General features: G+C 43.7%; 1 protein-coding gene across 1 annotated transcript; it reads right to left on the bottom strand.

Moving 5' to 3' along the window:
* Window positions 1–135,774: 135,774 nt before the first annotated feature.
* cntn3b (contactin 3b) lies at window positions 135,775–243,375 on the bottom strand. The gene is made up of 22 exons (XM_056273322.1): window positions 243,321–243,375; window positions 237,147–237,282; window positions 183,575–183,750; window positions 178,226–178,324; window positions 175,328–175,531; window positions 173,921–174,023; window positions 173,379–173,563; window positions 172,741–172,877; window positions 171,546–171,675; window positions 170,086–170,236; window positions 167,787–167,914; window positions 166,874–167,049; window positions 145,981–146,098; window positions 143,334–143,492; window positions 142,469–142,618; window positions 141,818–141,888; window positions 141,141–141,375; window positions 140,629–140,738; window positions 137,996–138,182; window positions 137,133–137,245; window positions 136,871–137,036; window positions 135,775–135,866 (listed from the first exon to the last, which is right to left on the bottom strand). The coding sequence occupies exons 1-22, from the start codon at window positions 243,373–243,375 to the stop codon at window positions 135,775–135,777; spliced, it is 3,081 nt and encodes a 1,026-aa protein (XP_056129297.1).
* Between the last annotated feature and the right edge of the window lie 1,886 nt (window positions 243,376–245,261).

The raw sequence follows: 245,261 nt of genomic DNA on the forward strand, positions 1-245,261 counted from the left end.
ATTTCCACTTGACAAGAATCAGGCATACAGCCAAAAGAGTTATAAAAGCTACAAAGTTCATATGATTCGATATTGCAGGTGTGAGGGTCACACCGAATAAGGCAGTGATTGTGAGACTGGATTGAATATTTCCGACCAAAAGTTATGTAAAGAGGGGCCTGTCCAAAACATATGGCTATAGGTGGCTGGAGATTGACACCATCTATCACAGACAGGATCAACATCCTCATACATTCTTGACAGTCTAACCTTAGTTAAGTGATAGCAGTGAAGAAAGTTATACTGTAGCAGCCCGTGCCTAGCAGAGATGGAGGAGTGAACCTGCCGCAAACACTCATCCCATACATCAGATTCAGCTTCAGTTTCAAAATGTAAATCCTCCTCCCATAGCATTATAATAGTGTGCAGTGAGATATGATTTAGTGAGTGGATGAGACTATACTAAACAGAGATTATGTCCTTCATAGTGGGTAGTGCGGTTAAAAAGGGGTGGACACTAGTAGCTGCTGATGAATTAGAAAAACTAAGGTAAGCATTTCTAACAAAACTATACACCTGTAGGTGTCTAAAAAACAATGTTTATGAAGATTAAACTTCTCTGAGAGTTGTTGGATAGATGAGAATATGATTGTTTTGATACCACAAGCATGCCAGGAAGAAAATGTTCCATCTATTAAAGAAGGGTGGAATAATGGATTTGCTGCTAATGGAGCAAGGAAATAGACAGTCTGAAGGCCAAAATGTCGCCTGAATTGTTTCCATATCATTAGCGTTGATTTAATTATTACATTTTTGGAAAAGGAGTGACTGAGAGATTCATAGGAGCATGAACAAGAGCAGAGAGGGAGGCTGGTCTAGAATATTGGTTCTCAACCTGGGGGTCACGAGATAATTTCCGGGGGTTCCCAGACGGTTATGGAGAAAACAAGCATGAAACCTTTTGACCCATGGCGCACCTGATGCAAAAAAATAGTACTGTCTCTTTAATTGCTGTGCTGTCCCAGTATAATGGAATATGGAGTCTCCGCCTCAAGCTGTTGTGTGGTGAGCGTTCTGGCGCAAAATGGCTGACGTGCGTCACCCAGGTGGGCGCTACACATTGGTGGTGGTTGAAGTGAGTTAACCCCCTTCAATGTGAAGCGCAATGGGTGTCTAGAAAAGTGCTATATAAATGTAATGATGATTATTATTATTATTATTATTATTACAAAAGGCAGTGTGCTCTGCGTTGGCCCTCATTATGCTTCAAGACTTCTTTGAGAAAAGAATACAGTACTAAACGTCTGTACCTTTTGTAGATGATAATAATAATTTTTCATATCAGGATCAGTATGAAATAAACATAGCCGGCATTGACTGTTACAGAAACTGAACATAAATCCTTGCCACCTTTAAAAACGCATCAATTTATTGTCATATGATTCACCTGAAGAAATACAGCAATAACAGCTTCTGTGCAAATAATAGGGATACATTTTAAGCATCAGCTTATTAAGAGGACCCTGGGATGTGGCAATCTTGGTGGCTATTGTGCGTGGAAGAACGGTTGTCGAAAAAAATCAAAGGACAGCAAGGACAACAGAAGAAATGTAGTCAAGAACAACAAGTTTAACGTATATAGTGTGGAAAATGCAGGAAAGTAGAGACGGGCAATTTCTCTCATTGACTACACGAACGCGTGTATCATTTATTCTTCTGTACAAAATCACCACCATTAACAACATGGCGCTGCTCCAACCCACATACTCCTCGCTCCGCCCTCTCAACCCGGAAACCCTTTCTTAAAGGACCTGTGTCTACCAATTATGGTGAATTGTGCCCATATAGTCTGCTACAATAGTTGATATATCAAAGACTATATCAAAGATGCAAGTAGGACACATAAATTGCGGCAATTGAAGGACAGCGAAGACAACAGCAGTCTAATAGCAGGTGTAGGTGAAATAGCTCACGGGTGAGAGACCACAGCTTGCATCCATGAGTGAGTGACTACAATTTGCGATGCACAGCCCACAGCAGTAGTTCCGTGGCGCCATGGGAAAAAGAGAATATCATATTGTAATGAATTCAGAGGGCAGCCAGGAATCCACCACAGCCGAGACGCGAACCCGGGTGCACTAGCATCGAACCTGAGCTTCTCCAGTAAAGTTCCGCGTTTGTTTAATAAGTTGTCTGCCTATTTGCATTACACACGAGAACATCACATTGGCGACGAGGACAAAAGGACAATGAATGACACACTGCAATCAAGTAAAGAAAAAAAGAGCAAAGCTAAACCAACCAACGGACGACCACGAGTGGCTAACACAAGAGACTGAATGAGTGGCTAGCAAAAGACTGAATTCAAAATGTCACTCGCAAACACCGTCACTTTGCCAGCTTTCAACACAGAAATGGATCCAAGCTCAGTAGGACCACGCTGTACCAAATGGGTGCAGAGGTTTGAAAATGATACCACTGCCATGAACATTACAGGCGATGCAAGGCATAAAGCATTGCTGCTGCACTTAGCAGGAGAGCGTGTGCATGACATTTATGACAGGCTAGCAGCAGAGGCAGACAAGTTTGCTGAGGTAAAGCAGAAGCTAGGCAAGTACTTTGCGCCTAAAGAATGTGCAATACCAAGTGTACACGTTTATAAAGGCAGTGCAACAGCCAGGTGAAAATTTAGACACATAATGTACAAGACTATGTATGCTAGTGAAGAATTGTGAGTTTAACGACGTCGACAAGGAGATTAAAGTGCAACTGATTCAAAGCTGCTCTTCAACGAGGCTACGCAGACGAGCGCTCAGGGAACCTGATAGCAGCCTGGATGAACTCCTAGAGCACGGAAGATCACTGGAATTGTCCCGAGCAGCAAGCAACAGGCATGGAACAGAGTGTAGCTGCATCAGAAGAGGTGACCAGCTACCAGCCGACGTGCCGGGCGAGCCAAGCCCAACAACCAGTGCTGGAATTGCGGTGGAAAATACCCTCACAATGGAGAATGCCCAGCAAAAGGGAAAGAATGTAAAGCAAGCTGAATCACTTCATGAAGCAGTGCAGGTCAAAGCAAAAGCAACCTGGAAAAGACTCTGAAATGAAACCCAGAGACAGTAAGCAATTCAGAATGCTCAAGAAAGTGTATAACATTAACAGCACTAAAAGCATTAACAGCACAACAACACATAGTGTTAACACACAAGATTCATCTGGCAGTAACGAGGCAGCCAGTGACAGCAACAATGCTATGCAGCCACAGACATACATTAGAGTGAACGATGCTAGGATTTCAGCACTGATAGACTCAGGGGCTGCAGTGAACATTATTAGTGAAAAGGTGCTCAGTACACTGAGACCACACCCACCACTTACCCCAGCTGACATCAGGATATTCCCTTACGGCTGTACTAAATCACTGTCCATAGCTGGTGCATTCACATGCAACACAGAAGCAGGAGATAAAAAGACTAAAGCCAAATTCTATGTGATGACTGGTGATAGCGGCGGTACGGTGGCGCAGTGGTTAGCACGGTCACCTCACAGCAAGAAGGTCCTGGGTTCGAGCCCCGGGGTAGTTCAACCTTGAAGGGTCATCTCGGTCGTCCTCTGTGTGGAGTTTGCATGTTCTCCCCATGTCTGTGTGGGTTTCGTCTCGGTTTCCTCCCACAGTCCAAAGACAAGTAAGTCAGGTGAATTGACCGTACTAAATTGTCCCTAGGTATGAATGGGTGTGTGTGTGTGGGCCCTGTGATGGCCTGGTGGCCTGTCCAGGGTGTCTCCCCGCCTGCCGCCCAATGACTGCTGGAATAGGCTCCAGCATCCCCGCGACCCTGAGAGCAAGATAAGCGGTTAAGATAATGGATGGATGGATGGACTGGTGACAGCTCTACTAGGCTACAAAACAGCTGAGGAGCTAGGCCTCGTCAAAATCATGAACAGAGTGACCTCCCCAAGCAGCCGAACAGTAGCAGATGATAAATAAAGTATTCTCATTCTCATTCTGACCCGACTGATGTAAGGGGGCCTACTAGGTATGGCCAATTATTGCTCACACTTTGTCAAAGTCTTTGCTTCAATTTCAGCACCACTACGCAAGCTGACCAGAAAAGACACACAGTGTACTGGGGCCCAGAGCAAGACAAAGCACTACAGACTATCAAAGAAAGCCTGACCAGCAACACGGTAATATCATATTTTGACCCTAGCAAAGAAACATAACTTGTCGTGGATGCCAGCCCTGTCGGCCTGAGTGCCATTCTCTACCAAAAGGAAGAAGGGGAGAGACACACCATAGCCTATGCCAGCCATGCCCTCAGTGATTTTGAAAGATGCTACTCGCAAACAGAGAGAGAAGCACTGGCCATTGTTTGGAGTTGTGAACACTTCCACCAGTACCTGCATGGCAACCCTTTCACCCTTGTCACAGACCACAAGGCACTCGAGGTGATCTGGAATAACCCCCGATCAAAACCACCCACCAGGATCGATAGATGAGGACTGAGACTACAGCCCTACAACTTCAGGGTAGAATACAGAAAAGGAGTGGAGAATCCTGCGGACTACATATCCCATTACCCTGTTCCAGTGCAGACAAGTGGAAACACAAGAGCAGAGAAGGTGGCGGAGGAGTATGTGAACTTTGTGGTACAACACGCCACACCCTAAGCAATGAGTCTCGCAGAGATAAAAGACGAAACACTTAAAGACCCAGTCTTACAGAAGGTCAGTACCCACTTCAGAGACAATACATGGTACAAAGTTGCAAGTGACATACAGCACGCTGAAACACTCAAGAAGTACGGACAAATCAGTAGTGAGCTCACTGTGTCACACACACTGATGACATCATCCTGCGAGGCACAAAGACTGTCATCCCTGCATCTCTTGAACACAGAGTGCTACAGCTAGCCCATGAAGGACACCAGGGCATTGTAAAGACAAAAACACTCCTCAGATCAAAAGGTATGGTTTCCTAACATTGACCTGAAAGCAGAACTCACTGTTAAGAACTGTCTAGCATGTGAGGCCAATACACCCATAGCACAGTCAGAACCTTTGAAGATGTCCGAACTACCAGTAGCCCCCTGGCATAATGTCAGTGCAGATTTCTATGGCCCACTCCCCATCGGGGAATACCTGTTAGCTATCATAGACGAATACACACGCTACCCAGCAGGTGAAACTTTGAGATCCACTTCAGCCAACACAGCAATCTCAATAAAGTGTTCTCCATGTTTGGAATTCAGAGAAACCTAAACACAGACAAGGGCCTTCCTTTCAATAGTGAACAGTTCAATAGTGAACAGGCCCATGTCAAATATTTTTGTAATACACATGTGAACAAGTTAATCGTTGTAAATCACATTTCGGTGGCCTTATGCATACGAAATAGGTAGCGATTGTACAAAAAACGGCTTGTGTTCTATTGTAACAGGTGTCTGAAATTCAGATTTGACCAGAAATGTAAAGCGCTTTGAGTGGCTGTTGTAGCTAGAAAATCGTTACATAAAATGCAACTTGATTGATTGATTGAAGAGTTCTCCAGGTTTGCTGGCCATCTAGGTTTCCACCCCCAGAAAATAACACCCCTCTGGCCTCAGGGAAATGCAACAGCAGAACGCTTCATGCGTACGCTTGGAAAAGCCATCGCGTGGCAGAAACTCAGAGCATCCCATGGAAACAGAGACTCAACACATTTCTCCGTGAGTACCGCTCCACACCACACAGCACCACTGAAGCGTCACCCACAGAACTGATGTTCCAACGGAAAATCCACACCAAGATCCTGATGATCACCACGACCATTGAAAGTGACATTGACCACAATATCAGAGAGCGAGACAAGACTGCTAAAGCAAAGATTAAGTCTGACTCAGACGCACGCTGTCATGCCAAGTCAAGTGCACTCACCCCTAGTGATACTGTGCTTCACCAGCAACCCAAGCCCAACAAGCTCACCGCTCCGTACAACAGTGAGTCTTACACAGTGTCAAAGGTCAAAGGCTCGATGGTCACAGCAACCAGAGATGGACATTCCATAACCAGAAACTCTTCTTTCTTTAAAAAGATCAATGCTGAGATACAGGACACTCAAACAGATCCTAACAAGGATGATAGTGACACTGTTACTGTTGCAACACCGAGGTATCCTTTCAGAAGCAAACACCAGCACCTGTCATACCTCAATGACTATGATTAAGATGGTTACCTGTAGGCAAGGCTCAGCGTTTTTGGTTTTTATTTTTCAAAGCCATCCAGCATGCTGAATTTCGCCACAAGAGGACACTGTTACATAACCTCACACAAACAGGAACAACTTTTGGATCTGTGGAAACATAAAATCCGGGTGAAAATCAGTTTAAACCGATCTGCTCCTTTTAAAAATTCTGGGTATTTTTTGGTGAAAATTGGTAAAAATTGAAAATGCTGAGCCTTGCCTGTAGGCCATCAATGTTGCCAAATGAATGAGTTTAATAATATAGATGAAAACTGTTATGTGTTTCAGACTGTTTACATTCAAGGCATTAATGGATTCATCTGAAGGACTCTAAATGACTGTTCTGTCTTTAAAACCATTTACACTGGGTACACTATGAATGTATCTTTATGATTGTGAATGAGTATTATATCTTTGATACTGTTTGCACTAAGCACACCAATGAGTTTATTTGAACTTGAACTAAGACAATGTAGCATTTGCATTTTAAATTGTATGTTGAATTGTGATTGAGAATTAATATTGCTATTGCAGACAGTAAGTGAATCAGTTATGTCTAAGACCTTATAACCTGTTTGTGAAGACAATGGTGTTAATCTTTTTTTTTAAAGGAGTGATGTAATGTATACGGATATGTACAACATTACAGTGATAAATATTTACGACAGGGACGTAATGCCGTCATGTGCAGTCATACATTACGTGAGGCGGAACCCGCGAAATCAGTTAGTCAGACAGTAGCTCACAGTATGGCTGTATGCATTGAACTTGAGCTTCTCCAGTAAAGTTCCACGTTTGTTTAATAAGTTGTCTGCCTATTTGCATTCCACACGAGAACATCAGACCCCTAATCACGTGACGTAAAAGCTGCATTGTTAACAAGATGCGTGCGCAGAACGTGTGGCAAATCATGGCCGAGGAACAATGTACTTATCTATTAAACTCACAGATGAAAGCGTATACAACTTAAACAGAGAAAAGTTAAGACATCTGAGAAAATGGAAATCTCAGAATATACCGAAGGTCTAAGCTAGAAAGACAGAAAGCATTACGAGTCGAAACTTACGCTAAGCACTGGAGAAAAACTTCCCGATCCGTTTATGCTTGCTGAAGCTCAGTGGACAAGTGATATCATGAAGTTGCCAAAAATAGGCTGGAGGGATGTGACTGAATAGACATAGACACACCAAGTATATTTACGAAAGAACAAATGAAGGCATACAAGTATTTAGAAGCATATGATTACTTTGTTGGTGGACATGTCCAAACTGCTTTTACCATCTGTTATTGAAGTAAAACAAGTTTTGCTTCATCAAATCAAAGGTAAGCCCTCATACTTTAATTGTTTGTACTGTTGAATTGTTTGCATTCAACAAAAGTTGAATTGTTTGTACGGTTATGAGATCGAGGCTGGAGTCAAATTATGACCTCAAACATCACGACACAAGAAAGCTGATGGAATCGTTGTCAAATTTGAGGAAGGCTAGGCATAACAACTCAAAGCTTGGTTTGGCAGTTGCTCTACTAGGGCAGTATCACATTTAGAGCTGTCATTTACGTATGTTCAATCACACTACATTACATTACATTACAGGCATTTAGCCGGCGCTTTTATCCAAAGTGACTTACAATAAGTGCATTTAACATAGGAAATCAGGAGAACTACTAGTCATCAGAGGTCATAAGTGCATCTAAACAAGAGCAAAACCAGTGCTAAAGTAAAAGTGCAAGAAAGAGATTTTTTTTTTTAATGACTGAATACAATAAGTGCTAAGAGCGAGTAACAGGGTAGCAGTTCTTAAAGAGGTGAGTTTTCAACCTGCACCGAACGATGGGCAGCGACTCCGCTGTCCTGACATGAGTGGGGAGTTCATTCCACCACTGTGGGGCCAGGACAGAAAAGAGCAGTGACCGGGTCGATTGGCAGGAAGGGCCTCTGAGCGACGGGGCAACCAGGCGTCCCGAGGCAGCAGAGCGAAGTGGTCGGGCGGGGGTGTAGGGCTTGACCATGACCTGGAGATAGGAAGGAGCTGTTCCTTTCACTGCCCTGTAGGCTAGCACCAGAGTCTTAAACTGGATGCGAGCAGCTACTGGGAGCCAGTGTAGGGACATGAGAAGGGGAGTTGTGTGGGAGAACTTAGGGCGGTTGAACACCAGACGAGCTGCAGCTTTCTGAACAAGCTCCAGAGGTCTGATGGCCGACGCTGGGGCACCAGCAAGGAGGGAGTTGCCGTAGTCCAGCTGGGAGATGACCAGAGCCTGGATGAGCACCTGTGCCGTCTCGTCGGTGAGGAATGGGTGAATCCTCCTGATGTTATAGAGGAGAAATCTGCAGGAGCGAGCAACCGATGCAACGTTTGCAGCAAACAACAGTTGGTCGTCCAGGATCACACCCAGATTCCTCACAGTCCGAGTTGGCATCACCACGGTGTTGTCAGTGGGGATGGCCAGGTCTCGGTGCGGGCAACCTTTCCCCGGGAGGAACATCAGCTCTGTCTTGTCCAGATTGAGCTTCAGGTTGTGTGTCGCCATCAACTCCGAGATGTCAGTCAAGCACGCAGCAATGCATGTCTCTACTTGTGTGTCAGAGGGAGGAAAGGACAAGATCAGCTGGGTGTCATTGGCATAACAATGGTAAGAGAAGTCATGCGAGCGAATAACAGAACCCAGGGATGTTGTGTACAGGGAGAAAATACTTATTTGTGTACGTACACACCAGATTTGAAATGTTCTCCGAAAATCTTCTCGTTTGACATTTGCTCTTCTGAACACGTCTTCCAGTCCTCCCGACGGATCGCATGAATCCACGCCTGTCTTCTTCGTTTTTCGACTGGAGTTTCCCCTTTCGGCATGCGATAAAAATGCAGATTTTTTTTATACCATCTTGACGATTTGTACAACCGACGGCACGACAACTGTGAAGCATTTCGTTTCGTTTTAAATCAATTTCTCCATGATTATCTCTTCGAAATGAACGTAGTAACGTTTACAAACACAAGACTCGTGGCCCCTTTTTGCCTCACTATCTGCGCGCGCACATTTGGCGCGTGTAAACAAGGGAACAGGTAAGGAAATCTTAGAAAGTTGAATCAGTTCATCTGGACACAACGCTTACTGAGAGAAACGTTTCATCACTCTTCTAAGTGACCTCTTCAGTCTCAGCTGACTGCAGGTATCCCCCTACCTTTTAAACAACACGGTAGCATAACGACCAAAACTGGCACAGTTGCGTCACGCCCGAAACCTGCGATCAGTTTTATACGCAAATTGCTGTGACCATTAATTAGATTTAAAATATCCACGTGTACTATCTGCAGAGGATTGGGGAATAGTTGCATTCACAGCATTGTAAAATGGTGACAGATTTACTCAGACATACTAATTTTACCATCGATGCTCTGAAAGCCAAAGAAGAGCAGCTCCAAGCCTCCAACAGATACTAAGTCGCGTCTAGATGAGACCACTTTACAACATGTGATTGAATTCACGGAGAAGGCTCGTCTAGCACAACATGGAAAGTCAAAAACCAGGCAGCAAAGGAAGTAAGACCTACTTGCTGCACGCCAGACACATCGGCAGACGACGGATGGCGCCCTCAACGGCAGGCAGAGACAGACGCCAGACACGCCGACGATGTCGAGAAGTGGGTGAAGAATCTGTCCGATAGACAACTCACCCAAGTGGAGAGAAGGACGTCCTTGCTAAGGGACTGAATTTTGCTGTCACGCCGAGCCAAGTCCCGCTAGTGGAACTTATCACAGCCACGGCATCAGCGATCAGTAACAACATCACTGACCCGGAAGCGGAACAACTGTGTCAGCCTGTCTCAGCAATGCGAAGCCGCCACGATCCAACGTCAGCAGAGAGAAGAGGAATGCACTCACGACTCTCGGTAAGGACAATAACGTCATCGTCATCCTTCCCGCGGAGAAGGGCAGATGCACTGTTTAATTAAACCAGACAGACAATCATGAGAAAGTTATGACACTACTTAGCGACATAAATACTTATGAGCCCCTGAAACAAGATCAAGGTAGTGGTTGTGTAACGGGGGCAGTCCTATGCTGTTCTTTGCTGGTCAGCCTGCTGCACGCCCGTCACTTCCATCATCAGCTCTGCGTTGTGTTCTATTTTCGGTGGGGTCCCAGATGTTGTGGGGGGCCCTCAGTCTCTCATCATCATCATCATGATCAAGGGAGGAGGGGGGACACACAGGACTCTATTTGGCTCACCTTGCCATTTATTTTGGTTTCAAACCCTTCGACAAACGTCCAGTCCTCCAGCGGGAGCGGTGTTTCTTACGGACGTGGGGGTCAAAGTTCAACCACTGCCCGGACTTCACTCGTGTGCGTTAGAAGGAGAAACCGTCCACGGGACTCCGATGTAAGAAAGGATAAACAAGTATTTTATCCCACAACTTGCAGTATCTTCTTACAGGGATACTCAAGGTTACGTTCTCCTCAACCAGCAAAACTGTCCTACGGTAAGAAACGCGTGGCTCGGCTCGATCGCTGCTTGAGACTCCTCCCACAAAACAAAAATGGCCTCTCCTGCGTTCCCTCTTCCGTGTACCCATAAGACCTCTCTCTTAAAGCGACAGTACACGTATATGACGGTCGTTGTAAAACACATAAAAGTAAATGATGACATAAAATAAAATGTAGTAAACACAAATAACAGCACACAGACAGGATTTGGTGATATTTCATACTCAAACAAAATAAAATAAAAACATTAATTTTAACCTGGTTACAGTTGCAAGAAAAAAAGTGATAAGATTGTTTGACGCTGTTAGAACAGGACAATGCTATTGACAACATTTTGTACTACATATCATACCCAGGGGAAGCTACATCTAGTCTGTATGGTTTACCTACGATACATAAACAGGAGTGCAATTGCAACCTATTGGTAGTATGATTAACTCAGTGAGCTATAACATCTCTGTTCGTTTCTGGCATCTATTCTTAGCCTGTTAGTAGGCAGTACTGAATATCACATTCAGAACACTACGGATTTTCTGGATAAGGTGAGGGACATGATTATGGAGGTGGATGAAAAAATGGTCTCTTTTGATGTTAAGTGCCTCTTCATGTGCATTCCTGTTGATGAAGCAGTGGAGGTAGTTTGTATGAAATTAAAGGATGACCCCACCCTTATGAATAGGACCACCCTATTGACCAAGTGTGTCTTCCTGAAGCTGTTTCTTCAGTCCACATACTTCACATACAGGGGGCAGTACTATAGGCAGAAGCATGTGTGTGCTATGGGTTCCCCAGTCCCCCCTTTAGTGGCCAACTTGTATAAGGAGGAATTGGAAAAGAGGGCTCTGATGTTCTATCCAGGGACACCACCTAGCCATTGTTTCAGATTTGTGGACGACACCTGGGTTAAAATTAAATCTCAGGATGTACCACATTTCACCGACCACATTAACTCTGTGGACAACCACATCAAGTTCACCAGGGAGGATGCGAAAATGACAAGTTAGCCTTCTTAGACTGTGAAATTGCAATTGATGATGGGGGACATTTGATTGTTGATGTTTACTGTAAACCAACACATACTGATCAGCACTTAAGGTTTGACTCTCATCAGCCACTGGAGCACAAACTAGGAGTCATCAGGACGCTGTACCACCGAGCGGATAATGTCCCCACTGACACAGCGCCTGGGGAAGGGGAGAAATCCCACATTAAACGGGCCTGGTTAAGTGTGGTTATCCTAACTACGCATTTGTCAAAGCAAGGAAGATGCCCAAACAGTGCACCATCCAATCGAAGAGAGGAGAAGGACAACAGCTGCCTAAGCGTAAACCAGTGGTGATTCTGTATGTGGCAGGAGTGCCGGAAGAGTTGAGGCGCATATTTTCCAAACATCGTGTCTCAGTTGCTTTCAAACCCCAAAACACACTGCGCCAGAAGTTGGTCCACCCAAACGATGGACTGTTTTGCTTAATCTAAGATGATTTGTAATTTAGGTGTGTATGTACTTAGAATTAGTATGTGCAATGACTAGCCAAAATTATAAATACAATGGTTGAAGATGGAAACAATTACAGTCAGAAAGAAACAGAAAGATGTAGTCCGCGGTGGTGTAGCGGTCTAAGCATCGGCTTTGTGTTGATGCAGTTGCCCACTGGGGGACTGGGGTTCGCGCCCCGGTCTCGTCAGATCCGACTATGGCCGGACTCGATGAAGCAGCAATCATTGGCAACACTGTCTTCGGGAGGGGGGCTGAGTCGGCTTGTGTTCGTCACGTGAATGCGTCTCTGTGTGTGTCGGAAAAAACAGTGGTTCGGCCTGGAGTCGCCTTGTCACGAAAGTGGGGAGGCGGTCTCCTTCGAGACTGCCGGCCGGAGAGATGCAGTTGGCGAACGCATGCAGTACGAGGGTGGGTGTTTGAATTAAAATAGGGATCGATTGGGAGAAAAAAGGGAAAAATAAGAAATAAATTTATAAAAGAAAGATAACTTTTTGTGCCCCAAACAACAGAGTTGAAATGAACATACACTTATTGAAATAATGAACTTTACAATGAAAAATTTGTGAAAGATATATTCTTAGAATTCTCTACTTTGGGCATAAGAGTATCTACCATGAGCTCTTGCTTGAGTGTCTATCGGATCCACTCATGGTTAACCAAGCTGGTAAAAAGGCTAAACCTCCGGCCCCAACAGATTGTAAACTTTCCCCACCACATGTGTGTATCAGGGCACTTGCTACTAAGAGATGATGCTTGGGTCATGTACAGACATTAAACCCTGGGCCCATAGGGCAATTAAAGGAGTCATTCTATACATATGGCAAAGGTTTTAACACAGACGGCTATTATCTTCCACAAATCAGGAAGCATAGACAAATAGAGGGCATGGTTGAAAAACAAGTATTTTATTTCTTTGAGTATTACCCAGAACCCCCTGATCCATACTCTCGTAACTCAAGGAGGCAGCGAGCAGTATGGGATATGGGGCTCCCAGAGGTCTCTGTTGCGTGACATATGTGTTCCATTATGGTTCCTTTTCAAACATTTCTTCAGGACTTGTGGCTTTACAGTCTGCTTGAGAGGAGGATTAGGCCTTCCTGAAATTGATTTATTTCTGCGCCATAACTGTTTATTAAATATAATTGACCATCAATGTTGTCAAAGAGAGAAAGAAGAAAAGAGTTGCTGCATTTACTGCCGAAAAGGGTGCTTTCTTTGAAAAGCTATGAATGTCTTGGCTGGAGACTTTACTGGGAGGCAGAAAATAGGTCATATTTCAACCACGAATGCTGCCATAGTTGGTGGCTGCAGGATTAATTAGAGCCAAAGTCATAATAAATGTGATAACTTGTCCCCTTGAAACAGTATACTTAAATATACTCTTGCTATACTCCTCCAGAATAATGTTGTCTAAATCATGAATACTATAATACAACCTTGATCACGTACTATAGCGTGTAAAACACCATAATGTATGACAGATTTCCTATGTCATTTTGTGTCCATGAATGTGATTGAACAGCCAGAGAAAACAGGAAGTATTTCACATGAAACTGGCAATTAGAACTGTGGGAAGGACAGACACCTGGCTGACATCAACCATATCAGTAAACAGACCGTGTCACAACCATGGTGGCCTGATTATCATTATCTGTGCTTTTAACAGACTTAGTCATGAAGTCTTTTAAACACCATGCAAATGCCAGACACATGAGGTAAGATGTAATTGCCTTTTTCAGTTTTTAGATTGAAATAACAAAGCTGTACAACATATCCTCTCTTTAGTCTTATTTAAAGACAAAATGACTGAAGCTACTGAAAATATAACACTTGTTAATTTGATGTCATATCACAGACTAATGACGAAACTCGTTTTACTGTTCTTATATTTTTTTCAACAGAGAAACATTTTTTAAAGCTTGTCTTATAATCCTGTGTATTAGTTAAAACAATTCTGATGTAATTTTACCATAAACAAAGTTAAAGCACGGTATCTGAATGAATCTGACAACTTCATTTTGCATTTGCATTTTGTAAGCATCAGTAAAACCCAGCTCAGCTCAAAAAAAAGAAAGAAACAAAATTAAGAAACAGGGATACCTATACAGTAAGTAGCTCAACTCGAGGTTCAGGTTTATGTGTCATATATGAAAAGTAAGTTTGCACTTATTCTTATAATGAAATGCTTGTTTTACTGGATTACAAGTGGTAAATAAAAGTACTTAGAGAAATCAAAGTGCAAGAACACGATACCTGTGCAAAAATTATCGGTGCAGACTTACTTTAGCTACATATGCACATGTGAATGTACATTAACAACATATAGTGTGAATATTTTTTCAAAAATATTCTGATCTTGTTAGTTTCTCACTAATGACAACTGGCTTTGAGGAGAAATCTCATCATGGAGGAAATTGAAAGGCTACAGTAAAACTCAATGGGAAAATGTTTAGGTAACTCAACTACCTTTTGACAACCTGGAGCTGAACATGCTCAAAACAGTGGAGATGACAGTGAACTTCAGGAGGAGTGCCCCAACACTGCCCCCCCCCCTCACCATATTCAACAGCACAGATTTCTGGGTTCCACAATCTCCCAGGACCTAAGGTGGGCATCCAACATAGACACAGTCATCAAAAAGGCCCAGCAGAGGATGTACTTTCTCTGCCAGCTCAAAAAATTCAACCTGCCTCAGAAACTGCTGATTCAGTTCTACGCTGCAATAATCCAGTCTGTCCTCTGCATATCCATCACTGTCTCGTTTGGTCCGGCCACCGAAGGAGGGGGGTAGTGTAACGTGCATGGGTAAGAAGACACACTGGCCGCTGGCTCGCGGGTCTGACCCTTCCTAACCCCTCCTTCGGGAAGCGCGTCCCCGCGCTTAAGCATATCAGCTCCTTCGCGCCTCAGGGCACATACGCTTCCGATGGCCTTACAGTCGCTCCCTCCCACTCCTGACACCAATGTAGCGAATTCGGGGGACAAAGCAACCACAGGAACTGCCGCGGCCGGGAAGCGAACCCGTATCGCCCGCACCGCAGGAGACATCACTAACCGCTCGACTAAAGGGTCAGACCCGCGAACCAGTGGCCAGCGTGTCTTCTTACCCATGCACGTTACACTATATTCTCTGTATCAATGCACTTTATCACCTCTTATTTCACCTGTACAGGTTATTCTCAATCATGTGACTTTTTCATTGACAACGAACAGCTCCGCCATGTTGGAGGACAGCTAGACTTTTTTTGGACGGGGGGCAGCTAAACCTTAGCAACCACTGTTTACACTGAAGTTCTCATTGTCAATCTGTGTTTACAAGAACGAAGTTTTAAGCGAAAATCGGACAAACGTACAGAAACATAACAGCAGTTGTGATCCACTCTTCGAAAAACAGTTTGCAAAATAAATTTTACAAAGTTCTGGCCTAACGGCGCAAAGGATAAGATTCAATTTGAGGATTTCCGCCTGTTAGGCCAATCTCATGCAATTCCGCAATGGCTTCGATCAAGAATAACTCGCACTTAACGATATTGTAGCAAATTCAGAGGCAGCCCGGGAACCGTCGCCACAGCCGAGACACGAACCCGTGTCTCCCGCTCCGCAAGCGACAACGTTAACCAGTCGACTAAAGGGTCTGACCTGTTATTTGAGGACCAACGCGTCTACTTATCCATGCACGCTACAATATGTTAGACCGATATGTTAACAAATTTACAAAACAAACGCAGTTTCTCTCCCTCTTGTACTAATTATATTCTAACCATGTAATTTTAAGCTTTAGCTTATAACTGCTGATTGCAGCGGACTATATTGGCACAATTCCCCATAATTGGTAGACACGGGCCATTTAAGAAAGGTTGATGCTAGATCCAACTGGGTGTAGGCACGGAAGTATACGTTATTGGTTAGTGTTAGGCTTTAAATTCTTTTTGAATTTCAATTGTTAGCAAGCGTTAACGTTAGCTATCGTTACAGTACGATATGGCAATGTTAAGGTCAGTTGTAAGCTAGCTAGCTAAATGTTTCAGTGCGCATCGTTTGTTTCAAGTAAGTGCGCTTCGAGGTTCCGCGCTGTCTGTTGGTCGACGCAGCAGCCAATCGCGGCTACTTCCGTGCCTACACCGCGTTGGCTCTAGCATCTACGGCCCAATCTCAAACCACCCCCTATCCACTCGCCCTATCCACTCCGCCTCTGTTTGCGCGTTCTCGCCGAGGTTCGCCATATCAAGGGCTGTCCCAAACCAATTAGCGTGCAGTGCGCTTGGAGTGCGAGTGGACTGTCAACCACTTAAATAGCGAGTCTGCATCGGCGCAAGCTCAGTATGGAAGTACACCTGCGAACGCGATGCCGGAAGAAACCACGTATAAATGTAAGTTCCGTCTTCCTACACTGTCAATTACTGTAGATCGGCTACAGTATTCAAACTTGTGTTTTCCTCGCAATGTGATTTCACAGCCTCAAACAAAATCACAGAATGTGGTGTCAAAAGATAAAACCAAAAATAGAAGAACATCACTTTATCCCTAGATCGCTTGACTTGTAGCCAACTCACAGCCTGCATTCATGCATAGCCGATGTAAAAATAAATCAAAATAGGCCTAGGTCTACGTCAAATTTACATCATATATTCCATTATTTACAAGGACAGTGGAACAGACAAGGCAGCTGATTAGGCTGCGGTATGAAAATGCAAGACTATTCACAAAGAAAAAAAATGCAAGCAAAGGGAGTAAATTTGATCATTATAGCCTATTTATGTAGTGTGGTGACCCACATCTATATAACTAGAGACATTCACCTAAGAGGACAGTGTACCTTTAAGGGAAGAGGCGAGGGGTCAGATAATGCACTTCCGCTTCCGGTACACAGTTCAGTGTCGTTGTCGAACGTATGACATGCAAAAGTCGGAGCTAGTAAACTACCTCGACTACGTCTACTCTCATGTCTCCTGTCTCGTTGTTTTCTAACTCCACAGTAGGCTATTTAATTATATTGATTCATATTTTTTATTACAAATCATAATGTAAACAGTTTCTTCCCATAAATCACCTACATCTTTCTTCTGTGTGCACTCCAGGGATTCTCAGACAGGTTTTGTTCATTATAAGAATGCCATTTATCAGTTTTGGCAAATGAACTCTTCATATGAAATATGATAAGCTAATTGTGGATCATGTTATCCCAGGCACCCTTAAGAGGGCTGGGTAGCCCACTCGCACCAAAGACATTCTTGCATTGCGCACATTGCGTAAAAGCAGTGCAGCCGTGCAAACACGGGTTACACGGCGTCTGTTTGTTGCCATGGTGACTCCGTGGCAACAAACAGACGCAACAAACAGACGTCCTCCCACATTTGGCTGTCCATTTATATACCCTCCCCCTCAATTGAGAGTGCCCTCCACAGCGGCGAGTGAAACTTCATTTGGCGTGACAGTCGGAGGTGGAGTGGGAGTGGGTAGGGGGTGGTTTGGGATTGGGCCAACCCAGAGCCCTAGAAAAAGAGAGCTGCGTCAATGAGGGGTCAGAACGCGAGAGGGTCACGTGGTTCATGTAGCCGCCGAATAGTTCAAAACGAAGCTTGGCGGGTCATTTAAATGAACTGCTTAGCCGCGATTTCTGGTAACTACTAACCAATATTTTCAGATTCTTACATTTATTTAATAGATATAGATATATTCCAACGTGACACATATTCTATGCGCATGTGTAGGAATTGACGAGCTGTCACGCTTTAAATTACATCGTTAATTTGATTCAAACGTGCTTGTAAAATGGTCATCATTAAAATGTCAACTGTAGCTTCTTACCTGTAAATTAACCCTTGATTAATGCGGGAAACATACCTTCGCCATAGAAATCCTATTGCCCCGGGTTGCACTGTTTGGAACTATCCGGGGCTCCCATGATTCGCCATTGCTGTTAAATAATTGGCCCATTAACGTCTACGGAGTTGACGCAACTCTCTCTTTCTAGGGCTCTGGGCCAACCTTTAAGAAAGGGTTTCCGTGTTGAGAGGGTGGTATTCACCTTGACGAAGAAGAAGGAAATACGTTTTTTTTTAATTAAAGACTTCAAATATACAAACACATCAAGCAAAACCAGTATACTCTAAAACAACAGAGTAGGCTAAGAACAGTTCATCAAACATGTCAAAGACAATGAGAAACAAAACAAGGAAACAGAAATAGTAAATTAAAAAGAGATAAAATAAAATAAGATAAAATAGGACAATACAATATGCCAGGGGTTAAATTACATTAAATTGTTCAAATGCAAAGAATAATTGTTGGACATTTCTGTTTTTCATACATTTTAGAGATTTGGAAAAAGTTACTAATTCGGTTTTAAAGGCTGCTAAACAGGGTTGCGTTTTGCAATATTTACATTTGTGTATAAAATATTTTGCCAAAGTAGTTACATAGAATTCCATATTTCTATCTTCCATAAACATCCCAAATTTGACACTTACTAGTAGAAATGGAAGCAGAGCACAAATGCGAGACTTCATCCATACATACAAATTATGCCAAAAATTACAAGTAATGTTACAGGGGAAAAAAATAAATGATCGTGTAGTGGTTATAGGGATACATAATTCCCCTTATTGAGCTAGTAAGAACGTTTGTTTACAGCTGCTGTTTTCTCGGTTCGTGTTTACAGTGGTGCACTTCCGCTGCGCGGGTTTTAGTTGTTGTTATGGTGAAGGTATAAATGGTGCACGTTGTGTAGCCGAAAGAGAAAGTTGTCACGACTCCTGATTGAGCTCCTCTACACTGGTGACCCCGACGTTTGTCTCTTGGTAGTTACCAGAGACAATCTTTCAAACGAACATGGTTGACGAAATCAACGCGGTTTCTCTCAAATTGCCAGAGTTCTGGGAGTCATCGGCAACGACATGGTTCGCCCAGGCGGAAGCGCAGTTTGCTATCCGCAAAATAACAGATGATGCTACTAAATACTACTACGTGGTATTGGTGTTCGACTGCAACTAGAGTGGTGAGTCTCCTTACAAATCCTCCAGCGGCAGACAAATACAAGGGGCTCAAAGACCACCTCTTGAAGATTTTTGAACTTTCCGACGCCGAGAGAGCCCACCATCTCTTTTCTCTGCAAGGCTTGGGTGACAGCAAGCCATCCGAGCTCATGGACAAAATGTTGAATCTGCTGGGACCGGCGCACACACCTGATTTCCTCTTTGTCCAACTCTTTCTGCGACAACTGCCTGCTCAGGTGCGGGCCGCTTTGGCTAACACCAGCATTACCGATTGCCGCAAGCTAGCTGAAGAAGCTGACAAGTTCTTCCTGGCCAGCCAACAGCAGCACTGCGCGTCCGCACTCACCCCTGCCCACCCCCACACGCCACTACCTGGTGACTCGATGGTGGTCGCCGCGGCAACCCCCGGTCGGCGACAGGAGCCCGGCCTGTGCTTTTACCATGCAAAGTTCGGGGCCAAGGCGAAAAAGTGCAACTCCCCGTGCAATTTCAACTCGTTGGGGAAACGCCAAGGCCGGCGCTCACTAGTGGCCATGGGCGTTGGCGTGGAGGACAACAGGCTACTTTTCCTGCAAGACTCCATCTCGGGGCGGCGTTTCCTATGCGACACTGGGGCGCAGAGGATTGTCGTACCTGCATCGAGTGTGGACGCCCTGTCGGGCGCCCACGGCCTTCCCATGGAAGCTGCTAATGGCAGCTCTATACGTACGTACGGCACGAGGCACATTGACATGTGTTTTAACGGACAGCGGTTCAGCTGGGATTTTGTCACCGCCGACGTGGCATTTCCCCTCCTCAGTGCAGATTTCTTTTGTGCTCATGGGCTGCTGGTGGACGCCTGATTGACGCCGTCACCTTCGCTTCACATGCGTGTACACTCAGCGATACAGGCTCCGTCAGGCTGTCCAGCATGCTGTCCAACGAGGACGTGTTTCTACATCTTCTCTCTGAGTTCCCTGACCTCACTCAGCCCACATTCTCATCATCTACGACCAAACATGGGATTGGGCACCACATCATCACCACTGGCCCACCAATGCACGCCCGAGCTCAGCGCCTCAACCCGACCGAGCTCTCTGTCGCCAAGGCGGAGTTTGAGAACATGGAGTGCCTCGGCATCATCCACCGCTCCAGCAGCCCGTGGGCTTCACCTCTCCACATAGTGCCTAAGCCTGGCGGTGGGTGGCGTCCATGTGGTGACTACCGTCGGCTCAATGACGCAACAACACCGGACCGCTACCCGGTCCCTCACATCCAAGATTTCTCCACCCTCCTGGCTGGGAAAGTGATCTTTTCCAAGGTGGACCTCGTCCGTGGATACGACCAGGTGCCCGTCCGTCCCGCTGATGTCCCCAAAACGGCTGTGACATCTCCGTTCGGACTGTTCGAGTTCCTGCACATGCCGTTTGGGCTCAAGAACGCCGTGCAGTCCTTCCAACGCCTCATGGACTAAGTGTTGCGGGACCTGCCTTTCCTCTTTGTGTACCTGGATGACATCCTGGTTGCTACCGCCTCTGTGTCCGAGCACTTGTCCCACCTCAGAGCCCTTTTCGAGAGGCTCAGCCTGCACGGGTTGATAGTTAACCCGGCCAAATGCCAGTTTGGTCTGAGCACCATCGACTTCCTGGGCCACCGAGTCACCAAAGACGGGGTGGCCCCCCTTCCATCTAAGGTGGAGGCCGTCGCAGACTTTCCACACCAACACACGGCCCAGTCTCTCTGGGAGTTCATTGGCATGGTGTCCTTCTACCACCGGTTCATCCCCCGGGCTGCCGATCTCCTCTGCCCCCTATATGAGGCTCTGAAGGGCACAGCCCCCAAACACGCCGTGGACTGGTCTGCAGAGAGGGACAAGGCTTTTAAGGATGTGAAGGCCGCTAGCAACCACTACAATAAGGGCAACGGAAATGCACAGCGGCCCAAAACAGCACATGACAGTAGTTACCAGAAATCGCGGCTAAGCAGTTCATTTAAATGACCCGCCAAGCTTGGAACTATTCGGTGGCTACATGACCACGTGACCCTCTCGCGTTCTGACCCCTCATTGACGCAACTCTCTCTTTCTAGGGCTCTGGTGTAGTCAAAGAGAAATTGTCCGTCTCTGCTTTCCTGCAATTTCCACGTTGGTGACCCCGATGTTCTTCTGCTGGACGTTTCCAGAGACAAATCTTTATGAACATGATGGCTAATGCGGTTTCTCTCAAGCTACCGGAGGTCTGGGAGTCGTCAGCCTCGACTTGGTTCGCCCAGACAGAAGCGCAGTTGGCATTGCGGGAAATCACCGCGGACGCCACAAAATACTGTAACGTGCTTGGATAAGTAGACACGTTGGCCCTTGGCTAATGGGTCGGACCCTTTAGTCGAGCAGTTAGCGATGGCTCCCGCGGTGCGGGAGGCACGGGTTCGCGTCCCGGCTGCGGCAGTTCCTGTAGTTGTCCCCCGAATTAGCTACATTGGTGTCAGAAGTGGGATGGTGAGACCGGAAGCGTATGCGCCCAGAGGCGTGAAGTAGCTGATGTGCGGGGACGCGCTTCCCGAAGGAGGGGGATAGAGTAACGTGCAACGTGCATGGATCAGTAGACACTTTGGTTAACGGGTCGGACCCTTTAGTCGACTGGTTAACGTTGTCGCCCGCGGCGCAGGAGATATGGGTTCGCGTCCCGGCTGTGGCGGTTCCCGGGCTGCCCCCCTAATTCGCTACAATACTATTATGTGGTGTCGGAACCCAGCCACTGAGGATGCACAAGCCAGTGCATCCTTAGTGCCGGTCCCAAGCCCGGACAAATGGGGAGGGTTGCGTCAGGAAGGGCATCCGGCGTAAAATCTTTGCCAAATCAAATATGCGGATCATAAATAAGGCTTACATACCGGCTCTCGGCAGTTCAACAGCAACTAGAGCCGTGGGCCTCCTCAAAAATCCTTTGCAGCAGGATAAATATGAGACACTCGAGGCTCACTTGTTGAAAACTTTTGAACTTTCTGACGCTGAGTGGGCTAGCTGGCTTTTCTCTCTAGAAGGCTTCATCCGCCACGACGCCCACCGTGGACCCCTGCTGCCTCCCTTCGAAGGGCCGTTCTGCGTGGAGACCGGAAACAAGTACTTTGTTGTGGAAGTCGGCAACAAGCCAGAGCGCATTTCCATAGATCGCCTCAAACCGGCTCACCTGGACTTGGACCGACTTGTTGGACTTGCCCAGCCCCCACGGCGGGTGCGCCCTCCTACCCTGCCCCCACCCCCCCCAACAAGCCCCTAAGGTTCCTCCACCACCCGCCCTACCCCACGCCGCTGCAGGGTCCTTAAGCCCCCTCCTGTGGGCACCCCGGCCTCCGAACCTGTTCGGTGAAGCTGTTGCGGCCGGGCCATCCGCCCCCCTCCACGTTGACTCTTTTTTATTATGGTGAATTCTGGGGGGACGTTTGTAGCGGACTAAATGGGCACAATTCACCATAATAGGTGGACGCGGGCCCTTTAAGAAAGGGTTTCCGGGTTGAGAGGGCGGAGCTAGGACTAGGTTGGTTGGAGCAGTGCGATGTTGCTGGGATGGTGATTTTGTACAGAATAATACATTTAATGAAATTTAAATTTAATGAAAAAAATTCTGGCACATGATACAAATCCTCTAAACCAAACTCGACAAATTAAAACAAACAACCATACAAAAAAGAACCACAATATAGTTATTAAAATCACAATAATCTCACAAATAATCACAAATCACATAAATACAATAGTCTCTCAAATACATTAGTTTCACAAATAATCACAGTCACACAATCCTCACAATGATCACAACTCAGCTTTATAATCATATAAAAAGTCCTTTGTTGACCAAAATTTATCTAATCTATTTTTAAAAGAATTAACTGAAGGAGCCTGCGCCACATCCTCTGGAAGTTCGTTCCATGCTCTTACAGCACGAATTGTAAAGAAGTTTTGTCTCTTTTCAGAATGACACTTTAACGGGACTAGTCTTAAGGAGTTCCCTCTTAATTCATACCTATTATTCCACAAACAGACAACAGGCTCAGCTGTGAAATCATATATTTTGTGTATAAGTTTATAGACTTCAATCATGTCTCTCCTATGTCTCTTGTATACTAGAGTTGGTAATTGTAAATTTCTTAACCTCTCATCATATAACATCTCTTTCAGACCTGGGAATAGTTTAGTAGCTCTTCTCTGAACCTCAATTTTTTCTATATATTTTACTTTATAAGGACACCAGACCAAGCTTGCAAATTCAAGATGAGATCGCACCAAGGATTTATATAATGGTAAAACTAGTTCCTTACCCAAATTTAGAAAAGTTCTTCTAATTATCGCCAGCATAGAGTTTGCTTTTTTATTTTTATTTTTTTCAGAAATGTGCGTGTGAAATTCAATTGAACTATCAACCACGACACCGATGTCCTTATCTTCTTCCACTTGCTGAATCATTAAATCTCCAACTTTGTCATTAACACAGTTGGCACTTGTTTTCCCAATGTGTAAATGTTTGCATTTTTTTGGATTCAATTTCGATAGCCACCTATCACACCAGTTACTCATGATATGGAGGTCTGACTACACAAACGCGTGTATGAATGATACACGCATTCGTGTAGTCAAAGAGAAATTGCCCGTCTCTGATTTCCTACAATTTCCACATGATGATTGACACACAATTGAAAAAATGTCTAATAAAATTGAAATGTCTTTATTTCGAAATGCTTTTGTTTCTTAAAATATATTATAACAGTTTCATACAATGAATAATATATAACTTGAAAGTTATATCAGTCTGAAGGAACTACCGAGTCACGCACATTTGTCAGTGCACAAGAAACTAAGTCAATTTTATCCACTGTTGTCATACAAGCAACATCCTTATTACTGAGGGAGTCTGTTGCTAAAAAAATAAATTTTCTCCATACTAGGTCAATGACATGCTCCACATGGATGCGAACAGATGCAAAAGGACAAAGCTGCTTTTTCCCTTTTGTAAAAGCAGGTATCTTAACTTCTGCATGATACTAATTTTTCACCTGTAAAATCTTACCTACTTATCCTCGATATCAGTGCTCTTCTTCTTTACTCTGACAAACTCGAGTTTCTTCTCCTTGATGGCTGATTATCTTTGGAAAGAGAAAGTAGGACTTGTTCCGCTGTCAGCTCGGTTGGAACAACCAAAAACAGCGCATAAATTAACCATTGTAAAATATCAAACCACGATAGCTATTCTGTATGAATCAAATCTTGAAACAAATTCTGTCCACTCGATGGATGGATGGATGACTGTTTAGAAAACGTTTAGCATTGCGCAATGAGGGCAACACAGTATCCTATAGATTGGAGAGCCATTGTCCTCCAACATGGCGGATGTGTTGCCGTCACGTTATATGTGAGGTAATATGATGATGATATGATGAGGTATGGCTGATGATCGTTCAGGCGTGAGCTTTCTATCATGGAAATACCAACACTATTTTTCCCTCCTCGAGACAAAGGACAAGAATATAGTGGTGAACTGTAATCTATGTATGGGAAGGAAAACTTTGTCCACCACCAAGAATAGCAATTCTAATCCCCTGAAGCACCTAGCAAAACAATACGCTTCTACTAAGCTAGTTGCCAAAGACCCCGGCACAGCTAACACAGGTGACCCAGGTGCAGCCCACGTTAGCTCGGTTGACCAAGGAGGAGACACTCCATCCAAACAGCCAAGGTTTGATTTTAAATCACCCTCTGCTGCACAGTCTGTAAGCCAGGCAGAACTAAACAGACTGATTGCAAGGTATGTTGTTGAAGACATGCTCAACAGTTGAGTCTGTTGCCTTCAGAGAACTAATTAGCAAAATACCGGTGAGAAGAGCGGGTGGGCCACCATGCAGAAAGATATTTAACAAATACCTGGACAACGAATATGGTAAAATGGAGGTCGAGCTCAAAAAGACATTTGAGGAGTTGGAACATGTCTCCACCACAGCACACATTTGGACTGCGCATAATAAAAGTTGTCTTGGTGCAACTGCACATTGGATAAATCCACACAACATGCAACATGGGAAAGCAGCGCTGGCATGCAGAAGATTTAAGGGTCAGCATACGTATGACAGTATTGCAACTGAGCTCGATATCATCCATTCATCCCATGGCCTATCTCATAAAATCACAGCAATTGTCACGGATAATGGCTCTAATTTCGTCAAGGCCTTTCAAGTATACCAGCCACCTGAGGACTCTGAAGATAAGAAGGATGAGGTGGCTTTTACAATCATCGGGGATGTGCTGCTCAATGGCGCTGATGATGTTGATGACATGATTTCTTTACCTCCACATCAGAGATGCGCATCCCACATGTTGAATCTCATGTCATGCACTGATGTGGATAAATGGCTGGTGTCAACACCTGAAACGAAAGCCATCTACAGAAACACTACCACAAAATGTGCAGGGCTGTGGAACAAGGCGAGTCGGTCCACAGTGGCCTTGGAGATCACGGATGACATTATTGAAAAGCGGCCACTAGTACTGTGCGCTATTAGGTGGCATTCGTTTTATGCTGCCCTGGCTCGAATTTCTGAGATACCTATGGTCGAGTTGAACACCATTTCCTCCAAACTACAGATGAAGTGTATCAGTGAAAGGGAACATTAGTTTCTCAGAGAGTATTGTGCTGTCATGAAGCCACTTACTGTGGAACTGGAAATTCTTCAGGGAGAAGAAAGTTGTATTTATGGCGCACTGCTACCCACACTGGAAACATTGATGTCCAAGACTCTGGAATTGAAGAATGGACTGCAAATCCTTGTTGGCCTACCAGATGCAATTGTCCAGGTAAGAGCTATTATTTCCTTTTGCATTTATCATTAATTCAATCAATCAATCAATCAATCAATCAATCAATCAATCACCCAGTTGCATTTTATTGATATCACTCATATGGGTGTATAGGCTATGTGTGATTGATATGTAGCCTACAAGTGTATGCTGTATGAGACACTTTTATGACAATCAACCTGCAAAGCCTTTTAACTGTAATAAATACAACATATAGGCTAGGCCTACAAATTTTTTGCATTGAATTAAAATACATTATGAAACTATGTAATGTATAATGCAATGTTTTTTAAACTATGCTCATAATGTATAACGCTGTTGTTATATGTGTCATTTCAGGCAATCAAAACAAGATTTACACGAGTTCTTGAAAGTGAATATGCTGTCCTGGCTGCTGTGACACTACCAAAGTTCAGGCTTCATTTCGTTGCTTGACCAGGAGAGGAAGGACCAGGCAAAGGAAAGTCTGGTAGCAGAGTGCCGAAAACATGTCCTGGAGCAGGAGCAGCAACCAGGTAAAACCAACCTAACACAGCACCACAGCACAGGTTCTACCAAAGAGGAGTTCTTTTCCTTTGAAGCCGATGAAGACATCTATTCCACTACTGAAACTGAACTCGCCAATTACCTCAAATCAGGAGCGACAGAGATATCTGAATCAATTTCCAGTGATAAAGTAAATATCTCTTAAACATAATGCAGCCACTCCCTTCAGTGCCCCAGTAGAAATACTGTTTAGCCTGGGAAACCTGATTCTCTCTCCAAAGAGGCACAGGCTATCAGATCAAAAGTTTGAGAAGCTTCTCCTCTTGAGGTACAGTCATTGGTTTGAGGGCCAGGATGTTGAGCTTGGAAAATGTCCTGCTGCAATCCACAAAGTTTTATTTTTGTGGGGAAATATTGATATGATGGATATTTGTAGAGAGGCAGAAAGCGAGAGAGAGAGAGTAAATGAACATTGTCCCTGCTGGACTAAAGACTAAAGAGACCAAACAGAGCCAGAGAAAGATATACCCACACACCCACAACATTCACTGAGAGAGGGTTAGTCTGTAATGTAAGAACAGAACTTTGAGGTGTGACATGTAGGTCACGGACCAGAGATAAGCTAGCCTTGGATTATTTTGTTAACCCATTTATGCTTGGATACTCTTTGTTAAGCATTACGCATCCAGACTTTGCTGCCTGAAAAGCATCTCAAGCTATCTGTATAGTTTTTCCTTATGAGGCTGAAAGCATTTCTTAAATGTATCCACCATTACGTTTATCCACAATTATTGATTTCTCCAGCTAAATGGCCAGATGCGGGGTAAATAGTTTTTGTTAAACCATTATTGTGTTTTGTTTCTCTTTGTGAGGCTTTAAGTTTCTCCAACATTATTGAATCCCCAGTTGGTGAATGGAGTTCAGTTGATTTGAATTTCTTTCTATTAATGTTACAAAGGAGGATAAACCACAGTGTGTTTATATTTTTGTTATAGTATGATAGTTACATACATCTAGTGTTGCACTTGTCTTGGACACATCTTCAGTGATGGTACCTTTCTTTACTTTTTGTAAATAACTTTTATTTCATTAGGCCTATCATTTAATAAGAAGTTAGTGTAAAATGTCTGAGGAATGGTATGTGTGTATATATATATATATATATATATACATATATAATGTATTTAAGTTTTACACTGCGAAAGAGTAAATTGTCATTTAATTTTGCACTGCCAAGTGAAGTTGTTATTTAATTTGTTTTGTTCACTGTGAAAATTATGTAGTTATTTAATTTTACACTGCTAAGAGTGTAGTTGTTTTGTACTCTGCCAAAATAGTGTAGTTACTTAATTTTACACTGCTAAAAGAGCACACTAATGCTTGATATGAGGCTACAATAAATATGCCAAAAATATCAAAAGTTTCAAAACATATCTATTGTGTTTATTGTTCCACAACTTACTTTCATTATAGTGATAATGGCTACAGGTGGCGCAGTGTCACAGTGGTTAGTGTGGTTGCCTCACAGCAGGAAGGTCCTGGGTTCGAGCCCTGGGGTAGTCCCACCTTGGGGGTCATCCCGGGTCATCCTCTGTGTGCAGTTTGCATGTTCTCCCCGTGTCTGCGTGGGTTTCCTCCGGGGGCTCCGGTTTCCTCCTACAGTCTAAAGACATGTAGGCCAGGTGAATTGGCCGTACTAAAATTGTCCCTAGGTATGAATGGGTGTGTGTGTGCGTGTGTTTGTCAGCCCTGTGATGGTCTGATGGCCTGTCCAGGGTGTCTCCTCGCCTGCCACCCAATGACTGCTCCTGCATCCCTGCAACCCTGAGAGCAGGATAAGTGGTTGAGATAATGGATGGATGGATGGATGGATGGATGGATGGATGGATGGATAATGGGTACAATAAGATGAAATTTGAGCATTATCTTGTCTTACACTGTCACAGCAGCACTAAAATAATGTGTATATTAATAAGAGTATATTGAAGCAAAAAAAAATCACAAAGGTTACTTTCCCTAGTAACTATTTACTTTTATAATGCAGTAACTCAGTTACTTTTTTGACAGCAATAACTTGTAACTGTAACTAATTACTAATTTCCAGTAACTTGCCCAACACTGCTAAGAACTGGCCAAAGACGTGCAGGTCAGGTGAATCGGCTGTACTAAATTGTAAATTGTCCCTAGGGTATGAATGTGTGTGAGTGTGTCGGCCCTGTGATGGACTGGCGGCCTGTCCAGGGTGTCTCCCTGCTTGCCGCCCAATGACTGCTGGGATAGGCTCCAGCATCCCCGCAACCCTGAGAGCAGGATAAGCAGTTTGGATAATGGATGTGTGCTTTCAACTTTGTTGCAATAGCTTGGGAAAGGCTTTTTCCTGTTTCAGCATGACAGTGTCCCCGTGCACAAAGCAAAGTCCATAAAGACATGGTTTACTGAGTTTGGTATGGAAGATCTTGATCTGCCTTCACAGAGTCCAGACCTCAACTGCATCCAATACCTTTTGGGTGAACTGGAATGCCGACTGTGAGCAAGGCCTTCTCCCCAACATCAGTGCCCAACCTCGCTAATGCTCTTGTAGCTGAAATGGAGCAAGTCCCCTCAGCCGTGCTTCAAAATCTAATGGAAAGCCTTCCCAGAAGAGTGGAGGCTGTTATAGCAGCAAAGGGGGGGACCAAATCCATATTAATGCCAATGGTTTTAGAATGAGACATACAACAAGCAAATGTGGGTGTGATGTTTGGGTGTCCACATACTTTTGGCCATGTAGTGTATCTTTGGTGCAGCTGGGAACGAACCTGCAATCTGTCTTGAACCAATTACGATGATTCAAGACAGGTGTAACTATGTGTAAATCTGTAGGCAAACATGTATGCACACATCTATGTCAATGCATTGCACACATCTATGTCAATGCATTGCACACACTCATTGACATGCTGGCATTCATGCATAAATCTAATTTGACAAAAATAGGAAAAGAGGGCAATAAAATGGCGCAGTTGCACTGGTAGCTGAAGTCAGGATGTCACTGGCTGGCCTTAACTGGTACAGAGTTGTACATATAGCCAGCCACCAGCACACTCTAAGGTGTTCATATTTGATCTTTTCTTGGAAAACACTTTTCTCCAAAGTTGGTTAAGGGGTTGTTTCTTTTTTAAATGTATGCATATTGATTAGAGAAGAGAAGTGCCTAACTAATGGCATTCTGAAAAAGGACAGCACAATACCCATGTGCCTTTCTTGGGGGATATATTGCAACTGAAAAGCTTTCAGAATGACAAAAGGAGTTTAATTTCTTGACTTATTTAATTCGTAATGCAGGCTGAATTCTAATTGTTTTACGGGCCTTTGAAAAGCCATATTGTTCCAACACAGCTTGTTGAAAAATCACATTGTTAGGAGAAAAAGCAGACTTTATCATGACAAGGCTATTCTCTTAATTGTGCAATAGGACTTTTTATTGACTCCCACACTTATGGTGACTTTTTTTAAATTCCCCCAAGTTAATAAAATAATAATAATAAAAGGAAATAAAGATTTTAGCTCTATGACTTGGAATAACATGGGAGTTATTTGCCCCAAATGCAGATAGTCTGCAAACCAAGAAGAGAGAGAGGAAAATAACATTAAAGGCTACTCTTAAGATCAGTATTTTTCACAGTTGCTTTGATGTGGTCAAAATTAGCTCTTTTTTTGAAGAATTTCTGAGGAAAGTCATATTACGCAGCTCACAATGACAAGCAGCATTATGGCTCCAATATTTGATGACATAAGATCAGTATTACTGTGATATAACCTTATACACCATTACCATCTAATGCTACCTTTTTTTGCCCTTTTTAGTAGATGGCCTCCACTCCCTGCTGTTGATGCAGAAGCAAACAGAGACTGTAATGATCTGTGTCATTGATGACAGCTTTTCACATAACTGTGCTGTAAGCGATTTTTCAGAACACTGACTCTCAATCATTTCCCACATCTGGAACAACTATGGAATACATAAACATGGGTCTGGGGGGTGTCATCACACAATTCAAAGGAGACTAGAATTAGAGCGAGAGAGAGAGAGAGAGAGAGAGAGAGAGAGAGAGAGAGAGAGAGAGAGAGAGAGAGGGAGAGCGAGATTTGAGAGTTTACAAGGTGGAATGTAAATAGCAAAGCTCTCTGTTGTCCTGAGGACATTGGATCAAGAGGTCTGAACCCCTGCTAACAGGCCTAGCTTATGTTGAAATAGGATCCATCCTCAGAGAGAACTATCTCTTTCACATGCTGGGCTCTTACACTGTATCAAAGTCACATCTAAGGCTTTTCCTGATGTCTCTCTCCCCCTGATGCTGTGACCTACCTTCCATATTGCTGGGTTTGTACATTATCCATAAACTATGTTCAAATGGAGCGCTCCTCTTTCCTAAGACTTTTTCAAAGCTTAGCTCATTGAACCATGAAGAGTGTAACCGGCAGAGGACTTAAGTCAAATAATGGAGAGAAGATCCTTTGGGGTCTGCGGTCAAGTTGGAAATGATGGATGGGCACATATGAGAAAGAGATATTTAAAAACATTGCCGTGGCACTGTATGGCCTCACACTGCACACATGAAGCATGTCAGAATTTCAAAGAACATACACAGGTGTTCTTGATTTGGCAAAATCTTAAGGAGATGTAAGGCAAAATAAACCATACTACATGTAGATTTCTCCAAATTTCTCCAGGTCTAGACAAAGGTAGGATATGTGCATAAAATATGCTCTGGAAAAAAAAGAGACTCAAAACAAAAGATTTTTGACACCCTATACCCTTACAGATTGCTTTGTCCCAATGACTCAGACAAGCAGCCCAAGTACACTACCGTTCAAAAGTTTGGGATCACCCAAACAATTTCGTGTTTTCCATGAAAAGTCACACTTATTCACCACCATATGTTGTGAAATGAATAGAAAATAGAGTCAAGACATTGACAAGGTTAGAAATAATGATTTGTATTTGAAATAAGATTTTTTTTACATCAAACTTTGCTTTCGTCAAAGAATCCTCCATTTGCAGCAATTACAGCATTGCAGACCTTTGGCATTCTAGCTGTTAATTTGTTGAGGTAATCTGGAGAAATTGCACCCCACGCTTCCAGAAGCAGCTCCCACAAGTTGGATTGGTTGGATGGGCACTTCTTTGAGCAGATTGAGTTTCTGGAGCATCACATTTGTGGGGTCAATTAAACGCTCAAAATGGCCAGAAAAAGAGAACTTTCATCTGAAACTCGACAGTCTATTCTTGTTCTTAGAAATGAAGGCTATTCCATGCGAGAAATTGCTAAGAAATTGAAGATTTCCTACACCGGTGTGTACTACTCCCTTCAGAGGACAGCACAAACAGGCTCTAACAGGTACTATTTAATGAAGATGCCAGTTGGGGACCTGTGAGGCGTCTGTTTCTCAAACTAGAGACTCTAATGTACTTATCTTCTTGCTCAGTTGTGCAACGCGGCCTCCCACTTCTTTTTCTACTCTGGTTAGAGCCTGTTTGTGCTGTCCTCTGAAGGGAGTAGTACACACCGGTGTAGGAAATCTTCAATTTCTTAGCAATTTCTCGCATGGAATAGCCTTCATTTCTAAAAACAAGAATAGACTGTCGAGTTTCAGATGAAAGTTCTCTTTTTCTGGCCATTTTGAGCGTTTAATTGACCCCACAAATGTGATGCTCCAGAAACTCAATCTGCTCAAAGAAGTGCCCATCCAACCAATCCAACTTGTGGGAGCTGCTTCTGGAAGCGTGGGGTGCAATTTCTCCAGATTACCTCAACAAATTAACAGCTAGAATGCCAAAGGTCTGCAATGCTGTAATTGCTGCAAATGGAGGATTCTTTGACGAAAGCAAAGTTTGATGTAAAAAAAATCTTATTTCAAATACAAATCATTTCTAACCTTGTCAATGTCTTGACTCTATTTTCTATTCATTTCACAACATATGGTGGTGAATAAGTGTGACTTTTCATGGAAAACACAAAATTGTTTGGGTGATCCCAAACTTTTGAACGGTAGTGTATATCAAAACCTAAAACAATTGAATATTTTCAATTAGATGTTATTATATTGCTTATCATGTCCTCTAAAAATAATTCTCTCTAAATATACCTCATGTTTGGCATTGAATTTAGGTAAAATATTTCATAGGATACAAAATGAATGCCTGTCTGTGAGCAGCAAATTGCAGCAGCTACATGTACCTATTTACATGAGCTTTGGGAGCTCTTTACATAATTAAGAAAGGGTTATTCAGGTTATAAGCTAATTTACCTTTAAATTTCAGTTCTCTTGTATATGTGAAACTTCAGCGGGGGGATGACATATTTAACATCAAGCCCAGGTGGAAACATAACACTGCGGTGGAATCTATCGTTGTTTCCTCTTGACTGCTTCACATTATCGCATGTCCTTATCATGCCATGGTTTTGGGAAACATCAGCACTCACTTGTTCCCAGGCCAGAAAATCAAACGGCTTATCTGTGCTGACTGCATGCTATCCACACAGATGCAGGGATGCATGTGGGGAAATTGGGGCACGTCCGCTCCTGCAGTCTGAAAGCTGCTTGTCAGGTACGAGAGATCTGGGAGACAAGAAGCCACATCATTCAGGTCTTGACCTGTCTATTGAGACATTTCTGCTTTGCAAAGGCATCCAGGATATGATTAATGAACAATGGTTAGTGTCATTGCCCCATTAGTTGTTTTGTGTGTGTGTGTATGTGTGTGTGATTGCAAATAAGAGCTGACAAAGTAAAACATGTTTTCCTAATATATTCAACCAAATGTCTTTTTTGTGTCTTGCAAGTGCATCTAAACACTAACATAACAACCCTGTCTCCTCAGCTTAGGGTAAAAATTCAATTTGCAGTACAATTCGTGTTATTGCAGCTGCCCTGCTTTTAGTAGTCCAATCGATACTTTAAGCATGAATAACTCAATTCAAGTGCTGGAAATGAAAGAAATGAGGCTAATTTTAAAAGCAAAAAAAAAAAAAAGGGGGGGGGGGGCGGTACATGGCAGCTTGATGAAGACTTGCATCTAGTTCAGCTTTTGCTGTTGCCCAAACTGTTTCTATGGCAGGATGTTTTTCCATCCTTGTGTAATTGCCCTGGATACTTTCAGTCTCCTCAAGTCTACAATCTCATTAACAAAACAACTATGTGAATTTTCTGCTGGCGACTTTTTCAAGAGCATCTTGCCTCTTTAGTTTCTTGGGTAAGACTTGCTCAAGTTTCACAAATATTGACAAAATCGTCTCAATAGGAATAACATTTATAAATTCTTTATGAACTTTTCCAGCAAGCCTTCAGCCCTATGATGACATTACAGAGATAAACAAAAATTCTTGCAGCACTTGGGTAAACCATTTCCATATGAGATATTAACACGTTGTTTTCTCCCCACTATTGTCCTTTTTAGATACCAGTGACTGGAAATGAAATGTAAAATTAACTGTAGATGATCAAGTAAATTAGCATTTATTAGTTGATTTACTGTACAGGACACTTACTCTGAGTTGAGATAAACCTTTATCAAGCCTTTGTTCTTTGCTTGTGTTGTCTCCTTAAAAAACAATGAATATTCACTGGTGCTCCCAACATCAATTTCATCCTATTTAAGGGCTGATAAGATATTGTAATCCTCAGAATACTGTAAATTTTTGTAAATGAATAAAATAAAATAACAATGAAAAAAATAAAATAAAATAAAAGTGTAAATAGTTGACTGTGTTTTTGGTGTCGTCTGGTGGAGTGCGGGGAGGTGTGTCTAGAGTGTCTGGTTGGGAGAGCTGGCGTTGGATCGGCTTGGGGAGCCTGGTCTGCTGCGTCCAGTGGGCCCAGTGACCACGGCCCTGCCCAGAGCTGCGCCCGAAGAGGAAACACAGAGGGTGGTCTGACAGGATGTGGACGTGGGGCAGGCTAAGCTAACTGCTAGCCCATGCAGGCCGGCAGTCCCGATAGTGATCCTGGCTGGCGTTCGTTCCCTTGGACAGTGATTTTTTTTTTAGTTTGGATATACACTATATGGACAAAAGCATATCTCTTAATCATTGAATTCAGGTGTTTCATTCAGACCCATTGCCACAGGTGTATAAAATCCAGCAGCTAGCCATGCAGTCTGCATTTACAAACATTTGTGAAAGAATGGGTCGTTCCGAAGAGCTCAGTGAATTCAAGTGTGGTACAGTCATAGGATGCCACCTTTGCAATAAGTCAGTTCGTGGAATTTACTTCCTGCTAGATATTCCACGGTCAACTGTATGTGTTATTATTGAAAAGTGGAAGCGTTTAGGAACAACAGCAACTCAGCCACGAAGTGGCAGACCACGTAAAGTCACATGGTGGGGTCAATGAGAGCTGAAGCGCATAGTGCGCAAAAGTCATCAACGCTCTGTTGACTCAATAACTGCAGAGTTCCAAACTTCCTCTGGCGTTAACATCAATACAAAAACTGTGCGCCGGGAGCTTCATGGAATGGGTTTCCATGGCCGAGCAGCTGCATGCAAGCCTTACATCACCAAGCACAATGCCAAGTGTCAGATGGAGTGGTGTAAAGCACGCTGCCACTGGACTCTGGAGCATTGGAAACGTTTTCTGTGGAGTGACGAATCACGCTTCTCTGTCTGGCAGTCTGATGGACGAGTCTGGGTTTGGCAGATGCCAGGGGAATGTTACCTGCCTGACTGACTGCATTGTGCCAACTGTAACGTTTGGTAGTGGAGGGATAATGGTATGGGGTTGTTTTTCAGGGGTTGGGCTAGGCCCCTTAGTTCCAGTGAAGGGAAATCTTAATGCTTCAGCATACCAAGACATTTTGGACAATTCTATGCTTCCAACTTTGTGGGAACAGTTTGGGGAGGGCCCTTTTCTGTTCCAGCATGTCTGTGCCCCAGTGCACAAAGCAAGGTCCATTAAGCCATGGTTGGGTGAGTTTGGTGTTGAAGAACTTGACTGACCCGCACAGAACCCTGACCTCCACCCCATCGAACACCTTTGGGATGAACTAGAACGGAGATTGCGAGCCAGGTCTTCTCGTCCAAAATCAGTGCCTGACCTCACAAATGCTTTTCTGGATGAATGGGCAAAAATTCCCTCAGACACACTCCAAAATCTTGTGGAAAGCCTTCCCAGAAGAGTGGAAGCTGTTATAGCTGCAAAGGGGGGACCAACTCCATATTAATCAAATCAAATCAATTTTATTTGTATAGCCCAATATCACAAATTACAAATTTGCCTCAGTGAGCTTAACAGCAACACGACATCCTGTCCTTAGACCCTCATCAGATAAGGAACAACTCCCTAAAAAAAACCTTTAACAGGGAGAAAAAATAGGAAGAAACCTCAGGGAGAGCAACAGAGGAGGGAGCTCTCTCCCAAGACGGACAATATGCAATGGATGTTGTGTTTCCGCAATTTACGCGATACAACATTGAAAGAGGATAACAAAAATATAATGGATTATAAAATTTATGAAGAATATGATGCACAGGACGCTAAGCAGAGTCCAGACGCCATCAGAACAGTCTAGGACCCAAGCCATGCAACCAGCATCATCATGTAAAAAAAAAAATATATATATGGATTTATTAAAAAAAAATGCGATGAGGGGAATGGCAGGCAGCGTCCAAGTGGCGACCACCATCACCACGGTGGTGGTGATTAATGCCTATGGATTTAGAATGGGATGTCATAAAAGCTCCTATAGGTATAATGACCAATGTACCAATGCATTTAGTATATGTCTTTTGGTAGTTTTTTTTTTTTTTTTGTAGTTTGGAAATATGTGTTCTTGTAGGTTTTGGATATGTGTTTTTGTATTTGTGTTGGACTGCTGTGGGCTGGGGGAAATGGCAAGTAAATGTCCCTGGTTCCTGATTCCTGAAATTTGTGTCTGAGATAACCTCACAATATTAAATCACCTGTGAAAAACGTGTGAATTCGATTGGAACCATACTTATATTTATCAAAACAAGAGTGACTGGACCGGTCAACTTGCAAATCAGGAAACCTACATCAACCACAGGTTTTGTTTTTTTTTCTTTCCATGTACAACTTAGTCTGGTAATAGTTTTTACACAATTTTCTATTTCACGTCTCCTCAAACCTGCCTGCCTCTCCTCAATGCACAAACATAGAGCAAGTTTAATGTCGTGAAAAAACGAAAAGTGTTTTCTTTGTTAGAAACAGAGTAAGTGGTACAGACATATGAGAAACAGATGGGTGACTTGTTTTTTTTTTTTTTGAGAATGAAAGGTCAGTTTTCAGTTTGGTTGCCAACAGGATTGATTGTAGGCACAGGCTGTATCTGTCACTGCAGTGCCTGACACCTATTTAGTGCCGCTATACTGACATTAAGGGGGGGGGTAAATTATCAGTCTGTGCTTCATAGTATGATGACACACGTTTAAGTTCTTAAATGGACTCAACACACCGTTAATAAAATTTACACCAATCTGAAGCTTTTGCATCATTCTAGCTTGCCCATGTTGGTCAGATGAGCAAAGTGGGTGAGGAGGGCTCCTTACCCCACCACCTCCTCCCCCATCCATGTCTTGGTACATGGCCATTTTCAGAGCATGGCTGCAGCTTAATTTTAGTGACACAGGGTTTGGATTGAGTCAGCATCGGGGTTATTACATGCTGAGGCCCCTTTTGAGCCTCACCTACACGTAATTTAAATCTTGGGAAAAGGGAGTGTGAAGATTTCTAAAAATCCTCACCATCCCTTTAAATGTGATTAAATGGGAGGCCAGATGCTTAGTGCGTTGCTGCTGCACAGGCAGACTTACCGGTGACAAGTAACACAATCCCCACGAGCTTAACAGCCGAGTGTGTCTGCTTCCTGCATCAGCTCCTCATGTGTTGAAGAACAACATTTGATGCTGTTTAGCGTCAGCACTTTCGGGATTTCATGAGACTTATCGGAGTCTTATCAGCCTGCTAGCTACTTCCAGACATTATCAGTATCTATTAACGCTGACGCCGATCTTTACTCAGAAATCACACCATTGAGTTTGAGGTACGAAATCACATCTTTGTTGCTTTCTTATTTGGGGTAACTTGTGCGATAATTTTTGTTGTATTAGATTAAGTGCAATGTCACTGCACAAATGCAAGGAATGCGTTGAAGTAATGCCTGTTTTACACACTCATATTTGCCCAAGGAAGATCTAACTGATCAAATGTTGCCAAATAAAATAGCTTTTGGGAGCAATTTAGTGTGCAGACCTTACTCCTTCATTCTAGTTTTGCTATTTTTGTCTTGCACCTTAATATCTTCTGGATGTGCGCATAATTGGTTCCTCTACTGCACAAATGCAAGTCAATGTTACTGTGCATTCTTTAAAAGAGCTCTTTGACCACCTCACACACAGTTTCTTCCTCTCTCTTCTGGCTCTCTGCTCAATATGCCAAGAATAAAAGCCAACAGATACAAACAGTGGTCTGTTTTGTCGACTGTCTTGCTTCTAAATGCAGTAGATTACATTTATTATAGACTAAAAAGAACTGCAAAGGAGATTTTAAATAGACACTGCCCTTTTATTATTTTATAGCTGTGCACCACTGGCAAAAAAACCCAAAACTCATCCCACTACAAGGCAAGAACAGGGACACAGAAAACTGGAAGGTATAGTTTTCAAAATCCTCTGTCCTTGACTTCAGGGACTCTGTTGATTCATTCTCCTTTTGACTCATCTCATGAGATGAAGCTGGAAAGAATGACCAAAGCTGCCGACATTCTTAATTAGCCACGATTCAGCTTGTGTCCTCGATCACAAAAAGAGGAACTTTTGGCTAAAACTACCAACGGGAAGTCAAAGGAAGCCACGGTATTGACAATATATCTCATGTATGATGAAATGTAGGCTGTATTAGCAGATTAAATTTAATCTGCATTGACGCGTGTTTCATATGTCTTTGAATTTGTCTGTGAATGCAAATTTGTGTTGAAAAAAAAAAAGGCAACATTCTTCATTGGCTGAACAACCCCGTTTGGAAACTCTTTATAGGGGTTTTAAACTAAGAGGGGGTTTTAAACTAAGAGAGGCTTAATCAAAGAAGATTTGCCATTGTTTGGCTGCCTGGGCTTTTGCTTGGGCATTCAGGTCAAACCATTTCTTCATCGAGCTCCAGCCACCTCTGCTGAGCTACTCCCATGTAAGCTGAGATTGGATGGCACAGAGACAGTTAAATTAGACCCTGTAGATAGCGTTGGAGAAACTTTCCTTTCAGGATCAGCGGGGGAAATGAGGAGTCAGGGAATCAGATGGAGTAGATTAGTGGTCCAGAAGCCAGTGTGGCTGGTTAAGAATGTGGCTCTGATGATAATGAGTCTAACAGAGCATCCACTGCACCCTGTCTCACCGCTCGGCTCCTTCATGATGTTATGGTGGAGGTATTGACTGAGGCTGACGATGACCAAAACCATATCCTTCAGGAGTCGTGTTGTCGCTCCTACTCGTGTTGCAAAATAAGTCAGTTTCTGGGTAGCTTTACAGGAAGAGGAGCTGAAAGAGAATGTTGTGTGTTCCTCAAACCTGTGCAGCATGGGACCAACAACATCTTGGCCTTGTTTACCCATCTGAGTCTCCTATCAGATGGTGGAGGCAGAGGAAAAAAAGAGAGACGATACAATATACAAAGGGGGGAGTTTATCGGCAAACATGTTTTTATTGTGGCGCAGCTCTTTCTTTCTCCCTCTGGAGATCTCTCAAAATAAACAGCCATTGACCTGGAAGCTATCTGCCTGCTGTGTCAGACATCAGATGGAACAACCCATAAACCATTGTGATAAATTATATACATTTAATATTTCTTCTGCTAGGCAGCTGAATGGAGATAGTTTGTAAAAGTAAAAAAGAAAAGGTTGAGACTGTTAGACAACAAGCTACCAAATCTTCAAAGATCAAGATTACAGGTCCTTGACCTGAGAGCGCAGTCTTAAAATGGGGGGGGGGGGGGGACACCATTCCTGCTATGTTACATGCATTTGTGTACACAGGCAGCGCTGCCTTTTCTTATGGTCTACTCCTTATGTTGTTATTTACAATTCCAGCGAGCCGGCATGTGTGTGCAAGCCCAAACCAAATTGGCATACCATTGGAGGAGGAAATGTAATCATACACAGAATACAAATTATGGCCCAATAAAGATTAGGTAACAGCATGAACAAATTAGAGCACTATGAAAGCGGAAAGATTAGCACAATTACACTCATTACACAACATCCATTTCTCCGACCTGACTTTGGGCCGAAAAATACAGAGAACAGGAAGGCGGCATTCATAAAAGCAGAGGAGGGAAAGGAAGGATTGCGAGGAATGTTGGAATCTCCTAATGCATGGATACGGAGCCGAGGCAGAAATTAGCGACATGTCAGAACAGCAGTTGAAAGAAGTATACATGAAGCTGTGCGGATAGTTGCTGCGGGATTATCGTTGCTGCAGGGCGGCCATAAAGTGATATAAATGTTATGCAGAACACAATGGATTATGTTAATGGATAAATGACAAGCCAGAAGGTGATGTTTTGTGTGATTTCAAGGAAACATCTGCATGATGATTCAAAATGGTAATCTGTCAAAATGATCTCACCTAGGCCGGGTTACGTGTAGTACATTCTAGTCTTGGACAGTGGAATATCAAAAATACACAGAGATAATCAATACAATGATCTTCTCATGAGGACACAGATGTCTTCTATCAACCCAATAATGTCAGTGAAACAATAGGTAAGGTCATCATATAATACAGCCTTTATCCCTTCAGTATTTTTGCAACTCGACAAACTAACAGCAAGAGTGTCTTCATGACTCCTAAACTTTTACATTCATTCCCACACAACTTGTGAGAGTATATTATTTTTATCACTTTACAACCCCCCCTTTTCCCCCCAATTGTATCTGGACAATTACCCCACTCTTGCTGCCCCCCCTGCCGATCCGGGTAGGGTCAGAGAAGGGGGACATGTCTCCCCCATCCGAGGAGGGCTGCAGACTACCACATGCCTCCTCTGATATATACAGCCACTTCTTTTCACCTGACAGTGAGAAGTTTTGCCAGGGGGACGTAGCGCATGGGAAGATCATGCTTTCCCCCCAGTTCCCTCTCCCCCCTGAACAGGCGCCTCGACCGACCAGAGAGGTGCTAGTGCAGCGACCAGGACACATACCCACATCTGGCTTCCCACCCACAGACACGGCCAATTGTTTCTGTAGGGATGCCCGACCAAGCCGGAGATAACACGGGAATTTGAACTAGCGATCCCCGTGTTGGTAGGCACCCGCTACGATACCCAAACGCCCATCATTTTACAAGTTGTATTGAGTCCGCTGTAGAGCCAGCCATTGCTGAGAAGCATGAACAACAATAGACCTCTATTTTTATGGCTGGATGATACACTGATGGTGATAATATCAAGGATGATGTTAGCGACTGAGGTAGTGATAATGATGATGATTGTGATAATTATTACAATGAGGTGTTAAGAAAGATAATCAAACGAGCAATGAAATAAGGAGCAAGGATGACAGCATGAGATGGTGCGAGTACATTTTGGCCCATGACATTATACACAAATCCTGCCATTAATAACTGTACCTCTAAACACAGTTACTACTGCTATAAGAATGCTCAGGATCAGATGTTTGGTGAGAAAAAATGAAACCACAAATCATCATTTGACTTTCTGTCGTTTGCTATTTTGCACATGGAGAGAGGTGTAATGGCTGAGTTTAACAAGCAGCCTTCTTGCAGCCTGGAGAAAAGAACTGGCTTCCACCTGCTAATTGAAAATGTGTGATGAGAGAACACACTCGTCTCTCAGCAGATCCCTTGTTCTTGCCTTTAATCAACACAAATCCTGACTGCACATTCCTACACCTCCCCATCTCTGCAGCTCAGTGGCATGACAAACCTGGCACAGTTGCCCTGAAAGAAAACGGTGTTAACCAAAAAGTCCTTTCCAGTGAATCAGGTATGACGGAGGGATATCTAACTGCTTTTTCGGTTTTGACCCTCGCATGTTAAGGCTTTTACAGGCTCAAACGCAGCTTTCAGAATTTCAAGGGAGAAAAAGTGAAAGGAAATCTGCAAACATGACCCCTTTGAAAGGATACGCCTCAACTGGCCTTTTGTATTGGCTTCGCTTGACAGACACCAGGTGCAGAGAGGAAAAAAAAATTCTTCAAGGGAAACGCCGTTAGATTTTAAAAGCCGTAAGATAGGTTGCAGATTAAAGACAGCGCTATATCACATCATCACATCAACACCAAAGACATTTAGTGTAAGCTATCAAAACACCGGCTACACCAAGAAAATGATCTCCATGACACTCCGTAAGGCAACAGTTGAAACTGGTGACCTTTCTTAAAATATTCAGTTTGAAAAGCCTCTTGAGAAAGACAGACTAAAGACTGCCCACACGGCTGTGTGTGCACGTGCACGCAACACACACACACAGGCACTAAAGTGAGAAGAGAGACAGAGCCTAATAGGAGATAATGGATTCTGGGTCAACACCTGGCAATCCTTAGATCAGTGAAGGGGAGGGCCTTGACATTTTCCAGATCTGGGCCATGCTCCATGTCTGCAATAAGAAGGCCAACTAAATTTCACAGAGGGGCAGAGCAGAACAAAGAACGCACACAAACATTATTGCACTGAACATAGATTGATAGATATAATAGACCATATCACTTTATAACAGTTTGATATAATGAATGATGGAAGATGAAGTAAGTGCTTATGAGAAATTGGTTGATAAATCAAATGTGATTGCATGTTTTTCTCTGTGGGAAGGCCTCTCTTGGAAATTTTGAATAAATCTTTTAATCGCTAGGTTGGTCAATTGAACTTCTAACCAGATAATCTTGTTTTGGCGAACATCTTTGAAATGTTCAGCTTCAGTTGCATTTATAGACTGACTTTGCTTGTACATTTGTGTGTGAGGGAATGTATGTGTGTGTGTGTGTGTGTGTGTACGACCACAATCATCAAATGAAATGGCATATGTAATCAATGTTTCAGATCATTTCTCTATTTATAGATGTGTAGAGGATATGGTTAAGCAGACCGAAAGAGCGTTTCCTCATGATCCTCTGTTCTGTGTCCAGAGTCAGCAAATTTAGTTCAGTTTCTTTACAGGCAGACTAAAAATGCCAATGCAATTTAGACGCCAACAAGAAACAAACAAGCTTCAAGGGAAATAAAGCAAGTCATCTCTGGTAGTCTGTAGTGTTACTTACAATCCCTGCCCCAATCTGATTGGCCCTGGTACAGGAGAGAGCGAGAGGCCAACGCTAATTGGAGATGAGCGTTTTGACTGCAAGTCTGGAAACACAATAACGCCCCCTGCTGTTAGATGCATCCCCCCCCCCCCGCGCCTGGCTCCCCTCTCCTGGGTTGGGCTCTGAGCCTCCCTTGAAGCAGCATATGACCCCACAAATCATCCACTCTTCATGTAGAACCATCATAATAATGAACTCCTCAACCCCTCGACCCCTCTCCTCACCATAGATACTCTCACAAAAGCCAGCCTGAACCATGCATTCCTTAAGGTTTGGTTTGGAAAGGATCTAGGAACCACATCTGGTTTTGCTTAGCACAAATCTATCCCCACTTTCAACTGGGTCTTAAAAATAGATTTCAAGTAATAAATGAAGGGTTGCTGTGCTTATTTGTACAGTGTATAACCAAATTACAAGGACTGGAATTGGTTACTTCCATAATTATAATGAAAGTAATTTATGTAGTGTTTCGGGGACGCCAAATTAGATAAACTGAAAGGATGATAGCAAACGAGAGGGTAAACAATATTAAATCTTCTTTTGGGACACTGTCATTTAAGCTTCAGGAAAATTTGTGTAAGGAGTGATGGACTTGGTTGGGGAAGCAGCTTTCTGGAGCAGTATTATTGTGCTGGAGCCACTGGAGGGCAGTGAGAGAACTGAGTATGGCAGAGGGTATCATCACTGTGCAAGAAGCATGTAAACCCAGTAAACAATCAGCAGGGTGCTAAAGAGGGGTCACGCATTGTTGGACCAGAAATACAAAATGCATAGCCCAGACTGTCCTCCTCTGTCTCCTGCTGCGCTTCTCATGCACAGCTTCTCCATGCATCCACACGCCTGCTTTCTTTGTGCAAATTTAGACGGCTGAAATCTTGTAGGTGGATATGTCAAGATCCTAATTCTCTACACGGTATATAGATTCAGCTGCTATGGTATTTGTACAGTTATAAAAAAAGGCAAAGATACACATTTAATTGAACATTAAATGGGCTTTGATGCTTTTTACGCCCCACAGCTCTTCAAGAGAAAGTCTTTGTCGTGGTTTTGCCGTTTCAGTAATGACAGCTTGCTACACCACGATGACTTTGGAAACATTTTTTAAAAAATGTAAAATCATAGAGGCAATCATAGCAGGCGATATTCCTACCATAGTAATGAAAGCATAATGGTTCTGAGGTTAAACAGGCATACACACTACATGCACTGCACTGAATATCATTTGGTAGGTCTGTATTCCTCTTTTAACTTCATGTTTTTACGACAATTCCCTGTCTAGATATCCCGATGATTGGCAGAAAGACAAAGCAAACTTTGGAAACTGCTATAATTCCATCTCTCTGACATGGGTGAAGGTAAGCAGTAGAGAGGCTGCTGCATCCATGTTCATAGATCGGCTGTCATAACATTGGAAACATACAGCAAAGCTTGAAAAAAAATAGCTGAATAACGTAAATGGCCATGTACAGTAACACCATACAAACTTGACAAAATCTCTGAATTTGAGAACTCAGTTGATATCCTTTGAAAATGAGGACAAAAGCATTTGTAGTTAGTGACAGATTGCATTCCGCACAGTTCATTACACCGCCTCCAAAGAGGACAAAGGTAGCCCCTTTATATTAAACATTAAAGGACGGCAAGATGAAACTACATTTAGAGTTGAAGGGCAGCTGGGGAGACTGGAAGCCTCACAGCCGAGGCTCCTGCTCTGTCTTTCCTCGTGTCTGGTTTTTCAAAAGAAAGGGCATCTTTTTAGTGCAAATCACAGCACACAGCTCTACCCTTCAGGTCATGTGTTGGCATGCTCAAAGGTCACCCCTGGGACAAGTACAACTTTCCAGGCAAAAAGAAAAAAAAATATCAGGTGTTATAGCTGCACTGACAAGTGATCAAGTTGACATGATTTTACTCTGCTGTCATTCACCTATTCGTTCATATTGCATCAATCTGCAAGCCGCTGCGACCTGCAGCATATGCTTGACAGCTAGTGACAGTGCTCTCCTGCCAAGGCTAACCTTGTTAACTTGGGCCCCGTGACAGCGTTTGCATTGATTGTTTCTGCGATGTCCTTCCTTGTTTACTCTACAAAACCCAAATGTCCTTCAAAGCATCTTTGTCTAGTCTTTGTTATGCCATTGTTTTAGTGTGGATGGGTGATAATGATTCATGAGAATCACTGAGAGTTGAATCAGTTCATCTGGTCACGTTTACTGAGAGAGAAATGTTTCATCACTCATCTAAGTGACCTCTTCAGTCTCAACTGACTGTAGGTATCCCCGTCCTTATAAAAAATACAGTGGCAGAGCAATATAGTGTACGCTGTTGAGTGCTGAGAGGATTGCCGTGACTTGTACATTGGAGAAACCAAACAGACACTGGCCAAGAGGATGGCACAATACAGAAGAGCTAATGCGTCAGGCCAGGACTCTGCAGTCTATACCTATCTACAGGCCAGTGGTCACTCTTTCAAGGATGAGGATGTGCACATCCTAGATAGGGAGGGATGCTGGTTTAAATGGGGGAGTAAAAAACGCCACCTATGTTAAGAGGGAACGACCATCCGTGAACCGGGGGGGGGGGGGGGGGCTAAGAGTACATCTGTCGCCATCTTACAATGCTGGGATTGCAAACATTCCCAAATCCTCTGTGGATAGTACACATGGCCATTGCAACTCTAGTTAATGGTCAAGCCTATTTGCATATGAAACCGATCGTTGGTTTTGGTCGTTATGCAACTGTATTGTTTAGAAAAACCTGCAGTCAGTTGAGACTGAAGAGCTCACTTAGATGAGTGATAAGACATTTCTGTCAATAAACGTTGTGTCCAGATGAACTGATTCAACTTTCTTTGAAATACAGTGTCATAACGACTGAAAACAACAATTGGTTTCATATACAAATAGGCGTGACCATTAACTAGCGTTACAATGGCCATATGTACTATTCACAGAGGATTTGGGAATGTTTGCAATCACAGCATTGTAAGATGTTGATAGATGTCTGATTCTGATGCACCTCCCCCCCCCCAGTTCAGGGATGGTCATTACCTCTTCACATATGCTCCTTTTCCACTATATGATACCGGCTCAACTCGACTCGACTTTTTCCATTACTGGAAAGTACCGGCATTTTGGTAACTGTTACCACTTTTCTGGCACCACCTTTGTCGAGGTTCTGAAAAAATTGGAGCAGGTACCAAAATCAATGCAGACCAGCTACACTGAGGGGGTATTGTTACGGTAATGGAAAACAACACTCTGTGAGTCGAGTCGAGTTGAGTCGAGTTGAGCCGGTACCATGTAGTGGAAAAGTGCAATAGATGGCCTCTTTGACTCCCCCGTTCAAACCAGCATTCCTCCCCATCAAGGATGTGCACATCCTTATCCTTGAAAGAGTGTTTCCCAATCCTCTGTGAATAGTATACATGGCCATCGTAATTCTAGTGAATGGTCATTACAATTTGCATATGAAATTGGTCATTGGTTTCGGTCGTTATGCCAGTCTATTGTTTACAAGGGTGGGGATACATGCAGTCACTTGAGACCGAAGAGGTCACTTAGATGAGTGATGAAATGTTTTTCTTGATAAATGTTGTGCCCAGATGAACTGATTCAACTTTCTGTGATTTCCTTACCTGGATTATTGTGCATGCATAAAGACATTCATGATAATCACATAGAACTGTATAGAATAAAGCATATCTATCACCCTATCTAAGGGGAAGGCATCACTAAGTAACAATTCTTGAGCTAGTGCTGTACTTAACACAAAAACTAAATTTGGTTCGTTCATGCAGACAAATAGTCATCAAAAATGAATAAAGGAATTGGCTCATAGTTTTTCAGGCCAAACTTGTCAAACTCTTTGCAATTCCAGCCTCCAGTATGTGACTGTCTGGAATTGGTCCACAATGTCACATATTTCACATACATATGAAACGATGTGTTACCTTTTGTGAAAGCAAAGGAGTGAGGTCTGCACATGGAAAACGTCACCATTTGTCTTTCTTGTGTATGGCCTCTGTTTGCATCTCATTGTTGACATCTAGCAGAGAACTGTTTGAAACTGATTAATCAAAGCTAGGTTCGCTGAAGATGTGCACCTACACAATCACAAAGGGACTATAAACAATATGCTCAGAACTTTAAGATCCACACAGGCCCCACCGACATGGAGTGTTAATTAAATCAAGAGCAGTGATTTAATCAACACCAGTGAGAGTACACACGGTGACATGTTCAAATGCTGTTTAAATGTTGGGCAAATTCATCAGTGTAAGTGTACGGCTGCTTGCAAAGATGCTAGAGGACCCACAAAACAAGAAGACGAGAGAGGAATACTATAAGCAAGGTTAGACATGTCTGAACCTGGTCATGTAACCGACATAACTGAAATTAATCCTGGACATTATAACGACTGTAGTAGTAAGAATGTCAAAGTTTTTCTCGAGAAAGGGGTGTCCGGGTAGCGTAGCGGTCAATTCCGTTGCCTACCAATCCCCATGTTACCTCCAGCTTAGTCAGGCTTCCCTACAGACACAATTGGCCTTGTCTAAGGGTGGGAAGCCGGATGTGGGTATGTGTCGTGGTCGCCGAACTGGCGCCTCCTCTGGTCAGTTGGGGCGCCTGTTCGGGGGGACTGGGGGGTATAGCGTGATCCGCCCACACGCTACATCCCCCTGGTGAAACTCCTCACTGTCAGGTGAAAAGAAGCGGCTGGCAACTCCACATGTATCGGAGGAGACATGGTAGTCTGCAGCCCTCCCCGGATTGGCAGAGGGGGTGGAGCAGCAACTGGGACAGCTCGTAAGAGTGGGGTAATTGGCCAGATACAATTGGGGAGAAAATGAGGGGAAAATCCCCCCCCCCCAAAAAAAGTGTTTTTCTTGAGAAAAATAAGTAGATAAACAACATGACAGAATACCAGAAGGGGAGTGTACCAAGCCACATCTGCCCCGGTCACACATATGGCATGTCTGATAACACACTATTCAACCTTTTTTTTCTTCTTTCTTTTTATCCAAGATGGGGTTAGAACAGCTTGAATGTTAGCTAATGGTATCAATGGTTATTTTCTGTCAGGGCCTCACAAAGCGAAATTTCTATCCAATGCTGCTATGTGCCTCACAGAGTGCAGGGAGATCAACAACAATAGATTGACAATTGGGCCAGGAGGATATCTGAGGGCCAATTTGCTGAAGAAAGATTTGGTATTTGAGCAGCTGATCCCTTCAGTCAAGACCATAAGGTTCAGTTTCAGCTTGTTACAAAGATATCCCACCATTCTTAGCTTTGTATTTTTCACCTCTCCAAGTTTTAATTACATTTTAAAGCTTGCACATTCTGCACCAATCTGAAAAACACCCATAGTGGAGTAAAATATAGAGAGGATCAGCACTAGCCCCCTTCCACCTTTTTCACGTTCTTTTATGCACCTGTGCGTCATGATTTAAACTGCAACTATAGGGAGCGACTTCGCATCTTAACTAACCATCATGCAATGCAACCGAGGTCATTCATCCTGATTTGTTTACATCATTAAGGAAATTCGACAGGAACAACGTGCCCTGTAAAGAAAAAAAAAACAAAAAACAAAACAGTTGTGCCGGGGGCGTCCGTTGCCTACTATGACGGGTATCGCCGGCTCGAATCCCGTGTTACTTCCGGCTTGGTCGGGCGTCCTACAGACACAACTGGCTGTGTGCGCGGGTGGGAAGCCGGAAGTGGGTGTGTGTCCTGGTCACTGCACTGGCGCCTCCTCTGGTTGGTCGGGGCGCCTGTTCGGGGGGAGAGGGAACTGGGGGGAATAGCGTGATCCTCCCACGCGCTACGCTACCCCCCGGGTGAAACTTCTTACTGTCAGGTGAAAAGCAGCGGCTAGCGACTCCACGTGTTTCGGAGGAGACGTGGTAGTCTGCAGCCCTCCCCGGATCGGCAGAGGGGGTGGATCACCGGCTTGGAAGAGTTGGATAATTGGGGTATACAGTTGGGAAGAAAAATGGGGAAAAATAAAAAAGAACCCCCCCCCCCAAAAGAACACAAAAAAAGAAAAAGAAAAAACAAGACAAAAATAAAACAGTTGTGCCAAAATATTTTCTTATCAAAGGCAGTAAGTAGCCTGTGCAGAGGGTAAAAGTAGAGCTTTCTGGGGATACAGGGATAACTTTCCCTTTCTCCATAATTATAAGTCAGTGCTTTTCATTCTCAAGACATATTCTCTGCCATTAGCATGTATACAGTGGCTATAAAAATGTTGTGCTGGTAATGAAAGAGTGTGTGATGCAGTTTCCTTCAGCTACCATCTTTGTGCTGCTGGGCTCCATACTTAACAACCCTTGAGAATACACTGTAGACACTGATGAAAAAGGGAGAAAACAAACAAAATTCTGCTAAGCGTTCCTGTGATGAGTGTGCCCACTGACATGCATACAGATGAGGAAGGAACACATTGCTGCCAACTGGAGAAAGTGGTATAATTGGACATCCAGTGAAAAACAGTGATTCCTTGACCACACAGCAACACTGTTTGTTGAAGCCAGAGGATATTAGTTTTCTAGCCTTCTTGAGAGCTGAGAGATAGAAGCACACAGTATATACACTAAGCTCTCCCCTATCTTCCTCTCTGAAAGTGTTCTCCCTGGTTGTCCGAAGCCTCTCCCAACATGGATGTTTCCCTTCTCCTCGAAACCACTAAAAAGTCTTTGGGGCTATTTGGAAGATGCTCTCAGTGGAATAAAATAAGGGATTTTATATGTGAGTGAGTGGGGTGTGTTTGTTTGGGATTTCCTATGCACGTGAGTATGTACGGTACACACATCTCAATAATTAAATACGACTGTCTGCAGGCACGGATCAGACCAAGCATAGGAATGTTTGGCATGGCTCACAACCCTTTCAACAACGGCTGGGTTTCAGTTTTGGACTTTGTACAAAGGTGCATGTTCTTTGTTTTTGTCAAACTGGCTTCACATTCCTACCTGAAATGAAACCGCATGGGCAAAACCAAGTGATGGAATATGAGCTAGAGGTTAAGAGAAAATAGTGGTGGGGGGGGTCCAGAACTTTTTTATTTTGTCAATTTTATTACGCATGAGGATTATTATGGTAATAAAAAATAGCAAAAAGCAAACTCTTTAATGACTTACAACATCCACTCACAAGGGCTCACAGCTACCCCTGAATCTATGCTGATGGTGCAGCTGAATGGGAAAGTACATGTCAGCTCATGAGAGAGTGAGTGAGTTAGAAACCAGGTTCTTGCCATGCTTCGCGTCTAAAAAAAAACATAAGAAAAACAATTCAGGTAAAACAGGTGTATATCTTTAACAGGTTTTCATCATCATTTGAAAGAGCCAATATGAAAAATCTAAAGCAGACGAGACTAAGTGGATGTTGCGCAATGCTCCAGACACTGACCTTCTTCAATGTCCTTCAGATCATAGTACCCTCCTCTGCCCAAAGCTCCTTATTGCCATGCACTTTAGTGACACGGGGTAAGTGCGACAGCTGGTCTGGTGTGCCTTACTCCACTCTTTGTCCCAGAAGTCCAAGATATGGCGGTGTCTCATCAGCTCCTGTGAGTCGATCCACCGATGTTCTGACAGTTGACAGCCAATGTCCCTCTCCAGATGCTGGTTTGAATCATTCATATATAGCCTATCGTCATTTCAGATATGTACAGTGCATGAAAAGTGTCAGAAAATCTGATGTTCTCCTCTGTGTTTGCACTACTGGCCGGATGGTTCTGGATCGAGATTCAACCATGTTCATTAGTTCAGACATTGGGGGTATTTTCGGAGCAGTGCTGCTATTTCCATCATCTGTAATGCAGATATGACACAGTGCTCATAAGCCTGATGAGGCCTTGGCTCATGGCAATAGGCCTGAGAGGCTCAGGGAGATTGCCTGGTGCGGAGTCACAGGGCTTTGGTGGTTTCTACTTGATTAAGCCCGACTCAATGCACTCAGCACTCGCTTTAATTTAAAAACTGGAAAGGGAGAAAAAAATGTAATGAGAAAGTCAAATTCATAGATATGATGTAATTGACTTTGCTGAACATCTAGGAATCTGTGGGACTTTGATTAGTGGAGCCAAATCATAGTTTAATTAGTAGACTCAGACTAGACGTTGCTTTCTTGGAGGATCCTCCAGAACGGAGGAACGAACCGGAGGAGGGCAACAGGCAGTGACTGCGATGTGATTTAAGTTAACATCTCAACCATCTATCTCCATCTCTTTTTCTTTTGCTCCGCTTGCTTTACTTTCCATCATCAGATGACATTTTCTTCACTACTGAAAACTCTTCCACTTGTACAGTATGTGCTGTCTCAAGCTGCTGCTGACAGTCAAAGACAAGCTTCCACTCTTGTTTCTTTTGTTCCACAATTTCTACTCCTCAGCTTTACCTCAAATTTATTATTTGTCAGTCGCTGGCACCCGTTCGATGGCAAAGCCTTCAACTGTCTGGCAATCCCTTCTTTGTCAGTCTTAATCTGTTATCCATGTGTAGGTGGGTCTCCTGGGCCATTTCCTTTTATTTATAGTGTATACCTTTCAAAGTGCAGGGTCCTTATCTGGACTTACTTTTACCAAACTCAAGCTTGCAGTATTTTTGGAAAGGTACAATGCACCTACAGAGCAGTAACTCATTTGCAACAATTATTGGAGGACTTTGCTCAGGCAGATTCTGCAAAAGGTCTGCAAAAGCTGTAACTTGGTAATAAGCTGTGCTTCAACTGACTTAAATTCATTCATCCATGCCTGTTTCCTATGGATGATTAATTATTTACTATGGTGTGGGTGTTGGTCTGTGCCATTGACAACGTGACATTGTTAATCTGTGTCAACATGTAAATAGATTCTCTTTCTATTTCTGCATCTTGATTGCCACAAATAGCCAATTCCAAACCTATCAAGGTTCAATGGGATCCTGCAACTTTTCAGTTAATGAGGTTATTGATTTTATAACCCACCTTCTTGTGAGGTTCTTTGCATGCATGCATGCACGCACGCATGCACGCACGCACGCACGCACGCACGCACGCACGCACGCGCACACACACACTGACAAAAAGTTATTCATTCACTCTTTTAAAACGGATTGCTGTTAACCCAGCGACTAATGATTGTCACGTGATCCAGTGAAAAATTTATAACTTGGCAGTGGTCAGCTCACACCTCAGGGTATAGGAGGATTTTCAAAGGAGAGGATTTTCAATTAAACATGCTGCTTATTCCTTTTCCCCTTTCACATGACAGCTGTATCTGTTCAAGCAGGAAGTCAACACTGAAAAACAGTGAAAAGATAACTCTCCATAGGATGGTGGAGTTCTTGTATGTTTCTGGTTGTCTGTGCAATATTTGAACAAGTCCAACAAGTATGTCCCATTTACACAGGTTGGCAATCATTTATCCATGTGGACCCAGCAAGCCATTAGTCATCTCATCCCTTTTGCAAGGCAACAGCCCAATAGAGTACCATTGTCTCTAATGCCCCCCTGCCTCTCCCGTTAATCTACCTGTGTACCGTAGGTCATCCATCAACCATCCCCGTTTCTGCATCCCGTGTACTCAGACAATGCCTCTCAGGCAGTCTAACTCAACTGGTACGGTTAAGGCAGAGGCCAGTGAGGAAAGGAGGACCACCAAGCATCTCAGTGCAGGATGTGTAAGAGGATAGTAATAAGCCTTCAGGTGATTTATCCATAGTCCCCTGCTATTCCAGATGGCATTTCACCGGGGGATGTGCATTAAAGTCTATAGACCTTGCTGTTATTGCTGTTGGTCTATTGCAGCAGTTCCACCAGTGGGTGCCTGTCAAGATCCATTTGCCCTTGCTTCCTGTGGTGTCATTACTGCCCACTCCACCCCTCTAGATTTATGCTTGTGCATATATGAAGGCGATATTGACATTTAAATCAAGCAGAGGCAGATTACTGAGAGCAGACAGCTGCTACTTAAGATAGATGCTTATATGCATAAAATCTAGACATGTCTTTTAGAGACAGCATGTTTTCAGTGTTTGCATAGAAATGTAAAGTTCCAGGAACAGCTTGCTGCAGGACTCACACTGTGTGCCTTGCTCTACATGTAAGACATTTTCCTTAACACCTATAATGCATATATGCATAATTTAGGAGGGAAATTAAGGATAATGAAGGATATACAACAATAACAGTGGTAATATTAAATGTTTTCGCCTATATCTATTAAGTGTGTCACATTCAAATGAAGGACATGACATGATATCAGAAGCTGTGTAGCTGCCAGCTTGCAGTGACATTTGTCATGACTGTGTCCATATTTAAAGCTGATCATTGGAATTCGGCATGTCCTTAAGAAATTGCTTTCCATCCAGTCTAAATTACAGTGTGCTTATCAGGCATAGTTCACATACTGTTGGCAGAACAGGCCGGATAACCCTCTATATCACCACTGACATGCAGTGCGGCTGCAGAGGCTCCCTGTAATTCATCTCGGTGATAGAGTGAGATTTCCTTTAAAAGGCAAACCATCGGGACAAGCAGAAAGTCCATTCAAATGGTCATATATTTTTTCTTGGGATTCGAAACAAGGAAAATAATGTCGCATGCCATTCTATCAAAATGCAAACGTGAGACAGAATAGAGCTCCGCTATTATACCTAAACCGATTCTTTATCTAAACCAATTTTTTAAAACGTCAAAATCAGTTTTGCAGTTTTACAGAGCCTCAAGGCAAAAGAACATGTTGTCGACTTGTGTTGCTTTTAAGCCCACTGAGGCAAATTTGTAATTTGTGATATTGGGCTATACAAATGAGATTGACTTGATTTGACTTGACTTAAAGGGCAAGTATAACAATCTCATTTGTTGATTCTTTTTTTTATTTTCCCCCCTTTTCTCCCCAATTGTATCCGGCCAATTACCCCACTCTTCCGAGCCGTCCTGGTCGCTGCTCCACCCCCTCTACCGATCCGGCGAGGGCTGCAGACTACCACATGCCTCCTCCAATATATGTGGAGTCGCCAGCCACTGCTTTTCCTCTGACAGTGAGGAGTTTCGCCAGGGGGACGTAGCGCGTGGGAGGATCACGCTGTTCCCTCCAGTTCCCCCTCCCCTCCGAACAGGCACCCTGACTGGCCGGTGGAAGCGCTAGTGCCTCCACCGGACACATACCCACATCCAGGACACATACCCACATCCGGCTTCCCACCCCGCAGACACGGCCAGTTGTGTCTGTAGGGACGCCCGACCAAGCCAGAGGTAACACGGGGATTTGAACTGTCGATCCCCATGTTGGTAGGCGACGGAATAGACCGCCACACCACCCGGATGTCCGATTTGTTGATGCTTTTGTGTGGTTCTGTGGATAACACGGGTGCGACCAAAAAAAGGAGAAAAAAAAGTCGAGTCTAATAGCTAGCGAAAAGAAAACAGCTCACGGGTCACAGGGTTGTTGAGCAGACCCACCATATGGGCTGCCTACGTTCAACACCAGTCATATCTCAGCACCACTGATCTGACAGGAGTGACACCTCCAGAGAGGCTGTGAGCTACGTTTTAATGAACATTTTGTTATCAAACTAGCTATGTTTGTACTCTTCTTGCCACAGAGTCAAACTATCTGCCTTGCCATTGTTTCTCTAACTCCCTGTGCATGCATGCACGAGTGAAGAATTGTGTGTGTGTGTGTGTGTGTGTGTGTGTGTGTGTGTGTGTGTGTGTGTGTGTGTGTGTGTGTGTGTGTGTGTGTGTGTGAAGATAACAGCATGTACAACATGTTCTGTTTCAAAAGTTTACATTGGCAGATTGCAGTTTGTTTAATGTCAGGGCATAGCCTAGCCTCATTTTCTTGCTCCTATAAGTGCCATATGCAAATGTTGATATTTCCTAAACAAAAGAGCTGAACAGAAACTCCTGAAAGTATATTAGTATGCATAAGCCATGGCATGTTAATGCATATTTCATATCCTTCGCACATGTATCTGTTGTGTTGGTATAATAAATCATTAGTCTGTTGGCTTGTGTCTTCTGTTACATTTGATCGCTACCCTGGATTGGCCACTCTTTGCTCAGACGTTAAGGGTTTGTTGGAATAGACATATTTTCAAGTGGAGCCTTGTTCTAATTATCTTTGCAAATTAAAGGACATTTAAGCGAGCATCTTAGTCATTGTTTGGGGGGTCATATAATGTCATTTGCCAAAAATCGGTAATCAGCAAAGATGTCATTATCTGATGGATGATTCAGCAGTAATTTCAGGTGTACCCTCCACTTATTCAGTGTGTGCTGCCTCACTGTCTTGGTGTACATAAGCATCAGTAATGAGGACAACGGCTTATCCTTGCTGTATTGTAACTCATTCTTTTCTTACAGCCCCTTTGTCGGTGGTTTGGCGGCACGCCGAGTACAACTAGTTATTCCTTATTTCCTTCAAAGTCTTCTATAGGCTCAGTAAAAAGGAAAACGTCAATTAAGGAAATGGTCACAGACAGACAGACAGACAGACATATAGATAGATAGATAGATAGATAGATAGATAGATAGATAGATAGATAGATAGATAGATAGATAGATAGATAGATGAGTGGATGGATAGATGGATGGATGGATATCTTATTGTCCCACGAGAGGATGTTTGCCTTCACCTTTTGTACAGAGCCTCACATACAGTAGATATGTGTACAATATGTACAATGTGTACAGATAGAATCGTATACAATACACATACTATACATACTACCACGGGACATACATAGAGAACAGGGAGACAACAGTACATTAACACAAGAGTTTGGAGGTTCAGTGAATTGATGTTTGATTTATGTATGTTTGAGTTCTGTATTGTTTTTGTTTTTTTTCTTCTTGTTGCATGCATAGGAATCATAAGAAATTCACTGTGAAGAAGTAAGAAAAAGAATTAGGTTTATACAGGTGTTAGAAATTGTCACTGAAAACCCATACCACCCCCAACACTGTGATATCAGTAAGGTCTGAGCTTGAAGACCAAATTGCAGTTAAGAACAATTTGGTGCCGAGCTTATAACATACGCAGTTTGAGTTGCAATATTCTGTCGCTGTGCAGTGAAGTCAAAAATGTTTCATCGCTGAATGCTACATCCAGGATATTCTATCATAATGTGTAAAAATGGGGCAGGATGACTTATTTATAAAAGGTTGGCTATGAGGAGCTGTCACTGAGCAACAGAGAGCTAGAAGAGACAGACAGGGCCATGAGAGGTGAAGGGCCTGTCTCTTCAGATAGACAAGAGAGGATGGGAGCAGCAGTGAGTGAGCAAAATGCTCCATAGCCCCGGGGATGTGTACTGGTGAAAGATACAGCCTAATAGAGGGTCCCTGTGAGGAGCAGAGAAAGTCTATTTGCATCATCATAGTCAGCACCTCCCTCCATGGGGTGGCTGAGTGCAGGTCTATTGTGAAATCAGAACATGGGGGTTTCTGCACTTGCTAGCCAATAGGCGCTAATTAAAAAAAAGAATAAAAGAAAAAAAAAGAAAAGACAAATGCATATTTTATGAGCTTGAAGTGGTATCACCGCTGACACCTTCAAAGCTGTCTGCATAATGTCCGAGCAGCACTAATTATTGACAGAAAAAAACAGCAGGAGGGGAGAAAGTGAAAGAGAGAGAAGGGGAGAGAAAGAAAGGGGGAGGAAAGAGGAGGAAGCCTTTTATATATATTATTGTTGACACTTTTCATAGAACTTCCACTTTGTTTAATCGTGGTGGTGTGGCTTGGATGTGGAGAAAGCTACTTTTTGTTGTTTCCTCCCCACTGCTCCCAGATTTCATCCCAGCTATGACATAAGCCATTACTGTGTGATGTGCTTAGAATGTGGGTCACATACAGGGGCACTAACCCTGGAAATGGGGAGACAATAAAGGCTTCTTTGTCCCTGAATTCACAACACGACCACTGCATAAACAAAGCATTCATCGCTCTCTCTCTCTCTCTCTCTCTCTCTCTCTCTCTCTCTCTCTCTCTCTCTCTCTCTCTCTCTCTCTCTCTCTCTCTCTCTCTCTCTCTCTCTCTCTCTCTCTCTCTCTCTCTCTCTCTCTCTCTCTCTCTCTCTCTCTCTCTCTCTCTCTCTCTCTCTCTCTCTCTCTCACACACACACACACACACACACACACACATATATATATACATAATGCAGGAAGGAAAAAAGTCAAAAATCGAAAAATATCTTTACTGGAGGATGTTACTTGAAAGTGGAAGAATTAATAACCTTCCTTAGCCAGACCCTCACAAGTAAACAAACATTTTCTGTCTGACAGGTTAAGAAGCACAGCTAACCATGATACGCAGCATAAACATGTTGGCAGACGCAGAAAGTGGAATCAGTTCACCTGGAAAGAACGTTTACTGAGAAAAACCTCTAATCACTCATCTAAGTGACCTCTTCAATCTCTGAAGGAGTCACTTTGATGAACCGATTCAACTTTCTGTGATTTCCTTACCTGGAATAGTGAGCATGCATAAAGACATTTTGTGAGTTGCCAATATGGTGGCCAAAAGCATTTTGACCCTCCAAAATGGGTCTGCTTTGAGAGTATGTACTGAAAGCAAGATAGTGACTGTAGTTCAGTTAAGCCTCCTACGGCCATAGTCTAATAGAGACCTGGTATTTTATACAGTTGTCCAAGCTTGGCTGCATGCAGACCAGCACTAGGCATTACATCTGCCCTGCTACAGCAAATACATCTTATTTTAAGTTTCCAGACTAAATGTACCTTGGCATAGGAGAAATTCCTAAGCATTAATTCTCTGGGTCTGAAACAAATCTCATCTTTTCCATATTTATTTTTGTGAATCTTGTTCCAGCTAAAATGAGATAGGTTTTCTTTTTAGACAAAGACAAATAATTTGAAATAGAGATGACAAAGGCAATCTAACAGCACTTGGTCAATTCAACTGGCAGGTAAAGAATAGATGATCTTCAAGGAGACACATCTTGGCCTTGAATGCTAGATGAGACTCTCCAGCCCAACACACCCCCTTCATCAGAAAGGGGTCGTTATGTTGATGCCAACCAATAGCATGAAAGCCTTAATGGTCCAAACGTCTTAAGATGTTCAAAATAGATGTGTTAACAGGTTATTTTCTGTCGTATTAAGGCATACAAATTTGAGGTATTAATGTGAATGTCGAACTAGATATTTTGGTCCAATCCATGTTCCATATTAATATGGCATCCTACACCTACCTCAGCGAAGGAAGACAAAGGAGCACCAGATAACCAGTTTAAAACATGGATATCGTTGGAGAGGATGCGATGAAATGAGGAGGGAACCTTGAAAGTGCTTTTCAGGGCATCCAGGTAGCGTGGTTCTCTATTCCACTGCCTATCAACACGGGGACCGGTGGTTCGAATTCCCGTGTTACCTCCAGCTTGGTCGGGCGTCCCTACAGACACAATTGGCCATGTCTGCAGGTGGGAAGTCGGATGTGGGTATGTGTCCTGGTCACTGCACTAGTGCCTCCTCTGGTTGGTCAGGGCACCTGTTTGGGGGAAGGGGGAACTGAGGGGAATAGCATGATCCTCCCATGTGCTTTGTCCCTCTGGTGAAACTCCTCACTGTCAGGTGAAAAGAAGTGGCTGGCGACTGACTCCACATATATTGGAGGAGGCATGTGGTAGTCCGCAGCCCCCGTCGGATTCGCAGAGTGGGTGGAGCTGCAAATGGGATGGCTCAGAAGAGTGGGGTAATCGGCCGGATGCAATTGGGAAGAAAAGGGGAGAGGAGGGGGGGGGGGGGTCCAAAAAAAAAGAAGAAGTGCTTTTTAACAAATATGGTCGCCATAATTCCATGTTGTCTTGTCAGGGTAAACACTGGTTCTCACCATTGCCAGTATGAAGCAAACTTTCTGTCTGATTAAATGGGGTATCTTTTGTTGCCTTTTAGTTACTGAAGTTGTAGTAAGTGTTGATTATGGTCTTTCAAAAGATTGGTCTGCCATATCAGCTTGTTGGCACAACAATGTTGCTCCTTCTTTGAACCTGCCACTACCTGCCATGCTTTACATTTGGCTGCTATGGTAATAATGTAAAGCATTATGTGTCATATCATTTTTTTCCAGGAAATTCCCCAACAGTAACAATTACAATGATGAATTCAATGCTTTAACCTTTACCTGAAATATGCATGAAAAGCTTCCAAATTGTAGCTTTGGGGATAATAGACTAGCTACCTTTTTATTTCATTGGATTTTGTTCCAGTCTGAATTCTAAGGTGCTCTGCAGACCCATCTGGCCTCAGTTTTTTGGATGGCCATGTCCATTTTCTAAAGTGTTATTATTGGCATTTATGCTTCTCTTATTTATAACTGTAAAGTCATACCAGGAAAACAAATCTCTGCTACATGATGACATAATTTCTACAGCATGCATCAGTGGATGACTTTATAACCGCAGATGAATGCAAATAAAAACCAAAGAGGAAAATGAACGTCCTTGAGTCATGCCTTCTCCATATTGTAAATTAAAAGTGCATTTTAAAAACTTTGTGGCCCCAAATTCTTTAATTTGCATCTGCCCTAAGCAAATATACCGTTAAGAATATTACAATCATAGTTTGAGTGTCTTCTGCCTAAAGTCTGAAGCAATGTAAGGGGAGACAAAACCAAATCAATCTCAGAAAGGAGGTAAGAGGAAAGCCAGTTGCTTAAGTGCCCAGCTATTTTGATTGCAGTCCCAGATGACTGGTGCTGTCAGTAATGAGATATAATGTCTCACGGCTAGGGACGTTTCTATTCATATTATATCCAGTAGCAACTCAGCTGTGGTGGCATTTCAAACCTAACTGGAAAATGTCTTGATGCATGCTCAATAATCCAGGTAACTGGAAACTGGAAAATATTTTGCTGTGCATAAGAGGAGGACACTTGGTACTTTTTGTCGTGTGTGAAACAATGATGCATGAAAAAAAAAGTTTACCAGATTTAAAATGTTCAGTCATTCAGATATAATCCATCACTAAACAAAAAGTAAATCAACAGTTGGAATACAAACTACGTTCATGCTAGTGTATTGAGGGTTAATTGTATTACATTTTAACACCTGTGGTTAAAGCTGCTGTAGGTAACTTAAGGGAATTGAGCAATTTTGACAAAACACCATCCAAAAAAAATCCACATCCCCCTCCCCTTGCTAAGCTTCCTCCTTCTCTCCTGTAAGCCCTCCCTCCAAGCCAGCTTCATGCACACGCCTGAGTTTTCCCTTTGCAGTTGATGAAATTCATATTGTTGTTGACAATGTCAACACATCTTGTCTGGGTGTTGGATATAATTTGTCTTGATCTTGTCTTTATTTTGTCTTTATTTCAGACAAAGGTGGAAGAATTTCTATGTCTATACACCCTCACCCCTGTTAAGGTTGTTGTTGTTTTTTTTTCTTTCCTATAAATTAATCCTTTACCCACGACTGCCTACACTTCACAAAAAACGGAAGTTAGTGAAACATTCCGTCTCTGGCAATTTCATCCTTAATAAACAAAAAGAAGAAAGACTTAAGGAACAGATACATTTTTTAAGTTAAAGTCCTTATTTCAATTAGCTACACAATTAAAAAAAATCCCCCTTTTTCTCCCCAATTGTATCCGGGGAGGGCTGCAGACTACCATATGCCTCCTCCAATAAATGTGGAGTCGCCAGCCACTTCTTTTCCCCTGACAGTGAGGAATTTCACCATGGGGACGTACAGCATGGGAGGATCACGCTATCCCCCCCATTCCCCCCGGACAGGCGCCCCAACTGACCAGAGGAGGTGCTAGTGCAGCGACCAGGACACATATCCACATCCGGCTTCCCACCCGCACACACGGCCAATTGTGTCTGTAGGGATGCCCAACCAAGCCGGAGGCAACACAGGGATTCGAACCCGGATCCCCGTGCTGGTAGGCAACGGAATAGACCACCATGCCACCTGGACGCCTCTAGCTACACAAAATTTAATAGCAGCCATTTTCCCAAAGTAAACACAACTTCATTCAAATAACCGTCATATCTTTTTAGTAGGAAAGGCAATTTAGAGATTTATTAAAACTTTATTTTGATAAACATGGAACATGAAATGTTCAAACAAACTTATGAACCACTTTCACATACACATATGAAAGAACACATATATCCTTCCGAAATGAGTCAAAATAAATCTAATAAGTACATTTATAGCTTGGTTAATTATCTGCAGATGTTCCAATTTATCCCAGAATGCACATCGCTGTAAAAGTGAAGGCTTTTTTTAAGGGATCATACGAGATAATAGCATAGCCGCCACTCCATCAACCTGTATTTTCTCTCTCATGCTGTGTTTGAGATCAACTGTTAAGGATAAACCTTGTAAAAATGGCTAGGAGTGTGTTGTTTGTACTCTGCAGTGTTTCATGATGATCTTAAGTGGGAACAATGCATTCATTTATGTTATGCTATGGTGCAAGTGGGAAGGCAGTAGAAGCTCATACATATGAAATGAATGAAAGCGAAAGAAAGCCACTTTGTTTGACATTGTATTCTTACAATGAATTTGTTCTCTGCATTTAACCCATCCTATTGTATAAAAGCAGAGGGCAGCTGCAGCACCCGAGGACCAACTCCAGTTCTTCTTTCCACTGCCTTGCTCAAGGGCACAGACAGGAGTAACATGCATGTCTAACATGCATGTCTTTTTGATGGTAGGAGGAAACTGGAGCACCTGGAGGAAACTGGAGCACCCGGAGGAAACCCACATAAACAACATGCAAACTCCACACAGAAAGGACCTCGGGTGGCCTGGGGTTCGAACCCAGGACCTTCTCGCTGTAAGGCAGCAGTGGTAACCACTGGGCCATCGTACCACCCTATGTGCTGTGTTTCCGCATGTGCATTGTATTTGCTATATAAACTGCACGCATGCTTGTGTATTTGTATGTGTTTGAATGTTTATATGTTTTGATTGCAAATAACAAAGATTGCTTATTGTCATCATGCTGAGCAAAATTGTCAAATGTTATATTGCCATGTTTTAGACGAAAATACTTTTATATTTATTTACATAAACTTTGGGAAGCAACTAAATACGAATTAATCTTTTGTTTACACCCTTCTGCTAGCTGGTTACCACACTGCATACTGCAGACAAGCTCCTTCTCCTGTCGGACGAGTAGCGCAGTGCATTGCAATGTCTGCCAGCTAATTTGAATCCATAAAGTGAGGCAAATCTATAAATAAATAAGTGTACGATGTTCATATGAATTTATTCCAACCATGTATCAGCTCCAGTACACCCTCTATGTATGTATGTATGTAGTATGTGAAGTTGTTTGTGTGTGTGTGTGTGTGTGTGTGTGTGTGTGTGTGTGTGTGTGTGTGTGTGTGTGTGTGTGTGTGCGCAAGTCTTGATGTGCAAGTCTTGATGTGTGCATATGTTAGAGTATGTAAAAGGAGTGGATTTTTGCCAGAGTGCAGTCTGTTAACTATATTTCCATGAAGAGACAATTTAGTTTTTATTTTTGAACTATTAAATGTTGTATCACACAACGTATTACTAAAACATTTACATACTTCTGTGCAAACATTGCAGGCCTCCCATTCCCCAATGGCATCTAGCTTATTTTTTTTTATCGGCAACATAATCGCTGGGACATGTGACAAATTAATGAAGTTCTGGGATTAAAGGGAAATTTCACCACCCCAGCTTGTGGAGGTGGGCGGTTCTTGCATCGCTGTATACAAAAAGTTAGAATGCCATCTTAAAAACGTCACTCCTTGATCAGAAAAAAAAAACGACATAAATTTAATTGGATTACTTTTATCGACAACAAACATGCGCTCTGGTTGTATGGTGTCTGGATGCAACAACTGCAATCTTTGGGTATGCTCTTTGCATTTTGCAGCAGATGACTATAACAGGGACAGATATTCCAACTGTGCAATACTCCAGTGTATATTTATACTGCATTAGTACTGCATTGATGCATGCCATTGGCATTCGTGCTGTAGTGACCCCTGAGAAACAGGGAACAAGCTGAAAGAAGAAGAAAAAGAAGAGTACTGCATTCATACTGTATATTCTGCACACATTTTTACATATTTCTTATTTTTCTAAATACATTGTTGTTATATGTTGTAGCTTAACTTCTACATATTTTTATAAATTGTAATATAATGCGCATATTTTTAAATTTTTCTCAGTTTTCTATATATGCATATTGTGATATTTATTATTTTTCTATATATATTGCTGTCATACATTTTAGCGTAATGCACATATTTTTACATTTCTCATTTTTCTTTTTTATGATTTCACTTGTGCTTATGTATATTTTCTCTTCTACAATGTGAGCAACTGTAACTTGAGCCACTTTCCCCTCGGGGGTCCATGAAGTATTTCTGATTCTGATTATGTTTTTCTTAACCATGCAAAATCTGGAATAGTCACCGAGTTTGAAATGGGTGTTCTTCAGAATGTCTTTTCAGGCAGCCATGCCAGACTGCAAATAGATCTAGTTACCTTTGAAATAACACATCTTGGTCATGGATAGAACACCTGCATTTACTGAAACTTCATTTTTCAACAATACAATAAACATTTTCTACTATGCGTTGATATTTCATCCTTGTTTGGTCTTTATAAATATTTTACTAAATGCCAAGATTTAAAAAAGAAAAGTGCATAACGGGTTCTGCTCAATTGTCTTGTTTCTGTAACAGGGTGAAATAGGGTTTTAAAGTACATATTCCTTCTCACTTAGAAAACCCACCCAAAAGGCAACAGCTTTCCCATTCTGCCACAAATGGTTTATTTTTAACCATATCTGCCAAAAAAACAAAAAAACAAAAACATACTTTACCCTGTTTTAGAAGAAAATGCAATGCATCTCGCCTCTGAAGTGAATGATCTCTGCATAAGCCAGCAGGTATGATTTTGCATGCATCTGACAGCACCTGCTGCTAAATTTTAGTCATTAATGTGAAAATAAACAATTCAAGTTTGTATATAAATTGAAAACACTTTATGAATATATAAAGTATATATATAAGTACTGATTACTGGGGGAAGCAAATTTGGCTCTGATAAGTTGTACGACACAGGCAGGCAAGTTGATGCAGTTTCCTTTGCCAAGTAGCTTCCCTTATAGCACCCACTCAAAAAAAAAGAAGAAAAAAAACTTTAAGTAGCCAAATGATATTGTCAGCAGAGAGCAAAAGACATGCAAGAAGGTGACTATTCATCAGAGGCTACAAGTACTGCTGTAACGTTAGCAACTATTGTATTGTATTGTATTGCATTGTATTGTATTGTATTGTGTAAACACAGCATCTATCGTACGTTGTCTGTCTTGGGAGAGAGATCCCTCCTCTGTTGCTGTCCCTGAGGTTTCTTTCTATTTTTTCTCACTGTTAAAGGTTTTTTTTTAGGGAGTTTTTCCTTATCCAATGTGAGGGTCTAAGGACACGGTGTTATGTTGCTGTAAAGCCCACTGAGGCAAATTTGTAAATTGTGATATTGAGCTATACAAATAAAATTGACTTGACTTGACTATTGTAAACACAAAACACAGTGGTCATTGTAACTGCAAGTTACCCAAATGAAGACAACAAATAACATAAGGTTAAAAATACACTGGGCAACTTTTTGGCCAATATGGTAATGTCCTTGCCAACAGGAAATTAGATGAGACGTAGGGAAATATATTATAGAAATTATGTGGGTAACAAGCGGTTGCCATGCAACCAGTACAAACGTGTTGAGAAAAATGCTTGTCCAACATTGCCGTGTATCACCACACTAGCCTATAGCTATTACTTTGTTGGCCAAATCATAGTGTTAGGTGATAAAATACTTAGTGGTCATCTGCCCTCTTGGCCCTGCTGGTCTTGGTTGTCTTTTCCAGTCCATCTTCGGGATCCAGCACATCACTGTCCATGTGAGAAATATCCAAGAAAGTATCCAGCATATCACTGTCCATGTGAGGAGTAAAACTTTCATGCATAGTATCGCAAAGGCATGCTGTGTTTCGGGGTTGGCGTCGACGACAGCATCCTACAATCTGCCCATGTTGAAATTCATTGCAACAGAATGATTCAATTTTTGTTGGCATTGGAGAGCTATTTCAGGTTTTCTCCCACAGTCCAAAGACATGTAGGTCAGGTGAATCGGCCAACCTAAATTGTCCCTAGGTGTGAATGTGTGTGTGTGTGCGTGTGTGTGTGTGTGTGTGTGTGTGTGTGTGTGTGTGTGTGTGTGGGGGGGGGGGGGGGGCTGTGATGGACTGGCGGCCTGCCCAGGGTGCCTCCCCGCCTGACGCCCAATGACTGCTGGGATAGGCTGCAGCATCTCGTGACCCATATTCGGACAAGCAGCTTGGATAATGGATGGATGGATAAAAACTGAATATTGAACACCACCAGTTGCTGTTTGCGCTTGGCAGCTCGGGTTCTGGATGGTCCGCACAGGTCTCGTGCTAAATTGTGATCGTCCTGTCAAAACCTGATTGCTGTCTGCAGTTTCATTCATTCATTTATTCATCTTCAGCTGCTTCTCCAGGTTCAGGTTGGGGTGGCAGCGAGCTAAGTAGGGCACTCCAGATGTCCATCTCCCCGGCAACGCCCTCCAGCTCCTCCTGGGGGATCCCAAGGCAATCCCAGGCCAGACTGGACATGTAGTCCCTCCAGCGAGTTCTGGGTCTACCCCAGGGTCTCCTCCCAGTTGGCCGTGCCTGGTAAATCTCCAAAAGAAGACGCCCAGGGGGCATCCTAATCAGATACCTGAACCACCTCAACTGGCTCCTTTCGATGCGAAGGACCAGGAGCTCTACTCCGAGCTCCCCCTGGATGTCCGAGCTCCTCGCCCTATCTCTAAGGCAGAGCCCAGACACCCTATGGAGTAAACTAATTTCAGCCGCTTGTATCCGCGATTTCACCCTTTCAGTCACTACCAAAAGCTCATGACCATAGGTGAGGGTTGGAACGAAGATTGACTGGATAATTGAGAGCTTTGCCTTCCGGCTCAGCTCCCTCTTCACAACAACAGTCCGGTACAATATCCACATTACTGCTGATGCTGCATCAATCCGCCTGTCAATCTCCCGCTCCACCTTACCCTCACTCGTGAACAAGACCCCAAGATACTTGAACTCCTTCACTTGAGGCAACAATTCATCTCCAACCCGGAGGGAGCAATCCACCATTTTCCAGTAGAGAACCATGGTCTCAGACTTGGATTTGCCATTTCACACTCAGCTGAAAGTGCCCCAGTGCGTGCTGGAGGTCACATTCTGATGAAGCCAAAAAAACACATCATCTGCATAGAGTAGAGATGCAATTTTGAGGTTTCCAAAATGGACACACTCCTCACCTTGGCTGCACCTTGAGATCCTGTCCATGAATATCATAAACAGAATCGGAGACAAAGGACAACCTTGGCAGAGTCCGACACCCACCAAAAACATATTTGACTTTGTGCCGAGAATGCGGACACAGCTCTTGCTTTGGTTATACAAGGACCAGATGGATTGTAACAACTGCCCCGGTACTCCATGCTCCCACAGTACCCCCCACAGAGTGCCCTGGGGTACACGGTTGTAAGCCTTCTCCAAGTCCACAAAACACATGTAGACTGGCTGGTCAAACTCCCATGTCTCCCTCAGCACCTCCGCAAGGGTAAAGAGTTGGTCTGTTGTTCCATGGTCAGGACGGAATCCGCATTGTTTCTCCTGAATTTGAGGTTCAACAAACAGTCTGACTCTCCTTTCCAGCACCCTAGAGTAGACTTTCCCAGGGAGGCTGAGCAATGTGATGCCCTGATAATTGGAGCACACCCTCCAGTCCCCCTTTTTAAATATGGGAACCACCACCCCAGTCTGCCACTCTACAAGTACTTTCCCCAACCTCAACGGGACACTGAAGAGGCGTGTCAGTCAAGATAGCCCAACAATGTGCAGAGCCTTCAGCATCTCTGGGCGGATCTCATTCACACCCAGCACCTTGCCACCGAGAAGCTTCTTAACTACCTCAGAGACCTCTGCCAGGGACATGGGTGGGGCTTCCCTTGAGTCTTCAGACTCTACCTCCTCCACTGAGGACATGCTAGCCGGGTTCAGGAGCTCCTCAAAGTGTTCTTTCCACCAATCGACAACATACCCAGTCCGCGTCAACAGTTCCCCTCCCTGGCTGAACACAGCCTGAGTCAAGCCCTGCTTCTCTTTCCTGAGTCACCAGATTGTTTGCCAGAACTTCCTTGAGGCCAACCAAAAGTCCTCCTCCATAGCACTGCCAAATTCTTCCCATACTTGAGTTTTTGCTTCCGTAACTACCGAAGCCCCAGCCCTTCTGGCATCCCGGTACCTGTCTGCTGCTTCAGGAGAACACTGGGCCAACCACGCCTGAAAGGTTTCCTTTGTCAGCCTGACAGCTTCCCTCACCGCCGGTGTCCAGCAGCGGGTTATTAGGTTGCCACCTCGACAGGCACTGAAGACCTTATGACCACAGCTCCTGCCTGCCACATCTGCAATAGAGGCTTTGAACATGGCCCACTCAGACTCCATGTACACAGCCTTCCTCTGGATACATGAGAACTTCTTCCGGAGGTGGGAGTTGAAGACCTCATGGACAGGGGCCTCCGCCAGATGTTCCCAGTTCACTCTCACTACACCTGGCAGCCTTCCCCGCCATCTGATCCAACTCACCACCAGGTGGTGATCAGTTGACAGCTCTGCTCCTCTCTTCACCCAATTGTCCAAAACATACGGCCACAGATCTGATAATATGACGACAAAGCCTATCAGCGATCTTTGGCCTAAGGTGTTCTGGTAACACGTACACTTATGAACTACCTTATGTTTGAACATGGTGTTTGTTATGGCCAATCCATGACTCACACAGAAGTCCAATAACAAGGCATCGCTGGAGTTCAGATCGGGGAGGATGTTCCTCCCAATCATGCCCCTCCAGGTTTCTCCATCATTGCCCACGTGAGTGTTGAAGTCCCAAATTCCTATTCACTGTATAAGCACACACAACAGTCACAGCCTTCCTCCCAGCAACTCACATTCATATAGAGGCAACCCTCTCATTCCCCGGGGAGAACTTTAACATGGCGGCACTCAACCGGGGACTTGTGAGTATCCTCACACCTGCCCGGCACCTGTCACCTTGGCCAACTCCGGAAAAGTAATGAGTCCAGCCGCTCTCCAGGAATTTGGTACCAGAGCCCAATGCTATGTGTGGAGGTGAGCCCAACTATATCTAGTTGGTACCGCTCCACCTTCTGCACCAGCTCAGGTTCCTTCCCTGCCAGAGAGGTGACATTCCATGTCCCGGGGACCAATTTGCAATGCTGGAAGTCCGCATGCCCCGGTCCCCTCTTTTGCCTGCCACCCGGCCTGCATTGCACCCTACACCAATGCTCATCCCTACATGTAGTTGGTCCACAGGGTGGTGGCTACATGTTGTTTTATCGAGCTGGGCTCGACTGGGCCCAGCCACCAGATGCTCGCCAGTGAGTTCCCTTCCCAGGTCTGGTTCCAGGAAAGGGCCCCAGTTTCCCCTTTCCGGGCGAGGTGCTGTAACTCTGCTGGTGTAATTTCATTGGGTTTCTTGGGAAACAGTCCATGGTTTCCACTTGTCAAATAGTGATCGCAGGTCCTACTTTGTGACTGAAAGGTTGTTTCTGCCTCACAATAACTTGATCTAAATTTTAAAGACAAGACCCTGTTAATTAATATATGAATGAATATAAAAACTGAATATTGAAATATATAAACGCCGGCAACCAGTTTTTGGCGGATGTTCACTTTTTGGCCCAACACCTGTCATGTCTTCTTGCTCACATTTCTTCGGTCATATACTCTGGCTTGAATAACTACTACTACTACTACTACTTTCGGCTGCTCCCATTAGGGGTCACCACAGCGGATCATCCGTTTCCATTTCTTCCTGTCTTCTGCATCTTCCTCTGTCACACCAGCCACCTGCATGTCTTCCCTCACCACATCCATAAACCTCCTCTTTGGCCTTCCTCTTTTCCTCTTCCCTGGCAGCTCCATATTCAGCATCCTTCTCCCAATATACGTACTCAGCATCTCTCCTCCACACATGTCCAAGCCATCTCAATCTTGCCTCTCTTGCTTTGTCTCCAAACCATCCAACTTGAGCAGTCCCTCGAATATAATCGTTCCTAATCCTGTCCTTCTTTGTCACTTCCAGTGAAAATCTTAGCATCTTCAACGCTGCCATCTCCAGCTCCGCCTCCTGTCTTTTTGTCAGTGCCACTGTCTCCAAACCACATAACATAGCTGGTCTCACAACCATCTCTTAAACCTTCCCTTTAACTCTCGCGTGTACCCTTCTGTCACAAATCACTCCTGACACTCTTCTCCACCCACTCCACCCTGCCTGCACTCTCTCCTGAACTCCCCATTACTTTGGACAGTTGACCCTAAGTATTTAAACTCATATGCCTTCATCATCTGCACTCCTTGCATCCTCACCATTCCACTGTCCTCCCTCTCATTCACGCATAGGTATTCCGTCTTGCTCCTACTGACTTTCATTCCTCTTCTCTTCAGTGCATACCTCCACCTCTCCAGGCTCTCCTCAACCTGCACCCTACGCTCGCTACAGATGACAATGTCATCCGCAAACATCATCGTCCACGAAGACTGCTATCTGATCTTGTCTGTCAACCTGTCCATCATCATTGCAAACAAGAAAGGGCTCAGAGCTGATCCTTGATGTAATCTCACCTCCAACTTGAACCCATCTGTCATTCCAACCGCACACCTCACCATTGTCACACTTCACTCGTACATATCCTGTACCACTCCTACATACTTCTCTGCAACTCCCGACTTCGTCATACAGTACCACACCTCCTCTCTTGGCACCCTGTCGTATGCTTTCTCTAAATCTACAAAGACACAATGTAACTCCTTCTGGCCTTCTCTATACTTCTCAATCAACATTCTCAAAGCAAACATCGCATCTGTGCTGCTCTTTCGTGGCATGAAACCATACTGTTGCTTGCTAATTGTCACCTCTCCTCTTAACCTAGCTTCAATTACTCTTTCCCAAATCTTCATACTGTGGCTGATCAGCTTTATACCTCTGTAGTTGCTACAGTTCTGCACACTGCCCTTGTTCTTGAAAATCGGTACCAGTATGCTTCTTCTCCACTCCTCAGGCATCCTCTCACTTTCCAAGATTGTGTTAAACAATCTAGTTAAAAACCCCACTGCCATCTCTCCTAAACATATCCATGCCTCCACACGTATGTCATCAGGACCAACTGCTTTTCCACTCTTCATCCTCTTCATAGCTGCCCTCACTTCCTCCTTACTAATCCACTGCATTTCCAGATTCACTATCCTTACATCATCCAACCTTCTCTCTCATTTTCTTCATTCATCCGCCCCTCATAGTACTCCTTCCACTTCTCAGCACACTGTCCTTGCATGTCAGCACATTTCCATCTCTATCCTTGATCGCCCTAACTTGCTGCACTTCCTTCGCAGCTCGGTCCCTCTGTCTTTCCAATCGATACAAGTCCTTTTCTCCTTCCTTAGTGTCTAACCTGTCATGCAACTCACCATACACCTTTTCCTTTGCCACCTCTCTCTTCGCTTTACACTGCATCTCCTTGTACTCCTGTCTACTTTCATCTCTCTGACTATCCCACTTCTTCTTTGCCAACCTCTTCCTCTGTATACTTTGCTGTATTTCCTCATTCCACCACCAGGTCTTCTACATAAGATACAGTCCACCTGTGTGCACTTTCGTCCACTCTTGTACATCACCTCGTGTTCCTCCCTCTTCTTGAAATATATATTCACCACAGCCATTTCCATCCTTTTCGCAAAATCCACCACCGATCTGTCCTTCCACATTTCTCTCCTTGCCACCATACCTACCCATCACCTCATCATCACCTCTGTTCCCTTCACCAACATGCCCACTGAAGTCTGCTCCAACCACCACTCTCTCCTCCTTGGGTACCCTCTCTACCATGTCATCTAACTCGCTCCAGAATTCTTCTTTCTCTTCCATCTCACACCCAACTTGCGGGGCATATGCGCTGATAACATTCAGCAATACACTTTCGATTTCCAGCTTCATACTCTGGCTTGAATAAATACAGATGAATATCCGAGTCAGCCAAAACACTGTAAAATGTATCCTCATCCATAAGATCCTCTGCACTCATATTTCGATATGTCATTTTCTCTGTTGGAAATGTAGCTAGTTTGCAATATAAGTGAAGAGAACATGGAAGTTTGTTTTTGAGTAGCATCTAGAGTACACCCCCTGGCTATGTGGAGGCTGAGACTAGAAACCCAAGCTGAATCTGCTTGTAGTTCTTTCTTGACACCAATAACGTCACTGTACACATCAAATGACAGCGCTGGTGCCAGAAGAAGAGCAGTTCGACCCTGCGCCCCAAAGACACAAAGAGAACATTGACAACAACTGCAGATGTATTTCACACTATCCCTAATTTGGATAGATGGAGATGAGGTTTCCTGTTGACATCAGAATTCTGAGAATGATCTCATTCTGAATTGGTCAGATATTTGACTTTAACTTCAGAATTCTGACTCTATTCTCAGAATCTAGACTTTGCGCTCAGAATCCTGACTTTGTTCTCAGAATTCTCATATTCTGAGTGAGAACAAAGAACACACGATTCCCAGAACTCGAACTTTCTACATGTGACCCTAATGAACTTTCATATCTAATGAGCTGAAGTCAATCTCTGACTAATCTAAAGAATGGAAATTGTTTGTGGCTGGAGATGTTACCAGTAACATACGAGAACAGGTGGTGAATTTTAGACTTAACACCTCACAGAGCATTGGCAAAGAGAGGTAATTACTCATTATATTCAGCTAATCATTCTTTCAAATGAAAACAATAACAAAAAACATGCCAACCCCTTTGGTTTTTAGCTGTCTGTTTAATAATGTCTTGCATTATAAGGGAAAACTCTGAGATTTTCTGAACTGTGATACTCCGGTAACTGTGAGTTAATGTGCAGAGAACCTCTTTTCTTGAAGGTCTGCAGCACTTACACTACCGTTCAAAAGTTTGGGATCACCCAAACAATTTTGTGTTTTCCATGAAAAGTCACACTTATTCACCACCATATGTTGTGAAATGAATAGAAAATAGAGTCAAGACATTGACAAGGTTAGAAATAATGATTTGTATTTGAAATAAGATTTTTTTTACATCAAACTTTGCTTTCGTCAAAGAATCCTCCATTTGCAGCAATTACAGCATTGCAGACCTTTGGCATTCTAGCTGTTAATTTGTTGAGGTAATCTGGAGAAATTGCACCCCACGCTTCCAGAAGCAGCTCCCACAAGTTGGATTGGTTGGATGGGCACTTCTTGCGTACCATACGGTCAAGCTGCTCCCACAACAGCTCAATGGGGTTCAGATCTGGTGACTGCGCTGGCCACTCCATTACCGATAGAATACCAGCTGCCTGCTTCTGCTCTAAATAGTTCTTGCACAATTTGGAGGTGTGTTTAGGGTCATTGTCCTGTTGTAGGATGAAATTGGCTCCAATCAAGCGCTGTCCACTGGGTATGGCATGGCGTTGCAAAATGGAGTGATAGCCTTCCTTATTCAGAATCCCTTTTACCCTGTACAAATCTCCCACCTTACCAGCACCAAAGCAACCCCAGACCATCACATTACCTCCACCATGCTTAACAGATGGCGTCAGGCATTCTTCCAGCATCTTTTCATTTGTTCTGCGTCTCACAAACGTTCTTCTTTGTGATCCAAACACCTCAAACTTGGATTCATCCGTCCACAACACTTTTTTCCAGTCTTCCTCTGTCCAATGTCTGTGTTCTTTTGCCCATCTTAATCTTTTTCTTTTATTGGTCAGTCTCAGATATGGCTTTTTCTTTGCCACTCTGCCCTGAAGCCCAGAATCCCGCAGCCGCCTCTTCACTGTAGATGTTGACACTGGTGTTTTGCGGGTACTATTTAATGAAGATGCCAGTTGGGGACCTGTGAGGCGTCTGTTTCTCAAACTAGAGACTCTAATGTACTTATCTTCTTGCTCAGTTGTGCAACGCGGCCTCCCACTTCTTTTTCTACTCTGGTTAGAGCCTGTTTGTGCTGTCCTCTGAAGGGAGTAGTACACACCGGTGTAGGAAATCTTCAATTTCTTAGCAATTTCTCGCATGGAATAGCCTTCATTTGTAAGAACAAGAATAGACTGTCGAGTTTCAGATGAAAGTTCTCTTTTTCTGGCCATTTTGAGCGTTTAATTGACCCCACAAATGTGATGCTCCAGAAACTCAATCTGCTCAAAGGAAGGTCAGTTTTGTAGCTTCTGTAACGAGCTAAACTGTTTTCGGATGTGTGAACATGATTGCACAAGGGTTTTCTAATCATCAATTAGCCTTCTGAGCCAATGAGCAAACACATTGTACCATTAGAACACTGGAGTGATAGTTGCTTGAAATGGGCCTCTATACACCTATGTAGATATTGCACCAAAAACCAGACATTTGCAGCTAGAATAGTCATTTACCACATTAGCAATGTATAGAGTGTATTTCTTTAAAGTTAAGACTAGTTTAAAGTTATCTTCATTGAACAGTACAGTGCTTTTCCTTCAAAAATATGGACATTTCAATGTGATCCCAAACTTTTGAACGGTAGTGTAACTTGGCACCTCTACTCCACTACAAACAGCATAGCACAGTGCAGGCACTGTGGGAGTGCACCTCCAATCAGTTTATATTTATCTCTTTCTGTTGAGCTACTGGCAGACATTTCTCCAATGGTATTTCCAAAGTCAGCCCTCTATGTACATAACATTTTGTCATTATCAAGTTCTCGGTTTTTTTATATAGCTCTCTCCCGCCTCACTTCATTCATTTATATTCATAGCATACATTTTTGCATGCACACCTGTCGTTGAATTACATGTATATTAGTGGAAATATAAACCACAGCATGTCGCAGTCTGGGTATAGCCTGTTGCAGAGAGTGATAGCTGGGTAAGTGTGTGCAGTTGGTCTGTGGGATGTATATGGCTGATAGATGGAATGTGTGTTGGGCTTGTGGCAATGGGGAAGCTGCTTTGCATAGTTTGTGTGGAGTTGGATAATGCTGTGCTAGGATTGTCACAAGCTATGTGGCCATTGAGGCAGTGCATTAACAGAACATAAGTCATGCTTCAGGCAAAGCATCTGCCTGAGTGAACATGCACTAGGTGACCTAAGGCCTATGCACCCAATCAACTCGTGTAAATGAGGGAGGAGGGACACAGAGACAATAATCACTATTGTTGATTTTAGGTCTATCCTGGTTTCACACTCCTGTAGCTGCTATCTTCCTGACCCATTAGGAAGAGCAGATTTAGTTTGAATATACTACAATATAATATTATATGTATGTGCATGATCTGGCATGCATGCATTTTATGCACTGTATCCAGAAAATACTAAGCACACAAAAAACTCCCTGAGCGACATTAAATACTGCAAAATACTGTAATCCTGTGAAGCACATTAAACATGAATTTTCACAATTGTAATAGATTTTCTGTGTTAATTTATACTGGGAAATAAGTTTTCACCGGTACTTATGAGATGATGATTGCCAAAATCCTAGGCACAGAAGGCAGAGAAGAGTTTTCTACATAGCTTGTTTAATAAACATATGTTTTGGTTAAAACCTTATTTATCTTAAATGGACTAAAGTTAGAATGGTATTTCATCTAACTGATGATAAAAATCAGCCTTGACAAATACAGTCCTTGACAAAAACCTTGACAAATAAAGTCTTCATGCATGAGGATTGTATTTGATGCACTAACCGATGTGTGGTGAATGCAAATGTTTGCTTAAGAAGAGGCACGGCGAACCTTGAGAACTCTGTCTGGCAATGCTTCCGATGTTAAAGACATCTTTGGGTGAAGATAGAGGGTGAAAGTCTCCACTAATCACAAATGAGATGCTTTATCTAAGCACACTGTAAAAAACATCACTGCCAGATAATTTTTTTTTCTCCCGTGCAACAGAACAGATACAGCAATGTCCTTGGTTATCCCACAATATTTTTTTCAATATATCACAAATGGCAAAACACGCTATCACATCCCTTTGACAGCCTACTCAAGCATTTATTAACCCCAGTCAGAAAAACTGCTTCTGGCAGAATGTACTTGGCCAACCCTCTATTTACCACAACCCCACGGACTGATTCACCCATGGGTGCTTCCATGCTTTGCTGAACATCCCTTTGGACAGACAGTTGTCCTCTAAATAAGTGGTTGGAAATGACAATGTTGAAAGGACAAGAAGAGCTGTTGATCTGGAAAACATTTGGTGACATCTTGTTACAAGACATTGTTTGATGAGTTGAATCAAATAGTGGGCACTGGAACAAAAATAGGTTGTGATCCTATGGTTCATTGAGTGTGTTTTAACCGAAGTACAAGGGCGTGCTCTCACACACTGATCCAAATACTATGATTAAAGGGATGCTGAATATTACTCAGTGGTGCTGTGTAATGCTGCCTGAATCCTGATCTTTGACATTCAGTGATGTGAATAACCATCAAACAACAACAATCAAATCAAATCGAAGGAAGCAAGACAAACAAATTCACATAGAAAGTTTATGGATAAACAGCGCATTCGCCAACACCTGCTGTTTTTGAACACCCTCAGTAAACACAATGTATCGCGACTGATATACCAGGCTCTATTTTCGTGAGATTGGGTGCAGGTGCATTGCAAGTGCAGGCACAAACAGGAACGCCGAATATCTTTTTGTTAATTCGGTGACCACCGCAGCCCTGTTGCAGCATGCTCTATTTCATAAAGACGTTGGATTTGGATGAATTCATTATAAGGAGGTGTAGTTGCAGTGGGTTTCGACGTCGACATGTCAGCTCCTCTCATACACTTTAAATGCACCCCGGCGCAGTGAATTGTCATTTTCTTGATGGATGAAGAGGGAAGTCTATTAGAACTGCTCTGCAGTACTCCTTGATTAACTTGGATGTATGAAATCCGGTAGTGGTAAATTCTTTCCCTATACTGCCCGCTGCCGTTTTCCAATTAAATGGTCCATCACTATAGATTGTGATAAAACAAAATATATAGCCGAATTATTATGTTGGCGTGGCTGAGATTTTTTTTTATTAACCCTAACCCTAAACAAAAAATACATATTTAAAGCAGTATGCAAGAAGATAATTATTAAACAGCCTGGGCTTACAAAACTCCCAAATTTAACTTCAGTGTTGACACGCTGTGCAGAAGCCTACAGAGGCTGACTATAGACACAATAGTTTAGTCTAGAGCAGCCATTCCCAAATTTAAGAATACTGCGGCCCAATCTGGAATCTGAAAATCATCCGCGGCCCACCCAACCCCCCCTCCCTCCCTTTTTTCTCCCCAATTGTATCCGGCCAATTACCCTACTCACCCGAGCTGTCCCGGTCGTTGATCCACCCCTCTGCCGATCCGGGGAGGGTTGCAGACTACCACATGCCTCCTCCGATACATGTGGAGTCACCAGCCGCTTCTTTTCACCTGACAGTGAGGAGTTTCGCCAGGGGGACGTAGCGCGGGAGGATCACGCGATTCCCCCCAGTTCCCCGTCCCCCCTGAACAGGTGCCCCGACTGACCAGAGGAGGCGCTAGTGCAGCAACCAGGACACATACCCACATCCGGCTTCCCACCTACAAACACCCAGCCGGAGGTAACACGGGGATTCGATCCAGCATCCCCCAACGGTCTATGCCGTTGGTAGGCAACGGTCAGGGCTGCGTTGCCTACCCAGACGCCCCCGCATCCAACCCTTTAATCCCAATTCTGATCAACACACGAGACTAAAATGAAGCATTTCACTATATATTTTCATTTCATAAACAGAACATCCACCCATCCGTTCATTATCTAAGCCGCTTATCCCAACTGGGGTCGCGGGATGCTGGAGCCTATCCCAGCAGTCACTGAGCGGCAGGCGGGGAGACACCCTGGACAGGCCGCCAGTAAATCAATTCTATGTTTAAATGCAAATATGTAATCATACATATGTTATGGTAATTTCAAACTTAATTACAACATCTAAAATTTAAAAGCATGTCATTTATTTATTTATTGTAGACGACCTCTCACGGCCCACTTTGGGAATCACTGGCAGTGTGCGAACTATACCATGGCTTTCGGGGGAGCTCACTTTTCTTTTCTTTTTTTCTCTCAAAGAAAGGACTGACTGACTTGTTGCAATAGCTACAAGCATGTAGGCGTACTTGCTCTATGTCGGCATATGATATAAAGGGAATGTGAAGGTACGCCACCCGCGTTGTATGTTGCGACGGGGGCGCCATCTTGTTAGGAATGCACTCTGTCAGGCATGTAAAAAAAAAGAAAAAGTAAATTAACTTTTCAGAAATCAGAAGGGTTTTGCGTCTCTGCATACTGTGCATCCCAATCTTACACCCTTAACGAATAGCCATGTGTTACGAGTCTTCCATTCCCTCCACTGCTGGCTGGTCCAGTTAGGCGGGAGAGAGGGGTTAGGTAGGGTTAGCATCATCACCGGCCTCGCCCTCTGTCGAGCTGTTACCCCCGTCTCCAACTTCTTCTGTCGGCTTGTCCTGCGTTGTGCTGACAGCAGTCCCGACAGGTGTAGCATCAGCGTCGGTTGTAGAAGACGCCTCTTGCTCCGGTTGCTCTTCGATTGGCTTAGATTTTTTAGTAAATCCAAAATTTGCGACTAAACTCCTTTGTTTTGTTTGCGACATAGCTATTTGCATGCTGACTACAAACTAGAAATGAATAATGGCGATTCGGCGCGCAGACTGAGTGGGATTAAGAGAGGGCTTTTTTTCTGCAGAAAGTTTGTTTTTTTCTTTTTTTTCTGATTGCGCCGCCACGCTTCGATGGTGAGGGCAAGAATTGCATGCGTGCCGGTATCTATTAAAAAGTGAATTAGTGAGCCTCATGTGATGAATCATGTATCAATAACAGCCTAATTTTGCGCATGATCCATGATGATGAAGACACAGAAAAATAGAAATGCATGGTATATTGTCAATATTTTAGAAACCCCCAAAATTTCACAAATCATGTTTTCAGAGGAACTCATGTCTTATTAAGGGGTGCCAAGCTCCCCCTGGCTCCCCCGTAGTTCGTGACTAACAAAAAAAAAATCTCCCGTCTCGTTCCGCTGGCTGTATTGATAGTAGAACTGACTATGACCCACAGGATTCCAGATGTAACCAGGTTAAAATTAATGTTTTTATTTTATTTTGTTTGAGTATGAAATATCACCAAATCCTGTCTGTGTGCTGTTATTTGTGTTTACTACATTTTATTTATGTCATTATTTACTTTTATGTATGTTTTATAACAACCTCATATATTTGTACTGTCGCTTTAAGAGAGAGGTCTTGTGGGTACACGGAAGAGGGAACGCAAGAGAGGCCATTTTTGTTTTGTGGGAGGAGTCTCAAGCAGCGATCGAGCTGAGCCACGCGTGTTCCTACCGTAGCACAGGTTTGCTGATTGAGGAGAACGTAACCTTGAGTATCCCTGTAAGAAGATACTGCAAGCTGTGGGATAAAATACTTGTTTATCCTTTCTTACATCGGAGTCCCGTGGACGGTTTCTCCTTCTAACGCACACGAGTGAAGTCAGTGAGGTCAGTGAACAGGTTAATAGAATCTATGGCTCAGATGCCATTTCTACGGAGTGTGAGGGTTTGAATTTTGATGGAGGTTGGAGTCATTCAAACTAGTTTAATGTGAGTTATTAGGTGTCTATCAGACAGGGTTGTTTTGGGCCAAGTGCATGGTGTGGCGTATCAGGCGTCACATTGATCTAAGGGAATTCTGAGACTTGATCAACCTCATTATTTTCTGGACCTCGTAACCGAGGTAGCTCCTAAGTTGACTGGAGGACTAGGTCCTTCTTTTCACTTGTGCCAGTAGTCAGTGATGGGCTTTTCCTTTCCTCTTTCTCTTGTTATCCTGCTGTCAGGATGTTGGTGAATTTCAGGAGGGGTGAATGTAACCAGGTTAAAATTAATGTTTTTATTTTATTTTGTTTGAGTATGAAATATCACCAAATCCTGTCTGTGTGCTGATATTTGTGTTTACTACATTTTATTTTATGTCATTATTTACTTTTATGTATGTTTTATAACGACCGTCATATACTTGTACTGTCGCTTTAAGAGAGAGGTCTTGTGGGCACACGGAAGAGGGAACGCGGGAGAGGCCATTTTTGTTTTGTGGGAGGAGTCTCAAGCAGCGATCGAGCTGAGCCGCGCGTGTTCCTACCGTAGCACAGGTTTGCTGATTGAGGAGAACGTAACCTTGAGTATCCCTGTAAGAAGATACTGTAAGCTGTGGGATAAAATACTTGTTTATCCTTTCTTACATCGGAGTCCCGTGGACGGTTTCTCCTTCTAACGCACACGAGTGAAGTCCGGGCAGTGGTTGAGCTTCAACCCCCACGTCCGTAAGAAACACCGCTCCCGCTGGAGGACTGGACGTTTGTCGAAGGGTTTGAAACCAAAATAAATGGCAAGGTGGGCCAAATAGAGTCCTGTGTGTCCCCCCTCCTTCCTTGATCATGATGGTGATGATGATGATGAGAGACTGAGGGCCCCCCACAACACCTGGGGCCCCACCCAAATTAGAACACAACGAAGAGCTAATGATGAGAGTGACGGGCGTGCAGCAGGCTGACCAGCATAGAACAGCATAGGACTGTCCCCGATACACAGATGTCAGACAATTTGTACTCACTTAGGCATTCACTTTGTTAAGTTAAGCTGTATTTTCCATCATAATGAGCACAAATCCTTTGATTCACATCAAATTCAGCAGCTACATATCCATGTTGTTTTCTGATTAACTTAATCAGAATGTTGCATTCATTAATTTGTTGATATTAGTTTAAGGATTTATTTCAGTGGGTTGACATGCATAGGTTAACATCCAGTAAAACACAATTGGATGGACGTTCCTGTGTTCCTCTGTGTAGACTGCTGCAAAAAAAAAAATAGCTCATTGCACCTGCGTCTGTGCTTGGATGTGGTCTGAGCCGGCAGAGGCCTAAGCACAATTTCAAGTCAAAATGGACAAGTAATAATTTGTACTACGTCGACGGATCTGTCTACACACCCCAAACTGCACCACCCCACCCATCTAGGTGCAGGGATTCAAGCCATAAAATTACCAAACAGATGCAGTTGGGTAAAAAAAAATCAGCTTGTGCTTGAGGAAATTGCTGATCAGCCTGTGTTTTCACCCCCGTCATCCACCAGCTCTGCACCAGTATGAAAATAAAGCCCATAGCTGAGGACTGCAAGTGTAATCCAAGTCTTCTGGTGGCTTGGGTGTCATACCACAACAATTCAGTTTTTTGATGGTTTTTTTTAAAGACCCAACCAGAGAAAACGAAATAAACTTTCTAATGCAATTTATATATACTCACTGGCCACTTTATTAGGTACACCTTGCTAGTACCGGGTTGGACCCGTTTTTGCCTTCAGAACTGCCTTAATCCTTCGTGGCATAGATTCAACAAGGTGCTGGAAACATTCCTCAGAGAGTTTGGTCCATATTGACACGATAGCATCACGCAGTTGCTGCAGATTTGTCGGCTGCACATCCATGATGCGAATCTCCCAGTCCACCACATCCCAAAGGTGCTCTATTGGATTGAGATCTGGTGACTGTGGAGGCCATTCGAGTACAGTGAACTCATTGTCATGTTCAAGAAACCAGTCTGAGATGATTCGAGTTTTATGACATGGTGCGTTATCCTGCTGGAAGTAGCCATCAGAAGATGGGAACACTGTGGTCATAAAGGGATGGACATGGTCAGCAACAATACTCAGGTAGGCTGTGGCGTTGACACGATGCTCAATTGGTACTAAGGGGCCCAAAGTGTGCCAAGAAAATATCCCCCACACCATTACACCACCACCACCAGCCTGAACCGTTGATACAAGGCAGGATGGATCCATGCTTTCATGTTGTTGACGCCAAATTCTGACCCTACCATCCGAATGTCGCAGCAGAAATCGAGACTCATCAGACCAGGCAACGTTTTTCCAATCTTCTATTGTCCAATTTTGGTGAGCCTGTGCGAATTGTAGCCTCAGTTTCCTGTTCTTAGCTGACAGGAGTGGCACCCGGAGTGGTCTTCTGCTGCTGTAGCCCATCTGCCTCAAGGTTCGACGTGTTGTGCGTTCAGAGAAGCTCTTCTGCATACCTCGGTTGTAATGAGTGGTTATTTGAGTTACTGTTGCCTTTCTATCAGCTCGAACCAGTCTGGCCATTCTCCTCTGACCTCTGGCATCAACAAGGCATTTTCGCCCACAGAACTGCCGCTCACTGGATATTTTCTCTTTTTCGGACCATTCTCTGTAAACCCTAGAGATGGTTGTGCGTGAAAATCCCAGTAGATCAGCAGTTTCTGAAATACTCAGACCAGCCCGTCTGGCACCAACAACCATGCCACGTTCAAAGTCACTTAAATCACCTTTCTTCCCCATTCTGATGCTTGGTTTGAACTGCAGCAGATCGTCTTGACCATGTTTACATGCCTAAATGCATTGAGTTGCTGCCATGTGATTGGCTGATTAGAAATTTGCGTTAACGAGCAGTTAGACAGGTGTGCCTAATAAAGTGGCCGGTGAGTGTATATATATATATATAATTCAAGTAAATTCTCTATGAGACAGTACAAGCCTGTTTCATGCTGTAAGCAATCATCAGCTGTCCTTATTTTGCTCCTTATTTGTTGAGCACTATCCCTAACGTTAAGTGTTTCTTTTAACAAAGTTATATATATATATATATATATATATATATATATATATATATATATATATAATCCAATGAGTCAAGTAAATTCTTTATGAGACAGTACAAGCCTGTTTCATGCCATAAGCAATCATCAGCTGTCCATCAGCTGATGATTGCTTGCTTATATATGATATGCATATGACTTATGCATATGTATTGCACATCCTTTTCAAGTGTGTTATATGTACACTGATCGCTGAAAATGTGACTCTGCAATCCTCAGTGGTCATGTGGTTTCCAAGACAGAACAATCTCTCACCAGTACTGTTAAAGAAAAGCCAAGAAGACAAGATGGGGGGATATCGGTCATTTGATGGGGTCTTTATGCATGCTCAGTAATCCAGGTGTTGAATCACTTCATCTGGACACAAGGTATCGTGGGAGAAATGTGCACATCCTTGATAGGGAGGAACGCTAGTTTGAATGGGGAGTCAAAGAGGCCGTCTAAGTGACTATGGGACAATCATCCCTGAACCAAGGAGGGGGCTAACAGTACATCTGTTACCATCTTACAACACTGTGATTGTAGCTATTCCTCAATCCTCTGTGAATAGTACACATGGCCATTGTAATGCATTGTCACAACAATTTTCATATGAAACCCGTGTTAGATCTCTGGTTTCAGTCATTATGAAACTGTGTTGTTTATAAGTGTGGGGATACCTGCAGTCAATGGAGACTGACAAAGTCACTTATGAGTGATGAAACATTTCTCCCACTAAACCTTTTGTGCCGATAACCTGATTCTGTTTTTCTGGGGTCTTTAATTAGTTGCAATCTGTACCATTCAGCAACCCCTTCTGATATTTACTAGTCATATTACTCACATTTTTACCATTATGTAGACATGATTACGTTTCCTTTGTGCAGGGGCACTGTGCAGCTTCACCTAGGTTGCAAAATGCCAACAAGGACATGTATGCCTTCCAGAATAAAAGAAAAAAAAATCAAACGCACATCTCAGTGATTCACATGAAAATGTCAGCCAAAAGTGTCTGAAAATGCTGCAGCATGAGTGGTTGCAGAGTAATTAAATGTAAACGGTGGAGAAAGTTCAAATAGTGGTAAAGGTCATTGCAATGAGTCCGGAGGCCAACTGGATGACTGGATGACAGTATGCTAATTATGCTGCTGCTACTGCCGCCGCTGCTGCTGCTGCAGCCCAGTCCACATCAATGCTTTTACGGCAGTGCTGTAATAGGACACACATGACAACTGCCATAGCCAAGGAGCTTGAAAAATTATAGTGTAGTTCAGTAATTATCTCACAGAGACAGGTCATTTCACATGATACTTTGAAGCCCCCTTTCAGTAGAAAAATGAACCATCATTCTCAATAATGAAGTGGCTTGTGGTTGATGCAATCAGGGAAAAGGATTGCTGTGGCAGCAAGCCATGTCTCCCACAGGAGCACACTGACAAACACAAAGTGTTTGTTAATTTTCTCACCGGTTAATGCCTCTAGGGTGGTACAGCATTCTTGAAGGCCTCTCTGAGAGCATGACCTTGGGCCCACAGCCTAGTTCTTGGTTTGAAAAGGCTAAACAGTTTTAGCATACAGAGAGAGGAGAGAGAGAGAGAGAGAGAGAGAGAGAGAGAGAGAGAGAGAGAGAGAGAGAGAGAGAGAGAGAGAGAGAGAGAGAGAGAGAGAGAGAGAAGAGAGAGAGAGAGAGAGAGAGAGAGAGAGAGAGAGAGAGAGAGAGAGAGAGAGAGAGAGAGAGAGAGAGAGAGAGGGGCTCCCTTGTTTGCAGTCTAGGGGGGCACCGCGTAACAGCAGACTGGAGCTTGTCTGATGAGCCCTTCCTCCAATTGCCCCTCTGTTTGCTTTCTCCAGAACACCTGCTGTCTCCTAGCCTTTAAATTAGAGAATGTAACAGAGTGGCTGTGTACTGTATGTATGGGAGCACAGCACACAAGAATTAATTGCCAGCACAGACACCCCCACCGCTCTCTCTCTCTCACCCCCTCTCTCTCCGACACCCTTTTCATCAGCAATTTCCGAACTTCCACTCCAAAATATTTCGAGAGCACTACCATCTTTGACAGAGATAGCGTCAAAGCCAATGCCCGCATGTTCAGTTCACATGCACTACAGATATAGTACTATACTATATCACATACTACGTATAGCAACTATAGTATGTGGCTGTGGTGAAAAGAAACATGGCTACATATAGAAAGAAAGTCACTTTATTTTGTCATTGTATTCTTACAATGAATTGTATTGTTACAATGCATTTGTTCTCTGCATTTAACCCATTCTATTGTATATGAGCAGTGGACAGCTGCAACCCCCAGGGACCAACTCCAGTTCTTCTTTCCATTGCCTTGGTCAGGGGCACAGACAGGAAGGAGTATTAACCCTAACATGCATGTCTTTTTGATGGTGGGAGGAAACCGAAGCACTCGGAAGAAACCCACACAGACGAGGAGAGAACATATAAACTCCATACAGAAAGGACCTGAGACAGCCTGGGGTTTGACCCCCCCCCCCACACACACACACACGCACGGGTAAAAAAATGAAAGGAAAAACCAACAAACCACATAACATGTCTTAGTAAGGTGTTGATTCACCATGGGCCTCCAGAACAGCTTCAGTGCTCCTTGTCATAGATTCTACAAGTATCTGAACTCTGCTAGAGGGCTGGACACCATTAATATTATTATCCATTATCCAAACCACTTAGCCTGCTCTCAGGGTCACAGAGCTGCTGGAGCCTATCCCAGTAGTCACTGGACAGCAGGCAGGGGGACACCCTGGACAGCCCACCAGGCCATTACAGGGCTGACACACACACACACACACACACACACACACACACACACACACACACACACACACACACACACACACACACACACCCATTCACACCTAGGGACAATTTAGTATGGCCGATTCACCTGACCTACATGTCTTTGGACTGTGGAGGAAACCAGAGCACCCAGAGGAAACCCATGCAGACACGGTGAGAACATGCATACTCCACACAGAGGACGACCCAGGACAACCCTCAAAGTTGGACTACCCTGGGGCTCGAACCCAAGACCCTCTTGCTGTGAGGCAAACGCACTTACCACTGCGCCACCATGCTGCCTATTACATCTTCCCCATGTTGAGGCAGATGGATGGACACCTTTCTTCCAAAAGCTATTCCCCCATTTGGTGTTTAGATGATGGTGCTGGAGAGCGCTGTCTAACACAATGGTCCAAAATCTCCCATAGGTTTTCAATTGGGTTGAGAGCTGGTGACTGTGAAGCTCATATCATACGATTTACATCGTTTTCACACTCATCTAACCATTCAGTGAACACTCGCGCCCTGTGGATGGGGGCATTGTCATCCTGGAAGAGACCACTCCCATCAGGACAGAAATGTATCATCATAGGTAAAGCTGATCACTCAGTATAACTTTGTATTGATTTGCAGTGACCCTTCCCTCTAAGGAGACAAATGGCCCCAAACAATGCTAGGAAAATGTCCCCGCAGCATAACGGTGCTCCCGGACAGCTTCACTGTTGGGGTCAAGCATTCAGGTTTTTCCTTTAATTTGTCACCCGTCACTGTGTGTGTGTGTGTGTGTGTGTGTGTGTGTGTGTGTGTGTGTGTGTGTGTGTGTGTGTGTGTGTGTGTGTGTGTGTGTGTGTGTGTGTGTGGGTGGGGGCAATTTCACATGAAGGCTAAGAAGGTAAGAGTGATGAACTGTGCTCTGTGCTGCAGATTTTCTTTTTAAAGGGGAAAATAACAAAAGGTGAGGGGTGGGAGTTGAAGACATGCATGTTGGAAGTTTACAATTATACACAGCTTAGTTCTATTTATTTCCACATCCATCTGACAAAGGTAGTTTTTAAGTTCCGGTTTGGTTCGAATCCCTGTGTTACCTCCGGCTTGGTCGGGCATCCCTACAGACACAATTGGCCGTGTCTGCGGGTGGGAAGCCGGATGTGGGTATGTGTCCTGGTCGCTGCATTAGCGCCTCCTCTGGTCAGTTGGGGTGCCCGTTCAGGGGGAGGGGGAACTGGGGGGAATAGCGTGATCCTCCCACGTGCTACGTCCCCCTGGCGAACATCACTATCAGGTGAAAAGAAGCAGCTGGCGAGTCGACGTGTATTGGAGGAAGTATGTGGTAGTCTGCAGCCCTTCCAGATCGGCAGAGGGGGTGGAGCAGTGACCGGGATGGCTCGGAGGAGTGGAGTAGTTGGCTGGGTACAATTGAGGAGAAAGGGGGGTGGGGGTCCAACAAAAGTAAAGAAAGTTTGGGACTGTTTCAATGGTTATTTTCAGTTCTTTTTTCTTCTTTTTTTTCTTTCAAATTTTACGTTTTATAGGGCTTGTTACGTTTGTTAGATTCTGTTTCTAGCATGAATCTGATTGGACAAATGATATGACAGCCCAGGCATATCGTGTCGAAATGTTGATCTGAGAACATCTCTTTCTTGCAAAACTAAGAACCACAGACTTTCAGTGTCTCTTCCATCAGGGATGTGATTATTCAAATAACTGACACGCAGCACCTGTAAAAAGCATCCCTGCATAACCACCAGTACATTATGTCAGATTAGAAGTCCTTAGTACATGTGTCACACAGCTTCAGTTCTTCTTTTAGTTGTCTGGTTGTAGTTCAGTTGACTTGGAAATGGCAACAGTAATGACTAAGGGAACATCTTAAGATGACATCAAAATGGTAACCTGGGTATTCTGCCTTGGAAAATCCTGTTGACATAACTGAGACAAGGTTCTTCAGCCGCTTAAATGCAAGATTAAGTGGAAACATCAAGGGACAGCATTTCATTTTGTGCATTTAAATAAGACGTGATATAAGCCAGCACTTTAAAGCCAAATTTTCCCTTCGTCTGATTATCTTTTATGGGTGCAAACATTTTGAGTGTACTTTGCAAGGGTTCTGTTTTTGAAGAGACAAAATAGTAATGCGACAGGAGGATATTTAACTTTGTTGATATTTGAAAATGCTAAAACAGTGGTATTTCTCAGTTAAATCTATCTGAATAAAAGATTCAATCATTCATTCATTATCCAAACCACTTATCCTGCTCTCAGGGTCGCAGGGTTGCTGGAGCCTATCCCAGCAGTCATTGGGCGGCAGGTGGGGAGACACCCTGGAAAGGCTGCCAGACCATCACAGGACCTGAATAAAAATCCGAAACCTATTTAACCACTGAGTTATGGGATAATTCCAACAGGGATAACTACAGTTTAGGCATTTGTAAGGTTCAATGGTTAATAACATGAACAATTTGACCTTATTATTCCTTAACTTCCTATACTGCCTTGCCTACCTTATTTTAGATATTCCACTTAATGATTTTGTATCATGCATCAAATGTAAATGTGTACATCCCACCAAGTCAATTTAATTAATACAATAATAATTAATTGATTTAACTATGGATGTTGACTAAGCTTGACTAGTGGGCTTTGCAGTGTTCAAGTAGACATTTTAATTCACCCTGGAAGTTTTACAATTTGCAAAAGAACCAGTCAAAGTTTTAAGAGTGGGGTCCTTTTGCAAATTAAGGTCACCTATCATTCGAATCAAAGAGCATACAATGAAAACAGTTAATGTTAATGTACCACTAAATGTCACTAAGACAAAAAGAGCCAACTCTAATTCTAGCATCTCAGTCCACAACCCTGCCCTCATCCATAATGAGAGTGGTGAACTTGTGGACTTTTTCAGGTATATTGGACAAGAGACACCGTTTCGACCAACACACCCCTAATAGAAAGAAAGAAAGACACTTTATTTTGTCATTGTATAGTTTTTCAGTTACAATGAAGTTTGTTTGCTGCATTCTCTGCATTCTCTCCATCCTATTGTATAGGGGCAGTGGGCAGCTGCAGCACCCGGGGACCAACTCCAGCTCTTCTTTCCATTGCCTTGCTCAGGGGCACAGACAAGAGTATTAACCCTAACATGCATGTCTTTTTGATGGTGGGAGGAAACCAGAGCACCCAGAGGAAACTCATGCAGACATGGGGAGAACATGCAAACTCCACACAGAAAGGACCTGAGACAGCCTGGGGTTTGAACCCAGCACCTTCTTGCTGTGAGTCAACAGTGCTAACCACTGGGCGACTGTGCCAACCTATCCATAATATTCAAAAATGCTGCCAGCAAGGACTCTGCCATTCGTAAATGCAAACACTTTCTGTCGAACCTCACCTTCTCTTGCTACTGTACAAAAGTAAAATTCAGCCCATACAACTTCACTGCTCCCTATTTCTTAACCATTTTAACAATCACCAATAGGAACCGGCTCAGCCACATCTCGCACAGTACATCCAAAATCATGGCCCCAACCTATCAGACCTCAGCAGCAAAACCACGATACACAGAGCACTAACCATAACGCAGGATCGCACTCATCCCCTTAACCCATTGTTCACATTGCTCTCATCTTGTTAGGGCTCGGTCTGTTGACCAACCTGGCAACCAGCAATGAGAGCGGGGGAAGGGCGCGTCTGAAACACCTGCAGCCTACCTACTCGTTAACCACTCTAGTATAAGTTTGTTTGCTTTCCAGAACTCGTCGCGAGTTCGTCCTGAACAGTCCCGTGAGTAAATTCTTCGTCTCAAGTTTTGTGACATTTCTGTGTCTCCCGGTGGAGTACAGATTGTAGTATTCTCCGTGTTTTTGCTTGTTTGATTATTCCCTTGTGTCAGTTCTCCTTGAGAGCTTGTTCGGAGAGGAACTTTCTTTGTGTTTTCCCCATTGGATTTTCCCATCGTGATTTCCTAGTTGAGATCAAGTTTTTGATATTCTAATTTCTCCTCTCTCACTGTGGATCTTATTACTCGGTTGGACTTCTACCTTAAAGGAGCAGTTTGTGTTTTTTCCCCTTTCGGACTTTAAAGGAGCAGTTTGTGTTTTTTTCCCTTTCGGACTTTAAAGGAGCAGTTTGTGTTTTTTTCCCTTTCGGACTTTAAAGGAGCAGTTTACGTTTTTTCCCTTTCGGACTTTAAGGGAGCAGTTTACGTTTTTTCCCTTTCGGACTTTAAGGGAGCAGTTTACGTTTTTTCCTTTTCGGATTAAGGGGGCAGTTTACGTTTTCCCATTTTTAAGAAGCTATTCTCAAGTTCCGCCTGAAGCGCCTCCCCCTTCTGTCCAGGCCCGCCCGGCTCTCCTCTACGAGTCCTGCCAGGTTGGTGCTTTACTTTGTCTTGTGTTGTCGCTATTGGGTTCGTTCTACAAACCTTAACAGTACGAACTCGCCCTCACTATGAACCCAGACAACCTAGACGCCAATCCTGTCCAGGCTGCTCTCTATAAGCAGATTCAGCTTACAGCCTCCCACGGCCAGCAACTACAAGAGGCCGCTGTTGCCATGCAGGGCCTCCGGGCTCAGGTGCAACCCCTCCAGGCTTCGGTGGATTCTCTTTCGGCCCAGCAAGCGGCGCTCGCGAGCCAACAAGAGGAGGTTCTTAAGCAGTTGCAAACTCTCACAGCGGCTATCACCATCCAGCCAGCTGTCCCACCAGTTCCGGCCGCCCCTCCTCCAGCAGTGCCCGCAGCCGTTGCCTTAGACAATCCTACCGTTTATGTTTCGGATTTCCGGGAGCCCAGTATCTCCAATCCCAAGCCTTTTGATGGCAACTTTGAGACCTGTGCCACGTTCATCACACAGTGTGAGCTTGTCTTCGCCCACCATTCCAGGGGGTTCACCACAGATGCTGCAAGAGTTGCTTACGTGACTAACCTGCTGACTGGCCGCGCTGCTCAGTGGGCCACTGCTTCCTGGTCCATGGGGGCCAGTTTCTGCTCTTCCTACGATGACTTTGTGGCTGAGCTTCGGAAGGTATTCCATCATCCAGTGTACGGTCAGGATCCGGGTGTCCGATTGAGCAGGATCCAGCAGGGCAGTGGCAGTGTCACTGAATACTCAGTCGAGTTCAGGCTGGCTGCGGCTGAGAGTGGCTGGAACGACCAGTCACTTCGGGTAACCTTCCGTAGGGGCCTCAGCGATGCCGTCAAGGATCAGCTAGCCACCCGGGAGGATCCTACCTCTCTCGACGACCTTATCAGCCTTGCCATCCGCATCGATGGACGTCTCCGCGAGAGAAGGCGCGAGCGAGGTCTACGGGGAACCGTTTCTACCTCTCAGCCATCCAGAGCTTCCGAAGGGGGCTCTTCTTCGTCGCACTCCACTTCCCCTGTGGCAAGCCTCTCCTCCTCCCAGACAGTGACAGAGGAGGAACCTATGCAGCTTGGGCGTACACGACTGACTCCCGCTGAACGTGAGGCCCGGTTCAAGGCAGGTCTCTGTCTTTACTGCGGTCTTAAGGGACACCGGATCAGCGAGTGTCCTACGCGGCCAAAAGATTAGGCTCACTGGGACCCCGGGAGATCCTAGTGAGCCGTCTTTCCTGTTCCCGCCATCCTGCTCCGGCTAACCATCTTGTGAGCGTTACCCTGGCTTGGGCAGACCAGCGGCTCACTGTAGGCGCACTCATCGATTCGGGAGCTGATGGGTGTTTCTTGGACTCTACGTTTGCTGCTCAAGCTAACATTCCATGTGAGGAATTGGAGAGGCCAAAAGAGGCCTTTGCTCTGGATGAGCGCCGCCTGGCCAGTGTTACCCGACAGTCCTGTCCCGTGTCTCTCACTATTGCTGGAAACCATGTGGAGAGCCTTCAGTTCTTCGTCATCCAGTCTCCCTTAGTTCCTGTGATCTTGGGGCGTCCCTGGTTGGCTCAGCATGAGCCACACATTGCTTGGTCGTCTGGTAACATTTTGGAGTGGAGCTCCTCCTGTCACGCCCGGTGTCTTCAGGCCGCACCTGGTCCAGCAGTCCAGACTGTTCCGATTGCCCCTCCTCCCGATCTTTCCTCTGTTCCTCCCGAGTATCATGATCTCGGGGAGGTCTTCAGCAAGACGCGGGCTCAGTCTCTCCCTCCGCATCGGCCATATGATTGTGCTATCAACCTCCGTCCTGGGGCCTCTCTCCCTAGCAGTCGTCTTTACAGCCTTTCCATTCCCGAGAAGGCTGCTATGGACGATTACATTTCAGAATCGTTGGCGGCAGGGCTCATCCGACCCTCATCCTCCCAGGTGGCAGCTGGTTTCTTTTTCGTTAAGAAGAAGGATGGTGGTCTACGACCCTGCATTGATTATCGCCAACTCAACGACATCACCATCAAGAATAAATACCCCCTGCCTCTGATGAGCTCCACCCTCGAACCCCTGACCCAGGCGACTGTCTTCACTAAGCTGGATCTCCGGAACGCCTACCATCTCGTTCGGATCCGGAAAGGGGACGAGTGGAAGACAGCCTTTAAGACTCCCCGTGGTCATTATGAGTACCTGGTAATGCCGTTCGGCCTCACCAACGCCCCGGCGGTGTTCCAGGCACTCATGAATGACATCCTTCGCGACATGCTCGACCAATTCGTTGTCGTCTACCTTGATGACATCCTCATCTTCTCCAGGTCCCTCGAGGAGCATGTCCAGCACGTGCGGCAGGTTCTCGAACGCCTCCTTCGTAACCGGCTGTTCGTCAAGGCTGAGAAATGCCTGTTCCATTCTGAGTCAGTGGACTACTTAGGTTTTATCGTGGAGGGAGGCAGGACTCGAGCTGATCCTCGCAAGATCAAAGCGGTGGTGGAATGGCCGGATCCTAAGTCACGTAAGGAACTGCAGAGCTTCCTCGGGTTCGCGAACTTTTACAGGAGGTTCGTCCGAAACTACAGCTCTGTAGCAGAACCCCTCACCCGTCTAACCTCCCCCTCTCAGCCGTTCGTCTGGTCCCCAGCTGCTCGCTCTGCATTTCTGTCGCTCAAGGAGAGGTTCACCAGTGCCCCCGTCCTACTCCATCCCGATCCCAAGAGGCAGTTCATAGTTGAGGTGGACGCTTCGGACACCGGATTGGGGGCTGTGCTCTCCCAACGATCAGAGACCGACCAGAAGGTTCATCCTTGCGCGTTCTTCTCCCGCCGGTTCCTTCCCGCCGAGGAGAACTACGATGTTGGTAATCGGGAGCTTCTCGCTGTAGTGGCTGCACTTGAGGAATGGCGCCATTGGCTGGAGGGGGCAGAGCATCCATTTACCATCTGGACTGATCATAAGAACCTGACGTTCATCCGGGCAACCAAACGTCTCAATGGTCGGCAGGCACGGTGGGCCAGTTTCCTCAGTCGGTTCGACTTCACACTGACTTATCGTCCTGGCTCCCGCAACACCAAGGCAGATGCTCTGTCTCGTCAACACCTTAAGGAACCTGTAACGGTGGAGCCAAGTCCCGTCCTCCCTGAGACCAAGGTCGTTGGCGTGGTGACCTGGGGCCTTGAGACGGTGGTCAAGCGCGCCTTGCGCTCCAGTCCAGCCCCGAGCAACGTGCCGCCTCGCCGACTGTTTGTTCCGGACTCAGTGAGGTCTCGGGTCCTCAAATGGGGCCACACCAGTCAGCTCGCTTGCCACCCTGGAGTCCACCGCACTTTCACTTTCATAGCTCGACGGTTCTGGTGGCCCACTATGAGGAGGGACGTCAAGGAGTTCGTCATGGCCTGCACCATCTGTGCCCGCAGCAAGGCCTCTCACCAGGCACCGGCTGGTCTGCTGCAGCCCCTTCCTATTCCCAGTCGGCCCTGGTCCCATGTGGCGTTGGATTTTGTCTCTGGACTTCCTCCGTCTCAGGGCAACACAGTGATCCTGACGGTGGTGGATCGCTTCAGCAAGGGTGTTCACCTGGTGGCTTTGCCTAAGCTTCCTTCTGCTTCAGAAACCGCTGACCTCCTGATGAGCCACGTCTTCCGTCTGCATGGACTTCCCAAGGACATTGTGTCAGACAGAGGGCCCCAGTTTGTTTCCCGTGTGTGGCGTGCTTTCTGCAAGGGGTTGGGCGCCTCGGTCAGCCTTTCGTCGGGATATCATCCGCAGACTAACGGACAGACTGAGAGGATGAACCAGAGTGTGGAATCTGCTCTCCGTTGCGTCGCTGCCAAGAAGCCAACCTCCTGGAGTCAGTTTCTCCCCTGGGTCGAGTATGCGGTCAACTCCCTGGTCAGCTCCGCCACCGGCCTCTCGCCCTTTGAGGCATCCCTGGGTTACCAGCCGCCCGTCTTCTCTGCACAGGAGTCCGAAGTGGAGGTTCCCTCCGTGCAGACTCATCTGGACCGCTGTCGTCGTGTCTGGGAGATCACCAGGGCTGCGCTGCTCCGTGCTACGGAACGTGCCAGACGAGGAGCTAACCGTCGCCGATCCACAGCACCAGCTTACCAACCCGGACAGAGAGTCTGGCTGTCCACCAAGGATCTCCCCCTTCAGTCCTCTGCCAAGAAGCTGAATCCCCAGTTCGTTGGACCCTTCGAGATCCAGGAAGTACCCAGTCCTGCAGTTGTGCGTCTTAAGCTCCCGGCCTCCATGAAGATCCATCCGGTTTTTCATGTGTCCCGAGTAAAGCCTGTCTCCGAGAGCCCCCTTATGCCTCCGGCCCCAGCTCCGCCTCCCCCTGAGATTGTGGATGGGCATCCACAGTGGAAGGTCCGTCGGCTGATGGACGTCCGACGCAGGGGACGGGGGTTCCAGTATTTGGTTGACTGGGAGGGCTATGGGGTGGAGGAACGAAGCTGGGTATCCCGCCAGCTCATCATGGACCCTGGTCTGCTCGCTGAGTTCTATCGCCGTCACCCTGACAAGCCTGGCAGGTCGCCTGGTGGCTCCCGTAGAGGGGGGGGGGGGGTACTGTTAGGGCTCGGTCTGTTGACCAACCTGGCAACCAGCAATGAGAGCGGGGGAAGGGCGCGTCTGAAACACCTGCAGCCTACCTCCTCGTTAACCACTCTAGTATAAGTTTGTTTGCTTTCCAGAACTCGTCGCGAGTTCGTCCTGAACAGTCCCGTGAGTAAATTCTTCGTCTCGAGTTTTGTGACATTTCTGTGTCTCCCGGTGGAGTACAGATTGTAGTATTCTCCGTGTTTTTGCTTGTTTGATTATTCCCTTGTGTCAGTTCTCCTTGAGAGCTTGTTCGGAGAAGAACTCTCTTTGTGTTTTCCCCATTGGATTTTCCCATCGTGATTTCCTAGTTGAGATCAAGTTTTTGATATTCTAATTTCTCCTCTCTCACTGTGGATCTTATTACTCGGTTGGACTTCTACCTTAAAGGAGCAGTTTGTGTTTTTTCCCCTTTCGGATTTTAAAGGAGCAGTTTGTGTTTTTTTCCCTTTCGGACTTTAAAGGAGCAGTTTGTGTTTTTTTCCCTTTCGGACTTTAAAGGAGCAGTTTACGTTTTTTCCCTTTCGGACTTTAAGGGAGCAGTTTACGTTTTTTCCTTTTCGGATTAAGGGGGCAGTTTACGTTTTCCCATTTTTAAGAAGCTATTCTCAAGTTCCGCCTGAAGCGCCTCCCCCTTCTGTCCAGGCCCGGCCGGCTCTCCTCTACGAGTCCTGCCAGGTTGGTGCTTTACTTTGTCTTGTGTTGTCGCTATTGGGTTCGTTCTACAAACCTTAACACATCTGGTCTCACTCAGGTACAGGTCCCTCACCTGGAGATAGGCCGCTTTAAAGTCAGCTTTGTTCCTTCTACCATTGAACCTCTAAACTCTTGTGTCTATATATGGTTGTCTCCCTGTTCTCTATATACGTCCTGTGGCATGTACGTATAGTATGTGTATATGTATTTACTGTATGTGTGGCTCTGTACAAAGGGTGAAAACACATCTCTTGTAGGACAATGAAGTATATATATATATATATATATATATTAATCAAGCTACTGTCTCCGTTATAATCAACATCATAATCAACACCATAATGGTGCACTCAAGTGGTTTGGTTGTCTGGAATCAAGTAACTTCCACCTCCACCATTTCAAATCTTACGCAACATGATGCAAAAATACAGGAGTCCTCTCTCTTCTATCTATCTATCTATCTATCTATCTATCTATCTATCTATCTATCTATCTATCTATCTATCTATCTATCTATCTATCTACATATCTACATACCTATATACATATAGGTATGTATGTATGTATATATATATATATATATATATGTATATATGTGTATATATATGAAATCCAGTGAGTAGAGTAAATTAACAGTTTTATATATATGTGTGTGTGTGTGCGTGTGTGTGTGTGTATCAATATATGCATATATATCAAAATATATATAGCAAGCTGATCTGGAGGTTAAAATTTTATTTTGCCAAACCATCCTTTCGCGTAGCCTGTCTTAACAAAATCGTAACTAAACAAAAATAAAAATAAAGAAATCTTAAAATAGACTTTTTCACCCTTTTCAGAACAGGGATGACCCTGCGGTAGTTGGGAGGTGGGAACAGAGCTGTACTCCCATGCTGTGATTAATACAACGATGTATCACTCGTCTTAGTAACACAAATCACACAGATGCCAAATATGCAAGGGCTTTTGAACAAAACAATAACATTCTGGAAGACATGAAACGCTGCCTGGACACACTTCGGCAGTACCGATACAGCAGAGTGGTTATAATGACATGTCATACAATGTTGCTTGTATAGTACTTTATTTAAAATACCCAGTATTGCTGTTTTATCCCCAATATTTCTATTAGGGAGCATTTGGTTTTTGGTTTATGGAGTTGTATAGTCATTACTTCTGACTTTGAAAGCTTGAAAAAACAGATAATGTTTACCCCATTTTCTGGGTACATTTCTTTCCAAACTACAACTGGAGCTGGATCAGTCTCTGTTTGAGTAAAGGATCGTTTAGCACAGACTGCACGCAACTTCTCACAGAATTGATTTGACAGCCCTAAGCCTGCCTCTTTCTGTAGCGTGCACAACCCATCTGTTTGTCACCTCTTAATATGAATGTAGTCAGTCAGGCTGAAAATGTGTAGCAAGGCTAATATTTACAAAATGCCAGTCATCCTAATGCATCCTAGAGCTTGCAGTTTAATGCCCGAACATTGGGCTGATGGTGCTTTCTGCGTGACAAATATGTGTTGGTGTCTGTGATACATATGATCAACAACTGCAGACCTCGGAGCATTTAACAGTCCTAATAGAGACGCGGAGATGGGGGGGGGGTACTCGACTGTGCTTGACAGTAATCATTTAAAGCAGCATAACAATGCAACATGCAATCAACTCATTTGCTTACCGAACATCATTAATGGGTCATGTCCACCCAACGATTATGCTTAGACCTTTCCATTATCATTTTGGCACCTTTATCGTTGTACATAATACATGGCCATCAGGAAATCCACTGAAATCCTTTAGCAGTTGATACACATTGTTTATCACTGACATAATTGTCCATCCACTGCAATGCAATCTGCCCAAATAATTGGTGTTGTCACCGATATACTCGGTCTTTGCAATCATTTCACAAAGTAGAGTATAATAGTCCGCTTTCGTTAAATAAAGACAAGTGATTTTCACATTCCAGTGCACAACTGCATAAGTGGGTATGCATTACACAGTTCAGTGCAACTGAAAACGGTCAGTGATTAATCATCTGACCATTGATCCGCAATTTTTTTTATTATTATTTTTTTTTGTGATAGCCCTCTACAAACGCCATTGAGCATTATACCCTTGCCATCAGTTTTCGTCTGGCAATAACAAGGTTGCCTCAGCAGCACGAGCAGGCTGTGATAATATTGAGCCCTGATAGAGGCAAGCTGCTGACCTAGAAGCACATCTCACGTTTATTTATTTACCAGGTAAGAAATCAGTTTTTCAGAGACGATTGCAAATCTATGCTCTCGACCTTGATTCCCTCCTCAAAAAGTGTAAACCTGTCAGAAGAGTTCAGTGCACTATTTTCAAAACCACAGTAATATAAATCGAGATGGTGTTCTCACTACAAATGTTGATGGTTGAATTCTTACAAAGGCTGTTGTAATGTGCTCTGTGCACAGCCATCCATCCATTATCCAAACCGCTTATCCTGCTCTCAGGGTCGTGGGGATGCTGGAGCCTATCCCAGCAGTCACTGGGCGGCAGGCGGGGAGACACCCTGGACAGGCTGCCAGGCCATCACAGGGCTCACACACACACACACACACACACACACACACACACACACACACACACACACACACACACACACATACCTAGAGGCAATTTAGTTCGGCCGATTCACCTGACCTACGCTTCTTTGGACTGTGGGAGGAAACCGGAACACCCGCAGGAAAACCACACAGACACAGGGATGACCCAGGATGACCCCCAAGGTTAGGCTACCCCGAGGCTCAAATCCAGGATCTTCTTACTGAGAGGTGACTGTGCTAACCACTAAGCCACCGTGCTGCCCTCTGTGCACATATCAAAACTTTTTCAAATTCAAGTAGTTTTGAATCAACCCAGATTTCTCTTCAAAATCGACTGCATTTTGGCACCGTTGATAACAGCGTTGTTTAAAATACTCCCTGGATTCATCCATTGATTTTCATGATGTTTTTGTTTTCAGTGAGATAGATTGGACAGAGGGTTTAGTGGCTGCAGTGCGTCATTAGCTAAATGCATGTAACGTTAATTAACCATAAGCAACCAGATACTCGGTCTGACTGATACCTAAGAAGCATAAACAGATTTCACTGTCAAATTCATGTTCACTGGTTATGCAGAGCACAGAACTGCATTCTCAAGAGAGTCTGCTTATCTGTGTAAATGTTATCATTTTGGTGTCTGCTTTCAAATTTGTTCAATTAATTAAGGTCCCTGGTATGCAGATAGAATCAATAGCATATTCCTTTCCATTCATAATTGCAGCATTTCAGAGATGTAATTTACAACCTTGTCTCTTAACCGAGTGCTTTGAATACTGGAGAATTACAGTGTCCAATGTGAGTTACTCTGTCTAATCAGTGGAATAGATTTCCCCAATTAAAGTGTCTTCCATTCTGAATGTGAAAGCAAAAGTATGCCGCAGACTAGCTCACGAATTCATGCAATGATCAGAATGTTGTGAGTCCCTCTGATTTTTCTTTTACAATGTTATCTTCTGCACATAAAACCCCAAAACAAAACAAAACAAAAAACAAAAACAAAACAGAACATTTCAATATGAAACCATTATAATAAATGCTGGATATATCAGGAACCTGTGATTTCCACAAATCACAATACTTATCGAATGTCTTACTGCCAGAAATACTAGCCTGATGTGTAGTTTGAGTGAAAAATGTCAACAAGAGAGACCTTGGGCTGTCATACTTAGACATGACATGCTATGCTCAACTGTATATTGCATTTTCTTTTAAATCAATAAGATCAATAAAATTCGTATGAGTTTGTCAGATTACAAGGTGAGTAAATGTTTGTAAAAGTGAAACATCTCGGCAATAAACTCCTCTATAACCAGCTGTGCAAAAAAGGACTGGTACTAATTTCAGTTCTCTTTTATACCAAAATATTAATTGTTTGACTGTTTTTTTCAATGATCTGATTTTGATCTGATTAATAAAGCTAAACTAAATGAAACAAACATATAATACTAATTGCTATTCAAATGTATGCAATTTATATAATTTATGAAGATAAACTTTGAATGGAAACTATGGTAAATTCTGACACTGGTCCAGATAGCAGAGGACTCTACCGTTTTCTAATTATACTATATGATTATACAATTAGAGTGCTAGGGCTCAAATTTTCACTATACCATTATCAAGGCAAAAATATCACAATAATGATAATATCACAGTATCCATAACCAGCTTTGAAATTGGCCTAATGCTGTCTCTTACAATTCATCTTAATCGTTATTTATAGTGCTTTAAACACCTTGATGGCTATTACATCCAAAAGCACATCCTATTTTTTGCAACTGCGGAACAAAAGAAAAAAAATCGTCATAAAATAACTTTAAAATTTGATTTTTAAAAAAAATTACATAACACTTCTGAATCTGTATTTGCTATGTTGTTATCTGCAACAGATCAGTGAAATATCTCTGTATTCAATTACTGGTTTTACATTCACATCACCTCCAGTGTTGCTGAATCTGGTATGGTGTTGGTATCCTATATATGAGCATATGACACACATTCAGATCTTATCCGTTAACAGGCAGATGATGATTCCCTTAATAAAAGGGTATGGTGCTGAAGCATTGCTTGTGCAAGGACAATGATTGAAAGTTGTCTGCTGTCAAATCACTTGTTTTTGGCCTAGCTGTGGATCACGCAAATCTTGAGACATGTCTGACTCATTTACAGCTACAATCACAATTTTGCCCAAGCAAACATTAAAGCTTTTTTTTTAAACATATTAAATTCTCAATCTGTCATGGAAATGCGACGCTATGCCTGTCGGTAAGTTGATGTAAGCATAGCCTACTTTAGGCTTATGCAAGCCTGTTCAGTTTTTATTTGCACTGGCAAAATTATTAGTAGGATTAGACGAGGCTATAAGATACCGTCATTATAACTTCAGTAGCCCACACATACACACACACACACACACACACACACACACACACACACACACACACACACACACACACACACACACACACACACACACACAACCAAATGCAATCTTTATTTAATCCCATAATTACAACCTTGGTACATGTAATATACTATATTTTGAATGTCTTGATGCGTGCTCAAAAATCCAGGTAAGGAAATCCCAGAAAGGTAAGTCAGTTCATCTGGACACAATGTTTAGTGGTAGAAACATTTCATCACACATCTAAGTGACTTCATCAGGCTCAGCTGATGGCTCTGGTCCACTCATAATGATCGGGTCCCACTGTACAAACAGAGCAATATAATGTACACTGTTAAGTGCTTGGAGGATTGCCATGAATTGTACATTGGGGAGAATAAACAGACGCTAGCCAAGAGGATGGCACAACACAGAAGAGCTACCTCGTCAAGCCAGGACTCCGCAGTCTACACTCTTCTACAAGCTAATGGCAACTCATTCAAGGATGAGGGTGTGCACATCCTTGATAGAGAGGAACGCTGGTTTGAATGGGGAGTCAAAGAGGCCATCTATGTGAAGAGGCCTGTTAGTTTGAGGGTTCTGTGTAGTGTCTTAGCAGTTCCTAGCACTGCACTCTTCTGGTCAGAGACCTCAGATGTTGTTTCTGGAATCTGCTGGAGCCACTCTCCCAGTTTGGGGGTATCAGCCCCAACATCAGTCCCTATTACCAATGGGACTGATGTTGTTCTCTTGTAACTCTTCAGCTGGCATTACACTTTGGATGGGTCTTTGAGGAACAGGCCATTTACTCTTTTGGCTTCTGCTTCTAAAGGTTATCTCTTCAGCCTGGTGGCCAGAGCTGTAAGGATTTGTTTGGCAGTTTCCACGGCCTCATCTATCGACATCTTGCTGTACTTCTTCAACCAGGGCCTGACGTTAATCATACCTTTCTGCACCTCTGTTAACTTGCTAACATAACTCCATGCTACTTTGATCTCGGCTTCCAGCCTTCTCTTCCATGGAGTGCACTGTTGGTGACCTTTGTTCTTAATCCTGCGCCCAAGCATCTCCAGGATTACAGCTGCAGTGGCATATCGCCACCTTCTTAAAATAATGGCCAAAGTCATATTTTCTAGTTTTTCAAAAAACAGAATAAACTGAAATAAATATAGAATATATGATATTTCTTAATCATTTCACACTAAAAGGTTATGACAATATATGACTATTGACATACAAATAACGCTGTCTGTCAATATACAACCTCATTGGTTTCTGTTATGGTGGCAGTCGAGATACTGTGTAAGGCTGTGTTCACATCTGCAAGCAGGCTTTGTGATGGTACTTTGTCACTGAGTTGTTGGAAGCCGAGCCCGGGGGTTGACTGTCTTCAATCTGGCCATGATTCTCATTTGAACCTCAGTTGAACCTCAGTAGCTGCAGCTGTCATGGCTGGTAGGTTTGTTTCAGTTGGATGGAGTATGTCCTCATGTATTTCCTGCCTACTGGGTGGCCATTCAGGATGCTCTGAATTGTATAGTCATCCTGTTGGAGCTTTGCCATCTCAAGTTCTATTGATCGAGCATTCTGCTTCTGAGTCAGTGTGGAAGTACATTTCCTACTGGCCCACAGTTCCCACATATGCTTCATATAGCCCCTCTCCTGGGGTATGCTGTTATAGTAGCATTCCATCAGTTCCAGGTTCTCGGCCCTTATCCATGAATGTCCTGTTCCAGTAGCCCATTTCTCATCAGGTTGGCCTGGTTCCCCAACACCTGATGCAGATCTTGTCAACCCAGGCAACTTCTGAGTCAGTATTGTTCCATTCGTGTTACTCTCACTCATGTCTGAGGTTCTCTCTCTCTCTCTCTCACTCTCACTCTCACTCTCACTCTCTCTCTCACACACACACACACACACACACACACACACACACACACCGTGGTTAGTGCAGTCACCTCACAGCAAGAAGGTCCTTGGTTTGAGACCTGGGGTAGCCCAACTTTGGGGGTCATCCTCTGTGTGGAGTTTACATGTTCTCCCTGTGTCTGTGTGGGTTTTCTCCGGGGGCTCCGGTTTCCTCCCACAGTCCAAAGCCATGTAAGTCAGGTTAATTGGCTGTACTAAATTGCCTCTAGGTATGAATGGATGTGTGTGTCTGTGTTGGCCCTGTGATGGCCTGGTGGCCTGTCCAGGGTGTCTCCCCGCCTGCCACCCAATGACTGCTGGGATAGGCTGCAGCATCCCCGCGACCCTGAGAGCAGGATAAACGGTTCAGATAATGGATGGATGGACACACACACACACACATATATATATATATATATACATATAAATATACACTCACCGGCCACTTTATTAGGCACACCTGTCCAACTGCTCGTTAACGCAAATTTCTAATCAGCCAATCACATGGCAGCAACTCAATGCATTTAGGCATGTAGACATGGTCAAGACGATCTGCTGCAGTTCAAACCGAGCATCAGAATGGGGAAGAAAGGTGATTTAAGTGACTTTGAACGTAGCATGGTTGTTGGTGCCAGACGGGCTGGTCTGAGTATTTCAGAAACTGCTGATCTACTGGGATTTTCACGCACAACCATCTCTAGGGTTTACAGAGAATGGTCCGAAAAAGAGAAAATATCCAGTGAGCGGCAGTTCTGTGGGCGAAAATGCCTTGTTGATGCTAGAGGTCAGAGGAGAAAGGCCAGACTGGTTCGAGCTGACAGAAAGGCAACAGTAACTCAAATAACCACTCATTACAACCGAGGTATGCAGAAGAGCATCTCTGAACGCACAACACGTCGAACCTTGAGGCAGATGGGCTACAGCAGCAGAAGACCACACCGGGTGCCACTCCTGTCAGCTAAGAACAGGAAACTGAGGCTACAGTTCGCACAGGCTCACCAAAATTGGACAATAGAAGATTGGAAAAACGTTGCCTGGTCTGATGAGTCTCAATTTCGGCTGCGACATTCGGATGGTAGGGTCAGAATTTGGCGTCAACAACATGAAAGCATGGATCCATCCTGCCTTGTATCAACGGTTCAGGCTGGTGGTGGTGGTGTAATGGTGTGGGGGATATTTTCTTGGCACACTTTGGGCCCCTTAGTACCAATTGAGCATCGTGTCAACGCCACAGCCTACCTGAGTATTGTTGCTGACCATGTCCATCCCTTTATGACCACAGTGTTCCCATCTTCTGATGGCTACTTCCAGCAGGATAACACGCCATGTCATAAAGCTCGAATCATCTCAGACTGGTTTCTTGAACATGACAATGAGTTCACTGTACTCAAATGGCCTCCACAGTCACCAGATCTCAATCCAATAGAGCACCTTTGGGATGTGGTGGACCGGGAGATTCGCATCATGGATGTGCAGCCGACAAATCTGCAGCAACTGCGTGATGCTATCATGTCAATATGGACCAAACTCTTTGAGGAATGTTTCCAGTACCTTGTTGAATCTATGCCACGAAGGATTAAGGCAGTTCTGAAGGCAAAAGGGGGTCCAACCCGGTACTAGCAAGGTGTACCTAATAAAGTGGCCAGTGAGTGTATAGCGTATTTTTCCCGAAACCGTCAAATCTTTTAATCTATTAAAATCTTTTTTCCTGTATTATATCATCATTGTGTCGCTTGAGGCACTATATATATGTGTTTGTGTGTGTGTGTGTGTGTGTGTGCGTGTATATATAATATACATACACCCACACACACACACTCACACACATATATATATATATAGTAACTGCAAAGGGGGGGGGCAACTCCATATTAATGCCTATGGATTTAGAATGGGATGTCATAAAAGCTCCTGTAGGTCTGATGGCCAGGTATCCCAATACTTTTATCCATATACACACACACACACATATATATTTATATAACTTTGTTAAAAGAAACACTCAACAGTAGGGATAGTGCTCAACAAATAAGGAGTAAACTAATCCAGTCAGTCAAGTAAATATATGTGTGTGTGTGTGTGTGTGTGTGTGTGTGTGTGTGTGTGTATTGGCTGTCACTTGAAGAACAATATCCTTCCTGCTAGAACATTTGTGCTGCTCCATAGCACACTATTCACCAGCCATGTCTTTGCCATCTAATGCATAATTTGGTGCCTAATTTGACAGTCCTCACCTCAGCGTGTTTTGCCTGTTGGTTCACAACCAGTGGAACAAGCTTTGCATACATGCTATCTATATCTGAGTGAATAATGTGTTTTGATAGGTAAATGCTGAATTTAAATTAATCCTCTCATCAGATGGAGCCAGTCTTGAAGCCTTTCCTGACATTGTCCATTACTGTTCTCTCTGTGCATAGCCCTTTTAATTCAAATTAATGATCCCGAGGACATTTGAGGTTAAAGTTGTGTTATTCGTTTACTGTAGATTATTTTCTCTTGTATAGGATTTACACTATATTATTTGAGGGAATGACACGTCAAAAGGCAGGGAGAATAAAAACACATACAGTAAACAAGGGGGCTTGCATTATACATTCACCCGTCATATTTCTCTATTTCATTTGGGAAGCCAGTCTCATTACTCAGTGTGAGCCCTTCACAGTGAAGTTGTGAGATTATCCTTTTATAGTCATGAGGCGAAATCCTCCCCAATCCTATTTGGTGATAACCCCTGCCAGTTTGCTGGTTTGAGAAATATCGAATTAAACCTGGGAATTAGTATCCAATAAAGTTGACACTCTCTTGGTAGAAAACAGAATGCTATTCTATCTGCCTGTAATGAAATGGAATTAACTTCCTCCCACTATCACATCTGCAGTTATTGCGAGCACTCTGAAGATGGACTCTGCACGAATTCACTGTTGAGTGTTTTTTCAGCAAACAATTATTTGATGTTTTGTGGTCTAGCACAAGCTGTCCTTCTCACACATCAAGTGGAGCACAATTGGAGGCCAGCAGGAGAAGAGGTGAGGGATGGGGGTTGGGAGTTGAGGTCGGCGCCATGGGATGAAGTCTCTGTGCATCGCATGAAGGGTGCTGACCAAGCTAGACTAGCTTTTGCTAGACAGGCCATGTCTGAATTCAGAGCTCAGCAAGGTTCAGGAAACCTAAATGACAGAAGCATTGTTTGCTAAAAGAAAAGGCAATAACAAAACAAACATGCTGCTTCGGTCAGGTGAGGTAGACTGTAACTGGCATGGTTTGGTAAAATCCTCAACTTAGTCTAAAATTAAACGATAAAAGAAATGAAATAATCAGCTGGAGAAAATGCACGGCCAGCTGATTACAGTAAGTAAAGGGCCATTTTGCCTGACATCTTTCATTTCACTTCATTTCTAATCTCACATCTCCCAACCCAGTTTTACTTTTGATGCCCACATTTGACCACTGAATATATATAAAAAAAAGATAAAAAAAAAGATTTGAGTTCAGAGGAACCTTTTGAACTTCCCCTCATAAGGAGAGCTTTAGAATAGGTTGTTGTGTGTTGATGTATTAGTTGACCTTGGACATAGCGCCACATCTCTCTTGTAAACGGTATGACAGCAGGACACTGCTTGAGTATAATTCCCCATAATGACCTTTGCATGAACTACCGTATATACGTATCTACTGAAACCTCACCGTACTGTTATTGTTTTCAGTACTCAATGAAAAAGTGTTGCGCGTTTTTTTTGGTTGTTTTATTTTGGTACGGTACACCGCTCCCTGCTTACTTTCACAGCCAGCAGCTCAAATAAAGAGGCATTTTGTTCATTCAGTGTGAATGTTATGCACTGTAGCTTTAGCTTCCAGAGAATATTTTGAAACTTAAAGCACGCAGATTTCGTGTTGAGCTCAGAACATAGCAAACGCTGTTGACTTTGTGAACACTTTTTGGTGCCCACGTTTTCATTAAAATTCCATGTCAAGAGTGAGAACCATATTGGCTCAACGTGTAAGCTAACAACACAGTGAGAACGGAGCTAGCGAGACACATTGACTTCACTCCTTGTAAGCACAAAATTGTTGTAATAGCACTTCAGAAGGCAGGGACATACTGCTTTGATTGCCAAAATCACAGGAAAGGTTGAACAAATGTAGGTTTGTTGTTTATTGTACGATCTTAGATTGGACGGTATTGCTATCTGTGAGTTTCGCATTACTGCATTACTGACCTGTAATGCCCCTTCACCAAATTTGCCTTCCGAGGTGAAATTTTATTTATCAATCAATCAATCAATCAATCGAACTGTATTTTTATAGCACTTTTCCCAGCTGCAACGGCCACTCAAAGTGCTTTACAATTAATCAATTCACACACACACACACACACACACACACATACAACAATTATATCATCAATGCAATGCCATTACCAATGAGATCCATATTTAATTCATGAAAGTTGTTAAACTGAATAACACATTAAAACTGCTCCAGGACAGAGGTAGTTGAAAGCAGCGGTGAGCAGCAAGATCTTAAATGAATTTTCTCTTGGCATCCACCGGCTTCTCCTTCTCTTCAGCTGTTTACCTTACTGGAATGAAGATGTTACGCCTCAGCTTTTTTTCATTCCATTCTCCTCAGACATACAATGTTGACTATGCAGAAGAAAGAATAGACCAATCAGGGAGACACTTCCAGCAGATACTGTTGTAAATTTTTTTTCTCCTGATGATCCTAAACCTTTGCATCGCTTCTGTGCAACATGACGACAAAATATTCCCAGGTGTTTTTAAACTTAAAGTCATGTCCCACAAGGGTTTTGTTGCTAAGCAGCACATTGAGTTTGAAGACATGTGCATTATGAGTTTGTTAACTCAAGGCTCACTTGTAGTTGAGCAGAGCTAACACCTGTTGCTGATCTGCAAAAACAAAATATTTTTATCTCAATTAGAAAGAAAACATAAAGTGGTGAATAAATGAAGTTCAGTTTGATAAAAAAAAAAAAGCACAAAAAATGGCGATGTCTCTCACATTATAGTGCTCTTTCTTTCCATATCATCCATAATTTCCCAGTCTTAACAGTGAAGCCTTCCTCAGTATCTCTCACCACTTCAACCTAAAATATAAATAATTCATCGCTGTTGCATGTTTCAAGCCTGGTGGCATCTGTGGGGCCAGCGAGCAAATAAGGTACAGCCCTGGGCAAGTGAATCCCGTGTCAGCGCATTATGAGTCGAGGCTGGGGAAGGCTTCGCACACCAGCCCAGCTCTGAGATTCAGTAGTGCTCCCCTTGAATCTCGTGGTGCTCTGCGGCAACCGTAGAGTTGTGAGATGGCAGGCGGACAGTATTTCTGGATGCCGTGGGGGGAAAATAATCAAACAGGTGGGGATAATGGAAGTTGATGCTGATGCTGTAGGAAAACAGAGTTTAAAAATTGTGACTGACATCAAGTAATCTAGTATTAAGAAATCAAATGCTTATAGGGCCACATAAAGGAGCAGACTTGGCTGGGCCTGGGCTTGAGCTGTCAATTTAATGATGTGTACTTCCTGTCGCAGGAGCTTATTCAATCCAACAGAGGTTAAGACCCGATGATATGACAAGACAATCAGGACACTCTATCCTCCAGAGATCTTATTATTCCTGACAGTCAAAGAAGATGGCCTCTAAATTACACACAACAAAACAAATACCTTTAGTAAGTGCCACTTCTGTCTTGATGGATACATGAATTAGTAGCAAGGATTTAAACCTGATATTATGTTTTCTCCTATAGTCTAACTGTGTTTTCATCCAAACATATAAAATTACTTAAAGTGTCAGTGAAGAAAATTATATGTAATGACTTGGTGGTTGCAGTCTGATGTAAAATATATTAATATATGAGCCTGAACTGTCTCTGTCATGACTCTCATTTAGCTGTGATAGACATTTCATTATTGTTTACTTTACACAATGCATGATAACATTATTATTGTGGAACAGACTTGCAGGATGTCAGAAGTAAGTTATTCCCCATGTAAAAAGAACAATGGGCTGTGGACATATGGTATGAACCTAAACTAAGAACATATTTAATTAAATCTCAGGACCCTATGCTATGCAAAACTTATTTAAAAGCCAAAGATCTCTCTGTGTACAATTCAGTCAGGCACATCACCTTTAGCTAAAGAAACAGATTAATTCAACAGTATCACTGAAGAAATACTATATGTGATTTCAGAGAAAATTAAAATTAACTCTGTTTTATGTTTAGCTGCCCGTTCATGAGGAAGTGAGCAATGTGTTGTCTAGCAAAATTACCTCCATTTATATTAAAATCTTTTGATTTGATGATTATGCAAAACTCATGTTTTAGAAAAGCTTTTTTTTCTTTTTTATATGCTGCAAATTTTATTTTAAGAGCCTGGGAATAAAAGCCAAATAGTTTTATTCATATTTAATTTCTTTCTGTTTCTACAAAATGCAATACCGCATTGCGCAGTGTCCTATAAGTCAATGTGGATTGGGAAAAGTGTATAATACTTCCATAATCAATCAATCAATCAATCAGTCAATCAATCAATATCAAAAACTATGCACACTCAAACTAGCATTGACTCATTCTGACAAACAATAACAGCTCTTTAAAATAGTGGAGCAGCTCTGACAACTGAAACCAAAGCTTTGGGATAGAATATGGAATGTAAAATCAGTAGCAGCCTTCATTAATGTATTGCAAAGATCTCTGTACCTCTTGATCCATACATGCAAATGGATTGAATGTCAAATGGAAACTAACAGGCCTGTGTGGGTGTGCTTATCTCAACAACATGGCAGTACAGCAGAATACTCTAAGTAATGAGATTAGTAGACTGTATATGCAACAGGATAGTCTCTGCTACCCTGTACTCTCCACACACACATTTTTGCTGGCTTTATCACTGCCTTCACAACGTGGTGCTGTTTTATCCTTTTGATTTTGACATCCTTTTAAGCAGGGCTGAATTTGTGCTGTAATAGGATCCGGGACCTCCCAAGTTTGTGTCTCTGCTGGAGACATTGAGAGGGCCTGGGTAACTGTCAACTGTTTTTTTTTTTTTTATTTGGCCAATCAGAGGCTTACAATCCTCTGTCAGTCAAAAACTAATTCAGGGTGGTTAAAGTAAGGTTGGGAAGGGTGTGGACATGTCCGCGCTCCAGCGCTATGTTTGTCCGCAGCTCCCCATTACTCAGTCTCTGGTCCATTTGATGGGGATGCGGCACCTCCTAACAAAATCTGTAAATACATTTTGTATAATATTCAATGTTATCTGTTCTGCCATTCCTCATTTCCCATTTAAGTTACTATATCACTTGATTGCCTATTTTGGATGCAATTTAAATATGATTTAACAAAAAGGGACGTCAGGGCACTCAGTGATGCCTGAAGCGTGAGTATTGTGCAAGTCACGTGAGCTAATGTAACTGCGATTTGAATTAGGATACCCCCAACAACAAGGAGGAAACTGGTAAAATGTCATAACGACAATCAAATTTGTTGAATTTCTTCAAACCGGTAAGTCAGTCAGACCCTCAGCAAGCCAAAGTTGTTTCGGCGGATCAACAGGGTGGCGATAATAGCAGCACACGTAGCAAAAGCATTGCTAGTAGCAGCGATGAAAGCGCAGTGGCAGCACTGATTCTTTGCCAATAACAGAAATGGGCCTTGAGTAGTTGTTTTGACAGACGCGAAATAATTGTGTTGAGCATGTCCTGTCGCATGTTATACAATGAATTGCAGTTTTTTTTTCTGTCTACTCTTTTGTTCAAATGTTTACAACTCCTAATTCCTGGATGCTTTTATGTTAATTTTACTTCATAGTAACAGTCTTCACATTTTTTCGAAACCTACTATTGTACATATGTCAATTTCTGTAAGAGGTGTGTATAAATCTCCACTGAGACTTAGCTCTTCTCTACTCACACCTTTCTACACAAGCTTTTAAATCTATCATATTATGAAGGGATTGGGCAGAGTTGGCATCAGCCAAGACACTGTGTGGGTATTTGAACTTGGCAGGGGAATGATATGTGAACATGTACACTGCAATGCCATTGTGTCCTCAATTCCAAGTCTGAACAACCTGGTTTGGCTGGAGTTATATGGGTTCTTTTTTTTTTTTTTTTAGCTCTGCTACGCTTCTATCATCTCAAGGAAGGGTTACAGAGGGACATACAAGAGGCTTTGTATTTTCATGGAAGGGATCAATTTTCATATCTACTTCTGTGATTGATGGAATGGTCTGCCAAACAAAGTTGTTTACTCAATCAATTCTACAAGACGTGTTCAATGTACATTGTTTGTTAGAAACGAAACAAAATATAATAAAGCAAAAGTATATTGCAACATTATTTTTTGAAAATATTGAATTCGTCTATACATTTATTGATGTAGGCTGTCACTGTCCATGTGCTCATCAGAGGAGGCTGCCACTTTGAAAACGCTCCAGTCAGTGGTCTCAAAGCAGTCCTAAAGCACTGAAATAGACCCCTCTGGCCAGACCCTGATCTGTCGCTGAACCGGTTTAGCAAGTTTCAGAAGTGGCCTGTATGCTGGAATTAGCATAACAGAGAAGTGGTCTGAGTTTCCAAGGTGGGGGCGGGGGAATGCTCTGTATGCATTCTTCTCATTAGTGTAAATGAGGTCCAGTTTGTTGTTTTCCCTGGGGGCAAATTGTACATTTTTGACAAACTTTAGGAAATACAGTCTTTAGGTTTGCATGATTGAAATCCCCAGCAATAATTAAACATTGGTCGGGGTACGCGGTTTGTTGTTAGCTGATGCCATTGTCTTGTTCACGCAGTGCCTCTGAAGCATTAGCGCTCAGGGGCAAGTACACGGCCACAATAACAACAACAGTGAATTCTCTCGGCAGATAGTATGGCCGGCACTTTACAATTGTGAACTCCATGAGTGGAGAGCACTGTTTGGAGACCATCACAGCATTTGCACAACATTCCTTGTTAATATAAACACACAAGCCCACCACCACGGGTTTTATCTGACAAAGATAATGCTCTGTCGGCTAGGTAGCCCGTCTAGATGTATGGCTGTGTCCGGAATGTTGCTGTGAAGCCATGTTTCAGTGAAGACAAAAATACAACAGTCCTTAGTTTCACGCTGGGATGTCCGCTGAAGCCATATATGCAGTCCAGTTTATTTTCCAGAGAGCATACGTTTGCAAGTAAAATGGACGGGAGAGCTGGTCAGGAGGGGTTAGCCTTTAGCCTATTATGGCCTCCGTGCCTAGGCAAGGCAAGGCAAGTTTATTTGTATAGCACCTTATCATTGCAGAGGTCATTCAAAGTGCTTTACAGGCAAAAGATAAAAAAGCATAAAAGCATAAAATAAGATAAATAAAGGTAAAGAACAATTTTATAAAAGTACAGACAAGTTTGAAACTGAGATAGTAAAATGAATAAAAGTGCAATAAGACTGATTAATTAAAAGTAACAACAATTGGGGCAGAATATATAAAAATAGCAAAACATACAAAACACACACACACACACACACACACACCAAGAACTTAGCCGTAGGCTGTTTTGAAAAGTAATGTTTTTAACCTGCTTTTAAATGTGTCCAGCGTGGGGGCCTCTCTCAGGTCCTCAGGCAGGGCATTCCATCTACTTGGGGCGTAAATACAAAATGCAGCTTCCCCTGCTCTAGACCTAGCATGGGGATGGTTAAAAGACCACTGCCATTGCACCTGAGAGTTCTTGCTGGTTTGTAAGTAATTAGCATCTACTCATATATTTTCGGAATGTGTGTGTGTGTGGTGTTAGTGCGTGTGTGTTAGTTAGTGTAGATAGCGGGACCGAAAACTAAAGCACTAATGATCCTAATTCTTTTTGGAGGTGGTAGTTATAGTCTCAGAGAGTAAGGGAAAAATCCCAGAAAATTAAAATTATGCATAAATATGCAAAGTATGCATTTTTCTAAAAATGGCTAAAAACCACTTTTCTCGGCATTTCAGATGATTCTGAGCATTTTTGATTTTTTCACCTAAAATTTTTTTCTGGGACCCCCCCCCCCCCTTAACCTGGAAAATGTGACCTTCTCCCCCTTTAATGTTATTGTGTATGCAATGTCATGTATGTGAAATAAGCTTGGTTGGAACAACTATTGGCCTCAAAGGGGCAGTTAGGGCACAGTTAGTGACAGGTAGCAAGCAATTAAAATGCTCTGCTGTGATTGGCTCTGGACATGTCAGGTGATATGTTATGTGGCCTGCTTGGCATTATGCAAAATATATGCATTTTTGCAAAAATGCACTTAAGATCCTAATTTTTTTTGGAGGTGGTAGGTATTGTTCCAGAGAGGACCAGAAAAATAGCAGAACATTAAAATATATTTATAATAATTATGCATAATTATGCAAAATACGCATTTTCTAAAACTGGCTAAAAACCACTTTTCTCAGCATTTCAGATGATTCTGAGCATTTGGGGGGAGGGAGTTGGAGTGGGGGGGGGGGTTAGGGGCAGGGGGAAGGCGGTTAGCTGGCAGGATGAAGAGGAGGGAGATTTAGACGGGTGGATAACCAAACCGCTACATTGTAGCAGGGTTCTTCTAGTCTACTCATATATTTTCGTAATGTGTGTGTGTGGTGTTAGTGTGTGTGTGTGTTAGTTAGTGTAGATAGCGGGACCGAAAACTAAAGCATGCATGATCCTAATTCTTTTTGGAGGTGGTACGTATTGTCTCAGAGAGTAAGGGAAAAATCCCAGAAAATTAAAATTATGCATAATAATGCATAAATATGCAAAATATGCATTTTTCTAAAAATGGCTTAAAACCACTTTTCTCGGCATTTCAGATGATTCTGAGCATCTTTGATTTTTTTCACCTACAGTGCATCCGGAAAGTATTCACACCCCTTCACTTTCCCCACATTTTGTTATGTTACAGCCTTATTCCAAAATGGATTAAATTCATTTTTTTCTCATCAATCTACATACAATACCCCATAATGACAAAGCAAAAAAGGTTTTGTAAAATTTTTTGTAAATTTATTACAAATAAAAAATTGAAATATTGCATGTACATAAGTATTCACACCCTTTACTCAGTACTTGGTTGAGGCACCCTTGGCAGCGATTACAGCCTCAAGTCTTCCCTGGTATGAAGCTACAAGCTTGGCACACCTATATTTGGGGTATTTCTCCCATTCTTCTCTGCAGATCCTCTCGAGCTCTGTAAGGTTAGATGGGGAGCGTCACTGCACAGCTATTTTCAGGTCTTTCCAGAGATGTTCAATGGGGTTCAAGTCTGGGCTCTGGCTGGGCCACTCAAGGACATTCACAGACTTGTCCCGAAGCCACTCCTTCGTTGCCTTGGCTGTGTGCTTAGGGTCGTTGTCATGTTGAAAGGTAAACCTTCGCCCCAGTCTGAGGTCCTGAGCGCTCTGGAGCAGGTTTTCATCAAGGATCTCTCTGTACTTTGCTCCATTCATCTTTCCCTCGATCCTGACTAGTCTCCCAGTTCCTGCCTCTGAAGAACATCCCCACAGCATGATGCTGCCACCACCATGCTTCACTGTAGGGATGGTATTAGCAAGGTGATGAGAGGTGCCTGGTTTTCTCCAGACGTGACGTTTGGCATTCAGGCCAAAGAGTTCAATCTTGGTTTCATCAGACCAGAGAATTTTGTTTCTCATGGTCTGGGAGTCATTTAGTTGCTTTCTGGTAAACTCCAAGCGGGCTGTCATGTGCCTTTTACTGAGCAGAGGCTTCTGTCTGGCCACTCTACCATAAAGGCTTGATTGGTGGAGTGCTGGAGAGATGGTTGTCCTTCTGGAAGGTTCTCCCATCTCCACAGAGGAACGCTGGAGCTCTGTCAGAGTGACCATCGGGTTCTTTGTCACCTCCCTGACCAAGGCCCTTCTCCCCCGATTGCTCAGTTTGGCTGGGCGGCCAGCTCTAGGAAGAGTCCTGGTGGATCCAAACTTCTTCCATTTACGAATGATGGAGACCACTGTGCTCTTCGGGACCTTCAAAGCCGTAGAATTTTTTTTGTACCCCTCCACAGATCTGTGCCTCGATACAATCCTTTCTCGGAGGTCCACAGACAATTCCTTTGACTTCATGGCTTGGTTTCTGCTCTGACATGCACTGTCAACAGTGGGACCTTATATAGACAGGGTTGTGCCTTTCCAAATCATGTCCAATCCATTGAATTTACTAGAGGTGGACTCCAATCAAGATGTAGAAACATCTCAAGGATGATCAGTGGAAACAGGATGAACCTGAGCTCAATTTTGAGTGTCATAGCAAAGGGTGTGAATACTTATGTACATGCAATATTTCAGTTTTTTATTTTTAATAAATTTGCAAATATTTCTACAAAACCTTGTTCACTTTGTCATTATGGGGTATTGTGTGTAGATTGATGAGAAAAAAAAGGAATTTAATCCATTTTGGAATAAGGCTGTAACATAACAAAATGTGGGGAAGGTGAAGGGATGTGAATACTTTTCGGATGCACTGTATATAAAAAAAAATTTCTGGGATTTAAAAATGTTTTGGCATTATGCAAAATATATGCATTTTTGCAAAAATGCACTTATGATCCTAATTTTTTTTGGAGATGGTAGGTATTGTTCCAGAGAGGACCAGAAAAATAGCAGAACATTAAAATATAATTATAATAATGATGCATAATTATGCAAAATACGCATTTTCTAAAAATGGCTAAAAACCACTTTTCTCAGAATTTCAGATGATTCTGAGCCTTTGGGGGGAGGGAGTTGGAGTGGGGGGGGTAAAACACTTTTCTCAGCATTTCAGATGATTCTGAGCATTTGGGGGGAGGGAGTTGGAGTGGGGGGGGGTTAGGGGCAGGGGGAAGGCGGTTAGCTGGCAGGATGAAGAGGAGGGAGATTTAGACGGGTGGATAACCAAACCGCTACATTGTAGCGGGGTTCTTCCAGTGTCTTTTATATAGTGTGGTGAAAGGCCATTTAGTGCTTTCTATACAATTAATATAATTTTAAAATCGATTCTAGTTTTGATGGGGAGCCAATGCAGAGATCTAAGAACAGGTGTAATGTGTTCATACTTTTTAGTTCTGGTGAGAACACGTGCTGCTGCATTGTGAAATAACTGTAGTTGGTGCACAACTGATTTTGGAAGGCTGGTGAATAGTCCATATATAGCCCATGTATTCATTCATTCATTCATTCATTCATTCATTCATTCATTCATTCATTCATTCATTCATCTTCAGCTGATTCTCCGGGGCCAGGTTACGATGGCAGCAAGCTAATTAGGGCACTCCAGACGTCTCTCTCCTCAGCAACGCCCTCCAGCTCCTCCTGGGGGATCCCAAGACGTTCCCAGGCCAGATTGGACATGTGGTCTCCTCCCAGTTGGCCATGACTGGTAAACCTCCAAAGGAAGGCGCCCAGGGGGCATCCTGATCAGATACCTGAACCACCTCAACTGGCTCCTTTCAATGTGAAGGAGCAGCGGCTCTACTCTGAGCTCCCTCTGGATGTCCCAGCTCCTCACCATATCTCTAAGGCTGAGCCCAGACACCCTGCGGAAGACACTCATTTCAGCTGCTTGTATCCGCAATCTCACCCTTTCGGTTACTACCCAAAGCTCACGACCAAAAGTGAGCGTATGAACAAAGACTGGCTGGTAAATTGAGAGCTTTGCCTTCCGGCTCAGCTCCTTCTTCACTAAAACGGTCAGGAAGTGGAAGCGTTTAGGAACAACAGCAACTCAGCCACGAAGTGGCAGACCATGTAAAGTCACACAACGGGGTCAACGAGTGCTGAGGCGCATAGTGCTTAAAAGTCGCCAACGCTCTGTTGACTCAATAACTGCAGAGTTCCAACCTTCCTCTGCCATTAACATCAGCACAAAAACTGTGCGCTGGGAGCTTCATGGAATGGGTTTCCATGGCCAAGCAGCTGCATGCAAGCCTTACATCACCAACCACAACACCAAGTGTCGGATGGAGTGGTGTAAAGCACGCTGCCTCTGGACTCTGGAGCAGTGGAAACGTTTTCTGTGGAGTGACGAATCATGCTTCTCTGTCTGGCAGTCTGATGGACAAGTCTGGGTTTGGCAGATGCCAGGGGAATGTTACCTGCCTGACTGCATTGTGCCAACTGTAACGTAATGTTTGGTAGAGGAGGGATAATGGTATGGGATTGTTTTTCAGGGGTGCGGCTAGGCCCCTTAGTTCCAGTAAAGGGAAATCTTAATGCATCAGCATACCAAGACATTTTGGACAATTCTATGCTTCCAACTTTGTGGGAACAGTTTGGGGAGGGCCCTTTTCTGTTCCAGTGTGTCTGTGCCCTAGTGCAGTGCACAAAGCAATTAAGACATGGTTGGGTGAGTTTAGTGTAGAAGAACTTGACTGGCCCGCTCAGAGCCCCGACCTCAACCCCATCGAACACCTCTGGGATGAACTAGAACGGAGATTGCGAGCCAGGTTTTCTCGTCCAACATCAGTGCCTGACCTCACAAATGCTCTTCTGGATGAATGGGCAAATATTCACACAGACACACCCCACAATTTTGTGGAAAGCCTTCCCAGAAGAGTGGAAGCTATTATAGCTGCAATTGGGGGACCAACTCCGTATTAATGCCTATGGATTTAGAATGGGATGTCATAAAAGCTCCTGTAGGTGTAATGGCCAGGTGTCCTTATGGCATGAAACAGGCTCGTACAGTCTCATAAAGAATTTACTTGACTCACTGGATTATTTTGTCCCTTATTTGTTGAGCACTTTCCCTACCTTTGTATGTTTCTTTAAACAAAGTTGTGTGTGTGTGTGTGTGTGTGTGTGTGTGTGTGTGTGTGTGTGTGTATAAGAAATACATGAAAGTGAGTGAATGGGGAGCCACATTGAAATATGTTTTGGGGCTTCTATGGTGGAACCTTTAAGGGAAAGATAAAAAAAGGAGTGGGGGTCTGCTGATGCATGCTCCTGCTCTTCGGGTCTCCATAATACACATTGTCAGCTGAAGAGACGGTGCAGAGCAACAACCCAGAGCTGTCTCTCATCATCACACACAGTCAAGAGCCTGTCAGGACAGATGAAGCCACCGGCTCAACACTGTCGAGGAACATTGAGCCGTAATTCACATTCTCCTGCCCCGACAGGCCTCCCTCTGAATCCAGGTCCTGCCACTAAGAATCAAGCGAGTCCTGTGCATGAGCCACAGGACACCTCTCTCTATGCTCTGAACTAGATTAGGAATGATAAACTAACTGTGCCTCACCAGCAGGTAGTATTGACAGTGATAATTGATATGTAACACAGCCAATTTTAATATATGTGCACATGCATTCGTTCCAATAGAGTAAAAGCACTCCATAAATAAAAAATATATATATCTCATACATAGGTTACTCCCACCAATACAACAAATGTGTGTGACATACAATATAATTTCCTGCTCACTGATTCTATTCCTGTGAAAATTAACATTTGCCATTTTTTAAGATGATATTTTATGAGTACATATTGAATTAATGAAATTGTACATAAGATAACACTTCTGTTTTTTCTTTTGCCGTGGGTCTAGGGAGGCATGCAAGTTCTTGTGACCCAGTGTGGTTGAATCGCTGTACAATTACCTTGAACAGGGACCCATATATCCTTGCTGATACAAACAACTTGGCAGATGCATATGAAAGCACCACAGCCCTGAGTGCCTCATACAGCAAAACACTCCTGTGAGCATATTTAACTGAAACTATCCTCATGACCAGCATGCTGAATTCACATCTGTGTAGAGTGCCTTAATTAAGCCATAATGAAGGCGCCAGTGTGATAGCTAGCACAGGGAATAATGGTGCCCAGAGTCAGACCTCATTTATTTCACCAGGCTCTATGATTGGCATCTCGGTCTTTGGAAAATCTCAAGGCTACATGAGCAAATACTGTCACTGGGAACAGACAAAAGGAAGTGTATGTTAGAAGACTACAAGCTCCATGTTTGAAAGCCCACGACAATACTAGCATCTCGGTCTTTGGGAAATCTCAAGACTACATGAGCAAATACTGTCATTGGAAACAGACAAGAAGAAGGGTGTGTTAGAAGACTACAAGCTCCATGTTTGAAGGTCCATGACAATATGATCTGTAAAGACTTTTACGAAAAAATCAAATAGCCAAATAAAAATAATACACCCTATGTTGACACATGGCAATATGCCGGCATGACATTTATCACAAATGCCCTTTCTGAAATTAATTAATTAAGAAAGTAAGTAAATAACTACACATCCATCCATCCATCCATCCATTATCTGAACTGCTTATCCTGCTCTCAGGGTCGCGGGGATGCTGGAGCCTATCCCAGCAGTCATTGGGCGGCAGGCGGGGAGTCACCCTGGACAGCCCGCCAGGCCATCACACAGGGCCGGTGTAGTTGTTCATCAAAGTCTTTAATGATCAGCTGTGTGACTGGGTGTTTGGCATCAAGCACGACTTGATGGATGGTCTCTGGATCGAGTTGATTACTGTGGCATAGGCGGCCACCTATTCGGATGAGCTCATCATTTTCATCAAATTCTGGGGACAGAGTGAGGAGGCAACTGCTGCTTAGCACTGGCTTTTTTGACTTCAACTGGGCAAGAACTGTGGGGAAGCAGTCTTGCTGCACTCGTTGGCCTTATGATACTTATCAGCTGTGAGTGCACCTTTTTCCGCCCGGTGTAATGATTGAGCAGTTGCAGTTCTGAGGTCACTGAAGGTTGTGAACTGAGTGGCATCAGGTATAGGCAGTGCAGATGTAAGGCCACAGAAGGCTGGCTTTCTCATTTCCTCACTGTGAACTGATGTTGTGTGAATTGGGGGGGTCTCTGGCCACTGATCTGGGCTGATGAGCAGAAAGGGAGGGCCACATCTCCAGCAGCTGTTGGTTGTTAGTGCAGAGAGGGGCTTTCCCCGCATAATGTCATCTGCAGGATTTGTGGCAGACTCCACATAACGCCAGGTGTCACCCACAGTGAGGTCCAGGATCTCTGCCACCCTGGTGTCCACAAACACCTTATAGTGGCATGAGTCTGACTTCAGCCAGGTGAGTACAGTGGTGGAGTCAGTCCATAATACAACCCACTAGATGGGTAGTGTTACCTCAGTTTTGAGTAGTTTGGCTACTTGAGCACCTGAGAAGGCAACATACAGCTCCAGGCGTGGGATAGATTTTTGCTTCTCTGGAACCACTCTAGACCGTGCAGTGAGGAATGCCACCTCGACCTCACCACTGGAACACTTAGTTCTGAGATATGCCACAGAGCCGTATGCCTGCTCTGAGGCATCACAGAACACATGGACCTCATGTTGACACTTGGGGGAGTCCAACTTAGGGTAGGTATAGCATCTTGGCAGGGTGGTGTTATGCAGGTGAGACAGCTCATCCTCCCACTCCTTCCAAGCGTACTGCAGGTGCTCTGGTAAGGCTGGATCATCCCGATCTATTTTTTTAATCCCACAGGTGTTGGATGAGGACCTTGGCTCTTGTGGTGTAGGGCACCAGAAACCCAAGGGGGTCATACTGACTGGCTAACACCTTATACATAAAGCGCACGGTGATCTTATCTGCTCTAACAGCTCGAGACTTATAGGATAGGGTGTCTGAAGGGCAGTGCCACTGGAGACCTAGGGCCGATTCCTGCTGGTCTGGCTGGCCCGGAGAAATCCACTTCTCTGCACTGTCTGACCTTGTCTCTAGGGGGAGATGACGGATGATGTCAGGGCAGTTAGTCCCCCACTTCCCTAACTCAAAGTCACCTTGTGCCAAGAGAGTCTGTAGCTGGTCCACCAGGGCTTTGGCCTCCTCTTCAGAAGCTACACTTTGTAGACAGTTGTCTACATAGAAGTACTTGAAGACTGACTCCCTTACTGCATCACCAGGCTGAGTGTGGTACAGGGTGTTTTTGGAGAGCATACATGGTGCAGCAGGGGCTGCAGGTCATGCCAAAGGGGAGCACTCTTCATTCGTACACGGTGGACTGTTCTTCACATTTGAGATCTCTCCAGAGAAAGTGGAGGAGTGGCTGGTCTTCTTGGAGGAGCCTAACTTGATGGAACATCCCACATATACCACTACTCACAGCAAAAGCGTAGGAGGACAGCATGCAGAGAGGACCCTAGTGCTGGTCTGGAGAGAAGTTTATTGAGGTCAACACCCTGGAGCTGAAAGGAGCAATTGAAGACTACACTGTGCTTCCCATTATTCCACCATGTGGTGGGGGATATACCAACTTGTTGGTGTGTCTTCTGCACCAGGCTCCAGTTTGACAAAATAACCAGCTTGTTCCAACCTCTGTATCGCCACTAGGAAGGCTGTGGCTTGTGCTGGGGCTTTGGAGAAACTCCTCTCTGTGCTTCTGAGCTGGTGGAGCACGGCCCCCTTTGGTGCAAGTAGTTGTGGGAAGTTCTGGACATAGAGAAGAGGAGTGGCATAGCGGTAGATGCCATCTACCTCCACCTGCTGGGTTTTGTCCTCCAAGCAGTCGTACTCCACTGCTCGATAGTTTCTACCACAGTGCCAACAGCGACCATTGTCTTGTACCCAGGTATGTTTCTGGGTAGCACTGAGAAGCTTGAAGTTGGCAAAGTTGTTGAGAGAGTGCTTGTTGTTATCACAGAATGGGTAAAACTTCTTGGGGGCATGATGGTCAGCTGCTACCATGGTTATTTCCCCTGGTGATTTAGGGCCTGAGCCCAGCAGGAGAACCGAGGCCTTGGTGGTTGACTTCACCACCCTTTTCATCTCTCTGCCCTTTGGGTTGGTGTCCCTCCTTGAACTACTGCCATACTGTGACACATCTCCCTGGACCTGGACTTCATATTCTAATCAGTCCGCCACATCCAGTAGTGTGGGGATGGGTATCCTTAGAGGGTGGAGGAATCATCTAAAGCTAGACCTTAGATCATGTGGAAGTTTACCCAGCAGGTGAGAAACATGGGATCCACAGTCCAGTTCCACTCTTGCTTTCCTCCCCAGCTGCTCCAACATGCTGACCAGAGATCTTGCACGCAGGGTAAACATTCTCAATGACTTGATATCGCCACTATTTATGTTGGGGCCCGCCCATAAGCTCTGCAATGCGCTGGAGTACCAGCTGATGTGGTTGCCCATATTGCTGGTTCAAGGCCACCATGGTGTCAGTGAAGGGGTAATGAGAATTGCTGTAAAAGTCAGCAATAAGCATAGCTTCTTCCAGCCTCAGGTGATCTACTAATATTTGGAATTTAAAGCATTCTGTGGCATCTTGAGGCAGGATATTGTCCAGAGCCATCCTCAGTCTGGCAAATACTATTGGATTAGGGTGGATGAAATCGGGGGTGGTTGGAGCAGGTCCCCGATATGTCCGTTCCTGACCACGAGGTGGACTCAAGATTACAAGTCTGGAGTGATGGTGCTCAGGTAGATATCTTTGCCTCTGTGGCGAATAATCACCTCCAGCAGGGTAGCCAAGATAATGTTGGGTTTGACTGCTTTCGGTCTGGTGACAGAGACATTCTGGAGAATAATGGCACAATCTTAGAAAGTGAGAGGATGCCTGAGGAGTGGAGAAGAAGCATACTAGTACCGATTTTCAAGAATAGGGATCATCTGCAAAGCTGTAGTAACTACAGAGGAAAAAAGTTGATCAGCCACAACATTAATATATGAGAAAGAGTAGTTGAAGCTAGGTTAAGAGGAGAGGTGATGATTAGCAAACAGCAGTATGGTTTCAGGCCAAGAAAGAGCACTACAGATGCAATGTTTGCTTTGAGAGTGTTGATGGAGAAGTATAGAGAAGGTCGGAAGGAGTTACATTGTGTCTTTGTGGATTTAGAGAAAGGATATGACCTTGAGAGCAGGATAAGCAGTTTGCATAGTGGATGGATGGATGGATGGATATGACAGGGTGCCGAAAGAGGAGGTGTGGTATTGTATGAGGAAGTCCGGAGTGGCAGAGAAGTATGTATGAGTGGTGCAGGACATGTATGAGGGCAGTGTAACAGTGGTGAGTTGTGTAGTAGGAGTGACTGATGGTTCAAGCTGAGGTGGGATTACATCAAGGATCGGCTCTGAGCCCTTTTTTGTTTGCAATGGTGATGGACAAGTTGATGGACGAGATCAGACAGGAGTCTCCGTGGACTATGATGTTTGCAGATGACATTGTGATCTGTAGTGAGATTATGATGCAGGTTGAGGAAAGCCTGGAGAGGTGGTAGTATGCACTGTAGAGAAGAGGAATGAAAGTCAGTAAGAGCAAGATGAAATACACGTGTGACGGAGAGGGAGGACAGTGGAATGGTGAGGATGCAAGGAGTAGAGCTGATGAAGGTGGATGACATTAAATTCTTGGGATCAACTGTTCAAAGTGATGGGAGCTGCAGAAGAGAGGTGAAGACGAGAGTGCAGGCAGGGTGGAGTGGGGTGAGAAGAGTGTCAGGAGTTATTTGTGACAGAAGGGTACCAGTAACGGTGAAAGGGAAGGCTTACAAGTTGGTACTGAGACCTGCTGTGTTGTATGGTTTGGAGACAGTGGCACTGACAAAAAGACAGGAGGGGGAGCTGGAGTTGGCAGAGTTGGAGATGCAAAGATTTTTGTTGGGAGTGATGAACATGGACAGGATTAGGCATGAGTATAGTATTAAAGGGACAGCTCAGGTTGGACGATTTGGAGACAAAACAAGAGAGGTGAGATTGACATGGTTTAGACATGTGCAGAAGAGAGATGCTGGGTATATTGGGAGAAGGATGCTGAAGATGGAGCTGCCAGGCAAGAGGAAAAGAGGAAGGCCAAAGAGGAGGTTTATGGATGTGGTGAGGGAGGTACAGGTGGTTGGCGTGACAGAGGAAGATGCAGAGGACAGGAAGAGATGGAAACGGGTGATCTGCTGTTGGCGACCCCTAACGGGAGCAGTCAAAAGAAGAAAACAGTCTACTAATTTATTTTGCATCATCACATATTTTATATATTCAATTACAGCAATCGCCCTGTGATGGCCTGGCGGCCTGTCCAGGGTGTCTCTCCGCCTACTGCCCAATGACTGCTGGGAAAAGCACCAGCATCCCTGTGACCCTGAGAGTAGGATAAGCGATTCGGATAATGGATGGATGGATTACATCAAACATGTGATGGAATACAAGTACAGATCACTGGAACTGTGTTGCCATAGAAAAATGTGGATTGCAGAAAATAAACTTACCTGTTAAAATATGTCATCTGCAAGGCCCTTGATTTTTGCTGCTCAATTAAATACCACTTGTGGCAATATGCACAGGTTTTTGTTTTCTTTCTCTGTCTTAAAGAAAATTGAATAGAAGCTCAGAAATTTGCAAATGGAGTTTCCCCCTTAGTGCAAGGATAAATGAAATGCTTGCTTTTTTACTGAATGTTTTTCATTAATATTAAGCTTGTTTTTGCATCATAAAAAAGTACTATATATATATATATATATATATATATATATATATATATATATATATATATATATATATGCATTGTAGGCTTTTTTCTAACTTTAAACATGAAATCCCCAACATTACTTACTGATTTAATCCTCTTGGTGGGTTGGATATCAGGCTGCAGCAACCAGTAATGCTTTTGCCATGGTGTCCACCCCAGCCCATGACAGCTTAATGCTCTAAATACACCTCTGGCTTTGCTTGGTCAGACCTTAATAGTTTGCACTTGAAATTGATATGCCAATTCAAAATCCTCGCATTGCCTACAAGCTCTGACCCAAGTATTTTGTGAAGGACATTACGTAATGAAACTGGGCGCAGCGCGGCGCAAAGGTTGGATCCGGATGAATGTATTATGAACAGGTTGAGTTGTGAGGACTAGCTCTGACTTGGCCAAACAAATCAGCCCCTATCATATCCCTTCAATGCGCAGTGCGTTGTCGTTTTGCTGATGGATGAAGCCGGAAGTCTATTTGAACCACGCCACGCCGTGTTACTAACTTGGATGTCTTACATCTTGCACCGGTAAATTGTTTCCCTGCACCGCCGCCGCCTTCCAGTTGTAGCAAATCAAAATAATGTAGAGGAGCTCAAGCAGGAGTCGTGACAACTTTCTCTTTCGGCTACACAACGTGCACCATTTATTCCTTCACCATTACAACAACGACACAAAAACCCGCGCAGCGGAAGTGTATCACTGTAAACCCGAACAGAGAAAACAGCAGCTGTAAACCAACGTTCCTACTAGCTCAATAAGGGGAATTATGTATCCCTATAACCACTACAATAATATACATATGAAGCACAAGATCGTTATTAAACAGCCTGACTTACATAATTTACTGATTGACTTCACTTGTCTCACATTGTGCACAAGCCTACAGTGCTTGAGAGTCGAGATGTGTGTTCACGTCTCCACCCTGTTACTCAGTAAAAAAAAAACGGAATTGAATTCAGTTCGTTGCTGCTATTGGTTTAATTATTTATTCCAGTGAGGTGAAATGAATAGGCTAACATCCATTAAAACACAGTCCGTCCTTGGCTAGACTGCCTCACGGAAATAGGTCAGTGCACCTGCATCTGTGCGCGCACGGCTGAGCTGACTGAAGCATAAAAACGCGATTTAAATCAAAATGGACACCAGACGTTGCGCAGCGCCAGCAGAGCTGCATCAACACATGCCCAGCTGCGCCAGCACACTCCTGGCGCAAACTGCTTCCTTTGGATAAAAAAGGGGAAAACTTTGCGCCCAATCAGCCTGCCTCTGCTCTGCGCCAACATGAAAACAGAGCACGTTATGCTAATTTTGTTTCATAATATTACAGCACTAGGCATCACAAAGATAAGCATGGTTATACAGTAAACTTTGAACGAGCATTGCAACTGCTGGACATATCACCGTGCCATGTGCTGCTGACATATGAGAGGCAAATGTATGCTGAATGAAAGGACACTTTTAATATAATTTAATACACCTAAATAAATCGTATGTATTGGAACTATTTGGAAATAACACTGCAACAGCTTTGACAGATCACCCACAGTGGGACGTGAAAACAGAGGGCTAATATTGGCAGACACTCATCCACACTGACTTATGGAGTCAGCACTTTCTCACTGAAGGACGCTTCAATGACACACATGGCTGTCGTTGGGATGAAATGACCCCTTTCCAAAGCTGGATGGTCATTTGTCCAGACATACATGCAGCCCAGTATGCTAAAGCATAACCATGTGTTTTACAAAATTAATATTGCTTACATATACAATTTACTTACAGAAGCAAAAAAAAAAAGTTTGTGCCATCTTAAATGCTTTAAATAAATAGGCCAATATAGGCTCCCAGCCTTCACTAGAATGAAACCCAGCATCTATTTTGGCCAAAAACCTTATTCTCAATGTGAATCAAGCAGATTGTTTTTTTCAGTGTGACAACACTAAGATTACTTTAAGACTAAAACTGTTTTATATGCAATGTTTAATAGCCTATTTGTAGCTGGAGTATAAATGCTTTATCTTACAGTTTATCTCATGAAATTACACAGCCTCTGCACTTAAAGTTAAAAGCATACATCTCATTTATGAGATAAGCAGAAGCCACTTAGGCTTACTACATGGTTTCTAGTGTGAAGGCTCAAGATTGCAAACTTAAAACACGTCCCTGTTCAGCAAGCACACCATCTGCAATTAGTCTGAGGGCATTATTCTCATAATCTTGGGAAAGATGAGTGGTTTCTCCTTAGATGTATGCTGTTGAAGTGACTGTTTCAACAATCACTGACTGCTGATCACCGATGCAGGTGTTGTTGATGTTATGTTGATCTGCTGCTGTGACTGATATACAATAGCTTTGGCCCAATACTGTTTGTTGGGTTATTCCATGATGATATAGGAAATATGCATATAATAACTATATGATGAATATCCTCTGTGTCTCATGTCTTTTAATATGACCCAACCAATGGTGCGCAGCGAATGGGGCATGGTGACTGTACAACCTCTGTCAAAAGTATGCTTAAATTTTTTTGAGCACAGGCATAGCCCATGTACTTGTAGTTGCCAGAGATGTAACAGCTGCTGTAAATAGTATGTTGCATTTGGCTGAACTTAGAATTTGTCAGACCATACTGGTATTTGTCACATGTGACATCTCTGACATTCTTGCCTTGATCTTTTACTACTTTTATTAATCCCCATGGAGCAGTTCTTTTTCTGCATTTAACCCACCCTAGCTGTGTAGCTAGGCACAGTGGGCAGCTGCTAGTCCAGCACCCGGGGACCAACTCCAGTTCTTCTTCCCATTGTCTCGGTCAGGGGCACAGGCAGAGTATTAACCCTAACATGCATGTCTTTCTGATGGTGGGGGAAACCAGAGCACCCGGAGAAAAACCACCACAGACATGGGGAGAACATGCAAACTCCACACAGAGGATGACCTGGGATGACCCCCAAGGTTGGACAACCCCGGGGTTTGAACCCAGGACCATCTTGCTGTGAGGCGACAGCGCTAACCACGGGGCCACCGTGCCGCCATGGTGAGCTGAATGATGAATTATTTCTTATTTGACTCAATATTTAATTTTCTATGCATAATTATGTTTTTCTTACATTTCCCTTTCCTGTTCTTGAAAATAAATGTCGGGTAATGGAAGTAGAATGTATGATTGCCCCTTAAAATAAACAAAATTAATTTCAACATCATCAGACCACTACAAATTTTTTCCAGACCTTGAACAACTGATCTTCATTTTGCAAAGAAGAAAGAGTAATTTTATTTTGTTAAGGACAAGCACTAGTTAGACATTGGCAACCTGTCAAAACTATTTTGTTTTGAATATTGAGTCTTGGGAATTATTTCTTGGTAAATAATCATATATTATTCAAAGTGTTAAAATCATTAGTCTAGATTATGGGCCATTACAAATGAGTATACACCTACTAAGTATTTTGACTCTCATCATCATCGGCGGTCACTCAGGGTCGAGTATGACCGTCCTCCCTCTGGGTGCCTCTGGATCATCAGGTGGGCATAGAGGCCGATCCTGGAGCCACATAATGGGGGGATGTCTGCGCATGACAGCTTTTTACGTGGAGTGGCTGATGAGCCTGCAGCCACCACACGGTCCTTAGCAGGGTTTGTCCAGAGTCCAATGGCATGGAGAACAAAAACGACTGGGGACCACCCTCTGTTGCAGCCTTCATCCGCCTTCACTGCCATTGTGACCTGGAAACATCTTCCACCAGTTCCACCGTTGAGGTCTTTGTTGGATCGCGCGTTGTCTGGAACCTCCTCCTTGACCTATCCACCTTGGGTGACCCTACTAGGGGCCAAGCTCTGAACGACATAGCTCTTGGGATCACTGGTACATGCAAAAAGGTGGTGATCCAGGAGGAGATTTCAACTGTGTGGTGTGAATCAATTAAATGCCCTATTCATTATGATGTCATGACACCTTTCATAGAAGGAAGCAGCTATGTAATGCCAAGAGCCACACATCTGTAATGGCCTTTCCTTTCAATAATGTTGTATAGTCAGGCTTTTAACAGCTACTTCCAATCGACCAGGCCACTTCCCTTAAAGATGCTGGCACCATTGCATGCAACTCCTCTCACTCTTAAAATTGTCCAGTCTTTGCAAGCAAGGTTCACCAAGTTCAAGTTCAAGATCAACTTTATTGTATCTGTATTAGAATACAATGACATTTTTGTGCACTGGCTCTCTCTGCCTTAACACAAAGGCTCAAGGACTCAAGGACACACCATCCCAAAATGAAAAAAAAAACAACAACACTGCAGAACTATATAGACTATGTACATAGTGAACTCATACACAGTACATGATAACACAACAATGTAAGGTGCATATGGGTGCATCAGCTGTTCAGCAACCTGACTGCCTGTGAAAAGAAACTATCACTGAGATGGGTGGTGTGTGATTTGATGCTCCAATAGCGATTTTTAGATGGAAAGAGCGAGAACAGAACATGAGCGGGGTGCCTGGTAAACTTAATGATGTTTTGGGTTTTCCTTTTGCAGCGCGTGATGTAAATATTATGAAGTTATGGTAGATCCATGCCAATGATTTTTGCTGCTGTCTTTTGCAGTCCTTTGCATTAGTCTGCAGTCCTGAGCAGTCAGGTTGCCAAATCAAATCAAATCAATTTTATTTGTGTAGCCCAATATCACAAATTACAAATTTGCCTCAGTGGGCTTAACAGCAACACAACATCCTGTCCTTAGACCCTCTCATTGGGTAAGGAACAACTCTACAAAAAAACAAAAACCTTTAATAGGGAGAAAAAATAGGAAGAAACCTCAGGGAGAGCAACAGAGGAGGGTTCTCTCTCCCAAGATGGACAATGTGCAATGGATGTTGTGTTTATGCAATTTCCACAATACAGCATTGAAAGAGGATAACACAATTATAATGGACTTATAAAATCTATGAAGAATATGATGCACAGGATGCCAAGCAGTGACCAGACACCACTGGAACAGTCCAGGACCCAAGCCACGCGACCAGCATCATCATGTAAAAATAAAACAAAAACAAAAAATAAAATAAAATATGGATTTATAAAATGAAAATGTGATGAGGGCAGGCAGTGTCCAAGTGGCGACCCCCATCACCACAGAGACCTGGGAGAAGAACTGCCTGCACATGCACACAAGGGAGACTCACATGACACCATTCACACAGAAAAAGAGAAAGGAGAAGACATCATTCAGAGAGAGAGAAAAGACATGTGAGAGAAGAGAACAATTTGCAATAGTCATTAGTCATAATCAATTAAGTCATCAATTAGTCATAATCTATACACTATAATCTCGTCGGCAGAACAGTGGTTGGTAACAGAAAACCAACCCGCCATGCAGTACAGGTTGTGAAGCACTCAACTTAAAGGCAGCTAATTGTAAGCTAAGGCAAAAAGATGAGTTTTAAGTTTGGATTTAAAGGACTCAACAGACTGTCTGATGGCAGCAGGTAGGTTATTCCACAAGAACCGGGCCCAATAGGAAAAGGCCCTGCCACCAGCTGACTTCTTTTTAATTTTGGGTACACACAGGAGCCCTGTATTTTGAGAGCGAAGAGTTCGAGATGGAGTGTACAGTTTAAGGAGATCAGACAGGTAAGATGGGGCAAGCCCATTTAGGATTTTGTAAGTCAGCAGAAGCACCTTGTATTCTGATCTAACATGGATAGGAAGCCAATGAAGGGAGGCAAGAATTGGTGTAATATGGTCAAATTTCTTAGATTTAGTTAGGACTCTAGCAGCAGCATTCTGAACCATCTGAAGACTTTTAGCACTAGCATGTGGCAGACCTAAAAACAGAACATTACAGTAATCAAGTCTGGATGAAACAAATTGATGTATTAGAGTCTCTGCGTCAGCAAACCACACTGTATGATACAGCCTTTCAACACACTCTCCATGGTACTGAGTTTTGGTACTCATACCAAAACTCTTGAGACACCTCAGAAAATACAGTCTCTGCAGTGCCTTCTTAAGGATTCAATTGATGTTGAGAGACCACGTGAGGGTGTCTGTGATGTGTAAACCAAGAAATCTAAATCTGGAAACAATTTCAACAGATGAACCATTGATGGAAATAGGAATGTGATTTCCTCTTATCTTTCTAAAGTCAACAATGACTTCGTTTGTCTCATTGAGAGGTTGTTGTCATGGCACCATCACAAGGCGAGAGCAGCTTGTAGTGAGTCACCACAGTACGGCGCCATCTTGGATCTTGGATCTCATCCTATGCATCCTATGCATCATAATAACGATGAGCATTATTGTGATGTATTATTAATCATTGGGCATATTGAATAGTAAATCTCCTGCTGAGTGTAGAAGAGTACACATCACACAGCGCATGTTCGCGTCTCAGCATTATTTTCATTTCTTCGTGTGTACAGGGCAACATCAGAGTTTTTGTGAGCCCAGCACCTCGCTTAATGTAACCACGGAGAATAATTAACTTTATAAAATCTATGCTGTGGTGAGTACATGCTGTAAACAGGGATTTGAAGAGATGTAACAGGTTAAAGGGGATGCTTTTCTTTTTTTAATATGTGGAGCCCTTTTTTTCATTATAGAAGCAGTCCTGGAGAAATGTGTTATTTCTCTGTTACAATCCTAATGGTCACCATAAATGTTAAATACAGTTTATTTCCATCCATTTAACATCAACAGTGGATGATGTCATCTTTTCAAAAATGATAAAATATATATTTTGACAGATCAATGAGGTCCTTGATTGGCACAGCTCAAATTTGGATCGCGGCTGGTCCCCTTTTTGGAAAATGTCACCCCAGATGCAAAATAAAAGAGGGAAAATTTTTTGTTGTTGTGTTTATCAATCTCTCACTTGTGTTGATGTGCCATTTTTTTCTATTGTTCCAACATTTATAGATTGTTTCTGAAAGCTTCGGCTCCTTCAATGATGCCTCTAGTTTCCAGAGTGATAGATGGAGCGAGTCCCTGATCATTCTCTCTCATATTGTTCTCCGGCCACACAAGGGCAGATATCCCCTCATTAATAAACTTCAGTGATTAATCTTCCCTCTGTGTTCCTTCCCTTGTCATCTGTTAAAAAGGCACGCTCCTAATTAGTGAACATTGATGGAACATCCTTAATGACCAGGGACAAAGCTAAGGACCACTGTTACCGTTAAGAATGAAAAATCATTTAGCTTCACCGCTACAGACTCATTCATCCATTTTTAGCCCCCAGCTTCTTACTATTTATTCCATGTGGCCTGAAAATCCTCTTTAAAGTGTGTGCCTTTATAGCGTTTTTTTTATTCTCGCACTTAAAAAACTCCCAATAACCTACGTATATTTGTGTGACTCTGCTAAATAATAGTAACAAACTGAGATGCATGTTGAGCATTGCAGCATCCAACGACGTGCACTTTAGCATAGAACAAAATGTGTTTTTGTAGTTTGTTGGGGGAAAAAATGTCAAATTGTTGTCTGACACTACCAAATAAAACCCATGATGAGACTGACATTTCTATTTGATTAGCAAACAGTGTTGCTCAGCTTTCTAACTGTGCACCATTTGAAGAAGGCTGACTTTCAATACTAATGATGTCATAAACACAGGGAAAGTGGATCAAAATAATCCAAACTGTTTGAAATATCATCAGAACACGGTGCCTGTTTTTAATTAGCATTTGCTCTCACTGTTGTCATGCTACTACTTGGACCGCAACAGTTACACCAATCCACACTGCCCCTTAAAACACCACCACCATTATTTCCAATATGAAAGGAACAGAAGTTTAAAAAGTGTATGATACAAATATGAGAAGGTCTGGAGGTATTCACAAGCATGCCATGAAATTATGATTGTACTTGTCCCCTAATATTGTTAATGTTAATACATGTCTTGATGTATGTTCAATATTCCAGGAAAGGAAATCACAGAAAGTTGAATCAGTTCTTCTGGAAACAACGTTTATTGAGAGAAACGTTTCATCACTCATCTGAGTGACCTCTTCAGTCTAAGCTGACTGCGGGTATCTCACCCTTATAAACAATACAGAGGCATGACGACCGAAATCCAACGATCGGTTTCACATGCAAATTGCCATGAGCATTAACTAGAGTTACAATGGCCATGTGTACTATTCACAGAGGATTGGGGAAAAGCTACAATCACAGCATTGTAAGATAGCGACAGATGTACCCTTAGGCTCCCTCTGTTCAGGGGTGGTTGTTCCCTCTTTCCATAGATGGCCTCGACTCCCCATTCAAACCAGCATTCCTCCCTATCGAGGATGTGCACAGTTGCGTCACAAGAAGCAGACGAAGGAAAGAAAGCCACTTTATATATATATATATATATATATATATATATATATATGTGTGTGTGTGTGTGTGTGTGTGTGTTTGTGTGTGTGTATACAGTGTAAGGCAGATTGTATTTGTTATGCCTGCGCCGCCCCGTCCAGCCAACCCCCGTCCCTGTCCCCTGTTCCTTTTTTCCATTTCAAGGAGTTGGCAACCCTAACTGCAATCTTACAATGAATTTGTTTTCTGCATTTAACCCATCCTATTGTATAGGAGCAGTGGGCAGCTGCAGCGTGTGGGGACCAACTCCAGTTCTTCTTTCCATTGCCTTGGTCAGGGACACAGACAGGTGTATTAACCATAACATGCATGTTTTTGATGTTGGGAGGAAACCGGAGCACCTGGACAAAACTCACACAGACACGGGGAGAACATGCAAACTACACACAGACGGCCTGGAGTTCGAACCCAGGACCTTCTTGCTGTGAGGCAACAGTGCTAACCTCTGGCCACCATAACACCCAACCGAACTGTGCCGGTTTCAGTCATTATACCACTGTATTGTTTATAAGGGTGGGGATACCTGCAGTCAGCTGAGACTGAAGAGGTCACTTAGATGAGTGATGAAATGTTTCTCTCAATAAACGTTGTGTCCAGTTGAACTGATTCAACTTTCTGGGAAATGTTAATACTATTATCATAATAAGAAGGACCACTGATCTTATTCTGCCATTATGATTTTTGCTACTGTTGCTGCTGTTTTGATTGAAGCAAAAAAAAAAAAAAAAAGTTTTTTGGAAAAGTCAGGGAAAATTTTACCTTGTATGTAGCCAGTGTTTTTAATCAAACTTAGTGTTGGTTTAGCCTGCCAAGAATAAAGTTTCTTAATCAGTAAATTATTCATCCACATTGTTAGATTAATTTAACAACATTGTCACAGAGCAAGTAATCTTTGTGTTATACTGATAAGGATATCTCACAGTACCAGTATTTCTTTGTGGGGGATAGACAAACAAAAATGCACTCTGACACACTAGAGAATACGTTTTGAAATATGACTTATTACAGCAAAGGATGTCAAAATGCATACATGACACATTAAATCTGATGAAATCAATCAGTATAACTCTGGCCCAGTAATGTACAGTTAACTGTCCCGTACCTTTTTCTGAATCACATGGAACACTATATGTTACTCCATAACTACCGAAGACAGATACAAAAGAGCAACCATTTGTTTTTCTTTAATGACATTGCATTTAATGGGGCTAACGAATAAAGCAGATAAAACGATAAGATGCACCATAGAGAAATCCTGTTCTTATACAGTAGATGATGATACGGTGACACCACTTTGCTTGACACACTGCCATGGTGAGTAGTAGCAGTAATTGGCTCCCATACAGCCTGTTTATCAACATTGTCTTAATCAGACCAGCGGCTTTCTGAAGACTTATAGAGGACTGTGACCTCTTTATTGTCTTATGTAAGTAAACATGCTTTGGCCTAATTAATCACTGGCAATATATAACTGTTGTTAGAAAGTGCTGTATAATGCAGCAATTACATACCATAATTCAATTGGTCTCCTTAAACTCAAACTAATCAATGCGAATTAGTGAACCGCAGGGTCTAACTAAGGATGACGGCCATAAGAGCAGCCAGGGTGAAACACAGCCCATCATGAGAGGGAGCGGTGGGAGTGGGGGGGCTTGATATATTGGGGTGGGGAAGGTGGCAGTGTGAACAAGACTACTTGCTGGAATAATCATTTTTATTAAGTTATCGTTTTAGAAAAAAAGAAATAAACACAAATTCACAAAACAATAGTAAACATGCACAATTTTTAGTAAACAAGACAAAACAGTTGCTTTTCAATATGAAAACACGTCATTATCTCACAGAGATTGTCAATTAATACACCAGTATTAAGGTCAAAGAACACACTATACAAAAGCCATTAATCATTTCTGCTGGCCATGATTGAAAAATATATGCAAGCTATTTACATTGCACCAAGTACAGTCTTTTCCAATGACAAGGACATTATCCACAATACAAATCGGTTTAAACAAGCACACATTGTGGATATAGATGAGATTAATAAATTCAAACCATTCGTTTTAGCCTGGTGGCTACCACTATTTTCTCCACTTTAATTAAATTGTACTTGGTATTCATTATGGCAAAAGCCTTGAATTAGTGTTTTTTTTTAAAAAAAATTTAATAATGTGAGCAAGAACATGGATGACTAGATACATTGACTTCAACTAGAACTATGGTAAATGTAGGACTTTAAAAAAACTGCCACACAGTTAAGGATCATTATTTCTGAGCTGGCAAATCAGTGATAAGTTTATCTTAATTGATATCAAACTGGCATCGACTGATGTTCCAGCATATGTTTTTTTAGAAGCACTACCATCTCTTGGAGTAATAAAGGTACACAGCTACATTGTTGACTATACCTTAGGATTTGGGAAACAGAGACATATGAAATCCCAAGAGTTGTTGTATTTTAGACTTGACCTTAGTTAAAAGTATACAGCCAGACAATTTCCAAGTTAGTACTCAATCTCAAATTCATCATCTACACAGGCAAATACAATTTAAAAATTGTCAAAAAGTTGTAATGCGGCAAATAGTCAGCCTTCCAATAAACAAGCACTCTAAATTTGAAGAAAAAAAACCGTACAAAATTATCTTACATGGATTGGAACTCTTATGAAAAGTCGTTTAAGATTAGGATATCTTGAAAATCTCTGCCTGCAACACAAAAAAGACATGCGCGGAACGAGCATGGTCATCAGTCAATCAAGCAGCTGCACTGTGACAGCGGCAATAGTAAACAGGAAAATCAATATCCCATTGGCTCATCTGGAGGAGTCTAATCAACGCGCACAGAGCTTTATGAAACCAGCCAGGGAGCAGACAGGACAGCCTGATTACTGTTTGTGGGCTGTTAGGACTTTTATGACACCTCTGGAGTGTGCCCACCTGTTCTGCTGGCTGAGTGAGGACATGCAGTCACCTTGCATCACTTCCTTGTGCTTTCATTCGACTTTCAGGAAGGTGTGCAAAGCAAAGACGATGGCAGCTTCTAACCTAATGGCCATATGCGGCCGCTTATTGGTGAAAGGCACCAATATGTGTAGCGTTGCAGTCGGCCAGTTCCTTCAAGATCCTGTGAACATCATTACGATCGGCTGCTTTAGCTTTTCAATGGCTGCTCACAGAACTCTTATCCTCATGATAACCCTGGGCAGATCCCTCAGCAATTAGGCCAGAGTTTAGTGACAGATTAGTAATTTCCTTTTAGATGTTTAGCATCATATGAAAAATGTCCATAGGGGAAAAAAGGGGGAAAACTCATAGCCTACATGCCTTACATTCCATCTCCAACTTTGAGCAAAGAATCAGCATCATTTATTCAAGTGCCTTGACAGCCTACTAAATTATGCTACGTATCGCGACGTACATTGATTATGCTGCAGACCGTAAAATATTAGAACCAAAACTTCTAACCCGTATCATTGTCCGTTAGTGCTCTTAAAGCTTTCAACTCATTTTGTCTCAGCTGCTTTTTGGACCCTTTTATTTATGAAAATTGAATTACCATTACCCTTTCCAACAATGGGCTGCTCATTCTGCCATTTGCACTGAGATTTCTCTCCTTTGTTGCTTAACTATTTTCTAAAACAAGAAAGCAAACGCTGACTCTCCCAAAATACAATTCCCTTTGATCGGTCATTTTGAAGCAAGAGAAAGGCAAAATAACCCTAAAAAAAAACAAAAAACAAAAACAGAGAAAAACAAAACAAAACAAAAGGTTTTGTTCTACTGAAAGGCACTAGTATCCTGTTTTTCTTTGTGCATTAAGCCAACTGGTCAACCGAAGTGTGGATAATAGTACAAGTTCTTGTGATATGATATACCGATCATATCACATACCACTGCTGTATTTAGACACAGGCTGTCTAAATACAGCAGTGGTGTCATAAACAAGGGATCTGCTTAACAAAATAACACCACACTAAATTATTTGTACAGTAACATGTCTCTGGACTTGGAATATAGTGTGATAGGCATTTATTATTTAGAGGAGCATGAGATAGAGAACAAAATGTCAGGACCTATCTCTGAACTGTGCAGAGAGTCAGCGGCACGGGAGCCTTAGAGTCTGTGAAAGCACTAATATGATTTCAATATGCAGAGGGAATGATCAATTGAGGCACAGTCAATCAATTTGCCATGCACGCAGTGGTCCCGTTGACAATGCAAGCTGAAAAAAAAACTCCCAACAAAAACGAAGAAAACAAAGAAAAAAAAAACAGTGTTTTTGCAGCATTTGAAAAATCATGAAAGTTGCTTCTTCAGGGCATCTGGTAATCTGAGTGTATTTGAATAATGGAATAACATTACCTTGCATTTGAACAATGGGATAATTTTAAGATGTCTTGGAAAAAGAAAACAGTTATACGATATGGCTGTAGCCAATGCTCTGGCCATTCAGGTTAATTTCTCTGTTGTGATGAAATTACATTTAGATTACAAATCACTCCGAATCCACCTGTTCTGCATAACATTTCCTCACTCTGAAAAGGGTACAAATAATTCAGGAAACCCTTCAAATAAAGGCTAAAATTACATAAAGCAAATTATTCTGTCACCTACTTTGGTATGTATATCTAAAATGGATTTAAGGCATTAATATCATCAAAGATCCTCATCATAACATATCTCATGTAGACATTGTTACTTCCAAACAGAAGTATATTTATGATGTTCATGGGCCAAAACAAAACACTTAAAATGTACCTAAAGCACGGTGGCGCTTATGACGCTGGAGGAAATACCAAAAGATATCATGCACACAAATCATCACGTCTGTATTCGACCATTCTTAGAATAAGCTGCACAGTCCTCTCATAGACCAGTCCACTCCAACCTAGTCCGTTTGAGTCCTGTCACTGAAGCCTGCCCTTCCTCCAGCCTAGTGGAGGGCTAACGGAGGAATGGCCTGGCTGAAATGAAGTAGCAGGAGTTGGCACTCCAAGCACTTTGATTAGAAATCACCAGAAGGAGCTGAGCAGTGCACTGGTAAGAACTGCAGCAAGGTACATCCGGCTGATACGAGCCGCTCCCGAGCCCCGTGCTCCCATGCCTGAAACCAAAACCAACATCTGTTGTTGAACCCAAGATTAGCACGGGTAAAAAAAAAGAGAAAAGAAAACAAAACTGCATAATGCCAGTCCATCCTGGAAATGTTCTGACAAGTCATCATAAATCGCAAGGCAGCTGTGAATTTTCTACTGTACATTATTAATAGCTTTCTACAGGCGGGACCATTAAAAGCGGTACACTGAGAAGATAAGGTTTGTATCACATCAAAGAGTGGATCACTTAAGAGGAAAACACTGAGCTGCTTTACAATTTTGTGCAGTGGGGATGGGTGCTGGTGGGGGGCACCAAACTGTTTTATATGCCACAGCACTGTGCGGCTAATCAACAAGGAATAATAATCCAGAGATGGATGACACCATGCAAGGGTTTCTAAAAAGCTTGATTTTCTTGTGCCCAAAATAAAATTGTACTACCTATGGTCAGAATGGGATGCAGTGAAGGCAAATTATTAATTTAAATTTTTTTAGAATCCCCCCTTTTTCTCCCCAATTGTATCCGGCCAGTTACCCCTCTTCCGAGCTGTCCCGATCTCTACTCCACCCCCTCTGATGATCCGGGGAGGGCTGCAGACTACCACATGCCTCCTCAGATACATGTGGAGTTGCCAGGTGTTTCTTTTCATCTGACAGTGAGAGTTTCACCAGGGGGATGTAGCATGTGGGAGGATCACGCTATTCCCCCCGAACAGGTGCCCTGACCGACCAGAGGAGGCGTTAGTGCAGCGACCAGGACACATACCCACATTTGGCTTCCCACCCACAGACACGGCCAATTGTGTCTGTAAGGACGCCTGACCAAGCTGGAGATAACATGGAGATTCGAACACCGATCCCCGTGTTGGTAGGCAACGGAATAGAGAACCACGCCACCCGGATGCCCCAGTGAAGGCAAATTAAATGTTCTTGTTGGATTATTGAATCACTGCTAAAGCTCATTAGTGGTCAAATGGAGATAATTTAATGAAAGAGAGCAGGCTTCACTCACTTATTCTATGGATGTGGATGGGTTCACTTCCCACACCTTCACCGCCCTCGCTCAGGGCCTTAATCTGGATGAGATAGTTGTCGCTGGCGGAGAGAGTGAGCTCTATGGTGGTTTTGTTAGTCCTGACACTGTTGACATTGTTGAAATGAGGTCTTTTCAGTAGAACCTTTGAAAAACGAGGGTGAAGCACAATTGAAATAAACTCTTAAAGTGAGTTTGTATTTTCGAAAATGTCTCAACGTCATGTTGGTGTTGGCCGTACCATATATCCAGTGACCTCTGCCTCGGACTCTGTGGCTACAACAGGATCCCAGTGTAGGGTTAGTGTGGAACCAGTCATGGTCCATTCAACATTGATTGGAGGCTGACCAGGTGCTACAAGAGGTGTAGAATTGAGGTTATACAAAGGAACAGACAGGCATTTTCCATATTAAAGATGTCATATTTTGTATCAGAATTCATAACATCTTTTTTTTTTAATTCTCAACTTTTGATTTCAAATGCAAATTGGCCATGCAGGTATGCTCTGGCATTGCACCAAGGTGGTTTATGAGCCAAGTCTATTTAAAAAAAAAAGACTACTACTACTACTGCCCCTACTACTACTACTACTACCTGCTATTACTACTTTCGGCTGCTCCCATTAGGGGTCGCCACAGTAGATCATCCATTTCCATCTCTTTCTCTCCTCTGCATCTTCCTCTGTCACGGCAGCCACCGACATGTCCTCCCTCACCCCATCCATAAACCTCCTCTTTGGCCTTCCTCTTTTCCTCTCGCCTGGCAGCTCCATATTCAGCATCCTTCTCTCAATATACCCAGCATCTCTCCTCCACACATGTCCAAGCCATCTCAATCTTGCCTCTCTTGCTTTGTCTCCAAACCATCTAACCTGAGCTGTCCCTCTAATATACTTTTTCCTAATCCTGTCCTTCTTCATCACTCCCAATGAAAACCTTAACATCTTCAACTCTACTATTATTTATTATATTATAATATCATGATAAGTATTATATATATATATATTATTGTTATATGATATTATTATAATATTATATATTATATATTTTAACTATTTAAAAAAAAGAAAGAAAAAAATATCAGTGAGCCTGGGTATGCACTCACATGGTTTCTTCGTGGTGGCATTGATGGGCGCTGATTGGGGCCCAGTGCCAGCTGTGTTAAAAGCAGCCACAGCGAGGTAATATGGCGTGTTCGCTTTCAGGCCTGTGACATTAACCAGTGTGTAGTTCTCAGATATTCTCACTCTGCCAACCGTGTCAGGCTTGGTGTCATCCTCCCAGTATGTCACCTGTTAACCCATTAATCAAACCCCCCCAGGTGTAGAAAACAGCCACAAACAGTCAGACTTCAATGAAAGAGAAACATCGCTAAGTGATGCATTTCAAAGAATCATCAAAATAAATACTCCATCGGCCAATTTGAAATGCTGTTTGTATTACAGTGGGTAACGGCAGGATCACTGATAAATAATGAATTTTTCACTAAAGGGTTCTCGGCTGCTGATGTGCATTCCTCTCAGCCCTATCCAGTTCCAATAAACAGGTCATTAGTGGGCCATATGATAACCAACCTCAGAAGAGTAACTGATTGATAATTTATACTCTGTTCGTTGGTACGGGCTTATTTAATATAAATGTTCAGTTGTCACATTGATTCAGTAAAATAAGTGGTGAAATTACTGCGCTTAAAGTTAGAGTTAAATTGCTTTGAAAAAACAAATATTCTACAGCTGTGAGCAATTAAATTGTTCTTTCAAACATTTCAAAATACTGTACCTATACTGATAATTCAACACAGCTTGCTACCCCCACAGGGAATATTGGATTTTCTCAATGATGCATCGCTTAATGGCTTTACGCTGGGTATACATTTCTAATTAGAGCTGCAGGTGAATTCCTGCTTTGGGTCGAAATCAGTTCTTTTGAACATGCCATAATACTTAATAATCAATAAATATATTTATAGACAAATATATTCGGTTCATATATTAAATGTATTATCATGACTAAATTCATAGAAATGTCAGCCCTTGAGATAGCCCTGTTATTCCACATTTGCTTTGTAAATGTTTTAAATCATTTCTGATTTGTTGTTAATTAAAAAGGCTTATTATGATGAGTAAGTATGGTGTGACCAAGATTAAATGAACAGTAATCTGTCAAAAACATAGTATCAATAATTCTAAATGTCTTTGTCTGGATAATTAAAGGACCATTTCCTTTACAGGCGTCTCACAGGGGCGGTCAAAGGCATCAAGTGCATGCAGATGGTTGCCTATTGACATTCAATATGTTAAATCCACTTTAGTATTGTGTGTGCGGGGGGGAACGAGTCCTATTTTACCGGGACGATGTGGCCACTGCTATGGCAACCACGGCACCAAGGGGCAGAGGTGACAAATACTGAAAGAGCACTGGGAGAGAATGCACAGCTGTCTTTGCATTCTTAAAAGGACGGAAGATTTTACTTTCGCTCTTCAGGGTCGCTTGCAGATTGCACCAAAGTAGTGAGGTCATTTTCTCAACACAAATATGCAAACCACAGAAAGTCGAATCAGCTTATCTGGATACAACGTTTAGTGAGAGAAACGTTTCATCACTCATCTGAGCAACCTCTTCAGTCTCAACTGACTGCAGGTATCCCCACCCTTATAAACAATAGTCAAGTCAAGTCAAGTCAGTGGCATAATGGTTGAAAACAATGATCTGTTTCATATGCAAATTGCCATAACCATTAACTAGAGTTACAATGGCCATGTGTGCTATTCACAGAGGATTGGGGAATAGTTGCAATCACAACACTGTAAGGTGGCGACTGATGTACTTTTAACCCCCCCCCCCTGGGTTCTGGGCCGGTCGTTCCCATAGATGGCCTCCTTGACTCCCTGTTCAAACCAGCATTCCTCCTTATCAACGATGTGCACATCCTCATCTTTGAAAGAGTGGCCACTGGCCTGTAGCTGGGTGTAGACTGAGAAGTTCTGGCCTGACGCATTAGCTCTCCTGTGTTGTGCCGGGGGGGGGGGGGGGGCTAAGCGTAGATCTGTCACCATCTTACAATGCTGTGATTGCAACCATTCTCCAATCCTCTGTGAATTGTACACATGGCCAATGTAAATCTAGTTAATGGTCATGGCAATTTGCATATGAAACCAATCGCTGGTTTCAGTCGTTATGCAACTGTATTGTTTATAAGGGTGGGGATACCTGCAGTTAGTTGAGACTGAAGAAGTCACTTAGATGATGATGATGATTTATTCCAAACATGTAAATAAACGGGATGTAACATACAGATAATCCATTGCTAATAATCTGAAGTTATCAACAAATCCACACATCAAACTCAGTGAACAGATCTGTGTATGCATCAGACTATTAATAACAATTTTGAAAAGAAGTAGTAGGAAATATACACTGAAATGATGAGTGATGAAACGTTTCCCTCTCAAAAAACATTGTGTCCAGATTAACTCATTCAACTTTGTGATTTTTTTACCTGGATTATTGAGCACGCATAAAGGCAAATATTCAAAGGGATACCTGAGGGGATAAATGAGGTGTTTTATAACTCACAAAATAATGATATAATCAAATTTGAAGGATGGTAAAAATAATGACTGGATATTTAGTAATTGTACCTAAGCTACCCAAATTTAGCACCATTACATAGTACTAAGAAGAAGAAAAAAGCCCCTTCACTGCTTTTATTTGTCCATGCAGCGAATAATAGTGTACCTCATATCCGAGTACTCGTTCAGGGATGGCAGGAAGAGCTTCCCAGATCACTTCAATTTGAGCTGCAGACACACTTCTGGCCCTAACCCTCTTAGGAGCCACACTGGGGACTACAGAAATAGAGCTCTAGTGAGAATCCCGCAGACTCATCCGACACCATCACAGACATTAATAGCAATGAGAAGGAGGCACAGAGTAGACCTGTAGTTTCACTGAACCACCCCCCTCTCTCTTTTAATATGATTCGTGATTGACATGAGGGAAGACTATCTGCCCAGCGAATTCAATTAACAGAATACCTCCCTGATAGTATGGTAAGTGTCTGCTAGAATTTCCTGTAATCTACCACCGCAACATCTAATATCACATTGACATTCCCGGCTGAAGAGGGGAGGAGAAAAAACAGTGTTTGAAAGAACTTTGTTTTATCATTACTATTCAAGGTCATGCTTCTAAGGTAGTGATTATGGTCCATTTAAGCACCAATGTCCCATTAGATATGTTGCCTTCACCTTCCTCTGCTGAGTACACGGTGGCAATAGAACTGAAAGGCCCTTCTCCACGGTTGTTGTATGCCCCTACTTTGACGTCAAAAGGTGAGAAGGGTGGGATGGTGTCATTGCGGAAGATGTAACGTGCCAACCCGGGTGTGGATATAACAGCTCTCGTCCATGTGACGGTGCCCACTGGCCTGAAGGCGATGATGTACCCAAAGCCCTCTCCATTCTGCAGTTCCTCAGGCACAGGCTGAGAGCAAAACACAGAACTATAGTGATATTAAAATGCATACACACAAAGACACAGACAGGCCTGTCTTTGTGCCAAATACATCCACAGACCAGCCAGCCAAACGGAGGTTACATGATGGGCCTCAGCAATTGGACACAGCCATTCTCATTATACCCTAGCCCAGAATGGTTCAAAATCCACTTTTGTCTTATCTTCCCATCACCCCCCCTTCCGCACGGACACATAATTCCTAGATAAAGTGCAGTAGTCTCAAAAGGAGATGCTCTGTGTCCCTGACTAGAATCCCATTCCGAGGGAGAACTGCCGCTCGGAGGCTAACCCAGAAGAAAGGTGCCTCACTCTAATGTAGGTCGTAAAATGGCCCCATTCAATTCTGCACAATTAAGCAAAACCATTACTAGGCAATGGAGGGAACAGTAAAATGTGACAGATGACTTACCTCCCATGTTATCACTAATTCGGACTTTGTGCCACCTCCGCCTCCGACATCAGTGGGAGCTGTATCAGGCACTGAAAGGTAAAGCCCAGAGGGGAGCGATTAGAGCAAAGTTTGCAGAGCTGAATGATATGCCTGTCCTGTACTTCCCATTTAATGACAAAGATGCATACTGCAGATATTATTTTCTATTTTACACTCCATAAATCTCTGAAAAAATAAACTGTTTGATAAGTGTGTACTGAAATTTCAGTATATTCAGAGTGTACCGAATGTCCTGACTTCGTTGTGTTGCCTGAAATGACACCATGTACAAACAAGAAGCTAATATCTGGCTGGTAAACCTTGTAAAAATTGCATTTAGCTGCATAATTATCTGCACTTTCCTGTGCATTGGCACATTGCACTGAATGGCAGAAGAGGATGCATGCACAAGCCTGTGGTGAGTGTGTGTGTGTGTGTGTGCCCCATTCTTAAATAAATGGCGCATCACATTTAATCTGTCACATCAGCAAATGTAACAAGTCGCTTTTAATATCAGATGTCTAATGTCATTGAATTTGCATGTGTCTTTAATTTGGTGTGTGTTTGTATTGGACAGTTAATGAGCATACTGGTTCATTTCATGAAGGAAGAAAATAAAGTTTTACATACTGGCATCCTCTGTCCTGGTCTTCACTGAAGGTGGGCTGGGGGCTCCCATGCCAACACTATTGCGGGCAACTACCCTGAACTCATACTCTACCCAGGCATTCAGACCCACCACTGTGGCTGTCAACATGTTGCCATTTACCACCTCAGGCACTGCAAACAGAGAATTAGACCCTTAAAACATTCAACAGTCATAGATGAGATGACAAATCTAAAATAATAATAATAATAGTATATATACACACACACGCACGCACGCACACACACATATATACCCCCCCCCGATTTTCCTCCTTTTTCTCCCCAACTGTACTTGGCCAATTACCCCCCTCGTCTGAGCCATCCTGGTCGTTGCTCCACCCCCTCTACCGATCTGGGGAGGGCTGCAGACTATCACATGCATCTTCCGATACATGTGGAGTCGCCAGCCCCTTCTTTTCACCTGACAGTGAGGAGTTTCACCAGGGGGACGTAGTGCATGGGAGGATCATGCTATTCCCCCCCCAGTTCCCCCTCCCCCCTGAACAAGCAGCCCGACTGACTACAGGGGGAGCTAGTGCAGCAACCAGGACACATATCCACATCTGGCTTCCCACCCACAGACACGGCCAATGTCTGTAGGGGGACGCTCGACCAAGCCGGAGGTAAAACGGGGATTCGAACCAACGATCCCCGTGTTGGTAGGCAACGAAATAGACCAGTGGTATAGGCGTGGTGGTATATGGTATATGGTGGTGTGTGTGTTTATGTGTGTGTATAATATATATATATATATATATATATATATATATATATATATATATATATATATATATATATATATATATATATATATATATATATAATGTATCCCAGCAGGAGAAGGTACCTGTGTCCACAGCTTGCCAGCCTACAGTAAAGGGAGTCCTGCCTTGGATGATGTAGCCAGTAATGGGGCTGCCGTTGTCCCTGCCAGGGGTCCAGGACAGTTGAGCCGTGCTGTCTGTGATCTCCTCTACCGCCACCTTGTCCGGAGGACCGGGGGGGCCTAACTCAATCAGACAATTAGCAGAGTAAGCTTCTACATCATGTCTCTTCCTCTGCTCCATCCACCCGTCTCTGAAAGCTCCTGCGCTGCATATCAAGGATTCCTCTAATTAAGGGCTACATCCTTGGTGTGTGTGTAGAAACCTATAGTTGCCTGTGTGTGATGTCCGGAGCTATGAAGTTATTACTTAACATGGGATCACCAACACTTGATGGGATTGTTTGCAGGAGATGGAAGAAGGGTATGAGGGAGCTAGAGGGGGAGGGGAAATTAACAAGGAAAGAGGAGGGTGGTGGTGAATAAAAGAGAATGAAGGAAAGCTATGGGTGTTTATGAATGTTCGGTGCAGGAGCATTACCATGTTGTTGTTGTTTGCTTGACTGCTCCATTATTCAAATGCTTTCCATGGTATTTTGCCGATGTGTAAATGAGCCAATTAAAGCCATTTTCTGTGATAAACATTGCCTTTCCAAAGCACCTGGGACAGCTGTTACAGTTTGTTAAGGGTATGAATACCAATGTAAATCACTAGGGATAAGCTATGGTACCACGATTTCCTAGCTACACCACATTCATATCAACTACCCTATTGTTGCTATTAGGGATGCACGATGATATCGGCACATCATTGATATCGGCCGATAAAGGCTTTAAAATGAAATACCTGCATCGGCCTGAAATGCAGTTATGACAGGCCAATAAGATGACACTTTAATTATGTGCATTTGATGCGAACTGTAGACCAGGCACGGAGCAGTTTTTTTTTTTACTCGCTACACCAACTGCATGCGGTTGTGTGCTAGCTGCATTTTCTCAGGAATTTTCTGAAGATATTTCAAGTAGGCTACTTTGGAAAATGGGTAAGTCAAACGGCAAATGCTTTAACTGGTACTCAATCAATTAACTATATAATTTTAACTATAGGATCATGGATACATAATGATTTGGTTTGATGGCCTGTCCGGGGTGTCTCCCCATCTGCCACCCAATGACTACCGGGATAGGCTCCAGCATCCCTGCAACCCTGAGACCAGGATAAGTGGTTCGGGTAATGAGATGAATGGATGGGTGGATTTCGATGTGCGATGAAAAAAAAAAAAAAGCCCACAAGGTTGCGTTGCTGTGTCGCATTGCCTCTGGTACAATGAGGTATTTATTTTAACAGATTGCACTCGTTTTTACTCAGTCCACTGTAATTTTTACCTGTTGGAGGCCTGTGTACCTGCATGTAGAGATAAAAAAAAATAGCCGCATATAAATAGAGATCAGAAGCGCGGCTTCTGTGGTCAGTGTAGCAGCCTCAGTTCGGTCCACTAAACAAGAGACTTGATGTTCTCTGCAATTAGGTGGGAAAAAAATATGTGCCTATATCGGTATCGACATTGGCCATTGGTCAAAATTAGTTAGAAAATATCGGCATATCGGATATCGGCAAAAATCCAATATCGTGCATCCCTGGTTGCCATAGCCAAAGACACAGGTAATACCAAGTTCTTCATAGTGTGCCATTTCTGAATTCCAGTATTGCTCCTGTGATCATGAAAGAACCTGGCATAACTGTCACTAAGATAGCATCCATTACGATTTACCATAAATACTTGTTTTTTTTTGTTGGATCTTTTCGCCCTTTTTCTCCCCAGTTGTACTTGGCCAATTACCCCACTCTTCTGAGCTGTCCCGGTCTCTGCTCCACCTCATCTGCCGATCTGGGAGGGCTGCAGACTACTGACTACCACATGCCTCCTCCAATACATGTGGAGTTGTAAGCTGCTTCTTTTCACCTGACAGTGAGGAGTTTCGCCAGGGGGATGTAGCGTGTCGGAGGATCCCACTATTCCCCCAGTTCCCCCTTCCCCCTGAACAGGCGCCCCGACTAACCAGAGGAGGCGCTAGTGCAACAACTAGGACACATACCCACATCCGGCTTCCCACCCGCAGACACGGCCAGTTGTGTCTGTAGGGTTGCCTGACCAAGCCGGAGGTAACATGCGGATTCGAACCGCCGATCCCCGCATTAGTAGGCAACGGAATAGACTGTTACACCACCCGGAAAACCCAATTTACCATAAATACTGACTTAATAGAAGCGATACCTTGATGTCCAACTACCATAGCAAACCTTGAAAGAGAAACTGCAGTCACATGGTATATATGAGTTTCTGTGCCAAACTACCCTTGATGCATTTCTGGGAATTTTGTGATGTATGTACTTTCTTAGCACACAAAAACAGGTGGCGTTGAGGTGATTATTAGATGGGGCTCTGATGACAGGTCTGTATCTGATTCGGTCTACTTGTCACAGTTTGTCTCTCATTTAGGAGTGATTGGTAGTAGCACACACACTAGGAGTTACCATAGTACCTCTTGAACAATCTGACTACTCCTACTGAGGTATGAATGCCCTGAATATAATACCTTCTCATACTAGAATATCTTCACAGTGTAAAACACACAAGTCGATGCACATTAAATTAATTGGTTCTCTTACCTTTGACAACCAGAATGGCGGAGGCAGACAGGCTATCCACTTCTGTGTCTATAACACAAACGTACTTCCCTCCATGGTTTAGCTGGATGTTACGAATCATCAGATCCCCAGATATGGTCTGGAAGGGCAAAGCATCATTGATTGAAAAAAAAAAGATCAACCCAAACAGTGGGATTGCTACATAGCCACGTAATATTGTTTTATCTTCATCTATCTCAATGAGCAGCAGTAATAGTTTTTGCTATTTTCCCTGGAATTTGTAACACTTTGCTTTATCACACTGCCCCCAAGCCAACGATTTTTTTGTCACATGAAAGACAGATGTACTCTGAACAAACAATGCTACTGGCTGTCCTTCAGGCAGCTGCTCCCCAGCTCCTGCTGCCATGACAAACATCTACCAACTGCATATGGTACTCACAGAACAAACATTCTCCAGTTAACGAACAAAACCTCCCTAATTATTCTGTAATTACATAAGCCCAAGAAAGATATTATAACTCACAGAGTAAAAGAGCAAATATTATTCTAAATAAGCAGTATGGACTTCGACGCCGGGGGGAGGGATGGGTGTGGGGGGGTAACTTTATCATCTGCTCCTAGGCCCTTTTATTTATCTGTTGCTTCAAAATCATGTAAGACAATTTAAATGATGTTCTGTTTGAAGAAATGAGGCGATACCTATGGTGCTGTAATAATGCTCATACAAAACAATCAAAGTGTTTGTCTTGATCCCTTTGCTCTTATTATCCCCGCCAGGCAGGGATAACGCATACGCACGCACACGTGTGTGTGTGTGTGTGTGTGTGTCCGCGGCTAATCTCGCAAACTACTGGACCTATCAGCCTAACATTTTTTTGTGCAGTTATGATTGTGTAAACTACTAATAAAACACGTTAGTCCCTAGCTAACGGGTCGGACTCTTTAGCCGAGCGGTTAGTGATGTCGCCTTGTGGTGCAGTAAACCACGTATCGAATCCCGCACCGGGCAAGAAAATAACCGGTTACAACTGTATGATGAATAGCCCCTCCTGATTGCGGTGATTCAAAACGTTTGTCCTCGCTATCGCCGCTCTCTCTCTCTTCATTCACTCTCTAGCTCGCTTGACCAACGCTGCTCTCTGTCGCTGACTGATCTAAGTCAAACGCATGCGCGAGTCAAATCTACGGTTGACACGTACCCGGGAGAGACGCCCTTGCTGGGCCTCCATACCCAGCATGCCTTGCGGTCTGAAGATACCCGAGGCCCGAGCACCAAAGCAGTGGAGAAACAGGCCAACAGCGGGTTTACATTTTTTTGTACGCTATTTCGTCATTAAACGCACTTCTGAGGATTTTTGAGCTGAGACATCAGTTGTGTAGATTTCGAATATTGGCCGTTTTACGAAAATTGATGGCGAATCGAAAATTTGCTCCCGAGTTCAGAAGCTCCACAAACATGGTGACCTGCCGGCCAGTCACCCTCACAGACCGCACTCTCTCAAGGGACTGGTCTTGCAGACAAGAGGCTTTTATTTCCCTGTTGATGGATGGGTTGTCTAAATATCATAGCACAAATGTCCATAATAAAATTAACGGAACTGATTTTCAAGGCAAATTACTGTTTAGAAATGATATAATCTTTGACAAGTTCAGCAATGACGATTAATGATGTGAACTTTTGAATGTCATTAATGTTTTATTGGTCATGGTAGTAGTAGCAGTTCCTTGATACGATCAGTCTGAAATTTACATTGATTAATCTCTCGATTTCTTAGGGCGAAATCTTTGGTGTTCTTTGTTGATGTTTTTTTAAGCACGATAGTTGTGCAAAAATTTGGATTTTAAATGCGGAAAAATGTGTGGGGTTGTCAAAGTGGATCAAATAAACTATATGCTGATAAAACCATTTGATTCCTATCAACTTTGATTTGAGGTGTCATTACTGGATGTTAAGGGGTGCATGCATTACTTGGCAGAACTGATTGCTGCTGAGTAATGCATCCCCTATTATTTCATCTTAGGTTATTATTAAATGTATGAAATTCACACTGTTGAGCCAAAACTGTTATGCTCGCGCACCAGAACCTGACCCGTGTGGCGAAACCCAAGACAGACAGACACGAGATGACTTCAAAAGCTACAAAGGGAGGTTTTATTGTGGGAGGGAAATGTATGGTGAAAAAAAGGCGTTCTGTTAGTGGGATGTGTGAATAAACTATGTGTGGTGTCCCGTGGTTTGCGTGTATAACTATGTGTGAGTGTTTTTAGCCAATGTGGGGTGCGGTATGTAAATGACCAGGAGGTGTTGAAAAAATGTGCGTGCACCTGGCGAGAAAGTCCAGTCCGTGATCCAAGAGGGGTTGTCCGAGAAAGTCCAGGTCCGAGATCCGGGAAGTCGAGTCCGAAAGGAGGGGTCCAAATAGAGGGACAAGGGGGGAGATCGCAGGAGAGGTCCAGGGAGGACCGTGAAGGTCGCTGGGGACGAGGGAGACGTGGAAATCGCGGAGAGAGAGTCGCAGGGTTCAGTACGTCGAAGCACAGAGAGACGTTCTGGGAGGCTTCTTGTAGAAGGCGGCCTGATTGCCACAGGTGTGCCTGATGGATGATGGCAAACACCTGGTGCAGTGCAGCGCTCGTCTCCTCAGAGCGCGAGCCGAGCGCTCTGATGTTTCCGGCACGTCCGAGCTGGGGGAGTGGCTTGAACGTGCCGGGGAGGCAGCTCGGGGCGGTGTAACCACAACAGGACCCCCCCTCTTACGGGAGACACCGGGCGACCGTCCGATGGCGTTGGGGTGGGCCCGATAGAACTCCTCCAGGAGTGCCGGCTCGGCCAGGTAGGACCGGGGAACCCAGCTGCTGTCCTCGGGCCCATAGCCAACCCAGTCCACCAGGTATTGGTACCCACGCCCCCGGCGGCGTACGGCGAGCAGCTGGTCGACATCCCAGACCATGTCACCACCGTCGAGGACCCTGGGGGGTGGAGGAGCTTGGACAGGGGGAGACAGGGGGCTGGTGGCTACCGGTTTGATGCGCGAGACATGGAAGACGGGATGGATCTTGAGTGAGGTAGGTGTAATGTTTGCTAGTAATATTTGATTTGCTAATGTCCCTTACGGCTTTCCGTAGCGCCACAACAAAGTCACGTGATGTACGTAACAACAAGTCAGTCGGAATCCGGTCGGTGAATAAACACCCAGCACGAGAGAAGTCGTCCTTGCTTTATTAATGTTATAAGTTAACATAGCCAGAGGGCACAGATCATTACATGGTGTCAGAGTAGCGGAGTTTAAATACCCAATATGGATTCGTACGGCGTTCCAGCTCCACGGATGGACTGGGAATCGGCGAACTTACCTGAAGCATGGAGACGATTTCGACAAACAACGGAGCTAATGTTCAAGGGCCCCCTGCGCGGGGAGAATGAAGAGGAGAAATGCAGCTACCTCCTGCTCTGGATAGGGGAAAAAGGGCGCGATGTGCACAACACTTGGACACTCAGCGGAGAACAAGCCAAGAAGCTAGAAACGTACTACGATAAGTACACCGAGTACATCACCCCCAAAGCAAACCCGATTTATGCCAGATATAAATTTCATGAAAAGATGCAGGGAGAGAGTGAATCCTTCGAACAATTTATAACTGAGCTAAAGCTCCTAGTCAAAGACTGTGGCTACCCAAATGCCGACGAGATGGTCAGGGACCGCATCGTGTTTGCCACCAACTCACCCAGAGTGAGAGAAAAGCTACTTAGCCAGGGAGCTGAGCTAACGCTAGAAAAAGCCATAGATGTAGCCCGCTCACACGAGCTAGCAAAGCAACAGCTAAAGTTTATGGGCCAGGGCAGCACACATGAAACGGTGCACGCAATAGGCAGAAAGACTTACAAACCGAACGCACCCAAAGCAGCTAACGCTAACTTCAGACAAAGGGAGGGTAACGTTAGCACCGCCGCTAGGGCGTGTAGCTATTGTGGAGGGCTACACGGCGCTAAAGCCACTTGCCCAGCTAAGGGTAAACAATGCATTAAATGCAAGAAGCTCAATCATTTTGCTAAAGTATGCAAGTCTAGCTCCCAGGGACAGACAAAGTACTACCGCGGCACAGTACATGCCGTTGGAGAGAACCCAGAAGAGTACACCACTGACAGAGAGCAGGAAGAACTGTACTTCGACAACATTACAGTGGAGAGCACCGCTGTGGGAGAACTGACAGAGCTGTACATAGACTGCATCTCAATAGAGAACAACGGAAAAAGCAACGAGCAGGCTTACGTAGAGGTTGGAATTGGCACACCTCCACAGAAGGTAAAGTTTAAACTAGACACTGGGGCACAGGCCAATACTATTCCCACCAACCTGTTCCAGGCACTGTTCAAAAATGTGACACTGAAACCAGCAATACACAGACTCACTGAATATGGAGGAGGCGCGCTGAGCGTGAAAGGCACATGCAAACTCAAATGTAAGTACAGAGACAATGCCATGATGCTGGACTTTTACGTCATTGACACAAACGCCCCACCAGTCATGGCAATGAAAACATGCCGTGACCTAAACTTGGTAAAAATAGTGATGGCTGTGAGCGAGGAAAACAATGTCACATCACAGAGCATAATGGATGAGTATGCAGATGTTTTCCAGGGAATAGGAGAGTTCCCAGGCGAGTGCACCTTCCGCGTCACACCAGATGCAACGCCGGTCGTCTGCCCGCCACGCAGAATCCCCATCGCCCTACGCAGCAAACTGAGGGACGAGCTTGACAGCATGGAGAAAGGCGGCATAATCTGTAAGTTAACAGAACCCACAGAATGGGTGAACGCACTCGTCATTGTTGAGAAGCCAAAGTTAGTGTGTGTTTAGACCCCAGAGCTCTTAACAAAGTGATACAACGACCTCACTACCCCCTCCCCACGCTGGAGGACGTCACCACAAAGCTCGCTGGAGCTGAGTACTTTAGCGTGTTAGACGCGCGGTCAGGCTATTGGGCCATCAAACTGAGCACTGAATCCTCAATGTTGACGACATTTAACACAGTGTTTGGCAGGTATCGTTTCCTCAGACTGCCATTCGGAATCGTGTCCGCTCAAGACGAGTTCCAGAGACGCGTGGATGAAACATATGAAGGATTGGACGGTGTGACGGCCATAGTGGACGACATACTAGTGTTCGGCAAGACTAAAGAGGAACATGACCAGCGTCTCAGAGCGATGCTGAAGCGCACAAGGGAGCGAGGGGTGAGGCTCAACCCCGACAAGTGTCACATATGCGTGTCCGAGGTAAGCTACTTCGGCCACACGCTCTCACACGAAGGCATCAAACCAGACCCACACAAGGTGAAGGCGGTCAAGGACATGCAACCCCCACAGAACAAAGCAGAGCTGGAGACAGTCCTCGGCATGATCAACTACCTCGCCAGATTCGCTCCACACCTCTCACAGATAAACTCACCCCTCAGACAGCTTCTGAAACAGGACAGTGAGTTTGTGTGGAATGCAGTCCACGACAAGGCGTTCCAAGAGATGAAGAATCTCATTACACAGCACCCAGGTCCAGTACTCTCATATTTCGACCCGCAGAAAGAGCTGCGACTCCAAGTGGATGCATCCAAAAGTGGCCTTGGGGCTGTCATGCTCCAAGATGGCAAACCAATTGCCTATGCGTCCAAGTCACTCAACAGCACTGAAGAAAACTGCGCACAGATAGAGAAGGAGCTCTACGCTGTGGTCTTCGGCTGCAAGAGGTTCCACGAGTACATGTACGGACGAAAAGTGATTGTGGAGTCAGACCACAAGCCTCTTGAGGCAATACTAAAAAAGCCACTGGCAGCAGCACCACCCCGGCTGCAACGGATGATCCTGGCGCTCCAAAAATACGACATCCAAATCATCCACCGCCCCGGTAAGGACATACCGGTGGCCGACACACTGTCACGCAAGTCAATAGAACACCACGACAGTGACCGACAGGAAGGGATGGAGGCCCAAGTGCACACAGTCCTCAGCAACATTCCTGTGAGCGACACAAGACTCACAGAAATCAAGCAGGAAACAGCGCAAGATCCACAGCTCACCGCACTCAGACGAGCCACACTCACTGGCTGGCCAGACACAAAGAAAAAGTGCCCGCCCAGCATCCAGGAATACTGGAACCACAGAGCAGAAATCTCAGAAATGGACGGTATCCTGTTCAAAGGTGAGAGAATCATTGTCCCCCAAAAGCTTCGCAAGGACATGATACAGCACATCCATGCCAGCCACCTTGGCGTGGAAAAAAGCAAATGCCGAGCAAGAGACTTACTGTTCTGGCCTGGCATGGGGAAACAGATCGAGGATGCGGTAGCAGACTGCAGCATATGCCATGAACGGCGCAGCGCAAATGCAAAGGAACCAATGATGTCACACGCCATACCCGAGCGGCCGTGGCAAGTGATAGGCACAGACCTATTCACATGGAACTCACAGGACTTCATAGTCACTGTGGACTACTACTCCAGATTCTTCGAGCTAGAGAGACTTTACAGCTGCACCTCATCTGCCGTCATCATGAAGCTGAAAGCAGCAAGGGCTCGACACGGAATCCCCGAGACTATCATCAGCGACAACGGTCCGTGCTACAGCTCTGGTGAGTTCCGCAACTTCTCACAGACATGGGGTTTCTCACACACCACCACAAGCCCCCACCACCCACAGAGCAACGGCCTCTCCGAGAAGACTGTCCAGACGGCCAAACGCATCCTGGACAAAGCCAAAGCTGAGAACAAAGACCCCTACATGAGCTTACTGGAGTATCGCAACACACCGGTGGACAACCTGAAATCACCGGCACAGCTACTGATGAGTCGGAGGCTGCGGTCCATTCTCCCATCAACAGCAAAACACCTGCAGCCACAGATCGCCAGTCAGGAGGATGTTCACAAAAGGAGAGAGGTATGTCAACAGCGCCAGCAGGCATACTACAACCGAACAGCCAAACCTCTGCCCCACCTGCCCGCAGGCACACCAATCCGCTTCCGGCAGGAGGATGGATCCTGGAGACCTGCAACTGTGGAAAGACCAGCGAACACAGACAGGAGCTACAACATCCAAACCAAATAAGGTCAGATCTACCAACGCAACCGTCAACACCTGCGACAAAGCAGAGTGAACACTCACACTACACACACACTTCACAGCAGACTGTTACCAGCGCTAACAACAACACACAAGCCCATCAGCAAGAGCATGCTGAACGTCCAGACACGAACAATCAGCGACAACCAGACACACAGCCTGGTTACACCACGAGGTCAGGTCGCACGATCAAACCAAGACAAATCCTTGACTTATGAATGTAAAAAAAAGAGAGAATTGTACACCAACCTGTACTATACCTGCTATGTTTTGAAAAGAAATATTTACAGCGTTCACTTACCTTGTGTACCTACCTGCTGTTTGCAGTTACCAGTAATGAAATGAAAAAAAAGATGAAATGTTATTACGGTGTCACATTTAGACAGTGAAGGAAGTGTTTTACACTACTTTGTTGCAGTCCAGTTATATAAGAGTTCCACTTTCATATTCTTTCTTATTAAGATTGTATTCGCTTATAAACGTGCTCAACGTGGTCTGTATCTCTGCAGAGAAAGCAGCACTTTTCAGAAAAAGGGAGATGTAATATTTGCTAGTAATATTTGATTTGCTAATGTCCCTTACGGCTTTCCGTAGCGCCACAACAAAGTCACGTGATGTACGTAACGTCAGTCGGAATCCGGTCGGTGAATAAACACCCAGCACGAGAGAAGCCGTCCTTGCTTTATTAATGTTATAAGTTAACATAGCCAGAGGGCACAGATCATTACAGTAGGGAGATGGAGACGCACCGCCGAAGGGTTGACGATGCGGTCGATGGTGTAGGGATCGACGTTAGCGGGGAGCCAGCTTCCGGTTGAGGGTAGGGAGGGGCAGGTCCCAGGCCAGGAGCCATACCCTCTGGCCAGGTCGATAAGCTGGGGCCGGCACTCTCCGCCGGTTGGCGCTGCGCCGGGCCCGCTCTGTAGCTCGCAACATAGCGGCCCGGGCGGTCTTCCAAACGCGCCGACATCGGCGGAGATGGGCCCTCGTGGACGGGACCGCCACCTCCAACTCCTGATGGGGGAACAGAGGGGGTTGATAGCCCAGGGAACACTCGAAGGGGGACAAACCGGTAGCCGAACTCTCCATGGAGTTGAGCGAGTACTCCACCCAGGGCAGGTACTTGCTCCAGGAGGCGAGGTTGCTGGTGGTAACGCAACGCAAAGCCGCCTCCAGGGCTTGATTGGCCCGCTCTGCCTGCCCATTGGTCTGGGGGTGATACCCGGAGGAGAGGCTGACCGTGGCCCCAATCCCCTTACAGAAGGCCTGCCATACCTTCGAAGTGAACTGGGGACCACGGTCAGAGACAATGTCCAGGGGAATCCCATGGGGTCGAACGACGTGGGAGACGAGAAGGTCCGCCGTCTCGTCTGCAGAGGGGAGTTTGGTGAGGGCAACAAAATGGACGTATTGTATTTTTAAGTCACGTCAGGACACAGCGCTGTCGCTCGACACAACCTCTCCATGGCATTCTTTATTTAGACTGACACAGCATCAAAGGCAGACCCGATCAAACAACCCAGAGCCCGCAGGCATCACCAATCGATCCCAGCACAATAGAACAGCACCAAATCAAATGCAGCACTGTCGATGTGTGCATACATAACATTCCCCCCCCCCCCCCCCCCGGCAGGATTTCAAACATGAAAGGTTGACACAAAGTCCTCTAGGTGGCCAGGGCGTAAACGTGTGCGAACAGGTCGCGGGGCGGCCTGAGGCTGGGCAGGCCGAGGTGGGGAGGGGGATGGCAGGGGAAGCTGAGGCCCAGAAATGTCTGGGGCCCGTGTAGGAGCTGCATGAAGCCCCGGGGCGTCTCGCCCTGCTGAGGGAATGGCTATGGTTGTGTCACCAGCTGTGTGTGGCGGAGCTGACACCTTCCGTAGACGACTGGAGTGCCACCGAGTGCCATCGCTGAGGAGGTAAGTGGCTGGGCCCAGCTGACGGGTGACTTGGAGAGGACCAGTATGAAGCCATTTTATTGTCCCTGTGGGGCCTGCGGACCCTGACCCAGTCTGACACATTGATGTCTGGCACCCTGGTTCGTTTTGACTGGTCAAACCGTTGCATCATCCGCGTCTGCTGACGAGTGACTGAGGCTCTGACCCCAGAGGGAGGTGTCTGAGGTGTGGAGGGGCGGAGCCTGTCAAGGGGCATGCACAGTTCCCGGCCTAGCATGAGAGAGGCTGGGGAGACGCCTATGGTCGAGTGCTGTGTGGCCCGATAGTGCAGCAGAGTGTGACGGATGGCCTGCGTGAAAGAGCACCCTTGGGCCATGTGTGCTCTGAGGCTGTTCTTCAGTGACTGGTGAAAACGTTCAACGCCGCCATTGGCCTGGGGGTGGTAGTACGCAGTGCGTATATGCCGGATGCCCTTGCTTTCGAGATAAGCAGTGAACTCAGCAGAGACCAGCTGAGGGCCGTTGTCAGTGGTGATGGCCTTTGGGAGGCCCCAGCGAGAGAAAAGAGTCCAGGAAGTCGATGATGATCTGTGAGGTCACAGTGCCGGAAGTGGTGAGTTCAGGCCATTTGAGTGTAGATCGTAGGCGACCACCATGAAGCGTTGGTGGTGGGGAACTCCATGGATCTCACCACAAATGTCCAACTGCAGGTGTTCCCAGGGCTGAGAGGGCCAGGCGAGAGGTTGCAGGGGTGGGGGAGCCTGGTGGCCAGTCTTGCCACTCACAAGGCAGGCAGAACAGTCCTTCACCAGAGCCTCAATATCTCTGTCTATCCCCGGCCACCACACCAGGTCTCGGCAGCGCCGTTTCAGTTTCACAATGCCCAGGTGGCCTTCATGCGCCGTATTCAAAACACGTGCACGGAGAGCAGCTGGGACCACTGTGCAAAACCCACGTGCCACGCAGGTGTCGTTCCAGCAGGAGAGCTCCTGTCTGACTCGGGCGAACGCAGCCAGCTCCTCTGGGACCTTGTGAGGCCAGCCGTTCTGGATGTAGGTGCGGAGCTGGGAGAGGACAGGGTCCTGTTCGGAGGCTGCCCTCAGCTCCTGCAGAGAGACAATGGCCTGGAGGGGTGTGTGTAGCATTTGGACAATGTCCTTTTCCACACAGTCAGTGTCCGTCTGTGGAGCTGGGGTGGAGACAGAGCAGGTCGGCGACAACATTGTCTCTGCCTGGGGTGAACTGCAGGCTGAAGTTGTACTGGCGGAGGCGGTCAGACCAGCAGTGCAGCCTCAGGGGTTTGTGGCCTGTCCCAGATGTGGACAGCAGCGCTGTCAGGGCCTGGTGATCTGTCCTGAGGGTGAAGGAGCGGCCATAGAGGTAGAGGTGCCACCTTTCACAAGCCCAGATACAGGCTAACGCCTCACGCTCACCCACGGAGTACCGCTGCTCGGTCAGGTTGAGGGCACGGGAGGCGAAGGCAATGGGCTTCTCCACACCGTTCTGGGTTTGAGACAGCACGGCCCCTATCGCTGTGGCTGATGCGTCACAGGTCAAGAAGGTGGAGCTGGAGATGTCGAAGTGAGCCAACACTGGTGGTGAAGTCAGTTGAGTCTTGAGATCACGCACAGCGTCACTGCATGCCTTTGACCACACCCATGGCTCGTCCTTACGCAGCAGCTGGCGCAGGGGGGCTGTGGTCGCAGAGTACTGGGGAAGAAACCTCAGGTAGTAACTTGTCATACCCAGGAAGGAGGCGACCTGGGCGGCCGAGCTGGGCTCAGGGATGGCCTGAATGGCATCCACGTTGGATTGTAGTGGAGTTACACCGCTCGCTGACAGCCGGAACCCCACGAAGTCGATGGCTGGCACAGAGAGGACACATTTCTCAGCATTGAGAGTTAGCTTGTGCTTGGACAGGGCTGTGAAGACCATGTTGAGGCGCTTGTCGTGGATTTCACTGGTGGGCCCGTGTACCACTATATCGTCCAGATAAATGGCCACACCCAGTATGCCAGCCAGCACGGAGGCCATGATTTTCTGGAAGCAGCTAGGGGCGGAGCTGAGACCGAAAGGCATCCTGGTGTAGCGAAACACTCCTGCATGTGTCACAAAGGCTGTGAGGTTTCGGCTGCTGGGGTGGAGGGGCACCTGTAAGTACCCCTGTCTGAGGTCGAGCTTGGAGAACACCTCAGAGCCATAGAACTGAGCAGGGAGTTCTTCTGAGGTGGGCAGTGGATACTTATCAGGGACCACTGCCTTATTTACTGCACGTAGATCGACGCAGACACGCAGGCCCCCCGACTTCTTCTTAGCCACCACGAGGTTTGAGACCCAAGGTGACGCGTCCACCCGTTCAATGATGCCAGCTTCCAGCAGTTGTTGCAGCTCGGCGGAGACCCCATCACGGAGAGCCAACGGGATGCGGCGCAGTGGTTGGATGACAGATTTCACAGCAGGGTTGAGGAGGTTGATGGGTGAAGGCGGAGAGGCAGCCCAGCCCCATAAACAGCGATGGCCACTTCTGCTGCCAAGGTGTGGCGACAGTCAGGATTGCTGCCCCCCTTGTGTCTAAGAGGGAGAACCCCAGAGCGGAGAACATTTCCAGGCCCATCAGGTTGGCCCCACGGCGTGCCACATGAAAAACTGCATTGGGCACCAGCTTGGTTCCATAGCGGACAGTCACTTGGAGAGAGCCAACCAGATCGATTTTGGAGTCACCATACCCACAGAGGACAGCTGAGGGTGCGGACAGTGGCAGTGAACCGAAAAATTGACTGTAGGTATCAACATTCAGGAGAGACACACTTGCACCGGTGTCCAACAGCAGGGGGATGCACACATCATTAATGTTGACTGTGCATGATTTGAATGACACTGGCGCAGAGCTCACCTTGTGAATGACGGCGGTTGAAGACTGGGGGGTGTGGCCCTCTGACCCAGCCGGGGAAGATCGACAGACGTTGGCAAAGTGATTGTGCTTACCGCAGCTACGGCATGTCTGGCCACGGGCAGGGCAGTTCTGAGCCCTTGAAACATGAGACCGAGACCCACAGTTACCACAGGACTGTTGAGGGTGGGGTCGTTGCAGTTGCAAGACGTCCCCAGTGGAGTCGGCGCCCGCCTCGCTCTGGTTGGGTTGCGTCCCGAGGGGCAGCCGTGAGTAGAGGGAGGAGTCGTTGGCAGCTTGACTGGAGGTGGCCACTTGCTGTGTATTTAGCATAGCAGCACACTCAGCTGCTCCCTCAACCTGTAGTGCGATGGTAATTGCTCTGGACAGCAGCAGATCGTCTTTTTCCAGCAGGAGAGTCTCACGCACCTTTGCGTTGTTGGTGTGTTCGATTAGCTGGTCGCGAACCATCTCGTCCTGAAGCGCGCCAAACTTGCATGAGCTAGCTAGCCCTCGCAAATTAGCTACGTACTGCCGCACAGACTCACCAGGCAGTTGGTGTCGCTGACGGAATATAAATCGCCGAAGGAGGGCACTCTGTGGAGCAGCGAAATGGGTGCTCATAAGTCCCACAGCTTCGGCAAAGCTTGTGACGTTCCCCAGAGACCCGAGCACACGATGACCCTCTGCTCCCAAGCAGTGTAGCAACAGAGCCGTCTTCCTAGCCTGGCTCACGTCGTCGAGCCCTGAGGCGATGATGTAATTTTCAAAACTATGTAGCCAGCGAGTCCATGGTACCGGAGGCTCGCCAGGTAATGCCAGGAAGGGGGCAGGTGATGGGAGAGAGATATCAGCCATCCTCGTCGCCAATATTGTATTTTTAAATCACGTCAGGACACAGCGCTGTCGCTCGACACAACCTCTCCGTGGCATTCTTTATTTAGACTGACACAGCATCAAAGGCAGACCCGATCAAACAACCCAGAGCCCGCAGGCATCACCAATCGATCCCAGCACAATAGAACAGCACCAAATCAAATGCAGCACTGTCGATGTGTGCATACATAACAGGACGGCCTTGGAAAACCGGTCGACAATGGTCAGAATGGTGTCATTGGTCCGCGGTGGCGTAGCGGTCTAAGCATCGGCTTGGTGTCGATGCAGTTGCCCACTGGGGACTGGGGTTCGCGCCCCGGTCTCGTCAGATCCGACTATGGCCGGACTCGATGAAGCAGCAATCATTGGCAACGCTGTCTTTGGGAGGGGGCGGAGTCGGCTTGTGTTCGTCATGTGAATGCGTCTCTGTGTGTGTCGGAAAAACAGTGGTTCGGCTTGGATTCGCCTTGTCACGAAAGTGGGGAGGCGCTTTCCTTCGAGACTGCCGGCCGGAGAGATGCAGTTGGCGAACGCATGCAATACGAGGGTGGGTGTTTGAATTAAAATAGGGATCAATTGGCCACTAAATTGGGAGAAAAAAGGGAAAAATCAGAAATAAATTTATTAAAAAAAAGAATGGTGTCATTGCCTTGGGACACAGGGAGGCCAGTTACAAAGTCCAAGGCAATGTGGGACCAAGGTCGGCCGGGGACAGGAAGGGGGCGCAGGAGACCTGCTGGAGAGCCTTGCTGCGGGCGCAGGTGGTGCAGGCTGCCACGAACTCTCTGGTGTCTGCCTCCATGGTGGGCCACCATAAACCCCTGCGGATGAAGGCCGCCGTTCGGTAGACACCGTGGCAGGCAAGATGGCTGGAGTAGCCCCACTCCAGCACCTGGGGCCGGACAGAGGGAGGCACAAATAGCCGGTTCCGGGGTCTATTGCCTGGGCGCGCTGGGCCCTTCTCACCACTGATTCGATGGCCCAGGTGACGACACCCACCACCCGGGCCGGGGGAAGGATGGTGTCTGGGGCGTCAGGGGACCCCTCGGGAAACAGACGGGAGAGGGCGTCTGCCCTGACGTTCTTGGTGCCCGGGCGGTAGGTGAGGGTGAAGTCGAACCGGCTGAAGAAGAGAGCCCAGCGCGCCTGCCTGGGGTTGAGCCTCTTAGCCGTCCGTACGTAGGTCAGGTTCTTGTGATCGGACCATACGATGAACGGCTGCCCTGCTCCCTCCAGCCAGTGTCTCCACTCCTCTAGGGCGGCGTGGACGGCCAGCAACTCCCTGTTGCCGATGTCATAATTCTTCTCCGCAGGATTGAAACGCCGGGAGAAGAAGGCGCACGGGTGGATCTTCTGGTCCTCCTCCGACCGCTGGGAGAGGACGGCTCCGATGCCCGTGTCCGATGCGTCCACCTCCACGATGAACTGCCTGCACGGGTCCGGGTGGGCGAGCACCGGAGCCGTTGTGAACAGCCTCTTCAGGGCCAAGAAGGCGGCTTCCGCCTCCGAGGTCCAGGAGAAGGGGCGGAGGTGAGTGCAGTGAGGGGGGCGGCCACACGGCTGAACCCCCTGATGAAGCGCCGGTAGAAGTTTGCAAACCCCAGGAAGCGCTGGAGTTGCGTCCTGTTGGTGGGCCGTGCCCACTCCTCCACCGCTCGGGTCTTCCTGGGGTCAGTGCGGACGAGCCCCTTCTCCACGATGTGGCCAAGGAACTCCACGGAGGCGGAGTGGAACACGCACTTCTCGGCTTTCACGAAGAGCCTGTTCTCCAGCAGCTGTTGGAGGACCAGGCGGACATGCTGGTGGTGTTCCTCCTCAGTCCTGGAGAACACGAGGATGTCATCCAGGTACACCACCGCGAACGTGTTCAGCATGTCCCGGAGCACGTCGTTGACCAATGCCTGGAAGACGGCCGGGGCGTTGGTGAGGCCGAAGGGCATAACGAGGTACTCGAAATGCCCTAGGTGGGTGTTGAAGGCCGTCTTCCATTCATCCCCTTCCCGGATGCGCACCAGGTGGTACGCGCTGCGCAGGTCCAGCTTCGTGAACACCGTGGCGTGAGTGAGTGGCTCGAACGTGGAACTCATAAGGGGGAGTGGATATTTATTTTTCACCGTGATATTATTTAACATTCGATAATCTATGCAAGGCCTCAGGCTGCCCTCCTTTGCCACAAAAAAGAAGCCCGCCGCCACCGGGGAAGACGAGGGCCTTATGATTCCTGAGGCCAGGGACTGATATAATTGCGCATAGCCTCCTTCTCTGGGACGGAGAGGTTATACAACCGACCGGTGGGAAGGGCGGCCCCGGGAAAGGGATCTATGGCACGGTGAGGGAAAGTGCACTGTCTTTACTAAATACAGGGGCTAAATCGTGATAAATGGAAGGAACACCAGTGAGATCCGTGGGAGGAGGCACGGGTCTGAGGCCGCTGGACGGGGAGTGGGCGGAGCGAAGGCAGTTGGAATGACACGCAACGCTCCAACCCAAAATCCGCCCAGTAGACCAAGAGATGTAGGGATCGTGCCGTTCCAACCACGGTCTTCCTAACACCAGGGGCGCGCAAAACCAAGAAACGGATAGCTTCCACGTGATTACCCGAAAGAGTGAGGGTGAGGGAAGCAGTGCTGTGTGTGATTTTACCAAGTGAACGACCATCTAGGGCTTGGGCTGTGAGGGGTGTGTCTAGGGGGACGAGTGGAATGCCGGCCTGCGAGATGTCCATCAAACACTCGTCCACCCCCGAATCCAGGAGTGCACCAACAGACAGTGAGTGGTTACCCCAGGTGAGAGTGACCGGAAAAAGGTGGTTGTGCTCCTTCTTGGGCTGGGGAAGGGTCGTCAGGCTCACTAGGACACCCCTCACTAGTGAGCCGGGTCTTTTGGGGCGAGTCGGGCAGGCCTTGATATAGTGGCCCGACCTTCCGCAGTAGAGGCAGAGGTGGCCATGCATCCTCTGCTCCCTAACCTCCAGCGGGAGCCGTGACCGACCCAACTGCATGGGCTCCTCCTCCGGCCTGGATCCAGAAGCCACCCAGGGTTGCGAGGGGGAGTGTGAGGGTGGAGAGAGCCCACGGGACGCTGACCCAGGGAAGGCACCGGTAGGACGGACGGGGGTTGGTCTATGGGAGGGGCCAGCGCGCGGGGCGCGTTCCTGGCGCCGCTCCCGCAGCCGTTCGTCCATCTGGAGGGCGACGAGCTCGTTGAAGGAGGCAGGGCGGTCCCGAACGATGAGATCTTTGATGGGCTCGCTCAGCCCCCTCCCGTACGCGCTCTTGAGCGCAGTGTCATCCCACCCACTGTCTGCCGCGAGTATCCTTACCTCCAAGGAATAATCTGCCACCGACCTGGCTCCCTGTTGGATGGAATGGAGGCGGCCGGCAGCGTCCTGCCCGTCAGCTGGGTGGTCGAACACCAGATTGCACTCGCGGCGGAAGGCACCATAGTCCGAGGCGAGCTGCTCGGTATGGCCTACCGCCGCTATGGCCCAGCTGAGGGCTTTGCCGGTGAGGAGGGACATGACAAGGGCTACCTTGGTCTCTCCTGTCCTATACCTAGCTGGCTGGTGTTTGAACAGGAGCTCACACTGACCAAGGAAACCCCTGCACAGCTCGAACTCCCCACCGAAGGCCTTGGGGCAGGGGAGGTTAGGCTCGCACCGGGGGTTGACTCGGAGGAGGGGGAACGTCGGGACCAGAAACGGGGAAACCGGAGGCCGAGCTGGGGGCAGAGACCGAGGCCAGGGCAGGGTGGTCGCTCATCCTGGAGACCGCTGTGGAGAGTGCAGCGATCTGCGCGGTGAGGGCATCTAACGCGCTCGTCGCGGCCTGGGAGCCGGACTGAAGATCGCTGATCTCTCCGGTGACACGGGTGAAGGCAGTAGTAAGCTCTGAGCTGAGAGGCAAGTTGGCAACTGTGACTTCTTACTACTGCCTCTAGGGGAACGGGGCTCTGGGGCGTCACAGGGACCGCCCGCTCCTTGGGTTTGCCTGGGTCCATAATTGCTCCGACGTTCTGTTATGCTCGCGCACCAGAACCTGACCCGTGTGGCGAAACCCAAGACAGACAGACACGAGATGACTTCAAAAGCTACAAAGGGAGGTTTTATTGTGGGAGGGAAATGTATGGTGAAAAAAAGGCGTTCTGTTAGTGGGATGTGTGAATAAACTATGTGTGGTGTCCCGTGGTTTGCGTGTATAACTATGTGTGTGTTTTTAGCCAATGTGTGGTGCGGTATGTAAATGACCAGGAGGTGTTGAAAAAATGTGCGTGCACCTGGCGAGAAAGTCCAGTCCGTGATCCAAGAGGGGTTGTCCGAGAAAGTCCAGGTCCGAGATCCGGGAAGTCGAGTCCGAAAGGAGGGGTCCAGATAGAGGGACAAGGGGGGAGATCGCAGGAGAGGTCCGGGGAGAAACGTGAAGGTCGCTGGGGACGAAGGAGACGCGGGGAGCCGTGGAAATCGCGGAGGGAGAGTCGCAGGGTTCAGTACGTCGAAGCACAGAGAGACGTTCTGGGAGGCTTCTTGTAGAAGGCTGCCTGATTGCCACAGGTGTGCCTGATGGATGATGGCAAACACCTGGTGCAGTGCAGCGTTCGTCTCCTCAGAGCGCGAGCCGAGCGCTCTGATGTTTCCGGCACGTCCGAGCTGGGGGAGTGGCTTGAACGTGCCGGGGAGGCAGCTCGGGGCGGTGTAACCACAACAAAAACGGCCCAAAATATGTGCCAGTAAAATAATGTGATTCATAGCGCTCTAGAAATAAAGTTACAGTGAATGCATTATTTGGCAGACATGTATTTTATTACCTGCCAAGAATGAATCAACTGCTAAATATCATTATTTATGATTCTCTTAACTTCTCCTTAAACTAACTTCAGTGTTGTTCCAGCCATGAACTAGAAGAAACTAGAAATGACTTCATGCCATGTTCAGCATCGGGTGTGTTCGTCTTCCTCGTACCGCAAGGCATAGTGGGTATGAAGGCCCCAAGCAAGGGTATTTAGTCTCTCCTAACTCAGATCCGGCAGTGACATGATCAAAAGTTACGAAAATAATTTTGATAATCCAAAGATTTGTGAAAGTGATAAAGGAACAACTTCCTCTAGGTTGCACTCAAAACAGGAAGTGTTGCATATTCTTGTCACTGCCTGATCTGAGTCAACCGTAGATGTGAGTCGCGCATGCTTGAGCATAAACAATTTACCCAGCTTTATCCATCCATTATCCTACTCAGGGTCGCGGGTTTGTTGGAGCCTATCCCAGCAGTCATTGGGTGGCAGGCGGGGAGACACCCTGGACAGGCCGCCAGGCCATCACAGGGCTGACACATTCACACCTAGCGACAATTTAGTATGACCGATTCACCTGACCTACATGTCTTTGGATTATGGGAAGAAACTGGAGCACCCGCAGGAAACCCATGCAGACACATGCAAACTCCACACAGAGGACGATCCAGGATGACCCCCAAGGTTGGACTGCCCTGGGGCTCGAACGCAGGACCTCCTTGCTGTGAGGCAACCACAATAACCACTGTGCCACTGTGCTGCCCTGTGAAATATTTAACCAGCATATTTTATTAAATCTGGCAAAGCTGTTTCATCATCTCTCAATGTCTCACACTGTAATTCATAAATAAAACTAATTTCAAATCAGGTAGTGAGCCTCACCTATGGCTGAAAGAATCAGAAATAGAACAGGAAAAGGACATGGTAATTATTTTGCCCAACAACACACAGTGTGGTCAAAGAATCAAGAAGAGTATCGCTTGTCAACAGTCACTCCCCTGTTGAGTTTATAGCTACCTCAGGCTGACCTAAAAATGAAGGGAAAGAGAGTGTGGAAACTATACTATCAGTTAGATCTGACTGATGAGCTATCAAAGAGGGATTGTGTTGAAAATGAAATATCATAAAAATAAAGACAGGGTTAGGGTTAGACCTAAATGGTTGCATAACAAACCTTGTCTTTTTGGAAAGTGCAATTCATATTGGTCACATTTGTGTGATGATCTGCCTAGGAGTCTGCACATCCACAGACCGACAGGCAAAATTCTTTATTTGGTATATTTTCTAGCTTGAGCGCTGCATATTAAAAACGTTTTTCCTGTTTCCTGTTAAATCAAATTGGGTGCTGCGCAAAAGTCTAATAATGGCAGGAAAAACACTGGTTTTTCTGTCCATGTATGCATGTATGTCTGCTGCTAATCTGGCATACTACTGGGCCTGTTTTTGTGCAGTTATGACTGCATGATCAAGGACCTCTCATGGTTGCAGTGATTTAAAACCTCTGAAAAACCTGTTTTACACCGCAATTGAGTGCTAGCTGGTTTGCTGCCCAAGTCCGAGCACCAGAGTAGGGGAGATATGCCTGGCAGAGCTCTACACTCTACTGAGTGCACACTTCTGGTTTTATATTGTGGCCAGATGATTGAGAGAGATAGAAATTTTTGCCCAGTTTGTTTAATACTAAGACAGAGAGGGCACCAGTATTAAAGGTTACCTTTTCTACATTATATCTGTGTACAAGTAGCTTGTGCAGTGACTGTCTGTGTTGTTTCACCTTTTTAAGACTTTCCCCAATATAGTTTCCCTGTGGGGATAAAGAGAGTTTATTTGATTTTATCTATATACAAACAGGACAGTGTCATCCTCCTGGACATGCTTTACTGCCTCATTTTCACTCTACAAGGGGGTCTAATTTCGAAATGCTACCTTTTTTAAAAATTTTAACATGCAACTTGTTAGAGATGATTTAACCGGACTGGGCAGGTAAGACATACTGCTACTGCTGTGTGATGGCAGATTTCCTCACCCCAGCGGCTAGTGACTATGGCTTTTGTGCAGGAACAACACAGTACGGATGCTTGTGGATCTCTAGCACAGTGTGGGGGGCACTGTTATACCACAGCAGAGGCACCAAGTGGCACTTACACATGGCCACAGGCTAAAGACTACCTCTCTCTCTTTTCCCTTCTTATTTCGCTCTCTTGCCCATCTCCTCTCCTTAGCCTGACAACCAGTGCAGTCAGGTCACCATATCAGCCTCTCTTCAATGTCAGCCACCAGATGGCTAAGCTGAGAACGAACAGTTAAGGCACCCTGACTTGGCAGGCAGGAAGTGATGAGACAGATTTGCTTTAATTATGTTAATTATTTCATCGGAAGCTGCTGGGCATGGGGTTGGTTATCTCTCTCGGCAGGGGAAACAGATTCGGTGAAAAGTGTAACTCATTATATGCCTGTCCACATTTCAAAGTTATTTGTAATTTCCATTTTCATCCATGCAGTCATGAGCTGAGCATGGTCACAACATAGTAAGTAGAGTTCAGTTATGATGTTAATGATAACATTGCATTAAGCTTTATTTACCTCGTTGGCAGCCTGATAAAATTGTCAGCCTTGAATGAAAATAAGCACCTCCACCATGCAAAAAGACTGTGTAAAGCATCTTGAAAGACAAGCACACATTTGGGTTTGTCTTCTATCTAATCCAAATGAACAAAAATGAAACAAAGAATTGTTACTTATCTTTGTTTCAAGGCATAAGGAATTCAAATTAGCATTTACATGCTCCAGGCCTGCCCTTGGTTAATGCCAGCCAACTCATTACTTAATTATTTCGAAGCACAAGATTCATAAATATGTATGCAAATTCAATTATGGAAGAGGGATACGATAAGAAAATGTTCTCCCTTGAGGTGAGGAAATTAGAAGTTCGAGGGATGTAAAGTACAAAGACTTTGTTAACGAGGTCCTTCTCTCTGACTTAAATGGCATTTCACGAATACATTGTCAGAAGTATAACACATGGCACTTCATGCAGCCAATTTACTAGATGGGTACTCAGATTACTGACCTGATAGTCCCATTCATGAATGTAATTCAGCAAATGCTATTTGACTGATACTTGATATGTATCTCCTGTATCCTTCTGATATTCCACCCAAAAGTACCTATATAATCATGGGGGGAAGTTTTTGACTGGGCAAGCCCTGGCATTACTTTTTCTACTTGGGCACTATCGGTGTCTAATAAGCCCTCAGCAGGGCAGTGGAGCATACCCTTGTACATCACACAGTATGTCCCAATTAATTCCAGAACAGCCTGAGATTAGTTGAGTTTAACGCTTGAGGTGACTCACCCCGCCCACTCTTTCAAAATGATCGCCATCCCGCTGGAAGTCAATGAGTTGGCCGTTGAATGCCCAGGAGAAAGAGACATCCAGCGCTGGATCACAAGCAATCTGGCAGGGCAATACGATGCTCTCGCCAACAATAATCTCCATGTTAGTGGGCCTCAGGGTGATTCGGGTGGGCTCTGGCCAGACAACAGAAGACAGTGTACACATGTTAATGTCTCTGCTTGGGAACCTTTAACACCACCACCGCCTCCATCCATGACTAAAGCAAACATAAAGCCACCTAAACCAACCACAGATCAGCGGCTATGTGGATTTTGATAAATGCTTACATCCAAGGCTAGCAATTAAAATTTCAATGACATCATTGGTTCACCTTTTTGGTTTGCATGCCTAAATTGAATGTACACATCTAAAACAGGTCAATTAAGATGGAATGTATTTCTATTAGTGACTGTTGATTTTGAAGCAGTTGAGTGTACTGATTGAGGAAAGGTCACGATAATTAAATTCCATGACATTAAAGGGTACAGCTGTCAGTGTATAAGAGGAAAAAAAATCAAACTAATGAGAAATAAGTAAGGTAGCCACATAATAATGCAAAACTGGAGGTAGATAATAACCCTTTATGTTGTCATACATGAAGATCTTCAACTAATCTAAGGATGCTATATTCTTGTTTGCTCAGCTACAATTTAAGGTTATCTATCACATTTTTTTTTATTTAAAAATATCATCCCATACTAAAATACACAAGCCACACTGCAAAATGACTAGAGAAAAGTCACAAGGATTACAAATACAGACATTAACAAAAAATGGTTGACATTTAACTGATAAGAACTGTGACTCAATAAAGGGTAATTCATTTTGCAGAGTCCTCAAAGTGTGGGCAGATAATATTGCACGAGCTCACCAGTGATGAGTAACCTCCCAGTTGTGCTTGCAGTCCCAAACTGATTCTTAGCAATGCACGTGTAGCTGGCTGCATCCCATCTGGTTACATTGACGATCTTTAGAGTCCCATTGGGAAGCATAGTAATCCTACAGGATATAAAGCATCAGGAATCAGGAACACTTTATTTCCTTTCATGTACTTGCGTACATGAAATGAAATGAAGTATTTCCCCCAGCCCACAGCAGTGCAACACAAAGACAAAAAAATCATATCTAAAAACTACAAGAAAACATAACAAAAAAAATCACTGTCCAAGAGATGACTGTCGGAACTGCCAGTCTGCATGGGCTAGCAGTTAGCTTAGCCTGCCCTGCTTTCGCATCATGTCAGACCACCCTTGGTGTTTCGTCCTTGGCCGTAGCTCCAGGCAGGGCCGTGGTCCTTGGGCGCACTGGAGGCAGTAGACCAGGTTCCCCCAGCCAATCCAACGCAACCCCCCCAGCCAGACACCTTCAACACACCTCCCCGCACTCCACACAATAACACCAAAAACACAGTCAACGCTAAGCGAGGCTGCTGCCAGATCGCCCTCAGTGTTATCAGAACCGCTGGTCTGCCTGGGCTAGTAGTTAGCTTAGCCTGCTCCGCTTCTGTGTCCTGTCAGACCACCCTGAATTTCCTCTTTGGGCGAAGCTCTGGGCAGGGCCATGGTCCCTGGGCCCACAGCACGCAGCAGACCAAGCTCTCCAAGTCAATCCAGCGCCAGCTCTCCCAGCCATCAACAAAAACACAAACTTAGACGCAGATGTGGACAAAGACACTGCATGGACGGTACTGGGTGAGGCCGCCACAAACGTAAGGTCACACTGCCATCTTCCCACACTAGTAGTGGGTGAGGCTGCTGCAAACGTGAATTCATGCTGCCATCTATTCTCAGTTTTGACTAATGTAAAGTGTCCACTGTTGTAATGTTAAATTTAAGTCTGAAGCCAATGCATGCAATGTATAAGAAAATAACAGCATGTCAACTTTCACGATTGGCACATTGTTATATTTGTTAATATAGCAATAATGTCATGTTAAATGATGATGATATCAAACTATAATTGCATACACAATGCATTAACATAAAAGTCATGTTTGTTGACAACGTTACTGAATTGCAACCTAGATCTGAATGAGTCTGCATATAGTTGCCATGACAAACTACCTGAACTTCAGATTCAATAGAGGCATTATTACAGAGGGCAGAAAATCAATCAGCAAAGGTATTTGCATAACTGCCAGGTTCTATGGATATAGACAAAAATACACACTGGACTCTGACAAAGAAGCTCCAGTGTGGTCTTTACAAAAGGCTCTACTGATATTGAACTGGTTAAAACTGTCTTTCTGAAAAAAAGCAAAAAGTTAAGCATTTTCTTAATAGATTGAGATGAATACTTCTCAGTTGTCCCTATTCATTTCTTCCTGTATCTTTTGTATACAGAGAATTTTCTGCATGTTCTGATTTTGAAAGAGGGTTAAGTTAATCAAGGTCTTGAATTTTTTACTTTGCCATCCCTAGCCGAATGATGGGACAATCTGGTGATAGAGTTATTAAGTTAAGCATGTTTTGCCACTCAAGTCTTTCTCTTTAGACTTTCTGTCATTAGCAATGTTTTTCGCAATGTTTGAAATTTAGGTTGGATCAAATGTCCCCATTGAAAATGCATCAATGTAGCTATGTGGGATACCTTCGATGCTGAAATGCACAGAGAGGGACATTTTTAAGAAAGACTTTATTAGACAACAATGTACTTTAAACTTGATTAAAGGTTGTAATCATGTTTTATGTCTTCAGCGAGCTACCTCTGTTTGTTGTCTAAAACAGCACTTTTCCTTAAGGAGGAAGAAACCTGGGTGATGTGTGCAAATTTATTGACCAAATATTCTGCATCATAAAAAAGGAACGACCAATTTCTTCTGACAATACATGCTTAAATTTTACTTTTTAATGAAATAATAATTCTAATTTTTGCACTATTAATCAGCAGCCTTTCCATTGTGATAATCATTTATCTTCAACAATGTGTCATGCAGTGGCTGTATAACATACTAGAATCTTGATCTCTCATGCCAAATTATTTAAATATTGTATGCTAGCCATGTGCTGTTTTACTACTGCTTGCTTTGCTCTCATTCTCATTATTGGCTTTTCTTTCTTTGCAAAAACGCTAGTCTTTTTGTTCAAAAAAGTCCACTTGCAGTAAGTGTGAATATGAGCTTCGATGTGAATGAAATCTGCTGGGAATATTCACTTGTACTTTCATCCTACCTCTCAGTTCTCTGCAGGATCTCATTCCCTTTCTTCCACAGGCTAATCGCAGGGGGTGAGGCCTGAGGCTTGCACTCAAGAATAACATTGCTGCCCGAGCGAGCCTTTAGCAAGGCCCTTAACGGACTTTTGGAGAATCTCGGAGGTGAAGCTGTTTGTGAGGGAGACAGAGGCATGGAGATAAATAAAACATAGCCAATTTGAACTTTTGCAGATGTACTGCCTAGTAATGAGACTGACACTCACTTAAAATTTGAGCAGAAATGAGTACTGAGTTTCCAAACATAAACACACACACACACACACACACACACACACACACACACACACACACACACACACACACACACACACACACCATGCCATCCTATAATTGTGGGGACCCCTCATGGACTACATTCATTCCCTAACCCTTAACCATCATAACTATGTCTAACCTTAACCCTTACCCTAACCTTAACTTAATCCTTATTCTAACTTTAACCCTAAACCCAAGTCCTAACCCCAAACTGGACCGTTTTCTTCATGTGGACCCATAAAAGGTCCCCAAAAGGTGGGTGGTTTCAGTTTTTTGGGTTTTTTTTCAATCTAATGGGGACCAAATGTCCCCATTAGATTAAAAATCCCCATTAGATCAATATCAGTACATACACCAAATGTCCCCATTAGAATAGAAAAACCTGGCACATGCACACACACACACCATGTCACCCTATACTTGTGGGGACCACTCACTGACTATGTCCATTACCTAGCCCTTAAACCTAACCTTAACAATCATAACTACATGCCTAACCTTAACCCTTATCCTAACATTAACCTAATCCTAACCTTAACCCAAGTCCTAAACCTAAAATGGACAATTTTCCTCATGGGGACCCATAAATGTCCCCACAAGATAGGGAGTTTCACATTTTTTTTATCTAATGGGGACCAACTGTCCCTATTAGGATAGAAAAGCCTGGTGCACACACACACACACACACACACACACACACACACACACACACACACACCATTGCCCCACCCCTAGGAACTACCTCAGGCCTGGCGAAGCTCTAAAGGCTGTCTACAATCTGCTTTGTCTGTCATCACATTTTGTCAGCCATCATCTGAGCCCCCTAGTGTCATCAAGTATCAAGACAGCATTGAATTTCCCACTGAGCCAGTCAGATAGAAGTCATCAAAGCCCGGCAAATAAATCAATATGTCATCTACATGAGAAAGCCCCCACAATACCACAAAGAAATGCATTCATAGTACCTAAATCAATATGAAGAATTGATTGAGAGTAAAATGAGACACTCCATCAGATTCATATTTTGCTGGTAGAGCCCATAGTGACATCAAATGAGTGGGCAGAGTGATTGTTGAGGACAGCAATAGCTGGCTGCTGTTTTTATATCTAAGGAGGCGATGAAACACAGACAGGATAAAAGCAAGGAGGTAGGCAATCTTACCTAACACCATTAGTTCAGCACTGGAATAAATAATGCCATGTTTGTTTTCAGCCACACATTGATACATCCCGGCATCTGATAGGTTTAAAGCTGCTATAGAGAGGGCCCCGTTTTCCATTTGTATTCGACCCTGCAGACGAGAGAGAGAGGCAGATCTGCATACCCAGTGCAAGGCAAGTCTATTATGTTCAGAGGCAGAGGGGCAATTACTTGTACACCGTGGAGAGATGAGGACAGTGGGGTACGGGAAATTGAAAGAAGGCCTTCATAAGCCACATGCCGTACAAGGCCTGCTCAGACTAGAATGGGGGGAAGGGAAGTGAGGAGGTAGCAGCAGCAAAACATGCTGACCTGCACCTCACAGAAGGAAAAAAAAAAGAAGAAGAAACAGCATTGTTGACAATAGTCGCAATGGCACATTAATAAGTCATTTATTTTCCATGTCAATCCAAATGGAAAATTCACAGACAGGTCTGCTGATTTGTTGGCTGGAGCGAGTTTTAACCCCATCAGAATCAGAATCAATTTATCTGGCCAAGCATGTGTAGGCCTACACATACAAGGAATTTGACTCCGGTTCCTCCATTGCTGTCCATATACTTACACAGAATAAACATACAGCTAAAAAAAGGACAACAAGGTAATCATAACCATTTAACTACTATACAAAGATATAGATGTATATAAAAAGTATATTATTGAAAAAAATGACATAACAGAAAGACAATAGTGCAATGTTGCAGAGTGCAGAGATGCTGGAATAAATATGTTAACAGGTTACTTTATATGCATGAGGTAGGTGGACATGACAGAATATGCAATATACAGTATATACAGCGGGCTTAGATTTATTTTAAGCACGCAATTTCAGCTATTCCGAGATCATGAACACAGCATGCTGTCATGCTGTGATGCTAATTTGACCTGTCGGAAGGAGTGGCTCCTCAGATCAAAATCATCACATTAGACACAAATGGAGTGGTGGGGTTTACTGGGAAGATCCCATTAGAGAGAGATACACTTGCTCGTCCTCTGCTTCTCAGTGGTTTGATGGAATAATTTTGAATAGAAAGTCATTACTCTGAAACAGAAAAAGGCATATAAATAGACTGGCTATGTTATTTTATTTAGCTATCCCCTGCAAGAACCCAAAACAGCCTATGTGTACTGGGCCCAGTCTGACAGATCTCCCCACCTCACTCATTAAACTTTCTCCATTTTTCAGCCAGCTGTAGGATGGCTTGGGCTTCCCATTGGCCTTGCACTCCCAGAATAGGTTCTCCTCGATGGACAGAGCCTTGTCAGTTATTGTCTGGAGCCAATGTGGTTTTGCTGTGGATAAATGAAAGGGCTTGCTTTTACAAATACCTGCATTTGTGGGGGGGGAAACTCTCGACTGTCAGGAGGAATATCAAGAATCATGCAGGCAGCCAACAAGGTGGTATCATCAGTATAATAAGAAATATGGCTTAGTAAACAGTTATATCAAAACAATTCTCACCCGAGTTGGAAACAAATTGGTTTTATGTGCTGCACTAAAACAACTACAAATGGTTTTGAGAAGGAGCCTGAATTTTGACTGGAAATGAAATATCCTGAACATATCCCCTAAATGAATGTTTGCTTTGCTTTCTAACTTAAGATTTTCTCTATTTCACTGAGTTAATATTTAATGTAGACATTGCATTCTTTTTTTAATCAAAAAAGGCAACAATTTGCATTGCTATTCACATGCATGCTTTCCATGAAAACACTAAATACCTTTTGCAGAAACACATTCACCCTCCAGTCTCCTTGGATTCTTTTTTAAGCAATATGAAAGGTTTCACTCACCATGAAAAGAAATGCGACCCCGTGCAGCATTTTTGCCACGGCTGTTCTCCGCCACACACTCGTATGTCCCTGTGTCTTCTTGCTGGAAATTGGGAATTTCAAGGACAGCGTTGGACTTCCTCATTTTGACTTTGCTGGGGAACGGGACTCCACTTGTTCTACTCCAGCTTATTTCTGGGACAGGGCTGCAACAGAGGAGTGAAAAAGTCCCCATGATGACAGCTGCCAATCAAAGTGACAAACATTTGATTAACCATGCGAAAGGATCAGTGAAGCAAAAGCCTTCTGAATTATCGCTCCCTACGAATCTTTCTTCCACTCATTCACATCCCATTAAGTTCTCAAAGCGAAGGTTGTTTACAACATCCATGTGTTGTTGCACTGCAGGTTTTGCTTTTGTATGGACTACCGATGCTGTGATTAGTCACAATTATGTTCTTCCATCAACCAAGTCGCACTCTCTTGACCTCATAGTTACAGTCGCAGTGCTTATGCAGATATAATGTGCATGTGGAGCCGCATGCATTCTGACATTGACTCACTTTCCCAGAGCAAAGCATTCCAGTTTCACCACCGATCCTTTAGCAGCTGGAAGTAAGTCAGGGAAATGAACTTCTATTTTGGGTTCATATTCACCCATCACACCTGTGCAAGGGAGACAAAAGATCAGTGGTTCTTCTGCATCAATGCTTAATTGCACAGCTTGCTCACATTCTTGATCAAAGGAAAAAAAAAACAATAACAAAGAGTGCCAGCAAACACAAAGGTCTGTGTGAGTGTGCAGAGCCAAAACAAGCACAGGAAGGTTTCATAACGACAGAAAACCGATGTGCAAGTATTCAAAGCAGGGAACGGGTATGCATGTGACTTTGTTCCATACTGTATTTAGTATTCAACAGACTGCAAGAGGGTAAAGACAACTCGTTTGAAAGACAGCTGTATGGCCTTTACTATGCCCACAGTCTGACATTAATAACTAATATCTTGCTCTTGTTTTAAGGTTGAGGTACGTGAGACTGAAATCTTGTCACTGTGAATCATCATATTTCATTTTGTGTTGTTTTTACCTTATTGATTTGTTTTATTTTGATTACATTTATTATATCTTTTATCATATCTTTATTTCCTTTTATTTATTTTATGAATTTTGCGAAGAATTTTGTCAAGTGCTACATCTAATTTTACCATCATTATTTTCATTATTATTAGTAATATCATTGTTATAAGTGTGTCTTCACTCAAATTTGAAAGAGTGTCTATCATGGCTGTTATTAAATTGCTTGCCTTTTAACACAATCCATGTCTCTATTGCTTAAAGATGTGAAAATCCACCTTTACAAAACATAATCAAACACATCATACACTGACTTGATGTTTAACCATTTATAATCAGTTGCTTTTTTTTTTAAAAAGTGCCCCCCCCCAAAAAAAATGCATAGGTCGTGAAGCATTTTGGAAAATCATCCTTTAAACATAGGTAAGACAAACTGAATGGCACTAAAATCCAGGTATTTGCTGTGGTACAGACACGGCCAACTGTGTCTGTAGGGACACCCGACCAAGCCGGAGGTAACATGAGGATTCATACCGCCAATCCCCATGTTGGTAGGCAATGTAATAGACCATGACACTACCCGGATACCCCTGACATTTCGCTGCTTTAAGCAGACTGTTTAGCAAACAATGATCAAGAAGTCTAAATCATACATTAAATTTCCTCAGCAACTTAAACAGAACTGAAGGCAAATTATGTTATCGTGATATTCCTTTGGGAATAGCTGTCTAAATTTTGTCACTGAGTTGGAGAAATCTAGCATTCAACATCCTTGTATTGAGTTCTAGGTGCCACTTTTTGTGGACTTATGAAAATGAGAGAATTTTTGTCTAGACATTACCTGAAACAAAAGGCTTGTATTTGGTTAATGTATCTGGTTTCTAAGGCATTTTACCATCGTTTCGGAGGACCAGCGGCGTGGGAGAGCTCAGAACCTTCTCACCGGTGAAAGTGTTGTTGACCACACAGGTGTAGTTGCCCACATCCGAGGGCTCCACTTTGGCAAAGTACAGACTACCAGTCTCCTGAGAGATGAAACGACGGGTGTCTTGCTGGACAAAGTATGGGTACTCGTTGAAGATCCACGCAAAAGTCAACTCTACGATGGAGAGGAACAGTAGATTCAAAAGTTAATTTACCGTAGTGGTGAGCCACTTTCTGAATTAATCGTGAGCATGACCAATTTTACACATATTAGCTACATCACCCTTTAGCATGGCATAAAAGAGTAGAACAAAAATAAAACGCAGCCCTTGGTGGGCTTGAAATGTCAATGTAAACCACAGCCCCTCCACCCCTTCAGCTTCCTACTGAAAAGATACCAAGACATGGCAAATGTAATTGACTACAAACGAAAGAGTGGACCTAAGGAAAGGGAGCGAAAGGAAATGGATTACAGCGCCTCACTGGCCCTCCCCTGACACATGGCCTCCATTCCCTGGGTTCCCGGCTGACACAGTACATGGATGGAAGTTTGGATGGATGGATAAATCGAAGGATAGGTGAGTGCGGGGGCATTATCCAAGTCTGGCTAATGCACGACGTGCTCCATTTCAACTAGCAGGTCTGCCCAAAGGAAGGAGAGTCCTGCAGTGATGCACCACTGGGTCATCTCTGCACAGACTTGAGGAGGTGAGGAGATGCTGTGTGTGTGTGTGTGTGTGTGTGTGTGTGTGCATGCGTGCGCATGAGCTGTCAATCATATTCTACTTCTCCAAGTGAGCAAGCTTGGGATGGGAGTTTTGAGGTGGGTGCAGCGATGCAGATACAACCCTCTTTGTGGGGATCCCTAACTGACCCGAGTGGCTGTAATGAGCAGTGATAGCAATTGTCAAGCAAATATAAATTAATAGAAGAGCAGAAATTCAGCGTAGCAACCTTTCTCATTGTTGAACACAGTGGCTTTTATATGCAACACAGCATATTTACAAATGTGCCTTGGCGTTGACACAAAAACAGGAAACATCATAATTGAGCCCTCGAGAAAACAAACATTTATCATTAAGCACAAAAGCAATACAATCACTTTGAATTGCAACGATATTTCTTTAGTGGCCATGTTTATGTAGCATGATATTTCATACACTCAGCAATGTGTATTGCAGGCTTTCAAGCAAGGGAGGCTGAATGAAAAGCAGCAGGTTGGCCTTGTAGTTGTCGGATAATGAAAGCTTATTGTTGTTCAAGGTTGCAGTGTGGATAATGTTCCAGAATGAAAGATGGATGGGGAAAAGGGAGAAGGAGAAAAAAAAAGATATAAAACACACAGGGTGTTGAGCAGTGCTGTACTGTCATTCACACATTAGAATGTGAGAAAACACAATGGTGCCACAGAAACAACGGCCAACCAAGCATGAGACTTTGCCAGAAAGTTGTCAAACCGAAGTCAATTGTAAACCACTCCCTACATAACAAACACTACAAACAACACACACACTCTCGCACCAAGGAAGAACAGTAGCTTGGCAACAGCCTATCTTGAAGATGCAATGTATAATATTTCAGAGTTTTGTGAAGCATAATAGGACGAGTAAATATCGGCAGGGGTTGCTGAATGGTAATGATTGTAACAAAATAAACAACTCGTGCAGCCCAGCTCCTCAGATTTCTGCATCCATTATCTCGTTATCTACTGACATCTATTTAGAAAATGGCAGGTGGCATTAAATGTGTTGTGTGTCTGCTACCTTTCTACTTGAATATGTTTGTCTTGCTTGCTGTAATTTGTGTTTTATTATTCATATCGCTGAATGATAGGGGTCAGGATTTGAATAAAATTACACATGGCATTTCCCATAGATATGCAAAGTGAGGTGTGACTAAGCAGAGAAAACATATTATACTTGTTCCCCATGAATTTAGAGTATCCAAGCTAAGGTTTCTCACTCGATTCTTAAAATCTGTTTTCTATTTTTGTTGACTTGTGATGTTGTTTGCCGTCAACTGAAAAAAAATAATTGTCTGTCAGAGATAAAAAAAAAGTGTTATCATTGTGACGCAAACAGTATGATTAGATACCAGTAACAACATAGTGAGAAATCATATAAGGCTCTAAAAAACAAGTAGTTTGCAGACTTGAATTTTATCTAGATCTATTGAAATGTCACTTTCTATGGATAGAATTTACATAATACAAGATACTGGCTGCACCAGCAGTTTAAAGAGCAAATACACAGCCACCACATTATTATGACCACACAGACCATTGAATGCTTCAATACAACATTCAACCTTGCTGTTTGAAGTCAGACACAAAAACAGTCACGCTAACATTTATAGAAGTTCAGAAAGTTTTCCCTCTGTTATTTCTCTTGGATTAGGTTACAAACAGGCTTTCAATTGTCCCTTTTTTCAGCATTGCATTTGCTTGGAATAAAGGACGTTGATTATCTCATCCAAGATTCAAAAGCACTCTGGGACCACCTTGTTTTACATTTAGGTTTAAGACAATTTGAAGGGTATTATTTAAAATCTCACCAAGTCGGTTTCTTTGATTTTTTTTCTCAAAAAAATTTCTGTATAAAACAGTGAGAGAATAATTGGTGTACATAAAAATAATCACAAGCTGTTTCTGTTTGGTGAGTATGGAGCTAATCCCTTAGTGGTGGTTACAGTGGGATACAGATTAAATAATTTTTGACTTATTCAATAAGAAATACCAACATTTGAGACAATTTGCAGGTGGAAGGAATTTAACCCTTAAGACAATGGGGTCTTACCCCTTAAGACAACAGACACCTTGGAAGTATGAAATGTGGTGCTGACAGTCATTGCGTAGCAGTAGTAAACTTACCGCCAGAATGCATCGGGGGTCCACATAGCAACACCACTCCTTGGCCCTCACGGACGTTGACGGCACTTCTTACAATTTGGGTTTTGAAGTTGTCAAGGTCTGATAAAGAAGACAAATGCTGTTATTAGAAGCTCAAAGAACACCATTACCCACATTTGACTGAATATATACAGGGCTGCTTGATACTGAGTCCATTTCTGATTACCATATTTCAAGATCCTTCTCTTATAAACAAAACTTATCCAGTTTGCTCCACAACATCCCCCCCCCCTTTTTCTCCCTACTCGTATCCGGCCAATGACCACACTCTTCCGAGCCATCCCGGTCATTGCTCCACCCCCTCTGCCAATCTGGGGAGGGCTACAGACTACCACATGCCTCCTCCGATACATGTGGAATCGCCAGTTGCTTCTTTTCACCTGACAGTGAGGAGTTTTACCAGGGGGACAAAGCGCATGGGAGGATCACGCTATTACCCCCAGTTCCCCCTCTCCCCTGAACAGGTGCCCCGACCGGCCAGAGGAGGTGCTAGTGCAGCGACCAGGACACATACCTACATCCAGCTTCCCACCTGCAGACACAGCCAATTGTGTCTGTAGGGACACCCGACCAAGCCGGAGGTAACATGGGGATTCAAACCGGCAATCACTGTGTTGGTAGGCAAGAGAATAGACTGCCACGCCACCCGGATGCCCTTCACAACATCTTTTAATACTATACTTTTAATACAGGCACTTTAACAGGGCATCATGGTTGTCTTGGGACACCTCCTGACAGCTCCCTAATGCTTTCGAAGTCATCTGGAGTGCTGATTGAGTAGACGCATGCTTGGTGGCTTTTACCTTACAACAGAATGCTTTTGTGAAGCTCAAGATTTATCTGAAATGGGATGAAATGAGCAGGAAAAGAAAACACATTGCACAGATTGAGCAAACAGAAGGGAGCATACGTGACAAATGACGGTTTGCTGTGCCAGGAGCAATACGCAGCATCATTATTAAATGTGGTGTAATCTTGCACTTAAAAGCATTAGCTTCCCTATCAATACTCTCAACACAATTGATCCCCTCCAAATGAATGAGAGGTTAGTGGCAAACAAAACCTAAACCTGGGATGATAAACTACCCCTGGTTTCATGAATGATAGAGGAAGCCATCATTGTCAGCGATGCACTGTGTCTGCATCCTCCAGCAAAACATCCTGGAGTTAGCCTCACAAACACAAACAGAGGGAAGTCAGTGTGACTGATAAGAGAAATTAGAAGAGCGGGAGGATTATGAAGAGAAGTGGGACAGAGTTCAGGGAAGATTAATGAGCAGCTTTCTGATGACCACAGTGGAATCAAACACGGCCAAGTAACGGCAGGACACCGATGAGGCCACCGGCGGAGATGTCTGCTTTGAAATACAGACCGATCAAATGCACAAAGGCAGCATACCTCTAAACTCCACAGGTCACCTTGGTAAATACAGATCCCATCACCCAAAAACACAAACAAATCATTGCAACGTGGTGGAGAAGTGAGACTTGCACACATAGCATTGAAAAAGTGTCTCTAAATTGGATTGATTGCTATAATCGTGCTCATTTTGGAAATAGGTGGGAGGTGAATCGGAGAGATAATAATTACTCATCGCCTATGAAGAGAAAGCATCCTAGCCATGCTTTCTTTGATCATCAATAAATTAAATCTTAAAAACTATTTTGATGTTTATTAGCATCTCATATCGTTAGCTATTGTCTTAACAAATTGTCTGTCTTGGCTGTCAAGTGGTAACAACAAATGTGGTAACTACTTACACTACCGTTCAAAAGTTTGGGATCACCCAAACAATTTCGTGTTTTCCATGAAAAGTCACACTTATTCACCACCATATGTTGTGAAATGAATAGAAAATAGAGTCAAGACATTGACAAGGTTAGAAATAATGATTTGTATTTGAAATAAGATTTTTTTTACATCAAACTTTGCTTTCGTCAAAGAATCCTCCATTTGCAGCAATTACAGCATTGCAGACCTTTGGCATTCTAGCTGTTAATTTGTTGAGGTAATCTGGAGAAATTGCACCCCACGCTTCCAGAAGCAGCTCCCACAAGTTGGATTGGTTGGATGGGCACTTCTTTGAGCAGATTGAGTTTCTGGAGCATCACATTTGTGGGGTCAATTAAACGCTCAAAATGGCCAGAAAAAGAGAACTTTCATCTGAAACTCGACAGTCTATTCTTGTTCTTAGAAATGAAGGCTATTCCATGCGAGAAATTGCTAAGAAATTGAAGATTTCCTACACCGGTGTGTACTACTCCCTTCAGAGAACAGCACAAACAGGCTCTACCAGGTACTATTTAATGAAGATGCCAGTTGGGGACCTGTGAGGCGTCTGTTTCTCAAACTAGAGACTCTAATGTACTTATCTTCTTGCTCAGTTGTGCAACGCGGCCTCCCACTTCTTTTTCTACTCTGGTTAGAGCCTGTTTGTGCTGTCCTCTGAAGGGAGTAGTACACACCGGTGTAGGAAATCTTCAATTTCTTAGCAATTTCTCGCATGGAATAGCCTTCATTTCTAAGAACAAGAATAGACTGTCGAGTTTCAGATGAAAGTTCTCTTTTTCTGGCCATTTTGAGCGTTTAATTGACCCCACAAATGTGATGCTCCAGAAACTCAATCTGCTCAAAGAAGTGCCCATCCAACCAATCCAACTTGTGGGAGCTGCTTCTGGAAGCGTGGGGTGCAATTTCTCCAGATTACCTCAACAAATTAACAGCTAGAATGCCAAAGGTCTGCAATGCTGTAATTGCTGCAAATGGAGGATTCTTTGACGAAAGCAAAGTTTGATGTAAAAAAAATCTTATTTCAAATACAAATCATTATTTCTAACCTTGTCAATGTCTTGACTCTATTTTCTATTCATTTCACAACATATGGTGGTGAATAAGTGTGACTTTTCATGGAAAACACAAAATTGTTTGGGTGATCCCAAACTTTTGAACGGTAGTGTACATTAAATACATTACATGACACATTACACAACACCTTCATTACACAGCTATAAACAGTCTGTATATATGCCATAATTGTTCCAGTATGAGTCCTAAAGGTTTTATTCATATGTTGTGATTCCACCTCGCAGGCGGACAATTCCTTGTGACTGGTTTCTTGCCTCCACTAATGTCTTCTGTTGCTGCATGCTAGATGATTATACTATACCCTATCTGGAGAGCCGAATACTCAGTCAAGATGAGAAATAGGGCCTACACAAGAATTACCAGCCTGCGAGGTGGAATTGCAACATATGAATAAAACCTTTAGGACTCATACTGGAACAATTATGGCATACCAACAGACTGTCTATAGCTGTGTAATGAATGTGTTGTGTAATGTAGTTAATAAATAATTTATATATATATATATTGATATAATAAGACACAAGTAACAACATAGTCAGTAAATGCAAACTTCATCTCCTTGAGAACAAATGATCCTAAGTTAAACTCTGATACAATACATATCAATGTAACAGTGAGTCTTAAGTGGAGCTGAAGGTAACTATCATGTTCATTTTGAAACAGGAGGTGAACCAGAGAGCAGATTAAAATTACCTAGTGAAGAAGCTAAAGACCCAGATCTTTCACAAACACCTTCACACCTGATGGTATTAATAAAAATACAAAAAATACAACAACAAAAAAATGCTTCTATGCACCCTATGCATTGCCTTTGTGCATTGCCTGTTGACCCCTATGTTCTATTGGACTTGAACATAGTTTTTTTAAGCACTTGCATTGTTTCCTGACTAGATCCTTGCTTGTGTTGTATTAACTCTCAGATGTACACCACTTTGGATAAAAGTGTCTGCTAAATAAATCGTAACATTGTAAGAAGGGGAGTTTTACTCAGTCACACCTGCTCTCATATAAAAGCGGAGGAGAGGTGAGTGAAGATGCACCAGGGCTTAGTGCCATACAGTCTCTGCGGTGCAGAAGAATAAAGAGCTTCCTCTGGGTGAGCTGACCACACACTAAAAGTTTGAGGGGGCCCAAGGCCAAACTCAGCTGCAGCAATACTTTTCCAAGCAGAATCTTTCCAAAGTGCACAACAATAGCTGGTTTGGAAGTTTGAGAGGCAAACCATTATAGCCTTAAGATGATTTGGTTTGGGTCGGGGTTGGGGTTAGTGCTGACACAAAAAATTGACATTGCATATGAGATAGAATGTCAACTACCACCATTAGCGTTCTTTGGCAAGGCCTGCAGTTTTACCTGCTCAGGAAGTGCTGCACTGCAGCACAGCTTACTTCCTGAATGTGTGTAAGCAAGTTATGTAAAGAAAAAACAGAAATCATTGATGATTAACAGAATCATCATTTTATTGATTATTGATTATTATTTTGATACTGAACCACACAGCTTACGAGCTGACTTTAACACGTAATCCGTAAATTAAAAACAAAAAACAAAAAATATGAAAACGTCTAGTAGTAGTTGATGTATGCATGGTTATGAAGAGGGCAACATGTTTTGTTTTGTTTAGTCTTAAGCAGTGCCGTGATTATCAGAAGAAATAGCAAGCGCATGCAGCCATACTAACCCTCTCTATTTGTGTGTTAGTCTGTACAATAAATGTCAACATGCTCTGCTCTTCAAGTGAGATTCATCACTGGGCTTTACAGAGCTGGCAGTCCATTTCCTGAGAGGAAGTGAAAGGCTCTCTATCTCTGGGACATAATCAATAGCCATGAGGCTTGATCGAGAGAGGAAAGAGGAGAGGGACCCTGTCTGCTCTGGAAGGTAGAGCCCTTTTCCAAAGCATCATATTCCAACCCCCACCAAAAACAGCTTTTCTCTCTGTAAGACACACCGACAGGCTACCACTGTCTGTCACGACATCACTACATTCAAAACCTGGCACTTATGAAAAAGAAAAAAAAATCTGAATTACAAAGTTGCATATACTTCTAAGGCATTATTTGTGTTGGTGTCCTTTCAAGTCTTCATCATAGGGGCTGCCACATCATCTGGCAAAATATGAGTCAATTCGGACTGAACATAGACACTGCTAGAAATGGAAGTGCTAATGAGAATCAATGGAGTTCAGAAGCAGTCCGAAGCTGTGCTTGCTGCATCTGACACTTCATTCGATAACCATTTCGCTCTCGAGAAATCTATTCCTAGGCAATCAGAGTGAGGTATCTGAACACTAAATGATGAAAGGGCTAGGCCGCAACCATGCTACAAACATCACAGTGACAGAGAGCAGCATCAAAAGCGATGACACATAGTTGCACGATTACACACCATCATAAATTGGAGGTTAATGGCAGATATATGTTGCGAATCACAGGATCACTTACATGCAAACTGAAGGCTGGCTCTGTGACTGAGGATGGATCCCCGTGCATTGAAGGCATTGCATTGGTAGATTCCTGTGTCCTGGTCCCTGTCCAGACTGCTAATGATCAGGTTGCCCCCAGACATGCGACGCCGGTAGTCATTCACCAGATCAATGAGTGTTCCGTTTAGTGACCATCTGGAAAGACGCAAACACAATCAGCAGCTGAGCCTCCTGAGATGGACGCTCACAAACATTTATCACAGGGATCGATGTGATCAGCCCACCCATGTTATCCAGAAAACAGTGAGGTAAGTAACGAGAGTTGGGATCCATATTATTCATCAAGTGAATACAGAGAAATCCAAGTTGAATGAATACTCATGAATACTCCTTAAAGCCAGGTATGAATAGAAAATGAGTAGATACTTTAACTTTGAAGGGAGTTAAAGCTCACAGAATAAGTGTTCTAGATCTAGAAATCAAAATGAGTAAGTACAGTTCTTGTCTGTTTGGCAAGTGTCCATTACAAAGGCTGTGCGAAAAGTTAGACATTGTTTTCAACTTTATTATTTTGATTGTTATTTTTTTATTTTATTGTATAATTTTATTTGACTATGTTATTAAAGAGGGGTTTTCTTGTTCTCTGACTTAGTGCCTGATTGATTGATTTATAGCTTTTCTTTTTTTTTAAATCAGGGGAAGACCAATTGAGAGCAGTGAGCTCATTTACAAATATGCCCTGCACATATATAATAAAAAAGTTATACATTAGACATTGTAAAAAGTGTAAAATCGACAGTCATTATACAAAACATAAATACAGTACAAACACAAGACAAATGACATACAAAATACAAAAAAACAAAAACAAAAACAAAGAAAAATACAGTAAAACACATTTCCCAGGGACAAAGCAGACAGACACATTAAGAAAAAAATGAGCATTCATTTTAGAAAACATCTTTTAACAGCAGTTTAAACTATTCTAGAGTTAAACATTTGTCTAACTTAAGGGAGTCCTGAAGCTTATTCCAACTGTGAGGAGCATATTAAGTGAATGCAGTCTTTCCCAGTTCCATATTGGGATATCCAAAGTAATGGACTCTTGTGGACAAGTATGGTATCCCATAATTCTAATTCTTAAAAGTGAGGATAAATAAAGTTGTAGCTTATTAAGGATGGCTTTGTAAAAAAAAAAAAAGAAAAAAGAAGAAGATAATGTTGTTCCTTTCGGATGGAAAGTGATGGCCACCCCACCTCATAGAGGATACAATTATGGGTTCTAAAACTGTCACCTGTAATAAATCTAAGAGAGTGGTGATACACAGCATCAAGGGGCTTGGGGGTAGGGCAGCAGCATGCATGTAAATCACATCTGTATAGTCAAGCACTGATAAAAAAAAATGTTGCCTGTACAATCTGCAACCTACTGCTAAAAGTGAGGCACTGCTTATTTCTCAAAAAAATAAACCTAATTTAAATTTAAGCTTCTTAGTCAGATCCTAATCAGATATCCAGGTACTTATAGCATGGGACTTTTTTAATTTGAGCCCCAGTTATTGTACTGATTGTAAATATGTTGTCCTCACTACAGCGCAGAAGCTGCAGCTATTCAACTAGTGAAACTCTTTCTTGCAAAATGATGACTTGAATCGTAGTAAGCTTTACTCGCTGTTTACTGTGGCTCTTTACACCATCTTACACAGACAGTGCAGACTGAAACGAAAACGATATAAACAGTCATCATGTCGCTGGTAGCATGCGTTTCTTCAAATGTAAATACATGTAAATAAAACCCTTTTAATTACAAACAAATCAAATGCTTTTTCATGTAAATAACTGTTTTAAAATTAACGTATAAGTATAACAATGAAATTATTTACTCACGACATTGCCTTTGTGACGTTTAGAGTGTGGGTTGTCTAGTATTTCCTCATTGGTGTAACTAAATTATCACAAACGTTGGACAAATTCAGCCAGCTTCCTTAACATGACTGACAGTAAGTGATGACTAACACTTATCAAAATAAAAGCCTTGTCAAAAATAAAAGTCCACCCATCATTATGCCTTAAAGACAACACAGTAAAGCTTGGAGGTTTTTTCATTTGGGTTCTGGTAGATAGCATGTAATTCATATTACCTGGATTTGGAAAAAGCTCATGTTTAATCAGGGCCTTTTGAATAGCCAAAAAAGCTAACTTTAGATTAGACAAAGCTTTGCCAATGGAGGGCACTAATGAGTAAATAATAGTGGCATCAGTATAATAATGAATGTTATGAGATGTTACTAACCAATGAGCCCTGGTCATTTTTGAACAACGTGAATATGATAGAACCTAGTATTGAGCCCTGTGGCACCCCTTTTGTAACTTCAAGGAAACCATATTGATGACCCTCCTCAAATATTTCTTGAGTTCTGCCAGTAAGGTAACTGTGAAACCAGTTATATGCATTTGTGTCCAAACCAATTGATCTAAGTCTATCCAAAAGAAGAGTATGATCCACTCTGTGTCAGATACTTTGGACAAATCGATGAATAGGACAATATGACACTTATTCTTATCCACACAACAGATGATATCATTTACTAACTTACATACTGTTGTCAAAGTGCTATGTCCAGGTCTGAAACCCGACTGATGGGAGTTTAAAATGTGATGCTCGGATAAAAAGTGATGCATTTGAAAATTGGTGAGTTTAGCTAAAATTTTGGCTAATAATCACAGTTTAGAAATTGGGTGGTAGTCATTTGGATCGCTAGTGTCACCACCTTTATTCAGAGGCCGTATATGTGCTGCTTTTCACACTGTTGAATAATCCCGGATACAAGAGTTAAATGGAAAAATATGTGTTAAAGGATAAACTATAATCACAGATGATATGGTTTTGTTGGCTTCATCACAACGCGACCTCTGGCCATGCACTGGAATGGTTTGCAGCTGAGTGTGAAATGGCTGGGATGAGAGTCAGCACCTCCAAGTCTGAGGCCATGGTTCTCTACCGGAAAAGGGTGGATTGCTCCCTCCGAGTTGGGGTTGAGTTGTTTTCTCAAGTGAAGGAGTTCAAGTATCTTGGGGTCTTGTTCACGAGTGAGGGTAGGATAGAGTGGGAGATTAACAGGCAGATTTGTGCAGCATCAGCAGTAATGCGGACATTGTACCGAACCATTGTGGTGAAGAAGGAGCTGAGCCGGAAGGCAAAGCTCTCAATTTACCAGTTAATATTCGTTCAAATCCTCACCTATGGTCATGAGCTTTGGGTAGTGAGCGAAAGGGTGAGATCGCAGATACAAGCAGCTGAAATGAGTTTCCTCCGTAGGGTGTCTGGGCTCAGCCTTAGAGATAGGGTGAGGAGCTCGGACATCCGGAGGGAGCTTGGAGTAGAGCCACTGCTCCCTCACATCGAAATGGTTCGGGCATCTGATTAGGATGCCTCCTGGGTGCCTTCCTTTGGAGGTTTACCGAGCATAGCCAACTGGGAGGAGACCCCAGGGTAGACTCAGAACTCGCTGGAGGGACTACATGTCCAATCTGGCCTGGGAACGCCTTGGGATCCCCCAGGAGGAGCTGGAGGGTGTTGCTGGGGAGAGGGACACCTGGAGTGCCCTACTTAGCTTGCTGCCACCGTGACCCAGCCCCGGAAAAGCGGCTGAAGATGAGATGAGATGAGATGAGGATAAGCTATAATAGGTGCAGCCAATAGTAAGAGTCTTGCATTCAAAAGGTCTGCTCCAATGGCCTTTTTTGGTCAATTGAGGCCAAGGCATCAAATATCTCTTTAACAGAGCACTGCCTAAGGGAAACATTTCCCCCAATAGGACTATAAACAGGTGACCAGAAGGAATAAAAGGACTATTAAAATTTTCACAGATTTGTTCTTTTTCTGAGACAAGAGCAAAATCTAGAGACATATGCTTGGGTAGGGAGAAAACATAACCATGATTTAGTGCCTTAATTGTTTTCCATAATTTTTCTGGATAATTACTACAATTGGACAGGGTATCAACAAATTAATTCAACTGAGCACAACTTCTAATTGCCCTGACACATTTGTTTCTCAACTGTCTAAAGATCTGTCAATCCACAGAGAAATTGAGCCTTATGCTTTTGCTCATGCTACATCCTTAATATCTCAGGTGAAATTTCAGGTGAGAACCAAGGATTAGTTCTATTTTTTACTCTGTATTTCTTAAAGGGAGCATGCTTATTTGCTAAGGAGTTGAAAACATCTGTGAAATGGCTGCGGGCGAATTCAGGAATAGCACATAACTTTGTTAACAGTGAGAAATAAATCATGCTCAACATTTTGCCCAACAAAATGTTTAAAGTCTCTCTTTACAATAATATGTGGTGGAATCGTTTTTTGTCTGGAATCTCTAATGCAGAAAATTGGACAATGATCATTCAAGTCTAGGGGCAAACACCACTGGCTGTAAATTTATGTTGTTTGTTCATTAGGATTATATCTACCAGGGTCGACTTTTCTGGATTTCTGGTGTCTGGGCAAGTGGGTGAAAAAAAACAACTGAGTTAAATTTAATTTAATTTAATTCAATACAATTATTTGGTAACACTTTAGTATGGGGAACGTAGTCACCATTAATTAGGTGCTTATTAGCATGCAAATTAGCAACATATTGGCTCTTAATTGGTCATTATTACGTACTCATTAATGCCTTATTCTGCATGGCCTTATTATACAACCAGTAAGCCATTAACTATGAGTTTTCCCTCTATAACCTCAGAATTATTGCTTATTAGTAGTACCATCTCAATATGCTTTGCTTAGTATGGACTTTATAAGGTGGTAGTACCACAAGAAGAGTTATTCTCCCTTACTAACACTTAAAGAATATGGTCTGTTCTTACATAACAAAACACAAGACTACAAGTGTTAATAGTGTTAAATTACTGTAAATTAAGCTTTTGTTACTTAGAATATGTTCCCCATACTAAAGTGACATCTTGATCATTACTAATTCACTAGTAATTAAGTTTTTTTATGTTCCCCATACTAAAGTGTTACCAATTATTTTTTTAGCCCCTCAGAGGTCAAATATAACCAGTCAAGGCTATGGTCACCCATGAACACAACTTCAGAATTCTCATACACAGATTTAAGATACACCAATTTATCTAAGGCACTTTGATAGGCAGACTGGGGGTGATAGGCCCTGATTACCACCACATGTTTATTAGATAGAAATTTAATGTTATTAATCCAAATTCTTTTGGCAGAGACACAGAACATAACAAAGAGAAAGCAAAATAGTTTTTCACAAATAGTAATCCCTCCCCCCCTTGTGGTTCAGTCCACCCTATACGTATTGTAACCGTTAAGTGTAATGACATCATCCTTAATTTTATCAGTCAACCAGGTTTCTGTTAAAATTGAAATATCAGGATTGTTTTTTTGTTTTTGTTTGGACCCAGATTCTAATAGAGTCCAGTTTTGGCACCATGCTTCTCACATGACCGCTACAGTTTAGGTAGTCAAGAGGAGTATCAACTAAAAGTTGGTCAGCAGTCTCATTTCTCAAACCAGGCCCTTGATCATAATATGAGTCACAGTGAATTAACTTTAGATTGCCAGTATTTACACCACTATGACTATGCTGATCATGCCACTTGTGCGTGGTGATACCAACACTAGGGATAAAATTAGCCTGAAAACAAGATGTGATGATACTGCATGCACTACAGGATAAGCTGCTTTTATTTCAACAAAAAAAATGAGAAGGCTTAAAGAGAGTGTTTTCTGGAAGTCAACGGACAAAGAACTTGCATGGGCATAAAGTCAATTCAATGTTCATGGATAAAAGACTTGAACCTGCATTGTAAGGGTGAAAGCCATCGTAGTTAAAAGGTTCAGGGATTGATTTGATCAGTCTCCACACGTTATCCAGAGAACACTGTGGAACGTAATGAGAGTTGGGATCCATATTATTTATCAAGTGAGTATAGAGAAATCAAAGTTGAATCTCATGAATACCCCTTAAAGCCAGCTATGGATAAAAAATGAGTAGGCAACTTGAAGGGGGCTAAAGCTCACAGCATATGTTTTCTAGATCATATTATCAATAGAAATCCATCCATCCATCAATTATCCGATCCGCTTATCCCAACCGCAGTTGCGGGATGCTGGAGCCTATCCCTGCAGTCACTGGGCATTAGTTGGGGAGACACCCTGTACAGGCTGGCACTCCATCATAGGGCTGATACACACACACACATTCACACCTAGGGACAATTTAGTATGGCCAATTCACCTGACCTACATGTCTTTGGACTGTGGGAGGAAACTGGAGCACCCGGAGAAAACCCCCACAGAACATGCAAACTTCACACAGGAGATGACCCAGGATGAACCCCTAGGTTGGACTACCCCAGGGCTCAAACCCAGGACCTTCTTGCTGTGAGGTGACCACACTAACCACTGTGCCACCGTGCCGCTCAGTAGAAATCAAAATGAGTAAATACATTTCTTGCCTGTGTGGCAAGAGTGTCTTCATGAGACCTCCATTTAGCATTGTCCCTAGACCATTTTCTATGGGTTTATTTTTGGGGTAAGGTCCCTTTAATGAAAAGGTCATGCAATGGTCATACAAGCTTACAAAATCTAAGCCACAGCTATCATTTACAGCTATCAATATCACGGATGACTTCCAGATATTGTTCATGTCGAACACGTTGAATCAAACTGTGCTTAGCTGGTTAACCATTTAAAATGCAATTGCTTGAAAGGCACAAGCAACCTTGTCTGTAAGAAGTGGATGTCTTTCACTTTGCCTTGATGGGTTATAGTAATTTGCAATGTCTGACAGCGGGATATTTGATGGAGTTCTAACTGCAAGTGACTCCTAGGACAGGGGATGGTGAATGGACTTTACATTGAATATCTCAGAACATACTCACTGGCAGAGGTATGATAGAGATCTATAAAATCTCAATCACATTGTTCCATTCATTTTCCCCTAGGAAACGATTAAAATGAATGACTGTAATGCAACTTATTAGTTTGCCTGAGCAATGTGTTTTGACTGTGAAATAGCGGAGAAAAAAATAGGAGATGAAAATCAACATTGCATCTTTTTTTACCCCAGCAAACTAACAAGCAGTTACAATGGTGCTTCATCCAGTCTTAAAGAGAGTTGGTACCCAACTGAGTCTCATGATAAACACGGAAAAAAAAGAGGATCACAGTTTCAGAAATAAAATTACTTTTGACATAATTAAATACACAAAACATTTTTTTTGTAAGAACAGCTAATATTAATTTCACAAAATCTGACATTTGACTGCTTGGCACATGGTTTGGAAAATAACTGTGTGTCCCTGCGTTCACGTGGGTTTCCGCCACGTACCCCGGTTTCCTCCCAGTCTACAGACATGCATATCAAGTGAATTGGATACTTAAAATTGTGGCCCCTGTGATGGACTGGCAACCTGTCCAGTGTTTCACCCAGACTTTCGCCCAGGGCCTCATGCTCTAGCCTCCTGTAATCCAAATTTAGATAAATTGGTTATGGACAGTGAATAAATTACATTACAATATTCCATCTGAATCTGTATGTGTTAGGGGCACCCGGGTAGCGTGGCGGATTATTCCGTTGCCTACCAATACGGGAATCGCCAGATCGAATCCTCGTGTTACCTCCGGCTTGGTCGGGCGTCCCTACAGACACAACTGGCCCTGCCTGCAGGTGGGAAGCCGGATGTGGGTATGTGTCCGGGTCGCTGCACTAGCGCCTCCTCTGGTCGGTCGGGGCACCTGTTCAGGGGGGAGGGGGAACTGGGGGGGGACAGCGTGATCCTCCCACGCACTACGTCCCCCTGGCGAAACTCCTTACCATAGGTGATAAAGAAGCGGCTGGCGTCTCCGCATGTATCGGAGGAGGCATGTGGTAGTCTGCAGCCATCCCCGCATCGGCAGAGGAGGTAGAGCAGCCACCGGAACGGATCAGAGAGCAGGGTGATTCGCTAGGTACAATTGAGGAGAAAAAGAGGCAAAAAAAAAAAGAAAAAGAAAATAATCTATGTGTGTGTGTGTTGGGGATTTTGTTTGTTCATCTCTATTTTAACTGTGCTCACCACTCTCCACTTCAGGGTGAAATATATTCCTCTGAGTTTGACCAGGAGGAAATATATAACATGTCGAGGAAAGGAGGTTAAATGGTGGACAACGGAAGGCCTGCTATAGCTGTTGCTTCCCAGTGACATTGAGCTTAATGGGAGACGACTGTGGATAGCCTAAATAAAGAACACAACCCTTTGGAGCAGATGACTAGCTGGAAGTGAGGGCTTTATAAAACCGAGACGATCAGTAAGACATCTATTTTTGCAGTAGGAGCACCTAAAGGCAGGCTAGCCACAGTCCCATTGGAAGAAATAAACAACATGTCACTAACAGATCTCATCTGCTGTTTGTTGAAAGTCCAGAAAATTTTTTCTTTTCTTTTCTTTTCTTTTTTTATAACATGAGAAGTGGTGACATAGGAGAGCACATGTGAGAAAGAACCACACTGTAAAATCCGGAGCACAACAAGGCTGGTCCAATTCCCCACACATGGGCATGAAACTACACAATTCTTAAATGTTTATCCTTATTGTCATATTGTCATTAAAATTCATACAATCTGACAATCCCAAAAGATCAATCCTAATTTGAATTTTCCCCTTTTTTGTACCCATCCAATTACACCACTCTTCCGAGCCATCCCAGTTGCTGCTCCACCCCCCGCCGATCCGAGGAGGGCTGCAGACTACCACATGCCTCCTGCTATACATGCGGAGTCACCAGCCACTTCTTTTCACCTGACAGTGACGAATTTAGCCAGGGGGACAAAGCACGTGGGAGGATCACGCTGTTCCCCCCAGTTCCCCCTCCCCCTTGAACAGGTGCCCCGACCATCCAGAGGAGGGGCTAGTGCAGTGACCAGAACACATACAACCGGCATCCCACCCGCAGACACGGCCAATTGTGTCTGTAGGGGACGCCCGACCAAGCCGGAGGTAACATGGGGATTCGAACCGGTGATCCCAAAGTTGGTAGACAACGGAATAGACCGCCACGCCACCCAGGCGCGTGTGTGTTTCTTGTTTATTGTTTTTGTCATATTGTCATTAAAATCCATACAATCTGACAATCCCAAAAGATGAATCCTATTTTGTCTTTTTAACCATCACTACTATTATCATCATTCGTTCTCTTCTGGGATTGCATTTACATGCTCATATTTGCATCTTTAAATAAGGTTAATTGTATGCTTCCCTAGTTCAAAGGAGTCAATCCTAGGAGAGCCACGCCACAATAAAAATGATAATCAAATGCAAAGATTAAATCATTAATAACACATTTAAAATTCAAGAGAGCTTTACAAAGTTGAGAATGTAATTTCAAAATGCTAAGATAAAGTTACACTGGCAGAAAGCGATCCTGGGCAGTGAACATCCTGCAAAAGAAACTGCCCCTTATTTTTACCCAAGAGCCTGATGGATGCAAACTGACTGACAGAAAGTAGGGGCCAATGGAGACCGGCTCAAATAGAACTCTCGAGATTGGCTAATAATGGACAGGTACAGAAAAAAAAAATGTCTGTCACTCTATGCATCACCTATCACAGCAAATGGTTTTCTTAATTCATCCATTTACTTGATAGCTGTCGGGACGTAGAAAGAGTTTGACCAAATATTAGAAAATCTTCTAAATTAAAATAGCTAATATATTTTCATCTAAAAAAATAAAAATGGGAATTCAAATGCCAAGGTTTGTAAAAACAAGCATACATGTTGAGTACAAAATTAAAACACCTGAAATTTTAACTTTTTTGTTCTATTTCCATTCGGCCTTTAATAATAATCATTTTCCATTTTCAACTGTATATGAATGATAAGTCCCTCTGCTGTAAAAATGAAAGCAAGGCTTAAATTCATGTGGGTGAGCTAGTCATAAAGGTACCTGGTCCATTCCCCATCACCTTCCACAAACACTAGCAATACAACATTGCTGCATGGTGCATGGAAACACAAGAACAATTAAACAACTTTGTATTTTATATATATACGTATATATATATAGTATATATGTGTGTGTGTGTGTAACGTTGCCCAGCATCAACGGTATGATTCTTTGTGAACAAAACATTAGCAGCCGATGAGTGCGAGACGCACGTAACAGGCCTGTACTGCCATGCATTAAAATCTTTTTTCCTGTATCAGTGTTGATATTCTGCTCCTCATTAGTGGAGCACTCAACACCACTGATGGTTTCGGAAAAAAAAATGTTATGTGTGTGTGTGTATATATACACACACACACACACACACACACACACACACACATACATACATACATAGATACATACATACATATACATATAACTTTGTTAAAAGTAACACCCAATGGTAGGGAAAGTGCTCAACAAATAAGGAACAAAATAATCCAGTGAGTCAAGCAAATTCTTTATGAGACAGTACAAGCCTGTTTCATGCCATAAGCAATCATCAGCTGTCAATACATTTTATGGCATGAAACAGGCTTGTACTGTCTCATAAAGAATTTACTTGACTCACTGGATTATATCTATCTATCTATCTATCTATCTATCTATCTATCTATCTACACTAAATGTTTATTGTGAATCTATCAAGGGGCTACAATTTAAGTCAAGTCAAGTCAATTTTATTTGTATAGCCCAATATCACAAATTACAAATTTGCCTCAGTGGGCTTTACAGCAACGCGCCATCCTGTCCTAAGACCTTCTCATCGGATAAGGAACAACTCCCTAAAAAACCTTTAACAGGGAGAAAAAATAGGAAAAAACCTCGGGAAAGAGCAACAGAGGAGGGATCTCTCTGCCAAGACGGACAGCATGCAATGGATGTTGTGTTTACACAATTTACAGAATAAAATTTACAATTAGCAGATGCTTTTATCCAAAGTGACATACATCTGAGAGGTAGTTGGCTTGTAAAGCATTAAGAGTCTAAGCCATGGACGCTTACTGAGCTATCCAGATGACATCAGACAGATGTGGCTGTCATGCATCAGACTTGGTGCAAAGTTGTATGTATTAGTTCAATGACACAGACCTGAAAAGTCTTTAAAGATTTTTGACTGAAATTTATGAAAGCATTTGACCTTGTGAACAGTGTCCCTGAAAATGTACCTTATGCTTCTTTTGACAATGGTGCAAATGTGTGTTAATTCAAGTTACTTATATTAATGCCTGACGGAAAAATACCTTATTAACCCTGGCACATAGTGACACCCTATTTCAGACTACTTCCAAATGACAAGCATTTATACTACTACTACTACTACTAATAATAATAATAATAATAATACATTTTATTTATAGTGTGCTTTTCAAGGTACTCAAAGATGCTTTACATAAGTTAAAATGAACATAAAAGCAACACAGCAAGAACATGCAACACAAATATTAATCACACATTAAAAGCAATTCTGAAAGGTGAGTTTTGATTAATGATGTGAACGTGGACAGATCGGTACAGTCTCTGATGTGTTTGGGGAGGGGGTTCCAGAGGGAGGGGGCAGCAATGAAGAAGGCTCTGTCACCCCTGGTCTGGTGCATGACCCTGTGTGGTGGACACAGGAGGTTGGCATTGGATGAGCGAAGGCTGCAGGAAGGAGTGTGGTAGTGGAACAGGACAGTGAGATAGGAAGGGGCCTGGTTACGGAGGGATTTGTGAGTGAGGAGAAGGACTTTGAATTGGAACTGTTGAGGAACAGGGAGCCAGGGGAGGTTCTGGTGGACAGGAGTGATGTGGTCATGGGCAAGCAGCAGCAGAGGTCTGCATGTACTGGACTTTGTTTAGGACTTTGGATGATGAGCCGTAAATAATGCAGTTGCAGTAATTCTGGATGTGAGAAAGGCATGGATGAAGGTTTCCTCAGTAGAGTAGGAGGGTTATGGGTGGAGATGAGTTATGTTTTGTAGGTGGAGAAAGGCACTTCTGGTAATTGGATTTATGTGGTGTTCAAAGGAGGGGTTGCTGTTTAAAAATGATTCCAAGGTTGCGGGAGGGGGACAGAGTGGAGTTATCAATGGTGAGACAGAAGTTGTGAGTGGTTTTGCCAAGGGATTTGGGACCAATGATGATCATGTCAGATTTATCACAATTTAGTTTGAGGAAGTTGGCTTGCATCCAAGATTTGATTTCAGTGAGGGAGTTGGTGAGACTGGAGTAAGTTGTAGTATGAACTGGCTTCTTATTTCTATCAGTTCTGGGCTCAGGGAGTGCATCAATGGTACAATGACATTACAGAGGCATCATTGACATATTGTTCAATGCAGCAGGTTATACATCTTTAGCCAGCATAGGTAAATGATAATGAATATAACTATAATCCCTTCACAAGACGAAATGAGAACTCTGATTTGCTTTTTGCTTAAGTAACACTATCTGAGGAAAATTTAAATTACCTATGCTGTTTTACTTTCTCTTCTTATCATACTAACATGTTTTTCTGTGCATGTAAACACGACTATAAGATTACTTGGGCCGATTTTGCAGATTTTGGGGTTTTATATTCTTGTCAAAACATGATTGATCTCTTTATAATTAGCTGACTCACCTGAGGTATATGACCAAATTATAATTTAAACAGAGTGGCCTAGTATTTGTTTTATGGTTATGAGTTTCTTTCGGTAGCAACTAATATTTTTTCTTGATTTAAATAATAAATTAACCTTACAATGAATTTGGTCTTTCTGCTCACAAGGTAGCTTCAAAGTGGCTCTTGTAAAACCTCATTGGTGACTATAGTGTTCCATTTTGGCAGAACCAGTTTCAGAGCATTGTTTTGTTTTTTTTGTCACAGCCAGCAACGTAACTGTATCTGGGTGCACTCATCAGATACTACATCTCATTTAAGGTGCATGCTTCAAACTTTGGTTTCAAAACCACATTTTGTTTCAACCACTCTCCTTTAGCGTATGAAGATGCAATGAACTTTCATGTAAAAACATAACTTCATTTACCCTTTCTGTTGCTTTTGAGCCCAAACTTGCCATTTCACTGAACCCAAAATGTATATCACAAAACTTTTACTGATGAAATCCTATACATAACACCCTTAATATGAGTTGATTTTTTCATTGACTGCAATATGTACATCTCCCAGATGTCCCAGTGTAGAAAGTTGATGCATATTCCTTCTAGCTTTGAGCATGTATATGATTATATACATGAACACGTTCGTGTACAACATTGAATATATCTTTTCATAATATTGTCTGAAGAACAGTGCAATGCACAGAGGAATAATCTAAAGTGTTGTGCAGGCGCAGCACATTAGTCATTGAACTAAAGCCTTCTGGGAGGTTCTACCCTTGTAAAAGGTTTTTATATCCAAAAAAAAAGAGAAATTTTACATTCACCATGTCTACATTAATGATGCCCTTATTATGAACCTCACACTTTGTTCTGTTTTGATCAAAAAACAAACAAAAAACAAACCAAAACATGATGATAACCATCATGTTAACCTTCATACCATGAAAATGTTCAACTCTAAAAAGCCTACACAGTAGGCAGTGAAGTATAGTGACCAGATCGTAAACACTTTATTGTGTTGTCTTTATGCTTGCTCAGTAACACTGACCAGCAAGTGTGTGTGCTCCTGAAACTGTCTTCAGTCCATGTACTTCACATACAGGGGGCAGTACTATAGGTAGAGGCATGAGGGTGTTATGGGTTCCCCAGTTTCACCTAAAATGGTAAACTTGTATACAGAGGAAGTGGAAAAGAGGGCTCTGGTGTCTTATTCAGGGACACCACCTAGCCATTAGTTCAGATTTGTGGACGACACCTGGGTTGAAACTGAATCTCAGGATGTACCACATTTCACTGACCACATGAACTCTGTGGACAACCACATCAAGTTCACCAGGGAGGATGTGAAAAATGACAGGTTAGCCTTCTTAGACTGTGAAATTGCAATTGGTGATGGGGGACATTTGCCTCCCACTGGAGCACAAACTAGGAGTCATCAGGATGCTGTACGACCGAGCTGACAACGTCCCCACCAACACAATGGCCAGGGAAGGGGAGAAATCCCACACTAAACAGATCCTGACTACGTGTGGTTATTCTAACTGGGCATTTGTCAAAGCAAGGAAGTGCACTAGTGGTGCAAACAGTGCACCAGCAAATCGAAGAGAGGAGAAGGACAAACGCTAACTAAGCGTAAACCCGTGGTGATTCCATATGCGGCGGGAGTGTCAGAGAAGCGGAGATGCATATTTTCCAAACGCCACGTCTTAGTTGCTTTCAAACCCCAAAACATGCTGCACCAGAAATTGGTCCACCCCAGGGATCGGGTCCCCCGGCACCCACGGAGCAATATAGTGTACATTGTTAAGTGCCAGCAGGATTGCCGTGACTTGTACATCGGGGAAATTCTTTCTCTGCATTTAACTCCTCCTAGCTGTATAGCTAGGAGTAGTGGGCCTTCATGCAGCACCTGGGGATCAACTCCAGCTTGTCTTGCCATGCCTCGGTCGGGGGCACAGACATGCATGTTAGCGTATTAACCCTAACATGCATGTCTTTTTGATGGTGGGAGAAACTGGAGCACCCTGAGGAAACACACTGCAGACACGGGTAAAACATGCAAACTCCACACAGACGACGACCTGGGAGGTCCCCTAAGGTTGGACAACCCCTGGGTTCAAACTCAGGACTTTCTCGCTGTGAGGTGACAGTGCTAACCACTGGGCCACCGTGGAGCCCTGACCTAACGCATCAGGCCAGGAGTCGGCAGTCTACACCAATCTACAGGCCAGTTGCCACTCTTTCATGGATGAGGATGTGCACATCCCTGATAGGGAGGAACGCTGCTTTGACTGGGGAGTCAAAGAGGCCATCTACGTGAAAAGGGAACAACCATCCCTGAACTGGGGGGAGGGGGGGCGGTTGTTGCTATCTTACAACGCCGTGATTGCAGCTATTCCCCAAGTCTCTGTGAATAGTACACATGGCCATTGTAACTCTCGTTAATGGTCATGGTAATTTGCATATGAAACCAATCGTTTTTGGTCGTTATGCCCCTGTATTGTCTACAAAGTTGGGGATACTTGCAGTCAGTTGAGACTGAAGAAGTCACTTTGACGAGTGATGAAACCTTTCTCCCAATAAATGTTGTGTCCAGATGAACTGATTCAACTTTCTATGACTTTATTGTATTGTTTGCAAGGCCTGTGACACCAGTGGCCAAACAACTATTTACTGATCTGTTGCCAAAGTGACATTGGTTTGTACCTTAACCTTGCACAGAGCTTGCAGGGCTCATTCCCTGCATATGTATTGATACAAGATATTATACATTCTTAAAAGTTGCATTCTTGAAAACAGGTCTAAAAAGGCAGTCTGTTTATCATCACCAGCTCAAGACTGAACGCCAAATGGTTGAAGCTCAAATGACAAGGCTGAGCCAGTAAGTGCCTCTCATTGTCATCTGATGTGGTAAAATTTCTATATTCATGCAACACTTTCATTTGATCTCCCTTTTTACCAGCAAAATGTGATATGCCAGGACTAGCCTCGAATGTGCCATTGTCTGAGAGCCACCTTGATCCATCATGTATACCTCGTAATATATTATAGAGAATCAGCTCATGTGATCGTATAAATATGTTTACATACACAGACAAATATGTCAGTATGACAGGAAAAGAAACTCATAGCAGTGTAGATCATTAATTTTTTTTTTCTTTGTTTAGAGCCATGGCTCCTCCGCGTCGAAAGGAGCCAGCTGAGGTGGTTCGGGCATCTGATTAGGATGCCACTTGGGTGCCTTCGTTTGGAGGTTTCCCGGGCACGGCCAACTGGGAGAAGACCCCGGGGTAGACCCAGAACTCACTGGAGGGACTACGTGTCCAATCTGGCCTGGGAACACCTTGGGATCCTCCAGGAGGAGTTGGAGGGTGTTGCTAGGGAGAGGGATGTCTGGAGTGCCCTACTTAGCTTGCTGCCACCGCAACCCAACCCCGGAGAAGCGGTTGATGATGAATGAATGAATGAATGATTTTTTCCCCTTTTTCTCCTCAATTGTACTTGGCCAACTTACCCAACTCTCCCGAGCCATCCTGGTCACTGCTCCACCCCCTCTGCTGATCCAGAAAGGGCTGCAGACTACCGCATGCCTCCTCTGATACATGTGGAGTCACCAGTTCTTTTCACCTGACAGTGAGGAGTTTCGCCAGGGGGACGTAACGTGTGGGAGGATCACACTATTACCCCCAGTTACCCCTCCCCCCCAAATAGACACCCCGACTGACCAGAGGAGGTGCTAGCGCAGCAACCAGGACACATACCCACATCCAGCTTCCCAATTGCAGACACAGCCAATTGTGTCTGTAGGGATGCCCGACCAAGCCGGATGTAACACAGGGATTTGAACCAGAGATCCCCGTGTTAGTAGGCAACAAAATAGACCGCTACACTACCCGGGCACCCAGAGCACTTAAATTTCCCTAAAATTATGTTACTTAGGTAATAGCAAATCAGAGTTCTAATTCCGCCTTGTGAGGAGATTATAGTTATCGTTTATAGATTTATCTTAAGTAAAGCAAGAATAAATAAAGTATTAAATACTGTATACAAAAACCCACAATGCAGAGTTTCTGGAATAAGTCTATAAAACTCCACTAGTCCTAAATGTAGTCTTTCGCATCTCAGTTTTGCAAAGATTTATTCTACAGCTCTTTACAGCAAGGTATACATGTCTGCCTTTATGGTTGATACAGCACATCGACATGACTATGGGACCCAAAACATCCAAGCAACATAACCTACAAGAGGTCAGCACGAGTAAAGTCAAAGATTTAAGTCAAATTGAAGGCTATTACACAAAAACATTATACCTGTGAAAAGATGACATTTAATGAACAACCCTAACTTAACATCCAGAGTACAAGTTGTTGACATGGTGCTGCTTCCAACTGTCCAAGTCCAGTACAAACAACTCTTCCAACAAAATTAGAGGAATAACAATTGTTATATTTGTTAACTAGTATGTTTACAGCTGCTCCAATGACACGTTTTAGAAGTCAGTGAGTGAAGAAAAAAGTTAATTTCCGCGGGCTGTTGTTCAAATGAACGCTTAACACTGCCAAATAAATCCAACCATTTTGTTTAATACTGTACTGTACATTGCAAATATACTGGTATGCTCTGTCATGTCCATCTACCTCAGGCATGTATGTTAGTAACCTGTTAACATCTATTTCAGCATCTCTGATATATTCTCTGCACCATTGCACTTTATCAAGTCTTATTTCACCTGTATATGTCAATCCTTGTGTATATATATCTGAAGATTGTTGTGTTGTAGTGTTGTTATTCTATGTCAAGTACACTGAGAGCGCCACAAAACTGGAGTCAAATTCCATGTATGTGCAAACCTGCATGGCCAATAAAGATGATTCTGATTCTAAGTCTGATGCAGAGGGGCACTTAACTTGGACACTTTGCCAAATTATTGAAGAATGCTGTGATTTTTCTTTACAACCAAATGTGTTGTTTCTTAAATAAGGAACAGCTCCATGGGTACATGGAGGAATTGAATGAAGAATAACACAGAATTGGTCTGTTTTCTAGTGGAAGGAACCTTTACATTACTGTGGCATTGACCAAAACGCCTACATCGTGTCTCTAATGTCATTGCAATTTTGCAGCACTCCCTCCAACCAGAATCAATTCAAACATGGGTCTCATATTTAATTAGCATTCAGATGGCTGTCAAGAAATTCATAACAAGTTCTTTGAGGTCAAGTGTGGATAGATTAAAAAAAAAAGTGAATCCCTGATAAAATCAGGTCTTCATGATGGATCTCAAAAGTCTAAAACGTGGGACCACAGCTGAGCTAAGCTTCCTAACCCAACAAATGCAGTAAAAGAGACAGTATAAGAACTACTCCAAATTCATCTGGTACCAGACCTAATCTAAGCATTACCAATTAATGATTGTTGCTGATAGATCCTATGAAGTGAAGGTAGAGAGAGGGTTGGCTCTCATCCCCAGTTTGATTAGGGGTGGGGTTAGGTAGTGTTCCACCTGCTGCATCTCATCTGTCAATCAGGCAATGGGTACAGCTCCTTTGTATCCTCGGTTCCTTTGATCTAGCAACAACCATTAATTCCAAACTCATTATCGGGTCATGTCTGACCCACATGTGTAATGTTCACGGGGTTGGTTTGTAAAGGCATTTGAGTCATGACAGTAATGTATTCAGAACAAACACCCGTATTCAGATTACAGTCACTTTATACATTTTGAGGAGACTAATTTTAGAATACTTCCTTCCTATCAGTTGTCAGCAATCAGCATTATGGGTGGGACTATGTGTTCGTGTTTTCTTAGCAGGCTCACGGGAAAATCAAAAACCGAATGTAGGGAAATTGTCCTTTAAAGCGTGGGCTAATCTGCAACTCAACAACACACTGAAGAGATGTGCTGCAACAGATTCACTCCATGCAATGTTATGCACGTGGTGCAGTTAAGTGTGTGTGTGCGCGCGCGCGCACACGCTCTCACAATACCAGTGTTTATTTTTGTTATTTTTGTTATTTTGCTAGCCACCATTAAAAAACAGACAAACAGAGAGACAAACTGTTGATGAAAATTCATTGTTGTCCAATCAAATTGGGATATAAAATGATGTAATTTATTACCAGAAATGCATTGCTTTTCTGAAATTGTTTAATTATGTTAACAACCAGGAGGCTGGTTTCTCTAGGGGCTTTAGTCATACTTTCACAGCAGCAGCAGCAGTTCTGATAAGTTGGCTAACTTTCGATTAACAAACCATCTGTTTAAAAACATACAGTGAGATTGGAAAACATGATTTTCATTGGATTGGATCTTTTTAGGGATTTGATTTCATAATAAAAGAGAACACTGAAAACTGATAATGAACAGTGATAATGGAAAGCACAGGAACTTAGAAAGTCTCACACATTTTCTTAAAGGTGTGAGGATGCACTCTTTGCCATGTGAAGCAGTGAAGAGGTGAGATAATAGATAAGGTGAGAGATAGAGAGGGATAACGGACTTGAGGGAGAGGAGTGAGTTTAGGATTGAGAGGTTGTGTTCCTGTCAGGAACACTGCAACATCCAGGTGTGTCACAGACCCAGGCAGGGTTCTTTCTGTGAACAAAGTTGTTTGTGTGTGTGTGTGTGTGTGTGTGTGTGCGCGCGCACACGCGCAACAATATGGACTGTAACCATGCTCACGCTTTGGAAATTTCTCCTATTTCTCTGTTGATTTCAGTTTGACATGGTGTAACGTGCCGTGGGCCAAGAATTAAGCACACCCTCAAACAAATACCATAAAACGAAAAAAAAAAGTTCAGTACAAGGCATGCACTTTACTTTTACATGTGTCTCATTAACTTCAACAACAGCTCCCGGGTAAACATCCTCATCACTTTTTAGAATACACCACTGAAAATTGACGTTATCACTTCCCTGATTTTGTTTTATTTTGTGTGCGTGTCTAGTTGTTCTCGATGCATGGCTGACGTGACGGAATTTACTTCAATGTTTGAGCTTTGAGTGTCAGAACACTTGCACTCAAGAACCTGCTTGGTAGAGCACAGACAATTTACATCATATCTAATTTACCTGGCTTGAGTGTAATTAGCTGATGGATATGCAAAGTTCTTTGTTATATTTCTTTTATAGCTTTGTCCTCACCAGTCTCTTTCACGGAGCATTTCTAAAATATCATCATGTTTCTCTCATTCTATCAGGCAGACAAACGAAGGACAAATGAAAGTGAGAGGCCGCAGGCCCAAGCGCGGACACCGCTAACAATAACTTTAGCTTTTGAGGAGCGATGAAAATAGGAAAAGTCCCCAGTAAAGCCGAGAATCTGGACAGGGCAGCGGAAGAATTTATCTATGTAGATCAAGTCCCTTTTATCACAGCTGAAAAACATGAATTCCAGCGAATGCTTAAGCAATGGAAACCCAGATATCTGCTACCTCATGGAAGTTAAAACACATCCTCAGGGATCTCTCAAGTCTACATTGAAACTTGTAACATCATAACCCAGCAACTCAGAGAAGAGCCATTTTGTGCCTTGACAACTGATCTATGGACCAGCAGGGCTGCAGAAACCTTTATGTCTATTACTCTGCAGTATATAACCAGGTCATATTTTTCTTCATTTTTTTGGCAGGCTATTGAGAGTTTTTTTGGATTTCCCTGGCATTGGCATTGACTACCAAAATTATGGTATTGTGACTTCATTAAGTGGGACAGATGGCTCACTACCTAAGTGTTTGTCATCAAGGTAAATGGTAAATGGACTGCATTTATATAGTGCTTTTCTAGTCTACCGACCACTCAAAGTGCTTTACAGTGTATGCCTCACATTCCCCCATTCACACACACCTTCATACAATGACGGTGGAGGCTGCCATGCAAGGTGCCAACCTGCCCATCAGGAGCAGTTCAGCGTCTTGCTCAAGGACACTTCGACAAGCTCTCTGCAGGAGCTGGGGATCGAACCACTGACCTTCCGAATACTAGACAACCCGCTGTACCTCCTGAGTCATGCCGCCCCTGGTAGCTAACATGGGATCCTTAACCATAATTCACATTTCAACGCGACCAGTTTGCACTCACTTCATTCCAGTTACTGTTACTTGACAATGCTAGTGTTATTTTTTTTCTTTTTCTGTCACATGGGTTTGACCATCATAATCAGACAAAATACACACACTTGCAGATGGTGCAATGCATGTTCGTGCATCCCTGTGATGTTGTTTCACAACAGCTTGCCTCAAAAAGGGACGCTGACTCTGCTGTTGAGGTGTTTTAAGGTGAACAGCTTTTCAGCAACTGACAAATTTCCATTAACTTTACAGAGACACATGTACCTTTCTACCGTGGTACGGTGGTATTTTGTATTAATTTGCAACAAAAAAAATCAATAAAAAAAAAAACTTATTTCGAGACATTTCTGAACTTTTCAATATTTTCTCACTGATTATTCTTTTAATGATTTACCTGGTCTTTTCTCGTGCTGCACGACATAATTTTTGCTTATTTATTAGCACATATGGTGATAGTGTTTATTGTACTGAGACACTTAGTGAAGTCTTCTCAGCAGCTGTTTTACTTTCGAGAAGATCCAAAATTTTACTTTAAAGTGAATTTCCGAAGTGCCTTCTGTATTTTATTGTTTGGACTTCTCATTGAGTCTTTTTAATCTTTGTGTATGGTTTTGAGAATGACTGCTTTTTTTCTTCTTCTTTCCAGCTTTTGCTGCCCCCCCCCCCACACACACACACAAATAGTACCTGTTGAAGATAAGTGCATAGGTTTTATATGGATCACTGATTGCGAACTTCATGCTCATAATTAAAAAAAAAAGTACCTTATTATCCGTACATAATTGTAACCCCCCATGTAAATGTTAATGCAGAAAAGGGTTTTATCTGATAAATTGCAAATACTATGTATTAAAAATGTTGGAAAATGTGCTAATTTCTTTCAGATCATTGCTGTCTGCAATATGCATCCATTGTCAGTTTTTTTTAATCAATTGTTTTTATGACCCTAAAATATGAAATTAACTTGTTAAATAAATAAGAACATCTGATCATTACCATCTATACTGCCAGTATGTTGCTGGAAACTACCACCCCATTCATACATGTACATGAAGCCTGCTCGGTAAATCATATGGTGATTTTGTGTCAGATTTATATGTGCTGGAGTCAATATTCCATAAATGTTGTATCAGCCGTTTGCTGACTCAAGACCTAGTAACTTTTACAGAAATGTTTCTGAGCAACAATAGTATGAACAAAACCCACAAAATTAACTCATTAGTCTTATATAAGACACTTTTACAGGAAGCAAGACAACCAATCAGAAGGAATGCACAGCGGGCATTTGTCTGAGGCAGGAGATTTTTTTTATTTTGAGATACTTTGGTCTGCATTTAACCCATCCTAGCTGTGTAGCTAGGAGCAGTGTGCAGCTGCCGTACAGCGCCCGGGGACCAACTCCAGTTCTTTTCCCACTGACTTGGTCAGGGGCACAGGACAGGAGTATTAACCCTAACATGCATGTTTCTTTTGATGGTGGGGGAAACCGGAGCATCTGGAGAAAACCCACCACAGACATGGGGAGAACATGCAAACTCCACACAGAGGATGACCCCCAAGGTTGGACAACCCCGGGGGTTCAGACCCAGGACCTTCTTGCTGTGAGGCGACAGCGCTAACCACTGTGCCACCGTGCCGCCAAAAATGTGTTTGTGAGCTCCCAAAAGAAAGAGCATACTTAAAAATGTGAGGAAAATGCACTGGCTGAGAAATAAGCTACACACTTTTAGACTGCACAGAGGATGAAATTAAGTCAACCATGTGGTACAGTTTGGCATGCTGTAGTTTAGAATATAAAAGCCATCCTGCTGGAGTGGGGTGTAATGAGACAGTAGGCACTGTGATGTGTGAACAAACATTTTCCATAAATCTCACTGATAGGAGCTGCAAAATAAACCAACCGTGGTGCTGGAAAAGTCAATGCGACAATGTTTAGGAATGTATGTTTGAAGTCTTTCCTGGATAACATAGTAGTTATTATAGTTGACAGATTCAGACCCTAACTTTTTGATAAATACTGAAAATAGAGGAAAATTAAGTACATTTATTTCTTAAGAGTTCACTTTTTCAGAGGTTTTTGGAACGAACCAGTGGGGTTTTATGGCACAACTTAAACCAGGAAAACATAATCTGATTTAAAGACCAGTTATAACCCCGATTTGGCCATGATGACTTATTTTAAAGATTGTGGAGACTCTGTAGCGGTCTGCTTGAAAAAACGGACGGGTCAACAAGGACAGTCGGCATGTTGTTTTGTGCAGGGGTTTAATATTCAAGTAGCTTGCCTCCTGATTGAGCCTCTGAACATTTGAAGCCATCATGATAAAATCAAACATTTTTTTATTTTTATGACTGGAATGTGAACAAGACTGAGCTTGTTGGCAAGAGTGTGCACCTCTATGACTGCAGTTGGAACGAGTGTGTCTCTCTACGACTGTAAGTCATAGAGACACAAGTCAGTCATTAAATATATGATGCCAGGTCTATTCCCAGTCGGTGATAACTTCTTCAAGTGGGAGCCTGGCTTAAGCTGATGCTGATTTCTTGGACACATAAATAAAAATATTTTACATATGCACTGATCAGCCAAAACATTAAAACCAGCTGCCTAATATTGTGTACCCCTCATGCCGCCAAAATAGCTCTGACCCATTGAGGCATGGACTCCACAAACCTCTGAAGGTGTCCTCTGGTATCTGGCACCAAGACATGAGTGGCAGATCCTTTAAGTCCTGTAAGTTGCGCGGGGGGAGGCTCCATGGACCGGACTTGCTTTTCCAGCACATCCCACAGATGCTTTATTGGATCGAGATCTGGGGAATTTGGAGGCCAAGGCAACACATTGAACACTTTGTTATGTCCCTCAAACTATTCCTGAACAATTTTCACATTGTGGTAGGGTGCAGTATCCTGCTGAAAGATGACAATGCCATCAGGGAATACCATTGCCATGAAGAGGTCATCATGGACAATCTCACTGGTCTGTGGCTACACCGCCCCATACGTAGCAAGCTGAGATGCACTGTGTTTTCTGACACCTGTCTATCATAGCCAGCCTTAACTTTTTCAGCAATTTGAGCTACAGTAGCTCTTCTGTGGGATCGGACCAGACGGGCTAGCCTTGACTCCCCACATGCATCAATGAGCTTTGGGCACCCATGACCCAGTCACCGGTTCACCGATTGTCCTTCCTTGGATCACTTTTGGTAGGTACTGACCACTACATACCAGGAACACCCCACAAGACCTGGCATTTTGGAGATGTTCTGACCCAGTCATCTAGCCATCACATTTTGGCCCTCGTCAAAGTTGCTCAGATCGTATTTCCTGCTTCCAACACATCAATCAATCAATCAAGTTGTATTTTATATAGCACTTTTCTAGCTGCGACAGCTACTGAAAGCACTTTACAATTAATTAATTCACATTGAAAACACCAGTCTGCGTCACGGTCCCACAGTCAGTCAGTAAAATGGTCATCTACCCAGTCCGAGTCAGTCCCCAAACAAACAGCAACACATCAACTTATTCACTCCATCTGTCAGTGGTTTTAATGTGTTGGCTGATCAGTGTAAGTATATCTGTAGTGAGAGTAAGTTGGACACTGTGATCTGCAGTGAGAGTAGGTTGCAGGTGGAGGAGAGCCTGGAGAGGTGGAGGTATGTACTGGAGAGAAGAGGAATGAAAGTCAGTAGGAGCAAGATAGAATACACTTGTGTGAATGAGAGGGAGGACAGCGGAATGGTGAGGATGCAAGGAGTAGAGGTGATGAAGGTGGATGAGTTTAAATACTTGGAGTCAACTGTCCAAAGTAACAGGGAGTGCAGAAGAGAGATGAAGAAGATAGTGCAAGCAGGATGGAGTGGGTAGAGAAGTGTCAGAAGTGGTTTGCAACAGAAGGGTACCAACAAGAGTTAAAGGGAAGGTTTACAAGATGGTAGTGAGACCAGGTATGTTGTATGGTTTGGAGACAGTGGCACTGATGAAAAGACAGGAGGCGGTGCTGGAGGTGGCAGAGCTGAAGATGCTAAGATTTTCGTTGGGAGAGATGAAGAAGGACAGGATTAGGAATGAGTATATTAGAGGGACAGCTCATGGCGGATGGTTTGGAGATAAAGCAAGAGAGGCAAGATTGAGATGGTTTGGACATGTGTGGAGGAGAGATGCTGGGTATATTGGGAGAAGGATGCTGAATATGGAGCTGCCAGGGAAGAGGAAAAGAGGAAGGCCAAAGAGGAGGTTTATGGATGTGGTGAGGGAGGACATGCAGGTGGCTGGTGTGACAGAGGAAGATGCGGAGGACAGGAAGAGATGGAAACGGATGAGCCATTGTGGCAACCCCTAATGGGAGCAGCCAAAAGTAGTAGTAGAGGTGTAAATATATCTGCAACACGTCTACCTATCATGATTATCTCATAATCATTAAAGTGAGGAAAATCATCTTTTATATAACCTATGACCCTTTTTATTGATTGACAAACTGAAACGTTTTCCAATGCTAGTATAAAGCAACATTTCATGATAAAATTACAGTTGCTCCAACATATAAGGGTCACATACAAGAGAAACCTTATCATGTATAAAAATGACAAGCTCTCACTACTCTAGTCACTGTGCAGTGTTATTACACATTTAGAGAAAATAGTTACCAAATAATTATGTAGAAATGGTCAAAAAGCATAATTCAACAGTATAACCTTTATATTCATACACTCATGGTGTTCAAAAATGAAAAGCATTGATTCAGGCATCTGTTAAATATAAACGTTGCTAGTTAAAGTCAAAGCTAATAGCTTCAATGAAAGTAAGCATGTTTTTATTTATAAATGATGTAGAATTTGAAATGCAGTTATTCTCAATAATATGATTTTTTTTATAAACACTCACTGTGTCTGAATTATCAACTAGAAAAGAAGGTGCATGACTGTCTTGAGTTACTAGAAACTCACCTGCTGCAATGATGGCAGCCAGAGCCTTCCACAAACTGTTTTATTTATTTATTTATTTATTTTTTGTATCTTCCTTGCAAAATGCATGACTGGCATCTTGCACCTCTACTTTTCTGCCTCCATGATGAAAGCTTCATCGTCCATGTTTCAAAGGAATGTATTATGAATCGAGGGGCAATGCTGATCTGTGATTTTGAATAATTGCTAAGCAGATCATTGTCAAAAAAAAAAGAGGGTGAATGACAGTCAGCTTGTCAAACCACAATACGTGGGATGCAATGAGGGCAGATCCGGTGGTGGCTGAGGAGGTTTTTTTTTTTGTATCACTAAATAATTAATCATAGTTCTTCCATGTAAGGGTTGACAAAACAGACAAGACAGAAAACAATCAAGGCAACAAAGAAATCTATCCAGAGGGTATAAAAGCGATAGCAGTCATCTCTTCTGGGAAATTTTGAGTGGAATTTTGACTTATAAAAGATAACATGATGTATTGACTTTGTCACGGCCACTCCCGGCTCCAGAAACTCCAGCCCTGGTTTGTGTCTCTTGTTTTGTCATGTCTCTGACAGCATCACCCCAGCCCTGAGGCCTGTGCACTTTTCCTCTGTTGCCCATTTGCCCAAAGCTGTTGTTCATTATTCAATCCAGTTTCTGTGTTTTTATAGTTTATAGTTTGTGCATTGTCAGAGTGTTCCATGTCTGTACCATGTCGGTACCACATCTGTACCATGTCTGTGCCATGTTGGTATCACATCTGTACCATGTGTGTACCATGTCATGTTCTCGTCATGTGTGTTCCTGATACTCTCGTGTTTCCTATCAGTAAACCTTCTGTTTCACCTGTTAGCGCATCTGCATTTTGGTTCTCAATTCCTGTTCTTGTCGTGACAGACTTTTATGTAAAAATGTCTAGAAAACATTAACAAATGTACTTTAACTTTTCACGGGTGCACAACACTCCAGGAAAAATAGACTAGCAGTTTTCCACTAATTGCTTCATATATGTAGCTGCACCTCTAACTGATAAATTCCCCATCTTTGTGAAGATTTGTATAAAGGTACCATCACCCTCTCTTTTCTCTCTTCTTTTTCAGCGAAACCCTGACTTTAATTTTGTTTTCAGAGAAGACATACTGCCATACTACATATGTCTACACTGTTAGGGATGACAGCAAGTGCCACTGACAAGAGGGCAGGATGAAACCAATTTGTGTAAATAAAAACAAAAGTTTTATTTGTACTCATAAGCTAAGTAAAATATTTATTTACAATTTTAGTGAATGATGATCTTATTTTACCATATTTACCAACATCTTTGAGAACCCCTGTCAGTCAAGGCCCTTGGAAATATCATCAGCATCCCCTTATGGCAGTTTGTTGGAGAATGATGGAAGGTGTATGGTACCTCTTTTTTTTTTTCGCTTTAAATTTCTCCTCAATAGTAACCAGCCAATTACCCCATGCTTTCGAGCCGTCCCGGTCACTGCTCCACCCCCTCCGCCGATTCGGGGAGGGCTGCAGACCACCACATGCCTACTCCGATACATGTGGAGTCGTCAACCGCTCGTAGCACGTGGGATCACGCTATTCCCCCCAGTTCTCCCTCCCCCCTGAACAGGTGCCCTGACCGACCAGAGGAGGTGCTTGTGCAGTGACCAGGACACATACATACATTCGGCTTCCCACCCGTAGACACGGACAATTGTGTCTGTAGGGACGCCCAACCAAGCCGCAGATAACACGGGGATTTGAACCGGCGATCCCCGTGTTGGTAGGCAACGGAATAGACCGCCACACCACCCGGACGCCCCAAGGTACCTCTTAATCCTCTTTATACAGGATCACTACTCTCTGCCCCCCCCCCCGCCTGCCTGCCTGCCTGCCTGCCTGCCTGCTACACCGTCTGTCCTGCTCAGCTTTGCCATCCCTCATTCAGCTCAGTCCAGCTCTGCCATTGCCCCTACTACTTTCTGCCTTGCCTGACGTCCTCAACCAACTGTAGATCAAACGTCCGTGTGATGAAAGCCCTGATTGGCTAACTCTTAACCCTAACTCCACCCTTATCTTAATCAATCAGAGGCAGACATTCCCAAACCTTAGAAGAGCGGACACTCGGTCGTTTTTCTGTAACAGCCTTAAGAGGGCGCTGATGTAGCGATTCCGCCATTATGGACTGAAATCTGGAGAAATCTCAAGACCAGTCAGTCAGCATGAAGACTAACGTCAAACAGCCGCTGATTCCGCGGAAAGAAATAGAAAAAAATCGAAAACAGTGTTCCGCTACTAACTGTCAGAACTATCCGATGTCTATCTATCGGCAGCATTGACTAAAATATGTCAGAACTATCCCATGTTAGTCCCCCTGAGGGTGTCCTTCCACAGTGTGTGCTGGACCTACTGAGTGTGATGGGGCCACCGATATCAGTGTCTGGAATGGATCATGACGGCAATGTACTGGTTTATATAGCTGGGTATATAGGCAGTAAGGTTGTACAGAAGTATAGTACCGGTGGTCACTGCGAAGAGTGTAACATCTTGACCACAGATGTCCCTGACGATCCACAGTACACATTTCTAATCTACAAACAGTACACTGATCTCAACCTAGGAGAGAAGGGCCTTAAAGTGCCCAGCCTGGCACTGGTTGATCTAATCGCAGCCCTGGAAAGTAACTTCAGAAAGAACATCATGTCAGTTATCTACTGAGATGGCCTGGAGGGGGGGTGAGTTTTACCAGTAGCATGCAGGTTGTGAGTGAGTGCAACAAACTGGTGTGTGACAGGAAGAAGTGCCAAAAGGCTCTCATCTACATGGTCAAGTTGTTCTTACACATCAGAATCCATCACATCCTACGGAAGGAAAACCGCCGTATCTCTCAGCCAAACCAGAAGAGCAACAGAAAATTTCTCAAAATCAGTCATCAATAGAGATAGATAGATAGATAGATAGATAGATAGATAGATAGAAAGATTTTTTTTAACTGTGCAAGAGCATAACAGACAATACCAAGTGAACAATAAGTACATAACGAACACTTAAGGAGATGACACTAAGACAGGATGTCAAGACAGGACATTAGAACAGAGTAGGCCTATAATTGATAATAAAGGACAATAAACAAGTGATAACAATAATACAATATTGATAGACAGATAGATTTTATTTTCATTGCATTAAAATGAAATGTAAATAATGTAATCAAAATGAAATGTAAATTTCAATTTAAAATTAAATGTAAATTTGTGTTTCCAATGACAAATGTGAATAATAATACCAAATGAACATATTGTAGCGAATTCGGGGGGCAACCACAGGAACTGCCGCGGCCAGGACGCGAACCCGTATCACATCGCTAACCGCTCGACTAAAGGGTCCGACCCATTAGCCAAGGTGTCTACTTATCCATGCACGTTACACTACCCCCCTCCTTCGGGAAGCGCGTCCCCGCGCTTAAGCATATCAGCTCCTTCACGCCTCTGGGCGCATACGCTTCCGATGGCCTTACGGTCTCACCATCCCAATTCTGACACCAATGTAGCGAATTCGGGGGGGCAACCACAGGAACTGCCGCGGCCGGGACGCGAACCCGCTCGACTAAAGGGTCTGACACATTAGCCAAGGGCCAACATGTCTACTTATCCATGCACGTTACAATATATCTAACATTTCTGTCTTGAGGTGAATTATTTATTTCTTCTTGAATTTTGAGTGTTATCTCCAGTCTCTGCAGAACTGCAAGTGCACTTCTCTCCATTTATGATTTTGATCTATTTTCATCCACGGTTCAATTTTTTTTTGAGTATCCGGCACTGTTCATGCATAGTGAAGGTGTTGGCAGCAATCTGTGCACTTGATCCTTTTGCCAAAGCTAGACCTTTTGCAGTACAGACATTTGATTTCTTCAGCCAGGTGAGGGTCTTTGCAGTGGCAGATAAGTTCTGGAAAGAGGTGGTCCATGAAGAAGACTTCAGCCTTGGGAAGATTTTCAAGAAGAAAACACTCTTCTCTCTTTAGCCGTCAAATGATGCTGCTTGTTTTTGGTCCACATCATAAAGAGATCTGTTTTTTCTGGTCCAGTCCATGGTTCAACAATTGCAATGTCATAAAAGTGAGATCGTAATAGTGGAAATTAGGCCTTGATGTTTGCTTTTTGTTTGTAATATCAACATAGCTAGAATCAAAGCCCTTCTAGGCTACTACGAATCCTACTGAAGATTGTTTAAGTGGTTTATCTCCTCATAATATCTACAAGAATCCATCAGCGCCCCACAGCAGCAACATAAACAATCAACTTTCAGTCCAAAATGGCGGCAGCCTGGCTCAGCAATGGGGTGTAGGTGTTACATGGACGAACCAATGGAGCGTCCGCTCTTGTTATCTAAGCCAGGGGTTTTCAAAGTGTAGGAAAGTGAGCCTCCCCTCAGAGAACATAAAAACAGCTGCGCCTCCCCCCTCCAAATTATTATTGCTATTATTACTATTATTGTTGTTGCTATAATGTATGTTCCATTCAGGTATAAAAACGGGTTTCAACAATAAATGATATATCTTTGAAGATGATCTTTTATGTTTTAAACATCTTTTTAAACATTTGTAAACATCTTAAACATCTTTTTAAACATTTTTAAACGTTTTAAACATCTTTTTAAACATTTTAAACATATTTTTAAAGTGGGGTTTACCTGCCTTAGCTCTATGCACAACGCCACTCGGTATGATGCTTCGGTTGCCTTGGTATTTACAGTGCTAAATGTGTCAATGACTTTCTTCTGTGACTGCAATTCCTTTAGCTTCCTATCAAAAAACTCCTGTGGCTTGGTCACCAAACTTGGGTGTTTCGTATCAATATGACGCCAGAGTTTACATGGTCTCATACTGCCGTTAGCTAGCACCTCTTTGCAGATAACACACTGCGGCAGTGGGGCGTCATCAGGACCAATCCATGAAAATCCAAACTTTAAATAATCATGGTCATGCTTCCTCCGTTTTCTGCTTGCCCCAGACGTTGTCTCCTTTCTCACTGTAGGTAATGTTACTAAAAATCGATCCATTTTGCTCGAAGCATTGCTGAAGTTAACTAAATTTAGCTATATGTATACGGTTACTTTTTCTTCACGTTTTTTTTTCTCACGCTGCGCCTCCCCTGAAGCACTCTGGAGCCCCCCAGGGGAGGCGCGCCTCACACTTTGAAAACCCCTGATCTAAGCTCTTTGACCTTAGCACGTTCTGGCCAGGAATTGACCCAGCAGAATTTCAACACCTCTGCGCTCTGGTGGACAAGCAAAGTATCCGCTCTCAGCACTCATCAGAAGGAAATGGCCACAGTAACACAGTGTCCTAGTATTACAGTTAGTACGGTAAAGTGCACGACAGTGACGGAAACTGTGATGTGGCTGCACATGAAAGGGGTTTTACGACAGTAAACTTTATGCGTGAAAGTCGTGTTGCATACAGGTGAGCTGACCTATTAGCTGAATAAAGTAGATACTTAACCTGCTCCGTTTGACTGGACATTCCGTGATTCATTACATGGTGTTAGAGGTGAGGCTTATATTCACAAAGATAGGGAATTATGGCGAAATTTAGCCCACCAGAAAACTTTTGCTTTGATAAACCGGCGGAATGGGCTGACTGGAAAAGACGCTTTGAGAGATTCAGAATGGCGACCAAGCTCCACAAGGAAGGTGGTGAAGTACAAGTTAGTTCTCTAATATATGCGATGGGGAGTGAAGCAGATCATATTTTCAAGTCTTTCACTTTTGCTGAAGCAGCACACGAGAAGGATTACAATATAGTCATGGATAAATACAATGAGTACTTTTTCCCTAAACGGAATATAATCCACGAGCGAGCCATTTTCTATCAGCAGGTCTAACAGCCAGGTGAGAAAGCAGAGATATTTATCAGAGCCCTTTATGAGCTATCAGAGCACTGCGAGTTCGGGATAAATAGGGATGAGAATATGCGTGACTGGATTGTAGTAGGGATTCTAGATAAAGAGCAGTCTCATAAGTTGCAACTCAGTAATGATCGCATGCTAGCACAAACAATACTGTCAGTGCGTCAGTCAGAGACCGTTAGCATGCAAATTAGCAAGCAAGGGGAAGGTACAAGTGTTGCAACAGCTGTGCAAGAGGTGCACGCACAGGGCGCGTGGAAGAAAAACCCAAAATGGCAACATAACACTAAACAGAAAGGAGGCAAAGACTCCAGAAACACAGAGCGCGGAGGAAAGTATGGCAGATGTGGAAAAATGCAACACAAAAACCAGGAAAGATGCCCAGCGTTCAAATCAGCATGCAGCAAGTGCAACAAAAATGGGCATTGGGAGAGAATGTGTAAGAGCAAATCGGTGAGTGAAGTTACAAAGACTGATGAGCAGAATGCATACTTTTTGGGATCAGTGAATGCAAACTTGAGTGATGAAAAATGGACAGTACAGCTTCTTATTGGTGCAACACCAGTGGAGTTTAAGATTTATACTTGAGCAGACGCTAGTGTTATGTGTGAAGAGACTTTCTATATGCTAATTCCAGAGAGAGAACTAAAGCAGACCAGCATTTCAGTATGCAGCCCAGGGGGTCAGTTGAATTGTCAAGGGCAATTTCAAGCATGCACCATGTACAAGGGCAAGTCATACTCATTCCCAGTGTATGTTATCAGAGAGCAGAGTGTCAATAACTTACTCAGCCATTCCACTTCAGCAGAGATAGGCCTTGTGAAGCGAGTCGAGGAGGTCCATAATGCATTTGGAGCATGGCACTCTCAAGACACAGCCTATAAAGATACAGTTAAAGGACAGTGCCACACCGTATGCAGTGCACACAGCGCACAGGGTCCCAATACTGCTAATGCACAAGGTTAGAGAGGAGCTGCGCCGGATGGAGGAGAATGGCATTATAGAGGAGGTAACAGAGCCGACAGATTGGTGTGCCCCTATGGTGCCTGTCCTGAAAAGGTCTGGAAAAGTGCGAATATGCGTGGATCTAAAGAAACTGAATGAACAGGTCAAGAGAGCGAGATTCATCTTACCTACACTGGAGAAGATCATAGACAAGCTGAGTGGAGCAATGGTGTTCTCCAGCCTCGATGCAGCCTCAGGTTTTTTCCAGATCCCTTTGCAAAGTGACAGTGCCAGGCTGACGATGTCCATCACTCCATTCGCCAGGTACCGTTTCCGATGCTTACCATTTAGAATAATGAGTGCACCAGAGATATTTCAAAGAAAAATGACAGAGACACTGCATGGCCTACCGGGGGCAGCTGTGTACATGTATGACATAGTTGTGTACGGAAGAGACATGGAAGAACACGACCTTCAGCTTCAGAAAGTCCTGGAGAGAGTCGAGTCCACTGGACTTAAGCTCAACAAGGAAGAGTGTGTGCTGAGGCAGAAACAGCTTCAATTCCTGGGACATGTGATCGATGCCGCTGGCGTGCGACCAGATCCAGCCAAAGTGGAGGCTATCCGAGAGCTCACCACACCAGAGAACGTGCAGGACCTGAAACGATTCCTTGGCATGGTGAACTATCTTGGTAAATACGTGCCAAACCTATCCACAGTGGGCCAGCCAATGTATGAGCTGCTAAATTCCAAGACAGCATGGACCTGGGGGTCAGCACAACAGACAGTGTTTGAGAGGCTTAAGGAGCTCCTGATGACATCGCCTGTGTTGACATTCTATGACATCAACAAACCCACCGCAGTCTCAGCTGATGCAAGTAGCTATGGGATCGGTGGCGTGCTACTGCAGGTCCATGGGGAAGACTGGAAGCCAGTAGCATACTGCTCCAAGAGATTGACTGATGTGGAAACCAGATATGCGCAGATCAAGAAAGAGTGTTTGGCGTGTGTCTGGGCCTGCAAGCGGTTTGAAAAATACTTCTATGGCCTCGAGAGTTTCATACTAGTGACAGACCCACTAATGAATAGCAAGGACTTAGACAATGTTCCACTACGGTGCCAGAGACGTCTTATGCGGCTCATGGGGTTTAAACCCATAGCTGAGTATGCACCTGGAAAGACACTCGTTGTGGCAGACACACTGTCAAGGAGCCCTGTGCGCCACATGGAGAACGAGATGGACACACACTCAGATGTGGAGTGCTACATCAACATGCCTGCTACTCCACAGAAGCTGGCCAGCATCAGAGCAGCCACAGCAGTGGATGAGACGCTACAGACGGTGATCAAACACATCAGGTCAGGGTGGCCTGAACACATGAGTGAAGTCCCAGGTAACATAAGAGAGTGTTTTCCAATGAAAAGTGAACTTTCAGGGTATAATGGAATGGTTACTAGGGGATGCCGAATAGTGATACCTGAGACATTGAGGACATAAGTTCTTGATAGGATTCATGATGGACATAAGGGCCTCACAAAGTATCGGGAAAGGGCAAACACCTCTGTCTGGTGGCCAGGCATTTCCTCACAGATAAAACACAAAGTCTCGTCATGTCAGTTTTGCTGTGAATGAAGAAGAGCACAGCAAAAGGAACCATTGATCTCTACTCTGCTCCCTGACAGGCCATGGAAGTGTATAGCTCTGGACCTGTGTGAGTACAACAAACAGAACTATTTAGTTATCTCAGACTACTACTCTAGATACACAGAGATTCTACACATGGCAACAACAACCAGTGCTCAAGTCGCTCTGAAGCTAAAAGCAACATGTGCCTGGTACGGCTTACCGGATGTGGTCATGAGTGACAATGGGCCACAGTTCTCGAGCACCGAGTTTCAAGACTTAGCCCGTGAGCTCGATTTTAAACATATCACCTCGAGCCCGCACAATGCACAAGGAAATGTTCACACTGAAAGGGCTGTGCAGACTGCAAAGAGAATCCTGAAACAGAAGGACCCTCTTATTGCACTCATGTGCTACAGGTCGACTCCGTACAGCACCATGGGAGCCAGCCCAGCTGAGCTCCTAATGGGCCGGAAGATCAGGATGACGCTTCCTACCCTAGGGAGAAATCTGCAACCTAGATGGCCTAATTTGCAAAGGATCAAGCAGAAGGACAAGGCCAAAAAGAAAGCCTTCTATTATAACCAATGTCACGGGGTGAGATCTCTACCTCCACTGCAGCCAGGTGGTCATGTTCTCACCAAGCTGGACCACCAGAAATTCTGGACAACGCCTGCAGTAGTGACCAGCAAGAGTGTCACACCACACTCTTACCTCATCGAGACACAGCAGGGTGGCACGTTCTGGCATAACCGTTGCCATCTCCAGGCGATGCCTGCTCCAGAGCCAGCTGGGAGCATAGCGCCTGTCTCACCTGTTCACAAGGACGCCAGTCAAGAGCCCTATGACACAGTTGGACATGGGACTGGTCCACACACCCCCAGTGTCAGCATACATGCTGGTACAGAGAAACTGTCACAGACCAGGTCTGGACGGGTCATTAAACCAGTTGCTAGACTGGACTTGTGAGTGACTATGTTCTCACATCTCATGGCCTTTGGGGGGATTTACATTTATGAAAATAGGAGGGGAAGAAAAGGGTGAACAAAGGGGAAAAAAGAGTTCCAGATGGTAAACTATATAACTAAGGAGTTATTTGGAAATGTCAAGAGTTCCAGAGTGTAATAGGTTGTGAAATGTTAAACTGAATGTTGAAGCCTTATTGTTGCTGTCAGTGTGGTAAGAGTTTTATTGATGCTACAGAAGAATAGCACTGTTTACATAATGTTTAACATAATGTTATATCTGTTTACTTTAAAAGGGGAAAGACAAACTAAAAGGGGGAGATGTCATAGTATTACAGTTAATACGGTAATGTGCACGACAGTGATGGAAACTGTGATGTGGCTGTATATGAAAGGGGTTTTACGACAGTAGATTTTATGCGTGAAAGTCGTGTTGCATACAGGTGTGCTGACCTATTAGCTGAATAAAGTAGACACTTAACCTGCACTGTTTGACTGGACATTCCGTGATTTATTACACACAGTAACTGCAAGTACTCGCTGACAGCATTGATCACCTGTCTGCTCAGCTACGGCAGCTCCAGGACACAGCTCCATTCAGCCCAGCGGCTTCTTCACAATTGCTGCCGCCCGTTCCTCTGGTGCTGCATCCCAGCCATGAGCCACATCTGCCTCCTCCCAGCCACTACAGTGGTGAGCCTGACCTTTGCCATTCTTTTTTTTTTTTTTTAATCACAATGCTCTCTGGTGTTTGAGCTACAGCCATCTACCTTCCCATCTGATCACTCCAGAGTTGTCTACATCATCACTCTCCTGGATGGGAGAGCGAGGGAGTGGGGGCGTCACTTTGGGAAGCCAGTTCATCTGTCTATGCCTCCCTGGATAACTTCATTCAGGAAATGAGGAAGGTGTTCGACTGGTCCGTCAGTGGAAGAGAGGCGGCACAGGTCTTGTTGCAGGCACGCCAAGGGAGGTGGTCAGTCTTTGATTATGCCACTGACTTTTGCACATTGGCTGCTAACTGTTCTTGGAATGTGGAGGCTCAGTACAATGTCTTTCTGAATGGATTCTCTGAAACTATAAAGGACAAGCTAGCCACCCGTGAACTACCTGCTATGCTAGACTCACTCATTGATCTAGCCATTTGCATTGATACCAGGCTAACACAGAGGCAGAAAGAGAGGCTTGCCGGACGCCCTCAGTTTTCCCCCCGTAGATCACCAGCAGCAGAGCCCTGGGCCCTTCGGATCCTGAGCCTAAATGCAGGTGGACCACACACAGTTGTGTCCAGCAGAACGACGACAAAGCATCACCACAAGCTCCTGCCTATACTGTGGCCAGCTGGGACACAACGTCGCTTCCTGCCCATTAAAAGGCAACGCTCGCCAGTAGAGCAGAGTTACTGGTGAGCATCTGCCCCTTCTCCAATTCTTCCGTCAAACGCTCTCTACTAACCACCACCCTTCAACGGAGAGATCAACAATTGGAGGTTGGCGTGCTGCTGGACTTTGTTGCACATGAAAGCATGATTGACAGCGTTGGTCAGGCAACTGGGAATCCCCACCCAAGAGCTACCCCAAATCCTACAAGTCAACGCTCTCAACGGCCAGCCTCTCGCTAAGGTAAAATATGTAACTGAACCTGTAACACTCTTGCTTTCCAAGAGTCTCTGTGAAAAGATTCCCTTGCACCTGATAGACACTCCTCAGGTCCCCCTAATATTGGGGTATCCCTAGCTGGTCAAGCACAATCCCCAAATTGACTGGGCTACTAACACTATTTTGAGTTGGAGCACTTTCTGTTTGTTGCAGTGTCTTTTGTCAGCCTTGCCACCATGTGGTGTCATGGAGCCACTGGAGGAGTTTCCAGACCTGTCGGCAGTGCCAGCTGAATATCTGGACTTAAAACCTGTATTCAGCAAGTCACATGCCACTATTCTTCTGCACCGCACTGGCCATACGACAGTGCTATTAATCTGCTGCCCGGAACATCACCGCCTAAGGGTTGGCTTTACTCTCTGACAGTCCCTGAAATTGAGGCCATGAACAAATATATTAGTGATGCTTTGTCTACAGGCATTATCTGGCCATCCTCTTCTCCAGCAGGTGCAGGCTTCTTTTGTGTGGCGAAGAGAGACCATTCCCTCTGGCCTTACATTGACTACTGGGGCCTCAATGACATCACAGTTAAGAACCGGTATCCATTGACACTTATCTCCTCTGCTTTTGAGAACTTACAGGGAGCGACCATCTTCACTAAACTGGACCTCCGCAATGCTTATCACCTGGTGCGCATTCGTGAGGGAGACGAGTGGAAGACGGCCTTTAACACACCCAGTGGACAATATGAATATCTGGTAATGCCTTTTGGTTTGACGAACACCCCTGCTGTCTTCCAAGCCCTTGTTAATGACGTGTTGCGGGACATGGTTAATCAGTTTGTCTATGTGTACCTGAATGATATTCTGATATTCTCTAAGTCTCCTCAGGAGCATGTGCAAACCGTGAGGCGGGTCCTTCAATGCTTACTGGAGAACCAGCTGTATGTGAAGGCTGAGAAGTGCGAATTTCACCAGAACACTGTGGCTTTCTTGGGGTTTGTAGTGTCTGCTGGGAGGTTGGAGATGGACTCTGCCAAAGTCAAGGCAGTGCTAGAATAGCCTTAGCCCGCTACCCGGAAGGAGCTTTAAAGGTTCCTGGGATTCGCAAATTTCTATAGGAGGTTTATACACAGTTACAGTTCCATTAATGCCCCACTAACCGCTCTTACCTCCTCCAAGGTTCCCTTTCCTGGTCAACTGCTGCAGAAGAAGCTTTTTCTAAGCTGAAGAAAGCCTTCAACTCCGCTCCTATCCTCATCACACCTGATCCTCAGCTCCAATTTGGGGTTGAGGTGGACGACTCCGATGTGGGAGTGGGGGCTGTCCTGTCTCAGCGGTCCCCCAAGGATAATAAGCTGCACCCCTGTGCTTTCTTCTCTCACCATTTGTCTTCCACAGAAAGATCTTATGACATCGGGAGTTCTTGGCTGTCAAGATGGCATTGCAGGAGTGGAGACACTGGTTGGAGGTGGTGGAGAAACATTTCTGGTTTGAATGGACCACAAGAACCTGGAGTATATTAAGACAGCGAAGCATCTCAACTCCAGGCAGGCAAGGTGGGCACTTTTCTTCACATGTTTCAACTTCACCCTTCTCTTACCGTCCAGGGTCCAGAAATGTGAAGCCGGATGCCCTGTCATGCCGGTTTGACAATGAGGGGGAACCCTCCGAACCTGACACAATACTGCCCAGCCAGTGTCTCTTCGCTACTGTCCGGTTCTCTGTTGACCAAAAGTATTGGAGGCCCTTTGTCAACATCCATCCTCAGGTACTGAACCTAGAGGAAGGCTGTTTGTTCCTGTGTCTGTCTGCTCCCAGGTTCTCCAATGGGCTCATGTAGCCAGACTTGCCTGCCACCCACGGGTCTCACACACTTTGGCTAGTTTCTGCCAGAGGTTTTGGTGGCCCCACATGCAGAAGGACGTGTTGGAGTATGTAGCTGCCTGTCCCAACTGTGCCCAGGGGAAGCCGTCCAATCATCCTCCAGCAGGACTACTAAACCCACTGCCCATTCCATGACGACCCTGGTCACACATAGCCCTGGACTTCATCACCGGTCTCCCAGACTCTGAGGGTAACACAGTGGTCCTTACTGTGGTTGATCGTTTTTCAAAGTATGTGCACTACATTTCACTGCCTAAAATACCCACAGCTAAGGAAAATGCTCAACTCCTGGTACAACATGATTTTAGGCTACATGGCTTGCCTACCTCTGTGGTCTCTGAGAGGAGACCTCAATTCACCTCTCGTTTGTGGAAAGCCTTCTGTATTCTCATAGGTGCGTCAGTCCAACTGTCATTAGGTTTCCATCCACAGACCATTGGGCAGACTGAGAGGGCCAATCGGCACCTAGAGAGCACCCTCCGCTGCATGGTCAGCCAGAACCCATCCTCCTGGAGTCAGCTCCTCTCATGGGTTGAGTATGCGCATAATTCACTGCCTGTCACCTCCACGGTGCTCTCTCCATTTCAAGTTTGTTTTGGGTATCAACTCCCTCAGTTCCCCTCACAAGAGGAGGAAACACTTGTGCCCTCTGCCCAGGCTTTTGTCTGCAGATGTCACTGGATCTGGCAACGAGCCTGTGCCCAACTCCTGTGGTCCTCTGCCCATCAAAGGGAACAGGCTGACTGCCATCGCTCCGCCACTACCCGATATCGGATAGGACAAAGGGTCTGGTTGTCGTGCAGGGACCTAGCCCTCCGGACTACCTCCAGAAAGTTGACTCTCAGGTTCGTGGGCCCATTTCCGGTGTCTAAAATTATTAATCCCTCTGCTGCTCATTTACAGTTGCCCAGGACCCTTCGGAGAATCCATCCCATCTTTCACGTCTCCTGTATCAAGCCAGTACGCAACTGTGTCCTTGCCCCACCTGCCAACCCTCCTCCCTGGCTATTCAATGGCGAAGAAGTCTACACTGTCAAGAAACTTCTCTAGTCTCGACGCCAGGGGAGAGGCATTCAGTATTTGGTGGACTGGGAGGGCTATGGCCCTGAGGAAAGATCTTGGGTTCCTGTCAGGGACATCTACGACCCCACCATCATTAGGAAATTTCACCATCTGAACCCTGACCAGCCCAGTAGGATGCCTGGGGGGGGCATCTGTGTGTTTGTGTGTGGGGGGGGGTACTGTCATCGACTCTGCTGGAGCTTCCTGCTCCTCTCAGCCCCCTCTCTCCTGCTGCTTCTCCTGCACACACCCCTCCGCTCATTCTCCAATCAGCACCTGCCATCTGTTCCCACCAGCACACTGTCTCCACCCACTGGCACGCCCCCTGCATTTTCTGTCAGCCTATCAGTTGCTCATGCTGCCACACTTGTTGCTTGTCTGTTTCGTTACCCCAGTATATAGTCTGGTCCATTGGCCCTTGTAGTTTGCCAGATTGCAGTTTGTGCTCTCGGTGTGCTTCGTATCCTGCCTGATTGGATATATTGCCTTTTTTTTATCAGTTTAAGTCACTCTTTTGCCTAACTCCTGCCTCTGCTCAGTGATTCTGTGTGTGGGTCCTCTCTGATCTGTAACAAGAAGTTATATTTTTTGGTTCATCCAGGTTCCTCCTGTGCTGATATCAGCAGTGAATGATTTGCTGACTTGTGAAACACGATCAACTTCTCGTTGACTTTCAAGACTCGTACCCAAATGCATGTAGCATTTTTCCAACCAACATTAGATCAAACGTCCGTGTGATAAAAGCCCTGATTGGCTAACTCTAACCCTAATTCCACCCTAACCTTAACCAATCAGAGGCAGGCATTCCCAAACCTTAAACAGTCAGAGGCAGGCGTTCCCGAAATTGGTTGGAAAAAAAAATCTCTCGCTACCCCTATGAATACATAATGTTTTGGAACTGTCGCTGCCCGATCTGAGTCAATGCACATGGTTGACTGAGAGCAACATTGGTCGAGCAAACTAAAGAGTGAATGAAGAGAGGGAACGGCGTCAGCGAGAACAAACGTTTTTCAAAGGTTTCGAATCACCGGAACCACGAGAGGTTCTTGATCATAGTCATAACTGTGCTATATATATATATATATATATATATATTAGGCTAATAAGCCCAGTAGTATGCGAGACAGCCGCACGTGCATACACGCACGCACTCGCGCAACCAAACAATATTCCCTCCCGGGTACCGCCTGGCGGAGGTAGAAACAATTATCTTTCAATCCCTACATTGGGTACAGCATTGCAATAAGCTCCCTACTTAAAAACTATGGCATCTAAAGGTTATTTTTACAAAATATTTATCCCAGGGAACTATACACAGACTACCCAAACATTAAATTAATCCCAATTAACTATCCTTTGCATATAGACAGTTGATATTAACATCCAAATTGCAGCATATAAGATATTTTATATACAGAGTAATCAAACAGAATACAATTTCTAAAAAATGACAAGAGTATGGGACCGGATTCAACAATAATTGTCCGCACCTCCAGTTGTTTCCCTTTTGTTCCCATGTGTTTCCCTCTTCCCCAGTGTCTCCTGTTTTGCCCTGTCTGTCTCTGTGTGTGAATGATGAATGATGGTGATTTATTTCGAAAATGTAAATGTGTGTTTGTGTGTGTGCAAGACGTTTGTTTTATCAGGCGCGCCCGCGGAGCACGGAGATGGAAACATCTATTTTTTTTCCGAATGCAGCGAGCGCACCATAGATCATGTGACAAGCATTACCCAATGAGCTCCACGGGGCATGTTTTCATGCTTTCCGTCCAAGGAAAAATCTGGCAGTTAAACTCCAGTGAGGGATTCGCCGTACCGGATATCCGTTTATTTTTGTTTTGACAGTTAGTGTAGTCAGTGAGATTTAAATTACCACTTTTTTCCCCGTATGAAATGGCCAAATCATAAGACCGCCACAAACCGCTTGTGATTTGGACCAATAGTCGCATATATCGTGTCGTGATAACATGTCATCGCTGTGCACAGCTTTTAGTTTGGTTGGTAGGAACGGCAGGCGTGACAGTAGCGCAAACTGGCAAGCACCTTGGTTAAAAGAAAGACGCATGGCGGACGTTTTCCACCCGTTTTTAGACGCAACGTCTGAACGGCCCCTTGGGCGCCCGGGTAGCTGAGCGGTCTATTCCGTTGCCTACCAACACGGGGGTCGGCGGTTCGCATACCCGTGCTACCTCCGGTTTGGTCGGGCGTCCTACAGACACAATTGGCCGTGTCTGCGGATGTGCGTATGTGTCCTGGTCACTGCACTAGCGCCTCCTCTGGTCGGTCGGGGTGCTCCCCGGGACGGCTCAAAAAAGAGCGGGGTAATTTGCCAGATACAATTGGGGAGAAAAAGGGGGGAAATTAAAAAAAAAAAATCTGAACGGCCTCTTTGTCAGCCATTTGCTAATTTCAAATGATAATATTTGTTTTCCCCTCTCTTTCCATTTATTCACTTCAATTTAAAGTAACATTAAACTACCAAAGAAACAGAAACATGCAACAGGTATGGGACACAATGTCAGCTGAAATATATCGAATCTAACAAAGTTCAGACAGAGAGGCTTAAATTCAACAAAGAATCCGCGAGAATGGTTCTGTTCACTGTGTTCTGCTTCAAGCAATGGCTGATCCTCGTATGCTGATTGAACTCTTCGTGACCTTGAGGTTCACATCAATTTTGCATGAAGCCTCTTCATCAGCTAGAGGCTGGGGAATGTGCTGCAGCACTGTCTTTAGCTGCCCACTTCACTGGGGTTTTCTTGGGGCCCTACGCCCAGAAAGATGGTAGTATCCACACACTGACTCACACTAGCCCATCTTGCGTTCACACATGTATTAGTAGGCATGTAAAATGTCCACATGCAAACTCTGGTGACAGTTGTGACTGAATATGTATGTTCAAACCAAAAAGCAAAAGGTTAACAGGTAAGTTGTGGAATCTATGCTTGTGGTTGACTCATTGATCGGTAATCAAATTCAAGAAGAAAATATTTTAATCAAAACTAGAAGAGTGCACTCAGTAGAGTGCAGATCCCCACCATCTCTCCTTCTCCGGTGCTCAGACTTAAAGTGATACTGACATCAAAATCTGAAAATTCCTATTGATAGGCTGTGTTCCGAGTTGGACTATGACCACGGAGAAATTCAGTGGCCAAAACAGCGCATCTGCGGCCACTCGAGAGAGATCTGTGGTTGACTGTAGATGGTGTCCAATTACTACAAACTGTGCTGGTGGATACGTAGACACCAGTCAATTTGCATATAGGGTGTGTCCGTAGAGTCTCGGCTATTTTGCTGAGACTTTATTATCAAACTTGCTATGACATACTGCTATCTATCTATCTAGCTATCTATCTATCTAAATATCTATCATCTATCTATCTAAGTTATTTGTATCATCAAACATATTATTCGCCAAGTTGTACTGCACTGCCGTGCCGTAGGCCTACCACCATGCCGTGGTCGCAGGTAAAATGCGTAGAAAGACAGTAGCCAATAGCTTTGAATTCATAAAACCACACATATTTTCAGTTATGATTCAAACTCCCAATGTTAAAAAAATGTGTTCAGAAAGGGCATGTCAGTCTCTCTTTAAGCGAAAAACCAGCTGAGAAGTTGGCACTCAATTACGATATAAAACAGGTTTTTCAAAGGTTTTGAATCACCGCAACCCCAAGGGGTCCTTAATCATACAGTCATAATGAGCACTAAACCTATTAGGTTGATAGTACATCAAACTACATTAGTAGTGAATAGATACACACACCCACACAGACAGAAAAGAAAAAAAAACGCAGTGTTTTTCCTGCCATTATAATACTTCTGCACAGCGCCCAAGTCGATTGAATGGGAAATATGGGGGGGGGGGCAACTTTTTAATATGCAGTGCTCAAGTTAAAGAAAATCTACCTAATAAAAATGTTTCGTCTGACCATATGTAGATGTGCAGCCTCCTAGGCAGACCTTCACACGAATGTGACCAAGTCTAATATGAACTTCCACTTTCCAAAAAGAAAAGGTTTTCTATGCGACCATTTTGGTCTGAAACTAGCCCTGTCTTTATTGTCATAATATGATAAAGCTGGGTAAACCACTCACGCTCGCGCATGCGTGACTCACATCTACTACTGACTCAGATCGGGCAGACATAAGAATATGCAACACTTCCTGTTTTGACTGCAACCTAAAGGAAAGTATTCCTTTATAACTGTAGGACTTTTTGGCTTATCAACATTTTTTAATAACTATTGATCATGCCGCTGCCTGATCTGAGTCAATTGCAGATGTGAGTCATGCATGCACACACTTGGGCACTGTTGATTTAGATCGGACAGTGACAGCGAGCAGCATTGGTCAAGTGAGCTAGAGAGTGAACGAAGAGAGGGAGCGGCGATAACAAAGAAAGAGACTAACATTTTTCGAAGGGTTTGAATCACCACAATCATGATAGGTTCTACATCATACACTCATAACTGTGCACAAAAAAAATTTAGGCTGATGTGTCCAGTAGTTTGTGAGATTAGCCGCCTACACAAACACACACACACACACACACACACACACACACACACACACACACACACACATACACACACACACACACACACGAACGACCAAACACAATGCCCTCCAGTCTATCTGCCTGGTGGGGATAAAAATAGAAGAGTTATACTCTAAGTGAACGCAAATTAAAAGATAACGACATTAATACAGAACTAACACAATGTATTTTGCCTATCAGATTGCAGCTTTGCCTTGATTCCGCACTGATGGGCAATTAGAGTAAGTCATTGGCGCCACAGTAAGAGATGTATTCATAAAACTTGCTCTCTACCCACCAATATTTACTCTAGCACTACACTGGGACATTTGTCAAATTAAATTCTGTAAGTTTTAAATACTCTGTGTGAGGACATGGTGAAGCAGAGCATTAGTATGTCAACTTTCAAAGTAATCAGAAAGTATTGGGCTAAATGGATTTGCTAACAAACTAGCAGACACTCCATCCACTGAAACTCAGTCTTTTAACCTTAGCTCAATGCAGTCAATTCAGTTTGATTGAAACGTAAAGGGTTTTCACACTTGGTTCATTTCAGCCTCTAAAGTGGACTCAGAGCTTGACTCAGCAGGTTTTGTGCATTTGTTAACATGCCAAATGAACCCAGACCCCTCTAAAACAAACTGAACTATACCTCCTGGGGGGACATTTAATGCTCATTTTGAAGTCCGTCAGATTTATGCATTGTGAAGATAAAGCGGACTCGGTCGGCTTCACATTTTGACTTTACAATTTTACACCTCAAGGCTTGCCATATATATGTGTGTGTGTGTGTGTGTGTGTGGGTGTGGGTATGTACAAGATTTGGCATCGGAGGCATTCTGGTTTCCATTTCGGTTTCCGTTTTAGTCCGAGTAGTACTGATTAATCAGGTTTGAATAGGCAGCAACGTCTGCAGGAACATGCTTTAGTTGCATGTTGGAAACAGTCCGTGTGGGGAGTGAAAGAGGCGGAACGCATTATCCGAAATGTTGTCTGGACCTAAAACACCTACTAAAAGTATCGATGTTTGTGTATTGTGTGGAGAAATATTTGACTCATGTTGACTAGTTGTGACACAATCCAGTCATAGATGTCGTTTCTCAACTCCAACTCTGTTCTTGCGTCTCAAGTTGCTAATCCAACTGTAAACAATGCTGCGCACATGGAAGAGGAATTCTTCATAGGAAATGGAAGCAAGCAGCCAGCAGCTACACCAGAAACCCCAAAATATTGGCCATTCTGGCCGGAGTTAACTCTGGCCAGAATAGCCAATAGATGATTTAACCTCTAGATTCCGAGTTTGGTCCGAGGATGACACAACTGAGTTCTTGACATTTGGTATGAGAAGCACATAAAATGATGGTGGTGGAGGAGCTAGCTGTTAAATGCATGGCAGAGGACAGAAATCCAGAGATCAGGAGAACTGTCGATGGTGATGTCAGATGACCATTTCTCACATTAGAGGCCCACAATAGTGTATTTTACAATGAGGGTCATGTAAATTTTGTATATAAATTTCTTTCCCACCCTCAATTTGAGAAATATATCTGCCAAGGCTGAACATTCTGGTAATTGTGTGAGAGATGTAATTCTATGTATATTTAATCCCTTGACATAGTTCGATAGGCTGAAAGAAAAGGTTCAGGAAAGGGAATAATACTTTTTGGCAAGTTGAGTGAAGGAGACGCATTGGTTTTTATGAAACAGTTGTCCAAGTTGGACAATGCTCCTTGAAAGCCAGGCGGGGAAAAATGTGATTGTTTTATTGGTAGTCAGATCAGGGTTGTGCCAGATTGGTGTTATTTGTCAAAATGAGATTTGTTTGCTTGAGGATTTGGTGGGCTTTTATCCAGGCTTCAATTTTAGATGATATGCATGGATTAATAAAACAGTTCATTTTTGTAACAGGCATAGCAGAGGAAGACGTTTTAGTTGAATTGGGCTGCATAATTGTTCTAAGGCATATTAGGTATGAACAAGAGTCTGAGGTCTCATTAGTACTGAAGTGGACCAGAAAGACAGCTGAGTCCTCTTTTGAGTCAAGTTACATTGTAAACACAAAGAGGACTGAGGTTTTTTTTTATTTTTTTTTTTTACTGTTGGTTCCCTTTTTTGTTCTCTTAAAAAGAACTGAGAATGGTTCCTTTTAAAAGAACTACGTGTGAAAACACCTTTCATCTATTGGGCACTTGTCTTCAATATTATGCAATTGAGAGCCAGGTGCTTTCATTCTAACCAACAACTGAACCAGCTGATTTGATAAATTAATCTCTCCCTATGTGGTTGAAGATGTGCTAAATCAGTGAGTGTTGTGATTGGATGAGTTAAAAACCCGCATACATGTCTCTTGACATGGCTGGACCCACATTGTTGGAAACCTCTGCCACAGGGTTTATAGGTATTGAATAAACTGGTATTTGAAACACTGACCTCAATCTTTCTTTATATCTGTGACCTGTACTCATCCACATAACCCTCCTACATGCTTAACTTTCTTTAGATAAACCAGAAAATTATCTTATGGATTGTTTGACGAATTGCAAAAGATGGTCAAGAGTGCCGAAGCAGAAATGGCACATTTGTACCATTCTGAGGACTGACCGGCTTACAGAATAACTGCAAACCATTCATGGGTTGCTTGAAATCATACATGACTTGTGCAGTAAAGTAACATTAGTTACCATAATGTATGATTTAGAGTATAATTTTAAGGGGGATCTGTAATGCAAACACAAAATATTGTTAATGCCCAATATCCTCATGTCTCGATACTTTGATTTGATATCTCTGACAGCTTTGTGGAAATACACAGAGATCTTGATCTCGATCTCTCTCTCTCTATCTTGATCTCGATCTCTCTCTCTCTATGTATGTATATGTATGATGTATATATATATATATATACACTACCGTTCAAAAGTTTGGGATCACCCAAACAATTTTGTGTTTTCCATGAAAAGTCACACTTATTCACCACCATATGTTGTGAAATGAATAGAAAATAGAGTCAAGACATTGACAAGGTTAGAAATAATGATTTGTATTTGAAATAAGATTTTTTTTACATCAAACTTTGCTTTCGTCAAAGAATCCTCCATTTGCAGCAATTACAGCATTGCAGACCTTTGGCATTCTAGCTGTTAATTTGTTGAGGTAATCTGGAGAAATTGCACCCCACGCTTCCAGAAGCAGCTCCCACAAGTTGGATTGGTTGGATGGGCACTTCTTTGAGCAGATTGAGTTTCTGGAGCATCACATTTGTGGGGTCAATTAAACGCTCAAAATGGCCAGAAAAAGAGAACTTTCATCTGAAACTCGACAGTCTATTCTTGTTCTTAGAAATGAAGGCTATTCCATGCGAGAAATTGCTAAGAAATTGAAGATTTCCTACACCGGTGTGTACTACTCCCTTCAGAGGACAGCACAAACAGGCTCTAACCAGAGTAGAAAAAGAAGTGGGAGGCCGCGTTGCACAACTGAGCAAGAAGATAAGTACATTAGAGTCTCTAGTTTGAGAAACAGACGCCTCACAGGTCCCCAACTGGCATCTTCATTAAATAGTACCTGTTAGAGCCTGTTTGTGCTGTCCTCTGAAGGGAGTAGTACACACCGGTGTAGGAAATCTTCAATTTCTTAGCAATTTCTCGCATGGAATAGCCTTCATTTCTAAGAACAAGAATAGACTGTCGAGTTTCAGATGAAAGTTCTCTTTTTCTGGCCATTTTGAGCGTTTAATTGACCCCACAAATGTGATGCTCCAGAAACTCAATCTGCTCAAAGAAGTGCCCATCCAACCAATCCAACTTGTGGGAGCTGCTTCTGGAAGCGTGGGGTGCAATTTCTCCAGATTACCTCAACAAATTAACAGCTAGAATGCCAAAGGTCTGCAATGCTGTAATTGCTGCAAATGGAGGATTCTTTGACGAAAGCAAAGTTTGATGTAAAAAAAATCTTATTTCAAATACAAATCATTATTTCTAACCTTGTCAATGTCTTGACTCTATTTTCTATTCATTTCACAACATATGGTGGTGAATAAGTGTGACTTTTCATGGAAAACACAAAATTGTTTGGGTGATCCCAAACTTTTGAACGGTAGTGTATATATATATATATATATATATATATTGTAAGAGCCAAATTCAGGGTGTCCCTTTGGGTCTATTTTTTGCTCCTCCAATTGGTTAATTGGGTCAAGGTGTTTGCTCCTCCCACTTTATGGGAAACACATAGGTAGGACCTCACGTGTTGTTTGTTAGGTGTTGCTGCACGGAGGGCAAACAGTTTTCGACCACTACTCACACACTTGTGTAGCGTTTACATGTTCAATGGATTAGTGCTGGATTATTGCCGAAGAACAATAAATGGACCAAGTGTTCGCACAGCAGTTTGTATTGTTCGATTCTACTTTGTTTACAAACGTGGTAGTGTGAAATGTGCATTGTTTAGGTCAACCTGAGCAGTAGCTCCTCCGTGGCTTAAAGCACTGGGCTTAGCCTCTACAACAAGTCGAAAACTGTTTGCCCTCTGTGCAGCAACACCTAACAAACAACAGGTGAGGTCCTACCTATGTGTTCCCCATAAAGTGGGAGGAGCAAACACCTTGACCCAATTAACCAATTGGAGGAGCAAAACATAGACCCAAAGGGACACCCTGAATTTGGCTCTTACAATATATATATACACTACCGTTCAAAAGTTTGGGATCACCCAAACAATTTCGTGTTTTCCATGAAAAGTCACACTTATTCACCACCATATGTTGTGAAATGAATAGAAAATAGAGTCAAGACATTGACAAGGTTAGAAATAATGATTTGTATTTGAAATAAGATTTTTTTTACATCAAACTTTGCTTTCGTCAAAGAATCCTCCATTTGCAGCAATTACAGCATTGCAGACCTTTGGCATTCTAGCTGTTAATTTGTTGAGGTAATCTGCAGAAATTGCACCCCACGCTTCCAGAAGCAGCTCCCACAAGTTGGATTGGTTGGATGGGCACTTCTTTGAGCAGATTGAGTTTCTGGAGCATCACATTTGTGGGGTCAATTAAACGCTCAAAATGGCCAGAAAAAGAGAACTTTCATCTGAAACTCGACAGTCTATTCTTGTTCTTAGAAATGAAGGCTATTCCATGCGAGAAATTGCTAAGAAATTGAAGATTTCCTACACCGGTGTGTACTACTCCCTTCAGAGGACAGCACAAACAGGCTCTAACAGGTACTATTTAATGAAGATGCCAGTTGGGGACCTGTGAGGCGTCTGTTTCTCAAACTAGAGACTCTAATGTACTTATCTTCTTGCTCAGTTGTGCAACGCGGCCTCCCACTTCTTTTTCTACTCTGGTTAGAGCCTGTTTGTGCTGTCCTCTGAAGGGAGTAGTACACACCGGTGTAGGAAATCTTCAATTTCTTAGCAATTTCTCGCATGGAATAGCCTTCATTTCTAAGAACAAGAATAGACTGTCGAGTTTCAGATGAAAGTTCTCTTTTTCTGGCCATTTTGAGCGTTTAATTGACCCCACAAATGTGATGCTCCAGAAACTCAATCTGCTCAAAGAAGTGCCCATCCAACCAATCCAACTTGTGGGAGCTGCTTCTGGAAGCGTGGGGTGCAATTTCTTCAGATTACCTCAACAAATTAACAGCTAGAATGCCAAAGGTCTGCAATGCTGTAATTGCTGCAAATGGAGGATTCTTTGACGAAAGCAAAGTTTGATGTAAAAAAAATCTTATTTCAAATACAAATCATTATTTCTAACCTTGTCAATGTCTTGACTCTATTTTCTATTCATTTCACAACATATGGTGGTGAATAAGTGTGACTTTTCATGGAAAACACAAAATTGTTTGGGTGATCCCAAACTTTTGAACGGTAGTGTATATATATATATATATATATATATATATATATATATATATATATATATACACTCACCGGCCACTTTATTAGGCACACCTGTCCAACTGCTCGTTAACGCATATTTCTAATCAGCCAATCACATGGCAGCAACTCAATGCATTTAGGCATGTAGACATGGTCAAGACGATCTGCTGCAGTTCAAACCGAGCATCAGAATGGGGAAGAAAGGTGATTTAAGTGACTTTGAACGTGGCATGGTTGTTGGTGCCAGACGGGCTGGTCTGAGTATTTCAGAAACTGCTGATCTACTGGGATTTTCATGCACAACCATCTCTAGGGTTTACAGAGAATGGTCCGAAAAAGAGAAAATATCCAGTGAGCAGCAGTTCTGTGGGCGAAAATGCCTTGTTGATGCCAGAGGTCAGAGGAGAATGGCCAGACTGGTTCGAGCTGACAGAAAGGCAACAGTAACTCAAATAACCACTCATTACAACCGAGGTATGCAGAAGAGCATCTCTGAACGCACAACACGTCAAACCTTGAGGCAGATGGGCTACAGCAGCATCATATATATAAAGACAGCTGTAGGAAAAAAATAATTCATAGCAGTACAAGCCTGTTTCATGTGTCACATACTCATCAGCTGCCAACTGTGTGTGTGTGTGTGTGTGTGTGTGTGTGTGTGTATATACATACATACATACACACACACACACACACACACACACACACACACACACACACACACACATATATATATATATAAAATATATGTCTGTGAATGTTCTCATTCATCCAGGTCATGGTTATCCAAAGGAGTTGAATCAAGTGCAACTGGACTTGGTATATATCCGTGAAGACGTTTAGCCTCTCATCCATTATACATTATTATATCCATTATACAAACTGCTTATCCTGTTCTCAGGGTTGCAGTGATACTGGTGCCTATCCCAGCAGTATATAAGAAATAAATATATAGTTATTTTGGACACTAAGAATGTAATTGTACAGTAATACCTGTGTGCTAGGCTTGTCTAATTATAGAAATATTTGCATTGCATTAATATGCATCCTGTAGTTTGCATAAGCGAGTGATGTTACAGCATAGCCTTTATTTCCCTTGGGGCACGTAGAACAGTCTGTCCAGGATATTTGAGGTCCTGATTTTAGTACTAACAAAATATATTGCCATGGCATCAGGACAGCTGCTAGGATGGAGACAAGTCAAGTGCAATCACTGTCAAAGAAAGGCATTGATGTAACCCAAATAAACCTTAAACAACCCACTGCTCAAAGTAAAATAAATGAAAAATAACAACAATATTTAAAGGCAGTACCAGTAAGGCCAATCCACCACTAATATTTTATTTTTCACACCAAATACTACTTTTCCTTTGCTGGTTTCTCTCTCAATATCTGTGCTTTGCGGTAAAACAGGCTAAAGTGGCCCCACTGACCAATTCAAATATCATTAGTGTAAAAATGGAGTGAGCTTATTTTGTAAAATGTTATAAAAAAAAGGCAAAAAAATCGTTGTAGTTTCATTCAAAATTAGTATCTACACACCATGTTGCATTGCATCAAATTATTAGAAAATTACAGCATTCAGTTCAAAGACCCATGTCTTGAGGTTAAGATATTCCACTATCAAAGCAGGATGTATATAGGATTTTTTAAGGCAGAAGATCAAATAGGAGGCAACACATTTTGCCACCATATCATTATCCACACTAGCAGCTCTGGAGAGATAAACTCTTGAACAGTGATTGTGAACATTAGAATGGTTTGCAAACTGCCAACTCCAACTCTTGATTGAGAACAGAAGTAAGGGCAAATGTCTGGGGCACCCAGGTAGTGTGGCAGTTTATTCCGTTACCTACCAACACAGCGATCGCCTGTTCGAATGAATCCCCGTGTTACCTCTGGCTTGGTCAGGCATCCCTACAGACACAATTGGCTGTGTCTGCGGGTGGGAAGCCAGATGTGGTAATGTGTCCTGGTCGCTGCACTAGTGCCCCCTCTGGTCGCTCGGGGTGCCTGTTCAGAGGGGAGGGGGAACTGGGGGGGAATAGCGTGATCCTCCCACGTGCTACGTCCCCCTGGTGAAACTCCTCACTGTCAGGTGAAAAGAAGCGGCTGGCGAGTCCACATGTATCGGAGGAGGCATGTAGTAGTCTGCAGCCCTCCCCAGATCAGCAGAGGGGGTGGAGCAGTGACTGGGACGACTCAGAAGAGTGGGGTAATTGGCCAAGTACAATTGGGGAGAAGAAAAAAAAGAGGGAGGGTGGAAGAAGTAAGGGCCAATGTGCACTGCGAGCAATTTTGACAAGGTACCTGTAGCCGAGCCCACACAGCGGTCTGAGGTTGGTGTGTCCACTGGCATGCGGAGCAAGTGGGAGACAGACAGTTTTTTTTCAGGCCCACTATTTTTCTGCTCCATTTTCATGGACCAGTGCATGTGAAGTGTCAAAAGAAATATGTGAATCTAATGTACCACAATTTTCCCTACACAGGCATTTGACATAAAATGTATAAATATACTATCTCATCTGAGGCAAAATTTCAGTTTCTAGAAACAAATGACTGCTATTAACCTTTTTCTCCCCTCTGGATACATTTCTCTGGAGCCTAGTTTACTATCCATCTTCTTCCCTGGCTAGCCATATGCATACAGAGCAAATATACTAAGCACCATTTATTCACACAAGAACCCCTTCATCACTCCCTCATCTAAGTTAAGTACAGAAACACCACAAGAAACCCAACATTTCACTACTCTCTCATGTCCGTGCAATGTTCCTGGTGGACATTACAACCCCGAACCAGATGTAACATACATTTGAGAGAAACAGTGGATATTCGCCCTAAGAGTTTACAGCTCTACCGACAATAGCTCAGTTAGAGCAAGTGTAATGATACCCCCTGCTGCCACGCTCGCTCCATGTTCTCAGCACAGATGCATTACAGAAAATGTAAGCGTTTAACAGAATGTTAGTGACAAGGTTACCACCTCTACCCACTGCTCGTCAGGCCTTTACATGATGCTGACCAAGCTGTGAAATACAATACCCTACAAAAACAGCACTTGCTGCTGTTTTCAGACCAACCCTGCTGCTGGACAATAGCCAAGAATATGTGAAAGGATCTGAGGTGAATATCAGTCGCTGAAACTCCACAAATGATGTCTTAAGACATACACCATGTTTTAATCTTCAGCTTCAATCATATTAAAGCTTAAGTCATATTAATAGTGTTAACCTCATCAAATCTGGGATGCCATATTTGTCAGCTGCTGACTCCATGTGCCTATCTGTAATTGATGTATCTAGCTGTAATTGGAAATGGACACTATACCAATTAGAAACACATTCTCAATTAAGCAGCAACTCTGAAAGTCGTAGTTTGTTTTTTGGATGGAACAGTATTTTTGTCTAGAAAACATTGCTCATCAAGAATCAATAATGATCACTGCTATCTGATCCCCAACATAGTGCCAGTGAAGATTTTTAAACCTAAACCAATTAATGGTAATGCAGTACGCACATCAAGTATTTGGATGATTTTCACTGACATGTTGGTAGTAAAATTTAGCCAGGGTAATTTACCTGTACTGTGGTGAAGAGCTTCCTTGGGCTTCACATCTAAAGGTAGCTTGTTGGTCTGCGGAGTTGATGGGTAAAATTAGGTCACTGGGCTCTGTTGTCCATTTCGGCCCTTGAAATATGACATCGTCTGCACGGGCTGTAAAAATGGCAAGAAAATGTGTGACAAAAAAACCTTTAAAAAAAAATGTTTCACCTTAACAAACAAAAACATTGAAACCGCTGAAAGAAAAGATCACCAAGACATAAATGCAGTGACCGAGCAAACAAGTTGTCAACAGAGGATTAATGGCCAAATAAATTGGATTTAAGTATGCCAATACATCTACAGACACTCAACATATACCAATATATATATATATATATATATATATATATATATATATATATATTATGTGACCAACTGCATTCTGAAACATTTCTGCAGCTGAAGAAATTAGAAAAAAAAATTAGCAGGACAAGTTGCTATGTTTATGACATTGCCATACCTGAAGTGTACATTAGCTACAGATGACAACAATGATGGCCACTATTTGAATATGTCCCACTGTGCATAAAATCCTTAGGCCATACTGTAGGGATTGCATATATTATATAACTTTTCTGTTTGTTTGTTTGTTTTCCAAGACAGTACCTTTTAAATATTTAGTAAGTTAAGGCGTCTTGGATAATTTCATGAAGTTATTAAGACCCTTGCCCTTTCATTTTATTTTAATATAAAATGAAAGGAAATAATAACAAAAAAGTTTAACAATTGGTTAGCAAACATGGTTATATTTTTTGGCTCTTGGAGAATACTATGATTGAACTGGGCCACCCAATGTTATGTACTTTTGGGTAAATGGTTAGAAAGCAAACTACAAAGTCTCCACATCAGGACATATTTTAAAGAATTAGCATATGTCATGTGTAAGTACTTGATGTGTTGTGATCAACTTAACGGATAACTTTTAAAGAGGGTTTTGTCTTACTATACATGTGCGTCTGACCCCATGAGAATGCATTATTCATTAATTTCTTAGGAGCTATAAATAACAAGATGTGGATCACAGTGTTGTGTAAAATAAAACCAAAGTTAACACAAGGCCAGGGTAGGCCTAATTACTAATACCCAATACTGTTTAATAGTAAGATAGCCTTCACAAACTGTTTAAGGCTGAAGTAATAAGAACATTAATCAACACAATTTATTTGTGCAAGGCAAGTAGAAATGAAGGCAAGGTATGAAGAAGAAAGGAGGTAATATATAGAATTGTTCTGAAAAGTAGAAAAATTAATTATCAGTGCACAATATTAAAGCAAATTAGCAGTTGAAATGAAAAAGAAACTTGACAGTTAAACATTCAATCAGGGTTCAGGTTTTAATCCAGTAAATTATTGCTAAATAGAAAATTTCAAACTATGAAACATGGTGACATCAGTGCCTAATGTACACATGACAGCCATTTGAAATATTTATGGTTTATGAAAATTGATGAAAACAGAATGTACATTTCCAATGTATATTTATTTCTGAAAGGTAATTATGTTGTACTGTAATTTCACCTCAGAGGAAATTCTACTAGTTTGTTTTGCAGAAAGCAATGTGGAAAAAAAAAGAAAAAAGGAATCCTCATGTCAATATTAATCACTGTTGTTTTATCAAATAGGGTGACTTGCCTTGTTTTTCAAATTTTAAAGCTTGGGTAGGCAAATAAAAGCAATTCTGTTATATTTGTTGAAATTGTCTTTACATCCCAACAGCAATCAATAAATAAAATGCTTTGACAAAAAAGAAAAAGAAACAAAAAAAAGAAACAAAAAAACAACAATCCGGTATCTGTGGCTGTCACAGGTCTGTAATAAGCCCGTCCAATCATTTCATTCGGTCCACATGAAATGATCACATGGCCTATATGCCCCTCTACATACCTATCCGCCTGCCTGTGCACCGTGCCATACACCCGGCAACGGGTTGGGGGAGAGGCTTTGAAGGAAGGCATGAAAGTTGGTGGGGGGGGGCTAGGACATAGGTTGGGGGAGAGGCTTTGAAGGAAGGCATGAAAGGTGGGGAAGGGGGGGGGGGCTGGGACATTCCAATTAATATGTAGCAGGATGGTCAGAGCTGCGGCCGTTTTTATTTGAACTGCTGCCATTGCAAAAAAACTTAGTTGTAGCAGCCTAACTTCCATATAAACCGACTTGCGGCAAGTCACAGACTTTTTTTTTTTTAAGTCGCGGACTCACTGAGCTGAGGTTTTGCAGTAACAACCAAATCAGCAGTGGAGTAGTGTGAACATTTACGACCCCACTGACGTATGTTGTCCCTATAACTATCAACAATCGCCGTTTAATTTAGAACTACTCAAATGACCATGGCAAACAGTTCAATGTCCGTTCTACTCATTCAATTTCTATGGGCTGGCTGCGATTTTTTATCTTTTATTTTTTTCGGTTGGATACTTTCAAAATCTACTACTACTTTCGGCTGCTCCCGTTAGGGGTCGCTACAGTGGATCATCCGTTTCCATTTCTTCCTGTCTTCTGCATCTTCCTCTGTCACACCAGCCACCTGCATGTCTTCCCTCACCACATCCATAAACCTCCTCTTTGGCCTTCCTCTTTTCCTCTTCCCTGGCAGCTCCATATTCAGCATCCTTCTCCCAATATACCCAGCATCTCTCCTCCACACATGTCCAAGCTATCACAATCTTGCCTCTCTTGCTTTGTCTCCAAATCACCCAACTTGAGCAGTACCTCTAATATAATTGTTCCTAATCCTGTCCTTCTTCATCACTCCCAATGAAATCTTAGCATCTTCAACTCTGCCACCTCCAGCTCCGCCTCCTGTCTTTTCATCAGTGCCACTGTCTCCAAACCATATACCATCGCTGGTCTCACAACAATCTTGTAATCCTTCCCTTTAACTCTTGCTGGTACCCTTCTGTTGCAAATCACTCCTGACACTGTTCTGCACCCACTCCACCCTGCCTGCACTATCTTCTTCACCTCTCTTCTGCACTCCCCGTTACTTTGGACAGTTGACCCCAAGTATTTAAACTCATATGCCTTCGTCACCTCCACTTCTTGCATCCTCAACATTCCACTGTCCTCCCTCTCATTCACGCATAGGTATTCCGTCTTGCTCCTACTGACTTTCATTCCTCTACTTTCCAGTACATACCTCCACCTCTCCAGGCTCTCCTCAACCTGCACCCTACTCTCGCTACAGATCACAATGTCATCAGCAAACATTATTGTCCATGGAGACTCCTGCCTGATCTTGTCCGTCAACTTGACCATCACCATTGCAAACAAGAAAGGGCTCAGAGCTGATCCTTGATGTAATCCCACCTCCATCTTGAACCCATCCGTCATTCCAACTGCATTGGAATTGTCACACTACCCTCATATACTGCACCACTTCTACATACATCTCTGCAACTCCCGACTTCCTCATACAATACCACACCTCCTCTCTCAGCACCCTGTCGTATGTTTTCTCTAAATCTACAAAGACACAATGTAACTCCTTCTGGCCCCCTCTATACTTCTCAATCAACATTCTCAAAGTAAACATCACATCTGTGGTGCGCTTTCATGGCATGAAACCATACTGCTGTTCATTAATCGTCACCTCTCCTCTTAACCTAGCTTCTATTACTCTTTCCCATATCTTCATGCTGTGACTGATCAACTTTATACCTCTGTAGTTGCAACAGTTTTGTACATCACCCTTGTTCTTGAAAATCGGTACCAGTATGCTTCTTCTCCACTCCTTAGGCATCCTCTTGCTTGCCCCCACTGCCATCTCTCCGAAACATCTCCATGCCTCGACAGGCATGTTATCAGGACCAACTGCCTTTCCACTCTTCATCCTCTTCATAGCTTCCCTCCCTTCCTCCTTGCTAATCCACTGCACTTCCTGATTCACTATCCCCACATCATCCAACCTTCTCTCTCATTTTCTTCCATCAGCCCAAAGAAGTACAAAGTACTCCTTCCACCTTCTCAGCAAACTCTCTTCGCTTGTCAGCACATTTCCATCTCTATCCTTGATCACCCTAACTTGCTGCACATCCTTCCTAGCTTGGTCCCTCTGTCTAGCCAATTGGTACAAGTCCTTTTCTCCTTCCTTAGTGTCTAGCCTGTCATACAACTCACCATATGCCTTTTCCTTTGCCTTTGCCACCTCTCTCTTCACTTTACGCTGCATCTCCTTGTACTCCTGTCTATTTTCTTCATCTCTCCGACTATACCACTTCTTCTGTGCCAACCTCTTCCTCTGTATAATTTGCTGTACTTCCTCATTCCACCACCGAGTCTCCTCGTCTTCCTTCCTCTGGCCTGATGACACACCAAGATTTTGAAAGTATCCAACTTGTCACTCAGTTGGATACTTTCAAAATCTAGTATGTAAATGGCAGTTGGCAAAACAGAATGGGAAAAACCATATTTAGGAACACCTGGGTAGCGTAGCAGTCTATTCCATTGCCTACCAACACGGGGATCTTTGTTCGAATCGCTTGGTCAGGCATCCCTACAGACACAATTGGCCATGTCTGTGGGTGGGAAGCCGGATATGGGTATGTGTCCTGGTCACTGCACTAGCGTCTCCTCTGGTCGGTCGGGGTGCCTGTTCAGGGGGAGGGGGAATTGGGGGGAATAGTGTGATCCTCAAATGTGCTATGTCCCCCTGGCGAAACTCCTCACTGTCAGGTGAAAAGAAGCACCTGATGAGCCAACATGTTTCAGAGGAGGTATGCAGGGATTGGCAGAGGGGGTGGAGCAGCGACTGGGACAGCTCGGAAGAGCGGGGTAATTGTCTGGGTACAATTGGGGAGACAAAGGGGGGGGGCACAAACTGTGCGTCAGAATGGCAGGATGGTAAAAAAAAAAAAAATTCCATGGGTTGTTATGGTAATGTATTGTTTGCAAAGAAAAAAAAACTATTCAAATGTGTTTTATGTTTGTTTGTTTAATTATATACAGTAATTCTGTCAATCAATATACTTATAAAATTAATCCGCCATCTTTTCTTTTTTGTGATGTGCTACGTAACATCTGGTTGTAAATTCCGTCACGGAGGACAGCAAAAAGTTAAAATATTTTAACTATGGATGGCAGAGCCATCTGTCATTGCCATTGTCGCCATAATTTGCCAGTGCCATCTGATTTGATTTCACCACCTTGCTCTCATCCACAATAATGACTTCTAGTTTTCCGTCTGCCGTTTACTGGATTCCATGTGAATGCAGTATTACTCTTGCTGGTTTATCTAAAGCTGCCTACCCTAGCTTTAAGGCACATTTTATATAGTGTGTGCACTTGCAGCCTGTTATTATGATAATGAATATGCAAAAAATGAAACCAAATACCCAAGTAATGGGGAAAGCAAATTTGAAGGATTGACTACTGCCTAGACCAGAACAAAGGACCTATATGTTAAAAAGGCAGCGTTGTCCTTCAGTTCGCTTAGAATGTGCTCACTTGAGAATTAGGTGTGAATTACCCATGAGGCCATTTGAACAACATTCAGTGGGATTTACAATGTCATCTGCAAAAAGGGTTGACATTCTGGTGGAGAGTCTGTATTTCTTCCTTCCGAATCCCAGGTGGCCACAAGGGCAGAACAAGGTACAGAGGCAAGTAGATTGTGCTAAAATGTGGCACTAGTTTCATTTCAAGGATCCTGATCTCGAACATACCATAAACAGGAGTAGGAGTGTAATCCCAGATGTCTCTGACAGTGTATTGAAAATGTATAATAGGCAGCCACTGAAAGGATGGTGAAGGTCATAATGGCGAGGTATTCTTCATGTAATAATGGCAACCAAATTAATGCAACCTTTTGGTCTAGTGAAAGAACCTTAATTGGGTCAGTTAAAACTGTTTTAATTGCAGCGCCCCCCTCAAAAACAGTTGATAATTTATACTTTATGGACACAGATTTCATTAATTCATTCATTCATTTTCAAACCAATAACCCTGATTATAGATGCACCCTGGACACATGGAAACAGTGAGCAGTTACTCCACCACAAGGGATTACATAAATAAAAACTCTAAGGTACCTTTGGAGTCATTAAACAACAGACATTATCTATGAAGCTAACAAGGGAAAAGGTGTTAAGACGTACATAACCATAACAGCGGATGCAGTTCACATCAAGTTAAACATGTAGCAAAACATCTTACCTGCAAGGCATCCGGTGATTGATAGCAGAACAACTCGTTTCCATAGTAACATCATCTTTAGTTGCCAAGGGCAAATAAGACCCTCATCCAATTTCTTGCAAATGGAATGCTCTCCCTTGAATGTAAAAATTTTAAACTGAAGGGAAAGTAATTAGGGATATAATTAAAATGAGACATTTTGAGCCAAATGTGACAGGCATTCAACAATACACATTATTTCAGCTATAGTAAGTTATATATTTTGTGGCCATTATTTGTCAGCAAGTATGAGTCAAGCAAAAGTAAATTGTACAAGAAGTATGGACTATTGCTAGAGCAGACAAACTTAAGACACAACCGCAGAACTCATTTTCATGAAACACAGAAGCAAAATGGCTGCTAAGAGGCTTTCTTTTCCTATACCATGCATTTTTCATCCTACATAACAAGCTCAAATTCTTTTCTTTTTTTTTTCCAAATAGAAAAGTGAGAGAGGAAATGATTGTCCTCAAAAGAAACCTCCCTCTCCCTATCTGCCTAATAATAGGAACTGGGAGAAAATAACAGAGTAGTATTGTTCTCTACAGTAAAATGCCACCTGTACAACAACAAAAAAAAGCTTCGGTGGCCAAGTTGCTGTTTGCAAACTCACTCTTTCCCATCCAGATCAGTGGAAATTACAAGTAAATTGCATATTCTAAAAGAATCACAACTGCAGTGAGATAATGACCATTCATCTCAAGCATACCACGTTTCAATTGCTTTTGGGATCTAGTTTTATAATTAGATACTTGATTGAATTTGTACTATGTTGGCAATGGGGGGACAGCCACAAAGTGTTACATCAAAAGTTCCATCTAAAGGGTGATAAAAGATTTAAATGGCCATTAAAACATTTCCTATGTGGAGGAAGATGAGAGTGCTCTAACGTAGCAATTTCCGTATCACAGGCACATAAGGGGCTTCGCTGAAGCTCTGACCTACATCACAGTAAATGGTAACTGATATGCCTCTCAGGATTAAGATTTCTAACACATTCCCCTATCCTTACAATGTAACCCTGTTGTGGATTAACTCGGCACTATCTTTGGAATCCTTGAAATTGAAGCTAAAATAACACGAGTTACTTTTTTCACCACCTTGTGACAGGAAGATTATGCTTGTAGTTAGATGCAAGCACTGGTTATTGATACTATTTAATCTTATAGAGAGAGCTTACTTACAATGACAAATAGAGTGTCTTTCTTCTTTCGTTAGAACATCCCATCAAGAAGCATTTAAAACATTATCCTGGAGCTGAACAGTAACACAACAAATTCAGCAGCAGGGGGGATGTCATCTCATTTGCCTTTTGATACTAGTATAATGGTCAAGCCAGTTCTGGCACAGTTCAACAGTCCTGATGCCAAGTAATGCCTCTTATCTGCTGTAATTGCAGGCACAGCTAGATTCAGAGTGGATTTCCTGGTGTCTTTCAAAATTTAGGGGACATTTTGCCACTCTGAAATCCCATCACATTGGATTACATGGTTTGAGAGCCTACTGGAAAAAAAAATCTGCTACAATTTCCAGTTTGAGAGCAGTTTCATGTGGTGGCTGCAGTCAGAAAGATCCATCCTCATCATCCCATCCTATCCATCCCAAATGCTTCGGGGTCCCTAGAGGAAAGATCTCCCTGAAAAGCCTTTTTTTTTTGTAATTTGTGTAGGAAACAAAATGTTGTTACTGTACCTGAACTACTAGCTGGGTTTGTTGGGAAAAAAAAGAATCAACAATGAAAAGCTAAAATAAACCTACTGCCTACTCGGCCTCGTGAGGATATGGATGACGTATCATTATTTCTTAACAGTTTTGAACCAAAATGATAGGCACGAGATTGATCTGCTGAATGTAATGAGGCATCTCCCGTCTACCTCCATAGCGGCTAAGCTTAATGGATGTCATGGGCCAAACATGTTGCAC

Source organism: Lampris incognitus, chromosome 2, assembly GCF_029633865.1.
Source record: "Lampris incognitus isolate fLamInc1 chromosome 2, fLamInc1.hap2, whole genome shotgun sequence".
Taxonomy (NCBI): Eukaryota; Metazoa; Chordata; class Actinopteri; order Lampriformes; family Lampridae; genus Lampris; species Lampris incognitus.

What these genes read in the sequence shown, in the direction of transcription:
- cntn3b (XM_056273322.1), bottom strand. Translation starts at nt 243,375, where the DNA reads ATGATGTTACTATGGAAACGAGTTGTTCTGCTATCAATCACCGGATGC. An exon ending in ACCCCCGATGCATTCTGGCG is followed by an intron (nt 175,532 to 178,225) that starts GTAAGTTTACTA and finishes TCTCCATCGTAG; the next exon opens with AGTTGACTTTTGCGTGGATC. An exon ending in AACGAGTACTCGGATATGAG is followed by an intron (nt 138,183 to 140,628) that starts GTACACTATTAT and finishes ATGGGTTAACAG; the next exon opens with GTGACATACTGGGAGGATGA.